The 241,430-nt window shown below is 36.1% G+C and overlaps 4 protein-coding genes across 4 annotated transcripts; 2 read left to right on the top strand and 2 right to left on the bottom strand.

Moving 5' to 3' along the window:
• Positions 1-30,385: 30,385 nt before the first annotated feature.
• On the top strand, positions 30,386-134,339 carry LOC149782907 (uncharacterized). Its single transcript, XM_089934464.1, has 14 exons — positions 30,386-30,624; positions 35,217-35,275; positions 39,220-39,279; positions 46,607-46,823; positions 51,928-52,097; positions 59,443-59,633; positions 65,394-65,559; positions 69,601-69,630; positions 71,753-71,908; positions 76,015-76,215; positions 81,570-81,689; positions 106,333-106,524; positions 114,915-115,000; positions 120,625-134,339. Exons 2-14 carry the CDS (start codon positions 35,257-35,259, stop codon positions 121,939-121,941), a joined length of 2,925 nt encoding a protein of 974 aa, XP_089790590.1. The 5' UTR covers positions 30,386-30,624; positions 35,217-35,256; the 3' UTR covers positions 121,942-134,339.
• Positions 134,340-135,410: 1,071 nt separating this feature from the next.
• On the bottom strand, positions 135,411-163,651 carry LOC149782908 (mitochondrial import inner membrane translocase subunit Tim21-like). The gene is made up of 6 exons (XM_089934465.1): positions 163,011-163,651; positions 160,260-160,322; positions 152,190-152,287; positions 145,980-146,053; positions 144,077-144,179; positions 135,411-135,912 (listed from the first exon to the last, which is right to left on the bottom strand). Exons 1-6 carry the CDS (start codon positions 163,297-163,299, stop codon positions 135,826-135,828), a joined length of 714 nt encoding a protein of 237 aa, XP_089790591.1. The 5' UTR covers positions 163,300-163,651; the 3' UTR covers positions 135,411-135,825.
• Positions 163,652-163,831: 180 nt separating this feature from the next.
• LOC149782909 (mediator of RNA polymerase II transcription subunit 10-like) lies at positions 163,832-187,653 on the top strand. The gene is made up of 4 exons (XM_089934467.1): positions 163,832-164,029; positions 174,601-174,684; positions 181,062-181,164; positions 184,853-187,653. The coding sequence occupies exons 1-4, from the start codon at positions 163,908-163,910 to the stop codon at positions 184,946-184,948; spliced, it is 405 nt and encodes a 134-aa protein (XP_089790593.1). The 5' UTR covers positions 163,832-163,907; the 3' UTR covers positions 184,949-187,653.
• A 1,686-nt stretch (positions 187,654-189,339) lies between these two features.
• LOC149782910 (putative aminopeptidase NPEPL1) lies at positions 189,340-240,066 on the bottom strand. The gene is made up of 13 exons (XM_089934466.1): positions 240,002-240,066; positions 236,858-237,031; positions 230,540-230,722; positions 229,081-229,338; positions 226,641-226,722; positions 223,817-223,959; positions 218,734-218,811; positions 214,047-214,147; positions 208,466-208,520; positions 208,258-208,339; positions 198,657-198,820; positions 194,831-194,941; positions 189,340-189,905 (listed from the first exon to the last, which is right to left on the bottom strand). Exons 2-13 carry the CDS (start codon positions 237,002-237,004, stop codon positions 189,735-189,737), a joined length of 1,575 nt encoding a protein of 524 aa, XP_089790592.1. The 5' UTR covers positions 237,005-237,031; positions 240,002-240,066; the 3' UTR covers positions 189,340-189,734.
• Between the last annotated feature and the right edge of the window lie 1,364 nt (positions 240,067-241,430).

Consider the following 241,430-nt stretch of genomic DNA (forward strand, 5'->3'; position numbering starts at 1 on the left):
AGAGATAAAATCTTAAGTGCAAGTGTTATCCAAACAGTTAGGAGTCCCTTGGATGACTTAAGCGTACAACGATGCCACTCAAACACCTCACGCCTATTTACTCGTCAATTAAAAACCTACCACATCCAAGTATTTTGAGATTTCAAAACCCATTTGTTTAACGACTGGTGCCAAGAAGTAGGGCCCGTCATTTACACATCCCGTCTGCGTGAAAGCAACTATAAAATCCTCAGACACGTATTTTTTGTTCCACAGTCATCGAAATGACTTCCTTTCAGTCTCATTTTCCAACCAACTTGATCCGCACTCTGTACGGCATCAGCGCTAAACAATTCCGCAAGTGTGTGCACGTGTTAGAAGCCAGTCTCAAAAAGTCTTACTATGTTTTACACTGACAGCACGCCATTTGCTTCAGGGCATCATTCACATCAAGCCAAACGCTTTTTTGACAAAGATTAAGTGGCCTTGTTACAACTAGCAGATCCGAGAATCGATACTCAAACAAAAAAACAAATAATTTTGAAACCTGGAGGCAGCGGCTGTCTAGGCGGTGTCATCATTCGTTCCATCTTAAAATGGGATCCTAATGTCGAAGCAGTCACCAAAAAAGGCCTCTCCCCCAAAACGCCCTAAGAAGAAGAACGGTGTCACGGAATTGTATGGATCCTTTTATTTATTAAATACATGTACTCGGGTTTCGTTTTTTTTTCTCTGTACAACGATACCCGAGGGTGATTTATGTATATTGTACAATATTTCGAAATAGTGAGTTCGGTTCATCATATGCCGCGCGCGAGAAGTGCTTTCAATGGGAAAAACCGAATGCTTCCAACGGACAGACAGTGTACGACGACTTCGTCTGTGTATAAATGCCTCACCGTAAGATTAAATCTTAACATTACAGAACGTCTTGTCAGTCAGCGGTCTACTTTAAGGACTTGTACATCATCAGCTGTAGAGGTATGTGAATTAATGTCTTGCGTATAAGTTATAACTATTGTACTACAACGTTTATTTTTATATGTTTGCTATGTAGCTTCGGTTTACGTAGTGTAATGCAAATATTTTCTAGTCTGGTTTGTGACTTAGCAAGGGATTTATATATGCAATATAAAGCTGCATGTTTAAGAAATGTTTAGTACGGTAGGAATCTTGTCGGGCACGGTTAGGTTTACTTCTGAACCTGTTGTTTTGTAATTGTGCTGATAATATAATCTGTATAACTTACCGTATGTAACGTCATTATGTTTTATCGTATATGCATGCATTGTACACGGTATTGGATGTATTTTCAGCTGACCCGAGTGATCACAGAACGACCAGAGTGATCGGAGTGGTCAGGCTGACCCGAGTGACCGGAGAGATCCGAGTTATCGGATTGATCGGGGTCGACGTGGTACCAGCTGCAGAGCTAACCACAGAAGTCGACCATAGCAGCTGTGAAGCTGAACCATAGCATCCGTAGAGCTGAATAAACAGTGTTGCTGGTCGAGTAGCAGGTGATCGGGCGTTGCTGACCGACATTGGTGGGAGCTGGCTTGATTGACCAACCTGGAATACTAACGGCTTGATTGGCCAGTGTGACTTGTTGCCAAGTGTGCTGGTGACGGAGTGTGTAACTCCATACAAGTAATCTTTTAGCCGTGGTCTAATATTTGGGGTTTGTAAAACCCAGTGTGTTTTGGGGACTGTAAAGATAATTTGTATATTTGTTCATTTTGTTTACATAATTTCACTATTTGAGTAAATACATTTTACTATATGAGTAAAATACTACATTTGTTTTACTATTTGAGTAAAACATATCAATCTTTTCGATGTGAAATCACTGTGAATCATTCACCCCTTGTCCTTGTACTGTGTAAGGTCATTTATTTGTATTTTAATTATTAAGTCCGTGCGTTTTATGTTAATTGATCCAATATTTGTATCATATACACGCACATATTAATCATAATTAATTGCTCATTCAAGTCGTTCGTTATTAAACATTGTATTTGTATCACCATCAAAAGTGTTCTGTTGTAAATCCGAAATCCCACCCGGTCATCTTGTTACAAACGATGCGACGACCAAGGCACACCCCAAGAAAAAGAAAAAACAAAGAACAAGAAAAGCCACAAGAAGGAGAAAACCTCTTCTACCAGAAAGAGAGGCAATGCTGATTGAACGCAACAGTACTCCCCCAAACCCCGCCACTCGGTGACCATGTCCTCTTCGACTTTGTAATTGCTCCTGATGCCAGCAAACCCAATTTAACATGCGTCTTTCCTAATTTGATGAAAGAATGTAAACCTGTTTCTAAAGGAGCTTATCCAATGGCAACGATCCTTCTTCAGCTCAGCGGCGGCCGCTAAAAAAGTGCCCTCCCCGAAGTCCAAAGTCCAAACGAGAATAGGGATATGACAACGTTGGATTTATCCGAAAAAGAACAGTCACGATTTAGTCCGTTACAAACACCTCAACGTCGAGAGATATCCATCATGAAGATGATACGACGTATCTACCATCGAAGGAGAATTCCAGTATAAAAACGATGTGTGACAGGCGATTCGTTCTTTGCTCTTGAAAGATAAAGATGGCACCCTCCAGAAATTAACACCACCACCCGCCTTCCATAAAAGAAATGGGATTGTCTTCTCGTTTGGTCAAACATTGGGACGCATTGTCGGTATGGACGAAATACAATCCAAGGTGTTGTTGGGAAACAATAGAACTCTCACCGGGTAGAGTTAAATGAAATTGATCATTCATAATTTATGGTTCTGTTTTCCGATGAGTCACCAGAGGTTCCAAATAAGAGCTATTGCTGTTTTGGGGGTGACTAGCATGGGTTGCAAGGGTCCCGTTGTTTCTTCAATATTTCATTGAAGGATTGGGTAGAAGGTTAGCGATGCAACTGCTGTGTAAAATGGTCCACAATTGGTCGTCTCCTTGTTACAAACTCAAATTGATAGAGTTTCCGATGACACAATGCACAACAAAGATTTGGCAAAAGAAGACGATGAATTGGTTTTGTAGATCTTGAAGAGAGAAACTTTGAGAAGAAGCGGTCGCTGCTGTGTTGAACGGCATCATTTTCACTTTTGATAGGTGATGACTTGCGAAGCGGCAATTCAAAAATCCAAACTGGGAGATATCCTTTCTAAACAACATTCACTTTTTCCACTCGACGTTTGCCAACTTCACGTATTCTTCGATCGAGAATGCTTTCGATGTCGTATACTTGTTGTTTTTTTGGTCACTCTTTGTAACTCGGGCAAGTAAAAAGTTCCTTCAACACTTCGCCGTTCATGTCTTATAATTTATTGACGCGAGGATAGCGGCCACGCACTCGTCCAATGACATGAAAAAAAGAACTCGCCGGTCCAGTAAGGTAAATAACTTTTGTCGAATGTGCGTTGGGCTTTCCGAATGCGTACCCAATATCTCGTCATTAACAGTCCACATTTTTGGGGGACGCCTACGGACGTTCCTAACAAGCGATCAAACACGATCACTTTGTTGTCGGTGTGACTTCTTCGGGGGCGCATCCGATGCTCGGATTCTAAGATTGTAAGTTTTGACCAGACGTGGTAAATCGATGTACTTGAGCGTGTGTTGATGTGTAAACTATTTCCACATGCGTTCTTTTAATGTGCATTGAAAATGTTCCACGACACTGGCTTTGGTTTCCGGATTCCCGATGGTGAAACAATTGGATGTTTCTCTTCTTCAATTATTTTTGGAAAGCTTTATTCAGAAACTCGTTGTCTTTGTTTACCATCGGAGAAGGTGACGCCCGCCTTGTTTCAACACCAGTTTTAACGCTTGCACTAACTCAGCTAGTTTTGGAAGTCAAATGTACCACCCAAGCGAATTTGGAAAAGACGTCGTTGACGCAAAAAAATATTTGTAACCACGATTGAACGTGGCTAAATGAGAAACATCGGCTAAATCTGCTTGCCATTGATGATCGATGCCTTCACTTTGGCTTGACTTCTGGAGAAATTTTGTCGAATGGATTTGCGTAACGTGTACGTCGCTTGTTTGTGTAACCATCGTCGCTCCTGGGATAAAAGTACACTTTTCAGTTCAGTTTCTGCTGAACGATACAAGTTTTGAACTGCTCTGTAACTCGCATAATGGGAAGGATTTTAGTAAATGTTAGCTAAAAGACTCCATCAGGGCTGTCTTCAGTAAGTCACCCAGTGTTCTCCGATGATACTCTTGGATTCGTGTGTTCTGGAAACTGCTTGATGTGCCCGACGCGCCGCAGGAGTCGAACCCGGTGGTGTTGGTTGTGGCAAAGAGTTCACTCTTTTCTTGCTTTGTTTTCTTACTTCTGTCTTCCCTTGTTCCGTTTTTGTTTCTTTTGCCGAAGGAGTTGACATTGTCTCTTTAACCGAAGCTTTTATTTTTCTCGGTGGGGAATATGGGGAAGAGGTTAACAAGGACGTGCAATCTTACTGAGTATGGGAGCAGACAGTTTTAAAGACCCTCATGCGTCTTCTTCTTCCTACATCCGTATAGTTGCGTCTGTCTTGGTCATTGGGAATGTTGATTGGCTTTCATCATCGCTTTTAAATCTTCTAGAATCGGTTTAGCTGTTTTTTGCTAAACACTTTTGGTGAAAGAGTTTAAGATGGTGCAAGACTTGGTATTACCGTTGCGATTTTTCCGTTTTGACAAATCAATGCGATCCATCAACATTTGGCGTGACGGGTCGTTATGCCGCCACTGTGGTAGGTGTGTTATGGTTGGGATGGAGTGCTCCCAATATTATATTTAAATTATTATAGAAGTCCCACCCAGACTCGATTTTGGTTGGAAGTTAAGTTAGTGAAAGATAGATGTAAATCTCCAAGCCCCCAGTCAGCAATGCTGACGGTTAAATGATTGAATATACAAAAAATAAAATTTAACGAATAACAATTCAATAGTCAAATGATTAAAATTTCCCAGTACTCTCCTTCCGCTCGATCCTGTGATAGCATATTGAATCATTTGATTAGTAATGTGAGATAGCTTTGCACCTATCCTTGTATTCTACTCATCTGTGTATTCTTCTGTCCTATTCCTCCAATTCCTTCCCCTCTTCCTCCCGAATTTCTCCAAATTCCTTCTCCTCGACTTCTCTATACTCCTCCTCCTTCTTCACTTTTTCCTCTTCGACTCCTTTTTCTCCTCCTCCTGGACTCTCTCCACCGACTAGACTTGTCGACTCCTTCTGCTCTGCAGTCTCACTTCCGTCTACCCTGTTAGAGACTCGGGACTCAACTGAACCTGAAGTTATGTCCTCCAAAAAGCTTCCTGCGAAAATACAAGGACGGTACAATATTTTCCTTAGCTCTCTCATTTCACACTACACCCAGCCTATCATCAGATAACGGCTATTAAATTTCTTCGGTCACGCATTCATTTACATTGAAATACTCATACGTTCTTGTATAATAAAAGAACGTCGTAATAAAAGCACGGTATCAATTACTTCTCGTACATACATCAAGAAATTTCATCACATCAGTACATATTCCTAATCTCATAATACTAAACAATATCACAACAATGAGACGCATTTCTTTACATTACACCTCATAGAAAGTACACAAATATTCGAATATCCATGCTTTGATATATCCGTACATCCATATTAACTAATCTTACACACTTAAGCCATTTCCCAAATTCACAATTCAGTCATGTGTAAATTCAAATATATCACATGAATAAATACACTAGTTTACTACGAAGTAACATATTAGCGGATTACAAAATTAATTCTGACACGAAGCTAACAATCTACTTAATTCACTACATATTACTCATTACTCAAGCTCATTTCTCAAATATACACGTAAATTAAACTCTACAAAGGTAATTCTACGTACTAAACGATCCTATTAATTAAGTAAGTATATATACTATACATAATTACAATTACAATGCCGTAATATTTTGTAAAAATCGAGCAAATAACTTACTGATGTTTACGAAGCTTTGTCTTTCCTTAGAATCTTCTTTCTAAGTTTTACCGCCAAATTACGAGTTGCTTCCTCGGAATAACGCTGTATTGCTCAGCAATCTTCCTAGGCGAGACTAAATTATCGCTTTCTAGTTAAAAGTTATTATTCGGATCGAACTTGTTATCACAATTCCAATTGGGTGTCGCTGACCCGATCCAATCGAACTTAACGGACAATGTGCTTCTCGCTGTTTGTCCACGTGGGGACGGATTTAGAACACGCCCCAATCCTCCTCGTGGGTTCCTCTGATCTTAGGACTAAGCTGTAACATAAGTGGGAAGTCGCGCAATCTAACGCCTGTGCCGATTCAAGATGTCTGGTCTTTTCTCTGGTCACGGTAACCTTGCTTAATAGATTAACTCTAGCCTGCGGAAATGTTAAGACATCAAAACCTGGCTTGTAATAATACCCTAGTTTATACACGACTTACGAACTGGGGCTGAGCAAATGTGACACATAATATTTCATGAAGTCTTTCCAGAAAAGAGATAATATTTTTATTCTCGTGATTCCTCCTAAAGGCGGTACCGTAATCGATCCTAACAAAGAAGCAACCACTTTCAGCAAGGTTCCTGTAAGCATAGGTAGAAATCCTTTGCATGCGAAAATAACTCATTCAAACGGCCCGTAAGATATCGTGTGTGAATGTTGTTTGAATGTCTTGAATTGAACAGTGCTTGACTCATTATTACCTGTGAAAACAAAAAGAAAAATGGATAGCTGGTAACTTCATTACCTTCTGACGCACAGTTCATACATGGCTTCTTGGAATTATGTGGTGTGTACTAAAGATCAATTTATCATCGAAAACCTAAGATAGCCAAGCCTAAATGTCACCAACACCGATGATAGTCGTCGAATAGAAACCAATAAGGGGTGACCGTCTAGTTTCCCAACGATCAGTGTGGACTATTTATAGTATTATGGATCGCCGCCTTTGGAAGACGACATCGTTGATTTTATGAGAGGAAATGCCGTATCGACTCGATTCAAAATAACAGATTCCATGATGTGATAACAATATTGTATTTTCTTCATCAACGCAACCTTGAGCATTTAGTGACTTGTTTTGATCTTGAACACTCTAGAAAAGATGATAAAGTATAAAGATAGTTTTGTGAACATTATGGTTATCTTTCGTCTTTAGCTAGGAAACGTTGTGTACGTGGATGGCAAAATGACCTAGATCATTGATAGTCGAGCTTGACTTCACAACGTTGTCAACCTTGTAAATATGTTCCTGCCTAAAATTGTTGACTTGTCGATTTGTATTTTTGTGTTTGAGAATCTTCTTCTTAATAACAATTTTTTTGTGTGAAAACAAATGCTGTCTGTTGTTTTTTATTGACACTGTATAAATATTCTCTTCCACCTCTCTCAATCGCGCTGGGTAATGTTTTCACTCAAATCGACATTGGAGGGATATTTTACGTAGGCAGGTAAAGGGTAAAATTTTAAGTCTGACCATCCGTGTTATACTTATAATTTTCTAAAGACGAAAGGTTTACAAGCAATATAATGCTACTTCACATGTGTCACGAGAAAAATATATATTAGATCTTTGCCATTTTCTAAAACACTCAACTTGCAACTTGCCAGGAATCTTCACTTCATTCAAATCCCCAAATTCATTAGTTTGAATAACTGCCACTAAATACTGTATCCCTTGTCTCTACCTATGTGAGTGTGTTTGTCAAAATGTCTACATGAGACAAATTTTGTCAGTTTCAAAACGAACCAATAAAGTGACAGTTTTTAGTGTGGCAAGAAAAAATACTACAGTACAAAAACAGGATTTCAAATTCAAACTCTAGTCTGTCTTACCTGCTTTAGAACAAAACAATGCTTCACTCAGTGTAAGTGATTTCTTTGGCTAACGATATTTTCTACCGCCTTAGCTTCGAATCAGGTTCATTGGCTATTTGCACAATGAAAAGATCAGTCGTGCTTTTCTTCGCCTAACCATTAGTCGCTTTACAAAAAGTAAAACTAACGCATTTATGACCAACGGAAACTGTGTCGGTTCTATAGGCATGCAAAGGTGAAAATTTGTCAGTCTGACCATCCATCGTTGCTGTGGCTGGATTTCTTATCCCCAAGTGTCCTTCCCACGGTAAATTTCCCTTGTCCCCAAGAGTCTCATCCATGTTAAATTACCCTTATCCCCCATGCGTCTCTCCCATGTTAAATATCCTTTGTCCCCGTACCGTCTCTGCCACGTTAAATTCCTGTTTACTCCCAAAGTGCCATTCACATGTTAAATTTTCATTGTCCCGCATGTGCTATTCACATGTTAAATTCCCACTGTCCCCCAAGTGTCATTCCCATATCAAATTCACATTGCCCCCGTAGTGTCCTTTCTGTCCCTATTTCGCCATATATTACTAATATCATGGCATTGAAATAGTATTGAGCTATTGCGTTGTAATTATCTTGTTTCATGATGACTAATCAACATGCAGCCTGCGTTACAAATTTTCATATATACTGGTACCTTGCACACAATGCACTTGACAAACTTCACGATGCCAGATAATAGGGACCTGTCATCTTGGTCTTCTTCCGTTCGGGTCTCTTGACTGACTTTCATCTCATCTTCCACCGGATGTACTTCTCTTTAGCATTAATCGGCCAAAGTTAATACCAGTCTTAAAATGATGAAAATTACTTGCGATTAGCTACTTGTCCTAAATAAACTTTATATGTATGCATCGATGGGGTGTATATTGAATTTGATTGCAAGATTATTTGTTTCCGCTAGTCTGTGAGACAAAGATGTAGTCCTGTTGTAACGACATTTCTTACTTTTTTGCGCTCGCAATTGTCCTCCCGCATCTGAGTGACATGCGTTTCCTCACTTCGTTATTCCGTACTCTCTCTTCTTTATTTAGCACTGCACCTCTCTGAGAAGGCACTTTAAGCAAAAGAAAAGGTCGAATCTAATTTTAAAAAAGAAACAAATTTTAACAAAATTACAAACTGATCAGGTTAAAATATATGAACAGTTGCTTCCATGGCGACATGGTATTTTATTCAGTTTTGGTGGCTGTCATGATTGATACTAATTGTGAATTCTAAACTAAGTATAACGTGACATGCTTAATGATGGTGAATATGACATATATATATATATATATATATATATATATATATATATATATATATATATATATATATATATATATATATATATATATATATATATCCATGCGCTTTTCTACACAGGTGTGTCGAATAGGCCACAAATAGGGAAGGAGTAGACACGTATTTGTAGACACGTATTTGTACAGCTAGCTTAATTGTCCGTCCTAAGACGAAAATTCATCCCCAAAAAGTATAAACAAATTTGAAAACACTGGGATGAGCGAGATTAAAAGAAGGTTTGACTATGAAAATATCACAAAAAATATTTTTTAAAAAAGAATTGGGATGCCGCCGCGAGTTTCGAACGTAAGACCTTTTGTTTGGCAGCCGAGACACACGGAAAGACAAATGTGAGTGTTTATATATAAGGTTTATTGCCTGTCCTAGAACGGGATAAAAAGTTAAAGAAAAAAAACAAAAGATTGGGATGAGCGGTATTTAAGAGAAAGTTTAAACATAAAGTATAAAAAAAGACATTTTTTGGATGCCGTCGCAAGTTTCGAACTCATGACCTCTTGTTTGGCAGCCAGGACACGCAGACTAATGAGTGTGTTTATATCGAAGGTTAAATATCTACGTATTAGTGGTGATATAGTGATATTTTTCTGTATATGTGATAACTAGTTGTTTATGTTGTTTTGTGTATGGCATTTGAACACTGACTGATAAATTAGTTTTTATCATTGTAGGGTGTAGTCTTATGCAAAGATAGGGTGCTTTATAAACCAGGATACAAGGCGACAGTTTAGTGGGGCCGGATATCAGTACCAAGAAAGTGGCTGAAGATTTAAACTCAAGATTCGTTGCTTTATATAATTTAGAAAATGAATTGTGGTATAATATATACTTCAGCATATACAGAAATACATTAGAGCAGAGAATATGAATATTAAAGACTCTTCATTTTGGGAAAACATCATAATGTTCGGGACTAAAATCATGTAATTATTATTATTTTCTAAAATGCATGGAGAATTGTGTTATTGTCTTCATCATAAAATACTGCTTATGGCCAATACATGCCTTCGTTCCTTTTTTAAAGGAACTACTGTCACTGTTGTTCAGGACTGACTAGAATCCATTTTTTTTTGCAAACATTATGTGTAGGAAAACAGCTCATGTTCAATTTCTCCAAGTTTTATACAAAATTCACCTCTCCTTGCCAATAACTGGATTGATCATATGTCAGTGGCATTTAATTTTCACTATATACACACTGCAACAAAGTATGTGGACAAAATGGTATGGACTTCTTTTTTATCATAAGTTATCCTTTCACATTCTCAATGTTAAATTATGCATGATACTTAACGGAAAATGGTAAATCATTATTGCCACAATGTTTAGTCATTTATTCGCAATCAGAGTACCATCCCCACCCACCCGTACTGAATTGTACATTTCCAGTAGCCCTTAACAACATAATTGTTCACACATATTAATCGTATTGTATGCAGTTTCCACAAAGTTGAATCCAGTTGATATCAGTCTTATTATTCAATCACAACTCTATTTACACTATCACTTGCTAATATGTTGATAATTGGGATATGGTTACAAGCTTTCACAGCTCTTCGAGGCTGTGTGACATATGGGGCATTTGATGTAAAGGTCAGTTTGGCATAGTTGATTTTCTAACCGATCTATTTATATATATGTTTTTTTAGGGGATTTGCTTAAGTTACACAATTCTATTTCTAGGATACGCTAAGTCATTGACAGCAAATGAGGTTATCTCAGATAACTTTTCTATGATTTTATTGAATAACCATCGTTAGTTTGAACTGAGAACGACCTATTGCTGTGAACTTTGATAATTTTAGCGAGTTTCCACTTTTTACCAAATTAAACTCTGACACTGTCCTTTATATGGTGGGGTTTCAGTATCAGAATAGTTTTCTGCATTGTGTGCATCTTTTAAACAATATGTTTCTACGAATTTTGATTTCGGCTGGGAGTAGCCACAATCAAGGGGATAATTCATATATTTAAAAATATCAAGGTGAAGGTTTTGCTTGTTGTCCTTTGCTTTTTTAAACAGTATTTTAATAATAGAAACTGCATTATCTGCTAATTCATTTGACGTAGCATGAATGATCTTGAAGTTGCGTGCGCGACACCCCATTCTTTCACCAAATTAACGAATCCTTGGCATGATTTATGTGATTCATTATCACGTACATAAACTGTACATATGCCATTACGAGAAGGTGCACTTTCAATTTTCGTATAACTGTCGAACTAAAAGTAGTCTGCAAAAAGTCAACTTCAGAGAAACGACTATATTAGCCATCAGTCAAAAAATAATACTTTTACCGTTAAAAGTGAAAATGTCAGTACCGACTTTCTGACATGGCCTTTTTGTAAATTCATGTGGGATTAAGATTCTTTCACGTTAGCGTCCAGTCAGTCAAACATACAGTGTAATAGGTTTCGTATAATTTCTTTAAACATTCCTGGCCAAAAGATATCTTTCTCACGCTCCAATGTCTTATTTACACCGAGGCGTCTTTGGTGAACTGTCCGTAACATTTTCTTACTGAGTCATCTCGGCACAATTAACGTTATAAAAAAAATGAAAATATGTGCAGAAGGTACATGTTTACAATTGATCATGCATCCACTCTATCCACCATATAACCACTGACCAGTCACATGTCAACAGTGATCGCTGATAAGACCTAATAAACAGTACAACATCGAACACCTGGCCGTGTTTTAGCTAAATGATACAGTAATTTTGAAAATCAATATTTACAAAGATTTTATGCCGATTTGTATGAAATTTATAGGTTAAACGCAGTGTCATCAGCACTGTCACATTTGAAAATATTAAAAAAATTCAGCAAATAAAAAACATGAATATGATAATGAAGTCGGAGACGAGTGTCTTCTACGGAAGGGCTTATTCCTATTCTGTGGTAAAGATTTCTGGATGCAAAAGCACGAACATTCTCAATCCAGCCCCAACTAGTTCAGTAGGCATGGCAGACACTTTCACCGTCGTCATCTAATGCTACAGGTTTACGCAAGCATTTTATTCATAGCCAGAATGACTCTTTCTGTTCGTCGACGTACCCAACGTATATTGTTCCATTGCTTCATGGAGAAGCATGTCAACAAGTTTGTTTGCAGCCAGCGATACCGCCATACCAATATCATAATCCATCCCACTGGAACCCCACCCCAACCAGGCTTCTTGTATTCTAATTTCGGACTAGTAATTATGATGGCAGGGGTATACAAAGACCTCACTTTCAAGAAAGTCCCGGATGTACGCCCTTGTTATACCTACCCTTCGTCATACATAGGGTAGCCAAACGTTGAATGATGAAACGTAATTTTCTGCTTTGAAGGGATGGGGATGGTTGAGCTCAAGTGACAGTATCGTTAACATTCTTACTAGGTTACAACGGTGATTCTTCTTCCCACTCCGGAGCAAATGTCTTACATAAAAGTCATGTGTATAATGGTTACCTGCTCTTCCCGGTCAACGGTTACGTGTTTCCTAATGCAAAAATGGTTTTACCCCTATTTAAGCGGTCACTGAGGTGTACCAACGCTGACCGGCATTTAAACTTTTTGTTTGATGAGGAATGCATTGTTTAAATAAAGGAACAGCACACGAATCCATGTGTAAACATTTCTTACCTCGCTTGTACTTACCGTATTCCAGACACACTGTCAATCAAACTCAAAGGTGTCAATAGGTCAAATTCTAAAGCGGGGCGGTTATCATAATTGGGGAGAGGGGGTTCAAGCAATTCGTTAGATGGATGGTGGAAAACGTTGTTATATTTTGTTTGAAACCTTAATTTTGTTATATCTGATGAAAAAGTTTATCTTTGAGGAGCGATACGAATTTACCCCATTTCATTAGGGGTATTCGGTATTTAAGGCAGGCTAAGAATCCACTCATGCGTTCGTAACAATTACCACATTAGGCATATTTTCAATCCTTTTTCGCCACAGACCTCCAACAATAGCCACTTCTTTTTTATTTTGGCGATCTGTGCAACTTAGTAACCAAGACAATGTTTTGTAGTGTGAACACCTTTTCCTAACCCCAAGTATACAAGTCATCTATTTCACAGTCATTTGAAGCTGTTAATTAGTAGCGATATTAGTGTTGTGCCATCATGACCGGATTAAAAGCGGAGCAAATGAAGTAGTTGCTCCAGCTCCTCCGCTTAGCGGATTCGCCGCAACGTAGAGAATTAGTATTTTTTAAGGGGGATGCAGTTTTTTAAATTGCTATAGAAATTCCTACTGCCTTAATCCATCCTTGTTTATTATGGTGCACAGTACAAAGATTAGTTATTTCTTCTTTCTTATTTGTAACCACTCCATAGTAGCTGAGCCCTCTGTCTGCCCTCATGGCTTCAACCTTCCATGACATCTGTGGACCACGCTGAACTGTTTCCGGACATGACAGGGGCGTTGTGCAGTCATCCTTGTTCGATGGGGCCAGGCCACTGACTCTTCGTGTAGCTGCGGTGCTCTAAAGACCTTGTCACACATTGTGAACAACTGTCCACTGACAAAGTTCCATGGTCGATTGAAGGCTCTGCTACTTGCTGATGATGACGCTGTTAAATGTCTGAGCATGCAATGTACATCATAAATAATAATAATTTGTAATTGTCAGCGATTATTTAACTCATAAGATGGATCAAAGTCAGCATGATACAGTAATCTTGTGTTGGACATAACCATGTTAGTCAACAGCATATGCGTCTATTTTATAATTTTGTTGAATAGTACTCGACAATAATAATAATAAGAAGAAGGATGCTGGTATTCGCACTGCAATTTGAAGTCACCTAGTGTACAAAGGCCAGGTTGATTATTTCCCATCAGTGGCTATTACTGACCGGTCTGATTGTATATCTTTTATAAATCTTGTGTAGGTTCAAGGAAAGTTTACATTGTATTTGTTTATGCAGATGTAGATTTTACTTCGTTCATTAAACGGCCGCCCTGAGTTTGCTTGATGAGCTTTAGATTGATTATTTGTGACAAACCAAAGTGTGTGCTTGTCTGAGTGTGAGAGAGACAGATAAACTGAGTAATAGCTGTAGACAAAAGAAGCATTCTTACGCAAAAAGAAAGCTGTCAACACAACCTATTTTAAATTAAAATTTCTAATGACTGTAATTTCGATATAAATATTGTACAGGGCCAAGGAAATTTTAGATTGCATTTGTGTATAAAGTGGTAGATTTTACGACTGTCCCATTACTTGCTTGATAAACATTGTCACCTGCTTCCTATCGTATTATTTACACTACTGAAGAAAGGTAGACAATTAAAATTTAAATAGCTCCGAGCCCCCAGTCAGCAATGCCGACTGTCTAGGTATACAAATATCTTAAGGTGCAAACTATAGGTGGCGCTCACCAGATAATATGTACTTTTGAGAGACTGACGTATGTAAGGTGAAGTAGTTCATTCTTTTTCTTTAAAATCCTAACCCTATGCAAAATGCGAAACTGTATAGCGCCACCATAACAATTTAATACAAAATAGCATATATATTCAATACTATCATCGACACATTCTCAATCGCAATTTCTTTCAAACAAATACAATCAATGACCTATTAACAGTTGCTAATTATTATTTCATCACATGATCTTAAAGATTTTAAGTAAGAGCGTTTCCTTTCAGTGTTGTCTCTGTTACACATCCGTCAATCACTGTCAGCCTCTTGTTTCTATATGGTACTTCGGTACCCTTCACAATGTGCTCTCCAGGACATTCCAGATCCATTCCTCCGACACCTCCGGTGCTTTCTATCACGTGCTCCTTCCGGCACTTCACCTACACACCTATTGCTGACGTCACTATAAATGTATACAACGTGCGCTTCGCATCTCTTTCCTCGTCTCCGATCCTTGGGTGTCGAACTTTAACACCCACCCGGAAAACGTCCTGTAGAATTGAAAGGTACGTATATTCTTGTCACCTTACTCTAATCTTACGAAAATTCTCCACGCTCTTATAGACCTTTCATCAGAATAATGGCGAATAAATTAACAGGCCAACTCACGCACTCACATAAAAATATTCCATACACGCTTTGATCTATAATAATTGTGCTATAATAATAATATTATTAACGGGTTCTAATACATGTATACACATCCCTAATTGTTAATCTCTCGATCTAGTAAACTATCATCATCAGTAGGAATTATATGCATTTTCTACCCTATGAATTATAAAGGATATACAAATACCTAATTATGTGTGCGAAAGTCAAACAATGACGAACTCTGCATAATTCACAATCTATATATATATATATATATATATATATATATATATATATATATATATATATATATATATATATATATATATATATATATTAATATACTGATAAAGTAAGTACAAATTCTAACACAATTCTGTAATAAATTCAGTTGTGCATTACGAAGCAACATAATAGTCAATTACACAATCCACTTCAAGTCCAATCCAACAATTTACTTTACGTTAATCGAGCATGGTAATAATTCGCTATACGATATGGTACGATATATTATTATTTCAGCCATTCGTATAAGATTCCATCTCTAATAAATTAACTGTACGTAATAATGTATCAATCTGAGAACACCTATTTATGAAAGTAATACAATATTCGAGCGAAGATATGTTACCTCATGAAGCATTTGTTCGCAAATCCAAATCTAGCAGTCCAGCTGGAATTCCTTCACACCTTTAACGAGTGTACAACTTATGCCACTCGGAGTACAGTCTAATCAGCTTCTCTACGATCCGCCCCTGGCGATGTCCAAACATGTACTAATTGAAAAATGGATTTAATTTGAACATAAGCGGTTGCTTGCTTAGATTCTGCCATTGATTTTAATATCTCAGTTTTGATTGGATACGGTCTGGTCAGTTTGAAAACTGCCTTGATTAATTTAACACTTATTTGTCACTCTCTGGTTCCCATTTTCCTAATGCCTGAAGTTGCTTTCAAGTCGGTCGTGACATCACTGACGGATTGCAAAACAAACATTGGAATCTCTGTTCCGTTCTCCTGGTTTTGAACATACCCCTGACGGGTCGTTGTGTAATGGTTAAACAACAGACAGGCAGTTTCTTGTGTCCATAATCGGGTTTATAGTCGTTATCTTACATCATACGTATTGACATCACCCAAGCCACGCGCAGATGTTCTTTACTACGAATTAACTATAAGAAGGTATGTATGCATGAGGCATCTGCAAATTTTCCCACAACATTCAAACATTTTGACAGAAAGTATTTTGCAGTGTTAATGCTTTTACGAGACAGATTTGGTTCTTAAGACAGTTTATAACTAATTAATTAGCAAAATTTTAGGATGTTAATGTAAGAAGGACTTCATGTGTTATGAACTGAATCTAAAATAATCCTAAAAGGTTATATTTGACTGCAAAAAAATCGAATGTTCCGAGTGAATTTCAGATCCTCGGATGTCCTGGTCTGCCAACAGTCCCGATGTATCAAATTTGCATCGTCCAGAGCTCTCTTGAATTATTGACAATAGTCCTAGAACAATATCCCACATTGTAGAAGAATCCACCTGACCCAACCTGTCCAATAGGAAATAACATAATTGTTCATAGAACTCACCTGACCCCACCAGCCGATGAGAAAGTACCCCTAAGTTGTCAACAGGTTTTATTATTAATATTATTATTATTAACTATCATCAACTCCTACGTCTACAACTATTTATAGATCCTATGCAATCTACACTCTTAGTATCTTAAAATAGAATTTTATACCCATGTACAAAAAAGGTATAAAATATCTTAATTATTGGTGATAATTACAATATACATCACGAACAAAAATTACGAATAATATAGACACAATAATGTTCTAAAAGTTACAAAAAGTATAGATATGCATTACAGTATTGTAGGCCGGCATGAGGCTTGACCTGCAACAATATAGAAACTTTGTCGAAAGCAAAAAGTTACAAATTTCGTTATAGAGAAAGTAAAAATTGCCTATTCGAGTTTGAGAAACTACGGTACATTAAGTTTCGCGTCTTACATGGAGCGTTTTGTTAAGATAGTAATATTTTCTTTTTGTCTGTAAAAATGAAGAATAACTCTAGTCATATGGAAGGAAATTATATGAAAGATTGTGTAAAGCAATATTATTTTTACACCTTTATCGTACAGATTAAAATTTAGATTGACTTTTGTGCTAAATCAGAGATGGGATGGGGGGTAGGGGTGTTAGAGAGATTAAAAATAGATAGTGGAAAGAATTATGCGTTTGCAATAAAAAACTTGAACGCCATTTATTATAAATCAGTATTTCTACAAAAACATACGATGTACAAAGTCAAACATTAACAAATAAATAATGAGAAAGAATTACCTACAAATCATCCTTTACTTTATAAAGAGTTTCATAACAGTTTCATCAATTACCTTCTATTCTTTTTTCTTCATACATTATATCCGTTATTACACTCTGCTCAGAAAAATTGATTGATTTATTATATCACCATCATTGTGCATCTTTCCACCTTTGTCAAGGTAATATATATATATATATATATATATATATATATATATATATATATATATATATATATATATATATATATATATTTCCATTTTCTATCATCAGGAACATTTCAAAGTCTCATCATGAGCTCTTCCTGGTACATCATAATAGTGATCAAAGTCTAGTTTGTAATTTTCGATAGATACATCATTTAATTGCTGATAAAAAAATTGTAACATGTTATCAGAGTGTCTTTATTCACATAATAAGCATGTACATCTCCAAGTGTGATCAGTTCACAATGAATCATACATAATGTATATCATCATTTGATCCGTTTGGGTGGTGTATCGATAAATGACTCTCCTCGAGTATTTGGATTTTGTGTCTCCAGAATGTTTAAATGTATTGTAAAATGTTCACAACTTAAATCTTAGCTTTTGTAATGATTTCCCCATGCATCTACTGCTATTTACGAATCTGTGTGTGTGTGTGTGTGTGTGTGTGTGTGTGTGATTTGGATTTTTAACGTAGCTTTCAAACAATTTCATCATGTCGCTACGATGTCTGCAGTTTGACAATTTATAGTGATATCTAGCACTGGGGCATCATGCCGAAGACATGTAGCTTGATGTCCCACCCAGTCACGTTATCCTGACACCAGGCAGACCAGTCCTAACACTAACCTCTTAATGCTGAACGCCAAGCGAGGCAGTTGTTAGTACCATTTTTGTAAGTCTTTGGTATGACTCGGCCGGAGATCGAACCCACAACCTCCCGCATCCGAGGCGGACGCTCTAACCACTAGGCCACCGGAGCGGTCTATTTAGGAATCTAACTGCCTATAAACTATTTCTGTTCCTTCCCTCTTGAACCTATAATTTCTGAAATCCTCGCTACTTGTGTATTTCTCGTCATTATTTGCTATGACTTTTTACCTCTTGTTATGTAAATTTAGTTTAATTGTTTGTCGGTTTAATTTTTTTTCATTACACGTTATTGTAACGTAACATTGTTTGCTGGACTTGACCTTTTACAAAATGTAGTTAATTTCTGCATGACCTGATTGACTATATTTTTTAAATTTCATTGATGTAAACAATTAATAATAACTTCATTAATCTCAATGTGTATGAGCTTATTATTAGGATTATTATTCAGGTAGACAAGAAGGCGTAAATATGTTGATCAGGTCAGGGTTTTGGAGTTTCCTAAGTGAATGTTTTAGGCTATTGTGTCGTAAATAAACAAGGCTCTTTAGGTCATTCTAGAAGGTTATTTTCCATTAGGTAATGGTTGTTTTTAGAAAATGCTAATTGTGAGATGAGGTGAAGCAGAGAACTATATTAACTTGTGACTGTGAGGATTTCACCAGTCGTGCTTTAACATATGTTACTTTAAGTTGTACTATGTTGTGACTAGTGTGGGCTGAATTTTCTTTTCTTCAAATCATTGAATTCAAGTGAATATTTTCTCTGGAAATGCAAAAGTGATCTGACAAATTTTTGGGATAAAGACATTTATTGGAATTTATACTGAATTCAAAAACCTGGGAATAAGATTTCTGTGATTCAGTATGATACTTTTGATACATCAGCACTTCGCAGGCCATAAAAGACAAGTCATCGCCTTCAATTTTTTGATCTCTACGGGACTTGAACTGAGTTTTGTTCAGGACTTTTTATTATCAGGACTTGAATCTTGAATTCTTGGATACTTTTTGGATTCAATTCGTAATACCGTAAGTTCTTTTTATTCATTTTTCACTTTGTATTCTAGGTAAATAAATTATTTGTTAAATTTTACAAAGCTTGTTGTCTTCACTCTTTTCTGTTACTTATTTTTAAGAGCACCGACTCGTAACACTCTTTATCTGAATCATAGTTTATACAAGCAGCTTGATGAATAAATGGGTACCATAGTGTTATATACTTTGAGTACTTAGCATTTAAATGACATTCGTTACGAACTGATCCTCCCTATTTCCTGGTTTTGTGGTCATGGTCGTAAACCTTGCCTGTCACAATTTCTTTTCCTAACAGATATTGCGTGTATTCCTAACAGATATTGCATATATTTGTTAACGTATTATGTCTTCCATCTATTCTGTGGATGCCATAGGTTTAAAATGTTGCAGTGTTACGTCTTCATATGCTAGTTTTGCAATGTTATCCAACATGTCTTAAAATACTTTACTAAAATATGTACCCCTATTAGAGGTTGTTTTATGTCTTTGTCGATCGAAATGAGGGTGATACAGACTCTTGATGGAATGTGTTTAAATTTTCCCATTCTCCATACCTTTTTGGATACAACTATTAGAAATCGATGTCTGTGGTGCGATGATATTCTCTATATTACAAGAAATAAGATATGGAATGTTTAAATGGTGTTGTGAAATGTTTAAATGGTGTTTATAGTTTTGGTATTATACAGCTAAACCTTCTTCATGTCTAGTAAACAAATAACTCTGTCCATCTCAACTACATGTTGATGATCCCTGTGTATTTTTGGCGGTGTGTATTTATAACTGATTTCGTTTCTTACGCGTATGCGAAGTTTATTATTTTTAACAAACTCAGTTAAATCTACATATGAGTGTTAACAACGGGGTGGCTCGAACTCTCGAACTTGTATTTAGAAGAACGATACAGCAGAACGGAAAGATTATGGAAAAAAACTTAAATAACTAAATAGTCAGGAGTATAAAATATTTCACAGCAGGATGGCATTTCCTAACAGATCGAGTGTGGCGATCCTAAATAAAGCAACTTCAAGACATGTTGGTACCTTGATATACTTTGATAGTGTACCATCAAGTTGTTTGTCGAGCTCTCCTGTTTTCAGGACCTTATTTTCCAGATGGTAAATACATTCATCATCAGGATCCCTTTGATGCCATTTCTATCATCACGTGTTTTATCGGTGGTAGTTACTATTGTGATAAATACGACCAAGCACTGAGTCTTTGGGAACATTGTAGAGAAAGTTGTTGTGCCTGTACAGTTCCAATACCTTGCATTCCTGAAGGGATGAAAAAAAGAAAAGAATTGGATATTCTATTTGCAAACCAGCATTCATCGTTTGAAAGTGTTAGAGGCTACTTAGCACGAAACAAGTTCAGCAAAATAATCATGTTTTCTGCTTGAAGTTAGCATGATTTTGCAAATAATGATTTTGCAAATAACTCAGAGTGTCGTGTTTGTGCGGGAAAGAAAAGATGTAGGTTTTCTTACCAAGTCGTTGTGATAGAGAATCAATGTTACATTCAAAAATATGACAGCGAACTCGAAGAAATATTAAATGACGACAATAGCAAGGAAAATATACAGATGTAACAAGATAACCGAGTGGGATTTCGCAACTACAACAGAACACTTTTGATGGTGATACAAATACAATGTGTACTGACGACTGACTTGAATGAGAAAAGAATTATGATTAATACGTGCGTATAATATCCAATGATTGGATCAGTTAACATAATCCGTGCGAACTAAATAGTGAAAATACAAATAGATGACCTTACACAGTACAAAGGCAAGGGGTGAATGATTCACAGTGATTTTTCAACGAAAGAATGATGTGTTTTACTCAAATAGTAAAACTGTGGTATTTTACTCATATAGTAAAAATGTAGTCACTCAAATAGCGAAAATGATGAAAACAAAGGGACAGACGTAGAAAATATATTTACAGCCCCAAAAACACACTGGGTATTACAAACTCCAAAGATTAGCCCACGGCTAAAAGATTACGTGTATGGAGTTACACACTCCGTAACCAGCACACTTGACTACCAGTCACACGGGTCAATCAAGCCGTCAGTATTCCAGGTTGGTCAATCAAGCAATCAGCGCCCACCAGTCTCGATCAGCAACGCCCGATCACCTATGGTTAGCTCTGCAGCTGGTACCACGTCGACTCCGATCACTCCGATAACTCTGATCACTCCAATCAGCTATACAACTGCGACTCCGATCACTCTGGTAACTTCGATCACTCTGTTCAGATGAAAATACATCTAACACCGTGTACTATGCATAACACGGGCATATACGATTAAACGTAATGACGTTATATACGGTAAGCTACACAGATTACATTATCGGTACAATAATTACAAAACAATACACAAGTTCAGAAGTGAACCTAACCGTGCCCGACAAGGATCTTACGGTACTAAACGTTTCTTAAAAATGCAGCGTTTTATATTGTTAATGTAAATCTCTTGCTAAGTCACAAACAAGAATACAAAATATTTGCATGATACTAGTAAGCCAAAGCTGCATAGAAAATATGCAAACATAAACGTGGTAGTTCAATAGTTATAACTTATACACAAGAAATTAATAAGTCATGTACCTCTACAACTGAAAGATGTGCAAGACCTTAAAGTATCTGTTGACACCTCTTAGCCCCATCCCAGCATACATAGCTGGTTGGGACTTAAAAGTTACACCTGGTTTTCCAAAAATGTGATGTGATGCGGTGTTTCTCTGGCCTCCCATTTGCTGTTAGTTGTATTGTTGTTAAACAGGAATAAATATGATTTTATAATATAAATGTAATTTCGTCAGGGTTAGTCTTTGTTTTGTTCCCCAAATTATAGAGTTTTTAGTAATCCCAGTAAAAGCTTGGGTGATTATACTCTCATCCCATTGATTGGGCTAGCAGTGGGCCTGGTTTCAAACCTCACTTGCTTCGAACTTAGCATAGTACTACCCTCCATTAGGACTATTAAGTCCCAGGGTGGGGATTCTCTCCCTTGATCCACGTTGTTTGTTACATTTGAGTGACTCTGTCAAAGTCAGTTTTGTCCTTGTGTTGTGCGATAGCGAGTGCTTGTTGTAGTGGTTACCCTTTTGTTGTTAAGACGGCTCTATCTAGATAAAATTTTCTATGGTTGTTTTCCTTATCGATACCTATTTGTGTAAAAAGAAAATTTTGAATGAATATTTGAAGCCGAATGAAAATATATAATATTTAAAATAATAAGTTGTCTATGTGCATGTAATTTGATTTGTGAGTGCATGTTTTGCGTTTTGTTATTTAAGTTGAACTATATGCCTTAGCATACTGTTGTCAAATTACTTTGTGTTTGAGTAGTGCACCAAAAGATAAATGTGTATAATTAAACTTGCCAGGAACAGAGTTCCCTTTGGTAGTTTCTCCTTAGAGTGCATATTCTTAGATGGCTTAACTACCCAAAGAACCTTGTCCCTGTATCTTCAAAGTTAAGAGAATTACTGCTGTAGTTTTATAATTCCATTCGGGATGATGGTGACCAGGATGAATATGCATTATGAAATAGTTTCCATCACATGAAGTTTCCACCTCATGAATTCTATGAGGTAGCTCACCTTGTGGCCTTTCCATGAGGGGATTGAAATTAAAGGTAAACATGGTTTCATTCTGCAATGGTTTTCGTTTTTTGGATTTGTACTATTGAAAGTAGAGTTTATTGTTCAAATGTTTATTTCGATTTCTTCTTCTTTTTCACAGTTGTCTGTGTTCCATTTAGTTGAGTGTTATTTTTCTTTCGGTTCTGTGTTTCCATTTGATGAGTTTGCTTTTCACTTGGGCCAGGTAGTGGAGTCTGAAATTTATCTTCGCTCCTTGTTGTGTAGGTATGATCCGTGGCATTAAGTTCTAGTACTGTTTTTGTTATTGCCTTTTTTGTTTTGGTTCTGTCATCATTTATTGGGAGTAGAAAAGATGGTTGTTGTTTCATTTCTTTCAAAAGTCTTTTGATTTCAATTGTGTTCAGTGTGTCTACTTCTGGGGCTCTCTCTTCTAGAGCTTTCCTTTTAATTGTCTTGTCCTCTTTTGGTGAGTTGGCTTTTCTTTTGATTTACCTTTTTTTCTTCTTTTGTTTCTTGGATTTTGTTTGAGATGCTATATCAGTTATCGGTGTTTTAGTCGTTTCTGTTTCCACCTCACTTGTAGGTGTTGCTTGCTCTAGTGATGGCGTGATTTGTGTTGGTGCTTTATTAGTAAGTGTTGGTGATGGTGAAGGTGTTGTATGTATTGTTTTCTCTGCTGGTTGTGATTATTGTGAAGGTGAAGATTCATCCATTGACATAATTTCCATGTCTTGTATTACTGCTTGTTCATGTGTTATAGTTGGTTGTGTGTTTGCATCTGCTTCCAGATTGTTTTGTTGTTGTTGTTGTTGTTTGTTGTTTTTGCAGTACCATTTCCTGTGACCAATGATTCCACAAACGTCACACACCCTTGTCATGTGACAGTTGTACAACCAGGTATGCACCGGTATACCATAGATTTTGAAGTGTTCAGATATTTTCGGCGCATCCACTGTAGCTATGATTTTACCATTATGAAGGCCCGGAATGGTCTTGAAGGTATCCTTCCGGACTTTTGTAATCTTTACACCAGTTCTCACGTGGAAGCCCTCCTGGAAAACATCCATAGGGGATCTTCCTCGGGAACTTTGAAACGTAAATTTCAAACTATTTTCTCTCTATTAATCTAGTCATGGGGTGGGGGTGGCTGTCACCCTTGCTACCTTGTCTCCCAGAACAATGTTGCTATTAGGCAGCAGAAATTCTTTTTTCTTGTGGTACAGAAGGATAAAACCCCTCCCGAAGTTGTAGTAGGTATCTAAGTTTATTGAGTTTATCTCTCTATCCGCCAATGTAGCCGAAATTGTGATATCGTTGGGCCTCTCTTGGGCCGGGATGTCAAAGAGATCCAAGGCTTGTGTCCACGGGTCTCTGTATGCCTTAAAAAATCCTGCCTTGTTCTATTTCTTCCTCCTCAGTTCTGAAGTATTGTTTGAGGAAGTGTTCCCCATTAACGTGTGGTGGTTGAAGTGTTGTTGTCATTGATGAATTTGGAACGAAAAGGTGCGGTAGTTCTAAAAAGAACTGTTTTTGCAATGAAATTATTTAAACTACAGCAGTTTAGCGAATTAGTGATTTAATATTATTTCGTGATTTTAAGTTAATTGTAAAATTTTGCTTTGTTTGTAAAAGCGGATAGAAAAGAAGTTACCTTCCTTTTATAGACCGCTCACTGTCAAGACGTTGCCTAATGTAAATATTTAGTCTTACGGCGAGGCATTTATACACAGTCGATGCCGCAATACATTGTATGTGCGCTGGAAGTATTCGGTTCTTCCCATCGAAAGCACATTCGCACGTGCGGCATAGGATGAATCGAACTCTTTGAACAATAAACATAAATTACCTTCGGGTATCGTTGAACACCAAAACACGAAACCCGAGGACATGTATTTAATAAAAAAAAGGATTTATACAATTCCGTGACAACAAAATTATCTCTTTGGACGTTGAATGTTCACAAGACACCTGAATTCACAATCAGAATATTTGTGTGGCTCATCGAGCTTGGGACAAATGTATTTGGGAACGTGATGAACAAATGGTAAAGCTTTGGAATAATTAAAACTTTGAGAACTGTTATTTTGCCAATTGGTGTTGAGGAAAGCTTTTCCCAATGTTTTAAACAATTTTTAATAATTTATATGTTATTTTCTTAATTCATTTTATCATTTGATCAAAGTCCACCAGAAACATATGTCCATTGATGTGTTGGTGTTGGTGTTGATTTTGCGTGGTTTAACGCCATTTTTCAGCACACGATAGGCTATTCATGGCGGTCAGTATTAATGGTGGAGGAAGAACCCAGGAAAACCCCGGAAAGAACCACCGACCCAAGAGAAGCTACTGGCAAACTTTCTCACATACCCACATTGGCCGAATCCGAGACTCGAACCCACGCAGACATAGGTGAGATGGCAATGATCCGTAACGGAGAGCACTTTAGACCACTCGGCCACTCGGGGTCCCATCAATTGATGTAAATTCAATCACCCGCTGTAATTTTAACTCATGATGAAATGTTTCTGCACTGTACTTTTTGATTTCTATCCATACCACTCTTGTTTTGGCAATGTTGAGTTTGTTATGTCCCATGGAACCATTCTCTCAGGACAGTATCTGTTGTACAAGTTTTCCTGTTTTAATTTGCACCTTTTTTAACATGAAGCATACGAAATTTTTTTCCCCCACGAATTTCCTAAAAAAATGAATTTGATATAGTAAATCTTATATCTGAATTCGATGTATTGGCAATATTTCCCCCATAATCAGCTGAAGCGTATTGTAAGTTTGTTCTTTTCATGAAATGCTTGATTTCATCAATATATTTTTTTTTATCAAAGAGTAAACTGTTATTAAACTTATACGAACCTATATCTCTTATGAAAGTATTTAAATTTAATTCCAATATTATGATGGATTGGTCAGACCAATAATTTGGTTCAGTTGACACTTTTCCTAAGTTTGGAATAAGAGATTCAGACACAAAGAAATCCTATTCAACTTGCTTTAGAGAGGCTTTCCTTCTCCATGTATATCTCTTTAATCCTGCATTTAATGTATTTTGGACCACGTTAACGTCACCGCATATAATAAATGAACTCATTTTCGTTTTCATATATTTTATTTTTGTGTCAAATTCTGGACAATTTTTATTTGGCCCATATACGTTAATTTCTTTCCTGTCACCAATTTCAATATCGAATCCATCAGATTATCATCATGATCCTTTATTCATTCTCATTGTAACGTCGCCCTCTTAGTAAGAGGGGTGGTTAATTGGGTTTGGCTGGCGTTATCCAGAGGATGACCTCCCTCGATATTATAGCCCGGCGGAAGTGAAAGAAGAATGGAATTTCAGAAGAGAACTGAGCGAGAATACTGGGAAGAAATAAAACAATACGAGCCACCTTTGACAAGAAAATAACAAATTTAATCAGAACAAATTGATACCGGCAATTCAAATTCAAGTTAGATTACATAAGTAGAATTTAACAGGTGTTTAATTTGGATTTATTACATCATCATAACGAGAGGTGAAAAGAGCGCAATGTCCACGATTGATTGCATCACCTTCATTCACTTTGACCGTATATCAACGTCTTATATAGTTCATCCTTCCTAAACTCTAGGTTCTGCCCCTTCATGGACTCCCTGGTCCTTTATTCTGACCTCGTCCTTCTTTCTCTCTTTTCCCGTACTCCTGTCTTCGGACTGTCTCGTCTTCCTCTCCGAAGCTGTTCCTTGTCGCTGTGTTTTTTTCCCCTTCCTTCAGGACTTGTGCATCCTAGCACTAAACATACCTTTCTTTTCACACGACGGCGAACTGGTCCCTTTTCTTGTTTCACGAGGAAAGCACGAATCTGTAGGCTTCCACGGAGCTGACTAAGTTTCCTCTTCTAGGAAATTTTCAGACTAAAGAATTTCGTCTAGGGTGTCACTTCAAAGTCAGATTGCTCGAAAGTGTACGCCCTGAGTTATTCTAACCAACCGTAGGCAGTGGTCCCTAATCTTTCCCAAAGAAATAATTTCTTTCATCATATTTAGACAGTTCAGAATCTGTGTACGACAGTGCGTGCCAATTTTCCTTTGAAAATATGATAAGTTGACACAAGTTCCTACCAAGCGGTTAGGGTTGGTAGCTCAGATGTTTACTATCTAAGGACCGTGTTAAGCTACCCCGGTCAATTTCACAGGATCGGAATGCTATTCTTTTGAAGGTTCACTGACGTGGGAGTGGGTGTGGGGACGAAGAAAGTTCGAAGTGACCTTTCACAAAGACTTTTCTGGCTTAACTGCGATAAGACTTTAATTGCTAAATGCATTCAACTTTAAAATTTTGTGTAATTAAAAATTCGACACTTCACACTCATATATCATACTCAAAGTTCTTGTTGAATGACATTCAAACTCCTCGAGAGTTTGACTTGTAACAATTTTAAATACATTCATAACGTTATTGTGCCCTAATATATGTAGTTTTATTCTCTGTAAATTGTGTATCTTGCAAGCCATATATATATATATATATATATATATATATATATATATATATATATATATATATATATATATATATATATATATATTTTTTTTTTTTTCTTCTAAGAGGATAAAAAAAATCCTTACATTTTTCAAGATCTCCAAGTCTCCAACAGTTAGCCAATAGTATTTGTGTGTTTGTGCTATCCAGTTTCAGTGCAAAAATATAATTTCTTCACATACGAAATGAACCGGCTTTAGAGAAAGTGGTAATAATTACCGTATATCGATTAAGAAAAAAACATATAGCGACTAAGAAAAGCTCGGTGATTTGATATATGTAATGGAAATGTCCTGAACTCTCCACAATATAACAGATCAGTATTCAAACATAAAGAGATCTGTATGTAACACATTTTGCAAATTTACCATTCATCTGATACTATCATAGTGACGAAAACAAAAATTAAAGAACCAAGAAACAAACAACAGAAACAGACGTCAATAAAATAGAAACGTATTAATTCAGATTTTCTCATATTTGTTGGTTTCATCCCCAAATGCTATTTTAATTTTTATAAAGTCATTCTGATATATTCTAATAACCCAATATCATAATATCCAGTGTTATAGTCGTGTAGGGTGTCCTATTTATCACTTTCCAGAGTCTACAGCATCAATACCAATACCACTTTCTTGAAAGGAGAAATAATATTTTGATATAGTATTTGGTGGAAAACAAGTTTTGATACGAGTGCTTTGGTTTTGATTAGTACATTTCTATTGGGTTCTGAAATGAAATTAAAATAATTGCAGTTAATAAATCAGATGGAAATAGAGTCTAGAAAACTTCAGTTTCAGAAAGAAATTGTGGAAATCCAAAATCAGACAGGAAAGTGAAATAGAAAAGAGAAATGCCAAGCAGCCCCCCCCCCATGTTTGATGCTACTAAAAATATTAGGTTATTACCTCCTTTTAAAGAAAAGAAAGTAAATCAGTAGTTTCCTCACTTTGAATAAATTGCTTAAAATTTGCAACGGCAAAGCGAGCATTGGACTTTTCTATTACAAAGTGTACTTTTTGAAGTCTGTACCTCACAGTCAGTAGAACAAAGTGCTGAATATGTTTTGATTAAGGGGCTCATCTTGAGGGGGTTATGAGTTGGTACCTGAAGCATATAGGCAAAAGTGTAAGAATGGTAGAAAAGGAACTGAATAAACACGTGTCAAATTGGCTTGGGAAAAAGACTAACTATTTGATAGGTGGTGCTCAGCCAAGACGGTTGATAGAGATTATGATAGCGTTAGACAACTTGTATTAGTAGAAGAATTTAAAAATTGTGCCCACAATGAAGTTAAGACCTATCTTGACGAGTAAAAGGTAGAAACTTTGGAAGATGCTTCTCGTACAGCTGAGGTTATTCCTTGCCTCACAAAATTTAGTTTGTAAATAAGTTTTCCTCTCAGCAGAGTTTTGGTTAAAAAAAACAAACAGAAAAAAAACACACTTTCAGTCTTATACAAATACTTCCAAATCACGGTCATGCACAACTTACAGGAATTCAAGCTTTTGATGGGACTGAACAGAAATATTTTCTCTTCCTACGCGCACATATTGCAAGAAAACAAGGCATGTTATTTCGGATTGTTGTAACGTTTAATCAAGCAACATAATAACGACAGAGCTGTTCAAAATGCTTTTATTTCTAAGAGGTAATTGTCACGGTCATGTATTTGACAGGGTCCAGTTAACGAAACTATCCACTGCCACCATAAGAGTGAATAGTGGTTAGTGTAAAATGCGGAATGGAGTTTCTTTTTAACGAAATAGAGCAAAACGGAACAGTTTTATGCAGAATGGAGTTATACTATTTCTCTGTTATAACATATTGAAATTACCATTTTAATTCAAAAGGATATGATAGAGCATAATTTGTTGGAATAATATATTATGTTGAAAAGAAATATTTAAGTTATTGTCACCTTTCATCACATTATAAATAGATTTTAAAGCCTTTTTGTGTAAAATGTAAATCAGACTCATTCTTGAATAGATATCATAATTCCTCGCTTCGTTACATTCTAGAAAAGAAAAAGTTTTAAATATAAGGATGTATTACCTAACTAATTTAAAATAAAATGATATTATATATTATTTTAAAGTATGGAAATTTTGTTTGCAAAATTGGAAATCGTCAAAAGAAATGGAATCTCAAAATATACATTAAAAATGTATTCCTACTATTTACTACTATCTGATTGCAAATAATGTTTCGTTAATTGTTAAATATACATATCCTTTTAAAAACTAGTTTGTGTAGTAAACTGGAAAATTGGGATGAAAGAGGAATCATTGATAATTCATTAGTATACAATTTTTTTTCTTCAAAGTTAGTCAATCAGTAAAATCGTGAACTTTTGCCAAAATTTCGTTATTTACCTTTGAATTATATTTTTTTCAAAATGTTCTTAATTGTTAAAAATGTAAACTCATAATGAGAAACGGAATCATGGCTGTGAAAGTGAATATCAAAACGTGTAAATTATTACAACATCTCAAGTATAATCAATAAGAATATTTGTATGATTCCATTCGCTTGCCGATTTTCCATTGCGCTCCATTTGGTAAAATAACTCTTTTGCGCATTTAAGACCTTCTGGGATCCAGTTTCAGTGCAAATCATAGACATGATGTAAGAAACAATGTCACTTATTTTTTTAATCAGGCTTTTGCTTTCGGCACATGTGTTGCTTCAATGTGTGTCACTGTGATGCAACAAGTGATCCTAGATGTAATTCGTTTGGACTAAATTTACCTTGACATGGCCAAAGCAAACAAACAAAAATACTTTACGCATGCGTAAGCCTACTAGTCACATAGCACCTGTTATGCTTTTAGGTTGTCTCGAGTGAAAACGTAAGATTATTGTTTATATTAATGAAATATATTTCGTTTTTCCTAAGGAATACTTTCAGGTTTACTGAAATAGCTCAGATTATGTAATGTCACTCCAACTGCAAAACCACTGCAAATGATCGAGTGGGTGGGTGTAAGTTGTTGAGGGACAGTCAACTTCACCTTAATTTCGACGATATTTACAGGTAAGAATAAAAGATACCGCCAGAGTATGTAGAATTGTATATATAATTTGGTTTGTACCATATTATTGGTTATATCCACTAATCCGCGTATACGGCGTCAGCAATACTGTGAACTTTGCACGTATCCTTGTTGCACCCATTTAATTTTCGCACCCTGTAAGTCATTACTCTCTTATTGTAATCAGTAGGGCAGTAAGCAGCTGGCTTGCCTCTTTGTAAGGGTCCATTTGAAGTTGTTTTCTCTGACTGATAATTGTTTCATTTTTTCATTACACGTTGGTTGGAATTTAGAGGGAAACCTATGTCATCATTTATATGACTGACTTCGAGATCATTTAAAATAAGTCATAAAGGTCATGTATGTGCATTTACTCATCTTAAATGAAAAATTATTGTTTTAAAATTTAATACAAAATTTGTTTAACCGAAGTCTATTCAATCCTGATTAGTGAATGTTCTGCACCGTAACTATCATCTAGAAACTTTCATATGAAAATTATCCATGGGCATCAATCACTGTGGACTTTTACAGTGGTGGCCAGGTACTAAACTGGGTTAAGAAAAGAGCATGTCAGTTCTAACTGTCACAATATAGGTAGTATGAATTTGTTTATCAACATACATAGCTTTCATTGTGACATGTCGGAACATGACAATCAATCCAGATTGTATTGGTGCATATGTGATTTGTATAATGTGACTGTAGCTAAATGTCAGCGGCATGATGCCCCAGTGCTAGACATCATTATAAACTGTCACACTGCAGACATCAAAGTGATATGACTGAAATTTTTTAAAAGCAACTTTAAAAATCAAAATCACACGCTCGGTCTTTGCATTTCCTTGTGCAGATGTATTCATTGGACTAATTATTTCAAGCAAGTTTTGACAAGTTGGGTATACATATTTATTTTTGAACTTCTTATGAGTTACAATTTAATATTAACAATTTGAACCGCTCCAGTGGCCTAGTGGTTAGAACATCCGCCTCGGATGCAGGAGTCGTGGGTTCGATCCCCGGCTGAGTCATACCAAAGACTTACAAAAATCTTACTAACAGCTGCCTTGCTTGGCGCTCAGCATTAAGAGGCTAGTGTTAGGACTGGTCGGACTGGTGTCAGGATAATGTGACTGGGTGGGACATCATGCTACATGTCTGTGGCATGATGCCCCAGTGCTAGACTTCACTATAACTGCCACACTGCAGACATCGTAGCGATATGACTGAAACATTGTTAAAGCTGCGTTAAAAATCCAAATCACACACACACTCACACATTAACATTTTGAAGTTTACAGAATTTGCTGTTGTTCAAGTCCGGACATGGTCACATGCAATTGGTGATTAGTGAGTGGGTTCCTTCGCAATCATTATACATTACTAGCTAATGTAACTGCCCAGCTGACTTTCTGGTCTTTACAAGCTTGCTGACCTTCAACAGTCTGTCTTGTCAGATATTGGTATAATGCATGTTACATTTTAAGGTGACTTGGTGATAATTCTTAATGACACAACTTGAAAGAAAGGCACTTCTCAATATTTATTAGAACAGTCAATTTTTGTCAAAAACACTTTTAATGTACCATAACATAACAAACCACAAGCTGTGTTTATCTACTTTCATTTTGATGTACATGGTTATTACAGCAGACAGATACATACTTGCTGTTGGTAAATAATAACATGGATAAAAACAAGTAGTCTTGAATCTTTCAAAATAAATAAATCATCACAAAACCATTCATTTTCAATACAAATTTTCATTGTTGTATTTCAAGATATGATTATTAAAATACCCATCTGTCTATCTCTTCCTTTTATTCTCTAGATATCAAATGAAATGCTTTCTATTTTCTCATTGATATAGCTATCTTCATGTACTATTAATTTAGTCATGAGTTTTTAATTTGCAGAAATAGACAAATAGAAGCACAAAAAAACTATAAGATAAATTAAACACAATTTCAAGAATAAATGACATTTTATTCGATCCTGTTTTTTAGTTGTGATGTTTTTCTGATATTTTTGGGCAAGCTCAGATCTCCAAAGGGTAGATTCAGTTTTCCAATCAGCTTGCCATGTGGCATTGAGTTTCACAGCAATATGTAGGGCATTGACTAGCAGAAGCAAATTGATTTGTCAATATGTGCATCTTAGGTGGTGACCATATTTACCACATTCATAGCAATCCATAAAAAAAATGGGCGAGGGAGGGAGATTTGTTGTGATCATAAGATTGTGTTATACACTGCTACAAGGCAAAAAGGCCCAAAACTCTATAAAAATTGCAAAAAGCAAAGTGAAGGCATGGGGAAACCATTCCCCAGAGCTCTGCCTTTTTTTGGTTTGGAATTTTCACAGGTGGTATCATTATTGACAAATCCACTCAGTCTGCTACATTCTAGGCAGATTTAATATCCTAGCATACTCTCTGTCCAGATGGAATCCAGAAATTCGCATCAGATGGTTCATTCATGCATTGGTTTTAAGTTTTGAATCTGTGTCCATAGGGGTTGTCCTCTTGTAGGTATTTGTGACAAGGTGGAAATTCAAGCTCCCATCCTGTGTCTCCCTGCTCTCAAATCCAAAAGTCATCTGGACAGTCAGCACTCTTTTACTGAAATTTAATGGTCTCGATCCATATGCATTTTCATTAATCCTTCAGATTTCCAATGTCTTGTAGAATTTGAGGGAATCTGAATGAAGACTAATCCTGATTTTCTTGAATCTAATGCCAAAGATTTCTTTGAAAATTCACCACCCTGGCACAAAAATACAGAAACCTGCGTACCAGGTTCATATAAAAAAAAAGCCTTGAGAAAGAATCATTTATGTGAACAAGTGGTAGTCAGAATTGCTCAGGCAAGAATGCTTACCACTTTCAAAGATTGAGGGGAAATGGAAAGTTGTCTCTCACTGATACAAACCCCTGCAGGTGGAGATATAACTTCTTTCTCCTGTTTCCTTCAGATGTTTTTCCCTTATAAGGGGTAATGGCTATAAAACTTGGATGTTTGCATTTCCTTGAAAAGTACTGGGAAGGGAAAAACGTATAAAAGAAATAAGGGAAAGATGTGTAACTATGACCTTACCATATATGGCTGGACTGTCTGAAAGAACACAAAAAATCTGCTGAAAACAGAGCTAACGTGATACAAGCCATATACTCTACTCAATAGTGGTACATCCCAAAGACCACACTAATGTGATCTACAAGCCATATACTATACTCAGTAGTGGTACATTCCAAAGACCACACTCCTTTGAGTAAGAAGTGCTCAATTATCTATAAGCTCCAGTGTGGTAAGTGTGGAAAAAACTACATTGGGGAGACCAATAGAAGCCTTGAAACAAGAGTCAAAGAACACTTGTACCTGAACAGAGAATCACCGATGGCAGTTAGTGAACATTGCAAAGAATCAGGCATACTTTTTCCTTGGATAACATCCGAGTACTTGGTAGAGAGAATAATACCATCAGGAGAAAGATAAGGGAGGTTATTGAAATCATGGAGCGGGAGCCAGTTTTGAATCATGATTCTGGATTGGAATGTCCATGTACAGGATTTAGTTGCATGATCAACATGTATATGATCATGTGACCAGTCCAAAAGTCATTCCTTTGATGAAGAGCTTGTGAAAAGGTTGAAAGTTCAGGAGTCAAAAACTTAATTTGCTACAGGAAGGTATTTGATTGGGTAATTGATTTGAAAAAGAAACAAATTGTTATAGTAAAATGTTTTTTGCATTAATACTTGCTTAGTCATAATATGGTTAAATTCTTTCAAGCCATCTACACAGTTTTCATTCTTAAGAGCATGCACTTCTGCTCCAGTAGTAACTGATTGATGGGATTTGGTGCCAATCCATTTAAGGGGAGATGAATCTTGTCTGACTTAATTTTGGCAAGCAGATGACTTTTTATCATTGGTAAAACAAGTACAAAAATTTGGTTAATGTCTCTTTTAGGTTGGGAAGCATTGGATGTTCTATCATTATAATCAATTACATATTATTGAAGAAACATATTTTACACAATACTTTGGTTCCTCCAAGTTGAGCAACTTCCTGAATTCCAGCCAAAGTTCATGAAAGAAATTGCGATTGAGAATGTGTCGATGATGTTCATGAATATGAGTGAGTGAATACAAATCAAGACAGGAATTTGCCTTTTGCCTAATGAAACTCTCCTTCATTCATTATAGTGATACTTGAAACACTTGATTGCTAGATGAAGCACCAAATAAATTACTTATGTAACAGACATTCTGTATTTGAATTAGGAGATGATTTCATTGATGATCGTAATGTAAAAAGCTGCAAACTGCAATGCAAATGCTAGTGTTTAATATTAAATACTTGGTCAGTTTTATGCAGTTTTGTGTCAGATTGCAATAATAATTTGTGCTGATAATGGGGATAACAGCTCCTAGTTTCAGCTTTCTTGATAGTTATTTACGTTATACATTAGTTTAAACAGCAATCTTTTAGTTTTCTGATTTGAAAATTGCTCCCCTCCACACTTTAGATATTTTCAATGGGAGGATTTTCCCTTTGTATAAAAGTACAGTGCTATCCATTTTCTTTTGCAGGTAACAAAGACATAATCTGGACAATACTGGAATAGAGTTCATGGAACTGATTAAGAAAGGTAAGAACGATGATTGAATTGCAACACTGCCAATTGTTACAACTGTAGTCTTAAACTAAGCAACAGAAAATAGTGTAAGCCAACAAATTTTGTAAAAATCAATAAATAATTTATTTCCCATGAACACAGAGTGAAAATTTAAAATGAATATTGTGAATTAAATCCCAGATAATCCTAAAAGTTCTATCACAAGTCCAAATGTATAAGGTTCCAATTGAATTTCATTGGTATTCCAAAAAAGTCACATTATTGAATGTGCTGTTGTGCCTGTAGGCTAAAATTTGCTTTTATTGCTAGTGGCTTGGAATGTGATGATGTACTAAGAGTCTTTTGATGCATCACAGTAATGTAATCCAAAGATGTTCATGTCTGAATTCACAATAATTCCAGAATTAATAATCCAGTCCAAGAATATTATGGATGAGCACTTTGTATTTCCAGTTAATAATAATTTGAATAAATAAATCCACCCAAATGAAAAACAGAACATAACAAAAAGGACTGATTCTGCTTCAAGATCATAAGGCAAGAATGAGTAATGTTTCGATATCATTATATACCCCTCTGCTTGACTTAGGTTGCAGTTACCATTTTCTGAAAATGCTCTGTCAGTAATTGGAAGCATTCATTCAAGAAAAATTCAAGGTCAGAATAAAGTCTGTGTCTTTTAACTCAAATTCAGGTAAACATGTTTACCTTATTGATCTGAATATATAATCCACAATCAGAGATATAATTGTAGTTATGTATTCTGTTGTTTACAAAATATATATATCCTGGGCTAGGTACATGGTGAACTTTTTGGACAAGGTCAGGTACAAAATACAAATGTTTACAACATATAATTATTAAGAAAAGCCATCAGATAATATAAATATACATAATACAAATATACACAATATAGAGGTACATAATATAAATACATTAAAACTTGTAAAGCATATGAAGTTTCACAACTCAAAGAGCATACAGCTTTGATTCATTGTGACAGGGAAGGGGTATGTGAGGATAAATGATTGGATTGAACCCGGAACCTCTTAAACCAAGGACAGGCACACATAATTGTAGACTGAAAAGCCTTTGTGGCCAGGTATGGCTGCCTTACTTTAGTCTTTGATCCCCTGTGACAGCTTTGCTTTCCCATTTTCTGTTACACTAGAGCCCAAAGGGGATCCCCTGTGACAGCTTTGCTTTCCCATTTTCTGTTACACTAGAGCCCAAAGGGGCACATTTAACCCTCAGGAGTTAACATTTTGTGGGAACACATAACAAATGCTCTTCTGGGTGAATATAGGTAAAAGTTATGGTTTAATCCAGCAGAATGGAAGGGTGTCTAACATAAAAAAAGTCAAAGTTGTGGACAGGATTGGAATTTTTCATGATATTGTTTTTGGGGTTTTTTTTCCAACTGCATGGGGAATATTTGGAACAAAGGCAACACTCTATATACTTACAGCCCAGGTAATTTAGTTGCCTTTAACATTAAGAGCAGTGGGAATTAATGGTGGAAAATAACAAAAAGTTTAAGTTTTTGTTAAAGCAAATTAAGGAATTGTTATTGAAAAGCATAATTTGATTTTCATTAGTATACTTAGATCTTTTGGACAGAAATGTTAACAGTCTCATCTCCTGCAACCATAGCCAGCCATTAAAATTCACTATTGGGAGTTCTGTAAACCAGCTCTCTGCTTAACTATATTTTGGTTTTAATTAAATTCAGTGATACATGTAATAGGTCTTAACTTTCACTTTCTTCAGTTGGTAGTTTATGCTAATAAATCCTTTGCCAGATATGTAATTTTATTGTCAACTAAATTTTCCATATGTTCTGCCTTGACTGCATTTGTCCATTTTTTCCAAGATGTTTTAATCCATACTATTAGCTGTGTTTGATTGTTTTGTATTAGACTGATTACTTAAGGACTGTAAGCCACACTAGTCGTGTTTGAAGATGAATACTTAATGTAGGAACTGGCCATCTTGCAGTTGAAAAGGGTTTATGCTTTGCATTAAATGGCATCTGCATATTTGGAATACACTTGCTACTGGAAAGTGTTGATGAAATTTATTAGTTGCTGCCATATAATTCTGAAGCTTGCCAGAGGGCATCACTAATTTTGGATCATCAAGTTGTGCTGAAATGAATACATGATTTTACTCTTTAAATGTCCTAAGCATGTATTTGATTTGGATTTGAATATTCACTGTGATTTCATCATGAAATATATACTGTTGTCATGACTGACTTTTGTTGAATAAGAAGCCACAAAGCCAGAATTTCAAACTAATTTGGTGAATAGTTGCAACTTACCTGACTTGTATACATGAACTTTTCTTGTCATCCAGGATGCTTAATTGCTAGCAGCATATTCATTTTATGAAAAAAACAGTTGAAGACAAATAAGAAAAAAAATAGTATTGAAAAATTTCTGTTGTTGACCTATTCTTCCTGTGGAAGCTGCCATTGTTATATATGCATAATTAGTAACATGCATTTACAGTGGAGAATGCAATTGAGAATTATATGAGATGTAATACTCTTTTTCTACATATATTGCTTGCTCTAAGACTGATCCTGCTTTTTCACAACATGTCTCAATTTGGGTATGTACTTGTCTCCTTGACATAAATTTTTATTTTGCCATGAAATTTTATGACCAAGAATTAAAATGGCCAGTAGTGTTGAAAACAAGTTACATGGGGTGGGGGATTTCAGAGTGAAAGCTGATAAAAAGAATATGTTCAAGTTATGTATATACATTACTCTCTGCTGACAAGTATTATGAAAGCTGGGCGTCATAGATAAGCTTTTATGAATCTGCACTGCTCTTTAAGTTTAAACTGCAGAAGGTGCATTTGACTGTTACAGTCTGGATTTGCTGGAACTAGTATTAATACTGTAGTAAATTAAAAATAGTCAATTATCTAAATACATTTTTTGAATTACTAGAAGCATCATAGTAATTTAAAAACAACCTATGATGAAGACTCACCCTGGATATTCAACAGTTCTTTATCAGAACAAATTTGTAAAAATTTGGAACTTTCACCTATTTTCATCATAGGTAATTGAGACAAGCTTAATGCTGACAGATAGCAATAGCCTGAAGAAAAAAATCATACAGCATGACAAAAGGTCCAAGTATCAGTGCTATGACCCACTTTGATACAGGCTCCTGCCTATTACAAGTACTAGTTGTCACTGTAGAAAGCTCATTGGCTCAAGAATCGTGGCCTAAAATAAAATTTATAGCAATAGATAATATTTTGATTTTAGAAAATAATGTAAACAATGAGCCTACTAAAAATAAAATTTGGGTGCAAAGTTCAGTTTTTTTTTTCCAGATATACCATCTATACTTATAAATCCAGTCCAGCTACAAACTGCATAGACCCAAATCTGCCATAGCATAATCTGCCGGCAGATCTGGGTCTGCGCAGTTTGTTAGTAGGAATTGGTAGAACAAATAAATAGACCCTAGTCTACAGGTGCCATATGCTGCAGCAGGTCTGGATCTTTGTTGTTTGCAGTTTGACTTGACTTATAATCAAATGTATATGGTACCCCAAAAATGCAGGAATGGAGAAATCACTTGTCCAGAACCAGTGACAAGTTACAAAAATTTTGTTGGAGAAGTCAAATTTTAGGTCATTTACAGAGATTTCTCTTTAAAATTTGAAGGAAAGATTTGAATTGATCTGCATGTTCATGAAAGTTTCTATTATAAACAAGTATAAGCTTTCTGATTTTTTCCAGACATGACGTGAGAATGAATTCAGTGTTTTTGTACATGATATTTCAGGACTAAGGATTACAAAAACCAAGAAAGGTTTTGGAGATAATTACTGAAACAAAGGCATGAATGTTTGAAATATTTAATTATGCTCACTTTTCTTGAATATCATTTGAAGAATCTTAATTTTTTTATTATTTTAAATTTCAGCATTTATTCTTGCCTGTATTGGACTGCATCACTTGTGTGCTGGGATTCAAAATGAGAAATGTAAGAATTCATATCATCAGTTATTTAAAAATAGCATAATGTCTGTTGTACAATTTTTTGTGGATTTTGTAGATTGTGAATTTAAAGACAACATAGCTCAAATTTAAACACTCACATACTGATTTTGAGTTTATTTGACAGGTTGAGATTTTTGGCACTTGCATCTTTAAAGCTTAATATTACTTTATTGATTTGGAAGATTGAGTAGTCCTGATGGAAGACTATGAGAGATTTGAAATATATGGATGATTAATATGGTCTTTTATGTTGACAATTTCATATAATACTACTATTGTACCAAGTCTGAAAAATTGAAGATGAACTTATTAGATTTTTCTCTCAATTTAAAAACAAATGCAAGTAGGCAAGCAAGTTAAATTCCAGCCCTGGGTAGATAAACCACGTTGTAAAGATGTAATTTTTCATGAAGCTATGAAAATGTATACACACAAAAATAAAAGAACACTATTATCACTATCAATTGTATCGTACTAATTTATTTTGGTCGTTACAAACCCAAAATTTGTAAATGCACTAAAAAAAATTTTAAAAATTGATGCATGAAGAAATGAATACTCGTCTTCCTTAGCATATCGTAGTAATTCATTTTAAAAAAAATCTTTTTTATATGTTAACACTTATGGAAGAAAAGGGGGGGGGTATTCTGTCCTGCATGTCTGGACTTGGATGTATGGATGCATGCTTGCGTTCTTTTGGAATTGGGATCCATCTCTAATTGCAGAGCTTTGTGGGGTGGCTGTAGAGATACTTTTATGTGTAAGGAACAGGTGGGTAGTGATAACTGAGAAAAGCATGGTGACACATTGATGTGTAAAGGATAGGTGGATAGTGATAACGGAGAAAAGTGTTTTGACACTTTCGTGTGTAAAAAGACAGGCGAATACCTTTAGTGATAACTGATAAAAGTGTGGAGATACTGAATGTCTGCTGTAGACTGGAAAGCTACACAAAAATGAAAACAAAATGCTTGTAATTGTGAAGAATACAGTAGTCCCCCTCTTATAAGGCCACCCCTAATGCAGCAGGGAAGTGGTCTTATAATGTGGGTGGCCTTTCTAGAGGGGGATGACAAATGTGAATAGTAAATACATATGAAGACAAGTACATTTAATTTTAAATATTTAATATTTTAATTAAAAATCACATGCATGATGTGAATTAAATGTAAAACAAACTGTGTCATCATTTAAAAAGAATGCTATGAATAACCATTGATATAGTGTTAAAACTGTCTTTATAATTATGTTACAGTTCACATCATCTGTCACTTTGTTGGTAACAGTCTAAAAAACAAACCAGTCTCGTCACTTAAAAATATCCTTGCTGTCATATCCCCTGCATATATCGTTTAGTCATTTGTTCCAATCTTCGACAACTTCATTATTAACATCAGCTGATTCTCCACTAAGGACAGAACACTTGATATTGTGTCGCACTTGAAATCAGTGCAACCATCCGTTACTTGCGGTAAAGTCGTCATATCCCAATTCAACTGACAAAATTGTTGCTTTTTCTTGTCATTCAAATCAGGATACAAACGTCTCCTGGCTCAAACAATCTTCCTTTCTCCGTCCATTTCACCTTCCCACTTCTGCAGAATTGTTTCATTATTTTTCTTGATATTGTTTATCTGAGTCTTCCTGACATTAGTTTTCTGCAAGGATCCTCGAGGCCCCCCCTCCCCGTCAGTTGATTTACTTTCACGTTCTCCTCTAAACTGAGAATTTTTATTTTCCTCGATGACATGTTGATCTTTTTGCAGGAAGTTATTCATGTTGCTAACTACACTACTGATGAAACACTTTTGTATGCATCTAAGGTGGCGCTATACAGTTTTGCATTTTCCATAGGGTTAGGATTTTAAAGAAAAAGATTTTCCCCGGATTTCCTCACTGGTTATACTGGCTATTTAAAAAAGACCTTGTATATCTTAGGTATAATGCAAAGAACCTTTAATTCCCTTTATTTTGGTGTATGATTGATGGGTGTACTATGGGTTATAGAGTATACAGCTTGGCCTTACTTCAGATGTGCACCTTTCAAAAAAGTGCTAGCTCTACTTGGTCATTTTCACTTCCTGAACTTCAGAGGTAAATTGTATAAAAAAAGAGCCGATAACTTTTTTTACATTTTGTATATTTGGTAATTCGTTCATTGCACTTTCAGAAGCTGGTATTGTCTAGTCTGGCAAAATTCATTTTCCCTATTTTAATAGCTGCTATGTATAGTGTACTTTAGACTAATTCAGGCTGATTTTTTAACACAAGGTTGCAGTCATTTTAGTTAGCAGTGTGCTTAAATCATGTAAAATTTCCAAAAGTACAGTATCCAAAAGAAATATCATCCACATTACATTAATGTAGCATAGAGGTATGCCAACATTCTCTGCATTGTGCATGTTTTAAATGCGAACTACTTCACCTTACATACGTCACTGTCTAAAAAGTACATATTATCTGGTGAGCGCCCCCTAAACAGATTGCCGTGTGTTTTTAAAGGAAGTGATCTTGTCACGTGATTCGTTAGTCGCAGTCTGGTATCCTATTGTGTTTATACATTTCTTTACACTAAGTGAGAGAAGCCAAAACGGCTTCGATATGTACCATTAACATCACGCAGATTTGACCTCGCGGCCGTTAGGGTTCGTAATTTTGACAATTATTGTCAGTAGTAATAGCCACTGATTATCAAAGTGAACAAGCTCAACATCTTACTAAGGGAAGCCATAAAGGCTACCAAGCCATTTTCCTTCTGACTTGGGTATTGTACATCGATACTGCCACTTCTCAGCTGTTACCCCTGTTCAATAATTGTAATTTTAACAATTATCAGTGACTAAACCGGACATCTTATGATAACACAGCAGTAAGGCTAATTGGATTACATGTACGTACCCTTTTGTATGGATTAAAAGTTTGAGTCTTTCTCGGTTTTTATGGAATAAATTTGGCTTCTCGTGAGGCGTAAATGGTATAATATTAACCTTAGTGGTAAATGTACTTTACTCAACACTTCTTTCAGTAACAAACACCTGACATCGGGGAAACAGAAATTGGATTACTTAACACACGTTATGAATAAAATACTGGTTCTGGATACATATTCAAATAAAATGCGGCCGCTTGTGAGGGGTAAATTTTATATTATTGCACTAATATGCTGGTTGCGTTAGCTGGGTGGCCTTCCACGAGGGGTACTTTTGAACACAAACTCGTCGGTGCCAACGGATTCTGGCCGTAAGGAGCGGGTGGCTGCTGGTCAGGGGGGACGTTCAAGAGGGGGACTACTGTAGTATGAATAAATCTATATTAAATAAATATTCAAGAAATACCATCATGATTTTGCTGTTTTAATAGTTATTATTTATATGGTAGAACACGAGGGATAATGTTGAAAATTTATCCATGTGTTCCGATAATAATATGCTGCCTTGTTTACTGTGCACATGATATGAGGACACCATGTTCATATTTTAGGAAGAATCTTTTTAACAGAAATGGGGATGCTGTTCTGCTTGATACCATCAGAGTACAAATTTATATTTCCACTTTTAATTTTCCTCCTTGGTACCCATGCTTTATTGTAAATGTTACCCAATAAACTGACCAGATAGGGAGTTAGTAAAGCTGAAATGAAGGAACCTTTAACCCCCATGGGTAGTTGGGGTTTTATTTGACCTATTGGGAGCATCCCTGGCTCTCAGAAATAGTGAAAATTAGGTTTAGTCCCCTTTTTCTAACATGTTGTATAGTGCATTAGGACAGGCATATGGAGAAGAATCCTGATAATAGACTTTGTCTTTGCCCTGCCCACATATCATGTATGCAGCCCATGGCTTTGTCTTTGCCCTGCCCACATATCATGTATGTACTCCATGCCTGATAATAGGCTTTGTCTTTGCCCTGCCCACATATCATGTATGGAGCCCATGGCTTTCTCTTTGCCCTGCTCACATATCATGTATGCACTCCGTGCCTGATAATAGACTTTGTCTTTGCCCTGCCCACATATCATTTATGCAGCCCATGGTTTTGTCTTTGTCCTGCCCACATATCATGTATGCACTCCATGCCTGATAATAGGCTTTGTCTTTGCCCTGTCCACATATCATGTATGCACTCCATGTCATATCAGTTCTTTTCATTAAGTTAGAGAGTCAGAAATAGGTTTAAAAATTACAGGAGAAAGACAGGGAGAGAAAAAAAAAGAGAGTCCCACATGACATCATGTTCAGTTGATTCAAAATAGTTGCCATATTTTGTCTCGCCTGTGAAATCAAGTACTTGATTATATGCAGGCTAGACATGGCACCATTGGCTAGATTCAGTTTTGTCTTGACATTTTAATGACATAGTCATAAAATCCAACCTACCCAAGGCAAAAGGGACATTAACCACATCTTTTGTCTTGTGTCAGCAATAAATGTACTAAAATAAAATGTTGGCAGTCAGAGATTGAGGTCAGATAATAGTGATCTCTTATTAGATGCAACTCAGTTCTTTCTGGTTCATCTCAATGTGGCGTTCTGTCGTATTGGGGTGGGGTTCTCCCAATATAATTTAATTAAATTAAATTGAAAGTTCCACCCTGGCTCGTTAGGTTAGAAAGTTAAATTAGGGATGATGTAGATTTACAGCTCTGAGCCCCCAGTCAGCAATGCCGACGGTTAAATTATAGAGAACACGAAGATGAAATTCAATCAATAACAATTTAATAAATGTGATAATTTAAAAACGATAACTTCCAATCACTCGTCTTTCCCTCGACCAAGTGACAGCCTAATTCATCCCGTGATTTACAGTGTGAGTTCGATTTTCCCCCTGTCCTTGCATCTACTCATCTATTTCTTCCCGCTGATTCCTTCCTTCTTTCCGTTCCTCTGACTCCTTCTTTGTCTCTGTTTCCTCTCTACTATCTCCTCTGGCTTCGCTCCAGACTTCAACTTCTCCTTTCCCTCTCTATTATCTCCTCCTCCAATTCCGCTCCCAGACTCCACCTTCTCCCTCTTCTTCCCTCCTTTCCTCCATCTCTCTATCCGAGACAACGGGACCAAACTTTAACTGGTCTGTCCCTCAAAGCTTCCTGTGAAAAACCACAAGGCGTTAACAAATGTTTTATCGAACCTCACCTCACACTATAATGACAATTAACCATCAGATAGCTGTCACTGTTTCGGCCACGCATGCATACACATTGAAATTCCCACACACTTCTTGCAGGGTAAACAATGGCGTAATAACACAGTATCGGCGAATTGTTATACAGACATCAATACATTGCGTCACGTCAGTATATACACATATATATTTAATCTCATCGTACTACAATCTGACAAAATCAGACGCATGTCTGTACATTACAAATATTCAACAATGGCAAAATCTATAATCATATGAACATATGTGTTAGTCTACTATAAAATACCCACATAGTAAATTACAATATTAACTCTTACGACGGCTGGCAAGCTATATAATTCTTTACAAATATCAACTCATTTCTTCAAAATATGCAAACATATTAACAAAACAAAGTAATTCTTCGTACTACGATTCTAGTAATAATAAAGTATACATACGACCTACAATTAAAATGCAGTCGCATTCCACAAAGACCGAACAAATATCTACTGACCTTTTGAAGCTTTCTGTACTTAGACCTTCCCGTTCTAAGATTTTCCCGCCAATAACGAATGGCTATTCGGAGTTACGCTAACCTCTTCTCTGGGTAATTTCTCTCAGCGAACTAAACTTTGCCGGAAAACGCAGGGATATCATTCTACCCAAATCAAGGTCTCCCCCCATCTCGATTCTGATTGGGTGGCGCTGTGCCCCTGTCCAGTCGTCTTAGCGGCCAGTTCAACCTGTCTGTCTGTTTGCAGGGGAAAGAAGTTAGGACACTCCCACTTCTTCAGGCAATTTCTTTTGATCTTGGAAACATTTCGACACCTAGGTGATAATTGGCTGTCTGTGACTTTGCAACTCCAATGTCCGGTCCTTCGATTCTAGCCACAACAATCTTACGTAACGGATTAGTGCTAGTCTTCGGCAATGTTCGACATCAAACAATGACCCGTCAGAATTGCCTTGATTATACATGTTTCAAACTGGGCTACTCTGGGTCGGGGTAAACATGACACTCAATATCTACTCCAGAAAGTTCAAAACACAGCTGCTCAGATCATACTTAGAGTACCATGATCAGAGCACACCTCCCCGCTGCTCTGTACCCTACACTGGCTATCCATTCGATCCAGAATCAAACACAAAATTTGTTCTCTGTGCTACGTTTCACTGACAAACTCTAGTCCAACATACCTATCCGACCTCAACCATTTGTACACACCAGCAAGACACTTACGCTTCTCTTCTGACAATCGTATACTCATTATTCCCACTATAAAAACAAAGTCATATGGACAGCGTTCTTTTGCATACCAGAGCCCAGCAACGTGGAATGAATTGCCCACTGAACTTAGACACAAAGACACAGTGATCACATTGAAGAGTGCTCTCAAAACTCACTTATTTCGACTGCAATAACAAACTTAAAGACCTAATAATGTTTCCTACCTAAATATTCTCAGCATGAATTTTCTATTTTTTTCTAATTTCATGGTGTTTGTGTTTGTAATCATATCATTATATGTTTTTTATGTTCTAGGTTTTGTCTAATGTTGTAAAGTGCTTAGAGCTTCTAAAGATTAGGTGCTATACAAAGTCCTCTTTATTATTATTATTATTATGTAGAAATTGGCACCGAAATCCCATCGTTTATAAGTTACTACTTTACTTTTGTATGGTCACCTCATTTTTACCAGTGGCTTTACAAACACCTTCAACTTGATGCCTTTTTTCATCAGAGTAATCCTTAGGATTGTAGTGAATTATAATACTTGTGTACTTTTTTGTACAATAAGCTAATTGGAATCATCTTAATTTTCTGCCAAATTGGTCAGCAGTATTTGCAATTCATTTCAGTACACTACCTTTTTGTAAGTTTTATCAAGTAAATCAGTTATTCCCAGAAACAAGATAATTTCAGTCATTTTCTTGGATATTTATCTACAATCATTACATCCGTTTTACTGTAAGGTTGAAGATTCTTGACTTATTTCACCTGTTTGCATTATTTTGCTAGGTTACAATGGGCATGATTAAATGAGGCATCAAGCTGATTTTGGATAATCTTCCCAACTGTATTAGCTACATTTTCTGGTTCTGATAGCCTTCAAGCATTGTGCGTTTGATCTGGCCAATCTTGGTTCCATTTTGTGATTCTAATCTTATGTTTGTTCAATTTTCAGCAATACAGCTCTGCGTGAGTCGGAATACATTTGTTCAAGAGATAGGAGATTCAGGCATCATCTGGTTTGATGAAGTAAAAATGGGTATTGAATACCCAAGTCCATGCATCCTCCAGATTGAATCCTGCAGCTACTGCAGACTGACGGTTTCCTTGATTGACTTTGACTCTTTGACTTGTTCATCGCAAGATTTTAGAGTTGATTCCTGTTCCTATCAGTAAGGATCAAATTGCCATGTTGTGACTACAATGTCTAGTTTGTGGACTCAAAAAAGAAATTTCAATCCCATACTTCAGTATTATGATTAACTGTACCCCATAAAAACAAAACTCAGTCAGAATTTGAAAACATTAGCTGCTACATTCTTGACACGCGTTGGAACAGTTTAATTATGGTTAACAAGTGCTGTAGTGTTCTGATCTGTGAAACAAGGACCGAGAAAATGTCCCAAGGGCATGCATAGTTAAAACAACACTTTTCACAGATTAGGGTTGGCAGTAGGCTAATTTGCAGTCTTTGTATCATACAAAGGAGTCAGCTTTTAAGGCTAATTATATGTATTAGTAACTAAATGCTTGTAAGTAAGCAATCTAAGAAAGACTATGTTTATCTGCTGATCATCTGATTGAAACTATAATGTAAACAAACAGATAAGTCAGCAGGAGGGACAACTCATCATGTTCTTGGTCAATGCTATATCACTCTGACATGGTGTACACCTGAGTCACATGATCTTAAACTTGTGTTGCGACTTCATGAAAGCAATCAGCCAGATGAAAGTGATGAATATGATGATGTGAATGTATGTTCTGAACTTCCCAGCAATGATGTGACATACTTGCTGAGCTCATAAAAGAGATTAAGAATCTTAGTGATTACTAATGATGATTGTTATTTGGCTGTGGCACAAGAAATTGAGTCATTACCACAAGCCACATTAGTTAAAAAATGTAAGAAACAATAGACAATGCTCCATGCCTTCTTCAGGGTAGGCTTTTGAACTGTGAACATTATGACTTGTACTGAGCATTTAAACATTGTGGATTATCATTCATAATTCCAGTGGACTTAAAGTGAAGTTATTAAAGTACGGTTTTTTATTCCTGACATGTTTCTTATGATGAGGACAATATTTTTATGTTGAGCAACTGTATTTGTTCATGTAACAGGATATGATTTTTGGTAGGAATGTATATTGTTCATTAATTCTTCATTAAATGCATGTCTTTAAAATAAAATCTAAAAAATAACAGCTTAATTTTGTACACCTTAACACGCACAGATACTGATGCTATCATAACTGCATTCTCTCTCCCTCTTGTCACATAAGTGCTCAGCAAAAATCTCGGCAAGCTGAAAACTTCTTCAGATCAAAAGAAATGTGGTCCAAAGGGTTTTCGGTTTTGAGGGGTTTCACTCTCTGTGTGCGTGTGTGTGTGTTCATCCATGGGTCAAAATTTTATTTTCAGCTTTTTGATGTTTTTGGTTTGCAGAGGATTTTGCAGATGTGAAAAAAATACATTTTTTTATGAGCACTTATGTGACTTGAAAGATAGGTAGAGAGAATGTATGTGTAAGAGTGCAAACAGTTAAGAAAGCTGATTCTTTTCTTAAGATTTTTTTGTGAAAAGTTAGCTGAAAGTCTCATCCAGTCTCATGAATAAATAAAGTTGTTCCACATATAACACATTCCTCATTTCATGAAACATATAAGGAACAAGATACTTTTTTAACTTTACTATAAGTAAAGTTCATTAGTTATAAATAATAATACCTAATGTTCATAATTCAGGAGCCTGTCTTGTTGAAGGTAATCATGATTGCCTGTACTCACATCTTTGTTTAACTACTGTGGCATGTGTTAATACCCCTACTTCTTGTGCAAAATGACTCAGCAGTCTCAAGGTTTTTTACTCTATTTTTTACTTAAGTCTTCAGGGGTTATCAGGTGGCACATAATATACCTTGTCATCATCATTGCTGTTCCTATGCACAGATTCACACTGTGATCAGCCTTACTTTATCCTGTGTCAGTAATTCAGTCCTTCAACACTTTGATCAGGGGTGCACAACATACAGCCCACCAACACATTTGGCCTATCTCCTTATTTTACACATCTCTATTTATGGTTTTATTATAGACACAAAACTTTCATAGCTTGGCCAGCTTAATTCCAATCAAGATCAGTCTTGGTTGATGTAAATGTTTATGTTGTGTACCACTAACTTAGATAGACATTCTAACATCTTGACATGCAACTGACCAAATGAAAGTCATGGCTATTTAATGTATGTTATTTTTATCCTTTGAAACTTTTTTGAGTGAATCTGACTTGTTGATGTCTGTTTTGTTGGTCTCTGTCAGTAAAGCATCAGGCATAAGCTACTTGCCTGGTTAATAAAGTATGCTTGGTTAATAAAGCCTTTATTAACCATGCATGGTTAATAAAGTATGCATGGTTAATAAAGCCTTTATTAACCATGTCTGGTTAATAAAGTATGCATGGTTAATAAAGCCTTTATTAACCATGCCTTTATTAAGCTTTTGAAAAAAGAAGGCAATTTTGATAATTTAAAAAATGAAAAGCATTCATTGATAGTTAGATTATTAGCAGATAAACATCATCTTTCTTACATGACATTTACTTAATAATAATTGACCACAAAAGCATGCTCTTTTATGGTGTGAAGGTTTTGTATTAGACTATTGTCTGCCTTAATCTGTGTTGTTGCATGTATCAGGTATTGTTTTAACCTATCATAATCTATGAGACAATTTCTCACCTGTGAGGCTATTTAAGTATTTGCTAGTTGTAAATATTAGTAATTAATCTGGCCCAATGTGTGTTAGGTATTTAGCAGCTAAAATTTAGGTGATGTGAAAATGGGCAGATAGACAGATCAAGGGTGTCACAATCTCATTCCTGAGGCTAAAATATGGGGACAATTATACACTTTTCTTAAGGTGAATATAACATTTTATGAATTTTAGTAGCTCTACAGGCCAGTGCAGAAAGGTCAGTAAAATAGGTTTTCTCATTATCCAACTTCGTCTTCAACAAAGTTTATAATTTTTTTTATTGTAAACTTAGTTAATGAAAGTTGCAATTAAACTTTTTGTATGAAAATGGAAATGCCATTTTAGGTGCATTAAATAATGAATATGACATTGTGACATTACATTTTAGTCAATTTTGTCACAAGTGTGTGATGTATAGTTCACTTCTAGTCAGTTCTTTGAATAAACACCTTGCACATGAATATTGTACAGAAAGATTATCTTTTCTAACCAACAGAATTTCCAGTCAACCTCACAAGAAAGGTAGAATTAAACCGTAATGTTTTATCACAGCTGTAACTAAAACAAGTCATTATAATGCTGTGTAAGAAAATGTATATAGTTTCAGATGTTTAGAAATTAGCAAAACTTGGTAACTATTAAGAAAGTAACCAGAGATCTCAGAAACGCTTAATTACGTGTATTTGGACGCTAATTTTTGATCTGGGACGCAGAAAATCACTGAGGCGGGAGTCCTCCGTATGCATGTAATAGGTGTGCGGCAAAATTCAAAGCTTGCCAGTCCTGCTTCAGCCACCTGCTTTGTGGGAAAATGTGTTGATCAGTTAGCTGTGCTGATATTTACAATGACAGAATTCAATGACTGAAAGACCCCTTGATGTACATACATGTTGCCATTATAAGAGTACATCAAAAAGAACATGATGCAATAGCTGGGCTGCCAGTTCAAAAGGCTTTGACTGGCGGGGGGAGGGGGGGAATGTACTGATATTTACAGTGATTGATTTCAGAGTCAGAGAGATCCAGAGATGTACATGTGGTCATCTATAAAAGTACGTCAAATAAACAACTTTAGCTTTCGTTATTGTGTTCATTTCCGAATATATCGGAATAAGTAGTGCACGAGAATCAAGTCATGTTGAGACTTAGACAAAATGCCATTTGTAAATTTGGAAAAGTATTTTGGGGTTAAACGGCAAACTTACGAAGATTGTAACGAGATTCAGAAGAGTGCTAAAGCTGCTAGAATTGATAGTTCGGATAGGACAGTGGCAAAGTGTAAGAAAGTGTGTGATACCTAGCTTAGTGTTTGGAATAAATCCTTACTTGGATTGACAGAATTCAGTATCACTCTGATGGACGAACAATAGCTATTTAAGAGGTACATTGACTGACCATACTTTTTTTTAAATGCCCCTTGCCTTAGCCCAGTTAGTTCTAGTGTTTGTAGCGAAATGTATTCATCAATAGGTCAGTAGCTAGGCCAAGTTTTGATATCAGTTATGTTGACAAACAAACTCCTGCCCATTCACAAGCAAATGTTTTGATAGCTGATTGACCATTAACCCTTTTTTGAGTAAGGTAGCAGCTATCAATTTCCTGCATGATATCCTTTGATGATAAAACATACAAACATGTTTTTGAAGATCAGAATCGGTGATCTGGATATATATTAACTGCCTCTTGTACACTATTTTGTCATAAAGTTAGTTTGAAACTGTAAGTGAACCAGTAGGCCTAACGGGAAATAATGGTGGACTTTGCTAAGTCTGGGATGTACCAGTTTATTAGATTGTCTGTTTTCGTTCATCATCGGGCAGATATTTTCAGAAAAATATACAGATCATTGAAAACAAAGCCAAGGTAATATTTTATTAAAGATTTAACTTTAAACTGCAAATTATGTAGGTCAGAAACATAGAGGGCAATGCTATGTTGTGGAATTCACGAGATGCGCTTTAAGGTCTATGCTGTTTTCTGACTTGACACGTATTTGCGAAAATACGGGGAAAAAACAGCAAATCAGATACTATTTAACCATTGCCTAAAATTACTACAAGGATGGAGACAAATAAATAAACCATAAATCTGCAATCCTGTCAATGGACTGTTGTAATGAAGCTATATTAAAGTGAGTGATTACATTATGGAAACCTCTCCATCTAAAAATAGATGCACTCACGTCTGTGTTGATTCTATAGGAAAGAAGGGACTGCAACTTTTGATGGTGGGACTCCTATTTTACCAAACTGGGAGTCATGTACTCCTTGTTTTAAAATCCTAGCGAGATCTCTGGTAACACACAATTCAGAATTGGTAAAATGTATAATTAAATTGAAATAATGAAGCAGTAGGAACTGGAAGTATTTCAGTTTTGAAATCAGATAATGTTTTGGAAGAACATGTCGGATTGTATGGTTTGTTAGCATTATTGTATTGTCATTGACCTTGCATTGTGCATTATGTTTTAATAAACTTGAATTTAAAAATGATTTTTAGAATCTTGTAATTTCTTTTTCAGATGTAACTACCTGTACATATTTGATACTCATTACAAGAACCAAACCATACAGTACTACTGGTCCAAGTCAGATTTTACAAGTCCTTTCATCTCAGAGTCAAGTGCTATATTTATTGGGTTGTGCCATAGTTCAGCTACTGTTAACGTGACCCTTAGATATGTGGCTACTAGTAAGTAATGACTATCAATATATACTAGCATTAAAAGATGACAGAAGTCCCATTTTCTCCATTGATGATGCCATTTGTCAGCAATGTTCAGATTTTGTTAAGGCTTTTATATGTAAGGTGGTGCATATTTTGTTATGTTGTCCCTCTGTTTGTGTTAGTCACCAGCTTTGTGTCTGCACAATATCTTGGGCTGTTTTCCATCAACAGTTACCAAACATTTTGGATGGCTTGTACCTGGGGTAAGGAAGGTTGGATGGCTAGTACATGTACCTGGGGTAAGGAATGTATCATTTTCAGGGTCCAGATGTCAAGGTTCTTGTACTGAATGAAGAAATGGTTTCAGTACAAGAATACAAGTTCTCCACCATATGCTGTTCCCAGTCGGGGTAAAGAACTGTCGTACTATAAAAAGTGTTTATATTTGTAACATGTTTGCAAATTCCGATAGTCCAGAAAAATTGTGATTTTGGTGTAATATCTTAAGGTTTATGAGTGGAAAAAGAAAACAAAAACATAAATATGTGATAATGAGGGTAAATCCTTAAAAATACATCATTCAAAATACCTTGAGCATAGCTACACATAGCATTATTAGGGTTCAGATTATTTAATAAATAATCTAAAAATAAAATTATGAAGTAAATGTATTTATTTAATCAAAATACTACTATCAGAACAAGTGATTTAAGAAAGTGAAACATAAGTGCTTATGTAAGTAAAAAATCTTATTTTGGGGCTAAAGTATCAAAAAGACATTACCCATGAGCAGTGAAAACATGTACATAATAAACATAAGGAACAGTTTCCAAACTTATTCCAGCTGGCTAAACTAGCTATGTATATGCTTCATCAGCAGAGGTGTCTCAGCATAGAACAATATTCATACACTAGTGAGGAACTGATTAAACTTAGAAAAATCAGCAGATTAATGCATATACAACTAGAAGTAACATCTTTTAAAGATTTTTATTTCATTAGGACTCTAACAGAGTGTAGCTGGAAGAAGGATGGATATTGTAGCGTTAGGTATATTGTGAACCATGGCCATTTCCTCCTCCTCCCTCCTTTTTGTTCTATTCCCCCCTCCTTTTTTTCATAACAAGTGGGTAAACCAACCCATCCCTATTAGATAAAATCCAGGCAGCATCTCTGAAGTGAAAGCACTGGAGTTGCAACTGGAGAAAAAAGTATAGAAGCTAAAGGGCAGTGGTTAACATCTGGGTTACAGTGACATTCTTTTTAAATATCATTTCCCTTTCATGTTACATGTATTTATTTCTGTATTGGTTTTGTATTTGTTTCTTGTATTTAAATTAGTAACTGAAGCAGAACATTTGATACCATGAGTAGTCGCTGAAAACTGGTCATTGAAAAGTCATTGAATTTCAGCTCTCCTGATTTGTATTAACCCAGTTTCATGGATTATTTAATTAATTAAGTTTTGTGTTGTGCTAGTGAGTATTCATTTTAATTTCATTAGACTTTATTTGATTTGACATTCTTGGACTGATCATTTTGTGTGCCTGTGTGGACCTGATATTTAAAGAATGCCTGGACATTATGTTTATAACCCTTGTGGGAAGAAGCTGATAACTTCAAAGACTGGATAGGGCATTCCAGACTTAAGACTAAAGCATCACATCGGCTATGCAGGTCAATAAACTTGCCACATTATTAGGTCTGGAAATATTAATTATTTTTTTTGGAAAAGGTCATAAATCTTTTTCTAAATTTGTGGCAGGAACCCTGTCCTGAATTTATGGTTGTATCAACATAAGGTTTTCACAAAAAGAGAAGAGTTTTGATATAATTTCTTAGATATGTGGTTGTTCCTTAAAGAAAATGGTGCTTGTTAGACATCTGATATGGTTACATGGTTATATGGACACTGGGAATTTTCACTACAGGACTTATAATTCTATAGCAAATTAATTTTGAATGAAAATGTTGCCCATGTTGTCATTATAGTAAAACCTATCTTAAGCGACCTCTGCTACGAGCAACCACCTGTCATTTATGACCACAATAGTAATGCATGGATCAGTTTTATTCTATAAACGCACTGTCATAATTGACCACCTGCTGTTTGCTACCAGTGACCAGGGTGTCTGAGTAAAATGTGCATTTTGACACTGCAGTGAATGACTACATTGCAAAAACACCACTGACCTTTATTTTCTCCTTTGTAACTATGACTGTTTAGGCTGTTCTTAAAAAAAAAGGGCTCGAGGTCATGCATATAACATCATAATTGTATATTGTAAACCAGACTGAAGTACATGCATATTGTTTCATGGCTATGTATTACAGTATCACAAGAACAGAGATGAACACCAGTAACTTTAATTTAACTGTTTGCAACCATGACTGTTGGAAGAAGTAAAGACTGTTACGATAAAAAAAATAAAAAAATGGTTGGCACTGGTTTTTTAATTTGGCGGGTCAGGTTTTTAGTGTCATTTTTGTTATAGACCAGGCTAAAGAAAATGTCACAGCTGCCATTGTTGTGTTGAAGACAAGGTAGTTGTTGCATGCATTGTTTGTTTTTGGAGTTTGCGTGGGAGTGAAAGAGGTCTTTGTCTATTCAACCAGCAGGTTTCTCAGATTCTATTGTTATTATTAATGGGTTGTGTTGTTTGTTGCTTTTTTCTTGATGTTACAGTGATTACATCCCACACACAAAGCCATTATATGTTCAAGTTGGTGCGACAGTTTGCACCCTTTGTTTATAAAGTTAATCCCTTTATGTTGTGCCATTGATTTTGTCTCTGAATGAATTTTTCTGTTTCTGGATGAGTTAATTATTTCTTTTTATTTCAGTCATTGGTACATGTACAAGGTACATGTATATACATTCCATTTTCCCCCAAAGCCTGGTCAGAACCATCATTACAGTCATTATTACAATTGAGCACTGATAGCAAGTTCTGACACTGTTGGAAAGAATTATTGTAATTGAAATATGTGAAACCACTCACAAAATAGCAGTTTGAATGTCAGTAAAACAAATTCAGGGTGATACAAAGGACAAGGCTGATTTCATATGCTAATACGTTTTATCTTTATTGCTATTCATTTTGTTTTCAGATGAATGCATGCAATATTTTAACAAGAATTATAAATAAAGAATAGAATATATGTACAGTGATCGTGGGTAGTTTTCATTCTTAAACAGTGCTGAAATTTGATAGTGGAAAATTATGTTTTTGTTTAAACCTGTTATGAGAGACCACCTGTTGTGAGAGATTGGTTTTATTAGCAGAAGGGTCAGTCTCTCAAGACAGGTTTTTCTACACTACTTTGCATGAATTATAGCACTGACATGGATTTTTCACTAAAGCACTTCTTACAGTATTTAAATGGTTTGGATAAAAATGTTGCCAATTAGAACATACAAGATATCCAGATTTTTCTGAAGGAGCTTATAGGGACCAGATCTAATTGACCTTAGGTCAAGCCAGCAGTTTTGTACTTAATCAAGCTTATCAACAATGTTAATTGTAAATACAAAAGTGCATTTTGACCAGATTTGTAATTAATTGCATTCCTATGAATAAGTTCATAGTCAGCACTCGGAAATTTTTTTAAAGGTCCAATATCTTGACGCAGGTTTTAGTTATGCTGGCTCTTGAGCATGAAATGATTTTGATCAAGCTCAGTTTATGGATATATCAGAACCATACCTTGAGTACCGCTCTGGTGGCCTAGTGGTTAGAGTGTCCGCCTCGGATGCAGGAGGTCGTGGGTTCGATCCCCGACCGAGTCCAACCAAAGACTTACAAAAATGGTACTAACAGCTGCCTCGCTTGGCGCTCAGCATCAAGAGGTTAGTGTTAGGACTGGTTGGCCTGGTGTCAGAATAATGTGACTGGGTGGGACATCATTCTACATGTCTGCGGCATGATGTCCCAGTGCTAGACATCACTATAAACTGCCACATTGCAGACATCGTAGCGATATGACTGAAAAATTGTTAAAGCTACGTTAAAAATCCAAATCACATCACATCACAACACAATACCTTGAATGATGCCACCTAAAAAAATTTACCCAAAAGTATAAATTATAGATTGTACCAAAGTTAGAAATTGGATATTTGTTCCAATAGTTTGAGACATGTTTGGACATTTTTTGTCAGTGCTATCAGGTTCAAGGTAAAAGGCCATGACCCCAAATTGTTGTTCCGTACTTAAAGCTGTCTTGTGAACATGTTGACTAAGATGTGTAAAAAAATAGTTTGTTGCCACATTTGGTGTGTTGGCATTTCTCAGGCATATATGGGGTGGTTCCAATACTTAGCAGTTAAAACGAATACATGGGCAGAAGAAATAACTCATGTTGGATTCCTAGAAATTCCTTTCAGCCAGTAGAACAATAGTTCCTTTGAGGGACTAATTCTTTATTTTTCCATTCTCTACACCCATACTCTCTTTCCTTGGTCCCATGTAACCGGGAAATATGGGGAAAAAGTTGGGAGAAATAATATGTTTATTCTCAGTGGCATAAAGATCTTGAATTTTGCAAAATGTGTTCAAAACCAGGAATTTTCATCCACTACTTGATGATCCAAATAATAAACAATTGAGTTGTAACTGAATAGATCAGGAGTGAGTTCTTATCAGAAATTTTGGAGGTTGCAGAACTCATCAGTTAGTTGAGATACAATTACTGTATTATTATTTAGGTGCTTCCCTTACACATGTTTGTATAGTCATTCCTAAACATGTTTGTATAGTCATTCCTAGTGTGCAGACAATTGGATTGGTCTAGTAGACTGGTTGTGTATTTGTCTGCACCATATTGATATAATGTTTTTTATGTAGACGTTTTGATGACCTGTTTGGCGTCACAATGTGTTAACACAGCTGTGATGTGTGTGATCATGTTTGTATAGTCATTCCTAAACATGTTTGTATAGTCATTCCTAGTGTGCATACAATTGGATTGGTCTAGTAGACTGGTTGTGTATTTGTCTGCACCATATTGATATAAATGCTATTTTATGTAGACGTTTTGATGACCTGTTTGGTGTCACAATGTGTTAACACAGCTGTGATGTGTGTGGTCAGGCATGAAAATCCATAACACTAGGTGTTAAATATTCCAAAAAATAATAGAAATGATGTTGCTTTGAAGTATTTACGCAGGATCCATAAAAAAACAAGTGAAAAATTATGTTTTTATAGCCCAGCCTGAAGTAAAGTTTGGTCTATTGGATGTATCCAGGTCCATTACTACTAAAAATATTCTATCCAATAGTTTATCGTATACAAGTTTTAAATGAGGCATTCTGGTATGGAAACAGTTGCAGGTTTTTTAATATACCCTATTTTCAAAGTTGTCATTTTATGTTGTACAACAACTGTAGTGAAGCAGTATAAGAAAAGTGTTACTATTTGTTTCTGTTTATCAGCATTTAATCATCTGATGTGGAACGATTCAAAAGTTTCAAGTGACTTATTGTGAACTTTGAATAATTGCTGCTCCCTGTTTTCACTAAATTAGTCCTTGTCTGGCTAGAGAGTGGTAAATTCTTCCAATTAATAGAGTCAAGCTTGGACATGTTATATAAGCAACACCAAGCAGATAGGAATGAGATAAATGTAATTAACACTTGATTGCAAAATTTAAAATTATAGGGTTGCCTTTGGGTGTCCTTGACAATAACTGCATTAAACCAGGGGCGGATTAAGGCTCATTGGTGCCCTAAGCACTGACAAATGTTGGTGCCCCCCTCCTTTCCACGCTGACCAACAGAGGTCAGAGTGCACTGTGCCAGCAGTGCTCCTTGTGGTACACCTGGGAAGATAACCCTAGGGTGCACCATGATCAAGAAACAGAACATTATGATCAATTTGCACTAGTTTTATCAATTTTTTTTACAAATCTTCATTCATTTTTTTTCTTTTCACCCTTTTCTCAACTTTGTGGTGCCCCCTTTGGCCCTGGTGCCCAAAGCACGTGCTTAGTCTGCTTAATGGTTAATACGCCCCTGCATTAAACATACAATCTGTGATCAGATTTGACTGAAAATAGATGTAAGGGTTTTAATGTATGTTTAATCATTCATTTTCATACAAAGGACAAGTTAAAGTCTACATGAACTTCTTGCTTAGTATATACTTACCTGATTACCTGGAGCCACAGTAACTCAGTTGGTAGAGCATTGGACCTGTAATCCAAGGGTCGCAAGTTCAATACATATGCAGGCCAGCACAGGTCAGTTGCCTCATTATTTCCATGGGAAAGGCACTCTCCTCTCATTTCTTCTGCATGATATAGTAAATAATGTGTTAAAAGCACTGTTAAAACCAATAAAAACTGAAACTAAAATTGTCTAATTACCTATTGCCAATAGGAAATTTATCATTTTAGGTCTGGTTGCAAGTAACTACATCATGTCAGCATTTATAAAATGCATGGACTAAAATGTAGGAAATATATGAAGTCAAAATATCCCAGAAAATACTGTTTTGAGTTTTGCACAAATTTGGACTTGTTCTTTTAGAGTAGGGGTGTCAAACATGCATGGCCTGACAAGCCGTATATTGTGGCCCGCAGAATGATTGGTGTCACAAGGTGTCATGAAAGATAACAAAGGTTGTTTGGCCATTGGACCATCAAAAATGCCCTCATGCAACCATCAGGGTGGTTTGAGTTGGAGAACCCTGTTTTAGAGTAGGCAATACATTCGTAAAATTGTATAGTTTTTGATTCATTAGAAAAGATTTTCATATAAAAGTAAATTTTGGAAAGTACCACCAGGCCTGTGATATAATTTCTTAGGGACTTGCATCAAGATGTGGAAGACCTTTATTAGTCCTCTTTTCCATTGGTCTGTCCATCCAGGCTTCTTGTAACCAATATATCTAGGCTATTCCTGGACATAATTCAGTCCCATATGACAGGTTTTCAACTCTATTGTGACATTTAAAGCCCCTTATCAGTCAGTATTGGATGTTTGCAATAGAAGTTTCTTGTAGCCAGTATGGCTTTAGAACCATTCATTATGTCACAATACAGATATCTCTCAGAGAGGATTCATCATTTCATCTGCTCCAGCTTGAACAGAGTAATGGGCTTTGTCATTTGAATGTAGATCATCACATGACACTTTGCCTGTTGGAATCCGATTATAGTTAGTGAATGCTTGAGTATAAGCTCATGGCATTTGGTTTGCTTATTTACACATGTACTTATTAAGGCTTTTCTAACTTTTTAAATCTTTTGCTTTACGGCATGGCCCATTGTAAATCTCTCTTGTTAGTTTAGTTTGTTATGCAAATGATACCATGAGAACAGTGTGCAAAGTTTTGGTATTGATAACATTACTTTCTTTTTCCAGAGAAAACAATAAAGATACAAAGCTCCTCTGTGAGTGAGAATAGCACTGGCTTCGTCATATCTCCTTCATTCCCAACTGGTTATGCTCAAAATTATGAAAACTATGAGTTTGTGTTCATCAGTGAAAACCAGAATGACTATATACAAGTGACATTTGATGACTGGGATTTGTCTCCAAAAACAGAATTAGCTGTGAGTGATGCAATTTTTTGTTAATGTTTCTTGTTACACATTTTTATATGCCCACATTATGATGTTGTTCATCCATCTGTTACTGTAACTCACATATCCATCATCTACATTTACCAAACTTTGGGAGTGTCTGGGACTTAGGTAAATGAAGAACCCCATTGATTTCACTTCAAACGGTCAAAGGTCTAGGTCAGTCACTGATAGAATAGAAATGGTTTGCTCACAGTGATGTAAGTTATCCACCAACTACAGTCAAACAAACTTTGTCAGTAGCTTGCTTGATAAGTAAGAAGCCTAATGATTTCAGGGTCAAAAGATCAAAAGTCGGGGTCACTATAACGAATGAGGAAAAATGGTTTCTGCACAATAACATTGGTTATATGTCACAGACTTAGACTTTGGAATGACTTGCACTTGGGAGAAGGAAGGAACCTATTGATCTTGAGGTCAGTATTTAAAAGTCACTATGATTGAAGGAAGAGAAGTGGTTTCTCCATAGAATTCAGTGGTCATTCCTGCACCTTCAGAATTTATAAATGACCTACAGGTGTGCATGAAGGAGACCCATTGATTTTGGGGTCAAAGGCCAAGGTGATTGAAAGAAGAAATATGTATGTTATATTACATTAGTTCTGACAGTTACCTTGACCAAATTTTGTGGAGACCTTGTACTTAAGGTTTAGATGTGACCCATCATTTTGGTTTCCAAGACTTAAAACTTAAAAGTGAATGTGTCTAAGAAAAGAATGTTTAATAGCAGCAATACATTATCCACCAATATTGCATAGCTGACCTTTAAGGGTGCTTGGCCTGACCTTTAAGGGTGCTTGGCCAGGCTACAGATTATATGTTTCCTTCCTCCTGTTAATAAGGAAGATTATACAACTAAGAACTAGTCTGAGTCTGATGCATGCATCACAACCCACATCCTTTTTACTTTCACTTTTATCTTGGATGCATGGCCAAGATCTGACATGTGATATTTCACACATCAAAATAGCAAATATTGCTGTTGATTTTCTCAAATGTATTTTTGTGAATCCACTTATATATTTTATTTGTTAGGGTGTTACTCCCCTTTGTCATTGCTACATTTGAGTGTTAAAAAGGTTTTTAAACATAGCATACATAGATAAAAGGCGACACCAATTTCACTATGTGTCTCTTCATAGTATCAGCACTGAGTAAGCAATTCCTTCTCACTTTTAATTCAGGATTTTGTTTCTTTAAATAATTTTTTTTTTCTTTGCATAATTCTCTAGCGATGACTCAAGACTAGTTCCATATGAATAATCAAACCAGACTTACCAGGCATGCTGTAATGACGCTTACATTACAGACTTACCAGGCATGCTGTAATGACGCTTACATTACAGACTTAAGGAATAATGGAAATATTTATTAAAATACAGTCATGGTGATCAAATCCAGGTACTGCCTTGTCTTTGTTTGATCTTGGATCAGGGTTTTATATTAGATTCAATGGAGTTCATCAAACTTTACAGGAATACCTTAAAGACTTTAAACTGCCTATATTTTGCATGAAAAATGGCTGCTTTATCAAGCTGTTGCTTATATAGTATTATGTAGAAGTTGTGTCCAGTGAATGAAAACATGCTGAAGATGAAAAAGACAGTATGCATCCTAAATAGTTTTTTCAGTCATCACATAAGTATAGAGAATATTCAGATTCTTGAGGGGAAAAAATGCTTGGAAGGCAACAAGTAAGTTTATTGGACTTCATGTGTTGATTTGAGATTGTCTTGTGGCAGAAGAAATGGTAGACATTGCCACATTCAAAATACAAACAAAGATTATTTCATGTTAGGAGAATAAGCAAGAAGACTTTGAACTCCATTGGGGTTGGAACTGTAGTTTCTGGGATTGTACTGAAGGAAATTAACCTCTAAGTGTACTTTATAAACATAAAGTTTGCCTGTGCTGCATCTGCCTTGGATCACACTTCAGTACTATTCAAATGCATGTTGTCAAAGTCAACAATGGCAGTACCTGGTATTGTGTTTTACCTTGCTGAAAATTTGTATAACTTACTGAGAAAGTCGTGTTAGGGTTGGCAGGACTGCACATATATCTTGCTTAGCTTGCACAGGTTGTATACTATTGACAGTTGTCTTTTGTTTTGTTTGTGGACTTAGATGAGATACTTTACTGCAGTAGTAATTATGATAATATAATATTATAATTGCTGCACAGTGCAAGTATTTGCTACCCTTTTGCTGCTCAGAAATTTGTTTCCATTTCTAATCCAGTTGGAACAAGATGACATTACTACAATTGTATAAATACTTTCTGGTATCTTTGTAGGACAGACATTACTACAATTGTATAAATACTTTCTGGTATCTTTGTAGGACAGACATTACTACAATTGTATAAATACTTTCTGGTATCTTTGTAGGACAGACATTACTACAATTGTATAAATACTTTCTGGTATCTTTGTAGGACAGACATTACTACAATTGTATAAATACTTTCTGGTATCATTGTAGGACAGATAAATAAAATACTTAATATGATAAATAACAAATATTACTACATTTATTGTAGTTCTACAATTTTATTTCTCTTTGTTCTTGGTTTAGCAGTGATCTCAGGAGGTTAACATGGAGTAGAGACCCCCTGTTGCAGCACATTGAGATCTCTGCTTCACAGCAGCCCACATTTTCTATACCTTCATGCTTAGCTCATTGCAGGTGAACCAAGCCAGTTGTAGAGCAAGGTTTTATTAAGTGAAAAGCCCTGGATAAGAAGCAGTTCACCCCTAGGATGCAAAGTGAAACATCTTCTTTGGGTAGTAAGAAATGCATTATCATACATAGGGTTAGGATGCAGAATGGAAAATCTTTGATTGGGTAGTAAGAAATGCATTATCATACATAGGGTTAGGAAGCAAAGTGGAAAATCTTTGATTGGGTAGTAAGAGATGCATTATCATACATAGGGTTAGGATGCAAAGTGGAACATCTTCTTTGATTGGGTAGTAAGAAATGCATTATCATACATAGGGTTAGGAAGCAAAGTGGAAAATCTTTGATTGGGTAGTAAGAGATGCATTATCATACATAGGGTTAGGATGCAGAGTGGAAAATCTTTGATTGGGTAGTAAGAAATGCATTATCATACATAGGGTTAGGAAGCAAAGTGGAAAATCTTTGATTGGGTAGTAAGAGATGCATTATCATACATAGGGTTAGGATGCAGAGTGGAAAATCTTTGATTGGGTAGTAAGAAATGCATTATCATACATAGGGTTAGGATGCAAAGTGGAAAATCTTCTTTGATTGGGTAGTAAGAAATGCATTATCATACATAGGGTTAGGATGCAAAGTGGAAAATCTTCTTTGATTGGGTAGTAAGAAATGCATTATCATACATAGGGTTAGGATGCAAAGTGGAAAATCTTCTTTGATTGGGTAGTAAGAAATGCATTATCATACATCATATATCTCTGAAGTGCAGTGGCAGACTTTCTTTTTCTTTTGAAGATATAGACTATTTGGTGACTGTTATTAGGGGTGTAGGTATCCCTTGTTCAACTCTTTCAAATTCTTTAGCAATCCCAACATTGACTGGGATTCTTGTCTGGATCTATCCTGGTATTTTGAGCTCCAGAGAGTTTGATATGGAGTAGAGACCTTGGGGGTGATCAGCCCTGGACATATTCATATGCTGTATCAAGCATCTGGTTTGTAATTGACTCTGGACATATCAAGCAAGCAAGTGGTTTTGCTTGACTCTGGACATATCATGCAATGAAGTGGTTTTGCTTGACTCTGGACATATCAAGCAAGCATGTGGTTTTGTATGACTCTGGACATATCAAGCAAGCAAGTGGTTTTGCTTGACTCTGGACATATCATGCAGTGAAGTGGTTTTGCTTGACTGCACATATCAAGCAAGGAAGTGGTTCGCTTGACTCTGGACATATCAAGCAAGCATGTGGTTTTGTATGACTCTGGACATATCAAGCAAGTGTGTGGTTTTGCTTGACTCTGGACATATCAAACAAGCATGTGGTTTTGTATGACTCTGGACATATCAAGCAAGTGTGTGGTTTTGCTTGACTCTGGACATATCAAGCAATCATGTTGGTTTTGCTCACCTCTGGACATATCAAGCAAGTGTGTAGTTTTGCTCGCCTCTGGACATATCAAGCAGGCAAGTTGTTTTGCAATTGACTCTGGACATACGAAGCGCAAGTGTGTGGTTTTGCTTGACTCTGGACATATCAAGCAAGCAAGTTGCTTTGTAATTGATTCTGGACATATAAAGTGCAAGCAAGTGGTTTTGCTTGACTCTGGACATATCAAGCAAGCAAGTTGTTTTTCTTGACTCTGGACATATGAAGCAAGCAAGTGGTTTTGCTTGATTCTGGGTATATCAAGCAAGCAAGTTGTTTTGTAATTGACTCTGGACATATAAAGCACAAGCAAGTGGTTTTGCTTGACTCTGGACATATCAAGCAAGCAAGTTGTTTTGCTTGACTCTGGACATATCAAGCAAGCAAGTTGTTTTGTTTGACTCTGGACATATCAAGCAAGCATGTTGTTTTGTAATTGACTCTGGACATATCAAGCGCAAGCAAGTGGTTTTGCTTGACTCTGGACATATAAAGCAAGCATGTGATTTTGCTCACCTCTGGACATATCAAGCAAGCAAGTGATTTTGCTCACCTCTGGACATATCAAGCAAGCAAGTTGGTTTGCTTGACTCAGGACATATCAAGCAAGCATGTGGTTTTGCTTGACTCTGGACATATCAGGCAAGCAAGTTTTTTTTATGACTGGACATATCAAGCAAGCATCTGGTTTGTAATTGACTCTGGACATCAAGCAAGCAAGTGGTTTTGCTTGATTCTGGACATATCAGGCAAGCATGTGGTTTTGCTTGACTCTGGACATATCAAGCAAGCATATGGTTTGTAAAGTTGTTTTGTAATTGACTCAGGACATATCAAGCAAGTTGTTTTCCTTGACTCTGGACATATCAAGCAAGCAGATTGTTTTGTAATTGACTCTTTGCATATCAAGCAAGCAAGCTGTTTTGTATGACTCTGGGCATATCAAACAAGCAAGTTGTTTTGTAATTGACTCTGGACATATCAATCAAGCTGATTGTTTTGTATGACTCTGGACATATCAAGCAAGCAAGTTGTTTTGTAATTGACTCAGGACATATCAATCAAGCTGATTGTTTTGTATGACTCTGGACATATCAAGCAAGCAAGTGGTTTTGTAATTGACTCTGGTCATATCAAGCAAGCAAGCTGTTTTGTATGACTCTGGGCATATCAAACAAGCAAGTTGTTTTGTAATTGACTCTGGACATATCAATCAAGCTGATTGTTTTGTAATTGACTCTGGACATATCAATCAAGCTGATTGTTTTGTAATTGACTCTGGACATATCAAGCAAGCAAGTGGTTTTGTAATTATTATTATATACCTCCACTTACATAGCTTTCTAGATGTTTTCATCTTCATTTTGAATGGAATTAAAAGCTGATGAAGATTTTAGACATAGTTTGGTATACATGGGAATATTGATCTACGGACATCAATTAAAACACTTAAATAGATTCAGTCTGGTTTTATGATATGGAATTATGGAGTGAACATTCACATTATATTGAACATAAGATTAAAAGTTTGAGATTAAATGAGTATGTAATAAATCATGATGTTGTCCATATTTTTCTGTATAATCTTTGACTTTTATTTTCTTTTCTTTTCTCAGTTTGATAACAGTAATATTGTGGGACCAGTGTATGGTGCTAATTACAGACCTGTAGTGGTGTCAAATACCTACCGGTTGACAATGTTCCTCAACACTGGGCCACCCACCAGCATTGGAAATGAGAAAAGCTTCATGGGCTTCAAAGCTACTTACAGATTTGTCAGCAGTAAGTAAACCCTCCCCCCACACAAACACTGATGTCTCATATGCTGAATGGAAATGCTTGAAAAAAAGTACACATTTTTTTCATAAACATAATCTAGTCACCTTTATGTGACATACGTGGTTAACAATACATTTGTTGGATAACAGTAAATGTTTGAGACAGGACATTAGCAGTTGCTTGTCTCTAGGGACATGTGTGTATTAGAGAAAGATGTAGGATGAAAATAAATTAGAAAGAAAAAATAACATCATTCTGTTTTCAAAGAAACATGTTAGAAGAGAGAAGAAGGGAAAAAATTACTATATGTGTAAACTCAGAGAACAAATATAGAAAAAGGCAAGACCTTTCAGGTGTTAACATTTGAACAAGTAGAGACATAAAAAGAAAGGGAAAGAAAAAGAATGTGGAGTGGATTTGGAATCATATATATCAGAAAAAAAATATTTCTGCAGAATGCAACTAAAAATTCAGATATGTATAACTTTTCTGATCGTATCACAAGTCAGTACTGTTATTTGCTCAGGTTTTAGTGCAGGCATGCTTTTTGATACCCTCACTGCTTGCAGTGTAGGCTACTTGATTAGGACCATTCTTTCTGTCCATCATGCCCCATGAAGCTTGTTAGAAACATAGGACCAGGCTCTTTGTCCATCATGCCCCATGCAGCTTGTTACAAATATTGTGCAGAAACCACTAGCATATTTGTCTGTAGGTTTAAATTTTCAAGCTATAAGAGCAATTTTTGTCAAATTTTTGTACACATTGTTAGCTCACTTTGCCATTAGGCTTAGTGTTTTATCAAACAAAATCAAGTTTTATTATGGAGTCTTTGAAATGGATAAGAATAGTAAAATTATCTTAATTGTTCCTGTTATACTAAAGAGGTTGTAGCCTGATTTTCTTGGTTAATCAATTGATTTTCAAGATATCACAAAATGTTTGGGTCGGTGGTTCTTTCCGGGGTTTTTCCGGTTCTTCCTCCACCATTAATACTGGCCGCCATGTATAGCCTATCTTGTTCTGAAAAATGGCATTAAACCCTACAACAACAACAACAACAAGAACAACAACAACAAATTTGGTAGAAAGCATTACATCATGAAGGTCTTTCAGGTTCATATGGATGATGCCCACCTGTCAACAGATGAGGGGGGCCCTGAGTGGCCGAGTGGTCTAAAGCGCTCTCCATTATGGATCATTGCCATCTCACCTCTGTCTGCGCGGGTTCGAGTCTTGGTTTCGGCCAATGTCGGTATGTGAGAAAGCTTGCCAGTAGCTTCTCGTGGGTCGGTGGTTCTTTCCAGGGTTTTCCTGGGTTCTTCCTCCACCATTAATACTGGCCGCTATGTCTAGCCTATCATGCACTAAAAAATGGCATTAAACCCCACAATAATAACAATAACAACAAATGAGGACCAGATCTGGCATTTTTCTTTGCTTGGTTTTATGTTTTTTTCACTGCTATTTTAGCACATGAAAGGCTATACATGGCAACCAGTCTATTTTGTGGAGGAAAAACCATAGGAAGCTACTGGCAAGTTTTCTCACATATTCATGTTGGCAGAGCAGAGTCCCGAACTTACGCAGACAGAGGTGAGATGTTAGTGAACAGGGGAAATGCTGCCAGGCAAAGTGGGCGACTTAGTCACCTAAAAATGTAAACTTTGCCTTCTTCTGTTGGGAAAGCGAAAATGACTTCGCCTTGTGATTTTTTTAGACATACATTAAATGATCATACTTTTTTAGATGCTCCCTCACCTTAGTTAGGTTCTAGTGTTGTAGCAAAATGTATTCATCAAGCCATCACTAGCTAGGCCTAGTTTTGATATCAATTATGCTAACAAACAAACCCTTGCATATTCACAGGCATGTGTTTTGATAGCTGATTGACCATTAACCATTTCTCGAGTAAGCTAGCAACTAACATGGCCAGATTTCTGCATGTTATCATTTGATGATAAAAATATACAAACTTGTGTTTCGAAACTTTAATAACAATATCTAAATAGCAATTTGTGTTTTAAGAACAGAATTAGATATTAATCAGTAATCTGGATACTTTAACTGCTTCTTGTACACTATTTCGTCATAAAACTAGTTTGTAACTGTAAGTGAACCAATAACAGGGAAATAATATAGTATTAATGTGGACATCGCTGTGTCTGAGAAGCACCAGTTTATTAGATTGTCTGTTTTCATAAATCACTTGGCAAATATATTCAGAAAAATATACAATTAATAGAAAGCAAAGCCTAGGTATTATGTTATTTAAGATTTAACTTTAAAATGCAATTTATGTAGGTCAGAACATATGGGCCAATGCTATGTTGTGAAATTCGCGAGAAGTGTTGTAAAGTCAAAGTTGTTTCTGACTTGTATTTGTGAAAATACAGAAGAAAGCAACAAAACAGATACTATTTAACCCAGTGCTGTCCAACCTTTTTGGCACCATGGGCCAATGAAAAATGTTTTTCTTGAAGCCAAGGGCTGCAGCAGAAAACTGAAAAGCAACGACTATATAGCCTGCTCGAGCTCTGGCGGGCCATTTAAAATCAGCCCGCAGGCCATATGTGGCCTGTGGGCTACGGGTTGGACAGCACTGATTTAACCAATGCCTAAAATTGTTACAAGTACATAGACAAATAAATAAACCATAAATTTCTAATCCTATCAATGGACTGTTGTAATGAAGCTATATAAAATTATTGGTTACATTACGAAATTACCTCCTTCTAAATATAGATGCACTGATGTCCGTGTTGATTCTGTCGGAAAGAAGATTTTAGTTCATATACTGATTATAAAGGAGCCATATCAGTAATTGTATGCATTCTAGTGTGTTATGTATGAATAGTTATGGTAATGTGTTAAGTATGAATAGTTATGGTAGTGTGTTATGTATGAATAGTTTATGGTTGTGTTTTATGTATGAATAGTTATGGTAATGTGTTATGTATGAATAGTTATGGTAGTGTGTTATGTATGAATAGTTATGGTAGTGTGTTATGTATGAATAGTTATGGTAATGTGTTATGTATGAATAGTTATGGTAGTGTGTTATGTATGAATAGTTATGGTTGTGTGTTATGTATGAATAGTTATGGTAATGTGTTATGTATGAATAGTTACGGTAATGTTTTATCTGCAACGAAGAAATGAGGATGAACAGTATGATCTGAAAACACATGCATTTGCCCTCATGTACATGGTACATGGATTGTTTCAAAGATGTTTAGAAATCTTTGAAAGTGCCATTCTTTTGAACTTTTAGACAGTATTTTTAAATTGATTGGTTTTGGGTAGTTGATGAACAATTTTACTAACTTGCAATTATAATAATGTAATCTGGTTACTCATTTAAAATTTGTTACAATGTAGTTTCTATTATCATATGGCCAAAATAACTCAGATATTTGTTTACTTGAAATTAAAGTATTGCTTAAATCCAGTGTTAAATGCTTATATGAATACTGGGAAATAGAGGCCATAATTCAAATAAGAGAACATGTATAAATTTTGGACCCCAATTATTGTGTTAATAGCGGGGTCGTGTTAATGCAGGGTTTTTACAGTATTTTCCTTTTTTTCAGAGAACAATTCATTGGCACATGTACATGCATTCATGTCTAATATATATCATGTATAGGGCATCAACACCATTTACTATCATGCCTTTGTTGCAATTAAAAAATTGTTATAAAAAAAGTGTGCATCCTATTTATTTATATAAAAGAGGGCATTTTAGATGTATCTGATTTCCATAATGTTACAATGAGAGATCATCAATTCAGTTTCACAGGATTTGAATACTAGGTTTGATTCAAAGGTTACCATACATATATTTTGGCATATATATTTGTGGATGGAGAGATGGCTAGATAGAAGTGTAATCTTGTACATGTTTATACGGATGGCTGGCTGGAATAAGGGAACATTGTTTGGATGTATGTGTTTATGACTGCATAATTATATACAACTTTGAAAATATACCTGAAGATTTTGTTATGATGTTGATCTAATTTTTTAATATTTCTTTTATAGATAGCAATCTAATCTCGAATCCAGACACAGGTAAGTTTCTCTTCATTTGTGTCTCAAAATTTCTAGTAATTTTCTGGAAACGAATGCATTAAAGCCATCTAAGTAGAGAAATTGCATTTAAATTTCCCTGACTGTTGGATTGGTATTAACACAGTCAAATGTAAATGTAAGGCTGGAACTTTTCCATCCATTAGCCTAAAACAAATTGAAGTTTTCTTGGCAGTACAGCAGCCCCACCTTATAAAATCCTTCTGTACCAAGATTCCTCTTGTATAACATTGTTACGGCATGGATTACCATTAAATTAAATCCATGTAGTTCTTAGATACCATATATATTCACTTATACATTGAGTTCAACTGCAAAATGTACAGACCCAGATCTGACAGCGCATTATTCACCGACATATCTGGGTCTGTGCAGTTTGTGTGGAGTAATCAGTAGAATAAATAACACAAACCCTGATCTGCAGACGCATTATGCTAGGACAAAACTATAATGCTACTTCTATAACTTTGGTATTTTGTTTACCCCACAAACGTGCACACACACACTCACATATACAATGGGGGCCCCGAGTGGCCGAGTGGTCTAAAGCGCTCTCTGTTACGGATCACTGCCATCTCACCTCTGTCTGCGTGGGTTCGAGTCTAGGATTCTGCCAATGTGGGTATGTGAGAAAGCTTGCCAGTAGCTTCTCGTGGGTTGGTGGTTCTTCCCGGGGTTTTCCCGGGTTCTTCCTCCACCATTAATACTGGCCGCCATGCATAGCCTATCGTGTGCTGAAAAATGGCGTTAAACCCCACAACAACAACAACAACACATATACAATGTATGCACAAAATTGTTTATCAATCTTGCTATACCATGGCTTGGTACATGATGCGATTAGTATTTATCGATCCCAGATACCTCTTAATAAGGAGGGAAAGATATATTAAAATACAAATACTGATTGCCATGTATTGTATTATTTAGAGAGAAAACATTTTCCTTCAATCCTTTTTGCATAAAGTTGTGACTTTTTCTCTTTTGTTATGTCTTTAAGTGGGCAAGATTAAATAAAATCATTTACAGTTAATAATATAATAATTGCATCATTGCTTTTCAGTCACTGTCTTTACTATGAATTGAGATCATGGTGAATGGTAAATTCATATAATGTCACTCTGAGATAATACTTTGTGCATCACATAACCATTACAAAGAGTACTGCAGAAGTTTTGCAGTGATACAATAAATAGAAACTGAATCTGATGTTTATTAGATGTAAAATACATACAACTACTGGGAAAATTGTAATTGCAATTATTTGCAAATCGCTTCTAGCATAAAATACAATTAAATACAATTTTCTTTTAAAGTACATAGAGCTCTCGCTCATTACAACTAGTTGGTTATGTATGGAACCATAGTATAGTCAGAACAGAATTTCGCTCTGAACATTGCTATGCTGTGAATCACATATGTATCAAACAAAAAAACGGAAATAAAGATATAATAAGTTTTATGTTGTTTTCTTTGAACCAGTCTTGTCATACCAATTCAATACAGTTCATATCTGGGCATAGAGTACTGCATTTATATCCAGAATTGCATTATAACATGGTGCATTATAACAAGGGAGAGCTGTATATAATTTACACTCATGTATAATTCTCTGTTTGCATAGAAGGAAGGAATTGGATACACCCTGATGCACCAACATATCTGACTTTACCTACTTAATGCCATGCATGCCTTATACACAAGTAAAAATAGTATTTATCCCCACTCTATAATGTGAAAAGCATTGAAGCAAACTTTTTTTGTCTGTTCCTAATGGAAGATTCCATATACAGACATAAAATGTCGTATTAATCAGCATATTCATAGTACATGTCAATATATGAGGAATGGAAAGTCATTCTCCTGTGCATATCTCCTGAAGAGTGAACTTGACCAGAGTGCATGCTATGTCAGGGTCCACTAACATTGGAACATATTCTTGTGAGGTATGTCAACTTTCTGTCTGTGAAACAAAAGTATTTTGATGTTGACTGAATCTGTATGATGGTGTACCACCCAATTTTTTTTGACTGTTTACATAACATATTTGTTCCATATCTTTGAAGTTACATAATAAAATTGTTTTCTTTAACCTCACTTTCAGCCTGTGGCCATTACACGCTCAGTACCCATGGAGGTGTTCTAGAGTTTAAACCAACAGGCCCCTATGACAAGTACTTTGACTGTGTGTGGGTGGTCAAGAAACAGCCAGGCTACGATGCAATTCACATGAAGCTAGTAGAGTTTTCCAGCAGACTAGGTATTTTCTAGTATAAATATGATTGGGACAGTTTGGGTGGTCAAGAAACGGCCAGGCTTTGAGGCAATTCACATGAAGCTAGTAGAATTGTCCAGCAGACTAGGTATTTTCTAGTGTAAGCATGATTGGGACAGTTTGGGTGGTCAAGAAACAGCCAGACTTTGAGGCAATTCACATGAAGCTAGTAGAATTTTCCAGCAGACTAGGTATTTTCTAGTATAAGCATGATTGGGACAGTTTGGGTGGTCAAGAAACAGCCAGGCTTTAAGGCAATACACATGAAACTAGTAGAATTTTCCAGCAGACTAGGTATTTACTAGTATAAGTATGATTGGGACAGTTTGGGTGATCAAGAAACAGCCAGGCTACAATGCAGTTCACATCAAACTAATAGAGGTTTCCAGTATACTAGGTGTTTTTTAATATAAGCATGATGGGGACATAGGTATTACTGTTAGAGTTGCAGGAGCAGTTCTAACAGCAATGGTTGCAGGGGCATCAATGTTGAAGTTTTGAGTTAAAGTTGCTACTAGTCGGATAGAATGGAGGTGGGAGGGATACATGAACACAGATGCAAGTGAGACATCAGATCATACTGAAGATTTGATGTTGAACATATTTTACAGAATCATTGATTCCAGAAATCATTTTTGGTGTTTTTGTCTCCCCTTTTTTTTGCAGATAATAGTGCAAGACAGCAATTATGAAGCCATCTGTTGTCTATGTCATTGTTGGTGTTGCCATCAATTCCCAAACTCTAAAAATAGAAATTTGATGAAACTTGCAACACGCAGTATTTAGGGCCTCAGATTGCTTATTTTTAAGTGAATCCTATCATACTGGTGAGAGGGCTGGTTGAGGTCAAAGGTCACTGCAGAATTTCTACATAATTTGATAGAATTCCGTACACAATTATCATCATGCAGATATCTTTTTGGACAATGAACATTCTTTTTAAACCAATGCTGTCCCTGGGTCATGCCCCATGTCTGTCCTTGTCCTTTGAGGCCTAGCTCCAGGGTCATTACTTGGAAACCCTTAAGATCACCATCCCATCACAATGTATTCCAGAGGTCTCAAACTCAATCTACCCCGAGGGCCACACGAGGGCATTTTCGATGGCCTAGGGGCCTCACCACCTTTGTTATCTCTCATGACACCTTGTGATGCCAATCATTTTGCAGGCCACAGGATACGGTTTGATGGACTGTATATTTGAGATCCCTGATGTATACCCTGCACTATCGCAGAATGAAAAGGCCAAGTCAGTTATAAAACTGGGATTGGCCACCATTCCCAGTGAAGGTCACTAGGATCTACTTTTTGGACTCCATTGATTATGTACACTTTTAATAGGGGCCCAGGGTGACCATGTGGTCTGAAGCAATCACCTTTACCAATCACTGCTATCTCACCTCTGTCCATGTGGGTTCAAATCTTGGGCTTGACCAATATCAGTATGTGAGAAAGTGTACCAGTAGCTTTGTGTGGATTTTCCAGGATTCTTCCACCACCAGTTATACTAGTTACCATGTATTGTCCATCATGCACTGAAAAAATGGCATGAAACCCCAAACAACAACAACAACACATTTTATGTTTGGGTCAGTTTCTTGGAAATAAAATATGTCTGAATGCATCCTGAGGAGGAATACAATACAGCTTATCACTCTGTCATACTTTTCTGGCTCCATTGATCATGTGCACTTTTTTGTCTGGCTGTTTTCTTAGAAATATCAGTTGCAATTCATTGGCTGTAGTGTCAATGCAGTGTTTAAGTTTTTATTCAAGGCCATTACTCTGAACCTAGAAATTTGATGGAACTTATCATTACACGTTTTATTTAGGGAGTGGGGATTGCATATTTTTAAAGGTCGACCCATAATTTCTGCAAAGTTGAATAGAATTTTGCTATGATGCTTGCATATTGTTTTGGATTTATACTTTATAATACTGCACAGTTAACTAACAATTTCAATACATTGCTATTGTGTCTGTCCTTACCCTTGAAAATGCCAAGTCGTAGATTATTTATGCAGCCATTGTTGGCCCATGGGTCTTTCCTATCCACCTTGGGACTTGCCCTAGGGTCAGCACTTAGTAACTGATTATGGTCCCACCATTAGGGTATATATACACGTACTTGGCATAACAAAGGTAATTCATTTATCCATTCAGCATAGATACCTGGGTTGCTTCTCTTGTAACCCTAGTTCATAACTTTGGGAACCTTTGAGATCTCCATCATATAACTATTTTGTGGCATGAGATGTTAAAGTTATATGTAACAAGCATTAGCGTCTTTGGTCTCAATGTGTGTGCCCACCCCACCCCCACCCACTTCTTAGAAACTCAATTTATACTGTAATGAAACTTGACTTTTACATGCATTCTGACAGTCAATATCAATTATAGGCATTCTTGGAAAATATGTCACTCCTACTCAGTATATGTGCCCACCTTGGAACCTCATTTTTTGGGGAATATTGATACCTGTAACCTGTCACATTGTTAACATAAGACATTGCAAAACCTGAAATAAACAAATTAAATCTAACCCCATCACATTGACTTTCGGACATTTACCATTTTTTTCCTGTATATCAGTAGTTACTATTTTTTCCATAATATGTTAATAGGTATGTGTGGTTTTCTGTAGCATGTTTTCAAAAGATTGATCGACTAATGTAACAACATCTTGTCCGCTGAAATTTATGACATGGAGCACCTTTTAAATAACTGTTGGTTAGCATGCTTTGATATGATAATTAGTTTTCTCACAAAGATCAAAGCAATGCGCTTGAAGAAGTTAATGACATTTGCAACATTTATGTAAACATTTCTCAGATACGTATACTTTTCCAGTTCACTTGTCGATAAGCACTAAGATTAAAGCTTTTTAAAGCATTGTACAACTTCTGAACAGATCAGAACAAGACTTAATGATAAAATCATACTCCTGCCTTACATACAAGGCATTTGAGTGATATACAGAGTTTTATTATATACAAAGCCATCATGGTGTAATGTAAACAAGTGGGGGAGAAAACTCTAGTTGACAACAATGAGAAAGAGAATGGATTATCTGTATATTACAAGTCAATTAAGACTCGAAGGAAAAGTGATCAGTGATTTAAATGAAAACATTTTTGATATGTTTTACTTAATAAGTGGTCGCAAACTGTTTGAATGTGAAATCAGCATGGTCAGCTGTTGGGTCCTCTATTCAGTTCCTAATCCTTCAAAATTTAGCAAACGATCATGCTTAAATTTATCACTAGTATTTGGCTCTTATTTTCATTAAATGTTGACATTTGAAAACATTCGGCCATATGTAATACTATTTCTTAATTAAATTCAGTTCAGCCTTCCAACATTATTTTAACATTTGATACATTTTCTTTCTGCATATGGAATTTGATTCTATTGACAAGTTTTTAACAGGAAATTTATGGTTAGACATCCTAACTTGCGATAAAGTTTACACTTTGCTAGGGAATTTTAAAAATATTAAAATATTCTTTCAGTTGAATACCCATTTGATAATTGTAAAACTTTCTCCTGTTGCTGGATTTTTCTACAATAGATAACCATTCTTGGTTGTGTTAATCTCACAGGACATTTAACCATACATTACATAATCCTACCTTTTGAAGAATTGTCTTTATATGTGTAATCAATTTCAAAGATTCCTTTATCAGTGAACACCATTGTTGATTGAATAGTCCATGGAAGTGGTTGTTGGTGCTGAAGAGCTTCCATCTCAAGCGAGATAAATCAATTTCCCAAAAGGCCAATAAGTAGCTGACCTTTTTCTAACTACATACATCATTGATGTTTTGATTCATTTTTCATATACTGTTGTTTTCACAATCAGGAGGATATATGCATGAATCATGGTAAGTATACTGTACCATCATACAAAAGCAGATCAATGGATTCCCTTCATCACCAATAAATATTGATCTTCATAAGCACTGGATAAAATCATTTCACTTACGTCTACATGAATATGTGTCAGCAAACTTTTCTGTTTTTTTTTAAAGATATATCTCCTGTTGATAAGAGCCCTTTTTGTAATTAATGAGTGGATTTTTACTTTGCAGTGAACGTTTCAGGCAAGAGGAACAAGGTAGAGATCTACAGGGGTTTGACATCTATGGGTGAAAAACTTGAAGAGATTATGTCGTCCAGCACTCCTTTTTTTGAATCAGATGACAATGGGTTCTATGTACGATTGACAGGCAGATATCAAGCACAAGACAAACTGGTTCTCACTTATGCTTCATTTATCAGGACCAGTTTAGGTATGCAACCTAATTTTTTAGTTTTTTTCTTTTTGTTACCTTTTTCTTCAAGGACATGTGTCAGGTTTGGTGGATCAGGAAGTTTCTTCACGTATGTTACCCAGTCATAGTAGCTTAGGAGTACAACTACTGCCTCACAAATCCAGCCCTCCCAAGTTAAACTTTAGCTACAAAAAAGTACAAAAGTTGTCTGCCTACATGGGTGGGCTGCAGACAAGACTGATTCCCCCTTGGATACAGGGATTGCACCAAATCCCATCCATAAAGTAGTTGTCACTTTCACTCTTGTTGAGACCCCTCAAAAATGATTTTAAAATGGTACCTTTTCAGACTGGGAATGAGTTTGGGGAAGTATACTCTGTATTTCTACCTATTTCTCATTCTTTCCTATCTGAAATAATGTTTTGTAACTTTTTTAGAACCTAACTTCATTGTGTGATATACGGTTATTGCCATTGTGGTTACCTGCCTTGATCATTAATACTTTAATTCATTAAATGTTATGAAAATCAAGATTTTTTTTATTTCACTATAATACAAAGTGAAAATTTCAAAAGAACTTTGTACTGTGAATTAAATCCAAGATAGTCCTAAACGTTTCACATGTCCAAAGCTGTAGAGTATTCCTAGTGAATTCCAGTGGTGTTCCAAATGAATTCCAGTACTGAATGTGATCATATACCAGTAGTCTTGAATATGCTAATGTGTCAGCAGTCTTGATGCCTCGCAACAATATAATCCAAAATGTCATTGAATGAATTCACAGTAATCCCAAAATAGGGATTTAGTCCAAATATATTGAGCACTTTGTAATGCCATTGAATAATTTAAACAAATCTTCTCAAATTAAAAAACAGAAAGTAGCAATAAAACTGTTTCCACATAGGATGTTAAGATAGGAATGAGTAATTTTGGAGTAATTAACATTTATATTAAAAGCTTAGACATAATAATAGAACCAAGATGAGGGTAATTTTCCCATCAAATTTGTAAACAACTTGCTTCCATGAAATTTTTAAAAACGACCTTGAACTCAACATCTGTAAACATGTTTACCTACAATTAATAATAATATTAATATATTATCTAAAATCTGAGACAGATATTGGCTATGTAATATGTTGATTACAAAATAATAAGACATTAGTCAGGTAGGCCCTATATGCAATTACTGATCAAGGTCAATCACACAACATAAGCATACATAATCATGGAGAAAAGCCAACACATAATACAGATTAAATGTACATAACTCATTACATTATGATTACTTTCTTTGCTACCTCGAAATCCAGCCCTCCCAGAAAGATGGAAAAATGTCTTTCTGTCTATATATTATATAACAAAGGAAAACAACACTTACAGGTCAACTGCTCTTTCTACCAGCTAGGAGGCTACCATTATATTTGGCTTCAGCCAGTTTTTTACTTTAGTGTCACCTGAAAGGTTGCTTGCATTGTGTGGAAGGATGTGCGGGATTCTTTATAATGTGATCAGGTAAGTATTTTTGGAGAAACAGTAATTCACTACAAGTTTGCTTTCTCTGTCAAATACATTACCTGATCATATTACATAGGAGAATAGGTAAGAGGAGGTGAGCATCCAACCATTATGTGTGTCACTCAGTAGGATCATCATTGCTTTAGTAAAAGCATGAACTTCTTAGTTTAGCACAACATGAGACAATTTGTTTATTCACATGCATTGGTCAAAGGTTGTGCTTTCATGAATGGGGAGTGGTCACTGTCTGTGAAGCTACCACTAACCCAACATGATTCAGTACTCTCCTTAGTAAGGCCATATCATGCAAATGGAAACTCGAGAAGGCAGCCATGAAATGCCAGTCAGCTGACTCCAGTATGTCCCAAATTCAGACATAACATTCAAGTTGCTCTCATTTCATGAGCTGAAATCTTCATTGTGTATCTGATCCTGTGAGAGTTCAGAGTACACTGAGTTAATGACTCCATTTAGTAAGGTGTCCAGTGCTTGTAGGGTTATGTCTTTCATTTCTGCTTTGATTTAATACCATGAGTATGCCTCCTTTCAGAGTCCTGGTTAAAGGAAGTCCATGTAATGAGAGACATTCCCTGCTGATCCAGAGATTGTGCACATTATTTTGGAAGTTCTTCAGACCACATTCTTTGCCCATAGGAAAAAGTTACCTATCATTACAGACATTTCAGAGACCCATACAGACCAGCCGATTTGTACTGGGATTTTACTCTGGGGTGTTGGGGGTGAGTTTGCTGCCAAAACCAAAGAGTAATCTTCGACAGGTTATAGGTCTAGCTCTCAACCTTGGTTCAGAACAGAAACACAGAGTCATGTTGCCAATGACAATCTTTTGGAGAGATTTCACATTCAGAGATATGTTATACTAATTCAGTACTCTCCCTTTGGGTCTGAATAACAGTCCCAGGGACTCCAGGAGCATTAACAATAGAGCCGCATCCTTCCGAGCAGCCTTCTTGTAAGTAACTACCTGGTCAGTGTTCTGAAAAAAGCACCATGTGCTTTATGTTCTAGATCAGGGAATGAAAACTCATCTTTGACTTCTGCACTGCCTTGGATACATTGTCAAGAGGAACAAATTTATTAGGGTATGGAGTTAAAAATTTATGTGAACAGGGTTTGTCTCCCTAAGGAATGTTCCATGAAAATCATCTCAATAGTATCTTCAGCCCTCTCAAAGAATGGCATATCAGCCTGAGAATTCCATGACCTGTTAAGATCTCATCAATGCAGTAATGGATCTCATCATACTTAACTGCATGTTCATGAGACCATTGGAATTTTTTAAAAATTATTTCTGTGGTTACTGAGCTTTGTCCACTCGAACAAACAATTCTGGTTTCTGCTTACATGAGATAACATCTTGATAAACATTAGAACCTCACATGGTGTACAGCAGGTATTCTGTTGTAGGTCCAACCTCCTGAAAAAATAATTGTTGTATAGATGCCATTGCAGCAGGTTGGGTTGGTCATTATCCTGTCATCATTATGGGAAGTTGTCAAATTTTGACCTCAGGACTGACTGTTGCACATCAGTCTTCTGTAACTTAAGGCCATAGTGAATGCACAGACACTGTATGGAAATGGCATAAACATTATAGTTGACAACTCCAAAGTGTTGAATCATCTCAGTAGGCCATATGAAGCTAGATCCCCAGATGTTTGGTCCCTGGTTTGGGATTGTGGTGACATAAATGATAAATCCACTTTTGAGTCCATCATATTCAGGATAGGCTTAATGTATTAGCAGACATGTACTGCTGGAATAAGCTAATCTAAACCAAATGGCTGATTCACCCCATGGTATTTAGTTGAATCTGAACCTGCTGGGGTTGACCACTCATGGATCTATTTGTGACAATTTGAAATGCAAAACTCCCAACCATTGTCTTTCTAGTTCCAGATCCAAAGGGGACAAAATTTCTCAAAACAGTGGTCTGCAGAATCATGTAAGCAAGAAGGCCCACCACTCTGAAAACATAAGAGAGGAAGTGCAGAGTTTTTTGTTTACATTGGTGCATGTTTTATCATCACATAAGGTAGGATATAGGACAAAACTCAGACTAACTACAGCAGGCAGACTCAGTGAGATTCAGGCTTTGTCAGCTGAGCAAAATTATCAACAGTTCTGAAATGATGGTTCATTGTCAATCCTGCTTTCATTGCAAAGAAGAGGCTCCTGCTCATATGCAATCAGTCCTTTTGTTATGAGACCTCTTTCCTCATTGGACCCTTTCACCTCATTGTAATCCTCAAGATCAAGTATGGGTTTGGAAGTGGTATCTAAAATGAACTGAATCTGTGTTGAGAGGGAGTTCACTTTTATTTATACCATTGAAAGAAGGAAAGGTTGATAATTCAGCACAGGTTCTGTCATCCTATATAAATTCTGTTATGTGCATTTTGGCTTTTGAAGGTGGGGCAGTCATCCTGAGCATATCATTTGAGTGCAACTGTTCTTTAATAGACATTATACTAGTCATGGCCTGGAGGACAGAGATGACTTTCTCGAGCATTTACTTCTGAAATGTTTAATATCAAGGGCTGATTTTGACTGGAATCTATCACAGCAGCACAAATGACTACATTCTCAACTTGTTTAGCAGTTTCTCAGTGATACAGCCTACCAACTTGTACTGGATTTTCACTCAAGACTTAAAGCTGCTTCACATACAGGAGGCCAGAAATGGAGCCTTCTCTAGAGGAATATGATGTAACTCCATCCACCTCTTAGCTATTGTCCTACAGTATTATGATAGGGTCATGTATTTGAAGAAGAAACATATTTGGGTGTAAAATATGTTTCATTGATAATATTTACCAAATCATAAGATAGACACACCCTCATAACCTCCCTGTAGTAACATCCTACTGACAGCTTGCATTTGGCTGCAGTAGCAATTGAAGTATGAATGGGATTTGGTGCCAATCCCACTATTCAAGGGGAAATCACTCTTGTCTTACTCCCACCTATGTGGGTAGACAACTTATAAAATTTTATATAGCTAAAATTTTACTTGAGAGCATTGGATTTGCAAGGTAGTGGTTGTTATCCAAGGTATTATGATCAGGTAACTATTTTTAATGAAATATCCTACTCCAAATGTTGGTTCATGGACTTGGTATGGAGTGCTATAATGGCAGTGTACAGACAGATTTCAGCCCTAAGAAAAACTTCAGATGACCTTTGTTTCATATTTTAGTAGCAGTTTAAGTACAAAATCTTGCTGTTGCTATTAGTCTTGTTAATGTTGTTCTTTGTATCCATCTTGTTTTTCTTCTTCAGTTCTTCTTTGCAGTATTTTAAAACATAGAATTTAAATTTTGAGTTGTGTAATGTCACACTTTTTAGCCAAGCATAAATTCATCCATATTTGAGCATTAGGAACAGTAGAGTCAAACAGGAACTCTCTGTTTTGTTGACCCCACCTAAGTTCAGATAAGAATCACTTTGGCATTTGTTTGCATGTCCATAAATCCATTAGTGCACATCCTAGATTAACCTCAGATTTAATTTTTTTTTTTTTTTACTGTGCTCATTATTGATTCTGAGTGGTAGGCTCAACATGTAAGCCAAGGCCTGCTTGCCTGAATATACTGTTTTGTCAGAACAACTCTAAGGCAACATTTAAAGAATATAAATATAATTTTTAGGAATATTTGGTAGCAAGTATTTTTATATGTTAGAATGTTGATGTGTAGAATTTTTTGGTGATTTTACCATCACAGATATCCATATTTCCAGGACAGTTTGAAATGTTGAACTGCTATTAATATCCATTTAAACCGGGCTATGTTCCCCTGATTTTATATGGTTGTTTTTTTTTCTTTCTTCAGTACAACAATGTACAGGACAGATGTATATGTGTAGTAACTACAGGTGTATTGATGCTGACCTTCATTGTGATGGGAATGATAATTGTGGGGACTTCTCAGATGAACTGGAAGATTGTAGCCGTAAGTATGCATTATTAAGTTGATTCTAATTCCACATTATCATTTGGCTTTCAACACATTGTCCTTTGTCTTTCAACATATGCTATTTGAAACTTCTCTGCAGAAATGTCAAGGCCAATTTCTGTAAAACATTGTAGAAATGTTCCTTATGACGTACTCTACTAAAGATTTGTTCACAATGAGCAGCAGGGGGGGCGAATCGGACATTTTGTCCAATCGTTATTTTGCTTAATTATTACTTTCTGCACTCAACGATCTAGTGTCGTCAGCGCCTGGTAAAAAAAAAACGACGTCGTCGTCGAGGGGATCGTCCGGACGTCATTTGGTTTAATTAATACCTTCTGCGCGCCGATCCCCAGCGTCGTCAGCGTCCGGTAAGCACAGCGACGACCGCGTCGATGTCATCGCCCCCCCTGCTGCTATGATCTTACAAACAGAGTGATCACTAACTCCTCCTCTTGTAGGTCAATTAGGTTATTTGACTGATCGGTAATTCTAAAATTAATTCTCGTTAAAAACCGATCATGGCATCGCATATAGACCGGATTAATCGGACTCTCAACGATTAAAAATCCCGGAGGGGCTGTTGGTGAAAACGAATAAAGGATATACCCCTGTTGAGCTTGATTTGATTGCTTGGTATCCACCTGGTAACTCCCTTCGATAACATCACACACCAGATTGATTGCTATCACCGATGCAATATTTACGTTGTATGGAGCAATATGCCTACCACCATCTCCGTTATCGTATCTGAGGATAGTTGATGGGGGGGCGTCCGCGGGTGGATTCTTAGGCCATCCTAGTATGGTTCTTATTGAACTGTTATAAATATCAACCATATACCCCGGTGTGCTTATTTCAATCGTCGACGATAACGTCGGTTCATGAACCGTAATAGCGATTTTTGATTCCTTTCCTGTGATCGATTTTATCCTGCGTTGAAATTCCTTATTGATTTGTTCTATTTGGTATGACCCAGTTGGTATTGTAACCTCATTCCAGTCTGGGGTCCCATCGGGCTTATTTGTCCATGCAAAAACCAGCGAGTTATTAGGTTGTTGTCCGTTAAATGCGTCCGCTCGGATATTAGGCCAACTGTGATATACTCGTAATTTTGCCAGCGCTATTTCCTTCACTGGAACCGGCGACGGGAAGTTCACATTGAATTCTGGCTTCGTTGACGTTATCGATATCATATTTGTTTGTACCGGAGTGGTATTCTCCGCGATCCGCTGAAGTAATTGAGACCCTTCGGGGTTCAGCGACATTATTATTATTCGTTGTTTTTAGTGTCTAATTTCAACAACCAGGTGGTTCCGGCTTCCAGTTGAAAATCCTCGATTTTTGACATCGCGGAGCTATACAACTGGACCATCGTGGAGAATTCAACATCGGATATGAACAAATTATCAATCGATAACGAGATCACCCCGGATAATTTCGAGTACGCGTCGGATACTATTTGATGTTTTACTGTATACTCGTCGAGTTTTTTCTGAAAACACGATGATATCTTTTTAGTGATTGCGTTGGCGACTCCAGCAATTGTTGTCATCGCGGAGATAGCGATTGGAACAGCGATCGGGGCTATCGTGGTCACCGTGGATAAAATAACACCGGTACCGGCTACTATACCCGACACCGAGTACACGACCGCGTCGATGGTGGTTATTTTTCTGCGGTATTTTTTTATTTTTGCGCGGTATTGTTCGGAAAGCGTTTTCAAATTCGCGGAGAATTCTTTTGCGGTATCGAATCGATATTGATGTGACGTCGGTGATACCTCTGATTCAATTACCCTGGTGGTCATTTTATTCTAAAAGAGCTAGTGTTTTTAATTACTTAGATTCGCTACAAATTCCACATACCATGTGATGTTTGCCCGGGCTAAATTTCCATCAACGGCATAAATTGTAAACAGTTCAGTTGCGTTCTTGTCTATAATTGTTGATATTGTATTGTTAAACCCGGATGAACTCGACGATAATATATTAAACTGCATCATTGAAACCAGTGTCAATCGATAAATGCCCTTAACAGTTGCGGTAGTATTTACTGTATTCTGTGTAGGAGTCCAATCGAATGATCCATGCCGAATTGTGTATACTGTGTTGATGATGTTTTCATGAGGGATTTTTATTTTTTCGAATTGCTCTGCTACTTTCGGTAGTCCGTCTTTAATCGCTTCAACATCAGTTCCGATTATTTCTATTCTCCGCAAATTCGCGTCTATATTATTCTTGTTCGCTGCAACCCTAGTAATGAGTATATCTATTTCCTGTATATGCGCGTCCACATTTTTTTTGTTCGCTGCAACCTTAGTAATGAGTGTATCTATTTCCCGTGTATGCGCGTCCACATCTTTTTTGTTCGCTGCAACCTTAGTAATGAGTGTATCTATTTCCCGTGTATGCGCGTCCACATCTTTTTTGTTCGCTGCAACCTTAGTAATGAGTGTATCTATTTCCCGTGTATGCGCGTCCACATCTTTTTTGTTCGCTGCAACATCAGTTTTGACTGTTTCTATTCTCCATTCATGCGCGTCTATATTATTCTTGTTCGCCACAATATCAGTTTTGATCGTTCCTATTCTCTGTTCATGCACGTCTATACCTTTTTTATTCGCTACAATATCAGTTTTGATCGTTTCTATTTCCCCTGTATGCGCGTCTATATTTCTTTTGTTCGCTGCAACATCAAGTTCGATTGTTTCTATTTCCCCTGTATGCGCGTCTATATTCCTTTTGTTCGCTGCAACATCAGTTTTGATTGTTTTTATTTCCTGTCCATACACGTCTATATTTCTTTTGCTCGTTGCAACATCAGTTTTGATCGTTCCTATTTCCCCTCTATACACGTCTACACCCTTTTTGTTCGCTTCAATATCGGCTCTGATTGTCATTATGTCCTGTGTATGCGCGTCTATATTCCTTTTGTTCGCTACAATATCAGTTTTGATCGTTCCTATTTCCCCTGTATGCGAGTCTACATTATTTATGATCGTTGCAACATTAGCGCCGATTATTTCTATTTCCCGTTCATGCACGTCTACACTCCCTTTGTTCGCTGCAACATCAGTTTTGATTGTTTTTATTTCCTGTCTATACGCAGTGATATCATTTATAGTTGTTGTGATTTCATCCAGCTTGGTATTTTTTTTACCAAAGAATTTATCAAAGTTGTCATCGATCCTGTTAACATTTTTTCGTAACGTGTAAAATTGGCCCGACAGCGTTGTAAACTCCGAAATAGTATTTTTTATTGTTGCAAGATTCGGTTCGGTTACCGTCGGGGTCCCGAAAAAACTAGCGGTAGTGAGTTGTATATCGGTGACAGATTTTTTCACCTGCGCGTCAAGTTCGGTCACCGATTTATCCAACCTTATAAAACCGTCTTTGACTAATGTTATCGTCGATATATGTTCACCCGGTTTGAGTCGTCCGTCGCCGGTATACAACGCGATAGCGTTCTCGGCGGCATCACGCTGTCGTATTAAAACGTCATCCAGCGACACATTACTGGATTTCAATTTACCCTGGCGGTCTTGAAATACAACTATTTCACCTGGGTCAACACTTGTTAAATTCAACGTATCAGCGATTTCATCCTCGATTAGTTTTTTTATGTCATCGGTGGCGGGCGTTTCCGTGGATCCTTTCAGCGCCGAAATAGGTCGTCCCCAAATATCAATCATCGTTATTGTAAAAAAAAACAGCGTTTCTAATTAACCCGCCGGGCCTCTACGACCCCACTAGTGTATTCGTTTACAACCACATGAGGTGGTTTTCGCGATGATGAAATCGCCGCGAGTACGTTCAATACTTCACGGCCGCATATCGGCGGGTCGCTTAACTGCTGTGTTGGCAGCGTGGAATAAAAAACCCGGGCTGAACACGCCCGGATATACCGCATAAACTCGTTCGGCGGGGCTAACCCGTATGAATCAAAATAGACGATCGCACGCGGATCAATCGCGTACGCAACCCAATGAGTTCCCGCTCCGGAGGACCCATCGAGGTTAATTATGCCGGTTTCAATATTCCTTGGTGCCGCCGGTAATTGATCCCTCATAAAAACACCTCTGAAGTTTTTTATCGCTAGCGCGTCTGCGGCGTCTATTAAATCAAAATTAGACATGGGAGTCATTGACTCCCGAGTTAATAAACGGTTCCCGGTAGTCTTAGACCCTTTCCCGAGTACCATGAATACGGGGTCCCCGGTAGTCTTAGACCCTTTCCGGCTACGGATCGTTTTTTTTTATAGCCTTTCCCGGTTGCCTTCTTCAATGCCATCCCCGCCGCGGTACCAACGGCCCCTAACGCAGCCGCCTTAGCCACTGCTGGGGCCGCCGCGGCAATCAATGCCGGAATCGCGGCTAACAACGGAAATATCCCACCGGTCTTTTCCATGTCTTTGATCGCTGCGGCCGAGAAATCTATTTGAACACCCTTTTTATTCTTCATCGCATTATTGAAATGTTTTATTTGACGCGCCGTCAACGATATCTTATGATTACCACCTGCCATCTGCGACGGCTTCAGCGTTATTGTGGTCCCGCATTGTTTAGCCGACTTTGATCGTAATTTCTTGACTTGACCATCAGTCAACTCTACACTGACGACATTATACGACATTTTATTGTAAACGCGTTTGTGCTTTCAATTACATGTTTTCCACTGGTGCATCAATGATTCTCATTCGTCCACCAACACCTTCCAACAGCATTGATTTATCGCTGAGAATGACAGCAACCGCTCTATATTCGGCAATACCACCAGGACGTTGCACACGAGCTCGGAAGTGTATATCAACGACGGATTGTCTCGTTAAATCAAGATGTTCCAACGAAAAATAATAAATCGGATACAGGTTTTTAAAATCAAGTTGTGATATTTGCAAACCAGTGTCGACGTTTTGATCACGACCCATATATGATAGCAATCGATGATACACACGTGCGATATGGTTGTCACCGTAATTGAGTTGTATATCCTCGGATGGTTCCTGCTGTCCGTTTATTCTCAACGAGACCTCATTGACACCGATTTGATCAAATATCATATGGCTGCGTTCTTGGGAGCCTAATCGCGCCTTATTCTGTAGCGCTACAAATATATGACGCGGGGCTGAAACACCCTGTTTGGATGCCAGGTGCCATGTAAATATACCATCCATATTATCCTCTTTAGCATCAGTGGTTACTGTGAGCCAACTCAACAGTGATTTACCACCTGTCTCCATGAATGAGAGTAATCGCTGTTCTGCGGTGATTGATGGGGTCATTACTGCCATCCACAATACTATATTCTTTATATTGACCTTACCGTCGGCAACACCAGCATCATGCCAGATTGCATCATTATCATTGCCCTTTCGCACGAGTACTACTGTATGCTTAGCCCCATAGATGACTTTTCTGACGTTTCTGCAGAATCCGAATATATGATGCAGTGGAATCGCGCATGAAAACTGTCGGCGTTGTCCTTGCAACATCCCTACTCGTGTTGCAAACCCTAGATTGTAATTAGTAATAACATTTATGACATCGAAGTTCCCAGCTGGTCTTACATACCCGGCCGGTGCTGGATCAACCGCGGTGACATGTGTTGCCTTTACCCTAGAAAACTGATTGTGTTCAGCGTTATTGGTAGTATCCTTCGCAAACATCATAGACGGACCAGCCGACCTTGTATAATCATCTGAGTATCTCGCTGGCCCGATTATCGTCGTTGCAACATCAACATCGCGTTCTATTGATTCAATTTCTCGCCCGTCAATGAGATATTTTGCGCTCTCAAATAACGCCATTACGCCGTTGTTGACAAAACCAACTCGGATAGTCGGGTTGTTGTCGTATGGTGCATTATCGGCAGCATTTGTCACGAGTTCCCCCTCAATTTCGATAAACGCTTCACATGGCAGAAAGTATCTACTGGTATCTTGGACTTGAAGTTCAATTCGCGATCGTAGATTCGGTTGCGTTGCATAATAAGAATAATATTGATAATCACGGACAGAATCATCCCTGCGCACTGGGGCATCCATATCAAACGCGGGATCAGCGGTTCGCGCAAACATTTCTATTATTTATCATGTTGATATTTTCAATTGCGATTTTTTCGTCGTAGACCACTTCCCGCTATCGCGTTCATGAGCGCGTTAGTGGATGACTCAGCCGCCAACGACTCTAGTTTTTCTTCCACGGCGTTATTTATTACTTTACTGACATTTGCAGGCATCACCGTCGTTGATGGCATCACCGGTGGTTTCTGTTTTTTTCTCCTCACCAACGACATTAGTTTGTCCTTTGCTGCAGAAAGCGCCTTTCCGGCAACGTCTCCAATAGCACTAATACCCTTATCACGAATAACATCAATAGCCTTCATTCCTAATTGTTTGGCTAACGGCGCTACTTTTGGAGCCATTCTTGTAAATAACCCCGCAATGGTGCTACCGAGACCATCTCCATAGTACGCGCGGTAAACAGGCAATCGCGAGTTTACCACGTAGACGAGTACTGGTTTATCGTGGTTGTAGTGTATGATCATCTTTATTATAAAAACACCGGTTTTTCAATTAGTGATTGTGATCACCACCCCCCCCCCCTTCCCACCGCCGTGTGGAAAACCGGAATAAATTTTATCAAAATTTCCTGGGGTTTTTGCCCTCGATAAAAATCCGGTTTTTTCTGGTTTTTTCTTGATTTTTAGTCATCTTTTGTTGCCTATAGTCGTTTTTTTTCGATTTTTCAGCAAAAACATCGATTTTCTCTAAATGATTTCCTGGGGTTTTTGCCCTCAAAAAATGGCCAAAAACGACCAAAAAACTGACAATTTTATAATTTTTTTAATCATCCACGAGTTCGTCTATGAGCGTTCGATATGCATTAATGTCCATGATACCGCCTGCAAATAACCGCTTGCAAATATCAGCGGCCTCATTGATTATTTCCGGAGAGTTATTTCCGGCTCGTTTTCCTCCGATTAGTACCTCTAGCCGTGATATATCACTGAGAACACTGTTAGGACAAGCGTTTTCAACTAGACCACTACCACTTGGATACCCCTCTCCGCTTGTTTTTTTAGAACCAGCTTTTTTTTGACGTTTTTCTTTTCGCTGTTCTTGTTGTTGTATATCATAATCATCAATTCCTTTTTTAAATTCTTTATATCCCAATTCTTTTGTATCCAAGCGATCAACCCCTTTATTCGTTTTATACAACCAATTAACCCAGTCATCTCGTTTTATATTACTGTTTTTATACTCGTCTTTTAAAAAGTCTTTTCTTGAATGATAGCTTTGAGCGGCAAAATTACCAAAAACCCTATAATTGTCGGATTTCAGTAATTGAGGTCGTTTTATTTCCTCTATAGCCCCTTCAGTGAGTTTATCCATAAAGGAAATCCCTCTTTGAGTGGAAATTTTTTGAAGTTCACCAACATCAATATCAGCTAATCGTTCATACTCTCGTTGGGTTTTTATATCACTGGAAAGTTGTTTTATCCGTTGCTGTGTTTGTTCTGTCTCTGCTGCTATCTTTTCAAGTACAGGAAGAAGAGGCGCCTCTTTCCGTTCGCCTTCCTTAGGAATATCTCCATATATTGCCCGTTCTGTTGCCGCTGTAACATCCCTAGTCGCTTTAGTTACCGGGGCAAACAGTTGTTCGCTTCCAACAGTAAAATCGGTTTGTAGTTGTTGCCGCGTTTGAAGTTGCTCTCGGACCCTGTCTCGTAACGGTATGAACTTTTTAAGCGCCGCTAGCCGCTCTCTGGCTAGCCGAGTAGTAAGTGATTCGCCTACCATTATTGCAATTGCGAAGCAATTTCTAATTTCCCGCCGAGTGTACCATCGGGGGCTCCACGGAGTTTTCGTCTATAATCCTTCTAATGTTTTTGATCTTGCTAGAAATCTCCCGGCGTCGTTCATAAACACGTCCGAGTTTTTTTCGTATTATTTCAACGGCAGTAAATAGTCCAATGAATGCATTTGCGTCATTGTGGTACAAGTTTTCATTGATCGTATGTTGTAATCGTTTTATAAAAAAATACTCGCGGGCCAGGGTAAAACGCCCCCGTTTCGATTGTTCGTTAATAATTTCATAATCGGATAATATTTTTTCACTGTCGAGACCATCAGATAATTCAATTCCTTGATTTTTTAATTTTGAAATCTCGGCTAATATATTATTGATGTCTTCGATATTCATTATTCTTATAAAACATCTTGTTTTTAAATAAAAAAAAAAAATGAAACCCCCGTGTATCAATTCCGAAGGTGTTTAATAATTCGTTAGACGTGACCTTGTCAGCGCCATAGGCGCCGGTGACCTTGTCACTCGCTGATTTCTGTTATATATGAAAATCGAATTCTATGCCCGGTCTTTTTTGAGATCGCTGAATTCTGTATTCCTTCTACAACAAATCGTATCGAGGCTCCACAAATGTCAAAATATTTTCCTGCCTCATTCATCGACTGAAATATTTTTTCCTCGTGAGTTGTTGTATCAAATGACTTTACGGGTTTTGCTTTCTTTGAGTATTTACCAGTTTCGCCTTTTTTGGTATTCTGACTTTGCGAGATAGCTTGCAAGTTTGTAAGAGAATTATCAGTCTTATTATTATTAATATGATCAATCACAAGCCCATTTTCGATTAATCCGTTGAATGCTTCAAATACAATCCTGTGAACATAATAGTTTTTTCCTCCTGCAGTAAATTGCAAGTATCCCTGATTACTTACGGTGCCAACTGGTTTCTTCAGTTTGCGGTTTCTAACAACGCCGTCGCAAGATGCCTCGTAATTAACGAGCACAGGATGCGGCTGAAATTCTTGGTTCATTTGTATAATAATACTACTTGTCTAATTTATTATTTGGTTTAATTATAAATCTTTCAACGTAGTCCTGGGGGGTTTTGATGACGAAGTCTGCGGTGGGGTCAATGACGGCGTTTTTAATTCGCTTCTCATAATAGCGTTTTAGTTCCCTGTATCGCTTTCCGCCACAATTGATACACAACTGCGATTTTCCTCTTACACCGACGTGACAAACCAAGCACGGGAGGGGGCCAAGAGAACCATTACGAACGCTTTGTAAATGATACCCGCAGAATTCACCTCTACATGATTTATTGCACGGGGTTGTCGACCCAATCATCAACCATTTGCAGTGATTCATTATACTATATTCTTTCATTTAAATACTTGTTTTAATTATATGGATGAGTTCGAGAGATTAGCAGCAATTAAGCCCCGGAAAAATATTAAGTTCAATCTCGATAGAGTCCTCAAGGACACACCAAAAGCGTTAATAAACGATAGAACCCTGTTGAATAAAATACGCGATTGTATCAATGAATTCAAGCGTGATGGTGCATCTCATAGTTGGTCAACATTTCGAATTGATGGTGTTGTTGATGCTACCATGAACGACAACCGCGCAGCAATGATAATATCACAACTTGACGGTAAAAGGTATTTCTTCAGAGTAAAATTCATTGTCCGGGTGGAATCAGGCGATTGGATCATACGTGATAAATTTGAACCAGTTTTCAGCGACAAGAAAACAGTCACTGTCAGCCGCGACTCCAAGCCGGGTTTGTTAACCGGAGTTGACAGACCATACTATGAACGAGCGTATCCTGAAACAGCAGTTGTTTATGGAATATACCCGTTAAATAAGAAACCTGATATCGGAAAACTGAAACCGATGAAACAGTCAACGGGGATAAATTGTGTAGCAGAACGAATAATAGAGCATTTTACAAATGCATGTCGAGGAAACAAATTGACTGATTTACGACGTAGCAAAATCAACCAGTGGGAACTAACCGTAAAAGAGCGTGGAGCGACCATCAGCGACATAGCGAGATTAGAAACGTCGTTGAGATTTCCAATAACCGTTACAACGATAACCGGTGAAGTATTATACGAATCGAAGTATAAATCGAAGGGAGCCCCAATCAAAATTATTGATCATAACGAACACGCATGGACGCCCGCGATCACAATATTTCCACGAGATAGAACAGTAAAGTATATACCCGAAGAATTCCTGGAAGAGAACGGTTTTCTCGCGGAGAGGAAACTATTTGATGCTATCGCTTATTTGTGTAAAAACGACCCTGTATCAGTGTGGTTACTTCGCAGCGCTGATACCTTTGATCAGTTTGTAAGACCAAACGGCGAATTATATCGCACTGAAGCATTTCACAACAGGATGAAAAAAACCGCCATAGAATTTGAGGAGCATGATGAACAACTGCTAACAAATTGTTTTACGATTCCATCGGTTGCGGCTCATGTTGCAGCGAGGAAAAATGCGTGGAGCCCAACGCGCAAGGAATTTCTACCGGATGTACAATCCAGTTGTTTGGAGTATTATCACGGTGGACTATGGAACACTGAATACAACCGCGACGCTATGATTTCCGTTGATATGGTTGCCTGTTATCCAGCGAGTTTTCTCGGGTATGGATCCGCCGCTGAGTACTTTAGACGATTTGGACACCCCAGACATGAAATGACTCGTGTTGCTATTAATGGACCACTGCCTGATTTTGATTTAACCGGATTCGCTCGCATAGTATCATTTGAGTTCGCGGCAGGACTTCATCGCTGTTGCTATATTTGGATCGGTAGACACATGGCTGAAAAGAAGTGGCTGCCAATAGCGCTGCTACGGTATATGATTGATTGTAGCATGCTAGTTTCGTTGATTGTCAGTGACGCGATTATATCATACCGGGCACAGACTGAAGTCTGGTTACCAGAACCGGAGCGTCTAGATAGCATAATTGACGAGTCCAGAAAACACATCGATGCCGACGAGGAATATATCGTCGAATGGTCCAGGAGGATATTTAACCAACGAAACCACGAGACAAAAGATCTCGGTAGAAGAATAATCGGTAAGTTCACACAAGGTGGAAAAAACTGCGATTACAAACGATATTGCTCACGGCTGATTATAGATGACGCAGAATATGATTTCGTAATCAAGGACGCAGTGGCAAAAAATAGATACGTGAACTGCGAAACAGCTTTCTTGTCCAATGGAACAAAGTTGGGTACAGTTGTTACCTACAGCGATGGAGACAGCCCGGCATACCCGCATTTGAGGGCGTCTATGCTGGGTTACGCCGCTATCAATTTATTCTCGATGATAAATAGATTTCCCAACACCGCGGTTAGAGTAGCCGTTGATTCATTTTATATAGACGTAGCGTACAAGGAAAACGTAGCCGGGTTTACTAGTCCGGACGAGAGTTGGGGTACATGGAGAATTAAAAATGAAATACGACGCGATTATTCCCCGTCAGCAGATGTCACCGTTGAAAACAATTACCTACGCGGTGATAAATTGTCAGAATGGTCTAATGCACCATCGTGTTCTGATCCAATTTGTAGACACAAGACGGTTTATTTAAGCGGCTGTGGCGGGTCAGGAAAGACGACTCGGGCAATTGAATTATTTCGAACGCGGGCAAGTATAATCGTGCTTACACCGACCCATAGACTAGCGCGAGAGATAAAACAACGAAATGTTGACGCCGTTACTTATCACAGCTTTTTTCGATACAGCGGCGGCGAGTGGACTCCTGATCGAATGGGTGAAAAATTTATTCCCGACATTATCATCTGGGATGAGATATGTACTGTTTCGTTAGATACTTTACGAATGTTTCTTGAGTGGTTGCTGCGCGCGAATACAGCGGTGATCATGTGTGGCGACCATGGTCAACCACCACCATTTGTCGGCGAGGGTCCACATGATTGGTTAAAGGGTTTTGTGGACTATTATGAAGAAACCGATACTGATTACCGGGCACTTGATGAACAACTGCGCGGGGTTAAAAAATTAATCAGATTACAGCCGGATAGAATTCAATGTGAAATAATCCGCGAGGTGATTCCGGAAACGCCGTTAAATGAATTCTGGGAAACATGGAGACCAAACGATTTGATTGTAGCGAGCAGAAAGATAGTCAGAGACACACTTCAGCGGAAGTTGTTTACGTTGCATAAGGAAAAGTTTCCAACGCGTCCAGTGCCGTTATGTTATAGACCCGCGGATACACGGCGGCAGAACATTGAAGTTGAAATTCCAGCCCCGACAGCGTCGGGGACAAAAAAACAAATTCTCGTGCTGAATGATATCGTGCTCGTTGATATCAGCGTCGTTGAGGACGCGCTACATGCTGATAAATCCCCGTGGACGCTAGGATACGCAACAACAATACATTCCTCGCAGGGACTAACCATCACGGACACAATTGTTTGGATGGTTGATAATCGCATCGAATGGTCGAATCTAGTCTATCTTGCAGTGTCCCGAGTACGGAGGATAAATCAGCTTCGAAGAATTGTTATTGACGGAGTCAGTGACGGAGTCACCAACGACAACGACATCATCGATACAAGCGTCATTGATAGAAAACTCTCGGGTTACCGCCAACAGGATAAAAAAAAACAGCGGCGTTTTGATATTGATGCCGAATTAATAATTGCGTTACGACAACAACAGAATAATCACTGCGCGAGTTGTAATTGTGTAATGCGCTGGCGTTATTCGGATAAAGACGCTCGCCAATTTACCGTGGACAGAATCGATAACAGTCTCGGTCATGTTAAAAACAATGTGAGGTTGACCTGTCTTGAGTGCAATAGACGCAACGGCGCTAGTTAAGACCACGCGGGGGTAATTGAGTATCGTCAGGTATCACTTGTAGTTGCTCGCGTGCAAATCCGCGCTGAGGAGCAGTTGAATCCAGTCTGTAGATCGGTGGTCTACCAGTTGATCGTGTTATCGTTGATATGTTATGTGTGGTAACACTCCAAATAGGATCAGTAGCTCTTTTTTTACCGCCTTCAAGCTCTCCTGGTTCATATAGATATCTAACAGTGACATCGCCAAGAATCGGCTTGGAAACGCTATTTATTTTTGATTTTCCGGGTATATACTCGTATTTAATCGCGTCGCTGGGCTTCATGTTGATTGCTCGGGTAATCTCGTTATTTAACGCTGCAATTACGCCTGGCAACCTTTTGACCCATTCACGAGATCGTTTTTCTTGGATGAATTCCTTCGCGTATTGATACCCAAATAACCGTTCAGCAAGAGTCCGATTGAATCGTTCAACAATTGCCTGATCACGATGTAGCGCAGTATGACCTCGTCGTATCGCGACGCTATGATGTTTCAGCGTTGATAGAACAGCGCCGCGAAATTCACTACCAGGATCAACTTGTAATAGATTTGGCCAGCGCAGAGGGCCTCTTCGATAAATTCTTTCAAACGCAGCGGCTACTTCAGTTGCTGACTTTGTTTTTAACGGTTCCGCTTGTTTATATCGACTCGCAACATCAACTACGGTTAGCGCGTATTTGTAACCGTTGTCATGCGGCAGAAATAGTATATCAGCCTGATGAACTTCATTAGGTACGCTGACATCAAAGCGCGAGAAGTTGATTTGTTTAGGCGGTGGTAGATAGATTTGCCATATAGCCTGTTTGGATAACCAATTAGCCGCAGTGGCCTTTGTTACCTTTGCAGCGCTTGCGAGTTTACCAATTGCGGCCTTCCCCTTCCAGTATCCTCTCGGAGAATAATAGATGGATTCCATATTGTTATTAATTACCAGCACCCACCATTAATTTACCTTTCATAGCCGTTTTTACCAACCATGAGGCCAATTTTTCTTTGACGGATTTATCAGGAATAGCATTTAGCGCGTGAATTAATTTTACGTCCGCGATATGACGCTGTTGCAGATCGCTACTTTTGTAAGCAACATCATGAGCATGACACGCCTTATCGATAGCGTTTATTGGATACTCACCGGGTTTGGGCTGATTTTGATCATCGAGTCTGATATCTAATCGCGTTCCGGGGCCACAGTAGCTATATCCTGGGAGGTGTTTTTCTCCTGGATACTTTGCCCACGGGGCTCCGGGGAGTTTTGATAACTTGGCTGCAATATCACCTCCTCGCTTTTTTTTAAAACATCTCCGGGTCTAATAGAAATAAATCTAAATTTCTTTGTACCGCATTGTACACACTTACCAGTAAGCGCCGATCTGTTATTTTTTGTTGTAGCGGTTGTCATATCATTTGTGCCAGTACGTACTCTACACTTTACACAATATAGATCCATAATTTATGTATAGAGACATGAATATAATTGATTTTTCGGCGACTAAAACAAGAGAACCAGTTAAGCATGTTACAGCGTTACCAAACTCGATCCGGATGATTATCATCGGACCATCTGGATCCGGCAAGACGCAATTACTACTTAATTTAATAATGAGATGGATGAAGTGGGATAAGTTGTATTTGGTTGCTCCTAGCGTAGATGATCAACGATGCTACGAGGTGTTGAAAGATTTCAACGAGAATGCATCAGCGATCGCTAAAAAAAATGTCATTGAGTTTATTACGGATATCAATGATGCGCCAGGTATCGATGATATTGATGGCGACGTTAACAATCTAGTCGTGTACGATGATGTTATGTTAGACAATCAAAAAAACCCAGCTAGGATATTTTCCAGAGGCAGGCATAAAAACACTGACGTGATATATGTCACTCAACGATACACTCAGATTCCAAAAGTAATCAGAGACAACTGTAATATTCTTGCTGTATTCAACGGCGTTGATACACACACGCTACGAAATATTTGGCAGACATGGTGCGGCGGTGACATGGACTTTAATGTTTTTCGAAACTTTTTTAGTCATGCTCAGTCGACCCCACATGGATTTGTAACGATAAATTTACATGATCCTCGGACACGATATCGTATCGGACTTGACCAAATATTCGGTTAAATTGCAAGTAGCCACTTAGCAGCAGGGGGGGGCGATGACATCGACGCGGTCGTCGCTGTGCTTACCGGACGCTGACGACGCTGGGGATCGGCGCGCAGAAGGTATTAATTAAACCAAATGACGTCCGGACGATCCCCTCGACGACGACGTCGTTTTTTTTTTACCAGGCGCTGACGACACTAGATCGTTGAGTGCAGAAAGTAATAATTAAGCAAAATAACGATTGGACAAAATGTCCGATTCGCCCCCCCTGCTGCTCAATGGCCCCTGTCACAAAGATAGAAAGCCATTTTTCAACTTCTTCTGAAAGGCTGTGTCAGTTTTGATCAAACTTGGTGGTAAAAATGTGGCTGCTAAAATACATGCTTATGATTAAATGAAAAAAAACTAGTATGAAATATACTTATATATTGACATCTTACATTTGTTTAGTATAGTCCATAATGCGTTAAGCACCATACATGTATGTGAAAAATTAATGAATTCGAGTATAGATCACATGTTATAAAGTTCTTATATTGGTCACATCTTTTTTAGAAAACACAAATAAGATGTATATAAAGAATGGTAGTCCTTATTTGATCTATATCCCATTCTCAACAAATATGTGTCACTAGACAATTCACTACAATAGTGTCCTAGCTATAGTTGTTTATATATTTCATGTACAAGTATTTAAATTGGCCTAGATTTTGGTCAGCTGGAGACATCTGTCTTCATGCTGAGGCTACCAAGAGGATGAGGCTATTCATAGGGAAATGAGAATATGTGTATAAATTAAAAAATAACTTGATGGCCAGATATTTATAGCTTCAGAAAATTGGCAATTTAATTTGCATTTTATGCCACTGTTTGTAGCCATCATAAGCATAAACTTTTTTCCTGCAAAAAGAAAACTTTCTTGGCACAATAAACGTCTTCCTGTCACTTTGAAAAATGCAAAAATCCATCAGATTCGGTTGTATTTATTTAAGTTAGGCACTGACTTCCCTTGAAGAAATGTGCTTTGTTTTTATTGAAGATTGTAGCCAGCTTGCTTTGATGAAGGGTACATGTGTTATTGAAGTCAACGCTAAAGAACAAATTTGGAGGACCAAACAGATGCCTGTTTGTTATTTTGGCAGCAACATCAAATAATTGTAGAACATTGATTGGGACTTCTTTTTTTTCATTTGCTTAGTGTTGTGTATATTTGATTTAATTTTTTATATTTGATTTAATTTAGTTGTCTGTTTGTAAGTTTAATTTTTTTTATTATTTTTAATTTCATTACATATCAATGTAATGTAATTTTGTTTACTCGGAATTTGATATTTTCCAGAAAAATTCAGTTTGACCCGAATCCTTTCATAAATACCTAATAATAGAAACCTTGATTCAGAAATCACTGAGACAAGTAAACAACTTTATATTTTTATTTTATTCTTGGAGTAAAATGATTGTTTCTTATGAAGGTCATACTAGGAGTACATGGTTTTTTATATGTAAACAGCATCTATTTCACAATTCTGGGTTTTCTGAAATTATGCACTAGTCAGGTTTTATACCAATGTCTATAGAGATATTTCTCAGTTGGGCTCTATTCTTTACACTGGAATATTTCTCTTGTGGCAGTTTGGAGTTATATGTTAATTTTTATTCACATTACACCTCTCCCTTGATAACTCGCACACAACGGGGTCCACAAACAGACCGCACTATAAGTGAGGCACGAGTTACCAGGTGACATCCTAAGATTGAAAAAAATTGCTTTGACATATAGAGAACCATGGGGGAGAGTGGCATTAGGGAACTGGGCTATTTATTGACTGAATCCTCATTTTACGATCACGTCAATAATAATTTTTAATAACGTGCTTTTTCTAATGAAATTGTTCATTATTCTGTTTAAATAACATTTATTTTCAAAATGTCCAACATATGAAGGATCGTTCCAAGTGGTTTCAACAACCATCAAGTGTATGCGTAAAAAATCTGTGTATTACATCACTGCTTTTTGTTTTCTTGACGAGCCTGGTTCCTGGAGTGGTGTTTAATATTATCCTGCCAGATCGAGAGTCCACAGAGCAGGGAACTAGACTAACTGTTGATGCACCACCAAACAAGATTCTTTTCTTTGAAAAACATGCAACATTTAATTTGTGAGACAATCGTCTACGTTGAAACTCACATATTGTATTGCACAGTTAGTACAATACTGTTGTCATGAATTAATTAATTGGAATTAATAATGAAACTTCTTGTCGTCCTTGAGGATATCTCTAAGCGCAAGTTCAAGAATTCTCTGAAACTTGCTTGCCCACAATGGTCCGTATCTGAAATCAAACACTTTATTTTAAGAAGTATTCGTTTCGCTTGGCTGCCATGTTATCTTTGATAAGAGCTATGAAAGAGTCTGTTAATTTAAGGTAGTTTATGTTACATACACAATAACATAAGTGTACAATTGATCAAATTAAGTGAGTTCACCCGACATATGACCAGGGCCGCTAGATTTTAAGTTTGTAGGGTTTTCTTTTATCCCACCTCCTTTATTTGATTCAAAAGACATAATTAACATGATAATACAAAGGAGGCCAGCTTTTAGTTCAGTGCAACAATACAACAAATACTTCCGGAAGTCAGTTATCAAAACACGGCCGGCACTTAATTAGGTTCTCAGAGAAACGCACACTGACATAGCTGTTACAGTAGATTGATGCATTTTACCTTTAATTACAAGATAGAACTAAAACACAAATTTCAATTGATAATTTTTTTAATTTAATATGTATTTATTTATTAAAGTACTGCCTCCACACGGCGTGAGTGACATTTTGAATTCATGGATAGAAATTTCCTTACATATCGTTAATTGCGGTGTACTAGGAATTTTGTTTGGAAAGAAAATGTAAAAAAAATGTATGACCTATTTTTAAATTTGATATTTCATAGTGTTAATTAAAATTTCCAGGTCCTATCTACCATTTTCGACAAAAAATCGAGCGATACATCAAAGTTTCTGTCACCAATTTTGATTGCGATTTTCTTCAAGTTCAACAAATAGGGATTAATTTTTGGGGTATTTTCTGGTTACAAAAATGGGGATCCATGCCTGACCCTGTGTTATAAGCGGGTTCGTGAGTTATCAGGGCACAAGTTATCAAGGTAGTGGTTTATTTGGATTCTAAAAGATTAATTCTTTTTTCTGGAAATATTTGAATGCTCATACAGAATTCTTGGGCAAAGACATTTCTGTAAATTTTATTTGGAAATTCAAACACCAGAATATTATAGACTGTGGAATAAAAAAAAGAACTGTAGATGATACAGCACAATAAAGGCTACAATATATGTCATCACCTTCCATCTTGGATTTTTCATTGGGACTCAAACTTGAATTCATTTGAACATTTCATTACTAGGACTTCTAAAATTTAATTTGTGGATTATTCTTGGATTATTTTTGGATTTGACTCTTAAAACCGTAAGTCCTTATTTTTCCATTTGTTATAGTGTTTTTTCAGGGAAAAAAATTATTTGTTAAATTTTTCAAAGCTTGTTGTTTTTACTCTTTCTTTTGTTACTGTTTATTCAAGCCTAAACACATAAGATTAGTATTTATACAGAATGACCATTGCTTCAAAGGTAATCAGTTTTTTTGAAGTTTCAGACAAAAATTGTTTCTGGGTACTGTAAAAAAATATTAGCCATTGTTTGGTTAATTGTAGTTGTTCCTGTTCCTGCCTGCAAAGGTTGATAGATTGTAGTAGTCCAGTATCATGACTGTTTGAGTGGATCAACAACATACATTACTCAGGCCAGATGTCATCATAAAATGTTAAGATGGTTTGTCAAAATTAACAAAGGATTCATTATGTAACAATAGATGTTTTCCAGTGCATTTTATATCCAAGTTTGTGGCTTCTTTTAATGGTGAATTTGAATTTCTCCACTCTAAACCCAAGATTGTATGGACAAGTTTAAACCTTTAACAGTGTTGTTGCAATGAAATTGCAGATGGTATATTTAGTCACCAATAAGAAAAAAAATTGCAATTTACAACATAGAAGCCCAGTGCAATTCCTGAATAAACTTTTTTACATGTCATTTTTCATACTTTTTTGAAGAAAAATATATTTTTTTTAATGTACAAATAAAATACATGCATTCATAATTTCAGTAGCCATGACACGATCATTTTATATTAGAATTCTTATACAGTCTCTTCCTTAAATTGATAGTAAACATTTTACACATTATTTTTCATACTTTTAAGATATTTTTTTTCACATATGAGAAAAATACATTCATATGAAATTTCAGGATCTACACTATGAACGTGTTATATCCAAAATTGTGTTATAATGGAGCATGCTTTAGCAGGATCACACTTTATGATTAGACATCATATAAGAGTTTTGAGGAATTTTTGTACCTTTTTTTCATTAGTGCCCTTTCATATTACCCTTCCCCTTTGATGATAGGGCTGGTCATAACTGTTCCAGTTTGTATCATTAATTCAGTTTTGTTTTTTTTAACGTTTCTGGACTTCTGGGGTAGGTATCATCTTACCTTTCATATCCAGAATTTTTGCGACCTCTGTGTTTCATCTTTATATATTTTCAGTGTATCTGGTTTGATGGTACATTGACTGATATTACATGTTGAATCTTACACTTTTTTAGGGATCTCACACCACCATTATGGTCGCGCTAATCATCATCATCAAGAGTGAGTTTCTGTGGTCTCACACCACTCTTTATTATCTGTTATTATAAATAAATAGTCCAAAGTGAATAAATTGATTCAAGCGAGGAGAAACCATTGACAATTTTGACATCTTTTGAAATGGGAAATGCATTAATCTCAACATGAAGTGGAACGTATCTTCTAGCAAAATTGGTATGAACACTTTACATATTTATTGAAGAAGCCCATGACCAAGTTAGATGACTCTGACAATATTGTTAGTGAAGAACTACCTCACTTACAGAATGATGTCTCCAATTACAAATGATGACATAATGAGAAGTTGGCTAAAACATCAAAGAGACCGCTCTGGTGGCTTAAGTGGTTAGAGTTCCTGCCTCAGATGTAGGAGGTAGTGGGTTTGAACCCAGGCAGAGTCATACCAAAGACATAAACATGGTACTAGCAGATGCCTCGTTTGATGCTCAGCATTAAGAGGTTAGTGTTAGGACTGGTCGGCCTTGTGTCAGGATAATGTGCTTGGGTGGGACATGATACCACATTTCTGCAGCATGTTGTCCCAGTGCAAGACATCACTATAAACTGCCACACTGCAGACATCATAGTGATTTGACTCACATTGTTAAAGCTATGTTAAAAATCCAAAACATGCTCAAAATCAAAAACAAAACCCATGGACCTGATATGATACCTACTTGATTTTATCAGTGCACAAATGAAATGATCTTAGGGTCAATAATGCTCTTTTTAATATAATCTTTGAATCTGGCTATCTTCCTAAACATTGAGAGAAGAGCATTATCAGTCCTATATATAATTATGGTAACAGTAGCGGTCCCAACAGCTAGAGGTATCTCCCTTATTGAGACGATGTGAAGTCTTTACTGATATATTGAATACTTGTATATACATGTGGGCTGAATACAGTGGTCTAATAGGTGAAGCACAGGAAGGGTTTAGCAAATAATAATTCGATAATATATTTATTATTAAGGCTTGAGCTCAAAAATATATCTCTAAAAGAAAAGGTAGATTTTATTGCTTTTTTGTTGACTTTTAAAACTTGATAAAGTACAGCATGACAAATTATGGTTGTCATTAATACATAAGGGTATAAACAATAAAACAGTAAACATTTTAATAGATATGTATAGAAATTTGAAAAACTGTGTCCGGACACCTAAACACACTTCCCAGACTGGCCCCTTGAGTCTCCCTCTGACTGCATCACGGGTAGAAATTTTGACAGGGTCCTTGTTTCACCTTCCAATTAAGATGCTGGAGGTGCTGGAGCTTTGGGCTGGGTTGTTTGTCACCAAAGCCATGCTATGAGAAATCTCCAGTTGCATTACAGCTGTTGCTGGAGGAAGTTGCCAGTACGTTAAGGCATTGATGTCCATGGCGCTATCTTCTGAACGCCTCCACCTCTACTGGGATGTTGCCCTGGACACTTTCATTTAATGATCTTCCTGGATCACATTAAGAATCTTCTAAGTACACCTCTCCCTCGATAACTCGTGCACATCGGGATCCAAAAACATAGACTGCACTATAAGTGAGGGTGTGAGTTACTGAGGGACCTCCAAAAATCCACTAGACATCCAGAGAACCACAGGCTTGTATGGGGACTGGGCTGTTTAATGACTGAATCCTCATGTTACAAATGCATCGAGAATAATTGTTAAAAAAAACTTTTTCCAAGGAAGTTGTCTGTTATTCTGTATAAATTACATTTATTTTTAAAATGTCCAACATCTGAAAGATTGATAACATGATTCCCACTTGTTTCAACAACCAACATGGTGCGCAAGAATATTCGTGTATTACGTTACTTATTTTTGTTTTGTTGATTAGTCTGGTTCCTGGATTGTTTACTGCATTCAGTGGCCGATACCGTCTCCAGGTGTGATGAATGTGTGTTAGATACAACATCTCTGATTGGTTACAAATGGTTCTTTTTCCAAGAACTAAACAACTATTAAACCAATCAGAAATGATTTTACTTTCATTTGTGGAAATTTGAATTGTTTAGATGCCAAGGGTTACTGTTTTTGAGCAGTTTCACTACACATGTTCTGTTCATGAAAAATCGTAAATGATGGTGGACGTAAGAGTGATTTTTTATGAGAGCAAAAATGAGGAGTTTCTTGGGTTTGATCTCGAAAATAGTGAGCAAGCTGAGAAAAGATATGTTCGGCAGTTGGATATTTTGCGAGATTTAGATTCGGACATAGAAGTTTCTGAGACTGAATCGTCAGAAGATGAGGATTCTGACAGCGATGATGATAACAGTTCTTGCGGATAAATGTTGCAGAAGCGGGAGGTCGTGGGTTCGATCACTGGCCAAGTCATACCAAAGACTTACAAAAATGGTACTAACAGCTGCCTCGCTTGGTGCTCAGCATTATGTCTACTTGGTCCTAAATGAAAATGGTGCCTGAAGTCTAGAATGGCTGCTATGAAAGCATCTTGAAAGTCTTGTTATCACTAGTGCTCCTGAATGGATGGTCATGTTAAGATTGGGTTTTCACTAAAAGACATCTTATGATGACTAGTTGGTTCTAAATGAAAATAGGGCCAGTTTTTTGTCTGATATGGCTGCCACAGTGGCCATTATGAAAATCTTGTTGCTGCTACTCCAGATACACGTACATGTCTGGTCATATCAACATGGGATTTTCATTAAAAGACTTCCAATGATGTCTAGCTGGTCCAAAATGAAAATAGGGCCAACCTGATGTCCAGTATGGCTGCCACATCAGCATACTTGAAACTCTTGTTGTCACTACTGCTCCTGAACGGATAGGAATATCAACATAGAGTTTTCACTGAAAGACTTTGTATGATGTCTACTTAGTCCTACGTGAAATAGGTGCTGATCTGGGCTTAAGTATGGCCACCTATGTGGTCATCTTGAAACTTTTCTTATAGCTACTCCTCTTTTATGGATGGTCATATCAACATGGGGTTTTCACCAAAAGACTTTTTTATGATGTCTATTACAGACACCTTTAAAGTCTTTTTATTGAGCAGAAAGTTAGGTTGACATGAGATTTCACCAAAAGACTTTTTTATGATGTCTATTACAGACACCTTTAAAGTCTTTTTATTGAGCAGAAAGTTAGGTTGACATGAGATTTCACCAAAAGACATTTTTATGATGTCTATTACAGACACCTTTAAAGTCTTTTTATTGAGCAGAAAGTTAGGTTGACATGAGATTTCACCAAAAGACTTTTTTATGATGTCTATTACAGACACCTTTAAAGTCTTTTTATTGAGCAGAAAGTTAGGTTGACATGAGATTTCACCAAAAGGCTTTTTTATGATGTCTATTACAGACATCTTGAAAGTCTTCTTATTGAACAGAAAGTTAGGTTGACATGAGATTTCACCAAAAGACTTGTGATTTCCAGTTGGTCTTAAATGAGCATAGTGCAAATCTGACACCAATATGGCTGCCAAACAGTGGTAGTCTTGAAAATTGTATTGCTGCTCTTCCTGAATGGATGGTTGTATCAGCATGAAGTTTTCAATAAAAGACTTCTTATGATGTCTACTTGGTCGTACATGAAAATGGTGCTGATCTGACATCCATTATGGCCACTATATCCTCTATCTTGAAAATATTGTTATCTCTACTTTCAAATGGATGGCTATATCAACATGGGGTTTTCACCAATAGATTCTTATGATACATTGTTGGTCCTGAATGAAAAGTGTGCCAGTCTTACATCCAGTATGGCTGCCATGATGGCTGTTGTGAAAATCTTGTTGTCACTACTCCGTCTGAATTAATGATCATTGACACTGAATGAAAATGGTGCCAGTCTGACATCCAGTATGTTCACTACATCAGCTAATTTCACGTTATCACTAAAGAATATCAGAGATGGTTTCAGCTTTCATCATTTAAAAGTAAGAAATGGTCTTATCTTAAATTCCTGTTTATTCTTTTTGGCCAGTAGTGTTTGGCTCTTCTTGGGATTCTGTTACTGTTTCCCAGAACGAGTTTCATATATTGTGATAAGCTAGAAACAGCAAATCTGGTAATTAGCTTGTCATTATATGAAAGGACCATTATGTCCTCAACAATTGTCAGAATGCAAGCTTAATTACAGAGAAAGTATTTAAGTTTCATAAAAAAATAGGATTATCCTATACCTGGATGTTACTGTGATGTTGGCACCTTTCATATATTGTTATTTGCTGGAGACAATTGATCTTGTAAAAAGTTTGTTTCATCATTTGCAAGAACAATTCAGGCCTTAACAGCTATTAAAATACCATCTTAGCTGCAAAATAGTTATTTACAGTTATTTAATCCTTTTTGATTTCTCCGCTTTCTCAATGCCCTAATTATTGGATGTGAGACTTTGCAGTCTTGTGTCAATGCATAAATGTTTTTATGCGGGTATGTTCATGTGTTTCTCTTTTAGTGAGCATTAATATCATAAAATAATCAGATATTCTAAACTTTAAAATAAGTAAATATTGGATGATCTGCATGATTGGCTTGCTGCACAAGTCATTACTTTGTCATTGTGTTTTTCTTTATTTTTTCTAAAGTACTTAAAAAGAAATCAGATCCATAGATCTTATGTTGTAATTGGGTTCACAATTTATCAAGGTATTGATTTACAGAGTGGTGTATATGTAAATAATCTGATGTTACTTTGTTTTGCTGCAAGTGCAAGTGTTAAATTTCTTTATAAGTTTGTAATCTTTTTGGCTTGTGACAAAATCACTTGTCATAGGGGAATAAAATCTGAGCAGCATGTTTGTATGCGTAAAATATATAGAAGACCTGGTTATATTTGTATCACAGTATAGCCATTTTTTATTTTCAGAGAAAAAGTGAACTTTTTGGCTTATATTTTTTTTGCGGCAAGCCTTGTTAGCATGAAAGTGCAAACAACTGCATTTCATAGGGCAATGCAAATTGGTAGGCATGTTTGTATACATATGTAGATGACCTGAATAAAGTTTCAAAAAATGTTGAAAAATTTAGCTTTGTCATAACCTTATGTCTGTAACACAGTTTAGATTTTAAAAAATTGTGTCTCATAGTAAGATAAGTCTATAATTTCAGTCACATATGATCTTTGGTTTCAGCTGGTGGGACAAAGAGCTATCAGTATACAGTCACGATAGGAGTAATCATCCCAGTGGTGATTTCAGCGTTTTTGATTGTCGTCATCTGTTTGCTGATCATCATGATCCGCAAATGCCGGCAGAGTAATTCTGCCAGACGGAACCAGAATACCATTCCTACTGTCAGTGGCAATGTCACACGGAGACGCAGAGGTAACATAGTTCTTGACATATGGCTATATACTGAGTTTGAGGCATATCTCAATAATGCTATAAAACAGGTATACATTTTTGTACGTTAAAGTAGTTATTCTAATTTACATGCTCTTCCTTTGAACTTTTTTAAACGTTGTTACAAGCATTCCCAAATTTGAAAAAATGAGCCAAATCAAAACAAAAAATTATAGTGTTAACAAATTTATCAAAAGGTATATTTCCCCTTATTTTTCTTAGAGAATTTTTGAGCGATTTCTGTCCCCACTGCTAGACACCAATCTGTCTGGATTCTAAACACTGTAAGAATCACATTTGTTTGGTGAGTAGATTTTTACAGTTTCCTATTTTTTATTAGCTCTACAGGTCATAGACCGGAAGAGCTTATGGATGGTTTTTCTTTCATTGTCTGTCCATTAGTACAAGTTTTTTTTATTGGTACTTGTCCTAAACTACTTGGAGGAATGCCATGAAACTTTAAGTACAAGTTTGTTATTGGTACTTCTTTTAAACTACATGGAGGATTGCCATGAAACTTTACACTCACATTCATGCCTTGGTCTCGTTGATCCTAAATGAAAATCATGCCATTTGGACATCTTGTATTGCTGTCATAACCAGACCTACCAACCCTTACGATTTTACTGTAAGACTTACAGAAATAACCCATCAAATATGGACTTACAGAATAAAAGCACAAAATAAGAAATATCTGGTTTCATCAATGTGATAAGTTAGGCACCAATTTTAAGTAGTCAGACAGGGGTAAAGTTTCCTCTGAACCTGATGATATGCCTATAATCTTGACATGACTTCTTAAGTCTTTTTTTATTTTGTCTGGATTCTAAACTTTCAGTACAAGATTTCAGTAGCAAAGTAGCTGGTTTCCCTCTTTATCATGTTTTGTTTTCAACTGGAAACACCAGCCTTATATGAGACCTCATTGTGAAACATAGTGTCCAAAATATTGTCAGCCTCATCTAATTCTAATTCCTCAGCTTGATACCGTGGCATGCTCATAAACTCCTTATCACTACTTATGGTACTCCTCCATTATCCCTAACAGCAGAAAGTGCCATTTTCAACCAGTATTAAAATTACAAGCGTGTGTTGTCATTTTTAATAATTTAAAATGTGAAGCAATAAATCTTTCTAGATATTTTATAAGATTACTAATATTTAATATTTCAAGTTGTAAAAGTAGTTCCAGACTCTGTGCAATATGGAAACTTTAGGTGTACACCACATCAGTAATGTAATATTAAATGAGTATGTAATAAAATTATATTTGTCATATTCACCATTACTTTGTGACAGATGTTTATTTAGTGAACTATTTTGTCATGAATAATGAAAACATGATGTTAATATCTTTAAGAAGTTACGAGATTCCTTGGGATTTCCATATATTCCTAACTGACAGAAACTATACCTGTCCAACGTATTGGTTCAGTGAAAAAGTAGTGGTACATACCACTGGGGAAAAAAATACCATGGGATATGGGTAATACTGTGTACCTCTAGTAAAGATGGTCAAAATCTAGCGATCGTTAAATTTATCAGAGACCCATGGGAGAAGCTTCATGGCAAACTAAGATGGAACCAGAGACCCTCAAAGAGACTGACACTATACTGGGCAAAAATAATTTCCAGGAATTCAAGATAAGACTATTTCTTCCTTGTAGCTGCTGATTGTTGAAACAATCTTTGATATTTATTCAGCAATAATGACTTTGAATGTCAGGTAGAGTTATTTAGCAGTGTCCCTCATGTGATGTCATGAATCACTAAGCTTTAGAGTTTCAAAACTTTTTCTGCAAAATATGTTTTTTTATTTTTATTTTTTTAAGTAGCAAGTTTAAGTGGAGGAACTTTCTTTTAATATTACTGAGGAATCAAATTTGTTTATTGAATCTGAAGACAAACATTTGCATCATAAAGGTAGACCTATCACAAAGAGCAGCATATGTTTTGTATACAATGTGAGGATAGAAGAACTATATTTTTGTTGAGGCTGTTTCATCACTGGGAATATCATGTTTGTTTACTTTTTAAATTCTTGCAACTGTTCAGATAGAAAATTAAGAGAAGAAAAAGAACAATATTATTTAGGCTTGTCAAAAAAATATCCAAATAATTCTTAAAAATCTAGTCTGCATCTTAGCAAGAGACTGAATCCTTATTGTAGTTAAAATATATGCTTAAAAGATCCCCATTAAGTTCAGTGTGACAACAATATCTTGTAATGTAAACACAAACAAAGAGTTTGAAGGTACGGTAAAATAATGAGCTTTCCATATGAATTGAACGTTATTAAGTACTGTTATTATGTGAAATTTGCTCAGAGTTTTGCATGAAAGTCGAGTGTGTGTATCCAGTAAGTACATGATATGGTGTTGGAAGAAAGGTCACTTACTGGTCCAAAACCTATGTTCCATCAGAGGAGTAAAGAAAATATCCATATGCATTTGACTTCAGTTTAAATCAGTTCATATATCCCATACAACATTTTTGAAACATTTAAAGCTAAAGAGTAAATCTCCATCACTGCAAGGCAGACGGACTGGTGACACAACTGCACAGTATATATCTAGGCCTAGCCCTGGTTACATAATGTCACATGGTGATTTTGCAGAGGTTGTACATTAGTTTTCATAAAATGCCAAATGCCTAATTCATATTTTTAAAAGTTTGCATTAACAATTGAAAAAATGTGTGACTAAAATGGGGATTTGCAATAAATACAAATCTACATATATTTTTCTGAGCAAGGGAAATAATGTGTTTGATACGGTGTAGAAACATTCATCTCAACCTGATGATCTCGATATATTCATCAAGAAAATGTATATTTTTTTCCCAAATAATGTGGACAGAGTATGTGATTATTTTGCTATCAATTCGAGCAAAATAGTTTTCTAACTGTTGACAGAAATTAAACAAAAAAGTGTCAGGCCCCTGCCCCAGAACATTGTCTCTAATATAATTACAGTATACCATGGTACATATTGTGGTACATTCAGAAATACTGCAGTACAAAATTTTTTACTCTACCCAGCTCAGATATTCACAGTTTATGGCGTTTCATTCACATCCCAGTAACTTGTAAACACAGCATCAACCAGACTTGTAACCCATTTGGTCACAGACCAGTAACTTGTAAACACAGCATCAACCAGACTTGTATCCCATTTGGTCACACACCAGTAACTCGTAAGCACAGCATCAACCAGACTTGTATCCCATTTGGTCACAGACCAGTAACTTGTAAACACGGCATCAACCAGATTTGTATCCTGTTTGGTCACAGACCAGTAACTTGTAAACACAGCATCAACCAGACTTGTATCCCATTTGGTCACAGACCAGATGAGCTTATGCATTGGCCTTTATCTGCTGTACATCCATCTGCCTGATGTCTGCCATGAGTTGGCACAAGTTTTTTTTATCTGCTCTACATTCATCTGTCTAATGTCTGCCATGAGTCAGCACATGTTTGTTATCTGTTCTGCATCCATCTGCCTGATGTCTGTAATGCATTGGCACAAGTTTTTTTTTATCTGCTGTACATCCATTGGTCTGATGTCTGCCATGAGTTGGCAGAAGTTTGTTATTTGCTCTACATCCATCCGTCTGATGTCTGCCATGAGTCAGCACATGTTTGTTATCTGCTCTGCATCCATCTGCCTGATGTCTGTCATAAGTTGGCACAAGTTTTTTATATCTGCTCTGCATCCATCTGCGGGGCCCCAAGTGGTCAATTAGTCTTAAGCGCTCTCCGTTACAGATCACTGCCATCTCACCTCTGTCTGTGTGGGTTTGATTCTCGGATTTGGCCAGTGTGGGTATGTGAGAAAGCTTGCCAGTAGCTTCTCATGGGTTGGTGGTTCTTTCCAGAGTTTTCCCTGTTTCTTCCTCCACCATTAATACTGGCTGCCATGTGTGGCCTATTGTGTGCTGAAAAATGGTGTTAAACCCCTACAACAACAACAATATCCATCTGCATTACATCTGTCATGAGTTGGCACAAGTTTTTTAAATCTGCTTTACATCCATCTGTCAGATGTCTGCCATGAGTTGGCACAAGTTTTTTATCTGCTCTGCATCCACCTGCCTGAGGTCTGTCATGATTTGGTACAAGTTTTTTTTATCTGCTCTGCATCAGTCTGTCTGATGTCTGCCATGAGTTGGCATGAGTGTTTTTTATCTGCTCTGTATCCATCTGCGTAGCCCCGAGTTGCCTAGTGGTCTTAAGCACCATCCGTTACGGATCACTGCCATCTAACCTGTGTCTGAGTGGGTTTGAGTCTCGGATTCGGCCAATGTGGGTATGTGAGAAAGCTTGCCAGTAGCTTCTCGTGGGTTGGTGGTTCTTTCCAGGGTTTTCCTGGTTTCTTCCTCCACCATTATTACTGGCCACCATGTGTGGCCTGTGGTGTGCTGAAAAATGGTGTTAAACCCCAACAACAACAACAACATCCATCTGCCTTATGTCTGTCATGAGCTGGCACAAGTTTGTTATCTGCTCTACATCCATCTGTCTGATGTCTGTCATAAGTTGGCACAAGTTCTTTTTATCTGTTCTACATCCATCTGTCTGATGTCTGCCAGAGTCGACACATTTGTTATATGCTGTACATCCATCTGCTTGATGTCTGCTGTGAGTTGGCACAAGTTTGTTATATGCTGTACAACCATGAGCCTGATGTCTGCCAAGAGCTGGCATAATTTTGTTGTTGCTACTAATCCTGAACTACTGAGATGATTGCCATTGAAACTTTACACACATTTATCACAATGTCTAGTTTTTCCTAAATGAAAATAGTGCCCCTTGGACATGCAGTATGGACACCATTGTGACTATCCTGAAAATAAATCTTGTTGTTGCTGCTCCTTCTGAATAGATTGTCATGTTGACATTGTATTTTCAGTAAAAGACTATGCTGTATAGTTGTTCCTGAATGAAAATGGTATCAGACTGACTTTAAGTATGGTCACCATGGTGACCATCATCAAAATCTTGTTATTCCTACTCCATCTTAATGTATGTTCATATCAACATGAGCTTTTCCCTAAAGATTACTGAAGATATATATATATCAAGCTGGTCCTGAATGAAAATGATGCTGATGTAATTTCTGTCTTGTTATCACCACTCCTTCTGAATGGATGGTAATATCAACATGTTGGGGGCCCCGAGTGGCTGAGTGATCTAAAGCACTCTCCATTACGGATCACTGCCATCTCACCTCTGTCTGCGTGGGTTCAAGTCTCGGATTCGGCTAATGTGGGTATGTGAGAGAGCTTGCCAGTAGCTTCTCGTGGGTCAGTGGTTCTTTCCGGGGTTTTCCCGGGTTCTTCCTCCACCAATAATACTGTACGCCATGTATAGCCTATCGTGTGCTGAAAAATGGGGTTAAACCCTACATCAGCAACAACAACAACAACAACATCAACATGTGGTTTTTACTTTAAGACTTCTTATGTTGTCTGGTTTGTCCTAAGGAAAATAGTGCTGATCTGATCTCCATCATAGTGTCCAAATTTTGTTAACAGTACTCCTAAATATATTGCCATAGCATCATGAGGTATGCTACTTCTAAATGAGTAAATGACATATTAAGATATCAGGTTGGTCATAAATAAAAATGGTGCTGGTCAAACCTCCCGTCTTCTTGACCATGGTAGGCAACTTGGAAATCTTAATACAGCATCTTATCCAGAATGGTTAATAGTCATAGCAACACTATGAGACTTCAGTTAATTTGTAAGTGATCTTAAATGAAAAGGATGCCATCGTAACCTCCCAAAATTTAAAAAATTTCTTAACCTTTCCTGATAGGATGGTCATTCCAACATTATAAAAAAAACACTTCTTTCTTGCAGTATATAGTTGTTCCTTTATTAAAATGATGCTGATCCAGCCTCCAAAATGTCTGCTTGATGCCCATCCATAAAATTTTTATATAGCTATTTCTTCTGAATATGTGGGCACATTGTCATGGAGTGTTCTCTGAAACTCTTCAGCAACATGAAGTTGGTTCTGACTGAAAATGGAGATTGTCTGTGTCTGATCCTTAACATTCCACCATTATGGCTCTTTTGAAATCTTGTTATTGCTATTTCCCCTGCATAAATGGTGGCTCCGACATGGGTTTTCACTAAATGCCTCTTGCACTGTTTAATTGGTTCTGAGTGAAAATGGTGTAGATCTGACCATGAACATATCTGCACTTTTTTAAAGGACATTTGAAAACCAGAATTATTGACCTTGGGGTTAGGTCAGAGGTCATTCCTTGTATTTTTGAACTTCATTGAACTTATGAGCACAGTGACTTGAACGTATACTAGTGAATTTTGACCAAACTTTGCATTTAGTTGCATTCCAGTGTACAAGTTGGTCATTAGCTTTGACATCAATTTCAAGGTCAAAGGTCTCGACTCTGGTTGTTCATGATATCACAAACAGTTATGAATAGATATTTATCAAACCCTTTTGTTTGGTGGATTTATCGGAAACAAAATACTTTGTATATACCATTTATTATTTTCCCCAAAAATATTAACTAAGGACTTGACATTGTTAGTGACAGGTTCAATCATTTGGCATTGATGGTATGAGATTCAGGGTAAAAAGGTCATGGCAAAGAATTGTGTACTGCACTTAAAGCTATACTTAGGAACAAATCTGATAACTTGATGTTTCGCAGGAATATCAGAGATGATTTTAATACACAGCAGTCAAAAGGAATAGAACCAAAGAAGTGGGATTATCTTTGATTCCTGGAAATTAGTTTTGGCCAGTAGAGAAACAGTCCCTTCAATGGTCTCTTGTTTAATAAAATTATCTGAACACGATCTTTGATTAGTTCTGTTATGACCATCATAGTTAAGTCCCATGATCAACTTAAAATAGGCATGACAGTATCTTAGGAAAACTCTAACATAAGGATCTGATCTCAGCCATAGATTATGAAAATCTTTATGTCAAAGATGAGTTTGATTGAAAGCAGATTTTTGTAATTTTGGCTCTTGATAGACCTAGAATATCCAAATGAAAATTAGTCCAGCCTTTACCTATTATTATTTCAGTCAGCTGTAAAATAATTAGCGAGATATAATGCTTAGTTTTAATCATTTATAGTTGTTTACCAGTGTTGGAAGAGTCTTTATGCTCAGTGATTAAACTTTGTTATTGATAGACAGTCTTTCTTGTACATACCAATGAAATAAATGTAAACTTTTTTCATCCAGATTTCAGCATTTTATATTTTGTATCAACAAAGTAACCTTCTGTTCAACTCTGATGTAAAATAAAACGCTGAATATATGCATCTTTCAAATGACTAACTTAGTCTTGTAGAAAGATTTTTCATGCCTGCTGTCTTAAAATACTTGAAACAAAGCTGAAAACATTTTCAGTGTCGACATTTTTGCTGTATTTTTTGATCATTCATGAATATTTTTTTAATCTCATTGAAATGCAAAGCATTATTGTAAGCATTCATGGATGATTTACAATGTTTGGTTAACACAAATTTGTAAAATTCAGTGGATTTTTGGGGGAGTTGAAGCTTTATTTTCTTTCCCATTTATATGGAATACAGTGATCTCCCCAGGTGAAGTTGTTTCTTCTTGTAGGCTTGTGAATGTAGAATAGGCCAGTCTTCTGCATATTTTAAAAGCAACTAAAAAAGCCAGGAGGCATGATGGTGCAGTGGTTAGCATGCAGGACATGTGACTGAAAGGGTGCAGGTTCAAATCCTACCATCAGATCAGTCTAGGTCAATTCTTGGGGTGTTTCCTTTGACATATGTGAGTCAATTCACTCCTTTGACTTATGTGAGCCAATTCACTCCTTTGGCTTATGTGAGCCAATTCACTCCAGTAATAAGGGATATTTAAAAATTGTCTAAACAAACAAGAGGTTTGTGAGGCACTTGTTTTGATTCAGTATGTATGTGTTTAAAGTTGACAATAAAATTAAATTTACCCTCTCTCCCCCAGCCCAGCCCAATCATTATGTCATACATGATATTAATTCACAGGACAGCCTCAGAAGCATTGTTTCATCTGTAATTGGCTACAGTTCCACACACACTATTTTAAAAGTTCTTGGGAAGATCAGTCTGTATATTTTGATTATAACAAGAATGTATGAGAACGATTTTAAGGTGTGACTTCATCTTGTATGTGTCATGTTGTTAATATCATTGAATTGAATTCAGTTTGAATTTAGTCTGAAGAGGCAATAAAGAAAAACTGGTCACACATTTTATGTGTTGGTGTTATTTACTTTGTAATATCTATATATTTTGGGGGTTTATCTCATGTTACAAGAGGGTGCTTTATTTTAATATTAAAAGTTCGTTGTCTTTCAATTTTTGTAGGGCGAAGACAAAGAGCTCGAGAAAGAGATTCACCACCAACCTACGATGAGGCAATTCAGTCACCTCCCTCCTGGTACTGTAATCTGGTAAGCAGGAGTTGGTTGAATTTTTTGAATACTTGTCAACAGATATATATTAATTTGCAATGGACTTGCTGACTATGCCTTATCTGCATGTATGCATGTTGAATTCTTCAAAATATTTTCTTATGAAAAATTGGGTGCATACTTTAACAGCACTGCTGGGACACAAGTAAAAAATTTTAAAATTTGGGCAAGAGATAGAAAGTAAAAGCAAGATAAATTTGTGCATTTTATGGTGAAAGTAATTTCCAGGTTTCAGGGTTCAGTCAGAGAGGACAAACAAGCAATAAAGAGATGATTATGTTTAAATGATCAGTCATCCACTGAGATCACCATTGTTGATTGATAGTTGTTGATAGATCATTTTTCATCTTACCAGCATTGTCAGTTGGTTGTTGCTGTTTAAATGGTCAGTATTCCAACAGGATCACCCAAAGACTGTTTGATTGACAGTTATGTAATGTTATTTGTTTTTGAAGAATAACTGCAGAATGTGTTCTATACTATTTATTAAATACAAGACATCAATACAGCTAGGAAGGGGAGTAAAGACTGCCCTGAGAGTATGTTTGCCATGGAACATAAACCCTAGTGAATGTATAACATAAACCAGCTGTTGGTGTGTATCAGTTCTAATCCAGTGTGGAATATCTGATAACTTTTACTGTCAAGTGATATTACAAAGCTAATTAGATTTAGGCTTACACTACAGTTGATAGATCAGTTTTCATCATGCCAGCATTTGAATGGATTATTGAATTTGTACCGAAAAGTATTTGTGTAGATACACTGTTGTGGCATTGGCTGGATTGGTGCACCAAAATTGGGAGTTCACTATTTTTAAGTACAAATTCGGCAACTTTTTTATACTTTGAACCAATAAAAAGACTGAAACAACATTGTACATTTCATTTAAATAAGAACCAAAAACACAATGTTATAACTTAAAAAGTAAAGGTATTCTTTTCACATGAACGATTTTAAAAATCATCATCCATTTTAAATTTTAAATGAATGAATCTCATTCATACTTAACATCTTTTTATGTCATGTCAAATAATACCAACATCGATCTTAATAAATTCACACCGCATGTTCCTCAATCCAGCTTGTCTCCAAGGAAAGTAACTGCTAAAATAGAATCTTATCATTTTCTTGGAACTCACCAAGATATACTTTGCTGGTTAAATTAGTCTTAAAAATGGAACTTGTGCTGCATTCAGCATGATCATATTTGGGGAGAGAATGAACCTCCATTGTAGAGAGCTCCCAACACACATAAATTGAGCCACTACTTTAGCATGTATATACACAAGATAGGGACATTGTTTTTGACATCATCATTGTTTATCTTGTATGATGAGCTCTTAATCTCATGGAATTTACTCCAATGTTTGGTTTTAAAAGTAATCTGTGCAGGTATTATGCCAGATATGATAGGCATTACTTACTGCCAACAATGGTGGCAGCATCATCCTTATTTGGCCAAGTGTTCAGTTGAATTCATGTATCTTTCTTTGTCATTACCTGCAGTAAAACAGGTCTGTATGAATACAGGTATTTTGTTGTTCTTGCTGTTGCTGTGGATCTTGGAGCACGGTTTTTAGGTATCACTTCACTAATTGAGCCATTTAGGTGTTATTGTATCTGTATTCCCTAAGATAGTCATTATTTTCTCATAGATTTTTTCCTGGAGATTTGTTGAGCAGTGTAGAATGTTACTTGGCATTATTAAAACCAAAACAGAAATAAATTTTGTTTAGCCTCAGGGTTTTATGTCACTTGCATGAAAATTCCACTTCATTAAAATGCAAATGCCTCCTGAAATTCTGATTTTAAACACTTTTCGTAAGGAGGAGTGCATTATGTTTTGATGTTCTTCATCCATGCATTACAAAGTTAGTTTTTTGACAATAACTAGAAATCTCCACCAGCTACAGTTACCAAACTTGGTGCATAGCTTGAACTTGGAGTAAGGAGGAAGCCTATCGATTTTGAGGTCAAAGGGGCAAGGTCACTGTGATTGAAAGAAAAAAAATGGTATCTACCCAATCATTTTGATGGATGACTTGCATTTGGGTTAACAGAAGCCTGTTGATTTTGGGTCAAAGGGCAAGGTCACTGTGACTGTTAGAATAAAATTGTTTGTGCACAATAATGATTTCTGCACAGTAACATTAGTTCTACATCACTTACTTGGACCAGTTTGTTTGATTAGCTTGCACTTGGGGTCACAAAGAAGTTTTTTGATTTTTGGGGTCCAACAATTAAACATCAAGGTCAAGGTCACTGAATGAAAGAAGACATAGTTTTTGCACATTAACATTAGTTTTTCATTACAGACCTGGATCAAACTTTATGGATGATTTGCACTAGGAGTAGAGAAAATGTCTATTGATTTGAGATTTAAAGGTAGAGGTTAATAAAACTAAAAGAAACCAATAGATTTTGGGATCAAGTGGTCAGCAGTGGCTGTCTTAGCAAATTTGACAATAAAATAATGGTTTGTGTACAGTATCTTTAGTACAACACCACATACCTTTGACCAATGGTCAAGGTCATTGTGATCCATTAATAATCTCCAGATCCTACCATGCCCAAATAGTCCCCACATTGAGGACTTTTCATCATGGGTTGGAGATACTATGATGCATTCATGGTACTCTTGTTTGATTTTCAATGTAATTATTGTAAATGTGATGTCCACTTGTATTCATGTATGAACAAAATTAACTGACTGTCACAGCAATGCCTGCAAGCACTTTTATGAAAGTGTCAGTAGGTGTTTATTCAGTGGCTCAGCTGTATTCATTTTGATATCCATTGAAAACTTAATAGTCCTTTAATGATGACATTGTTAATTAACATATTGTCTCAGTCTACTATGAGACATGAAATGTGCCAACTTGATAGTAACAACTTTGTGCAGGGTCAGCCTTATTTCAATTTAAAATCATCATACACCATTGGATCATTCTTCAAAATTTACAGTAATACATTTGAAAATATCTTCAAAGTTTTAATAGAACACATATTTTTGCCTTTTCTCATTCTTAATAGTTTATATTTTTTTAAATCAATCCAGATAGTGGTTTGAGACATTGCAACTGCCATATGCCGACTTTTTTATTAGTATAAAATGAGATAGGGTTATACTCAGTCATTGGCATGTGCTATTGATGAGGAAGTGTATGGTGACATTTAAAATTGCTGTCTTGAGGAAATAAGCAGTCCAAGCATGTTGATAGGTTTGGTTTTTATTAGTATAAAATGAGATAGGGTTATACACAGTCATTGGCATGTGCTATCGATGAGGAAGTGTATGGTGACATTTAAAATTGCTGTCTTGATGAAAATTAAGCAGTACAAGCATATTGATAGGTTTGGTTTTTATTAGTACAAATGAGATAGGGTTATACACAGTCATTGGCATGTGCTGTTGATGAGGAAGTGTATGGTGACATTTAAAATTGCTGTCTTGAGGAATTAAGCAGTGCAAGCATATTGACAGGTTTGGTTTTTATTAGTACAAATGAGATAGGGTTATACACAGTCATTGGCATGTGCTATTGATGAGGAAGTGTATGGTGACATTTAAAATTGCTGTCTTGAGGAATTATGCATTGCAAGTATATTGATAGGTTTGGTTTTTATTAGTACAAACGAGATAGGTTATACTCAGTCATAACCTTTTTGGGGGGTTTTAACAGTTTTTGAATTTAAATCTAGCTATGAAGCTGCTTACGATAAAGTATCAAGCATAAAAGGGAAGCAACTCCAACTTTATTGATAAACAAATTTTTAGTGCAGCATATCAGTTTCATCTCCATTAAAAGCATGTCAGTGTATTGACTTGAATTGATTTATTTAGATCTAATATCCATAAAATATTAAAATCCATTGGATGAATATTTGTTTAGGAAAAGAGAAGGTTACTAGTTTCACACCTACACCCATCTTCCAACTGTCAACCAAACATTCAGTCTCCCTCACTACCTCGTGCCCTTGCATTGCTTACAAGTTATTGAGGGAGATGTGTACGAGAAAGCTTTGGTCTGTTTTCTGATGAAATTTCAAATTAATAGTAATATGATATGCCAGAATGTATACATCTTAATTTGATCATGAATTTGTTTCTTAATCCTGCATAGTTCTGTAATCTGTAATGCCACTAAACAAGGTTATTTCTGTAGAATATAACATGTTTGTTATAATAATATTATCTGTTCTGTTTTAAAATTATTACTTTGATAAAAATTGTTTTGAATTCTGATTGAACAGGTCATGCTTGCTCAACGGTAATCTGGTGTGCTGGACTCTATACAGAGATCTCATTTCAAAGAAAATAACATACAGGTCTTCCTCATTATAGCACCTTTCATTGTCAGGCAATTACAGATATAATGCATTGAGTGAATTCACTGAAGTAATCGATGCATTGATTATTTTGCTATTTTGATGCACAACATTTATAATAAAAGTGGAAAATTGGTTCAAAATGCTATTTACATTATAAAAGCTACTTTTGCTCTTCGGCAGGTATGAATAATCATTATTCATTTGCCGCTTTATTCTTTACTTGCATTGATCTGTATCATATGATTGGTTGGGTATCATAATATGTATTAACACATGGCATAGGTGTATTGCTTTAGCCCTAATAATGGTGTACCACTGTGGATTTACTTACTTATTTGGTCTATCAAATGTTTGACAGTTTGGATTGAAATGTAAAGCTAAGTATTATACCTTTATTTTGTTTTTTTTAAAACATTATGATCCAACAGAATTAAATGCAGGTTCAAGTACTGTGAAGTGAAGGAGCCCCAGGTGGCTTAGTGGTCTAAAGCACTTGCCTTTACCAATCACTCCCACCTCAACTCTGTCACTTTGGATTTGAATCTCCGGCTTTGCCAATGTGGGTATGTGAGAAAGCTTGTCAGTAGCTTCCTCGGGGTTGGTGGTTCTTTACTGGGGTTTTCCCAGATTCTTCCTTCGCCAGTTATTTTGGCTACTACGTATAGTCTATCTTGCACCAAGAATTGGCATTAAACCCAGAACAACAACAATAACCATGAAACGAAAAAATATTTTAAATTTACGTAGACTAAAATTATTGCTATCCATTTGACTGATGTTTTATATTCTGTGTATTTCTCTCCCTTTCTTTCTAAACACATACATGCATTCATAATTTATTTATTTGTTCTCAAATACATTATAATGAGCTATATTTTGCTGGTTTGGTACATAACATGGTCAACAATTATTAATGCAAGCACTATAACAAATGAGAACTTTATTTTTGCTAGTTGTTTTTGGTTTTGTCTGTTGGACAGCGTTGTTGGTGTTGCTTGCATTAATGTAAAGTAAGGTATGAAACTCAGTTTCTCTTATCATTTCTTTAATGTATTTAAACTCTCTTCACTTAGTTATCTTCCAGTGTATTTAAACTCCCATCACCTAGTTATCATCCAATGTATTTAAATTCCCTTTCACCTAGTTATCCTCCATATTCAACACACAATCTAATATTCCATGGCTAGCTTGTTTAGAGAGGTTGTACTGTAGTTGGTATCAGGTATAAATTTTATGATGTTTACAATTTGAGCTAATTTATCTTGCAGACCTTTAATATCTCCGCTTCTGACGCAGCCTTGCCTTCTCCACCATCATATTCAGAAGCAATTGGTGAAATTGTTCGTCCAGTCAACACTCCAGTCACCCCTGGGAGCCCAAACTCAACAGACAGCAGCCAATCAGAACACTGCCATCGTCCAGCTTATGACACATCTAGCTCCTCATCCAATTCAGGAGTTGTAGATTCTTACAGACCTGTCTCCTGTAGACGAAACTTTTCCTATAGTTCTCTTGACTCAGAATTTGACACAGTACCATACTCTGCTAACTTGGAAGATAATCCAACAATTATTAATGAGCGCTCTTCAGCTGTATCCAGAAGACCAGTCTCCACTCCCAGGTATGCTGGTCAAAGGTCAGAAAGTCAGCAGAAAAATAGAGTTGATGATTGGAAAGGAGCAGAGGTCATTGATGAAAATCTCTGTGCTAAAGATAGAGCACAGAAGGTCAAAAGGAAGAAAAAGAAGAGAGGACAGCAAAGATTGAAATCACAGGGACGGAGGGATTTAAACGAAAGTACTACTCCAGAGCAAAGAGACAGTGGGCTTCTGATGCAGCAGGAAAATATAAATGCACAACATGCTCGCAGACCCCAATCTTCATCAAGAATAGAAAATCAGATTATCAGTAGTGTCATGCCTAATCAAAGTAGCACTTCTATTCAAAGACAAAAGTTTGATGTAACTAGACCTGTGGAGTCATCCTCTCGTTCAAGGTCAAGATCAAGGTCACCACTTCAGGAGAAATCCCCAGGTACCATGCCATCTCCATCACACAAGAGATCCAGAAATAACTCCAAACCTTGTAATCAAGAAAATAAAATGAATACCATGGGCAGATCTCCTGGACAGGATTTCACCATGGAGGATAATTTAGCTGACCGGAACAGTTGTTCTGGGAGCAGGGACACATTGATACCATGTAGAAATTATGGAAATCAAGGAAACCAGTCAGCCACCTCCATTAGATCTGCAGATACACCTTTTAGTTTAAGAAATCAGAGCAGATCAAGCTCAGATTCATGTTCACCACCAGCAAATCAAAGAAAGAAAATCAGGAAGAAGAGAAGACAAGGACCAGTCAGTTCAAGTGCACAGCAAACTCCTTCCTCCTCTGCCGCCACAGAGGTAGTAATGCAGAGGTCAGCTGACAATACACAGGTTATGATGGGTTCTGAAAGGGAAGAGCTTGGTGAGGTACACAACAGGTCTGGATCTCCCACTGCAAGTCCACCAACTAGTCCTGCATTATATTTCATGACACTATACAGAGAGGGTGGGGAGGATGAAGATGTTTTTGTGTGAGAAATATAGAGACTCATTAGACACAGTTTTCCCAAGGTCTATAATATTTTCTTGCCCCAGGGGTATATTAATCTTTCTTGCCTCAGGGGTATATTCAAAGTTCTTGTCTCAGGGGTATATTAATCTTTCTTGCCCCAGAAGTATATTAATCTTCTTGCCCCCAGGGGTATATTTAGCTTTCTTGCCCCAGGAGTATATTAATCTTTCTTTCCCCAGGGGTATATTTAGCTTTCTTGCCCCCAGGGGTATATTAAACTTTTTTGATCTAGGGATAAATTAGTTGGTCTGTGTGATGTCATTCACTTAATGGCATAAGTGCACATATTGTAACCCAAAGATTGTACAAAATAATGTCATATTCTTCAGTATTTCAACAAAAATTATTGAATGCAGTAGATACGAAAGTTGTCTTCCCCATGATAGGAAAATGTAACAATCATAGAAAAATATTTGTACAGGAATTCAGCAAGCCTCATCCATGGCACAGACATTACCCTTCATATTATCTATACCTAGCCTGCTTACTCACATAAGAAAAATATTGTTAATCTGGTTGATCTGATCTCCATTTCTTCAGCTAAGGAAACTAGTAAAGAATAATTTAATAAAGGTCAAGAAAGAAAAATAAACAACTGTACAGTGGTCAATGTTATACTTCTACATGTCTTAATAAGTGCAAATGCAGGTCTTTTCTCAAAACTGTAAGAAAAATACCCATTTATGAGTGCATGTATATCAATCCCACCATGCCATGTGAAGGGAAAAGGATGCTGAAACTTGCCTTTAACACACTGTCATGCATGCCTGGCAGCTTCTTAACCTTGAACATCATGTGTTAAATCTGTCTGAGAAATGGATTGAACATGTTGGGAATAAGGCAGCAACATTTACACATGATCAGTTTAGTATTGCTTGCTGCCTGTAAGTGCTTACAAAACTGGTAACAGTATAATGAACATGGCTGTCAGCTATGAAGGAACTACCATTCTAATAAAATTATATATTTCCAGATCTATGCCAAAGGTTATTGTTTATTAAGATATTCCTGTTAAATATTCTGAATGTATGGATGATTTCCCTATCAAATATGGCATTGGGCAGAAAAAGTCTAAGTTGATGAAAATTGTACCACAAATAACACATTTCACAGATTGATTTAGTGATCATGCTTACAAATATTATTTAAACTATTTACGTTGAAAAAATACACTCGTTGATGAGTAGCATTGTTTTTTATTAAATTCTAAATACTGTTTCAGCTTTTTAAGACATTGCAGTTTTCTTATAGTATCGGTTGATTGTACAAAAAGCTTCCTATGTACATGCAGTTTCATTATTGTTTAATGAGCTTTAACCTTATGAAAATTAATTAATGTTTTGGGTTTTGTTTTAGGTGTGTAAAATACCTTTTGTGGAAAATATAATTTCTTTAAAATGTTGCAGAAAAATCACTTAAAGGGTATGAAATTCTGTAACTCAACATCTTGATGTAATATCAAATATAGTGTATTGGAAAAAATAGTTTTTTTTCAGCTTTCATCAATTAAAAACATGTATGCACCTGTTATCTGTATTTTACAAAATAACAGAAGGGTCTGAGGAAATCACTCAATTGAGTATTGTTGTGAGGGGACCGATTTTTGTTGAGCCCACATCATGATAGTCTCTTTTCATCTGGTGGCATCAACATTTACATGTAGAGTTTGCTTAGTGTTTTTAATGCAAGTGGGAGTTTGCCATTAAGGCCCTGGTCTTATTCCAGAAAAATCAACTAAAAATGTATGATGAAGTTTGTTGATGCATTTAAATTGCACAAAACAATTGAATTTTAAGCATTTAGTTTAAAGTTGTCCACATATTATGCCTGCCGTAAGCACAGTCCATGTTACATCATAGTGTTTTCAGTCAATATAAACTATGCTGTGTTTAAAGTCAGATGTTCCATGCCTGCCATACGCACAGTCCATATTACATCATGGTGTTTTCAATCAATATAAACTATGCTGTGTTTAAAGTCAGATGTTCCATGCCTGCCATACACACAGTCCATGTTAAATCATGTTAGTGTTTTCAGTCAATATAAACTATGCTATCTGTTTTCAGTCAGATGTTCCATGCCGGTTTGAGATAATAGTACTTGATCCTTATGAAGGCACTTATAATCAGATGGACCCAGTCTTGATCACTAAGACATATGTATCATTCAAAATAGCGTAATTAACATCTTGATGATCAAGGCTTAATGTGGTTGCAAAACGTTTTGTTGTTGCAGGTTTCACAAAATGCAATTATTTCCTAACCAGTGAGTAAAATACCCATTTTGTTAAATTCTTGATTTCTGCTCGTTATGAATAACTTACATGTACAGATAGATTTTATGTTGATAAAATTTGTTTTGTCTCTTGATTTGCTGTCATTAAGACATTGAATCATGCCAATCATTGATTAATGAAAAATGTACCATATGAGGCAGATCCAGCTGCAAACTGCATAAACCAAAATCTCCTGTAGCATAGTGTACCAGCAGATCTGATTCTATACAGTTTATTATTATTAATTTAGTAGAAATAGCAGTATAGACCCTGATCTACCAACACATTATGGCAGATTAGGGTCTCTGTTGCTTGCAGCTGAAGCCAACTTGTTCATGAGTGTATGTTAGTCTTTTCTTCCTTCATTGTTACTGTATGGACATAGTTAATGTCTAATTTTATGTTCATTTTGAGATGATATATTGAATCATCTTTCATCTACTGTATATTGTTATGCAGTCACGCCAGTTATGGCTGGTTGGATACATGCAATTTTGTGCCACTTCTATAGAGAAAGTTGCCTTAGTGGACACCCATATAAACCACACCTCTTTATTTGATGCAAGATTTTTGGGTTCTGCTTGTAATCATTTTTGTCTCGCTGTTTATAAGCATGGTGAGATATAGTAATCACATTTTTAGTGATGGTGTTAATAATGTCCTCATTAGTATTAAAATGTAATATTACACTTTCTGAAAATGATGAACAATGATTATATTTTTATGTATACATGTGCAGGTGAAACACCAGGTTCCACAGAACTTGTTAATCTCCCTATAATAAAGGATACATTTTTGTGGTATACATGTCCGTTATAAACCGGTTGTTCTGTCATTTTACTGTATGTGTCATTTTTAAACAGGTTCACTGTCTTGGAATTGCGAGTATTTTATTTGAGAATAGCTTTGTTTCTGTGTTTATAAATTGTATAAGAATAGTACGGATTACACAACAAAACTACTACCATATATACTTACTTACAAGTCTAGTCAAACTGAAAAAGACAAAGATCCTGATCTGCCATATCATCCACAGATCATGGTATATGTTGTTTGTTCTTCTGATTACTCCCAACAAACCACACAGACCCAGATCTGCCAGCGCAGTATGTGATAGCAGATCTGGGTCTGTGCAGTTTGCACTTGGACTCATCTTTTAAGCGAGTATTTATGGTAACAAAGACATTGTAGAATATATTTTATTATGGCTTATATTCCTGAATGTAAATTTTTTTATCTTTTTTAAAATATGAATTGTTGATTCTGTAAATTTACACTTTTAATTGGATCATTCGGGTCAGTTATATCAGATTATATGAAGATTTAAGTTTTGATGTCTCGTATCCATTCATTTTTTAAATGTGTATTATGTATTTTTATTTTTGATGTTTTCCTTTGAACTTTGATCCATCAATTAACCAATGCGGATGTTTAATCTTTGTTGTGATATCTTTGTAAAAAAATTTTTTTGTATATAATGTGATTGCTGATCATATTCACATTGAACATAAATATTTTTGCTTAGACTTGACTGCTTATGTAAGCTTGTAGAGACTTGAATAATTTAAAAGTTATTACAAATTTAATGTTTTGATACTTTTATTAGATATAAGACAGATATTTAGATAATTTTAGCAGCATTTTATAAACAAAATCCATTTTAATTGAAGCATACAATCCCTAAGCAGCATTTAATTATTTTGAATTTTTAAAGGACTAAAATATTGTTGAGAAAAACTGCAGCCAGGTGCATTATTTTTACCAATTAGAAACTCCTTACTTGTTGCTGTCATTTACTGCAAGTAATTATGTATATGACCAGTAGCTTGTTCTAGTTCTAATAGTTGGTTTAAAAGATAGAATTATTAATTTTTATTCATTTTCCATTTGATGCAGGCTGCCAATTTTCCTTATCTGGGTTATGTACAGCACATACCTGCCAACTTTTGTTGAGGACTAGCAGTTGGTGTAAAATTTAAAGATAAATGTCATTGTAACTTAAAGAAGAAAAATGGTTTCTGCATAGTAAAAGTTTTACAGCACAGACCTGGACAAAATCTTGTAGATACCTTGCACTTGGAGCAAGTAAGAAACCTATAAATAGTGGGGTCAAAAAGTCAAGGTCATTGACTGAAAAAAGAACTATGGTTTCCACACATTAACATTAGTTCTGCATTACAGACCTGAACCAGACTTTGAACAAAGTTTGTGGAGGACTTGCACTTAAGGTATAAAATAGTCTGTTGATTTTGGGGGTCAGAGGTCTGGATTATTATTGCTGAAGGAATAATGGGTTTTGCAGAATAACTGTTTTCTATAGCCAGTTCTGTGATCAAGCTTTGTGGATGGTTTGCACTTTGGGTAATAAAAAAACCCTGTCTAATTATGGGGTCTAGAGGTCAGTGGCATGGCAAATCTAATGAGAACAAAATTGTTTCTGCACAATAGCATTAACCCAAGACCACATACCCTGACCAAAGGTCCAGAACCAATGACTCCCATTGGTCAGTAATCTGCAGTCAATTTTACTCTTCTGCTTTCTGCATACAGGACTATTATACATGGGATGAGTGTATAATGTGCCATTCTAGTTTAAACCAGGATACCGGTCATCCCCCATCTCCAGTGTCACACAGTAAAATGTATCCATTGGGAAGTCATATCCATATTGTGCTGTTCAATACTATACATTTTCTAAACAAGATTGAAATTCAGTTGAATGCTGCAGCCATTAAAGTGGGTAATTTTATTTTAATTTTTATGATATACAACATTTTCCAGGTAATCTGTTTTATATACTTTAAGTGGATCTGTCATAGCAAATTCAGTCTACACCTCTTCCTCGATACCTCGTGCACAAATGGGTTCACAAACATAGACCGCAGTATAAATGAGGGCGCGAGTTACAGAGGGACCTCACAAAATTGAAAAATCCTCTTAGCTGAACTTTGAGAAAACGTTTTTTTTTTTTTTATAGGAAACTGGGCTCTTTAATGACTGAATCCTTGTTTTACAATTATGTCGATAATAATTGTTAATAATGCACTTTTTCTGATGAAGTTGTTCGCTATTATGAATAAATACATTTATTTTCAAAATGTCAAACGTGAAAGATTGTTCCAACTGGTTTCAACAATTATCATGTGTACGCGAAAACATCTGAATATTATGTCACTCCTTTTTGTTTTGTTGATTAGTCTGGTTCCCAGAGTGGTATATAATAGTACACTGCCAAGTCAGGAATCAGAGTAGCAGGGAACTAGACAGCTACCACCAAACAAGATTCCTTTTTTTAAAAACTAGCTACATATATTTCGTGAGACAATCATCTACATTGAAACTCAAATTTTGTATTATTCAGTTAGTACAGTATTGATGTCGTGATTTCATTGGAAGTGATAGTAAAACTTATTATCATCCTTGATGGTATCTCTAAGTGCCAGTTCAGGAATTCTCTGAAACTCGCTTGCCCACAGTGGTCCGTATATGTGAAACCAAGCTCTTTATTTTGCGAAATATTCGTTTTGCTTGGTTTCCTTGCTTTCTTTGATCACAATTTTGAATGAGTTGGTTAAATTAAGGTAGATAATGTTACATACACAATAACATTTATAACAGTGTTTAATTGATTTACTGAAGTGAGTTCACCCAACATACAACCAGGGCTGCTAGATTTTAAGTAAGAATTGTGTGCCTTTTAACTTTTCATTTATTCCACCTCCTTTGTTTGATTCAAAAGACATAATTGATGTGATAATACAAAGGAGTCCAGCTTTTTATTCAGTGCAACAATACAAACAATACTTCCACAAGATAGTTATTAAAACATGGTCAGGACTTAATTGGATTCTCAGAGAAATGCCTGCAGACATAGCTGACACATTTTACGTTTAAATACACATTGCATTTATGATGATTACACTTAAGAGGAACTAAAAGATAGAACTAAAACACAAATTGCACTTAATAAAAATTATTTAATTGGCATTTAAATATTAATTTTACTGCCTACACTAGCCAACAGTGACATTTTATTGATAGAAATTTCCTTGAATATTTTTAATTATGTTATACTAAAAATATAGTTTGGAAAGAAAATGTAACCAATTATATGACCCCTTATGAAAAGCTGATAATTTCAAAATGTTGATTGAAATTTCCAGGTCCTCTCTACAGTTTTCGACCATAAATGAGCGATGTATCAAGGTTTCAGTTAGCTATTTCGATTGAGATTTTCTTCAAGTTCAATAAATAGGAATCAGTTTTGGGGAGGTATTTTCTGGTTTTAAAAAAGTGGGATTCACGCCTGACCCCGCATTACAAGCGGGTTCACCACTTATCAGGGCACGAGTTATCGTGGGAGTGGTGTATATTTTAACTCTGTTTTCATTGTACCTGTGCAAAGTAAGATGTTATGAGTGTTCAATATTAGCTGTTTTCTTTCATTAGACCAATATTTGAGGATTACATTGATTATATCTCATTTAATCTGTTGCAGTAGAAATTGTGTTCCATTTTATACTTCTTTGCATTATAAATAATCATTTTTATGTTTTGATACGTGTAGCCATGTATTGTATTGCTATATTTAAAACAATTTGCTTTTGTACATGCCATAAGGCACAGCATACTGTCATGTCTGTCTCTCTGTACCCTCTTTTCACTCAGTAAATAAAGTTCTCCACTATCTACCATTACCAGACCTTCTAAATGGAATTGGTCTAGCAGTTTTGAGGTCAAAAGATAAATGGTCAAGGTCACTAACCTGAAGAAAAATGGTTTCCATGAAATAACATTAGCTCTACATCACAGACCTAGATCAAGCATTATGGATGGCTTGTACTTGAGATAAGCATTTTGATTTAAATGGCTAATGCCCAAAAGCTTTGGTACTACATCCAAAGACCTAAACCAAGCCAGGTGGAGGACTTTTTCACTTTGGATAAGAAAGAAGGCTGTCAAAATAAAAATGGCTTATGCACAAAAGTGTTATTACTTCATCACAGATCTGGACTAAACTTTGTTGTTGACATGTACCCCTGCCCTTTAAGGTCAGTGGTTAAAATCACTGGTTGTACCAAACCCTGTTGAAGGCTAACACTTTGGATAAGTAAAGTCTATTGATTTTAGTGTCAAAAAGTCGAGGTCTGAGACTAAAAGAAGTAAAATATTTTTTCATACCTTTAGTTTCTATGTCACATACCTTGACCAGAGTTTGAGGGCTTGCGTTTAAGATAAGGTAAGAGACCAGTTGATTTTGTGGTTAAAAGTAAACAGTCATTATAATTCAAAGAAAAATGGATTGTGCACAATAAGTTTTGTCATAGTTCAGGTCCATGACCAAATTTTGTTGGATGGTTAGTACTTAGCTTAATAAAGAAATCAATAGATATTTTACATCAAAAGGTCAGAAGGTCCATGGTCACAGTCACACTAAGTCTAATAAGAAAGAAGAAGTATCTGAACAGAAAGTTGAGTTCAAGACTGCAATGCACACTTTAACGGTCAACATCATTAAGACTGCCCTTGTGTTTACATAGAGGACTATTATACATGGGATGGGTCATGTATAATTAGCCATCCATGGTAATTTTGTTAAGAAGTTATGTAGTTATTCAGTGCTTTATTAGAGACATTTAGTGTTTGTCGCTTGAATTTAATGACAAAAGATACATCATTTGATCTTGACAATCATTGTGTTGCGGACAACCGCTCTGGTGGCCTAGTGGTTAGAGCGTTCACCTCAGATGCGGGTTCAATTCCTGGCTAAGTCATACCAAAGACTTACAAAAATGGTACTAACAACAGTCTCGCTTGGTGCTCAGCATTAAGAGGTTAGTGTTAGGACTGGTCGGCCTGGTGTCAGGATAATGCGACTGGGTGGGACATCATGCTACATGTCTGTGGCATGATGCCCCAGTGCTAGACATCACTGTAAACTGCCACACTGCAGACATCATAGCAATATGACTGAAATTTTTTTAAAGCTACATTAAAAATCCAAGTCATACACATACAGTGTTGCAGTCACCTACAGTTTTTCAAAACTTTTAATTTTCCTCACTTTGGTTAGATGCCAAAAAAACTTATATACCTGCAGTTTCTTTTTTGATGATCTTTTTACTTTTGTACACCGATCTATGTTACCTTTGTGCAAATAATTGTAGAATATTGACTCTGTAGGAGTTTGGGGAATATACAAAAATCTTAAGTTATAGCAAAGAGTAACTCGTCTAAACAACAAAGTTCATTCAGAAGACTGCAAAAGGATCAACAAAATGATTTGCAATAACTTAATTTTGCATGAAATGATCTTAAAGTCACATTTTTCCACTAAAATTGTAATAATTTTCTATTTGATACAGTTCTAGTGAATCCGATTCAAAGATTTATTGATTTGTTTACTTGAATGCAAGTATTTATTAATATCATACATATCTAAATGTACAGGTAAAACTATAATCAGTTAAAATGTAGATACTGCATTATTTTACCTAACTCTCATTTATTTCCATCACATTGTCATAACTATAATGTCTCATAACACCTTTACATTTCACAAAGAGTACTGGCTGATGAAAAGATATGTGATAGAATCTCTGTTTATTCAACATTTCATTATACAATATGCCACTTGCTGGTGGCTAATGATATTATCCAACTCATGTCATAAAATACATTATCTCATGACCATGAAGAATAAGCAGGAGACTTTTTTTTAACACATTAGCAGATGTGTCATGCAGAGGAATGAAAGCCAAGTGCCTTTCCATAGGGCAAACAGAGGCACTGATCCTAAGACCTTACCAGGCAGGTATCAAACCTGCAATCCATTGACTATGAGTTTGATGCTCTACCAGATGAGCTACACCAGGTCCCACTGTGAAGTTTGGATTTTTGCATAAAAATTGATGGAATAGTTCCTTCACTGATTATTTCAAAGAAAACACGAACTTTAAGAGTGGATTTTAATAGCTGAAAGAGAACAGTACTTTTGTTTATAGTATATCTTGTATCTACAAAGTTTCATCAAGGTAAATATTAATCAGAATTCTGTTCTCTGTGGCAATGATTGCAGGGAACTTAATGTCACAGAAAGAAATATGGGTGTTATCTTCCACAAGCATTTTAACCGTATAAACTTACATATTTCTAGCATGATTTGTTATACTTGGTACATGTTAGATTTTCTGTGAGAAGTTCAGAATCAAGTATATATTATATATCCCTGATGCTCATTGGTCAGACAAAAGTGAAAATCATAGAATAATATTATACTATTTAAAAATGTATACAAGTATTGTAAATTATTTACTAGTTTAAAAAGTCCTCTAATCTAAACATTTATAGCCAGGAATCACTTAATCGCATAACAGAAGGATACAAAATAATGTTTTTTTTTATCAATTCCAGTTGAGTTGGCAGTCTTTTGGTTGAATTTTTTTAATCAGATATCCTAATTAACCAGGTGCTACATATTGTTAATTGTTAAAGTATATAAACTAATTGGAGATACAGATATGCAAGACTATTTTACTAAAGAAAGTTTTTTGTTGTTGTTTATGTTCTGTCATCTGCTAGTAAAAACCACTATATGACTCAAACCTAGGTCACATAACTATAGAAAGGATAATAGCTAGTGAGCTTTTTTAATATTGCTGGTTGTGGCCATTTTTTTATTATATGAGAATACTGTACGCTAATTGCCATTCACAAATTTTCAAAATGTTAAGATGTGGAGTTTGTTAAAATTATATTTTTAGCCGGTTATATCATGATTAAAGATCACAAATGGAAAAAAATGTTTGGGCTGGAGTAAAAAGTAACTACTACTGCATAATGAATTCTGGGAACTTGGACTCGGGAGAGAAAGAAAAAAATAATAAAAGGTGTTTTCTAACATTAGAGTATATTGATCTCTTTACTTTTTACTTGTATATCTGGTATAATCACTTATTAGCTCACCCGCATTTATGGCAAAGTCTGTGTATGGTATGGCCCTGCGTGTCTTGTATCCATCAACAGTTGTTAGCACTCAAGTCCATATTAATGATCCAGTTTCAATTAAACTTGGAATATGGGGTTATGTCATCAGTCTCAGATCAGTTCATTAATGAACAATATCCATACATATTAAGTGTGATAATCTTGTTTCTGATCCGTCAAGCCTGTTACCATCCTGGAAGCTTATTTTTGATCTGATATTGATCAGACTTGAAATATGAACTTGTATCATCAAAATCTTGGTTTTGAAAATGAGCATGATCAGCGTAAATTACAGGTAATCTTGCATCACGTTGGCTGACCATGTTACAACTTTGGTTGATGAATTTGGATTAGATGCTTATATTAGCAACATCTGTGACAAGTTCTGTAAAAAAATTGGTGAGATGTACATTTACAAATGAATTGACCTGTTTTTAATTAACTTTGAAATATGGGTTTATATCATTAAAATCTTGGATGTTTTCAGTAATTAGCAAGAGTCATGAGGTAATTGGGCATCTATCAGTTGAGCTTGTTACCACACACAAAGCCATATTTCTGATCTGAATTTGATCAAACACAGAATATATACTCTTGGATGAGTTGTGTAAAGTGCAAGATCCACACATACTAACAAAGTAATCCTACATCTGATTGGCTAAACTTGTTAACGCTGGAAGTCATAATAATGATCTGGTAATGATTAGACTTGTAACATATGCTTTTATCTTTATGATGAGTTCAATAATGAACAAGCATCTGGGCACATTAATTATGCCTATCTTTAAAAGAATTTTAATCAGAATATAGTAAAATATTTAAATCAATATGATGTAAACGTTGGGAGACAATTTGTGTTCTTACAGTGCTATACAAGCCTACTTAATTAAAAGGTCAGCTGTTAAGTTATAAAAGTCAGGTGAGTGATATTAGGCCCATCTAGGTCTCTTTTGCTAATATATTGTTTTCATCAGCAGTTTTGTAACCTTTTTTTTTAATTGTTGAGAAGTACAGATCTCTTGCTATATATTTTGATGTACATCTTTGAATGTTTTAATTCCATAGGTTGTGTTTCTTGATTTTGAAAACTAAAACTCACTTGCTAGCAATGTGATGGAAATTATTTTTTTTATGATACTTTATATTCTTAGAGTTGGACTTCCTTTTGTTGTATTTATTATCCCTGAGAATAATTAGACCTCCTTTTGTTATAATTAGTATCCCTGAGAAATAAAATTAATTTTGTTATTCCAGTTAAAACTCCCATTTACAAAATTGTACATTTTTGTGGTTTGTACAACTGTGAAATATCCTTGAATGGTGGGAGTGGCAGAGGTTCCTTGAACATTCCTAGACTTTAGAAAAAAGTTTGTTTTATCTTTAAATGTTATGAAAAAACAATGTTCCCCCCTTCTATCGTTTTGAATTTATCTATGGATATACAAAACATTAAAAGTGAATTAAAGACATCACTTTTCAAATTCAACATTTTTGCTGTTTACATTTTAAAAAATTTAAAGAAAAAAAAAAAAACAATGATAAGAAAATATGTGATCAAATGACATATGACTTAGTTACCAAGTGGAGCAGCATCCCATTGCTGTAGTGGTGTGCTATTCAATTATGGTTTGTCTTCTTCTTTTGTAATGATTTATATAGTGATAACATATTGACAAGACCATACTCCTTCAAAACCTTCCCAAGTTCTCAAAAATCAACACTCTAGGGCCGTTCGAACCATGATTTTTCTCCTAAATATATCTATCATTGATATTGTGTCCCTGTTTTCTGATAAATGTATCATAATTCACAGAAAAAAATCCACTTTTGCTTATACTCAGTAATGACAATATTGTATGAAACCTTAGAACATTCATTTCTTTCACTCTACAGTCGTTCAGGATGGTCATCAATCAAAATAAAACTTTGGGACCCCATAGATTGGATGTTTGTTAACATTATTTTTAAAATTGTTATCTGTTTACATCAAAGTGTGAAACTTCTTGAACACTTTCAGAAATCATTTTTCATTTGTTCACTATCATTTGTCAAAATATTTATTCAAGTATCATGACTAAAAATAAAACAAATTTGTAACAATTGCGCTTTTCTCTTATTTTCTTTTACCACCAAACATGACATCAGTCAAAACTGTATAATCATACTTTTTACATAGTTGCCTTAAAGGAAGATTTTCAAATTAAATACTTTTGAAACAGGTGTATTCTTTAAGTACTGATACAAATAGTCATCTTTTGGGTTTATGTATACTCCTTGGGGACAGCGTGGGTACTTAAAACCTAGACTTTGTGATTAGTTCACTTTTCTTAAAGGTACTCAAAAACAATGTAAAACAATGACAGTGTTCCAGTAAAATGTGATATTTTAATTGATTGCAATAACCTGCACTGCACTGTCCCACCTAAAAACATAGTGGCTTGTACATCATGTCCCATACTGTCTCCAGACATCAATACAGAAAATTAAATTTATAACTACCTCAGGGAACCTTCCCAATTGACACTGTTTTATCCCTTTTTTATTATTTTCATCCAAATTATTCTGACATCTGATTGCTGAAAGGGTCACATGTTCAATACAATGTATTGCTTTTCTCATGGATTTCAGCTTTGCAAAAAAATGTATTCTGCTTGCATGGGGAGATTTCTAAAACATGGTATGAAAATAATTAGATGCTTTTTTGGCTCCATTGTATAAAAGTGTGGGGGTTTTCCAGGTTGAATGAATAGTTTTTTGAGCTGAGGAAAATACTGGCTGACACTTAAACATTTACAATTCACAGCTCAGTGAAACACTGCATTGACTGAAACAAGCCTGTAATTGATTTATTCCTTTCATAGCAGGGGCCCCGAGTGGCTGAGTGGTCTAAAGTGCTCATTATTATGGATTATTGCCATCTCACCTCTGATTGTGTGGGTTCGAGTCTCAGGTTCGCCCCATGTGGGTATGTGCGAAAGCTTGCCAGTAGCTTTTTGTGGATCAGTGGTTCTTTCCGGGGTTTCCCCTGGTTCTTCCTCCACCATTTATACTGGCTGCCATGTATAGCCTATCTTGTGCTGAAAAATGTCATTAAATCCTACAACAACTTTCATAGTATGATCTAAAAATCCATATGCCATTTAAAAATTAAGTATGAAGCAAAAAAAAAGATATACTTGTTTTTTTAATTTCAGTGATTGTGACTAAATACACAAACATCAAATACACTGCATTTGTTATAGCTCAAACATTCAACAAGCAAGTACTGTCAGTTCATTTTCATCGGTATCCAATTTAGTGGTTGCGAAAAATGACATTTTTGTGGGTACCTGGGCTAGGGAAGAGGTTCCTGTTTCCCACACAAAAAGCATTGTTCATTGGGTCATTACATTTATGGTTTGAGGTTACCATTAAAATTGGTACCACCCCAAAAATGTGAATTGATAGTATGTGCTGCACTTTAAGGACTTACTCTGTAGTAACAAACAACCATAATTTGCCTGCAACTTTGAAAATGTTAACAAAAGAAAAACCTGAACTACAATTTTTTGCATGCTGCACTTGCAGTTTTCATAAAAATTCTAAATTATCTTTTGTCCATGATGACAATTGTTTCATGTGTTGCATCCAGGTCAACGAACAGAAAACGGTAGTCATATTTTCCATGGTCATTCTGAAACAGAAAGAAAGAATAATATTTCTCAAGGTACATTTTGCATGAGACTATACTGTAAAGTCACAACATTATATACCAATTACTCAACAATTCTGTAGAATCTGTATAAATAAACATATTCACATTTCATAGGTGAGGGTCTTAGGATCATATATTTCATCTGTGCTTACTGACAGCAAAATGTGTTAGATATCAAGCTTATTAACAGTTTTGCAGTAAATAAAATGAATGATATCAGGAGATTTTTTTTGTCTAAGTGCAACTGGACAATTAAATGTACTTCTTAAGTTCACATGAATCTAATGTTTGCAATATATAATATTCATTACACAATTGTTGGGAGGTAGGGTGAACCAGAAGAATCCAGAACACTGGATCACCCTGTAGAAGATTCCAGAGCACTGGATCACCCTGTAGAAGATTCCAGAGCACTGGATCACCCTGTAGAAGATTCCAGAGCACTGGATCACCCTGCAGAAGAATCCAGAGCAATGGATCACCCTGTAGAAGATTTCAGAGCATTGGATCACTCTGTAGAAGATTCCAGAACACAGGATCACCCTGTAGAAGAATCCAGAGCACTGGATCACCATGTAGAAGATTCCAGAGCCCTGGATCACCTTGTAGAAGATTCCAGAGCACTGGATCACCCTGTAGATACCCCATAAATAACGGTTCATGTGTAATGCCCATTTATTAGTGTCTAAGGGAGTAGCCTAACTTCGTGGTACATCAGTGTCTTAGTGGGACATCAGTGTGAAGTGGGATTCTGGAAATAGCAATAGGCAAGTGTTATGAATTAGTTTTATCCCCTCCAAAAACAAAATTGTATTATCTGTAACACGATACCTCTAGCTACTGCATACCTGAAATTGTTGGTTTGATAGGAAGCTGCTGAATAAAAATAAATGGTGAATAAAAACAAACACAAGGAATATTCACCCTCCGTGAAGAGCACGAGATTACTACAGGATGTAATCTGCATGTGCCACTTTGAGAGTGATGACTGGCTCCAGTGAGAAAATGCCTTTACTTGGATGGGCTAATGAGCAATGGTAAAAGAAGACTACTACAGGATGGAATCTGCATGTGCCACGTTGAGAGTGATGATTGGATCCAGGTGAAAATGTCTTTACTTGGATGGGCTAATGAGCAATGGTAAAAGGAGTAAAAAGGAGTATGAGAACACCAAAATGCAGTTTTCATCACAATAATGACTGAGTAAGATTACACATACGAGGCAGCAATGGCACAAACCTCATAGGCTTTAATTTTTAATGAAAGACAGGTACCTATTGATAAGTGACCAGTAAGTTCTCTACATAGTTGTTACAATAATTTAGGAATGGTGGAGGCTAATATATTAATTAAACCTCTAATGGGGAAGAAAAGATGCTTCCTTCTCTGTTTAGAGGCCACCAAATAGAAACATAAAGCCCATACTGGACATAAAAGTCTAGGCTGATCATCCGCAGCACAGAAACAGCTGAGACTGGAGATCTTAACTGGAAGAGGAGCAACTGATGGAAGCTGGTTTTTGCAACAAAATAAACCTGGCTGGCAAAGGAGAGAAACTGACTCATAATTCCCACTGAACCTGATGACAGTTCTGCTTTATGGAAAGGGCATAAACCTTGCTCCTTCATCTCAAAGACCCTGTGGTAGGAAAGGAAACTGTGTTGGAGTAAAGTTCACGAAGAAGCTGGGTGGCTTTAGTAAGAGCCCACAAGAAACAAGAAAGATTCCATTTAGGCATTAGATAGTAATACACTGATCTTTGCAACTTGAAATACATGATCCGACCTGCTGAAATATTTTTTCCTCGATGTTTCTCTTTGGAAAGGAAGATACGTAAATCAGTCACTGCACTCATAAAGGGAGAGCTAGGATTGTCACTTTTCTACTACAACTATCACAAAAGATTTTCAATCGGTATCATACACCTTAGATGTCAATCATCTCCTAGACTGAATGATGCACTTGGCATCTTTGATCAAAAACTTTTTTCTTTACGAAGAGATCATTGCAGTCAAGCGTGAAGGTGGAGAATCTATTTGCTGTTTATAGGATAGAGCCCCTGTGCTACGATAGGAGGTCCCTCCTGTGCTGTAAGGCCCTGGGCTGGTTCAGCATTAGATTTTTGAAAATAACTGAACCACAATTACTATGGGCACTGGGGTGATCAAAATGAGTTGTGTAGTGGAGTTCCTGACTTTGTGTACAACCTGTGGAATCGTCCTGAAAGGTGGGAAGGTGTCGCAAACAGATGATCCCACTTCAGGCTGAAAGCATTACTGCTCAGGCCCACTAGTCAGGGAATGGGAAACAAAAATGCTCCCACCTGACTAGTGGGCCTAAGCAGAAGATGCTTTCAGCCTGAAGTGGGATCATCTGTTTGCTACACCTTCCCACCTTGTTGTTTAACTTGGTTGCAAATAAGTCTACCAAAAGAGTCCCTCAAAGTTGGAACCGGGAGTCTGTTATGGATGGGTGTAATGATGATTAGAATGGATCCTAAGGGCAATCAGGATGGTTTCACTTCTTGGTTATTTCTGAGAGCCAGGAGCAGATGCAAGTGACCACTATTGGTGGTCTCTCAAATCCTTAGTAGCCACAGATGGGATGAGACTTCTGAAGAGAGTTTATGCCTCCAGGGGGCAGCCCTCAGAAGGTTCTTACTGTGCTTAGTAAGACCTTGGATGACCACAGCAACATCTCTGCAGTAATGGAGAAGTTCTGATGACAAAGCCAGGGATAAAGACAATGCATGCTTGGAAGTTTTGCCACTGCTTCCAACAAACGATGAAGAGCCTTTGGTAATGGAGATCCCTCTTTCAGCTGACTGAACAAAGCTGCTGAAAAGAATTTGGCATGTGAGGCAATAGTAACTTGTGACCTAGCCTTCTGTTCTAAAGATTCCAGAGTTTTTACTGGCAATTAAGCGCAGATCCCTGTAAATAAAATACTCACTTGAGCCACTCTATCATCCAGGATTAGGGGTTTAATGGGCCAAGAAGGGGTATGGACTTGATAGCTAGAAGCAGCTACCAAAGGGAGATGGACCACAACCTACATTGTCTAGCAAAGTTTTGGCCCTTGCTAAATTTTGGAGAAAGCTCCTTAATCAAAACAGAGTGAGGACGGAACATAAGATCTAGTCGATAATTAACCCCAGAATGTTTTTCCAAACTGATAAGAATTTTTGAGTCTGACTCATCAAAACCAAAAGGTTTGTGACCCAGGTCACTGGCTCTCATTTACTGCTTTATCAAAAGACCAGCTTTCTTCCTTCCATGTTAAACGATGAGTAAGAGTGGGTAGGGGACCTAAAGTGAGGGGTAACACACTGGCCTTTTCTGTATCAAACTTGTGCATATCTGTGAGGACAGAAAGGATGTCTTCATCCCACTCTCTCTCCTGGAAGGCAGGACTATATGATCCAATGTCCCTTTGTTGTGGGGGAGACTTGAGGGAAAGAGTAACTCTGAACCAGTAACTCCTTTTGTGGAGTTAACAATCCATCCTTAGCATTGGACTCTGCAGGTGGGTAAGGTGATTCTCTACCCAGCTAGAGCATTTGAGTTCCATCCCTCTCTCTCTTTTATGACTCAGCTTTGTCAGCCAATGTTGGTCCACTGCTGAAAGTAAAGACTTCACTACCATGCAACTAAGGACCAAAAGACCATGACTGCATATAGGGAAAGGGCAATCACTTCACTGCAGTGGAAGGCCCCACATCTTGTAGGGAGTTGGAAGCTTAATAGGGATGGTGTGATGCCAATTTGATTCCCTTCCCTAATCTGCTATCTGTAAACTGATTCCCAATCCCCCACAGATTGAAACTGTGTTCTGTAGAGATGGGGTATTCAGCCCTATCGTTCAACCACTGGGGCTCCAATGACCTCTGACCAGTGACCAAACAAAGAACTGTCAGAAGGAAAGAAGGTGCTGTTCCTCCTGGAGAAGTCTGCAACTGGCTTCTGTCCCAGTGAAAATGAAAGTGTGCTGCTCCTCCCTTTCAGGTGGGTGTGCCTTGCTCTGCCCTCTTAAATCTGCTGACAGACGAGACAAAAGTACATTGTTGCTGAAATTTGACCTGGATCTGGCCATTTGTATCCCTAGTCACACGACTATACAAATCTCACGACCAACATGTCAATGACATCAGAGGTCATATAGTCACGTGATATCGACAATAAATTTCCATAGCTGTTGTACATAGAATTTGGATATATTATATAGAAGTCACTTAATGTTTGTAAATAAATATAATGTCACTTAACAATGACCAGAAACTTGTCGGTATCGCAGTAGGGTGGAGATAACCATTTTTAAGAAGTACTGAGCATGTGTCAGCCATGTTTTTGTTGGTGTCATGTGACTACCACATTGACATGTGCTCTCTGCATAGTGAAGCTGGTTTTCTTCAAATTGCAATATTTACAGATTTCTGGTTGTTGTTTTCACAATAAATATTTTGAGAAGTTTATGTTTTTTTGTTTTTCTATAAAAATTATGTGACTTTCATTTATATGTTCGATTTGTTTTCCTACAGCAACACTAGAAATTGTTTATTATTGATATAATTTGGCTCTATGACATCTGATCTCATTGACATGTAGGTTGCAAGAGTTGTGTTGTCATGTGACTAAGAGTGCAAATGGCCAGATCCAGGTCAAATTTCAGCAACGATGTACTTTTGTCTCGTCTGTCAGCGGATTAATGGTAGGTGTTTTGTCTAATTTTCCCTATCCTTACATAAATTGTGGTAAACAATCAAAGACAATTTGATAAAATGTTATTCGGAATATCCCATGATCGATATCTGGTTGCTCAGGGCATCTGCCAGTCAAAACCTTTTAACTGCTGGATATGTCTAGCAAATAAAAGGACTTAAGGAAGCCTGGTTTGTATATATCGGGAATACTCAGCATTGGTCTCTATGTACCTGGTTGTTTAGAACATGTGGGGGTCAAAACCTTTAAGCTGCCAGATATGTCAAGCAAATATAATTATGTCACTTTGCCTGATATATTCCCCTACCCATGTAATGGAAATATATTCATATCTTTGTTTCTCAAATTCAATCCTGTATACATAGCTAAAAGAAAGAAGTAATGTACTAATACATATGGCATACTATGAAACACAAATTCATTCCCTTTTCACTGATATTAGATCACTTTCAAGACATGTAGTTGTTTCTTGTTATTTTGTTCTTTTTCTTTAGATCAACTTCTTCACTATTTTGGATATCTGTCTTCTCTGTGCCAGAATGTAAATATCTATTGCTCTATGTATGTTTCTTTTTATGAGTATGCACATCTCTTTTTATAATCTTTATTGTCTCCTCATGAAAATCCTGCTTTGGGATGAAAAACTGAGCAATTTGGTTATTTTTACTTCATGATTGTCCAACCTCTGTGTGTGTGTGTGTGTGTATATATATATATATATTGGACAGTTGCTAACTGAGCATATTGGACGTTTGTGGTAGGGTGCCTATAATTATGGAAATACAAATATTCTGCAATTATCTGATAATTATGTTGAACAATTATATTTTGTGATTGTTTAACAATTAATCTAAACTAGGGAATTACTTACTTATAAATGCATCCATGATAATGTCTATTACCTTATGGAAATGGAGATAATTACACTGTATTTCATACCATTTTTTCACAGCTGGTAGCCACTGACTCTATTGATACATGGAGTGGGAATTGTCTGTAACTGCTTTGCATCCACTGAACTATTACATGACAGTAATGATTATTTTCACTGATTGAAATAAAGAAAACAACATGGTTCTCCAACTTCATTTCTGTTTTCAACTAGAAATTTTTGGAATGTTCAGAAAATGAAACTAATCCAAGTCTCCTGAATAATCTTTACAAATCATGACAAAACAAACAGTACATAGGCCTGAAGACAATGCTAAATACACACAAACAGTACTTTGGCCTGAAGGCAAAGCTAAAGACACACAAACAGTACATAAGCCTGAAGGCAAACCTAAAGACAGACAAACAGTACACAGGCCTGAAGACAATGCTAAATACACACAAACAGTACTTTGGCCTGAAGGCAAAGCTAAAGACACACAAACAGTACATAGGCCTGAAGACAATGCTAAATACACACAAACAGTACATAGGCCTGAAGGCAAAGCTAAACACACATGAACAGTACATAGGCCTGAAGGCAAAGCTAAAGACAGACAAACAGTACACAGGCCTGAATGCAAAGCTAAAGACACACAAACTGTACATAGGCCTGAAGGCAAAGCTAAAGACACACAAACAGTCCATAGGCCTGAAGGCAAAGCTAAAGACACAAACAGTCCATAGGCCTGAAGGCAAAGCTAAAGACACACAAACAGTACTTTGGCCTGAAGGCAAAGCTAAACACACACGAACAGTACATAGGCCTGAAGGCAAAGCTAAAGACACACAAACAGTACATAAGCCTGAAGGCAAACCTAAAGACACACAAACAGTACATAGGCCTGAAGGCAAAGCTAAACACACACAAACAGTCCATAGGCCTGAAGGCAAAGCTAATCACACACAAACAGTACATAGGCCTGAAGGCAAAGCTAAAGACACACAAACAGTACACAGGCCTGAAGGCAAAGCTAAAGACACACAAACAGTACATAAGCCTGAAGGCAAACCTAAAGACACACAAACAGTACATAGGCCTGAAGGCAAAGCTAAACACGCATAAAAAGTACACTGGCCTCAAGGCAAAGCTAAACACACATGAACAGTACATAGGCCTGAAGGCAAAGCTAAAGACACACAAACAGTACATAAGCCTAAAGGCAAAGCTAAAGACAGACAAACAGTACACAGGCCTGAATGCAAAGCTAAAGACAGACAAACAGTACATAGGCCTGAATGCAAAGCTAAAGACACACAAACAGTCCATAGGCCTGAAGGCAAAGCTAAAGACACACAAACAGTATATAGGCCTGAAGGCAAAGCTAAACACACACAAACAGTCCATAGTCCTAAAGGCAAAGCTAAAGACACACAAACAGTACTTTGGCCTGAAGGCAAAGCTAAACACACACGAACAGTACATAGGCCTGAAGGCAAAGCTAAAGACACACAAACAGTACATAAGCCTGAAGGCAAAGCTAAACACACACAAACAGTACATAGGCCTGAAGGCAAAGCTAAAGACATACAAACAGTACATAAGTCTGAAGGCAAAGCTAAAGACACACAAACAGTACATAGGCCTGAAGGCAAAGCTAAAGACACACAAACAGTACATAAGCCTGAAGGCAAACCTAAAGACACACAAACAGTACATAAGCCTGAAGGTAAACCTAAAGACACAAACATTACATAGGCCTGAAGGCAAAGCTAAACACGCACAAAAAGTACACTGGCCTCAAGGCTAAGCTAAATACACACAAATGGTACATTGCCCTGAAGGCAAAACTAAACACACACAAACAGTACACTGGCCTGAAGGCAAAGCTAAACACACACAAACAGTCCATTGGCCTGAAGGCAAAGCTAAACACACAAACAGTACATTGGCCTGAAGGCAAAGCTAAACACACAAACAGTACATAGGCCTGAAGGCAAAGCTAAACACACATAAACAATACATTGGCCTGAAGGCAAAGCTAAACACACACAAACTGAGACCCTAAGAGCAGATAAGTGTGCTAGAATTATTAGGAATTCATTCCAAACAAAAAATTGTGAATTCATGTTAGTTATGGGCCCCTCTACAGCAGAATGCATATGAGGGTGTTTAGTCTCATAAACAATAAAAAAAGTTGGAAGAAACACACTTTAAATATGAACTCTGCTGATCCAGTCAGTAAGGTGAATAGTAATAGGAAAACTTTGGACCTTTAGGGCAAGTAAAATTTGAGTCACAGCAAGTTATTGTTTTGAAATGCACTTGCCTGGGCCCCTATCTGAACAAAATTGTCTTTAGGTACACTAATGACTTACAAAATGTTCAAAGAGATTATTAAAGCAATGATAAATATCTTGCTAATAATTCTGCAATCAATACAAATCTGCATCACTGAATTTTCCAATAGGAACTGGAAGCTTAAAGCATAATTTACATTATTACAGCAATTAATCTAGTTTATCATCAAGCACTGGATAAACAGTCTATTTACCTTGTACACATCCAAGTGTGCTGTGCCTTTTCTCTTTGGTCCTTCGACATAGAACTGCATCATCATATGTCTGATACCATCAGGTGTTGTGTACTCTGTATGGCTGAAAAGATGGATAAACATGGTTGATTTTGCAGTTGCTTAATCTTTTTAGCTCTACTGGTCTAAGGCCAGAAAAAGCTTATGGAATGGTTTTTGTCTATCACCTGTCCATCTGTTTGCACAATATTGTTGTCGCAACTTCTCCTAAACTAATTTAAAGATTGCCATGAAACTGCGCCCACTCATTCATCCCATGGACTTCTTGGTCTGAAATAAAAATGGTGCCACTCTAACATCCAATATGGCTGTCACAGTGGCTTTCTTAAAAATATTGTCACTACTCCTCCATAATGGAAAACTATAATGACATGGTGTCTTCACTGCAAGACTTCTCATGATGTCCAGTTGGTCAAGAAATAGAAATGCCACCCAGACATTCAAAATGGTCACCATCATGGCCATCATGAAACTCTTGCTATTACTACTCTTTCTGGATGGAAAATCATAATGACATAGGGTTTTGACCACAAGACTTCTTATAATTTCAAGATGAAATGAAAATGGTGTCATTCAGACATGCATGGTAGCCAACATCACAATGTTGTTATCATTATTCCTCCAGAATAAAGTCATATCAGTATAAGGTCTTCACTAAAAGAGTTAAGATATGCCAACTAAACACCCAATGTGCCCCATTTGAAAATGTTCTTATCAGTACTACTCATAAATGCAAAGTTATATCAACATGGGGTTTTCACTGGAAGACTTATCATGTTGTATAATCAGTGAAACTGGCGCTAATGTTAACACCAATATGGTCACCATGGCAACCATCTTGAAAATTTTGCCATCAGTACTCCTCATATAAGGAGAATCATACAGACATTTGGTTTTTACCAGAAGGCACAGCTTCTTATGATATCTAGCTGGTCCTAAAATAAAATGTTGCCAATCTGACCACCATTTTAAGATTTTTTTATTATTACTACTCTTCTAGATTGCTGGCCATATCAACATTGGGTTTTCACCAAAAGACTTCTTATGCTGTCTAGTTACTCTTAAGTAAATACAGTTCTGATCTGACATCCAATATGGCCAGCATAGCAGCCATCTTGAAAATCTTGTCACTACTCCTTAACAGAAAGATAGATGAACACTGGCTTTTCACCAGAAAAATTCTTGTGATATCTAGTTAATCCTAAATGAAAATGCCAATCTGACCACATATATATCTTGTAATCTTTAAATGATATCTTGCTTTTAAATTGTATGTAAGACGTCTTATGATGTAAAAAAGATTGAACTTATAAAGAATGTCAGCTTTTATTTTCAGCCAGGAAAGGGACTCTTGGTTTGTAATAATTCTTTGTTCTTTTTTTACCTCAGTGAAATCAGCTGTACTGTCTTACTGTTATATCATAAAAGATGTTTAATTTTTGCAAAGAAAAAATTAATTTGCACTAAATGCAAGCATTATGTAGTAAATTTAAATCTTTATACATTTGTAAAACAAAATGAAATAGAATTTAATTGGCAGATTCAAACTGAAAAAGGTACACAATCCTAAATGAAGATATTTAAAAGGAAGACTATGTTTCAAAACATTTAGTTGATAAATGGTTTAATCTGAACTAATTTTGAATAGCTACAGCATAATGTCCTCTTGCAGTTTGTGAAAAAGCACTCACTACATATATGACAACCAAAACATACTGTAAAGTATTTGTGTTTTGCTTTATCACAAAAGATAAATGAGAGAAAGACAATTTAAAGATGGCAGAAGGAATTACTTTTAGCAAATTTTACATCACAAATCTTCAGTTTTTAAAGACAAGGTTTAAATCATGGAAAAGTTTATTACCTGACATAACGACGACGTCCTCTACTTGTTGTTTCCCCGTATCCTTTAATTGGTTCTCCAAGTTTGAACTTAAGCTGTTGTGAAGAATAAAAAAGACACAAAGCTTAAGAAATAACTTGTATCAATACAGACAAAACAACATTACTGGGATAATGATTTACAGAAAGTAAATATTATTCACAATCTCCACAAGAAATTAAGTAAATTTAAATGCACTGTTTGCGATGCAAAGTAGCTGCAAATATTATTTGAAAGTAAATATCATTCAAGATCTCATTTATGATCTCATAATATAATTCATGTCAGTAGCTTCACATGGGATAATGGTTATTACCGATGTTTTGATGGGTTCTTCCTCCACCAGTTATACTGGCCACCATGTATAGCCTATCATTCACTGAAAAATGACACTGAACCAAACACAACAACAACAAACATAATATAATTCATAATTTCTACTAAAAAATTTGAGGAGAAATTGCAATATATTAACTAAAAGTAAATGTCATTCGTGATCATATTATTTGCAATATCCAATGATTTATGATCTCATAACATGGTTTATAATTTTATTCTTGATCTCTTGATCTTGAGAAGAAATTTAAAGAGTAATTGCAATCAATTATTTTAAAGTAATAACTACCATTATTGACCTAATTAATTATGATCTCATAATATGATTTATGAGCAACAGAATCTGAGGTGTAATTGCATTAAGTTGATAAGTAAATATAACGTTCTTATGATCTCTTAATATGATTCATGATCTCGACACAAAAGCTGGACTAATTTCTAAACATTAATTGAAAGTAAATATTATTTGATCCTCAATAATATAATTCATGACCTATACAAGAAAATTTGTTGTCATTTTATATGCATTGCCTGCCTTTATGTGTAACTGCTATAAACAAACTGAATGAGATTGAATAACAAACTTTAACTCTGCAGAATGAAAAATACAATTAACTACTTCATCACGGTTTCAACAAGAAATGATTTCTTTGCAATGAATGCAAACCAAATATCAATTTAATTCACAGGTAATAAGAGGTTTAGTTAAATTAAAACTAATATATATATATATATATATATATATATATATATATATATATATATATATATATGTTTGCCTCACACTGTTTAGCTAAACAGCTTAGCATTTAGATAGTCACACATTCAGCTCTTAATCTGATACTTTGACCAGTGGGGTGGGTGGCGGAGTGGAAATGGAAGTGAATATCCCTCATGTTGTTAAGGCTCATCAAGAATCTATTTGATGGAATATAAAAATTGACAGTTTGCTAAATAAGGAAATATCTGGTGATGTTACATTTACCAAATTACTCTACATATACGCTGCTCACTTACAATCATTAAGAATGAACTTGTCATCCATAGTTTACCCTTACTAAATGGAAATTTTTCAAATACTGGATAAGAAAAACTGAACTTTAAATGTACTGGTTAATTTTATTTTGATTTGAATCAAAGGCTATTCTTATTCTTTATTCTTCATGAGAAAAATGTCCATGTCCATATAAGAATCACCATAATTTTTCCAAAATTTCAAATAGTTTCTTCTAAAAATGTGATACCAAGTATTTATTTGGTTAGATCACACGGTGACAGTTAAATATTTGAAACCTTTTGAAGATGGTTTTATCACTAAACAATCTACAGTAAGTATCGGTATAATTAACAAGTGCTCATAGTGGACTGAAATTCCTCTCATGCTTTCAACAGGCAAATATGCAAATATACTCTACCTACTTGCTTGTTGTATCCATTGGTCAAAACTGGTACAGTAGTTTTTTAAAAGTAATGTTAAGTACTTTTTGTAAAAATTTGCCATCAATCATGCAAATTGTAATTATTTGTGCAAATATCCTGGTTCAGATTTGGTCTTTAAAAAGAATTTGTTGTCTATATTATTTCTATTCTCTGTTTGCTCTATCACCATGGTAAGTCATCATCTTTTGTACCAGTTTTAATATCATGATGATGTCAGATTTGGTTCAAAACTAGTAGAGGGGGGTTATAAGAACTAATTCATGCATTCTGAATTATTATTCCACAGCCATATTGGATGGAACACTTACATGATCTGAATGAAGGCTCTGATATGACAATAATTTCTGCAAATTTTAGCAAAATGGGTTTGGTATTTAAGAATAAAATATATTTTGTAGGAATAGGATAGTGCTGTACTTAACATGGGGTAGCCATAATAAGTTTATGAAATTTAAACACTTATTGGGGGCCCCGAGTGGTCGAGTGGTCTAAAGCGCTCGCCGTTCCGGATCACTGCCATCTCACCTCTGTCTGCGTGGGTTCGAGTCCAAGGCTCGGCTAGCGTGGGTACGTGGGAAAGCCTGCCAGTAGCTTCTCGTGGGTCGGTGGTTCTTCCCTGGGTTTTCCAGGGTTCTTCCTCCACCAATTATACTGGCCGCCATGTATAGCCTATCTTGTGCTGAAAAATGGCGTTAAACCCTAGAACAACAACAACAACAACTAGAAACACTTATTCCAGGTTCCATTTACATCAAAAATTTTCAAAACTGGTTCTAGTTTTCAAAGAAAATGCAAACAAATATTGATGAATGGATATTAATTTTTCCTAGTAAAATATGTTTCTTTGAAAATATGTTACCCAATCATAATACCTTAGGAGAACTACTACTACCTTGAAAATCCAGCCCTACCAGATACTACTTTTAGTTAAAAGGAGTTAAGAGTCATCTGCTGACCTAAGTGCGTAAAAGTTCATGGAGCTGGGATTATTTCCCTATATGCTGAGCAAATAACCCCCTTACTCCAGGACGTGATATTCTGTACTGATTGATACTACTATCCTTTTATGAGAAGTAGAAAGAGGCATGATCTCCCTTGATGCAATGGCACTGTTCATACTAATGAAAAACCTGAAAGCCCAGACTTGGTCTTGTAGGTGGCCTTTATCTTATGTGTCCAGATGATACAGAGGGTTTGTGACAAAAGCTTAGCTACCCATGGAACAGAGACGGTTCTTGGCGATGAAAGAAAATTCTGTCATGAATAAGAATGATCTGTCTTGTCAGAACTTGCATGTAAATCAGGTCTGCTGAGAAGGCATGTATTTTGAGAATTCTGCCTGCAGTTGCTAATGCCATGCAGAAGCAGATCTTGAATGAAAAGGAGTGGCAGAGATGCCACTGAAAATGGTTCAAAAGGTGTCTTATCCAGCAAATACCCAAGATAGGTTCCGCTTTGGGAATAGGGTTAACATTTCTGGCTGTGTATATACAAAGTTGGTGAGAAGATTGGATAAGTTCTGGGTTTGTCCAATATCCTCTCTCCAATGATGACAAAAGGTGTCGGTGATTGTGGAGCTTTAACCTTAGATTGTACTCAGCGCTAACTTGCTCTCTTCAATAAGCCAGAGGAGGAAGTTAGCTATTTAAAGTATCGATGCCTGGAGAGGTAAGATATGTTTGTTTGCGCACCACTGGGTGAAACTGTGCCACTGACTTCATACACTTTCGGAGTGGAGGGCTGTCACACCTGAGCAATTCTCTCCATGACTGGTTGCAAAAATGCTTAATTCTGAGGGCCTGTTTGAGATGATCCAGACATGTGGGTTTGAGGTTCAAGACAAGGATGAAACAACTGCCGTCATAGTTACATGAGTAGCTGAAGGAAAACCTGAATTTCGCAGGGTTTCCAGTGCAAGATTGATGAGGTAATTAATCCACAAATCCTCCTGACAGAGTGGTGTGATGAGGCTGATTCCCTTACTTTCTGTATCAATTTGGAATCAGAGGTGTTGGGGGGTTGGTGTATGAGCTGAGGTTGGTCCAATCCAACAATAGGGTGTCCACTGCCCAAGCTGTTTGGTCCAGGACAGGAGAGATGAAGGATGGAGTTTTGGCATTCCCAATTATCACAAACAGGCCCACCAACAGTTAGTCCCATCGGACACGGGTCTGAGTGAGAACCACTGGATGGAGAGAGCATTCCTTCTGTGCTAGTTAATTGTTCTGTGACAAAGGGTCGGTCAGTGTGTTGAGGCATCCTGGGATATGGTGAACCTGTATGGATTGTTGATGACAATACCACTTCAAAAAGTCCCACACAATGATGCAAAGGTCTGGGGACTGGGGTCCTTCTTGTTGTTGAAGATAATTCACCATTGCAGGATTGAGTTCCTCCATGTTGTTTTAGATAAGTCCCACACCATGATGCAAAGGTCTTGGGACTGAGGTCCTCCTTCCTGAAGATAAATCACCATTGTAGGATTGAGTTCTTCCATGTTGTTTGAGATAAGTCCCACGCCATGACACAAAGGTCTGGGGACTGAGGTCCTCCTTGTTGTTGAAGATAAATCACCATTGTAGGATTGAGTTCCTTCTTATTGTTTGAGATAAGTCCCACACCACAGTGCAAAGGTCTGGGGACTGGTGTCCTCCTTGTTGCTGGAGATAAATCGCCATTGAAAATTGAGATAAACCTTGTTGTTGAGACAAGTTACTGCTGTAGTAGAGTTGTCAGACAGAATGAGAACTCCCTTACCATCTAAATAGTCTTGCCCCCCCCCCCCAATGAAAGGCTCTCACAATGGCTGTTCTCTCCAGAGTTAATGATATGAAGATGTTGCTCCTGAGGAGAGCATGCACAGTTGGCATCCAGAAATGATGGCAGTGGGCAGGCTCCCCAGCCTTTCATACTTGCATAGGTACAGACTGTAATCTCGAGCAATGGACGCACAGATGCATACCCACTGTGAGCCAAGTTAGGTTGCTCCCAATTCCACCAATGGTGGCTCAGTTGGGTGCAGATTTTGAGAGGATGGTCCAGTCGACAGACATGAGGACTCCATTTGTGCAGAAAAAGCAGTACCAATGCAGTAGAAGGCAACCTAGGACCATGATGTCCGCTGCCACGTGGAGCAATCCTATGCAGATAGAATTCCTCAAAAGTAAGGTGCTACAATGGGTCGTTTCAATGCCCAATCCTGAGGGAGACAAAATATGGTGGATGTGTACTGAAGTCCATACACAGCTGAACGAATTGTTGAGATGCTACTAGGTCGGATTTTTCCTTGTTGATGAGACATCTATATTGGTAACAAGGGCTACCATGACTGGTTAAAGCTAACTATCTGATGTAACTGCAGGATGCTGTCCAGGTAACTTGATGTTGCCACCATAAAAATGGTCCAGACATGCACCATTACTCAATTTGTGCAGGATGAAAAGACCTGGTGCCAACGTTCAGCCTCAATTGGGTGTGCCATGAATTGATATACAATGCTGTAGGCGAATTGCAGGAACGTCCTTGGAACCTTATGAATACAGACACAAAGGTATACGCTGTCTAAACCCACAGTGATGGCAAAGTCTCCCTCATGGATATCATTCAAAATGCGCTTTATTTCCAGTGGGAACCAAGGGACATGAATAAATGGATTGAGGGTACTTAGACTGATGACCAGACATAGATAGAACGTTTGCTGTTGGGACCAAGAAAAAGGTGTGGAATCAATAATAGAACCCTCTCGGTGCTATATCCACATGGGATGCAATTGTTGGAGCTTCGATAGGATGGCTTTCCGAGGTTTGAGTCCTATCAGTGGTCCTTGGGTCCTTTTGTTGATTCCCTGTACAATCCCTGTATTGATGCTGTGGTTGTGGAAGGGAGATAAATGTGTCTCCTTGATGGCTCGTTAGTGTACTTCATCCATTGGGACATTAAACAGAAGGTAGAGGATAAAAGCCATGCTCTTAGCTTGAGACTGACTCACATGCATGCCCTGAGGTGCTCTGAGTGGTAGAAGAAAAGCTATGTTCCCTCAGTTGGAAGATAGCCAGAGAGAAAAACGTCCAACAATAAAGTAACAGTAATAATATTTCTTACTAACTGCAGTGCAGTGTAAACAAAGGCCTTCCAATCCATATGTATGGAGTGTGGCTATGTCATCCACAACACGGCGAGATCATGGTATGCATCTGCGCATCCACCGCTCGAGATTACAGCATTGACAGTGATCTCGCCATGTTGGGGATGACATAGCCACACTCCATACATATGGATTGGATGGCCTTTGTTGACATTGCACTACACAGTTAGTAAGAAATATCATTACTGTGATTCCCATGTATGAAAATAAGTGATGATTTAACAAAAGTGGACTTCCTTAAAACTGAAATATGTGAATCACTAGATTCTTACTCTTTCATCTTGCTGGCATAGTTTCAAGGCATTTCCATACACACCACTAGGACTCTGGCTGGAAAACAGCTCCCAGAAGATGTAATACATCATCACACCTGAATTAAAATGGATTTTTTTGTGTATTATGCTGGAAAATGAGAAAGTCAGGGCTTATCAGTGGTCATTTTTAAATCTTAGTGAGACTAGACTGGATTCAAAAGACTGGAGGGTCTTTCTGTATTCATGAATTCAAGCAACCAAATGTACAACATTTAACATGAAGAAATGCCAGTCAATCACTGGTGTGATGATTTATACAGAATAATATTTAGTCAGAAAAGTCAACTGGCCAATTGCTTTATTATAATTTTTATATAATCAAACCGTGTTTCTCCTCAACCCCATAATAAGTGTCCCTGACTTTCAGAAATACACAAACATCTGGCTGGGGCTTTTCATAAAATCCCCAAAATAACTCTAGTCAAATATAAATGATTGTAGTTTTTTACTCTGTAAACTGTTATACCATTAATTTTATTCATATCCAGGAAAGGCAAACTACACCAATAAAAATTTCCAATTAAAATGGCTTTAAATTTCCATTATTTAGTGAAACCCAAGCACTTACAAGATGGCAGATATAAGAAAAGCTGAGTTTACTTTCTAGGACACAGGTATGTGAAACTGAAGCTGTCCTTAAAAAATACTGAAAACATCACCAAGTGATAATAACGTGGTTGCTCATTTCTGATGAACTAATTATCGACCTTTAAAATTCAAATATTACCTAAACACTTGTCAATTATATTACTGAACTACATGGGTCGACAAAGTAAAAGGTCTCATTAAATAAGTGTATTTGTAGCTTCGGTATCCCTATTTCTGAATAGGTTTCAGTAGTAGATTCGGTTTTGATTAGTTATTTGCATAATCAAGCACAAATAACATGAAATTATGAATACGCTGAGTAAAATATATTTATTAGCACTATTATTAGTATAACTATTAGTATTATTTTTATTGCAATTTATTGTGCATTTCATTGTCAACTAAAAAATAAACTATTTTCATTTTTACCAGAATGTACATGGCTGACTCATTCACATTCCATTCAATTCCAAGTTTGTTTGGGCTTTTTTTATGGTACCATCTCATGTATCTTTCATATTTCTTAATTTCAAAATATCGGCAAATTTTATCCATACTAATTGGTTTGAGTTTCTCAAGTTCACCTTCTCTATCCACAAAAATATTGGAATTTGACACAGAAAGATTTAACAATATGATAATTGGCCCAGATATGCCGAGTGCGTCTTGTCAGGAATGAATGGGGATTTGGGTACCATGTTTAGAATACAAATTAAATAGACAGGCCGAGTGTGTCTTGTCAGGAATGAATGGGGATTTGGGTACCATGTTTAGAATACAAATTAAATAGATAGGCCGAGTGTGTCTTGTCAGGAATGAATGGGGATTTGGGTACCATGTTTAGAATACAAATTAAATAGATAGGCCAAGTGTGTCTTGTCAGGAATGAATGGGGATTTGGGTACCATGTTTAGAATACAAATTAAATAGTTAAAGCAGATGTGAGGAATTTGCATGACTTGCTACCAACAAGAAACAAAAGGGTTTTTTCATTCATTCATTCATTGGCGACTCAGTCTCAAGAGACCATGCGAATAGCACCCTTGGGATGTTGTCTGTCTCTGGGGTGTTGGCATCGTCTGCTGTGGCTGTGCAGGCCTATACGTGAGTGACAGTCCCTATTGCAGTTGGTGCAGACATACTGGGAAGTCTGAGTTACTGTGGCTGCTGCCGCGTTCTTCTTTCTATCACGTTTCTCCACCGCCAACTGGCTTCTTTCCTCACATTAGCGACTGATATGCCCTTGTTTACCGTCAGTCTCCAGGTGCCTTGGTCCTCAGTCAGCACTTCCCAGCCGTTGGGTGAAATGTCGCATGCCTTCATGTCCCTCTTGCATAAATCCTTGAAATGGAGTGAGGGGCGGCCGACTCTTCTCATGCCAGTGGCTAGCTGTCCATATAGGATGTCCTTTGGCAGCCTTCCATCTTCCATGCGTCGGACGTGTCCCAGCCATTGAAGGCGGCATTTGCTCAGCAAGGAGTACATGCTGGGGGTACTTGCACGCTGCAGGATCTTGCTGTGTGGAACATGGTCTTGCCAGCTGATTTTCAGGATGCATTTTAGGCACCGTATTTGGAAGGAGCTGAGCCGGCGCTCTTGTAGGTACTCCAGGTCTCACTTCCATATAGAAGGGTGTTGAGAACACAGGCTTAGTAGACTTGGACCTTGGTGTGTTCTGTCAGTGCGTTGTTTTCCCACACCCTCCTCGTTAGTCATGCCATGATGGTGTTTGCCATTCCAAGCCTTCTGTCCAGCTCCATATCAAGCGAGAGAGTGTTGCTGATGGTTGACCCAGGTAGGTAAAGTTGTTGACTGCTTCCAGGGTGACACCGTTGATTTTGATGGAAGGGGTAATGGTGGTATCTTGCACGCTGACATTTGTTTTTTCCAAGCTGATGGTGAGATCAAACTGCATGCAGACGTCAGCAAAACGGTTTCCCAGTCTCTGGTGGGCTTCCTCAGTGTGGGTCACAAGAGCTGCATCATCTGCAAAAAAGCATCTCCCTGATGAGCACAGCTTTCACTCTGGCCTTTGAGCGCAGTCGTGCCAGGTTGAACAGCCTCCCGTCAGACCTGGTGTGTAAATATATGCCATCCGAAGACAAGTCGAAGGCATAGGACAGGAGCAGGGAGAAGAAGATCCCGAAAACGGTTGGTGCCAGCACGCAGCCCTGCTTCACACCACTGTTAATTGGGAAGGAGATTGAGGAGGATCCATCATACAGGACTGTTCCCTTCATATCTGCATGGAAAGAGATTATCATGCTGCAGAGTTTTGGGGGAAAACCGATCTTACTGAGAAGTTCAAAAAGGCCCTTCCTGCTGACCAAGTCAAAGGCCTTGGTGAGGTCGATGAACATCATGTAGAGTGGTTGACCTTGCTCTCTGCTCTTCTCTTGGAGCTGTCGTAGGCAGAAGATCATGTCTGTCGTCGACCTGCCTGCTCTGAAGCCGCACTGGGATTCCGGGTACACACGGTCTGCCAGCAACTGCAGCCTGTTGAGTATAATGTGGGCATACACTTTACCTACGATGCTCAGGAGCAAGATCCCTCTGTAATTATTACAGTTGCTGTGGTCGCCCTTGTTTTTGTAAAGGGTCACAATTGTGGCATCGCACATGTCTTGGGGGACTGCTCCTTCCTCCCAGCAGAGGCAAAATAGCTCATGCAGTGGTTTAAGCAATGTTGGTTTCCCACATTTGATAGCTTCAGGTGGGATGCTGTCACTACCTGGTGCTTTGTCGTTTGGGAGGGAGTTGATTGCTTTGCTGAGCTCCTCTAAGGTTGGCACTTTGTCGAGCTCCTCTATGGTGGGCAGATTCTTTATGCTGCTGAGGACTGCATCGGTGACTGACATTTCTCGGGAGTATAGCTCTGAGTAGTGCTCCACCCATGTGGCCATCTGTTGCCCACGGTCTGTGATCTTCTCTCTCCTCAGAGATTTCAGGGGAGCAACCCCTTTCACTGTAGGGCCTAGAGCCTTCTTGATGCAACTGTACATACCTTGGATGTTTCCGGACTCGGCACTGCACTGGATCCCTTCATATAATTGTTGCCAGTACTTGTTCGCACAGTCTAGCGATGCGTTGGGTGTTGCTTCGGGCACTTCTGAGATCAGCAAGCGTCTGTTCATTAGGGCATTTTTTGTAAGCTATGAAGGCTTTTCGTTTCTCCTCGATTTGTGGTTCCATCCTTGATAGGTGTGTGTTGAACCAGTCTTGGCTGGGTCATTCCTTCTTGCCAAACGTGGACATAGCTGTACTCTAGATGGCATTCCACTTGGCTGTAGCATCGTGCTCAGGCAGGTCCTGGAGAGCCTTGTCCAGGGCGGACACATACTCCTCCACCTTGGCGGGGACTGACATCTGCGCAGTGTTTATGCGAGGATGTCCTTTTGGTTTTGAGCGGTGTAGTGTGTGTGCCTGTAGTCATACTCTGCTGCTCACGAGAGCATGGTCGGAGTCACAGTCTGCACTGTGGTAGATTCTGGTGGAGAGGATGCTGTTAAGGGCAGAGCGCCTGGTGATGACCAAGTCGAGTTGGTGCCAGAGATGAGACCTGGGGTGTTTCCATGATACTTTGTGTTGTGGCTTACACTTGAAGAAGGTGTTTGTGACACACAGGCCACGGTAGGTGCATAGCTCCAGCAGTCTCTGACCGTTTTCCTTGGTCTTTCCAGTGCCATGATATCTGAGGCAGGTAGGCCATGACTCGTGGTCCACACCTACTCTGGCATTAAAATCGCTGAGAAGGAATAGTGGTTCGTGTTTGGGGCATCCTTTGATCTGTTCGTCCAGCTGCCCATAGAACTGATCCTTTGTGTCTTCTGACGACGTGAGGGTGGGGGCATAGACACTGATGATGTTGACAGGACCTGCAGCAGTGGTGATGCAGATGGACAAAAGATGCTCAGTGCCCCCTTTGGGAGGTTCAACCGAGGCTAAGAGATTGTTTTTGATGGCGAAGCCCACTCTGTGCTGGCGGGGCTCCTCAGGTTCTTGACCCTTCCATTCGAAGGTGTAGTTTTCCTCTCTAAGGGAGCCACTAGAGGCAAGCCTGGTTTCCTGGAGGGCAGCTATGCTGATATTTAGTCTGGTGAGTTCTCTATCGATGATGGCCATCTTTCTGGTGTCATCCACTTCTCTGAGGTCGTCAAAGATGCCTGTACACTTGGTGCACACATTCCAGCTTGCAAATAGGAAGAGCTGGAGTCTTCTTTATTGCTTTCTTGTTTCTTTTGTTTAGTGTGGAATTACTGTCTGCTTGTCATGCTGAGCGACACACTGAGCTCCAGACACCCACTGGAGCAGGTAGTCGATGGCATTTCAACACCTTATTGACCGGGGGCTGCCCAGCTTGAGGCGGGTGGTAGTCGGACAGTGGGACATGATGATCCCTCCCACTGTCAAAGCTGACCTGTGGCGCCCCTTCCCTATGCCAATCGGGTGGGACTTATAACCCGTAAACTGTCAGCTTCCCTTGTTGTTTCCTCACTCAGTAGCGTGACTGGAGTGTCTTCTCTGGATCCCCCTCTTGTCCTTGCTGGTGGGGTCCAAAGGAATGCTGAGCATGACATTTGGCACCAGTTTGGATGCAGAAGCTGCCGGAAGGAAGTTGTAGTTGACACCCAGCTGCCTTAGGGGCTCCACTCCAGATTTTCTGTCTGGGTTTACACCCGTAGCCTTTCATTCTCCCGAAGATATCCACAAGGCAGTGAAGCCATCATCCAATGGATGGGACTTGGTAGGTTCTGAATCAGAGTTTCCTTCTCCTAGACGAACTGCCTGACAAGGCTAACGAGCTTCATCTGCCCGGGTTTGGAGTCCGAGTTTCCCTTCTCTTAGACTGGTTGCATGCCAAGGCTAATGAGCCCATCTGCCCACCCAGTTATACCGCCGGGCACTCGGTCGCGCCACACAGCAGGCTCTGTGAAAACAGGGGGCCATGTGTGAAGGTGCTGCTGTGGACACAACAGTGTAGGAGAGGCCATATGCAAGTGACCTCCTGCCCAGCAGAGCGAGACAGTGGTCCTGCGGCGATCACTACACCTGGAAAGGACAGGCTATGAGAGATGCTTCACTTTCCTTTGGCAAGTGGGATGTCAGGCCCAAGTTTTTTTTTAAAGCTGACTTAACAAACTTTTATAAGCTTATAGCTTAAATCTAACAGCTGAATTTTATTATGCACAATAATCTGTTAAGAGCATAAGATGGCAACAGATCACTGTACATAGACGTTGATTAATCTGTTGGCACATTTTACAACTGCAGATCTGTGCACAATCAGGTGTGCACTATACATGTTGTGTATTCTATGCCAACAGATCCGTTATTTTTTTATTTTAGCCAAAAGTATACACACATTCTGATGTATATATATATTTAATATATATATTTATTTAATGCCTCAGGATTTCAGAACACTTGTCCAATTGTAGGAATATCCATCCATCTACAAATGTTTGTTAACAGATTGCACAAAATCTGCCCAGTGGAAAAATGAAATTTGGCATGCATAACACTGTGCATACATAGATGACAATGTAAGATTTTAGGTTATTACAGCCCTTTTTCTATTTTTCTGACATTTTTAAAACTTTATGGATTCAGATTTTTAAATGTTGTTAAGACATTTATTTTGAAACCATGTAAGGCAGACAAATGAAATAAAATATCTGTATTCATATGGAGATGACATGATTAGATTTCCCGCCTTTCTAGCATTTTTTCATATATGCATTAAAAAAATTAAACTTTTTGGACATAAACTTTTTTAATGAATTATGCATAGAGCATTCATGACACATTTAGTATACCTATCTGTATTGATAAAGCATTCATGACACATTTAATATGTTTAAATGTATTGATGAAAGCATTCACAACACATATGCTTATTTGTATTGATAAAAGCATTCACAACACATGCTTATTTGTATTGATAAAAGCATTCACAACACATATGCTTATTTGTATTGATAAAAGCATTCATGACACATTTAATATGCTTATTTGCATTTATAAAAGCATTAGTGACAGACATTTAGAATGCTTATTTGTATTTATATGAAGATGACCTTGTTGAACTTTCAGAACAATTCAAAAAAGATGTTCCATGCTGTACACATTTATGTAGCCATTTGGATTTGAACATGTTGTTAGCATCATTAACTGAAAACTATGGCAGGTAAACAAATGATATTTGCTATACATGTTTGTAAACATATGTAGTTGACCTGACAAAATTATTAATGCAATAATATCTCAGTTTTCCCCCAAGTTTTTAATATTTTGGACAAAGAAATTTCTTTATAAATACTTTTGAGGCAGACAAATAAAACCCAATATGCATATATGTATTCTTATGAAGATGTTCTAATTATATTGTTATGATTATATGGTCTTACACTCAGTAACAGAAAAGAGTGAACACCAAGAAGTTTGTAAAAATTCAACAAATAATTTATTTCCAAGGAATACAAGGTGAAAATTTAAAAAGAACTTACAGTATTGTGAATTAAATCCCAAATAGTCCCAAAAGTTGTATCACTAGTCCAAAGGTATAAAGTTCCAATTGAACTGAGATGGTTTTCCAAATAAATTCCAATAATGAATGTGTTGATATGCCTGTAGTCTTGAACATGCTAATATGCCAGTGACCTTGAGTGTGATGATGTGCTACCAGTCTTTTTGTGTATCACAATAATATAATCCAAAATGCCCCTATCTGAATTCACTATAATTCCAAATTAATTTTCCAGCCCAATTATATTGCTGAGCACTTTATAATTCCAGAGAATAATAATTTGAGTAAATTAATCCACCCAAATTAAAATCTGAACACAACAATATGAATGATTCTGCTTCAGATGCTAAGGCAAGTAATTCTAAGGTAAACAAGATTATATATCCCTCTACCTGACCTAGGTTGCAAATTGCCATTTTCTAGAAACACTCTCACTTAATAGAATTTTCCATTCTAGAAGACTCTAAGGTCAGAATCAAGACTGTATAATTTAACTCAAAATTCAGGTAAGCATGTTTACATTAATAATGATCTGAATATTTAATCCACACTCATAAAATAACTGTAGCAATGTACTTTGTTGTTTACAAAATAAATGTTACTGGTCAGGTACAACATGAACGTGATTTTTGACAAGGTCAAGAACAAACTACAGATATACATGACATAGAGTCATTAAGAAAAGCCAACAAACAATATAAATTAAATATATATAAAATTTTATATATATTTTTCATTTTTGGTTTTACATTTTTCATTTGTAGTGCATATCTGTTTTACAAATGCAAATTCAAATATCTATCCTTAAGTTGAAAGCTGAGTGTCACAATTTCACAAATGAGTTGTGAAATAACTAGTAACAACTTTTCTAAGATTCCAATATTATTATTATTATTATTATTATTATTATTTACCTAAGATTCCAATTCCCACAATTATCACAACAAGATAGGATGCATCTTTGGTTGCTTCTTTAACTGAAAAATATTTAAAAACTGGTTTGATGTGACCAAGAACAATTACATGAACATTCAGCATCTGAAAATAAAATCATGTGCTCAAACTTCCGACATATACTGAGTAACACAGGTCTGTATAGGTAGCAAGTCTGAACATCTCATTTTAACCAAGTTAAACAACATGTAATGTAAAATGACTAAAACTAAGATGAAAATACTATAGCTGAATCAATGTACTTGATATCTATAAGAATCCAATCATCTGACTGCCAACTGATATGAAAGTAGAATTCTCTGCTTACAAAAAAATGTATCCCACACATCTTAAGAACTGTCCCCAAGGACAAATGTCAGTTAGGTGCATGCATTTGTCTTTCATGGCCAACATATCTATGTACATGGTTATATAGCAGGATCTCAACAATCTCCAATTTCCAATTTATGGCCCATAAGGGTTAAGGATGGACCACGTAGAAATTTTTTAATTGTCATCATACAAATTTAATAAACCATTATAACAAAGAATATTTTCTCAGTAAGTAACAATATAAGAAATATTTATCAGTGAAAATTATATTAAATGCCTTCTGGTTGTGACATCTAAGAAATATATACAAAATCATCACATAAATGATCTTGACAGTTAAATAAATATCTATACAGGAGTGGACCAAACAGCGCTAACTGCTGTGGACTTTAATGTTCAATGTCTGGAGAGGGTTTGTTAAAGCAGTCTGTGATCTCCACATGAACTTGAATGACATCAGTAAACAGCATACATAATAAACAGTACTAGAGAGCATCATTACAAATTTGTTATTTTTAATGACACAAAATATTACACTGAGGGTGACACAACTCAAACTTTACTGATGCAGAAATCTGTTATTACTACACATCAACTTGATTATATTAAAAGCCTGTAATCATTTTATTTATTTTTAGTTATTTCTACATTTTAATAATCAAATCATTTATGTGAAGTTTTGTGCAGGACAAGAGATTATAATATTCTTCTATCAATGAAAGTGAATACCACTGCCCCCCCCCCCCCCCACTCTGTGTTAGGGAAATTTTAGTCTACCTTGCCATGTCCCAGCTTATGCCAATGGACTTCATTGCTCATTAATATTCAAGGTGTATATATCAATGAAAAGGTTGCTTCCTTTCACTGGATAAATCATGATTACCAAAAAAATTCCTTACTCAGAGCATAATACATGGATATTACAATATAATGTCATATTTCAATTGCCTCCTTCACCTTCTTGTTTCCAGGTGTTGTCCTCAGATATGATGAACAACTATGATAGAGAAGGCCAACAGTGAATGGGATGAGGGGCTTCAATTACCACCTATCTATACCAGTCTCCTCATATCATGTGAACATTATTAAGTCACGTGATCAATAGTAGTCACTGATGATGGCAGTGTGATATTACCGAAAGTTTTCCAAACTCTGAAATATCTAAGATATTTATGCTCCAAGTATGGGAAAATTCTAATAATCAAGGTGTATATGTCACTGGGTAGGGATCTCAATGGTTGCAATGTTCTGACCCAGAGCCAAAGTTCTTGGAGTAGAGATGATGCACCAAATGGTCAAAATCAATTACATATAACATATTCAGCTAATGTAAATATGGAAATCTCAATAGATTCTCTCTTATGATTTGTCTAAATCTTTGTTTTGGTTTACACAGCATATTTAACACAATTTTTAATATATTTTGCCAAAAGAAATGGAGTTAAGTGTCTTTGCTGAGGACTCAGCTAGCATGGGTACGTGGGAAAGCCAGCCAGTAGCTTCTCGTGGGTTGGTGGTTCTTCCTTGGGTTTTCCAGGGGTCTTCCTCCACCAGTTAAACTGGCCACCATGTATAGCCTATCTTGTGCTGAAAAATGGTGTTAAACCCTAGAACAACTTTCCTGAGGACACACTAAAGCATCCAACCTGGCCTGGCCCCTTGGATTACAAGTAAGATGTGCTATCAACTAAACTCCAATCTATGTTATGAAGCAAAGACCCCAACCCATAAATCCTAGCCTACCATGCACTGATGCTTGGGTCACTGATTGCAACAGCCAATTCTTATACATGTGAGGCCTACATTTTTGGCATAAATAATGTAAAATTTTTGCAAAATCACCCACCCACCCCTTCCCAGGGTAAAATAAAAAATCCAGAAGTGCTGACGCAGTCATATGAACATCACTGCTCTTATTTTCATGTGTCTAGCTTTAATGGGGCTTGTGGAGTACTGTAACATTATAATGGGGTAATAAAAATTAAATGATAAACCCAACATGGAATTAATATAATCAAATCAAATATAATGTATTACATAATTAAAACAGACTTTTCCTAAACCAACTGAAATTAAACTCTGGACAGTGGAAATAACCAGTTACAGGTGTTTCATGTAACAATGACCCATAGTTATAATCTGCTGTTACATAGTGTGTCATTACAAGCTGTTACTGGACATTTTGGCTGATACTGTTACTTTAATAAAAAACCCATAGTGTCAAATCTGATAATTGCACAATTGTCATTATTAATGATCTGACCTCTAAAATGCTTAATAAAGCCCCCCTCTGTTTCACTTCGTCAAATTTCCTTCTAACTAACAATGAAAACACCCACTGATTCAGAGATCATGTTCAATTTTATTTTAAATAAAATAAATAAAACATGTCCATTCACCCTTTTGAGCTGGGCTTAATCCTGCATAAGGACTTTCCCTGGCAATGTCAAGCTCTTTTCCTGTCTTATGTGTATTTTTCTCTTGTTTTCCTGTCTTTCCGCCGTTTTCCTCTTTCGGGTTTGTTGATATTTCTCTAACCTGCAGTTGAAATCCAGCCACCTGTTTGCACAGATCATTTATCGAAGGTAGTGTTGTTCCTAGCGGATAAAAGTGAATTACTTTCTTAACAAATATATTTCTCCCAGAAAAAGCGCCAATTCTGAGAAAGCTCTGCAATAAAACACTCATTTCCCTGTTAATATTCTATATAACAACTTTGTTTCTCCTTGAAAAAACCAAATCCGAACTATTCAAGTTATTTGTGACTGCATAAATAGAAACATATAACAAGAAACTGCGTCACATTTTTCCCAAATGCTAACAACATTCAGTTTTAATGTAACTGGAATAGTTGTGCAAACAAAACATGACAATCGTCAGAAACAACTTTTCTTGTGGTTTAGAACAAATATAACATAGGTACAAAACTGATGAGTTATTTCCCCTACGATAAAGGTAGTTATATTCCTTTTTAAAATAATAGAATACAGTTGTGTGGTGCAAAGAACACAGGCTACACAAGTCTATATATTTTAAATTATTACTTAACTTATTAAGTATAATTAAACGAAGAGTGTTTGACAATATATTTCATGGCTTTTGAAATGTAAATTGGAGAGATATCGAATACATGGCACAAACAGAAACTGACTATAACCAATGATTAAACTCGATACCCTAAACGCTCATGTAGAATACAGACAAATCTATCTTTCTTACGAAGCATCTCAATTGTTCGGAAAGCTTTTGTGCTCATCTAATGTATTGAAGTTGAGGGTGAGATTTTAGACCCAAAAATGACAGATAGATTCGAATCACTTGAGCAACAGCTGGAAATGTTTATAGAAAACACCCGCCAGCTTGGCATAACGGTCAGCGACTTCCAGCCGCAGGGACAACAGGCTTTGAATCAGAAATTGTATGCATTGGTTACCCATGTTCGATTATGGTTACCTGTTTTCGAATTACTGATTCTCTCTCTCTCTCTCTCTCTCTCTCTCTCTCTCTCTCTCTCTCTCTCTCAATATTACATAACCTGTGCTGTGTCTGGGGCTCTTTTAGATGCACGTCAAAAGCTCAGATAAGTAGGTCAAGACAAGGTTGCTTAAATGAAAGTAATTTGTATTGGGGGGAGTTAATATTATTTGGGACCGTTGGGATAGATTCAGTTGCAACTAAATATGTATAACTTTATCTATACTACTTAAGTCATTTCTTGTAGCTGCATATACAGACAGCTGTGTAAAAGGGGCATAAAAGGATCAGAAGGTGTGTGAAGAAGAGATTATTAATGAAATCAGTGTAATAATAGTTACTAGTGATATAGTTCTTGAATATGCAGCAAGAAAAATGTAAATGAATAAATAATATGGTATGAGTGGAATTATGGTTAGGTATAATGTGTGTGGTCAACTGTAAGGTAGAATTTAACTAAATCTGGCAAGTTAAATATGTCATTTAATAATTTCTGGTAGATGAAACTGTTAGTGAAGAATGGGTATTTATTGTAATCTGTATAAATCTGTATCAGTATATTGGCAGGATTATAATAATTTCAGGAATGCCCCTTTAATGGAGTTATATAGTTTTCTTTGATGATTTCGTAAACAATACTCATTCTGCTGTTGATTTTTCAGTCGATAAGTCTTAACTAATTTATTAATTGCAGCATATTTATAACACTGGATGTTTGACCATAGTGTTCTTTCACCCATCTGGCAACACATCTTTGGATGGATTCAAGATGATTAACAAGATTCTTTTTGTGAGGGAACCAGATTGTTTAGGCATATTTCAGTTGTGGGAATCACAAACCTTTGTATGCAGTAACATGTAGGTTTTCATGATTGATTTTTATGTTGTTTTTTTTGTTTTTTTATATGCATCCTTATGTTTGCTGTATCGATTTGGTTACATGTGATATGTGTATTCAAAACAAGGCTGTTTGAGATTTGGACACCAAGGTATTTGACAGATGTTGCAAAGCATTTCTAATTAAGGACCATGAAAGAAGTACTTTGCCAAGATAAGTTTTGTGCAATTTTTGTAAGATCTTACAATTCTTAAAACAGGATAATTGGAAGGATTTAATTTTTTAGCCAATATTTGCTTCCAGTTTCCAATTCTGCCAGGTCATTTTTGGGAATTTGTGCTTGATTTTCTTGAGTTATTGTGAAATATAGTAGTCTGGCCAGGGAAGTAAAGAGCTGTAGGATGGACTGTGCCTGGAACATCTCTAAATCTTACAAGTGTACATGGACACTGCAGAAAAAGGCATTCTGAGTGTTTTTCATGAAATAATAATAGTGCAGATTTTATTATTATTAATAGTAGTAGTAGAAGTAGTAGTGTGGCACTATACTGCTGCTGTTGTAAGAATATAATATAACAAGGCTTGACAATTCTACTCATCTGTTCATAGCTGAGGAAAGGCATTTCACTTTTTTAAGATGTTATGATTCAACGGGTAGCATTTCAAGCTGATTTCGTAACTGGCACTGCAGGAAAGTAGTAGTTTAAAATTTATTGAGCCCTGAATAGTTATAATTTTGTGTGCATCATAAATTTCAGATATGTATAACAAGAATATGTTTTATACAGAATCCGTAATTTAAATTTTGTTATATAAGATAAAAAGACATTGCAGTATAATTAGAATGAGAAGACAAAATGAAATGCACAACTGTTTTTGAGTGTTCAGATAATACAAATCTGGATCATCATGGCCATGCATTATTTTACATGGTGTGTGATGGATTGCAAGGTGCTTGTCCAAAAGATCAGCATAACTCTAAGAAGTTATGGAATAAAATCTTGACCATAATGCAACTGATGATATACAGGCAGTATATGTTTTTCTTATAGCTGTTACATTTTCTCACACAATTCTCATAAATTTTACTGATGAACAGCGTTTCCAGGATGTGTGCAATGGAATGGGCTTGAAATTATAATGCTGATAAATTAAAACTTCTTTTGAATGACGTTGAGAAAGATAGGTTCCACATTTTAATAACCATAAAAATTCATAGTTGGATGATATTATTGTTTATTTACAATGGTCAGAAGGTTTGCCTTTTAGCATCAGGTCAAATGGTTTTATGGTCAGCAAAGCATCAATGTCAGCAGACTGTTGCATATTTTAGTAAGACTAACTCATCCTCTTCAAGCTGTTTTGCAAGGGTGCCTGTTGATCCATAGCCACTTGCCTTAGGCATGTACAATGTACAAAATTATTCTGGAACACTGGTATGGACAACCAAGATATTGGCTTCATGGTGGTACAAGATTTTTAAGTGAGACCATGCAGAAGCTTTGTAAATATTGTACCATTTATTGACATTCAACAGTGTCTTTGAGAATTAAGCAAGAGATACATTTGTTTGGCACTAGACATTGCCTTTGAGAATTAAGCAGGACATATATAAAAATAACTGAGTTTCTGCGGTGATGTTTATTGGTCTGTTAGATGGTCATCAGAAGCAAACCTTAGGTATCAGGGAACATCAGACAGTTTATTATTATACAGGACTTACCAGTCCTGCTTCAGCCACCTGCTATGTGGGAAAATGTTTTGATCATTTAGCTGTGCTGATATTTACAATGACAGAATTCAGTGACTAAAAGACCCCTTGATGTACATACATGTTGCCATTATAAGAGTACATAAAAAAGAACATGATGCAATAGCTGGGCGGCAAGTTAAAAGACTTTGACTGGCGGCCGGGTGGGAAAATGTACTGATATTTACAGTGATTGAATTCAGAGTCAGAAAGACCCAGAGATGTACATGTGGTCATTTATAAAATTACATCAAATAAACAACTTTAGCTTTCATTATTGTGTTCATTTTTGAATGTATCGGAATAAGTAGTGCACCTGACCTCAGAATCAAGACATGTTGACACTTAGACAAAATGCCATTCGTAAATTTTGATAAGTATTTTGGGGTTAAACGGCAAACTTACAAAGATTGTAACGAGATTCAGAAGAATACTATAGCTGATTGAATTGATAGTTCAGATAGGACACTAGCTACATGTAAGAAAGTATGTGATGCCTAGCTTAGTGTTTGGAACAAGTCCTTACTTGGATTGACAAAATTCAGTCTCGCTCTGATGGACGAACAAGAGATATTTAAGAGGTACATTGACTGACCATACTCTTTTTAAAATGCCCCTCACCTTAGCCTGGTTAGTTCTAGTGTTGTAGTGAAATGTATTCATCAAGACATCAGTAGCTAGGCCTAGTTTTGATATCAGTTATGTTGACAAACAAACTCTTGCCCATTCACAAGCATGTTTTGATAGCTGATTGACCATTAACCCTTTTCCAAGTAAGGTAGCAACTATCAATTTCCTGCATGCTATCCTTTGAAGATAAAACATACAAACATGTGTTTTAACATCAGAATCGGTGATCTAGATATATATTAGCTGCCTCTTATACACTATTTCATCATAAAATTAGTTTGAAATTGTAAGTGAACCAGTAGGCCTAATGGGAAATGATGGCCGACTTCACTAAGTCAGGGATGTACCAGTTTATTAGATTGTCTATTTTTGTAAATCATCGGGCAAATATATTCACAAAAATATACAAATCATTGAAAGCAAAGCCATGGTATTATTTTATTAAAGATTGAACTTTAAAATGCAAATTATGTAGGTCAGAAACGTATGGGACAATGATATGTTGTGGAATTCGCGAGATGCTCTTTAAGGTCTATGCTGTTTTCTGACTTAACACGTATTTGTGAAAATACAGGGGAAAAAAGCAAATCAGATACTATTTAACCATTGCCTAAAATTACTACAAGGACGTAGACAAATAAATAAACCACAAATTTGCAATCCTGTCAATGGATTGTTGTAATGAAGCTAAATTAAAGTGAGTGATTACATTACGAAAACCTCTTCATCTAAAAATAGATGCACTCTTGTCTGTGTTGATTCTGTAGGAAAGAAGGGACTGCAACTTTTGATGGTGGGACTCCTGTTTTTACCAAAATGGGAGTCCTGGACTCCTAGTTTTAAAATCCTAGTGAGACATCTGAATAAAGAAGGATTAGTCAGTGAGAACAAATTTTCACATAGTATATTATTACACTAGACAAGAGATTTTCTGATTGTTTGATCTATGGTGATAAAGCGATTTTGTGTCTGAAATCTTCCATTGTTTCTGCATGCACAGTTTTTTCATCATGGCTGTTCCAATGTGTGGTGGTTCTTTAAAAAAGAAATTACACAAAAACTGATCAGTATTATATTGATCTGTGCAAAATGCTTGTAAAATCTCAATTCTATTGGCCAGATGATACAGTTTTGTTTTAAAGCTTCAAGAAAATCAAGGTATTTTAAAGCTAGTACCAATTTCCCAACCCAGAGGTCTTTCTAGGATTTGAAAACTAGGACTCCCATTTTGGTAAAAACAGGAGTACCACCATCAAAAGTTGCAGTCCCCTCCCAGAAAATGTGAACTTTGCTGATTAGAAGAACTATTGGTTGCCAGTGAGTTTCATTTCTGTATTCTTTATACTACTGACATGTAGCTCTTGTTTGCCCATCAGAATGTGACTAAATTTTGTCAGCCCAAGGAAAGGTCTTATTCCAAACATTAAGCCAGGCATCACACACTTCTTACACTTGATTACTGTCCCATCCAAATTATCAGTTCTAGTGCTGTCCTTAATCTCATTACAGTCTTCATCAGTTTGCCATTTAACCCCAAAATACTTATCCAGATTTGCAAATGGCATTTTGTCTAAGTCTCAACATGTCTTGATTCTGAGGTCAAATACACTACTTATTGAGCTACACTTGGGCATGAACACAATAATGAAAGCTAAAGCTGTTTGTTTGATGTACTCTTATAATTAACGACATGTACATCTCAGGGTCTTTCAGCCTCTAAATTCAATCATTGTCAATATCAGCACATTTTCCCACCCAGCAGCCAGTCAAAGTCTTTGAACTTGCCACCCAGCTATTGCATCATGTTTTTTTTAATGTACTCTTATAATGGCAATATTTACATCAAGTGGTCTTTCAGCCACTAAATTCAGTAGTTGTAAATATCAGCACACTAATTGATCAACACATTTTCCCACTCAGCAGCTGGCTCATACAGGACTGGCAAGTCTTTGAATTTTGCTGCTCACCTATTACATGCGTATGGAGGACTCCCGCCTAAGTGATTTTCTGCATCCCAGATAGAAACTTTTCATCCATATACGCGTGATTCAGCATTTCTGAGACCTCTGCAACCAATTTGTAGAAGCAGACTTGTCTGTTTTTATAGTATCTGCATGTACTTTTTAAGAAGGGCATGTTTATATTTTCAAACATTCCTGTTACACACATGCCACATATTTATGTTTATATTCACTGCTGACAAACTTCACCTGTTACCATAATAGTATTTTGATTTTTGGCACTACTCTGGCATCATCACTTTATTTTACAACCTTGTGTAATCAGATTTCCTCATTTACACTGACATGTTCAGTATAATTCAGCAGTTACACACTATTTCTCAATATTCCAAAAAAATATGATATTATTTCCCATGTATTCCTTTAACAATAACGATGCAGTGCCCATTTGTTGAAAACCAACTTTTTTGTATCTTGGAATATGAAAAAACAATGTCAGGGATGCATGTATCATGCAGTAAGGGATTCATTGATGACTTGTCAGTCACAGCAGATGCACATGTCTAGGTAAGATGGGTTTTGACAGCACTGGAGGAGACTATCATGGGCTTCATGAAGTTTAAGCCAAGGAAGCCTGGGAGATTGTTGATAAGAAATGGTTGGGTCACTTTTCAGTTTATGATGAAGATCCAAGATGAGGAGATCCCATCCATCCTGGATAATTCTGTCAAGTGCCTTGGCAAGTGGTTTGATGTGACACTGAAAGATACAAATGGCTAAAGAACAAGGTAGAAGAAAGGCTGTGGAAGATCAACAGAAATAGGACCTCTTAGGAAATTCAAGACATCGATGAAGTAGAATAGACTACTACCTTGACTGGTCTGGCAATTGATACTATACTGTGGAGAGTTTATGGAGAACAGTCTTCAAGTATCTGCATAGATGGCTTGGAGTCCCAGGAGTTTAACTCTACACCAGATCTGGAATGTCCCACCTACCATTGATATCAGCTGTGGAAGAGTTCAGGCTGGCCAGAGTAAGGGTACTTTTCATGCTGAAGCACTTGCAGGACAAGAAGACTGCATTAAAGTCAGAACAGGTTGAAAGTGCCCAGTTTCCAGTGCAGTTTAATCTAAAGAAGATAGGCTTCAGCACAAGGACTTAATGGGAATGACCTACTGTGGAAGACAAGGCTTTTTAGCAGGTCAGTCCCAGTGCTGGAAGGAAGATGATCCAGCTACAAGAATTTCATTGATGAAGGATGAGCTAAGGAAAGTGGAGAAAGAAAGCTAACAATCAGATATTGTCCAACAGTGAAACCAAGTGGCATTTACCAAATACTCCTTACTAGAGAGAAAGATAATGTGGTCTGATCTGGAATTATGAGCCCCTCTGGATTCAGTTTCTTCTTAGTTCAATGTATGACCGATTGCCATCTCCAACAAACTTATACAAATAGGGTCATATTGAAAATCCTGTTTGTCCACTCAGTGATGAGAGAGGTTGCCTTGCGCACATCCTGTCAGCATGCTAGACTGCACTAATACAGGGCCTTTTTAGATGGAGGTATAAGAGGGTCCTCTGAGAGCTAGCAGACACCTTGGAAAGAAGAAAAGACCAATACCAATCACCAAGATTTATCAACTTTGTCAAAGAGGGAGAGACCAGTCACACCTCAACACAGAGGAGGAGAATCATAAATGAATCAGAGTTGGGACATGTGTATGGATCATTGTAAGAAATTGGTTTTCACAGCAACTGTCCAAACATATTTATGTCCAGATGTAGTGAGTGTCAGTGTCAAGGAAGAAGCTGTTGGTCATTGAGTTGACTCTTAGGAAGAGAGATGTGATGAGACTCATGGAAGAAAGTTGACCAGAGGTGCAGAACTGATTCCTGCTCAATCAGTTTGGAAGATGCTCAGCACTGTAGGGATAACAAGGTAAGAACTGCAAAGTAACTGTTAAAGCTATGGATGAAGCACGCAAGGACAAGAGTTGGCTGCCCACCACCACATGTAGTGACTTGTTAACACTGCCACCCGACCATCAGAAGGTTGTTCTGGGATTAGGTGTGAAACACCCACTGGTAGATGGTCTTGGCTGATAATTGTGGTGCAGTAGTGGATGCACTGTATTGAAATGTACACTATGGAAGGGCTTGTTGCCTGACATCCAGTCCTTAGCAAATGGTTATAATTGCTACTGTTTCTAAACTGTTGGGAGGATTGCTATGAAACTTTACATACACAATAATCCCAAGGTCTGCTTGGTCCTAAATGAAAATGGGGGTGTTCAAACATCCAATATGGCCACCACATTAACTTTGTTCAAAATCTTGTTATTGCTGCTTCAGTGACCAAAGGGATTCGTAGTATGTATGACCAAAGGGATTTTAAGTGTGGGGGAAAAAGTAAAATATATAGCAGTACCAATATCAGGTTTCTAACTAGTAATATGTAGGGTGTGTGAGTAATGTTGATTTCAGAGATTGATGTGAAGGTAGTCCAAGTTTCCTCTGACCCTTGCCACCCCATTTTTGATATTTGGACATTTATGTTGGGGTGTAGGGTCAGAGTCCATTCCCTGTCGAAAAGTTGGAATTCGCAGACACCATTTGGTGTTAACTTGGGGTAGCCGCTTACTAGCCAGCCCAGCAAACTTGAACGACCTATCATTGAGATATGCCTGCATGAAATCGGTAGGAATATGGTTTATTTTCTCAAAAATCATGAGCATAACATTCATCATGTCTTTAATCTGCTGACAGATGAGACAAAAGTACATCATTGCTGAAATTTGACATGGCCTGGCCATTTGCATCCTGAGTCACATGACTATACAAATTTCGCAACCTACATGTCATTGACATCAGAGGTCATATAGTCATGTGATATGGACAATAAATAAATTTCCAAAGTTGTACATAGAATTTGGATATATTATTTAGAAGTCACCTAATGTTTGTAAATAAATATAATGCACACTTAATTCTCAACATGTTTATTCTGAGAACAATGTCCAGAAACCTGTCAGTATTGCAGCAGGGTGGAGAAAACCATTTTCAAGAAGTACCAAGCACGTGTCAGCAATGTTTTTGTTGGTGTCACGTGACTACCACATTGACATGTGCTCTCTGCATAGTGAATCTGGTTTTCTTCAAATTGCTGCAATAGTTACAGATTTTCTGTCGTTTTCACAATAAATAATTTGAGAAGTTTATGTTTTTCATTTTTCTATAAAAATTATGTGACTTTCATTGCTATGATCACAATTTCTGAGACAATAAATCATATTACTATCAATTTCATGCAGGTTTATTTTGATGAAAGGTCGTTCAAATTTGCTGGGCCAGCTGGTAAGCAGCTACCCCATGCTGACTCCAAATGGTCTGTGAATTCCAACTTTTCAATAGGGAATGGACTTTGACCCTAAACTCCAACATAAATGTCCAAGTGTCAAAAATGGGGTGACAAGGGTCAGAGGAAACTTGGACTAATATGAGGAAAGCAGTATGTTTGATTTGTTTTCCTACAGCAACACTAGAAACTGTTTATTGTTATCACGTGACAATGACCTCTGATGTCATTTACGTGATGTAGGATGTGAGAGTTGTGTAGTCACATGACCAGGAATGCCAATGGCCAGATCCAGGGCAAATTTCAGCAACAATGTACTTTTGTCTTGTCTGCCAGTGGATTAAAGATATAACGAATGCTATGATCACAATTTCTGAGACAATAAATCATATTACTGTCAATTTCATGCAGGTTTATTTTGATGAAAGGTCGTTCAAATTTGCTGGGCCAGCTGGTAAGCAGCTACCCCATGCTGACTCCAAATGGTCTGTGAATTCCAACTTTTAGATAGGGAATGGACTTTGACCCTAAACTCCAACATAAATGTCCAAGTGTCAAAAATGGGGTGACAAGGGTCAGAGGAAACTCAGACTAATGTGAGGAAAGCAATGATAAATCTGGGTAACTAGGTCAGCATCATAGAAACTAATGTAAGTTGGGTGTGAGAATATATAAATAGCAGTCAAGGTTTTGGGTTTCAGGAAGGCTTGAACAAATCTGGGTAAACAGGTCAGCATCATGACATATCTTTATAACTTGGTCATATTCCTGCTGTTTCAGCACCATTTAGTTATGGTATGATCAGGGGGAAGGGAGCTGTCATTCATCTAGTAATGGTTAGCCGATCATATTCTGTATGTGGGGAAAGGGTGTGTGATTACGATATTTGTATATAGATAGATACAAGATACAGTGTGGAGCAGTAAGAGGGCAGAGAAAGAAAAAGAGACAGCAGAGATAAGATGTAGTTGGAAATAAGAATCAGAGATATTCAAGATGGGGGGTTAAGAGAAAGGATAACTAATAGACATAATGGAGTGATAGATATTCTGAGTGGACAAATATAGTGAGAAACAATGCAGATAAACATTAGTGTAGAATTTGGAGAGGTAGACAGAACTTAATGTGTATATTGGATATAAACAGTAGATTACATTATGACTTAGTCTTTTAATTAGTATATCACTGGTCCCTGCCTCACCCCAAAGTCAACTGAAAGACCCAACAGGTCAGACAGACCAAACACACCTAACAGGTCAGACTTCTCCAGAACAGATGATCATATCAACATGGAGATTTCACTATTAGACTTATTGTGATGTCTGTCTGGTCCCAGATGAAAATGTGGCTGTTCTGATTTGATCAGTACTTTTCCTGAACAGAAAGTCATACTTGGGGTTTTAACCAGAAGATTTCTTATGATATCTAGTTGTTACTTAATGAACATAATGGCACTCAGATATACAATGTGGCCGTCAGAGCTTGAAAATCTTTTTATTGCAAGTCACCTTAAATGGATGGTCATATTGAAATTTATTTTATCAAAAGACTTTTAATGATAACTATTTCATCCTTAATGAAAACTGTGCTGATCTTAAATTTAATTTGACCACTACATCAGCAAGTTGGAAACATTTGGTTATCACTCAGGTACTGGTATATCATACCGTAGATGGTTTCAACAATCGGCTGTTAGAAAGAAGAAATGGTGTTATTTGGATTTCGAGAAATTTGTTTTATGACCAGCAGTGCATTAGTTCCTTCTAGGGACTCTTGTTACACTATATGGTACTGTATTTTCCCTGTTGTAATGACAGTTATATAGAGTGGTATGCAGAGTGTATATATTACTCGTACCTGTATGTAAATAACACCTGTCTAGTCTTTAAACACATATTAGCTATATCTTTGTACAATAGTCATTACATGTGCGTAATAATTAAGTAATTATTAATTATCTTTAAATTGCTTATTTCAGGCAAACCATGGTTTTGCAAATGCAAGAAATTGATAAGCTGAAGTCTCAGATGCATGATGTTCAAGTCCCACTGGAAGTGTTTGAGTAAGGATACATTTCTTTGATAAAGCAGCCTTAAAAAAATTCTTTGTTTGCTGTCCTATGACTGGCCCATTAAAATTACTTAGACATACTTTTTTGACAATTAAGGGGAACTTTATTGCATAATTTACAATTTTGAATTTGTTTGTATTTTTATTATCATTTAACAGGTTTTAAAAACAACATCAACCTACCTACCCATTACCAAACTCTCTGGGTCAGAGGGCAGCAAATTCAGATTTTTTTTTGGACAGCATATATGCATGTATGTTTAATCCCCATTAAAAAGTTGTCATGAATAAAGTGATAGATGTTCTGTTCCATAAGAAATGTTCATGTAAACTAGGGATATTATTATTTGATGGCATATCATCAGAGTTTTTCAGTTTTAACTTATCTTCATAAAACATCTAATCAAATATTTCTTTTGGAGGGAATTATCAACTGCATATTTTGAAATTCACAAAACTGAAAGATTTTTTTTTTGCATTTACATCTGTACTTCAGTTCAGAAAGAGGACACTGTGACAGCATATTTCATCAGAATGACCCATTTCACTTGACAGTTTACTGTTTAGCTCTTTATTTAAAAAAATCAGACATTCACAGTTTGATATTGACTTTATACTCAAGATTTTCTATCCCTTTTCCATAAGCCCTTTGTGCCATCCCTTTTCCATAAGCCCTTTGTGCCATCCCTTTTCCATAAACCCTTTGTGCCATCCCTTTTCCATAAGCCCTTTGTGCCATCCGTTTTCCATAAACCCTTTGTGCCATCCCTTTTCCATAATTGATTTGTGCATACAAAATAAGGGGCCCCGAGTGGTCTAAAGCGCTTCTCTGTTACGGATCATTGCCATCTCACCTCTGTCTGCGTGGGTTTGAGTCTCGGATTCAGCCAATGTGGGTATGTAAGAAAGCTTGCCAGTAGCTTCTCATGGGTCGGTGGTTCTTTCCGGGGGTTTCCCGGGTTCTTCCTCCACCATTAATACCGGCCGCCATGTATAGCCTATCGTGTGCTGAAAAATGGTGTTAAACCCTACAACAACAACAACAACAACAACAACATTCAAAATAATGTCTGAGAATATACTAATGTATCACAGACATTTGGTATGATCACAAATTTATGAATGTAGTTAGATTTGAATAATGTTTTTAAATGAGAAGCTTTAATATATTGATCTTTGAAAGTGCAAAAACATTGAAATTAATAGCATCAATATTTGCTGACCCAATTTTGCATAAGAAACCCTTCCTAATTTAACCAAACTTTTATAATTTATAAGGGTTATTGTGTAAAATAATAAGTTCAAAATATGAGCTGAATCCAGTGACTATTTGAGGTATTAAAGCTTAAAGTTACTATATATTCTCAGGATTTTAGCCTACTTTGTAGAACCTTGTAATCTATGTTCCCAAATGGTTATCTGTTTGTATAGGTTACTGCATTTGTATGGGAAAATATGAGCAAGTTTTTTCTGAGTAATACTGTGCAACCCTGGGAGTGTAATAATACTCCAAAAAAAATGAGTTCATATTTTACATACAAATACAGTAACCTTTTTATTCAATACTCATTTCCTTTTCCTACCTACGGCTTAATAATAAAGGAATACACTACCAGAAACAAAGTAATTGAATTTATGCTGTATTTCAAAATAAATACACAACCATAGAATCATCAATACACTGTAACAATATTAATATGCACATAGCACCACCCAGTGACCTTTGAACTTTGTCACATTCTCGAAATTAGTTTTAGCAAACATTTTTATTTTGGTCTCGGACTGCTCAGGTGACCTAGTGGTTAGAGCATCCGCCTCAGATGCATGAGGTCGCGGGTTCAAACCCCGGCCGAGTCATACCAAAGACTTTTTAAAAAATGATACTAACAGGTGCCTCGCTTGGCACTCAGCATTAAGAGGTTAGTGTTAGGTCTGGTCTGCCTGGTGTCAGGATAATGTGACTGGGTGGGACATCATGCTACATGTCTGCAGCATGATGCTCCAGTGCTAGGCATCACTATAAACTGTCACACTGCAGACATCATAGTGATGTGAATGAAAAATTGTTAAAAGCTACGTTAAAAATCTAAATCACATCACTCACATTTTGGTCTTCTTAAAATTGAAATTTGTGGTCATAGTTTGAATGAATGCACATCGAAAAAGCTTTTCCAGTTGTATTTCTGTTGATCCAACTCATTTCTGATTTTCTGATTATGATGGACTGGATTCATTGAGTAAGTTCTGTACAGTAAGGTGAATGTGATTTCATTTGGAAATGTCACAATTACAGTACCATTTCCATGTGTATCAGGTTTTCCATGACATGGGTCATGTTATTCAGATTTGCACTAAGAAAGTACATTTTGAGGAAATTTAACATGCATAAATGTACGTACACTGTATATTTATTACCATTCTTATTACCAGCTAAAGAAGACAGGTTTATGCCCTGTCACTTGTATGCTTGCTGTTAGAGGGACACCAGCTATGACCTCTATTATACAGTGTACATCTTCTATTGTTGGCATAACATTGTATTGAAATAGTTAAATGGGGAAGAATTGCAAAGCAGGTCTTGTGTGACAGTCCATTTAGCCAGTGGAAATAAAACTTTTTCATCATTTTGGCTTATTGGCTGTGATGCTCTTAATTTCCTTCAGTTTCATTATTTTGCTCAAATTTAGTCTTTTGACTGACTTGTAAAATGTACCTCTCTAATAGATTTGCAATAACCCTTGACCTCAGTATGCTTTTCGGTGCTATTTTAATAGACCTTAGAGAGTACTGGTTATAGTCTGAACCATTCAGTTTGTGAACATTATGAATATTTCTCCTAAATAACTGTTTAAATGATTAGAATGGTATTTTCAAACTGCGCCTCTCATGTTTCTTGTTGACATTGTGAATATCACGTTCATTCATTTGTTTATTTCAAAGTTTCATTTTCAACTCAGTGAACTCGTTTACATCGTTAACTTTATCATCTCTACTTTCATATGGATGAAAGGAGCTTGTTTTTTTAAGTCACAGACAAATCCAATCAACCAAAATCATCTAAGATATGAGTGTACATAGTTTGTTTACAGAGTAGTTCTAAATACATGATACTATTTTTAGACACACCTGTTGCGCAGTATGAAGCAATGTAGTATCGAAAAGTATTGCACGATTCTGGCAATGTAAAGTTAACGGAGAAAAAAATGAGCATATAACAATATGACATGCAGCATAGCCTACTTTGTAGAACCTTGTCAGTTTGTGTTCCCACATGGTTTTCTCTATTATGACATTATGTACTTCATTATATTATGGGTATAGTCATGGATTCCATTTATTTAGTCAGCAGCAGAATTACATGTATTAATAAATACTATTATGTACTTCACTGTAATGTGAGTATAGTCATGGATCCCATTTATTTAGTCAGTAGCAGAAGTACATGTATTAATAAATACTATTATGTACTTCACTGTAATGTGAGCATTGTCATGGATCCCATTTATTTAGTCAGTAGCACCCACATTACAATGAAGTACATAATACATATAATTCTACTGCTTTCTAAATAAATGGAATCCATGACAATACTTCATTGTAATATGGGTATAGTCATGGATTCCATTTATTTAGTCAGGAGTAGAATAATGTGTAATATGTACTTCATTGTAATATGGGTATAGTCATGGATTCCATTTATTTAGTCAGGAGTAGAATAATGTGTATTATGTACTTCATTATAATATGGGTATTATCATGGATCCCATTTATTTAGTCAGTAGTAGAATTATATGTACATTGTGACCCCACCATAACACGCCCCGCGTTAATGCGAATTGGGATATATTGCGGTCGTGGCATTACTCCCAAAACTTTGTATCTTCATTCACGAATGAAAAAAATATTTTTTTGTTCAAAGTACATGAAATAGTGTATTAAAAATTTATTATCATTTTGGGGAAGAGATCACGTATGAATTCGAATATAATATGATCGTGGCATAGTTCCTGAAATTTGAAATACATGTACTTGTATTTTTCTTGTACTGAGAAAAATTTTCTTTTTTTAAGTACAAGAAATAGTGTGTAAAATGTTTATTATCGTTTTGGGGAAGAATTCGCATATAAATTTTAATATAATACAATCGTGGCGTAGCTTCTGAAATTTAACAATTTTACCAGGTTCTTTAAGTGTTATGCCAAAATCAACATTATCGAAAATGTTACTTATTACTGATCCAAGAGTAAAGCTAGTAAGTCTTGTTTGTGATTGTCTTCAATTAATTCTGTATACAAACGTTGCTCAAACAATAGCCAGCATGTGTTTCTTCTTTAACTGCATACACAACCAAGCAGCAGACAATGAGGTAGTTGATAAAAGATTTTCAAAATTTAATCAACATCAAAAAACGAAAGCCGCCAACATGTTTGCTGGGCTTGGTGCTGTTATTAGACGCAGTCAGTTGACCAGTAAATGATATCTGCTTTATTAGCTGGAAATTGAAAGGGTATGAAATTGTACATGCGTTCACTTTAAAAAAAAATGTAATAGTGACTCATGACCATTGCAGGCCTACTGCACTTAGTTCTCCGGTTTTACTTGTGTATGGTGTTTGCTTATGAACTCGTTATTAATTTCCTATTTTTTATAAAAAATTATATTACTGTTATGGAAAAGCAAGTTCACAAACACAAGTCGTTCTCTGCACTTTGCGCAGTGATAAGTATAGTAGTTTTCACATGTTTCTTTTGATATTCACAAAATCTGATGTAAAAGTTATGTGCACGTTGGAAGCATGTGTTGATTGTTAAATATTCTTGCTGTAGTCGTTCAAACGTTCAGGTGTACAAGCGTTAATTATTGGAAATTTACAATGTATAAATGTACATGGAAACACATATGAGAAACTTTTAGCAGTATGAAATTTGTACAGACACTGTTTATAGACCCTGGAATGCAATGAACTGTACACGTGCTTCATCTTTCTTAACCTAATTTTGCTGTTAATTTTTCCCATGGAATTCAGACACATATGATCTGTGACAAAATTGTTGAATAGTTAAAATATGTATGCAGTTTTTGCAATGGAATTACATGTATTATGGATTAATTGCAAGCCTCGATGGTACGATATCAGACGGCAAGTAAACGGTGTTAATACTCTGTTCATGCTATATATTAGACGTTGAATTCAGACACAATGATCTGGGACAAAATTATTGAATATTGTCAATCTGAATGCAATTTTTCAATGGAATTACATGCATTATGGATGAACTGCATGCCACGACGACATGATAGTAAACGGTGTTGATACTCTATTCGTCATATACATTAGACATGAATACACATCTATGTGCCAATGAGTTGTTCTCTGAAAAAAGTAAAACACTGTAAAATCCTGCATTAATGTGACCCGCTATTAACACGATCCAGTTTTTTTTTACCCCAATCATCACGTTATAGTGGGGTTCCACTGCATTATGTAATTCATTATAATGTCATGGATCCCATTTATTTAGTTAGTCAGTAGTAGAATTATATGTATTATGTACTTCATTATAAAGTGGGTATTGTCTATGATCCCATTTATTTAGTCAGTAGTAGAATTATATATATTATGTACTTCATTATAAAGTGGGTATTGTCTAGGATCCCATTTATTTAGTCAGTAGTAGAATTATATATATTATGTACTTCATTATAATATGGGTATTGTCATGGATCCCATTTATTTAATCAGTAGCAGAATTATATGTATTAATAAGTAATATTATGTACTTCATTGTAATATGGATATTGTCATGGATACCATTTATTTAGTCAGTAGTACCCACATTACAATGAAGTACATAATACATATAATCCTACTGGTTTCTAAATAAATGGGATCCATGACAATACATGCAATATAACAGAAACCCAGTTATAACAAAGGGCCCTTTTGTGAAAGAATGCTGTAGTGTGCAGCAAGTCATACCAAGCAATAGTCAGTGACCTGGTATTGGTTAACAGTCAGTGGGTTAACAGTCAATGACCTGGCTATCAGTCAACAGTGACCTGGCTATTGGTCAACAGTCATTGACCTGGCTATTGGTCATAGGTGAAAGGAGAAGAAGGTGCAAAGTTAGATTGACATGGTGGAATTATTATTAGCCTAAAATAATTACATATATTTTACATAGGTCACATGTGAGATTTAATATGCATGACTAGTATTTATTTAAGTCTACTTTCTGAGTTTCATCTTTGCAAACCTTAGTCTTAGTTTTCATGGTCTTGGTATGAAATACTTTTAAATTTTGTTGATATCTCTATATTTAAGGAATTAATTTATCTGCTTGTTTATTTTAATTTTTAACCTGGCAGCTATATTGACCAAGGAAAGAATCCAAATCTGTACACCAAAGACTGTCTGGAGAAAGCTTTAGCCAAGAATGAACAAGTGAAAGGGAAGATTGACCAGTTTAAGGTACAGTATAATTAGAAGCTTAATTTTTATTTACACATAAATATAAACCATATGTATGTATATTATACAAAAAGTCATGTTTTCTTGATGGTTCAGATGGTTATGTAGGGGGATCTTGGGACTGGAGTTAGAGACAGGGTTATGTGGAAAAAAAACTGACTCAACTGCCATTTGTACTATGACAGTTTAATTATCTGCCAATGGTTCTATGACAGTGTCACTATCTGCCAGTGGCATTATGGCAGTGTCATTATCTGCCAGTAGTACTGTGACAGAATCACTGTCTGCCAAGGGTTTTGTGACAGTATCACTATCTGCCACTGGAGCTGTGACAGTGTCATTATCTGCCAGTGGTATTATGGCAGTGTCACTATCTGCCACTAGTGCTGTGACAGTATCACTATCTGCTAAGGGTTTTGTGACAGTGTCACTGTCTACCACAGTGGTACTGTTACATGTCTATGCTCTTAAAATAAGTAACAGTGAAGAGTGAAAGAGAACAAGCTTTTGTAAAATTTAACAAATAATTTATTTCCCTGGAATACAAAGTGAAAATGAGAAAAAAGAACTTACAGTACAGTATCACGAATTAAATCCCAAAATAATCCAAGAATTACAGACTCAAGTCCTGATAATATAAAGTCCTGAATAATTCTCAGTACAAGTCTCAGAGAGATCCAAAACTGAAGGTGATGACATGTCTGATATAGCTTATGGAGTGCTGATGTGTCAACATGCTTTTGTTGAATCACAGTAATATAATTCCAGGTTTGAATTCAGTATAAATTCCAGTGAATATCTTTATCCAAAAATTTTATTAGAGCACTTTTGTATTTCCAGAGAAAATAATCACCAGAATTCAATAATTTGAAGAAAATAAAATTCAGCCTAAACTGGTCATAACATAATACAGCTTGAAAGCGCAAGATGTTAAAGCACAAATGACCAAGTCCACATAATCACAAGACTATATAGTTCTTAACTTGACCTCAGGTCACAATTAGCATTTTCTAATAAAAACATAATGGAAAATAACCCTCTACAATGATCCTGATATTTACAAAATCAAAACTGTAACCTGTAAAACTAACTTTAGAAATTCCAAAACCCTGACCCAAATCAACATATTTACTTCTTCAGTTAATAAAGATCCTGATATTAAGCCCATAAACATAGAGAATAATTTAGCTATATATTAGCTGGTTGACATAAAATGAAATTAAAAAAATATAATAAGTCAATCAGGTCAAGTAGAAATGAACTCAATTTTGGACAAGGTTGAGTCCAGCATACAATGTTACATTACAATAGCATGTAATGAAATAAAAAAAATTACAACTAACAAACAAACAATTAATTTAAATATACATAACAGCACTATAACAATGTTACTATTTGCCACAGTGCTATGACAAGTGTTATTGTCTGCCAATGGTGCTATGACAGTGTCACCATCTGTCAATGGTGCTATGACAGTGTCTCTCTCTGTCAGCAGTGCCATGACACTGTCTGCCAATGGTGCTATGACAATGGCATCATCTGTCACTGGCACTATGACAACATCACTATTTGCTATTTTGCTAAGACAGGAACCCTAGCATGTTGGGGTACAGACGTTAGAAAGTTGATTAGTATAAGTACCAAAGCTGTTTGACTAGAGCAATTGGTGTGACTTTCAGGAACCTGAACAGAGAATCTAATGATTGTTGGTGCTAACAACACCATCACTGCTGCTAGAAGAAGGGATGGCACTGGGCTACTCCAATGATGCAAATTGTGATTAATTTTACTTATTTTTGACAAAATATACCATCTGGTGATTTTTTTGGCAACAACATTTTTGGGCTGTTTAAACTTGTATACACAAACTTGGGTTTGGGATGGAGAAAAGCAATTCAAAGGCACCATGAAAGGAAGCCACAAACTTGGACATAAAATGCACTGAAATCTGTCTGTTGTTACATGAACAAATCCTTTATTCATATTGACAAAAGCATCTTAACAGTGCATTTGTACATCATAATCCACTTATGCAGACACCTGGCCTGGGTACTGTATGCTGTGGTACACTGAGATAGTCCTGCTACTGAAGACATGAATGGTTACAATTGACCAAATGTTCAGGTTTTTTCTGGGGTTTTTTTGTTGTTTTTTACTTAGCAGGAAAAATGTGTATGCTTAAAATCACTACCAAAGGCAGCATAAAATGCAAATTAAATTTCAAATCTTTTGAAACCATTGATATTTGGTTGCAAAGATGTTTTTTAATTTTTTAATGTGTTTTCATTTCCCTATTAACAGCCTCATCCTCCTGGTAGCCTCAGCAAGATGAGAACTGTCTCCAGCTGACCAAAATCTAGGCCATGTGCTTGTAGCACGTAAACAACCTATAAAACCTCATGTTACTGGCAACAATGAATATCTCTGTGAATAGTTTAGTGACATAGATCAAACAAAGGACTAACTTTTTTTTACATACGAGTTTTATGTGTTTTCTAATGGATTGTGATATACATTTTCTAACATGTGATCCATACTCAAATTCTTGGATTTTTCTTATACATGTGCAGTACTTTATGCATTATGGATTCTTCTACACAACTAAGTTGTCAATACACACGTATATTTCAGACTAGTTTTGTCTTCAATTAATCAAAATTTCCATTGTTTTTTTCCTCTCAGTGTAAATCCTACTTAATCACTGATGACAGGTCACCTCTTATAAGTTCAACTGTATACCAAAAATTTTTTTTATCCTTCCCCAACACTCAACATCTGCTTAAATTGTCAATATTACCTTATTACAGAGATAAATGGGTAGTACTGCATTATGAAAATGGCCAAAAAAAAAATTGAAAATATTGAAGTTGGTGATTTTTTTTTTGGTGACAACTTTATTAATGCCTGTACCATCCCTGTAGAAGGTGACATCTATGTTTTGTCAAATGCTGAATTCCAGAGGGACATACACTATGAACATTGGTCATCAACCTATCCTAGAATGTGTTGAAACTTGATTGCAGCAGACTATGACTGCATTCAACAAGAAAAATGTAAGGTGACATTTTCATAGCATTTGGTTATCATCTCTACAGGACATCATTATGGTTTTTATAGTAGTTAAAGGATAAAATACCAATGACTAAGTTAGTTGGCTCACTGCAAGTGAATTATGAAAAAGGTTTATTTCTCTTGCAGAAGCGTTTACAGGGGTTTATGGGCCCTAGAGTACTGCCACAATTTATTTACCTACATTCTCATCTGTTTTGAATTTCCTGATATTCATGGAAAACAGTTTTCATGAAGATATTGACCAAATTACCATTTTCTCCAGGTAGGTAGTGCTAATTGGTCAGTGAAGAAAGGCCAGAAATACAAAACTGCAATGTTCATTGTAATGTGGACATAATCCTTGTTTTTTCCATGCTGAAAATTCCTAAATATGCACAAAGATGTATGTTCCAAACAAGAATTAGCTAGTGGTGGAACAAAGATAGTGCTAACTTGTTCACCTTGAAACTTCAGTTCATATTATCATTGCTTTCTCTCATGAAAGGGTTTGATTTGGGAAGTAATGTGATATTTTGGAAATTATTTATGATAATTGAAAATGTTAGTATTGGAAAATATATCTACTCAACTCGAAACACTATTTCATTTACATGTACTACTTTCTTGATTATTGCAGAAGTTCAAGGCACTTCTTCTAGTAGAATTGAGTGAAGTTTTTCCCAAAGAAATGGCCAACTACAGAGCATTACGAGGTGATGAAAGAACAACTTGAAAGTTCTTGGTGGTTAAAAAAATAAAGTGCCAAATCCTCAAAGAATGGGATAGTTCTATAATTTGCCAATAGAACATTCATGCAAGGAAAACCGCATACATGTTTGCAGAAAAAGTAAATTCAAGTATGTGACAACAGAGAGTGTATATTCACAACTTAGTGAAATCTTCCTTCCTCTTTTGGCATAAAACTTTTATGTAACTTGAAGCCTAGAATTTTGTATGTAACTTAAAACCAACAATGTGTGACAATTTGTATGCAGCAAGAAGCCCTGGATCTGTGACAATTTGTATGTAACTAGAATATTTGTCTAGGATTTGTGACAGTTTTGAATTCTTGTGTAGTACTCTGTAATTGTAAAATATTTTATATCAGAATAATTGAGTAGAAGGACCTTACTTTGAAAGAAGGTTTAATGTATGTGTGTTAAGCAGTTAACCACCAACAGTTTTATGTCATTTCGGGCAAAATGTTACTGCATATATACAAATCAGAGACTAGAGTTCATTATAAAGTCTTAAATATTTGGCATGAGCGTTTAAACAGTATAAAATTCTTTATAATTATTTTAAGAAAATAAAGCACAGGTTAAAGCCAGTTTTTGTTACCAGATTACAGTAATGAAGTTGATTTATCAAATAGCTATGAAAATTCGCTAGGAATGAAAATATTAATGGGGCATGGACACTTATGTATTACATGATAATTTTTCATGGAGTCTTTAAATTTGTGGTTTGGTGCAAGAATGAAATCCATAAAAAAAACTGGTTCTCCATTTAAATTAGTTCAACCACAGTACATTTAATCTGTTCCAAAAAGAAGCTTAGTTTTGTAAAATTTACTTCACAGTTCAAGCTTTGGTAACCATTGCAGTCATACAACACATATTTACCAGTATCACTTGAAAATAATTATTTGTCTATTTGACTTTCATTAGAATAAATATTACAGCCTCATGCACTGGAGAACAAGGTGTAGTGGCATGCACAGAAGATAATTCCTCTATACCATCCATGCAAGCAAGATGCATGCACACAACACCTTTGTGAGTGATCTAGACTCTTGTGAAGCTTGTTTTTCATGCTATATGGCTTAAAGTTTTTTTGGTTACGCTTTGTGTTCAGAATTAAGTTCATGTTGGTAACTGATGTATTTCTGTTTACTGCATTTGTTAAACCACTGACATAAGATAGCAATATTCATGACCACACTAATGACTGGTCAGTTTCCGCCTTATCTATTGGTGCCAGAGCATCAAATTCACAGACTATCTGCAAACAGGAATATTGTTTTAATGTGATGGATATTATTTCCACCATCTTGTATACAAATCACATTATTTTAACATCATGAAGTTTTAACAGAGCTTCAGATCATGAATATTAGTGACATAAAATTTTAGCTAAATATCAAACAGAGAAAAAAAACAAGTATTTTTATGTAGCAATGATCCTAAAAAAAGGTGTGGACTAATAATGATCCTAAATAAAGGTGTGGAGTTCTAATGATCGCAAATAAAGGTGTGGACTTCTAATGATCCTAAATAAAGGCGTGGAGTTCTAATGATCCTAAATAAAGGTGTGGAGTTCAAATGATCCTAAATAAAGGTGTGCAGTTCTAATGATCCTAAATAAAGGTGTGGAGTTCTTGCATGTTATGTTGACTCATAGTTTAAATGCTTTTTTGAAACAAAAAGAGATTATCAAAAACTGTTTCCTTTATCTAGTAAGAAATGTCAAAATCAAATTCATCAGAAGAGACTGGACAGGTCCATCTCTCCAACTCATTAGTTGGATATCTATTTTATACTCTGGCAACATCCAGAACTGCGATTTTTCATCAGTGTTCATATATACACTATGATCTTTTAATCACATAATTTGAGTATGAATACAGTTTTGATGACTTAGTTTACTCGTTACATTTCCATAAAAATGTTACGCTTGCTACTATCTTGTTATTGACTATATTTCCATCATTGAAGTTGACGGGATTACAGTTAGAGGGCAAGTATTATTTGTCCTAAAAAAAATTCTTCATTTGAAACCTAGTAGATATTTATCCTCAGGTTGTAAATTTAAAATTGGCATCCATTGAAGTATTTTTCCCCATAGGATACTTGTAGATAAAAGAAGTTCTTGGTCAAATTATAGCTCAAAGATTTCAAGTAATGATTATTTATGCATAATTTTTTCAATGACTAGATAGGTGCATGAGCTGTGTGCAAGTCACACTACATGACGTTAGTGATGGCATAAAAATAAGCACGGAGGTGCACATTTGAATGTTATTTCTTCATTCTAAATGGCATTTAAATGAAAGTGTGTAAATCATCAAGTGAGCATCACCTGTACATCGACTCATACAAATCTGTTATATAAAAAAAAGGATTTCACAAGAAATAACAGGTATGATAACAGTTTTTTCATCTTATTTAATGAAGAATATGTGTATTTTGAATAAAGAATGTTTATTTTGAATGAAGACTGTGTAATTGGAACAAATGTGGATTTTGCACTGAGATTACATGTGTTTTCAATGAAGAATATGTGTATTTTGAATAAAAAATGTTTTTTCAATGAAGAATTTGTATTTTGATGAAAAGAATATGCATATTTTGAATGAAGAATGCCTATTTTGAATAAAGTATATATGTGCATTTGAATGAATATGTGTATTTTGAATAAACATATTTGAATAAAGAATGTGTATTTTCAACAAAAATATGTATATTTTAAAAAAAGAATATGCATATCATAGAAAAATAATAAGTGTATTTCTAGCAAAACGAGATGCAGAAATGGGCTATTTGTATTCATAGATAACAAGAAAATAAAAGACAGAGAAAGAACACAATATGGCCCAGATATATAGTGGTATTACATGTATGTTTGGCCTTACTGGTTGCTCAGAGAATCATATGGATATGCATCTTTGAGGTTATTTACAAAGTCTGTGATTTTGATGTGTGAATATGATTACAACCGAAAATTCTTTGAATAACTTGATATAGGGACTGAATGAAGATTCTGAAAAATCCATAGTTTTACTTGGTACACTAAATTCATATCAAGTTAACATAGGATTTGTAACATACAGTAGACTTGTTTATTTGAAATCCTATTATCTGAATATCAGATAATATCCCAATTATACACCCAGTCCTGGCTAAATGTGTTTTTTGTTTATTTCTTTTTTACATTATCCAAGCAGATTATTCAAGTTCACTCCCTTAATTGAAGCAATTTAGCAGTCTGAAATCCTCTAATCTTGTTGAAGTAGCGATGCATTTTCCAAAGTGTGAAAATCATCATGAGTGTCATGCTTGATTTCTTGAACAGTGACCCCTATCTGTCAAAAATGCAAGTATTGATTAATAAAAAAGTGGGTTATGTTTATTGTTTGTCGCAAATCCAATAATTGATTCGCCTTTTGATAACTCCATTATTAGTTACATTAATGGCTGTAATTTTATGTAAAGTATGCTTGATAAAAGAAAGATCATATAAACCTTGACTATTGGTATATTTTTCAAAAAATCTATTGGAAGTCACTTTGCTTATTACACTCGCCAAGTCATGAAACTACAAGAGATACAGTGCAGAAGAGTGAGCCAAACTGTAGAATGAGACAGCTAACTGCAGTATAATTTATTTGTCCACAGGCATAATTTCTCTGGTCAAATGGCAGATATATGTACAGCATGGCATTCATGAAAAAGAATGACACATAAGGTACATCTACCCTCTGCACATGACAGCAAAAAAGTGTGTGCAAAAGGTCTCGCCGACTTTTCTCCACTCTGTGGAAGGATGTGTTCACATCAAACAGACGGTGTATTTTTGGCATGAAAACAATTTAGCAATAGTGACAGGACAAGTAACTGCTGCTATTAAAATAAAATTATAAGGCTAGGTGCCTGGGTTTTTCACTGCTGATTATTCCAATTTCACATCTGTTCACATGATTTTACATAGTTTCATTACACTGGTCTTTAATTAAAATGAATACAAATCATCATTATTGGAACTATTCTAATATTAACAAAGATCCAGTCTGAAAAATACTAGAAGTGTAAATAATTAAATGAAATAATATATAGAATCATCCTAAATTATTTTCTACTAAATTTAGAGAATTGGCAATTTGCAAGTTTGTTCAGTAATTTGATTATACCAATGTGAGGCACAAAAGGTCAAGTCCAAAACTTTACATTATGTAGCTGTAAAACAATTTGTTTTCCATTACAAATGCATTTTACTACATGAATACTCGAGTCAAATTAATTTGGACATGTAAAATGTGTACTAACATGTTTCTTGAACTTTATATAAACTGGTACATACAAAAAATGTGTGCTTCTTTCATATTTATAAAAAATAAAACAAATATATTATTAACAACTATGTTTTATTCATAAAAATATTTTTTCATTAGATACATAGAGGAATAACACACATTAATAACTTAAATCACTGCTATTGCTGCAAAATTAATTTTCTATAAACAATTTTCAGTCATATGATTCATTTGAAAACACCAAATAAATTTTTACCTTAATAGTGGATTTAAGCCATCATTCCATATATGAATCTGTGTTGTTCTTTAATTTGGATACATTAATATCATAAATATTCACATCATTTTACACAAACTTTTTCTAAACTCTCTGTCGTGTCTCAGCCTGGTATACCAACAGTTGCTGGTATACATGGGTTGTAAGAATCGATGGCTAGACATCAATTGCAATATATTGGGACAGAAATTCAAAAATAATTGCTCAGTTTTACTCTATCTCATTATTAAGTTTCATTTTCTTGGCACCATCAGCTTTGGTTTCAGAACTGAAGGCCTCATAGTGTATGGTTGGGGCTACTGACTGTAGCAAAGGATTCAACGACCTCCCTCCAAACAGGGCATTTAACAATGCCACCCCATATCCTGTTGCCCTCTCACCCTGCAAAGAAATAATGCTCAACTTAATTATGAACATTTTAAGAAATTTTTTAAAAAATGACATCACTGCAACATTTTCAGAATTAGAAACAAGAAATTGTGACTTACTGATGCATAAGCTTCAAAAGCATGTGGTATGAAAATTACATAATGAGATGATAAGGAAATATGAATGTTCCTGCCTAACAGTTTACTAAATGAATGAGAAAATGGATGAATTGCGAGTCTGTATAACTTTGCCCGTTCATAAGGAAACAAAATTAACAAGAATGTGAACAAACATTATGTTTTCATAAAAAGTGATGAAAGATAGGAATATTCAACAATATGAATTTTGAAGCCTTGAGAGTACCTCTGTGCTAAACACTAACCATTTAATTTCTACTTTTGTATGCTTGATGTTAGCACTCAGTTTCATAATAGTACAAAACTTTTCAGATTGCAACCATTTCTTATTACATCTACAGTATGATAAGGCATTTGTGCAAAGTTTATTGCCCTTGTGAAAATGTTGGTTGGTTGTTTGTTGTAGGGTTTAACACCATTTGTCAGCACACAATAGACTATACATGGCGGCCAGTATTAATGGTGGAGGAAGAACCCGGAAAGAACCACTGACCCACGAGAAGCTACTGGTAGGCTTTCTCACATACCCACATTGGCCGAATCTGAGACTCGAACTCATGCAGACAGAGGTAAGATAGCAGTGATCCGTAACGCACTTTAGACCACTCAGCCACTCAGTGGCCCCTTGTGAAAATGTAAAAGCTTTGCTGAATATGCAAATCAAAGTTCAGCTTGCTTAATTACAAAGCTTGATTCACCAGTTTATTCAGCTCCTACAATGCATCTTAATACAAATCATAATGTTTTCATACCATGGAAAGCAAATTATTCTAGTAAATTGTGTTTCTCCAAGAATACTTACCAAAAAAAATTAACGTCAAGAACATAAGCCTGCTACCCCCCAAATCCAGACTACTAAAAGACAAAATTTAGTCTTCTCAGTGTATGTAATACAAAGGGCAAAACTCTAGCACCTTAACCTCTCTTGCTACCATTAGTTTTTACGGTGAGGGATCTACCAATGAGGATGCTCATATCGGGGTGGATGGGCGGGGATTTAAGTATGTTATTGGGTACATATATATTGGAGAAACAATTTACTAGAAAAACTTGCTTTCTCGGTTGAATATATTCCCCAATCACATTAACACTGGAAAAATAGTTAATAGGCAGAAGAAATTCTGAGAATCCTACCTATACCTTGGGTATCCTTCCAGAGAAGAAAGACTGAAATCCCTATATGAACAATAACTCTCTCTCCTACTTAAAGCACCACAGTCTGTGGTCTCAGATTCAGCTTTTAGTGTCTGAAAAGCTAACAACCAATAAAAATAAAAATAAAAACTTGAGAAGGTTGATTCTGCATATCAGCCAACAGTGTCTACTATGTATTGGATTAAATGCTGCATCTGAAAGCACGGCATACACAGACAGCTATAATTTCATGTCAGCTAAAATCCTTATGAGTCGACTGATCTTTTGAGATGTAAAAGCACATCGAATGTATAACCCACTTGGGCCACAAAGAGAGGGCTTTGGATGTGATATCTTGCTTTCCAACCCTCTGAGGAAAAAGAGTAATTTGTGGTTGCCATGACTTGTCTCTGTGCACTTCAAGCAGACAGGATCTTGCATGACTGTTGCTCTCTGCTTATCTATAGATGAGAGGGAGTGACTACACATGGATGGTAACTGCTTCAAAGCCTGGTTGTGTCATGAGGATCATTGAAACATCCAATCTGAACTTGAGATCAGATGGTTTTTTCAAATCAAAATTGTCTATTAGGTCTGATAGATCTTTACTATGACATATCTCTTCTGCCATGGTGCCTTATTCTATTGGATATCATAGAGTGGTAGCTTTTGATAGTAATTGGTGCAAACATTTTCTTCTTGTAGAGCTAGAAAAAAAAGTCTGCCAGTTGAGGGATAGAGGTACTTAAAGGGACATTGTTATTGCCGTGACACCACTCCACTTTCCTTCATATACCTTCAGAGTGGAGGGCATTCTTGCTCTCAAAAGTCTCCAAGGTTGAAATTCTTTCTCTCACAAGGCTGTAATGACACTTACCACGTATGAAGGGAAAGATGGTCTGGGCAGAGGGGGAACCTGCAAACGAGATTTGGTTTGGCCATAATCTTCCTGGGTGATTCTATCATTAGATTGAGTAGATCACTGACCCAGGGCTTGTCCCATCATAGAGAGGCTATCACAATCGTCTTGCAATTCTGACACCTCTTTTCTGTATTATTTTAGGAATAAGACTGGTGGTGGGATAGGCAAAGACTCAAAACCCATCCAAACTTATTAACAATGCATCCACATCCCCGACTTCTGGGTCCAGAACTGATGAGACAATGGATGAAGGGACCATTCAACATGGATAGCCTGACCCTTGCTGAGAAAATCCGAACAATCTGCTACGAATGTGTCTGATTTGTACACTGATCTGAAACTTTGTCATTGTATGCAAACCAAAAAAACTTTCACAATGCCTGGTGAACAGAGACATAAAAGTAGCCATCTGTAGGCTCGAATTGGATGGCATACTTGTCCCTTCATATGGAGAGAGTTGTATAGATCTTGCCATCTCTATCAGGAACCTCAGAGGAAGAATGAATTTGTTGAGGTGACTCAAGTCTATGATCAGCATCAATGTGCCTCTGGCCTTTGATAAGAAACAGCTATGAATAGAACCCTGGATATTTTGGTTTTCATACTACACTACCCACTTCTCCTGATCTTGTAGCACATCTATTAGAAATAAAGAGATAGAAAGAAGAGATGGCTTATTAAACAATGTTTGAAGCCCCTCTGAAACAACTTGGATCACCCATACATTTGTCATAAATGGGTTGATCCAATTTGATTGGAATCTGGAGTACACCAGCAAACTGTCTATGGGCGGTGGCGGTGTCAAGTCAGCTGTGGGAGACAGAAGGCATGGGGGTGGCAAAACTTGGTTTCTTACCTACCCTGTAAGGGTGTCTCCAAGACTGGTTCAGCAGTTGTCTGCTTACATAATTACATAATGTTGAGATCTGAATGACACTGGGGATGTAAAAGATCCCTTTTGGTTGGCTTGCCTATTGTCCCTCCATTGTGGCAGGGATAGATGGTTTATAAACTAGGATATAGATGGAGTGCAAGTTAAAGTGGTATTTCTTAAGCTGCCTGCCTCAGAACATCATCAATATTTTCCCAAAAACAGAAATGGCAAGCCAAATGGAGTCGTCATTAAAGCCAGAGCATGTTTTAGCAGCATAGTGCACAAATGTGTCATGGTGTATCAAATCAAGATTGGCCTCAGTCATCACATTAGGCACTGAATGGTGAGCTACTGATAATAACCCAAGAAACTCTGTCAGTTGACCCCCAGATGTGTTGGTTAGCCTACTTTTCCACTATTTACAAAATCACCAAGGAAGCTAAACCCAACATCAAAGAATGGCGGCATCATTTTCAACCCCACTTCAATAAAGTGAGAAAGACATTTTTACCATGGGCCATGGGCAAGACTGGACAAATGGATCTGTTACTAAAATCCTCATCATAATGTTTGTGTAGTCATATACCTGGTGAGATGGATGGAACTCTCAATAAGATCCCTCCATAACTGCAGAGAGATGATGCCATAGGCCTGCAAAATGGAATGATCTATCACTAATTAACCATAATTGTAATTATATCTTGCTGTAGCAAGGTACATTGGATCTATCATTAAGATCTCCATAATTGTTGAAAGATTAAGCTGTGGGCCTGCCAAGAAGAACAGATCTTTCAGTAAGTGCCCCAGATTGAGACAGCTAGAATGTCTGGATGTCTGGCTCAGCTGGTTGGATGACTGGACAGTGATATCACGGTAGTATATCAGATTTCTTGAATCCACTGAAAAGCCTATGCACCCTGACTTACACATCTGATGGCCATTCTTGGACATACAGGAGGACATATGCCACATGGGTTGCCTAAAAATGGGGGTATACTCCCTCACTGTATCATACTTACCCGTAGCTATTTAAAATTTCGCATCATTGTCTTTTGCAAAACCATAGTCCATACACTCTTGGACCAGATGATGTACACACTGCATAGTACTGACAAAGTGTATTTTGTATCAGCAAGGCATGATTCATGTGTCTTCCTTACTTTCAACTTGTTGCATTTATTATACTTTGTCAAAGGTTTCACTTAATAAAACAAAACACAACAAGACAATATAAATTAATGATGACTGTTAATAAGTCACTAAAACAACAACTGTTACTTAAGCAATAGGCAGTGTGTGTGAAAAACATGCATCAATGATGTCATGTACAATGCTAAGTCCAAGGAAGTGAAAAATTCCAGAAAAGCATTTGCAAAATTAGATATTAAATAATATCTAACACCTATTTAGGAATGAATATTAATACAATTAAATCCAAAATCCTGTATTGATGGTTCAAATTTAACACAAATTCAGTTGAATTAACAGGAGGTGTCTTGTACAAAACAAAAACTGGCAACATCTAGCTGTAGCAAGGGGAGGTAATGAGAAATAGTTATTGCCCTTTGTCTATCTGATAAAGGCAGAAAAGACCATTTTTCTTCTTTTAGTATAGCTGATTTCAACAGGTAGCAGGTTTATATCCCTAATGTTAATGTGATTGGGGAATGTATTCAAAGGAGAAATGATGAATTATGCTTAAAGTACTTAGATTATAGTTTTTCATAAAACTTCAGGTACCCATTAAAAGTCATCTTTAGAGACATAATTCTGCAATAAATTTAAAAAAAAAACTATGTTATTTAACAGTATGTAACTTTATTAAGTACTACACTGTGTCTACACACATTAATTTGTAGCAAAAACTTACATTATGTACTGGAGATGCCATGTCGATGTGCAGCCACACCCCAGGAAATTCAAAACCCAGATGAGAAGCAATAAACAACCCTGCACAGGACACTTGGCAGTTGCTTCGATCCTGTAATATGCAATGATTAAAACTGAAAGGAACAGAATTTTGTAAATTTTACAGGAATTCTTTAATGCTGTGCCTTGGATTTAGCCCCATATTTCCCTAGAGGAAACACTGGAAGACAAAATATTTTCTTCCATTCTACATACAAATTTTGTTAGTGTTTTATGTTTCTTACTTCTGCCTATACAGGGGTCATAGACTTTTTGCTATGTGCAAATGTTTGCTGAAATGCAAGAAAAGTGTTTGAACCTGAGTACAAGCCTGAGGGTTAAAAGATTTTCATCCAGAAAAACATTGGCACACAGAAAATGTTTTCTGGATGTAAAGGAAGCCTTTGAACCCAAGGGTTGAAAGACTTTCTTGAGTCCTCTGGTAAAACACCTGCACACATGGAAATGTTTGCCATAATATAAGGGAAGTGCTTGAGCCTGAGTACAAAGCCCAAGGGTTCAAAACCCCTACACATACAAGGGTTCAATGTTTTTCTTGAGTGCTATGAAAATAATCTGCATACAGAAACAAATGCTTGCTGTAATGCAAGGGAAGTGTTAGAGCCTGGTGCATACCTGCAAATTCAAAGTCTTGAGTGCATAGGAAAACATCTGAACACAGAAAACTAATGTCTGCCAGAATGCAACGGAACCCTCTGAATGTGAGTGCAAGTCCATGAGTTCAAGTCTTTTCTTGAATGCTCAGGTAAACATCAGCACACAAAGAACTGTGTATGGCTATTATTCCTACATGATCAATCACTGAAAACAATAATTATATATCAAATGGGAGTACAAATAACAGATGAAAAATCAATCTGACTGTGTACAAATAGTAGATGAAATGCTGTGATCCTGAATTTTGGAATCAATCTAATTGTGTATGAATAATAGATGAAACATTTACTGGGTGTCAATCCAGCAGGAACAATTCCGATTATGTCAGAATAACATAGAAAAAACTGTGATCTTGAAATATGAAATCAGTTGGATTGTAGAAGAATAACTGACAAAACACTGTGTGCCAAACTAGCACGAATCAGTCTGATTTATAACATCTAATGAGACACTTATTGTCATCCTGAAAAATGCCACAGATATACTGATTTGTTAATTTGGTGGCTTACAGCACATCAACACAAGAAGGCTATTTATTGCCCAGACAAATGGAGTAAAGTGCCTTGCCCAAGGACACACCACAGTAACCACCAGGGCTAATCTGAAGGTAGGATTCAATCCCAAACTTTTCTGATCGCAAGTCCAGCACACTTACCACTGAGCTACCCTGCTGCTGCCCACAGATACACTGAATGAAAAGAGAGTTCAGTGTCTTCTTAAAAAATTATATAATTCAGTCTTTAGGATCTTTCAAACCTGTCAACTCAAATAAGACCTTCTCAGTAAGGTAGGCGATTTCTTCCTATAAGCTGGATAAGTTTTCAGTAATGTGTAATAAAATATCATACTGCTATTGTCAAGCTGGAAAACATGCATTTAAAAATTAAGAAGTGTGATTTAAGACTGATACTGTGACAGTAAACATTGCATTCAACTCAAACATTTGTAAACTTCACTTGAACCTTAATTACCTCCACTATAATTTCACAAACTGCAGTTCCAAACCCTATGGAGCTCAAAAGCTTTTTTACATCTCTCAACTTGATGTAATCCTTTAAAAAATTACATTTCACGTGGAGGCAATGGCAACCATCTTTCCACGTGACATGCTCAAATCATCAAATGATGTCCACTAAACATACCTGTTGCCCTTCCTGTCATTTTCCACAGGAATCTGAATATTACCTTTTATTCATCTGTACTATTAAAACTTTTTAAGAGATTTATTGTCCCTTTCATCCTGACCTGTCGCGTGTTGGACACCATTTGTAAAAAACTATAAGCAAAAACATGATTATGCACACATTTAACATTACAAAATATGTGCAGTTTAAAGCATCTGAGATACTCCTATAAAGTTAATCTGGTTCCCTGACTAATTCCACTGTATCTAATATGAAACCTGGATCCGAATCAAACATGGACAAGCCAGTACCTGGATTTTATCATAATCAATCGTATTTCCATAATATGTGCTTTTATTCCGTAGTTCTGAATTTTAACCATCATTTCTGTAAGATGTAAGACTAAATCGTAAGGGTTGGTGGGTCTGTCTTTTTACCACTTCAGGCCACATCGATTTTTGGGATACTCCAATCACACATGGGCTAGTCTTGTTAATTAACTCATGTCTGTCCAATTTTTTATTTGATATGATGCAGTCAATCCATCAGAAAAATGAAGAATGCTCTTCCTATTCATATATATTTATTAAAATGTGTTTTTCATTTTGAACAAATCCCAGTGACTGAACTAATACTCATAAGTAGAGTGTGAAACTTTTATTAAACTGGATGAAAAATATTGAAGTTATAAAAATCGAAATATGTGTATAATGTAAATTTGTTCTACCTGCCTTACCTCATTGGGCAAGTACCTGTCCAGTCACCTGATTGTGTAACAATTAAAACCTAAATGGTGATCAAACTGGTTTGTAATCTATTTGAATTTCTGTCACATGATAGTTAACTGACAAATGCCACCATTAGCTAAGTGGTCAATTACTGGCAGGATCAAATATTGGTTTTTGCTTTTTTCACTGAAAAGGAAAAGTGAAATTCAAGGAGTTTTTTGGCTAGGTCCTGGAAGGTAATGAAGTTAAAACAAACGCTAAATTTATTAAAGGTCAAAGTTCTCCTCCATATTTTTCCCAGCTGATTGAAAGAAAAGAGTCAATTCAAATGTAATGCACCATCAAACTGGCTGAATATTGACATTTGACACAGTTTAAAAGTCCAAAACAGGAATTAGATTCCAATGTGATATCATAAACGTTTTCTTTTGTAGAGCCACAATGTGTTTACCTTTGACAATTAATTCCAATATTTATGAATGGACTGTGTTTTGCCTGTCATGTGATTGACTTTAAATGAGTATGTGATACTGATCTGGAATTATTTACACATTCATAAAATTTGAAGACTATTTTCAATAAGGAGACTAATAACAGAAAACTGACTGTTTAAAATCACATTTTTTGGACAGAATAAACTGATTTGATGACATAGCGGAAGAAAATTAGAATTATAGGTTTTAAATTATTATGGCTGGATATTTATCAAAGTGTAGATTTGACCCAATCACACACAAAGATACACAGAATCCTTCAAATTCCCAATCACACAAAAAGGTACACAGAAACCTTCAAATTCCCAATCACACACAAAGGAACACAGAAACCTTCAAATTCCCAATCACACACAAAGGTATACAGAAACCTTCAAATTCCCAATCACACACAAAGTTACACAGAATCCTTCAAATTCCCAATCACACACAAAGGTACACAGAAACCTTCAAATTCCCAATCACACACAAAGGTACACAGAAACCTTCAAATTCCCAATCACACACAAAGGTACACAAAATCCTTTACACTTAAAAATTTACACTTGAATGAATAGCCAACCATGATTAATTAATCTAATAATATTCATTTACCAGATATGCTGGTACGTCACAAGTAAAATTTATTTAGTAACAGTATGAACATTCTGAAATCATCAAAGAAAAGATCATTATGCGTACATGAATGAAGGTGAATGTTCTGTGAGCTTGATCATGACCTTGAATAATATGATGTTGGATCAATCACTGTAATAAAAACTTACAGCTACGGAGTTTTTCATGTCAGCAAGTGTGCTTGAAAATTCACAGTAGTGAAGTTCAGGACTGTAAGGCATCGGGTGAACTAGGTCTCCAGAGGTCTTTCCAGCATGTACACAGGCAATTTCCCAGTCCTCATTATTGGTCACTATGGAGGCATGGTACTTCCCTGTAATGAGGTTGTTTTGTGTATTTTATTAGTATAGCCTTAAGAATATAGTATTTCAAAGCAGCCTTGATAAACAAACATATAACTAGGATACAAAGGCTACAAAAATCCCTTGTCCAGCAGCTTGGGACGAGTATAACATCTGCATGGGAAAGTAACAATTTTATATTTCTTCCCCAGGATTTATCTAAACAAAAAGGAAAAATTTATTTCAATTTTTTTGAAAATCTTGAATTTAGATATGCCACAAAGTATTGCATTTTTCCAGCCCTGGTGTAATGGTCATCATGCACATTAGGAGTGTAGCATCTACATTTAACTGGTGTGGCATTTGTGATACCATATGATGTGCATGAAGGGTGACCTGGCATACATCTGGGTATTGTCAATATTTTGATTCATATTTTGAGATGTTGCATTTAGACTTGATGGAAATAAATACCTAAAGGGTTTAAAACGAACTTGGGCTGTAAATAAAACTCTGTACACTCAGTGGTAAATAAAAAAATTATTTTAAAAATCACACAAACTATTTTGAGTTAGCATATAGCAAGAAATATTGTCTTCCTTAAACAAAATATATGACACTAAACAGCTAAACAAATTCTAAGAATAGACTGAAGTATGAGAATTATGTCAGACCTTTTTTCTTTGAAATTTTTTTATTTAGCAAATGATATTTCTTCAAAATGACACCTTATATCATTGACATTACCATTAGGAAATTATTCTCTGCTACCTCCCAATCCAGTACTTCTGAAGTGATGAATAAACATTTTTCCTTCTATATACATCTCTCCCTCTATAACTCTGCACAATGGTTTCAAAAACACAGACCATGGCATAAGCAGGGGCACGAGTTACTGAGGGACTTATGAAAAATTTAAGAAAAGGATGGACATTGACAGTGAGAAGCTGGGGGTAGGGGGTAGGCAGATTAAGTGGTTAAATCCTCATTTAATAATCATTTTAGGAATAATATATTTGTAAGATCATTTAAAACTTTATTCTAAGTGGTTTCAACACACATCACATATTGTACCAGTGAAAAACTGTGTGTCACCATTTTTTGGCATGTAAATATAGATACATTCTAGTGTCACTGTTGATTGAGAATAAAACAATATTCAATATTTCATAAAAGAATGACATTTATTTAGAGAAAGAACATTATCAAAACTGTTTTTTAAAAATAAAAATATTATAATTATGATGCAATTTCAGCACATCTTTCAGCAAAACTCTGAACGCTAATTCAGGAATTTTAAGTTCACAATACACTTTGAAACTTGCTTCTATATATGAACCCATGAAACTAAACTTTTCATGCTCTTTTTACACCTTTTGCATGTTTCTTTTGCTGTCACTGATCCCATTTATGAATGAGTTATGAAAAACCACTGATTAATGTTAGATAATTTAATTATTTTACATGTACTTACAGTGTTCTCAGTGTTCAATTAGTCAACTAAAATAAGGTGACTTAACACACTACCATAACCACTTCCTCTTATGAGGTAGGATTTGCATGCCACCTTTGACATTTTAATTCTGCCCCACTTTACTTCATTTGATACAAAGACTAAACACGATAATACAATTCAGGTAAACTTTTAATTGACCCTAACAATTCAAACATCACTTTCACAAATCGAAGATCAAAAAACAGTCAGTACTTAATTAGGTTCCAACAGAAACTTTTGTGGGCATAACTCTGACAGCTGACTGACTCTTTTCATGTTTGAATACAAGAGGGCATGTTTCATTTATGATGATTATGCTGAAACCAGATTAAAACATAAAACTGAAACATGAACTTAACATGAAAAGACTTATTTAACTGGTATTTATTTTTTAAAGTACTGCCACCAGTAGGCATTATTGACATATGTAATCAATATTTTATCACATATTGTTATTTACAGTGTAATGAGAATTGTTTTCTTAAAAACAAAATTTTATCAAAAAATATAAATTTTATTAGAAGTTACAAATTTCATACTTTTGAATTAAATTCTTGTCAATAACTGTTATTTTCAACGATAAAATGAGCAATATATCAAGGTTTCATTTATGTTACATCTAGGGGCTTATACTATGTAACAAGACAAGATAAAACCCATCAAGCTTTCAATTTTTTAAAATATAAATTTATTTCCCTAAATAATAAATTAAAGTGAAAGAATTAAAAATAACTTACAGTGTATGAATTCCTAGAATGTTGTCTTAAAATTGTAATATCAATTTCACATCAATCCAGAAACTATCCAAAGATATTCCAAATCAAGGTTCTAATGTGTTTATGTGCTAACGTCTAACATGACTGAAGAATTTAAGTTCAAAAGTTTTTACTTCAAGGTAATCCTGTTAAAGTAGAATATCATTAAAGTCCTTGAAAGTGTCATGTAATCATGATGAATTATTTCAATGTCAAAGTCCTTGAAAGTGTCATGTAATCATAATGAATTATTTAAATGTTCAAGTCCTTGAAAGTGTCATGTAATCATAATGAATTATTTCAATGTCAAAGTCCTTGAAACTGTCATGTAATCATGATGAATTATTTCAATGTCAAAGTCCTTGAAAGTGTCATGTAATCATGATGAATTATTTCAATGTCAAAGTCCTTGAAAGTGTCATGTAATCATGATGAATTATTTCAATGTCAAAGTCCTTGAAAGTGTCTAGTAATCATGATGAATTATTTCAATGTCAAAGTCCTTGAAAGTGTCATGTAATCAAGATGAATTATTTCAATGTCAAAGTCCTTGAAAGTGTCATGTAATCATGATGAATTATTTCAATGTCAAAGTCCTTGAAAGTGTCATGTAATCATAATGAATTATTTAAATGTTCAAGTCCTTGAAAGTGTCATGTAATCATAATGAATTATTTCAATGTCAAAGTCCTTGAAAGTGTCATGTAATCATGATGAATTATTTAAATGTTCAAGTCCTTGAAAGTGTCATGTAATCATAATGACTTATTTAAATGTTCAAGTCCTTGAAAGCATCATGTAATCATAATGAATTATTTAAATGTCAAAGTCCTTGAAAGCGTCATGTAATCATGATGAATTATTTCAATGTCAAAGTCCTTGAAAGTGTCTAGTAATCATAATGAATTATTTCAATGTCAAAGTCCTTGAAAGTGTCTAGTAATCATGATGAATTATTTCAATGTCAAAGTCCTTGAAAGTTTCATGTAATCATGATGAATTATTTCAATGTCAAAGTCCTTGAAAGTGTCATGTAATCATGATGAATTATTTCAATGTCAAAGTCCTTGAAAGTGTCATGTAATCATAATGAATTATTTAAATGTTCAAGTCCTTGAAAGTGTCATGTAATCATAATGAATTATTTCAATGTCAAAGTCCTTGAAAGTGTCATGTAATCATGATGAATTATTTAAATGTTCAAGTCCTTGAAAGTGTCATGTAATCATAATGACTTATTTAAATGTTCAAGTCCTTGAAAGCATCATGTAATCATAATGAATTATTTAAATGTCAAAGTCCTTGAAAGCGTCATGTAATCATAATGAATTATTTAAATGTTCAAGTCCTTGAAAGTGTCATATAATCATAATGAATTATTTAAATGTTCAAGACCTAGAAAGTGTCATACAATCATAATGAATTATTTAAATGTCAAAGTCCTTGAAAGCATCATGTAATCATAATGACTTATTTAAATGTTCAAGTCCTTGAAAGTGTCATGTAATCATGATGAATTATTTAAATGTTCAAGTCCTTGAAAGTGTCATATAATCATAATGAATTATTTAAATGTCAAAGTCCTTGAAAGTGTCATATAATCATAATGACTTATTTAAATGTTCAAGTCCTTGAAAGCATCATGTAATCATAATGAATTATTTAAATGTTCAAGTCCTTGAAAGCATCATGTAATCATAATGAATTATTTAAATGTCAAAGTCCTTGAAAGCATCATGTAATCATAATGACTTATTTAAATGTTCAAGTCCTTGAAAGTGTCATGTAATCATGATGAATTATTTAAATGTTCAAGTCCTTGAAAGTGTCATATAATCATAATGAATTATTTAAATGTCAAAGTCCTTGAAAGTGTCATGTAATCATAATGACTTATTTAAATGTTCAAGTCCTTGAAAGCATCATATAATCATAATGAATTATTTAAATGTCAACGTCCTTGAAAGCATCATGTAATCATAATGAATTATTTAAATGTTCAAGTCCTTGAAAGTGTCATGTAATCATAATGAATTATTTAAATGTTCAAGTCCTTGAAAGCATCATGTAATCATAATGAATTATTTAAATGTCAAAGTCCTTGAAAGCATCATGTAATCATAATGAATTATTTAAATGTTCAAGTCCTTGAAAGTGTCATATAACATAATGAATTATTTAAATGTCAAAGTCCTTGAAAGTGTCATATAATCATAATGAATTATTTAAATGTTCAAGTCCTTGAAAGCATCATGTAATCATAATGAATTATTTAAATGTCAAAGTCCTTGAAAGCATCATGTAATCATGATGAATTATTTAAATGTTCAAGTCCTTGAAAGTGTCATATAACATAATGAATTATTTAAATGTCAAAGTCCTTGAAAGTGTCATATAATCATAATGAATTATTTAAATGTTCAAGTCCTTGAAAGCATCATGGAATCATAATGACTTATTTAAATGTTCAAGTCCTTGAAAGTGTCATATAATCATAATGAATTATTTAAATGTTCAAGACCTAGAAAGTGTCATGTAATCATAATGACTTATTTAAATGTTCAAGTCCTTGAAAGTGTCATATAATCATAATGAATTATTTAAATGTTCAAGACCTAGAAAGTGTCATACAATCATAATGAATTATTTAAATGTTCAAGTCCTTGAAAGCATCATGTAATCATAATGAATTATTTAAATGTTCAAGTCCTTGAAAGCATCATGTAATCATAATGACTTATTTAAATGTTCAAGTCCTTGAAAGTGTCATGTAATCATGATGAATTATTTAAATGTTCAAGTCCTTGAAAGTGTCATATAATCATAATGAATTATTTAAATGTCAAAGTCCTTGAAAGTGTCATGTAATCATAATGACTTATTTAAATGTTCAAGTCCTTGAAAGCATCATGTAATCATAATGAATTATTTAAATGTTCAAGTCCTTGAAAGCATCATGTAATCATAATGAATTATTTAAATGTCAAAGTCCTTGAAAGCATCATGTAATCATAATGAATTATTTAAATGTTCAAGTCCTTGAAAGTGTCATATAATCATAATGAATTATTTAAATGTCAAAGTCCTTGAAAGTGTCATGTAATCATAATGACTTATTTAAATGTTCAAGTCCTTGAAAGCATCATGTAATCATAATGAATTATTTAAATGTTAAAGTCCTTGAAAGCATCATGTAATCATAATGAATTATTTAAATGTCAAAGTCCTTGAAAGCATCATGTAATCATAATGAATTATTTAAATGTTCAAGTCCTAGAAAGTGTCATATAACATAATGAATTATTTAAATGTCAAAGTCCTTGAAAGTGTCATATAATCATAATGAATTATTTCAATGTTCGAGTCCTTGAATAATTTCACATAATCGTCAAAGTACTGTCTGCTTTGAATAAAGGTTTTTCACTCTCCTAGTCCAGTGAACATAAAATAAATAAATCACAATTTCCTCTCATGATTCTTAAAAAACTGCCATATGAACAGAAGAATCCTAATATGGTACTTTAATTCTCTTATATAGTCTCTATGTGTGCACCAATCAACCAAATCTGAATCACTAAAAAGATTTCAAACTGTTATGTATATTTAATTTAATTGTCTGTTATTGTAATGTAACATTGTTTACTGGATTTGACCTTGTCCAAAATTGAGTTCAGTTCTGTTGGACCTGATTGACTTTTTTTTAATTTTGTTTTTATTTCATTGAAGTAAGCAACTAATAATAGCTTCATTATTATCTGTGGGTATGAGCTCTTTGACCAAATTATTCTTCAGGTAAACATGTTGATTTGGGTCAGGGTTTTGGAGATTCCAAAGTGAATTTTATAGGGTATTATGTTTAGATAAACAAGGCTCATTAAATCATGCTAGAAAGTTATTTTCCATTAGGTAATGGTTGTTTTTAGAAAATGCTAATTTGTGACCTGAGGTCAAACAGAGAACTATATTATCTTCTGCCTGTGAAGATTTTACCAGTTGTTCATTAACATCTGGCACTTTAAGTTCTATTATGCTGTGTCCAGTTTGGGCTGAATTTTATTTTCTTCAAATTACTGAATTCAAGTTATCATTTTCTCTGGAAATACAAAAGTGCTCTGATAAATTTCTTGGATAAAAACATTCATTGGAATTTATACTGTATTCAAGCCATGAATAATATTTCTGTCATTAACAAGAGACTGTTGACACATTAGTACTTCGTAGACCACAACAGACACATCATTGCCTTCAATTTTGGATCTCATCGAGACTTGAACTCAATTTCATTCTGGACTTTTAATTACTAAGACTTGTGTTTTTAATTCTTGGATTACCAGTTGGATTTAATTCGCAATATCTTGCATTGTACAAGTACTTTTACTCAAACATAAGCCAGTCACTGAATTAAAATATTAAATATAAATGTCATAAATGACTTAAATAAAACTACATCATAAATTAATATATAACACAGATATCCATAACATTTACCACCAGATTGTGCTTTGCTTTTGTTCTTGTTAAATAGGGGCCATATTATTTGGTATTTTCTAGGTAAAAAAGGGATCCACACCAGGCTCCACATTATATTTTGGTTCACGAGTTATCCCAGTCCAAGTTATTGAATGGGGAGGTGTATCATATTGACAAAGTAACACTCTTACAGATTTATTCCCCTTGTTCCTGCTAGATGGCCACCAGTATCCCACATTTGTCAGTTTAAATTTGAGTAAAAGCTGTAACAGGATGCTTGCATTTGTGAGGAAGGATTGTATGGATTGATGGTGATGTGATCAGGTAAGTATTTTTTGAGAAACATAATCTACTAAACCAGATTCCTTTCTGCATTAAATACATTACTTAATCATATTAACATTAGGAGAAATGCTCAAGTAACTATCCTCTACCCACATCACCCTGAAAGAACACAATCATGATTGCTCTAATAAAAAGGATGAACTTCTCCTAAGATGATGATAGCACAACCAAAGATTATTTGCTTGAACATGTGTGACAGCAATCCCTGTTGGATCATGCACCTGGCAACTGCCTTATAGTCAAAAGCTTCCAGAGTGAATCCAGCAAGTTTCCAGGGTGAATTCAGCAAGGTCCTACCCTGGGCTGGGCTGAGGTTGTGCTATAGTGAATGGGGTGTGGTCACTGTCTGGGCAGCTACCAGCAGCCTGACAGGATTCAGTTATCTGCTTTGTAAGGTCACGTAATGCAAATTAAAGCTGAAAAAAAAACAATAAACCATGTCTCAAATTGAGACATTATGTTAAAGGCCAGGCTTGTGGAAATCACTTGTATTTCAAGACCCAAAATCTTAACCATTCAAACCTGACCATATGAAAGATAGGAGTACACTGACCTAACAACCCCTTCATCCAAGCAGCCAGAATCTGTGGGGTTGTCTTGCTTTCCAGCCTTAATTGGAAGGAAGAGCCTTTAGAGGTTGTCACAAACATTCTCTAAGTGCCTCAGATAGCATAAGTGGGTGTGTATCAAGTCTTGCAGCTTCATCTCTTTCAATGGATCAATCAAGACTGGATATTTACAGTAATGTGATTTTAGAAATGAAACCAGGTTGCATAATTAATACAACTTAGCTATCAGAATGGAACTCCAGATCCATTGACATTGTATGCAGTTCCCTCACACTGCAAACTGAAGCCAGTGCTATCAGGAAGTAAATCTTGTAGGATAACTGCTTCAGAAAGGTGGAAGGCAGGTACCTGAACTTAGACAAGCTATGTCAAGAGCCAGAAGAGGTTCCATTTTAGGAACAAGGTGAGTAAGCATGGCCTGGATATTGCCAGGATATGTCAAAACTGGATAACACGTCAGAATGGTTGGCCAATATCATCTCTTTCATGATTTCGGAATGTGTCTGAATCATGGAACACTATCCCTTGGTTTTGATGGGGGCTAGCTTTTTGTCTTCAAACAAGAAAATAAAGAAAATGGCCAGTGTGGGGAATGAGGGCTAAGACTGGTGTGACATTAATGTCACACCATTCATTAAAGACACTAGTGACACTCATATGCCTTTAAAGTGGAGCGCCATCTAGTTGTAGCATTCTTCCTCACAATCAAAGCACTAAACAACTTTTCATGCAGTCCATCTCTGACAAGAGCCTGGCATGAAAGTAGAGTTTCTTCAGGCATGGATGGAATTCTGGTGACCTTGGCTGCTTCAGTCACATGGGCATTGCTACTATCTTCATGGGTTGGTCCATCACCAAACTCAGCAGACTGTCAATCCAGGATCTGTTCCAATCTGAGGGTAGAATCAGAACTAGCTATGCCACTAATTTTCTGGATCAGAACCACTGGAGGGAAAGCATATGCCCATATTCCCTCCAAGCTGATTAATGATTTTCAGTATATTGTCCAGATACACCATCATTGCTGTGGATATCCTGAAAAGAGATATGGCACAGTCCAACATTCTGTTGAAGAGCCAAGGGCTCAGAATGAGGTCGAATTGAATGGTGTGGAACAGATGAAGCAATGGTATTTGCACGATACAGTGTGAATAGGCAGATGGAAATTCATGTCAGATAGGTCAAAACTGATCATAATTTCATCACATTGCATACACAAACATGGATTTTGCTGTTTCCATCCTGAACTTCCAGACAGTAAAAAACTGACAGGACTACATTAGATCTCAATTTCCGCTGGTTTTCATAACCAAAATAAGTCAGGAACAGAAACTCTGGGACTCTAGTTTTTTTACTATTCCCACCACCTGCTTTACAAGCAAAAGCTTTATTTCCTTCTGTAAGACTTCTGCCTTTGTGGGATTAGATATGATCTCCATCATGAAAAGGGACAACAAAAGTGGAAGGGGCTGGATGAACACGATCTGAAGCTCCTCAAAAACATCTTGGATTACTCACAGCAATAAGGCATGGCTGTCCTGTACTGGTCAAAAGCATCCTACCACCCTTGAGAGGATGCTGCCCATCCCTGCCATCAATAGCACTTTACCACCCTTGAGAGGTTGTTGCTCATTCCTGTTGGTAAGGCACAACTAACTCTCTGATACAGGCAGTTTACCTCCCTTGTCAATGTACATCGATTCTTGTTTCATTAGCTGATAACATAAAAATGATGCATTTTAATGATTTATTTAATAAAATCCAAACTTACCTGTTTAAAAAGATGAAACAAGGAATGAAAAGTTTGAAATGCTGCAAAAAAGAGAGTCTGTTACCTGTGGCTATCCCTTGGGCTCCTGTCAGTGTTGCCATATCAACCACTATGTCTGCCTTCAGGTCCTTATTGGCATATGCAACCTGTCGGAAAAGAAAGCATATTGTGTAAAATATTTAGTTACATGTGCCTGTGCTTTACATTACAAAAAAGATGTTTCACTGCTTTATGTATAGCATGCAGAATGAAAATTTAATTGCATCACTTACCCCATCTCCTAGGACAAGTCTTCCTTCAGCATCAGTGTTATTGATTTCCACAGTTCTATAACAAAGAAAGATGAGACAAAAATAAGATGGTTAAATTAATGTGTATTTGTATAACTTAGATAAAGTTAATTAATATGTGTACATGTATAACTTAAAAGTTAATTAATATGTGTACATGTATAACTTAGATAAAGTTTAGAAATATGTGTACATGTATAACTCAAAGTTTAGAAAAATGTGTACCTGTGTAACTTAGATAAAGTTAATTAATATATGCACATGGATAACTTAGAAGATAAAGTTCAAAAATATGTGTACATGTGTGACTTAGATAAAGTTTAGAAATATGTGTACATGTATGACTTAGATAAAGTTTAGAAATATGTGTACATGTATGACTTAGATAAAGTTTAGAAATATGTGTACCTGTGTAACTTAGATAAAGTTAATTAATATGTGCACATGTATAACTTAGATAAAGTTTAGAAATATGTGTACATGGATAAGTTAAAAAATATGTGAGCATGTAAAATGTAAAGTTCAGAAACATGTATACATATATAATTTTATAAAGTTTAGAAATATGAGTACATATGGAACTTAAAAGTTTAGATATACTTTTGCATGCAAATCTTTTTAATCTTCTTATGAAAATATGTGAGCAGTAATTTAAAGTCACAAACAATAAAATTTACAAAGTACAACTGGAAATTGTTCTCTATGTGAATTTGACCATGTCTGTGACAATGATGTGTTTAAAATCACAAGCCCATGGATTCATAGTGGTGCTATTGTGATCTTAAACCATAAATATACTGATACCATTAATGATATAACTGATGATGCTTTTGATACCATTAATGATATAATCGATGAAGCTTTTGATACCATTAATGATATAATCAATGAAGTTTTTGATACCATTAATGATATAATCGATGAAGTTTTTGATACCATTAATGATATAATCGATGAAGCTTTTGATACCATTAATGATATAATCGATGAAGCTTTTGATACCATTAATGATATAATCGATGAAGCTTTTGATACCATTAATGATATAATCGATGAAGCTTTTGATACCATTAATGATACAATCAATGAGGCTTTTGATACCATTAATGATATAATCGATGAAGCTTTTGATACCATTAATGATATAATCGATGAAGCTTTTGATACCATTAATGATATAATCGATGAAGCTTTTGATACCATTAATGATATAATCGATGAAGCTTTTGATACCATTAATGATATAATCGATGAAGCTTTTGATACCATTAATGATATAATCGATGAAGCTTTTGATACCATTAATGATACAATCAATGAGGCTTTTGATACCATTAATGATATAATCGATGAAGCTTTTGATACCATTAATGATATAATCGATGAGGCTTTTGATACCATTAATGATATAATCAATGAAGTTTTTGATACCATTAATGATACAATCAATGAGGCTTTTGATACCATTAATGATATAATCGATGAAGCTTTTGATACCATTAATGATATAATCGATGAGGCTTTTGATACCATTAATTATATAATAGATGAATGAAGCTTGTGATGCCATTAATTAATATAATCGATGAGGCTTTTGATACCATTAATGATATAATTTATGACGCTTGTGATGCCATTAATGATATAATCGATAAAGCTTTTGCAAGGATTCTTAAGACATTGAAAAAATTCACTAATGCAGGCTCGGGATGGACTGTAGATATATGCATGGAAGTTTTTGTTAAATCCTTTCCACAGGTCAAGTTACATTCCAACACCAGAATGTATTCTGCAGTGAGCAGTTATGACATGAAAAATGATGAAAATTGATATTCTGAATGGGGACTTTTGTGTACATTGCATCTAGCAACTGATAATCAAAACCATCTTAGAAAATAATGACAATACCTGGGTGAAATAGAATTTCCTGTAAAAGTTACTGACATTAGTAAGTATGAGTGACTTAATCCTGACATTGCCATAAATGTATTTATTTGGAATAAGGCCTGCAAGCTGTTTAATATTAATTTGTTGCTGTTGCACAGTTTAGTCACGGTACCATTATATGTGGATAAATCAATTCCCACAAATTGTCTACCAACATAGAAAGTACATCACAAGGATACAAAATCTGCATGCAGATGTTGCATGGATGTATGTAGTATCCAACAACAACTAGATGAGCATAACTTTACAGTAGTGGAATCAGCAAAAAGCCGCAGTGTACGATTATGCCAGAACCTGGCAAAAACATTCTTTATTTTACAGCAGTGCAACAAAAACTGAAGTCAACATTTATCAAATATGCAGACTTTGAATGTCTTAACATTCTGTGGATGCTCCTAGGGTTTAAACCAATATGATGCAAGCTGCTAAACAAGTCCCATGTGGGTTTTGTTACACTGTAATCAGATGTGACAAGCACACTGAGCCACCAATGTTATATGGCACCCAGGGCACTAGCACCCCAGACATGGTATATTAACATGACCAACATGAAACTGCGCCATATGTTTTGTTAACAGTGCATCAATACCTCAGAGAAATTCTTTCCCCAGATGCACTTGTGTGTGTAAATATGTTTAAGCACATTTGACACTTGCTGAATTTTTAGACATTGACAGCTCTGCTGTTTGTATCTAATGGTAGCATAGTTATAATGCATACTTGTTTGTGTGCCCACGTACTCAATCATGTGAGAAAAACAAAAGATAAGCCTGATGAACTTTGTTGGGGGTCCTCACATCAAACCATCCATAGGAAATCTTTCTTTGTACACGTACACCAACCCACACTCAGCTCTGCAATCTTGGTCAAAACTCCAGTGTACGAGGCTGATATTCCACTGTTGTTGCTGAGAAGATATTGTTGAGATTCCTGCATATCAATAAATTTTGAGTGCAGGACCTGATGGTACCAGTAACAATTTTGTACCAGACATTATCCGGTACAACACCATGACTCAGGTTAATCTGACCTGTGGCACCATTGGTGGTGGTTATGAAGTTTTAACCTTGACAACACAAGCTTTGCAGGTTTATATATTATTTGGATTTGCCCGTCTGAGACACCCATTAATATTACATCAGTTACTCCCGCAGCACTAGTGTATCGTCCATGTCACAATGGCTAGTTGGAACATATCTATTTTAACCTTTTGGACTAGGATGGGAATATGTTGGACCTGTGCGAGGAGACCTTGATAATGCAAATGTACATAAAAGATCAACCTGATATTTAAATAAAATGACAGTTTTATGTGGATGTGTAATACTAGTACATGTTGTTAACTTGAGAAAACCCATTAAAGGACATATTACGGAAATTGGCTTGATTATGTTTTTCAGGGATTGTTTACAGTTACAACAAATATTCTCACAGCTTTATCTTCACTGCACCGATCAGTAAATAAGTTGCAATGTGAGCTGTTGATAGCATTAAAAGAATTACAGTTTATTGGCTGAAAAATCTTTGAGTGCAGACAGTCAAATGAATTCAAGATCTATGACAATTAGTGACTTGAGCACCACCAAAGGCAGCTGCACTTACATCGACAGCATAAATTCCAGCTCATGTTTGTGAAAACATCAATTAAGCTGCTCAACAATGTATATTGGATTTAGTGATTACCAAATTGGCACTGGAAAAAAATTATGGTTGTCTCATAAAAGGTATTAGATGAAATAATGTGTAAATAAAATTAGCAAAGACTAAGATACACTTGATCCTGCATGGGCCATGGGTGCATTTGTCAGGGTAGATCACACCACCAAAGATTCTGAGTAATACTTGTACCAAGCTAGGTACTTCAGGCCAATAAAAATAGAATTACAAGTGCAGAACAAGTCTTGTTATTTTCTTCATGGTGAGGCCTTCTTGAAAACTAGGAACAACTGATACAGACCAACAATACCCCTTATCCTGCTGATGCTGGATCTGTTTACAATGACATCACTGGCATTGTTCAACAGTAGCACATTCTTCCATTAATGGAAAGGAAATCCAAGCAATTCTTGACAATGTTGACATTGCCACAACTATTAATAGACTCACCAGATGGAAGCCAGCAATGCCAAAATTGGATTTAAGTTGGAGGATGTTTCTCTAATGAAATGGATAGAAAACATACTAAAATTGAATAAAGTGTTTAGCCAGCTGCATTTCATTCAAGATACTTGTTATCCTAAAAACCAGTTCTGCATTCCAGGCTTCCATCACATTCCAACCGACTGAATTGTAGGTCAATGGAATTTTAAAAAATGGTTTATTGCTTCTGTCAGAATTTTAATTTATTATAAAAAACCAACAGAGTAGATAAAGTCTGACTAAAGGAATATGACTTTAGTTTGTAGAAAAGCAAAGAGGTGGGCTACCAAGTTTGTTAGATATTCCTGAAAATCTGACGTCTCATTCCAATACTGGTCAAGTTGTATCTACAACATTAACACTGTGGATACCGAAGCTAATCCTTCATTGACCATAGAACACCATTTGTTGCTGTTTATGTAGTCTGGAACAATGTCAGTGCTGTTGTTTCTTGTGCTTATCTCAGACTATAAGTCACTCAGGGGCAGATTACATGGCTAACAAGTATCCAACAAGACATCAATGCACCAAACACATGTTTGTGGCTTTTCAAGATTCAACTTGGGGTAACAATCAAGCCCACATGTAATGAAATTTGATCAGCTAGGAGTGCCTGAAATTTCTCTGCTGATAAATAGCCATCTGGAACTCACAAATTCTGCTTAGCTTCACAAATAATCAAGTTGCACATGTATATCAATAGATAAGGTTGTACATACACTGGCATCAAAACAATGACACAGGTCTGCAAATTTACCAGCACAACTTGTGTACATTGTACTCAATATATTACTCAATATATTACTCAATATATTACTTTTCATTTGAAAACCTGGCCCTGTTTAGGTCAGTCTGAGGTCAGTATGTACTTTCATGCATGTGTTACTAATCTGAATAACTCCACTATTCCCAATTACAGATGCATCGCTCTGATCCTTGCTGATAAGTTCTGTTTGGAGGGTACACATGGCCGAATGATGCCAGTAGACAAGATGTGAAGCAGCAGAAAAACTTCACATAATGTGGTTATTAAATGATCAGTAAAGTACTTAAATTATACACAGGGAACAAGTCTGGAATTTCTTCTTTATTCTGGTATATGTAATAGGTGGCTGAGTATGATGACAGCATAAAATAATCAGCATGGAACTGGCAGGGTTGCCACCTTGCATCTGTTTATTTGTAAATGATGAGAAAGTGTTGTAAATAGTTGTCACTTTTTTTAATGCCAGAAATGAGTTCCTGCTATGGCTGTTACAAATGAATTCTCAATTTAAAAAATGAAAAGGCAAACAATAATTATTCACAACTGCTGAAGATTAAAGGAAGTTGTATAGGGTAAGTATTATTTGTCTTAATTCTTCACCTCTTATATCGGTATGGATATTGATATGGAAAAAGTATCAATAGATTAATATATCGTTTCACCACTAATAAGAAGATTGGCACAGACAAAAACTTCTGCTAAGTAACTTACTTTCCTGAGTAGAGAGTGATGATGTCATCTGGCCTCAAAGCACTGGGACCAACCGCATTTTCAGCAAGACAAAACACAGCATGTAAATTGTCCTGAAAACCCTACAATATGCAAAAACAGTCAAGTGAATAGTCAGTCACTGAACATTGTAACCTCATTTTATACTGCTGACTTCTTTCAAAACAATGAAACTGTCTTTTAACCAGAACTATTTTGCCCATTTTTATGCAAATAGGAAAAGAACAGAAAATCAAGGGTGGCACAAAATCAAAGCTCACTTAAAACTTTTACAATCGTGTGCTGTATAGGTATATCACAATAACACCATACATGTTTGTATAATCTTTCTTTGATTTTTTTATATTCTAGAATTTAAAGTATTGAAGCATGAATATACATAATTAAAAACTAAATAAGCTATGGTTTAAAACAAATAGGTCTTAAATGTGTAACTATAACAAATCATTTAGACACATATAGTCTTCTACAATTTGTATGGAACAAGACAATATAAAAACCCTGTCTTTCTATATTACTTTCCTACAAAATATGTTCATTTATTGCCTAACTTGCAACATTGTTGTTGTGGCCTTAGTTACACCCTAACAACCTCTCGACCTTGACCACTGACCTTTCAACCAACCCAATACCAACTGTTAAATATGTTCCATATCCTTTTTTCATTTGATGTGCAAAATCTTTTTTATGGAAACAGAAGAAAAGACCACTTCATAAATCTCTCAAAAACCTAAACAATAATTAACCTTATGACCCTGACATTTCACTCTTAGATCTGTCATCCTAAGGATGCTCCAGTGCACACTAACAGTCATTCTTATTCAATGCAAGGTCATACAAAACGTGTTCAGTTTAAAAAACCAATTCATTCAGATTTTTTTTTACACTGTCTTAACAATGTTGCACATTGAGCATGGGCTCACGGGTTTCTGGCAATTTTTGGGACCCCTCAAATCTAGACAATGTGCAGCAACACTTTTTCATTTGGGAATAAAAATCGAAAACACATCCTAAACTTTTCATTAGTGGATGTCCACCCTTGCCTCTGTTGGCACTAGCAATGGCCAAAGTCACAAAAGGTGAAAAAAACTGTAAGGTGGCACTGAATATCTATTTTAAAAGAATGTACCTGGCAATAAAAACATTCAAGGTTTCTAGTAATTGGCCGAGTTGCAAATGTAAAGTGTTTGATGGCCATTAGTTTACCATATTTTTTATGTTAAAGTCACCCTTACCACAAGAAAGGCTTAATTTATCTTGAGGCTGAAATAATGACAAATGAAATTAAATTGATAACGATTCATTAGTAATTCAGACAACGTATGTACTTATTATTATAAATGTTGGTAAATAATGAGTATACACTTAAGTCTAATGAGAGTAATATCCAGAATGGAAAAATTTCACAGTGTAGCTCATTTCAGGTTCACCAGATATTTAAAAATGTTAATGTTTTCTTGAGTTACTTGAGCGCGTAATAAACTTTTATTGCAAAAATCAAGTTTCCAAAGAAAATATGATAGCACAGTGCAGGCCACAAAATTAAGGTAGTGAAACTGTTAAATAAATCAAGATTATCTCATTTTTATAGCACCATTAGTGCATTATGTATAATTATTTTCATTTGTCCCTCTAAAATGTTGTGTTCCTAAAATTTGGAGGGTGGGGGATGCAGTGTTCCATGCTCTTTTGATCCTATATGCAACATTGTCTTAGTATAAAGACAACATGAATCTTTTAATTATTTGGCTGATACTTATTTCAGTACCCAATCATCAAAATTGGGATCAGTTATTTAGTTCAGCAATTTTAAGGATGACTAGACATGTGCTTGCTGTCAAAGCACATTGCTGTAAAGAAGTAAAACAGTAAAGCAAACACCTTTCAGCAATGCCAAATGTCTACATAAATCAATGAATGAAGAAAGAGAAGATTAATCTGAATGACCATTCAATTAATGCCAAGATGATACTTGTGTTTTTATATGGTAAATGAAAATAAGTATCCTCATAAATATGTATACAAACTTGTTCCCATGCCTTGTTTTATTTTAGGAACACTAACAAAGTTGCAAAATGATGGCTGTATTAATGTCTGTATGAATGTACAGAGTTTAATGACACATTTAATGACACATCAGCACAATCCATGCTATACAATGCTAAATAAGTTTTATATATCCCCATAAAGGTAGGCAAGACAAAGTCAAAAAGGTATAAAATAGTTAAAATACAAAGTCTTTACTTGTCCAATGGACATGTCTTGTCCAATGGACATGTGGAAAAAAGTGAAATTTGTGTAGTCCTAAAGACTAATGCCTATCCATGGACACATGAGAGAAAATTGTGGTAGATGTATTGTTATGTGAGAAAATCTCCCTGATCTATTAGCACTATTATATTTTGTTGATGAAGCACTGATACAGTGATAACACTGCAACAACAGATACAAGTAACAGAATACTTTTGTAATGCTACTGGAATGGTGGTTAACTTGGATAAAACAAAATAATGGTCTTTTGCAACGGAAAACCTTTAAGAAATTATGAAAAATAATATTGATCAGGGCACTAACTGAAAAATAATATTGATCAGGGCACTAATTGCAAGTATATAAATCTTGTGTTTACATTGAATTATCTTTGATGGAGACTAAAGAGACATTAGCAGAGTACTAAATATGTCGCGTCTTTCTTGCATTATTCATGGAAATTTAAGTACTTTAGTTATGAAGACTGCTTAAGGTATAACATACTATAGTAAAACCTATATTATGTGCTGATTCTATTGAGGTATGTATGCATGCAGAACGTACTAAAAATATTCAAAGTCATTCCTGTAAACAATATATATGTGTCTCATGTAATATGAATAATTATGTTGCCCTTGAAGAATGTGACAAACTAACATGGTGTGTTACATATTTTTATATAGACTGATAGACAATGGTATTACTGCTTCATATCATTGGTGTTATTTTTGTTATCACAATAATCTATTATTTGTAGAAGATGAGTATCATGCATTTTTTGTTGTTAAGATTAACAATAGCATAGAGAAAAATATTTAGACAAACCTTGTAAAGTATCTGAGGTGCTCTGGTAAAATTAGTCTGGTTCCATGACCAATTTCACTGAAGCTAATATGAAACCCTGGTCCAAATCAAAGACACAAGCCAGTATCCAGATTTTACTGTGAACAATTGTATTTCCATAATTTGTGCTTTTATTCTGTCATGTCTGTATTTTAAGGGTCAATTACATAAGACTTAAGTAAAATTGTAAGGGTTGGCAAATCATATCAATCTGCCAAGTAATACCATACAACTGGGGGGGGGGGGAGTAGGTCCTGTTGGGGCCTACAATTTTCATTATACATGCAACAATTTGTCCTTTTTATTGGAAGGGGACCCCAGGATCAGAGTGTGCAAGGGGGGAGGGAGATAGAATTTCCTGCTACTCTAATGCATTATGTCTATACATATATGTGTATTTTGGTTGATAGACTTGTTCTTTGTTTATATCACTATATTACAGGCTGGTAGCCAGGATTATAAATCGTAAATCTAATAAAAGTTCTTTTTTCTTTGACAAAAAGCAAAGATGAATTGATTTTTATTTAAATTAATGTTATATTCCATGTCAAACATCTTGTTATGTAAGATGGTAATCTATAATAGAGTTACTGCCAGATCCAAAATCTGTCATCAATGACAACCCATCTAAAGTTTAAACAACCCCACCTAACCCCTCCACATATGGGGCAGTCTGATGGAAATCCACCAAATTCAACAGGATAATTTCAACAAAAGTTACAGCCAGATGGGCATGCTTCTAAAATGTGTATGTTTGCATCAATTAATTTCCAACCAAGCAGTACAGTCAGTTGACCAAAGTATATGATGTATGCTAATGTATGATGTATGCTAATTGAACATATCCACTAATAAGTGTATAAAGGTCACATCATTGGGACTTGCCAAGTTAGCCTTAAGTCTCCAGGTAGATAATGGAGGTAATATATAACTATGCCTAAAACCACATATAACATGGGTTATGCCTTGTGAATGGCAAATGGCGTAGGTGACATAGAACAGGCATTACAGAGCAAACAATTGGTACAATTTTGTTTGGTTTTGGCTGTTTTGTGGCACAGCAACACATTAAGGTTATGTTATACTCAGGCATGCAGAGTAAAGTGCCTAGCACAAGGACACAGCTGATCCAATGGCAGAAATCAAATCCCCATACTTCTGTTCAAAAGGCCAACATTCTAACTAAGGAGTCAACACAACCCAACAAATGGGTTGGAAGGCTTCACTGACAGAAAGCACAAAATCAAATGGGTAATAAAGGTAAAAAGCACTGAATATTGTATGTTATACTTGTCATGATCTTATCTATCATAGTTATGTCTGTCTGTCTGTATCCATCCATCTATATATCACCTCTTCCTTTATTGATATAATGAATATTCCATATCACAAGCATTGATACCTTTTCAGTAGAGACCCCTGAAAATTTAGGTTTAATTGAAAGGTGTCTCTCAAAAAGCCTTAATACTGCAACATTGTAAATTCTTTTCATAAGTAACAATGAAAGCCACTTTGGCACAGGCATATCTTAACAAAAGTAAGAAAGCAGCAAATCTGGGCTACAATCAGTACTTACCGATTTCACAGCTAGGTAGAAGGCACCTAAAATTGCTGCAGCACCTCCACAATCCCTTTTCATGCCACACATCCCAGCCTGAACAAACAAGAAATTTTTAAGCTTAAATTTTTTGTTGCATACTTGATCTTCCACATTTAGAATTTAATTCATAAAACATTTTATAGCTCAGTAGCAATCTTGGAGTTTATTCAATACAATATTAATTTATAAATGAAGCAAAAGCAAAATAAACAAACAGATTCAGTGAATCTTTGTCCCCAGTTACCATGTTGAGGTAAAACACCTTGACAATAAAATCAATGACCTTTAAGATAGAGCTGTGAAGTTACTGGGCAGAACTTCAAAAAAAAACAACAAGTGGCACTGCCCTATCTCTAAAGGCAGAAAAAGAAAAGTGCAGAAAAGGGAAGAAGAAAAAAAAATTCATTTGTGACCTTGACCATGAAGATAAAATATCTTGAATGTGATACATGAGATGCTATCAAACTTAGAAGCACATTGTACCATTATTTATTCCTGTGTTTCAACAGCTTTTATAATAGAAAGCAAATACAAAAGAAACCTTAAAATATTTAGCTATGACCTTGACCTAAAGGATAATATTTGTGGCATTTTATGAAATTTTCTGCACATGATAGGTTATAGAAGGTGGCCAGTATATCATGCACAGGAAGAAGCCAGGAAAACCCAGGATAGATCATCAAAGATAGGAAACTACTGGCAAGCTTTTATATGTACCTACTTTGGCTGTGATGAGACTCAAAACCATGTGGATAGAGGTGAGATATGAATGATCTGTAGTGACCTTTTAATGGGTATGGTAAAATATCATCTAGTTCAATGATTTAAGCATGCCAAATTTAACTAGATATTTAAGCATTATAAATGTGTCATGGTGACCTACTTTTGTGATACAGGTGTAGTACACACCAAGATGATTCACCTCACCAAGCTTAATGATTCGATGTATAACAGGATGCTAATAATTATCAAGAGCTAAGTATGAAAACTTAAAAATGTAAAATGTTAAATATAGGTCACACTGACCTTTTGTTTATAGGGTGTGATACTAATAGATATACATATACTCATTTAGTTTGATCATTCCAGCATGATCAAAGCTTGAGAATTAAACCAGAAATGCAAAGTAAATGAAGGAATAAATGACATGTGATGAGGGTGCAGCACTTGCCAAGATGCATCTAATCACAAGTTACATGATTTCAGTTATAAACATTGGCATAACAGGTGCAAAAAACCTTACTAAACACAAAAACTTAACCAAGAATGTACAACTTGAACACAAAGTTAGCACCTTCTCAGGTAGCTGCTAGTACACCAAATACAGACATTGTGGGTAGTATAATAAATAGCTCCCTTTACTTTTCATTTTTCACATTTAGTCTGTTAGGGTATGTCAGTTTTGAAGAGAAAGTCATATTTTTTTATATCTGTATGTTTTCCACCTGGTTGCTATGAATGCCACACCATTAGTTTGGAAGTTGCAACAAAAATAATTTTGACAAAGCATATCATAAGGAACATTCTACCAAGTTTGAACAAAATGGACTTGACAAAACAGTAGATAGCTGGCTAGAAAAGAAGTTACAAACAGGTGCACCTGATTTTTATGAATACTAGTCCCAAGAAACCAGCTCAAACAAAATTCTACTAGACTGTATCCCATTAAACTTTCCTACTAACTGTCACACTGATGTTCCAGAGAAGATAGTGAAAATTGGCTTTCCATGCAGTTGCTGTGTAAGCCACACAGCTACTATGTAAATCACTCTGAACACAACTCAGGTAAAGTATGTCTTTAAAATCATTGCTACCAAGGAGAGCCAATCTGGTCACAATTCTGACTGAGTATGTCCAAAACAACATTCATACCAAGTGTTCCATTTGGTTTCTATGAAGGCCACACCACTGTTAGCAGAGCTGCCCAAAAATTCTGATAACACGCATGACCTAACAAACATTCCTGTCATATTAAACCATTACAGAAGTCAAAAACTGGATTTTACACCCAAAAGCAAATGTTGTAGTAAATTATGTTTCTCCAAGAATACTCACTCAATAACATAAACATCAGGGCCATAAGCCTGTACCACAAGAATCCAGCCCTACTAAAAGATGAAAATTCGTCTTTTGTGCCAATATTATACATAGGGCACTAACTCTTGCCTATTACCTCCCCTAACCCCTGCTAGGGGTTACCAGTGAACCACCAACAAGACTGCTCTCATAGCAGGGTGGTTGGAAGGGTCTTCAAGTAATGTGATCAGTTTAGCATTCATATAAAACTTGCTTTCTTCTTTGAATACACCCCCCAATCACATTAACATTAGAAGAGTAGGTGGAGGGAATACAGAGCTTCCTTGGGCATCCTTTTAGGGAAAGATTGGATTCCCCATGTGAAGGATAATCCATTCTCCTGCCTAAAGCAACACAACCTATCATGCAAAGAAGATGATTACAGAAATCTTCTCATTGTCAAAATTTACTGGTGATGCTGTACTGATTTAATTAGCTCTGGTGATCATCTGGACCCACCAGATTCAGGTACTGTCTCTGCAAAACTAAATCACCAAGATAGAAGCTCAAGAAGGTTGACTCTGCATTTCAGCAAACAACTTCTATGATGTCTCTGATTGAAACATTGGTTTCAAATATGAGGCTCTCAGAAATTACTCTAATTTCAGGAGCTGAAATCTTCATGAGGCAACTTTGATCTCTGAGACGTCAGAGTATTCCAAGCATGTAACCCACTTAAGGCACAAGAAAGAGTTGTTTGCAGTTGCCACAACTTATGTGTGCTTCAAGTGGTGCCTGAGTGTGTGAACAGGATCTTACACAGCTGTTACTCTCAGCTTATCTGTAGACCAGAGGGAGTATATGGTGATTGGTTGCCCACTGAAGGTAACTGGTTCCTCGCCATGAAGCCTGGTTATGTCATGAGGATCATCAAACCAACCATCTGATCAGAACTGAAGAAGATAGTCAGGTGAATTGAAAGGTCATGTAACTCACTCACCCTGCAAGCTAAATGTCCACTAAGTTAAAAAAGAAATAATGTATACTAACCATTTATAAATGAATCTTAATCCAAATACATTCAAATTTTTTAATGGATGGATAGCATTTCAAACACTATGACTGGGATTAAACAGAAGGCTTATTCCGTACTGTGTTCTATATGGAAGCAAAGTTTAAAAATGGACGACACCTAGCGATGGTAAGGGGAGGTAATAAGCTAGATTTAATTCCCTTTGTCTATATGGTATCTACAGAAGGCAAATATTTGTCTTTAGGGCTGGATTTGGGACATATCAGGTTTTTATTAAAAGGAGAAACCACACCACTGTTTGGATACACAACAAACAAAATTTTAATAAATTTGCCACACCAAGCACAATTTTAATAAAGTTCCCATTCCTACCAAGTTTGATCCAAACTAGTTCAGCTGTTCTGGAGAGGCTGAAAATGGGTTTACCACTTTGATTGTTATGAAAGCTACAACACTTCTAGGAAAGCCACCCAGAATGCAATTCTGATCAACCACATCCTGAGAAATATTCATATGAAGTTTGGCCCAAAATGGTTTGGCATTTTTTGTGGAAATGAAAATATCTAATACCGATGGACAATGCATGACACCAGATGATGTAAGATCATATTAAAAGCTCACTGTAAAAAATCTAAGTATACAGAGGTATTTTTCTTTTCCTACATTAACACCAGATATATTTCATCATATAGTACCAAAAACATATTTTAACGTGTGCCAAAGAAAAGAAACATTTCTTCTTGTTATATATCAAACTTCCTCCAGAATCAAAGTTGTGTCTGTGTGTGTGATTTGGATTTGTGTGTGTGTGTGTGATTTGGATTTTTAACGTAGCTTTTTACAAAAATTCAGTCATATGGCTATGATGTCTGCAGTGTGACAGTTTAAAGTGATGTCTAGCACTGGGGCATCATGCCGCAGACATGTAGCATGATGTCCAACCCAGTCACATTATCCTGACACCAGGCCAACACTAACCTCTTGATGCTGAGCACCAAGCGAGGTAGCTGCTAGTACCATTTTTATAAGTCTTTAGTACAACTTGGCCAGGTTTCAAACCTGCGACCTCCCACATCCAAGTCAGATGCTCTAACCACTTGGCCACCAGAGCAGTGTGAATCAAAATTTAGAAGAATAAGCTCACTCTTTGACACAACATGCTCACTTAATCCCCTTTTTGTAAATTCACCTCACTTTCATAGGCTGATTATATAAATATATGTAACTTAAGAAAGCAGTAGGATTTATTTGAATTAATCTGTAAATTACATTTTCGTCATTTTGTAAACAATTTAACCCTATCTGAAAAAAAGCAAGTTTGACTCAGCAATATGTCAGAGTGGGTTATTTGTTGTTGTCGAGGAAGTAAGGGGAAATAACTTAAAAGAGACATCTGGTCAAATTACTTTATCAAAGATTACTTTCCATGTCTGAAATGTAAAGCAGTTTCTATTTATTTGTTCTAGATCACAAAATACTCATTTTTTGTTGCAGGCACAACTTTTGCAGGCACATAAAATCAAGCATTGCACAGCATGATGGGAAATGTTTTCACATGTGAAACAATAAGGATATATTTTTCACATGTGATAATATAAGGATTTATTTTTCACATATGTGTTGTGTTTCTGGATTTTTAATGTAGATTTAACAATCTGAGTCATGTTGCAACAATATCTGCAGGGTGGCAGTTTATAGTGATGTCTAGCACTCAGGTATCATGCCAAAGACATGTAGCATCATTATGTCCCATCCAGTCACATTATCCTGATAAAAGGCCAACCAGTCCTAACACCAAACTCTTAATGCTGAGCACCAAGCAATGAAGCTGTTAGTACCATTTTTATAAGTGTTCATTATGACTCAACTGGAGTTCGAAAATTATTTTGTCAGTAAGTCTCTATATTTCACATTTAAGTATATTAAGTATATAAATTTTTTATGTTTAGGGTTTTTAGTCCAAATTCTTTTGGTTCAAACAGTTTCATGACTAATAAGCCTGGTATTTACCTTTGCTTTAATACAGAGGCCACCAGTATCAAAGACAATGCCCTTCCCAACCCAAGCTATGGTTCGTTTGGCACCCTCTGGTTTATGGCTGAGTACTGCAAGAGCTGGGGCATTGACTGCTGCCTTCCCAACATTGTAGATACCTGAAAATAGGAAATGTTAACAACTGCAATTGCCAAATTTGTATGCTAAATATATTGGGAATACTGAGTCACATCCTATAAATTGAGTACCATCAAGGTGGCTATGACTTGCTTTTTATGTGTGTGGTTTGGATTTTAAACATAGCTTTAAAACTTTTCCAGTCATATCGCTATGATGTCTGCCATGTGGCAGATTTTATAGTGATGTGTAGCACTGGAGCATCATGCCACAGACATGTAGCATCATTTCAACCCAGTCACATTATCCTGACACCAGGCCAACCAGTCCTAACACCATCCTCTTAATGCTGAACACCAAGCAAGCTAGCTGCTAGTACCATTTTTTTTTTTTGTCTTTTGTATGACCTGGCTGTATAAATATTCCCTTCAAAGGGAACAGTGGAGAGTTAGAAAAATATGTTTCATGTTATGCAATTAATTCTAGTGCTAATTTAAATACCATAAATACCTGAAACTACACTGCTATCAAGTGATTTCCAACTGAAAATTCACACATGATCCTTGAAAACACAAGTGAAAAAAAAGAGTATGCCACCCAATTGGAGTAAATATGACTCAGTTGATGCATCCAGTGCCATCATTTAATCCAATAAGTATATGAAAACTTTTACAATGGAAACTGGTGCCAATATATGACTATGACCTCTTTCAAGGTTGCTGTAGCTATGTTATACAAAGTAAAATAAGACAAGCTTTAATATTTTTATAAAGTTTCAATAGTATTTTCAGTGTTTTATTCATCTGACATGAAAATATGCAAAAACAAAAGATTAAAGTGACAACATAAAAAACTGAACTTTTTACATTTTTTTCAACTTCAATCTATTCCGGCTGTGGAGAGAAGTCATTTCACCCAAATAATAGAGTCCAGCACGGCCCTGAATGCCAAAGTGATCACTATTTCTGGCTTGCAGCAAGGCAGGCTTGACAATAAATCAAAATGGATGATCACCTTCATATTGGACAAATTCAAGTTGCATTACTTCCTCATTATGAAACTGAATGGGTAACATCAACTAGTGAAAGATAACACATAATGATAACAAAATAAAGCATCATTATATTTGGGATAAACAAATAAAAAGAAATTACTGAAGGCATTAACATAAAAGAATAGACATAAAAGCATTTAGATATTATGACAAAGATTAAATTTTACTTTTAGTGAGCCATTGTTTGTTATTGTTGTTATTGCTGCTTTGCATTTAACGCCATTTCTCAGCACAAGATAGACTATACATGGTGACCAGTGTAACTGGTACAGGAAGAACATGAGGTACAGGACAAGCTTGAGAGAAACCCCAGTAAGAACCATTGACCCATGGAAAGATACTGGCAGCTTTCTCATATACCCACAATAGCTGAGCCTGAGATTCAACCAAACGTGGACTGAGGTGAGATGGCTGTGATCAGTAAAGGGAAGAGCTTTAAACCACTTGGCCACCCAGGTTCACAGGAGCCATGGTAGCTCAGCATATAAAGTTTCTCTCTAATAATCATCTAAGGGACTCGACTTCAATATACATAGAGGCCTGCCTAGGTGAGCTACCCCAATGTGTCCTTGGGAAAGGTACTTTGCTCCCATTAGCTTGGGATGACAAATCCAATGTATTAAATGTGCTATTTAATGCCAAGCAACCAATCAACCTGACTTCTAAGGAATCTGTACAGTATGAAATGATATGCTGAAACAACATTATAAGGTTTTGATTTCAAGAGACTGACACTGAATGCAGCTTTTAATGACCTGAACAAAAAGAGTATCATGGGAGGTACATAAATAACTGACATTTTTGTGTAGAAACCATTTTCTTTTTTCAGTCACAATGACCTTGACCCATGCCCTTTTGACCACAAAAATTGAGAGGCCCCTTCTTACAAGTGTAATCCATCCATGACATTTGGTCCAGCTCTAGAACTAATGTTATTATGCCGATTCCATTTTGTCATGGTGGCCTTAATCGTTGACCTTTTGGCCCCTTACATCAATATGTATCTTCCTTATCACAAAGTTTGGTCTTGGTATGTGATACAGAACTAATGTTAATGTGCAGAAACCATTTTTACCCGCAGATGATGGACAACTCAATTTATTCTGTGGAAACCATTTTTCTTCTTTTTTACTCACAGTAACAATGATCCTTGAGTCTTGGACAGGCTTGCTCCTCACTCTATGTACAAGACATCTATGAAGTACTTTAACATGGTGGACAACTTGAGTTGATGTTAAAAAACAACTTTTCTTCTTTAAGTAATATTGTGCAGAAATGAAATTGGTGACAGACAGATTGAGAGACAGACATACATCATCATTCACTAAACTTTATGATGGGTGTATAAAAAGGTAATTATGTTACATGTAATTTCAACTAAACCATGATCTGAAAACACATCATACAACAACAAACTAGATTTAAAATTATTTCTTACCTAAAACAACAGATAATCAAGCTGATAACACGACATTTTCTTTACAAACAGCAAGCAATCACCTAATTTATGACAAATCCAAGCATACAGGATCAAATTATAAAAGAAATCAAAATATTGCTTTTGTTGTTACATTAACATACTGGTAGTAGTAAAATGTTTTTAACAAAATTGTCAGTTTTATCAAAAAGGCACAACAAAATTCTGCTAGAACCATGGATTTTTCTTACCACCAAAACCTTTTTCTCTCAATTCTTCCCCCTGGATGATCATTGGTGTTATGTCCAATTCCTCCCCAACTTTTCTAATCTCCTGTTTTTGAAAATATATGATAAGCAATGTGTGAATGTTGTAATAAATCAACAAAAATCAATAATGACATACGAATCATTAAGATAGGCCTAGAAATAAAAGGTTTTAATAATTTTGTTTTAAATTTGTAGAACACCTGATTAATTTAAACTACCATCTTCTAAATAAATTACAATCTAAATTTTCTACTATACATGGAGAAAACAAAATCTTGTTAAAACACTACAAGTCTGTCTACTCAATCTGTCCAATGAACAACTATTTAGTACAGATATGTGGGAATTCATATATAGCCTCAAAGTCTTAGAAATGTGTAAAAAGTAATTTAAGGTTATCATTTTTGTAACTTAAGTCGGATCCCAAAATATATAACCTTACAAAAGTCTTTCATTAAAAATGTTTGTAAAACAGTATTGCATGTGATTATGTTAAAGTAAGGAATATTTTGAAAAACAATATCATTAGGAACACTACACAAGACATTAAGAATACAACACCTGACATTAGGACCAATACAAACGACATTAAGAACACAACACCTGACAGGAATACAACTTCATGACATTAAGAATACAACACCTGACACTAGGAACATTACACATGACATTTAGTATACAACACCTGACATTAAGAACACTACACACGACATTAAGAATACAACACCTGATATCAGGAACACAATACATGACATTAAGAATACAACACCTGACATTAGAAACACTACAAACGACATTAAGAATACAACACCTAACACACCTAACATTAGGAACACTATACATAACATTAAGAATACAACACCTAATATTAGGAACACTACACATGACATTAAGAATACAACACCTCACAATAGGAACATTACACATGACATTAATATAACACCTCACATTAGGAACATTACACGTGACATTAAGAATACAACACCTGACATTAGGAACACTACATATGACATTAAGAATACAACACCTGACATTAGGAACACTACACATAACATTAAGAATACAACACCTAACATTATGACACTACACGTAACATTAAAAATACAACACCTGACATTAGAAACACTACAAACGACATTAAGAATACAAAACCTAACATTAGGAACACTACACATAACATTAAGAATACAACACCTAATGTTAGGAACACTACACATGACATTAAGAATACAACACCTCACAATAGGAACATTACACATGACATTAAGAATACAACACCTCACATTAGGAACATTACACATGACATTAAGAATACAACACCTGACATTAGGAACACTACACACGACATTAAGAATACAACACCTAACATTAGTTACACTACACATGACATTATGAATAAAAACCTAACATTAGGAACACTACACATGACATTAAGAATACAACACCTCACATTAGGAACACTACACATGACATTAAGAATACAACACCTCACACTAAAAATACAACATATGACATTAAGAATACAAACCTAACACATGGAATAATGTTAAGAATGCAACACTTAACATTAGGAACACAACACAACATTAACACCTAACATTAAGACAATAATCTTATAAAAAAGCAATGTCACTAGGACCATAGCAGTGCAGTTGATAGGGTACTGTACTGGGTCAGCTATTGTGGTATGTTTTTGGGAAAGGCACTTAAGTCACATTTCCTTGGCAAGATATGGCCAATGTGTTTAAAACTTCCATTAAAACAGACAAAACAAAAAAATGAACTTAACTGGTCTTTCAGTAGGTTTGCAATAACCCTGGGAAAAAAGTCCTTTGATGGCACTGATGCAAAATAGCAGAAAATAATTTCCAGGAATCCTAGGTATGTTTTTTTCTTCTTCTGACCTTTTATTGTTTTTAACAGCTGAGTACCAAAACCACTTCTGATATTCTTGTGACACTCCAATCTGTTAATGTCAAGGCAGAGCCAACATGAGATATCAGCAAATCAATGACATACAATTACAATAACCTTGGTCAGTATGAAGTGCTCTGGAGGAAAGGTTTGACTATATTATATAACACAAGTACATATTAACATTACCACAAGTGGGCCAGGATTGAACAGGTGTGGTTGGTACATTAGGGCACAGTTACACAAGTTAGCTAGTGCCTAGGTAAATGGAGTAAAGTACCATGCCCGTGTACACACCAAAGTAACTGACTCAGGTTAATCTTGACAGTAGGATTCAAACGAGCATTATTACAGTCATGAGCCTGGCACACTAACTACTGAGCCACTGCAGCTACTGGCCTGGACTGGACAAAATTATGCCTTATGCAAGGTTATGTGAGAAGCAAACATTACATCATCAAGCCTTTCTGAGCATGTGAGCATTAGTTAGTAGTCAGGAGAATCTTACGTCTAAAAATATATCGGTATGCATGTCTGCACATGGAGCATCCACAATTTTTGCAGACAGACGGACTGAAAATGCCAATGAATGGAGACAATTAACATCACTGTCCAAAAGAGTTCTGTCTTTCTCTGGGCCGACAAGCAGGAATTCCACCATCACTTTACGACCTGTGGAAGACTGACTGGATTTGGCTGAGAAGAGAGGCAAAACTCGTGCAACTGCTGCTGCTGAGGCAACCACATCTTTTTTCTCACAAACAACCTGTAAAGACCAGGTAACTATTTTATCCTTTGCATCTGCAGTATAATCATAATGAAAATATGTACATCGACCTCCAAATAAAAGACTGCTTGTTAACAAACTGGTGAAATGCATGCCACTACTGTATACATATAAATTCGTAACATGAGGATGGTCAATCTTTAAAATGATTTTAACTCCAATATCCATTAATTTAGATTCTGGTTAAAAATGAATGCAGTTTTAAATTGTAGAAAAATAATTCTTGTCTTACTTCTATTAAAAAGAAGACATTTTTTTCTGTATCATTAAAAGAAACAAGTCAAGTGTTACCTAATAATATTATTTGATGACTATATAAACAACAATATCAGCAACAAAAACAACAGAGGTCCCTTACTATAAAATCACCCAGTATGCCATTGCCCTTTTACCAATATGGGTATGGCCATAAATTCAAATTTAATATCAAGATACCCAGCATGCCATTGCCTTTTTAACAATGCAAGTATGGCTATAAATTCAATTAAATGTCAAGTCACCCAGCATGCCATTTCCCTTTTAACAGTTCAAGTATGGCTATAAATTCAACTGAATGTCAAGTCACACAATATGCTAAAGTCCTTTTAACAATGCATACCCATAAATTCAGTTAAATGTCAAGTCACCCAATATGCTATTGCCCTTTTAACAATGCAAGTATGGCTATAAATTCAATTAAATGTCAAGTCACCAAGTATGTCATTGCCTTTTTAACAATGAAAGCCCATAAATTCAATTAAATGTCAAGTCACTCAATATGCCATTGCCCTTTTAACAATGCAAGTATGGCTATAAATTCAATTAAATGTCAAGTCACCAAGTATGTCATTGCCTTTTTAACAATGAAAGCCCATAAATTCAGTTAAATGTCAAGTCACCCAATATGCTATTGCCCTTTTAACAATGCAAGTATGGCTATAAATTCAATTAAATGTCAAGTCACCAAGTATGTCATTGCTTTTTTAACAACAAAAGCCCATAAATTCAATTAAATGTCAAGTCACTCAATATGCCATTGCCCTTTTAACAATGCAAGTATGGCCATAAAATCAATTAAATCTAAAATTTTGTTCCAAGTTTTGACATAATCATGTTACTCTCTTTAGAAAACAACACATGCTAATTTTCCAAAACAATAATAATAAAAATACATGCAATGACAACAATGATATGGCCTTACCACTACATATTCATCTCCTCCAACTAGACAACTCTTTACTATTTTAGAAAGCGAGTGAGCACTGGATGGTGTATTGTGGCGGCTACACTTGATTGGTAAAGCTGCAACAGTAGCATTGTTCAGCCAGAGAGGAGTGGAGTCCGTAGGTGATGGATGAAGTGCATTTACTGCAGCCTGGTAGGTCTGAAATTAATCGGATTATGATCAAGTATGGTCATTTTTCCTAATATGTTGAATCATCCAACTATCAATACACAAGAGATACCTGAATCTAGTACAAGATTATTTTGTACACGTTTCATACAAAATACTAAGTGTTTAGCAACCAGTCTGAAAAATATGCCATAGGATAATCTGTGTATTGCAAATGAATACCTAAACAAAATTGAATAAATGAATTTATTTTGTTTATCTACAGCTGGCTTTCAAAGTCATGAGTATTATTCATGGCCATTTAATATTTACAGAGGAAATATACTAAGTAAGTCAATCTATGGAGAGTGGAATACACATTTTGGGTATACTTGAGGTTATGATAAAGAGTTAAATAGAGAACTAACTACTTGCAAGCCATTCTATGTAAATCTGCATTTGATCTAATTAAGTTCACGAATTCATGGAAAGAGCATGGAGAGGTTGAAGGGAAGAACCGTCATCTTGACACCTTTGCAAATTTCTGGAGCTTGTATGCATGAATGTCTTGAATTACCCAAAACCCCAAGTATATGCATGGGACCATGATGCCAAGTCAAGGTGGAGAGGGCATGATCAACTGTTGCAAATCAATATGCATGTTGTAAAGGTGGACATATATTGCAAAATAAATGTCAAGTATTATCAGTTCTTTTCCAGTCACTGGCAATTTATAACCTATTGTCATTCTGCTTCACACATAACCAACAATTTCTCAATAAAATGTTTTTCTAATTGTGCAACCTCAAACAGTGATTTTTATCATATGAAAGTTCAGAACTTTAACCACAATTCTTGAAATGTGTTATGTTTCTAGAAGCATAGCAAAACTCAAGCACACTAGTCATAAGGAAACCTCAATGCACAATGACTCCTTTCTGACCCCTTGATAATAGGGGTGGGTATTGAATTAAAAACCATATTGCGATATATTGCAATATTAAATGAAATATTGCAATATTATTGCAATATATTCATTTAAAAAAGAATTGCAGATTACTGTTAATTTATTGAAACTAAATGAATGCAAACTGCAATAAATTATTTAAAATTATTTAATTACATAATTAAAATACAATAGAGAAAATGAATAAAATGCAGTACAGTAGTTGCAGTCTAGCACAGAAATAAAGAGTTACAATTTAAGTCTTTTGTCTGAACAGTTCACAGTTTGCAGTTTACTTTTTGATAAACATAAAATGCATGAAACTGCAGACTGGTCTCTTCGTTTTCGCTTTACCCCATGTAGTTCAAACTGAACTGCCTTGAAGATCACATGATGGAACTTGCTTTATATTCTTTTTAAGAACATAACAGCATCAACATTATTTAGTTTTGGTTGTGCATTTACTATATCTCCAGCAGCGGAGAACACCCTCTCAGAAGGGACACTTGTTCCTGGGATGCACAATAAGAATTTAGCAAGCTTAGCTAATCTTGGAAATCTCTGCTTGTGATTTTTCCACAACTGAAGAGGATTTGAATCCAAGAGAATTGACGGAAACCATATCTAGTTCTTAAGCTCTTCTTCTAGTTCTTCCATTTATGTTTTTGAAGTCTCAACACCAGTTATGTAGACATCACTAAGAAGTTCTTGCATGCCAGAACAACAGGTACCTTTATCTATCATATCACTCTGACCAATATCTGACTTGAGCTTCTTGCAAACTGGTTGAGCATCCTTAGCAGCAGAATTGGCAGACACACATAACTTTTCGGTTAGCTGTGGTAACAGTGGCAGCTCTGACTGCCCACTATTACCCACAGGTGAGTGATCAGTGTCATGTTCAGCCTTAACTCTAACAATGATTTCTGATGCATTCTGCAATTTTGTTAAAGATATCATTCCTTTGTGCATCACTGTGGAAAGATAAGGCTTTAAAACATGGATCCCAGGCAGCAGCAATGGTGAGAATTTCTTCTTGATGAGTGTACCTATCCTGAAGAACATCAACCATGTCCCTTTTTATCTGAGCTGTTACTAGAGAGCCATCATCACTATGTTGGAAAATGCTGTCAATAAGTTTGCGATGAAGATGCATGATAACAGAAATGGTTGGAACTGACTCAGCACAAAGAGTGGTTGTCACCACTTTAAGATGATTTAGACAAACCATTACCTCATCTGCCAGGCAAATGTCATCATCTGAGAATGTGTTCAAATCTTTCTCTTTTATTTTAGCAAGATCTTTGGATCTCAAAACAGCAGTTACCGCACATTGCAAGAAACCTTAAACTCATGTCATAAGTACTGTTCAAACTAGTGGGCACATCAGCTATAAGCTTATAATCCGGTAGACCCAGCAATTAGGCCTGACTTCTTGACGAATCTTGCTGAGGAGAATTTCAATGCATCTAATGTTGAGACATTTTTGTGCAGCTAAATTAATTGTATGTGCATAACACTTGATGTGAAATTTACATCCTAAATGAGTCCCTTCCTTGTCCATGTTAGATGCATTATCTGATACAATAGGTGGTATGGGGATAGACTGTATTTCCCATTCTTTGAGAGACCCATGAATCACAGCAGCTATATTCTCACCTGTGTGCCCTCATACATGGACCGAGTCTGAAGAACATAGTTTATCAGCTTCCAATTTTTATCAGTGTGAGTTGATGTGACTGACAGATATGATTCATTTGACCCTGACATCCAACTATCTGTTGTCAATGCAACCTTCTCAGCATTACGTGGGTCTTCTGTTACCAGTGCCTTAACTTGAGCATATTTTTGAGGAATGATCACCTCTGCCAACTTCTTTCTACCTGGAACATTATATTGGCGGGTCAAGTGTATGTAAAACGCCACTAAACTTTGGCAAATCCACTATTCGGTATGGACGCATGTCCTTTATTATAAATCTGCACACCTTGTCAGTTATATGTAAAGCATGAGAAGAATGCAAGGAGCATTTCGCATTAATGAGCCCTGGTAAGGTTCTCTGGATTGGCTGCAACGTTTCAGCTTTAGAAAGATCGGAAGTATCTTCACATGATGAACTCGCGTTAGCAGGGATCGATCATCTATTGTCTGTCATCTTGTAATTGCCACATTTCCTGGGATGGTGCTTGTTCATGTGGTATGCTAGATTAGTGGTTCCGACACAAAACTTAACATGAGCGTCACGTAGTCGGCACACAGCAATTGCCTCATCAATTTTTCCATCCCTTTTACTCTTTCTTAATGCAAAATAAGTCCATATGGCAGATAATGCTTTTGAAATACTTGTATCTCAAGGTCAATGTCAGTTAGTCATCACTGTCAGCAAGGTGCTTATTTGTTGAAAGCGAAGTTTAAGCTTTAAAAGGATGAAGATTCACAGACATGTAACTTCCAATTACCCATGCTACAACTGCTCAGGAAATGAAACAGAAATGTTACTGAAGCTAATTACCAGAGGTAAAGGTATGGAATCAATAGGTCACTGTCAATCAGAAACTATTATAAGTAGTGAAATATGGCTAATATTAATTTATAATAATAACAGAATTCATTTGCTACTTGTTATCAAAATTTACTTCAATATCACACTGTGTCGATATAAGTTATATCGTGATTATTGTATTGTCGGTTTAATACCACAATATACTGGTATTCAATATTATCACACACCCCTACTTGATAATAAATGTATCAACTGCATACCAAAGAGGTGAGCAAAACATTCTCTGCTGGACATTGAGTTACAGTGAAAAGTAAATGTTCATTATTAATTAACCATCACTGAAAAAAAAATTAACATTAAACAATGAGCATATGCAAAAAGATGTGACCAATATCCAAAGACTGTAGATCTGGAGCTAAAAACTCTATGTGCACACTGTCTCAACAGTACAAAGTACATTATTATGAACTAGCAATTTCATTATCAGATCAAAGAACAATACAATATACCAAGTCATCAAATTCCTGAGAGAGAGAGAGAGAGCAGCATAGTACTCATTCTTGCTGAAGACATGTATATCTTAATTTATATTTCCATCACACATATATATTTTTTGCAGTTTATTTTGGTGTCTTATGGCACAGCAACCCATGACTTCAAGGCTATTAATGGATAAGAAATTGGAGATGGTTTGCATATGTCCACTACCATGATGTGTACCTGGCCAAGGAACACTGCATATTTATTTGCATACAAGACACAAACAGATTAAAGGTTTCATGTTGACAATGATCCACAAGTCTGATGTTGACAGTGATCCACAAGCTTGATGCTGACAATAATGCATAAGTTTGATGTTGACAGTGATCCACAATTTTGATGGTGACAATGGTCCACAAATTTATTTCATGATAACAGTGATCCACAAGTATCATGCTGATGGTGATCCACAAGTTTCATGTTGACAGTGATCATGTTTCATGCTGACAATGATCCACAACAGCTTAGATAACTATACATATTTTCTAAAGACACATAAACAAAATAGGGGCCCCAGGTAGCAAAGTGGTCAAAGGCAATTGCCTTTACAGATCAATGACATCTCAACTCTGTCCATGTAGGTTCAAGTCTCAGGCTCAACCATCCTGGATACGTAAAAACGACTGCCAGTAGCTTCCAGTGGGTTGATGATTCTTTGCTGGTGTTTTCTGGATCCTTTCTCCACCAGATATACTATCATGGTGTTAATCCAACAACAAGAACATAAACAAAATAAACCAGATACTGACGTAACACTAAAAAAAGAGATTTTGGATATATTGGATTGATGTCTATTGTGTAATCCCAAATATCATATAATTTTAGACAAAAACACATAGTGCAAGCATGTGAACTATGATTGTATAAAATGTTTCTCCTACTTCTTCATCAAAAATGTCCCCAAAATCTTGTATCTGAGATTACAACATTACCATCAGAGAGAGAGAGAGATTCGTCTTCAAATCATGACAATTCCCCCACTTTATTACTGATTTCTGCAATAAATTTAAGTAAGTTTCATTACTGACAGTTACCAATCTTCTGCTGTTAATCACCTCAATTATTAGGTCTGTTCCTTGTCAGATAGCTACAGCTATGATTAGGGCTGTTTCATGTCAATTAGGGCTGTTCTAGGATGCCCCAAGAATGGATACCCAAGGTAACCCTCAGATGGACCAACAATATCAGACAGCTACAGTTCTGATTAAGACTACATGTAATATAGGTAAATTTTTTTCTCAAGCTTAGCTTTGATGCTATTTCTTGTCATTATTTTATAACAGTGTTGACAATGGATTCCTAAGCCTTGATTTATATATAGCATCCAGTGAAGTCGTGCCCATGTTACAGTGCACAGACAGTAGGCACTATTGTGTTAATACTTAAGGACTAAGCAGGTGGTTTGAATTCAAGTGTGAATTCTGTTTTCTATTCCTTTCTTTATTTTAAAAAAACAGTGGCTGTCATTTGGAACTGAACTGTGCACATCTTATCAGATTACTTTTCCTTTGTAACAATGGGATAAATTTATGCCACTTTTCCTGTGTAACAATGGGATAAATTTATGCCCAATTTTCCTGTGCAAAAATGGGTTAGATTTATCCTACTCATAGAGAAGTCAATACTGTGTCTCTGATCAAGTCAGTGCACAAGCTACTTCAGATTTCTTTACAAAAAAATGCAAGAAAATCAATGATATTTACTTTCCACTAATCATGATGAAAAATCAGCAAGAAAATATGTGATTTTCTGTATAACTATTTCATGTAATATAAAACAGTATCACTCTATCTTGTCTTTGTATTTGTATCTTTTACTACAAATATTTTGATCATCTTAGTGAGGGGGGAGTCTCAATTTACAATCAAATATACAATCAACATAAAGACACGCCTTCATCTCGCACCTGATTCAGAATGATTTTCAGTCTTTCCATGGACAGTCTTCATGCGGTGGTTTTTGAAATGTCAATTAATATCTCTCAACCCCTCCATAATGGATGTGCACATCACATCCCCATGGAGTCATGAAACAGTCTTGAATTGCAAGGTACTTATCTTTCCACTATGACACTTCAATGCTGAACAAGCTATGAGGGGATGAACTGCCCACCAACCCCACACCCCCGATGTTTGCAAAGATTAAAAATATATGAGCTGTCTTTTGCTTATATTTATCTGATGCTGACCAGACCTACCTCAGCACTAACTCTTGGCTCAAGTTTTATCTTGACTGTCTCAAATGTAATTTGTGACAGGTTTTTGGGCTGTCCTACAATAAGGACAGGATTATCTTGTGGATCTGATTTAGTCAAAGACCCAGAAAAAGTCAAGGTCACAGCCATGGTAATAACTCCAGTTCCTTAGTCCAACTGAAATGTGAAGGAAAAAGAAATAATTGATCAACAAGGATTCCTCATAAGCCGACTGGAAATTAAACTTAACCTTCCCTCAAAATATGACAACGTAATATCAACGCTAATGACAAAGCATTAGGTACAACAAAATGTTTTAAGGAAATCACATTTATATTTTAAAAATAAAGGACCAATTCAAACTATATGCCAATAAATAAAGTGATCAAAATCATATTTTGTAAACAGTCAGAGGTCTCACTAGGATTTTAAAACTAGGAGTCCAGACTCCCATTCTGGTAAAAATTGGAGTCCCACCATCAAAAGTGGTAGTCTCTTTTTCCTACAGAATCAACACAAACATGAGTGCATCTATTTTAAGCTGGAGAGGTTTTTGTAATGTAATCACTCACTATAATATAGCTTCATTACAACAGTCTATTGACAGGATTGCAAATTTATGGTTTATTTATTTGTATACGTACTTGTAGTAATTTTAGGCAAATAAATAGTATCTGATTTGTTGTTTTATTCCGAATTTTCGCAAATAACTGTCAAGTTAAAAAAACAGCTTAGACCTTAAAGCGCATCTCACGAATTCCACAACATAGCATTGTCACGAACGTTTCTGACCTACATAATTTGCAATTTAAAGTTAAATCTTTAATAAAATAATACCTAAGCTTTGGTTTCAATGATTTGTATATTTTTTCTGAATATATTTGCCCGATGATTTAAGAAAACAGACAATCTAATAAACTGGTACATCCCAGACTTAGCGAAGTCCGCCATTATTTCCCTGTGAGGCCTACTGGTTCACTTACAGTTTCAAACTAATTTTATGAAGAAATAGTGTATAAGAGGCAGTTAATATATATCCAGATCACCGATTCTGATCTTAAAACACAAGTTTGTTTGTTTTATCATCAAAGGATAGTATGCAGGAAATTGATAGTTGCTACCTTACTTGGAAAAGGGTTAATGGTCAGTCAGCTATCAAAACATAATGCTTGTGAATGGGCAAAGAGTTTATTTGTCAATGTAACTGATATAAAAACTAGGCCTAGCTACTGATGCCTTGATGAACACATTTTGCTACAACACAAGAACTAACCGGGCTAAGGCGAAGGGCATTTAAAAAAAATATGATATGGTCAGTCAATGTACCCCTTAAATAATCACAGGACGAAGTAATTTTCGCTTTCCTAACAGAAGAAGGCAAAGTTTACATTTTAGGTGACTTGTCACCCACTTATGAACAGCATTTTGTCTAAGTCTGAACATGTCTTGATTCTGAGGTCATGTGCACTGCTTATTCCACTACATTCGAAAATGAACACAATAATGAAAGCTAAAGTTGTTTATTTGATGTACTTTTATAAATGACCACATGTACATCTCTGGGTCTTTCTGCCTCTGAACTCAATCTTTGAATTCAATATTAGTACATTTTTCTACCTGGCCACCAGTCAAAGCATTTGAACTTGCTGCCAAACTATTGCATCATGTTCTTTTTTATGTACTCTTATAAAATGGCAACACGTATGTACATCAAGGCGTCTTTCAGTCACTGAATTCTGTCATTGTAAATATCAGCACAGCTAACTTATCAACACATTTTCCATCAAATCAGGTGGCTGAAGCAGGACTGGCAAGTCTTTGAATTTTGCGGCACACCTATTACATGCATACGGAGGACTCCCGTCTCAGTGATTTTCTGCACCTCAGATCAAAATTTGGCATCCAAATATGCGTAATTAAGTGTTTCCAAGATCTCTGATAGTGCATGTAGACATATATGCAGATGAAATGTAACGGAATGGTTTGAACTAATATACTGACATATATATTGATAGGTCAATACATGATTACAATTTTGAAAATAGCTATAGATGGTTAGGTTAGAAAAACCACAAACTGAAAAATTAATCTTTTTTCTATGACACAAGTTCATTAGGCAAAGAAAACAGAAACATTATAACATGATAGTAATAGTCATAAGACCAAAACAAAAGTATGAATTTTCGGTCAGCAGACTGGCCCTATTTTTTTAGCCAACCCTAGCACTATTTTCCCTTCAAGTGGTAAAAACAAAAACTCAAAACAAAACAATCTCAAAATTGATGTATGCATCTAACTGAGCTGGTTAAGTCCCATGCTTGAAATGCTAAGTTCATTATATATGCTAATCATTACAATATATATGTTTTAAAAAAAATTCAAATTAAAAAATTATATTACATATATAGTAATTATTAATATATAATGTTGATAAATATTAGTGTAGAATTTGGAGAGGTGGACAGAACTAGTGTGCATATTGGATCATATATATATATATATATATATATATATATATATATATATATATATATATATATTAGATTACAAAAAATATATATATTCTGAGTGGACAAACATAATGAGAAAAAATGTAGATAAATATTAGTGTAAAATTTGGAGAGGTGGACAGAAATAGTATATATCTTGGATATAAACAGTAGATTACAATATGGCTTAGTGTCAACAGAAAGACTGTTGAAAGCAATAAATGTATGAAGAGACTACCTAAATAAGCCCTGGATGCTATGTTGGAGATGTGATACTGATTGGTTCTGGAGCACAGGCACTTGATTTCGGGGTAAACTAATTAGTAGCATTAGTTTACCCCGGAATCAAGTGTCTGTGTTCTAGAGCCCTATCTATAATGCCATTATGCCAACAAGTTGTTCCCCGTCATTTTTTATTAGTTCTAACGTAAAATTTAAAAAGGCGGAGAACAACTTGTTCTATGCTGCCAATAAAATCATGTTCAAACAACCGGATATGGATACGGTTGTCTGTTAATTTTTTCCCTTTTGGTCAAAATGACGACTGATCAATCATATATAATCCGTAAATCTTCTCCAAATGATTATGAACTACATTATATCACAAACGACATTGGAAAAACAAAAATAAACAACTGTAAAAGCAACAGTAGTTTACCTGTTGTCGCACTTACTCTGTGGAATTCACCGGTGTGACAGATAACAATACCAATAGGCGCTCTTGTATATTAGATTCATGTTCAAGCACCTACAAAACTTAAATCGTATATGTAAGAGCGAACATCCAATACCGACCATACTCGGCCTTTTCCGTCAAATCGAAAAGAAACCCCCAGCTCTTGGCCACTGTCTCTGTGTGTGTGTGTGTGTGTGTAATTTGGATTTTTAACGTAGCTTTTTAAAAAAAATCAGTCATATCGCTACGATGTCTGCAGTGTGGCAGTTTATACTGATGTCTAGCACTGGGGCATGTAGCATGATGTCTCACCCAGTCACATTATCCTGACACCAGGCCGACCAGACCTAACACTAACCTCTTAATCCTGAGGGCTAAACGAGGCAGCTGGACCACTGAAATTTGATCCAGAACGGTTATTGGTACAATATAATGTTTGCGGATAGGTCATTTCTTTTTGTTGTATATCAAAATTGTATCTATAATTTGTTCCATTTTTTTTTTTTTTAAATTTCAAGAATGGGATAGACAGTGATCGAAAATAGATTTCTTTATGTTTTCAAAGATAATTGTGTCATTATTTCTGAAAGCATGCCCTAAAGTGGCCGATATTAACATAAGGTCAATTAGCCGAAAGTGACAGATTTGAGACAAGCCAGAGAAAAGATTTTGAGAAATCTTGGGACATTTGACACAGTGTCATAAAATAATATTTTTTAGAATAGTTATTATTAAAGGCGATCTAGAGATAATTATTCTGACTTCGATGGGAGTGTTAAATATTTTTGTCGGTTAGAGAAAGTTAATCCTAACTGGCTAAGCTAAACGAGTGGGTTAGTGTTCCCAGACGAAAGCCAAGGTTTTCAAATAATCTCCCTCGCGAAATTAGTCAATATACGTTCTGATGAAAGTCAGAATTTAGGTCCGAGGAAAATTAATGAGTAATTTCTCTTGTTAAATAAATCGTTAAAGGGACAGTGGGTCTGGATATTTGAGAAACGCGGAGCCAGAGAAAAGATAGATTGAATTATCTGATGATAAGCGAGCGAGGGCTTGGGAAGACATAAAGATACCGTCTCAATCACATAAAACATGCATTGATAAAGTTTATACTTATTTGTTAAATTCATTAGTTTTCAATTCATACTTCGATTTTCCTTGAGTTCAGAAAATAATAGTACATTCATCTGTTGGATGTAATAGAAATTGTGTATCCTAAAGATTTCATGCATTTCTTCTGATACTTATTGTGCCAAATAAATTACCCGTCTTAATTGATGTGTATTATGAATGCTGAGAATTGATTTTTCAATGTCTGGAAAATGTATATCAATTAATCACTAATTAGCAAAGGAGTGTAGTTAGAACAAGGAGTGAATTCCATTAATTCTTTTATATGCAAAGGGTCTCT

This window comes from Sinohyriopsis cumingii, chromosome 15 (assembly GCF_028554795.1).
Source record: "Sinohyriopsis cumingii isolate HCF-2022 chromosome 15, ASM2855479v2, whole genome shotgun sequence".
Taxonomy (NCBI): Eukaryota; Metazoa; Mollusca; class Bivalvia; order Unionida; family Unionidae; genus Sinohyriopsis; species Sinohyriopsis cumingii.

Excerpts from the sequence above, each read along its gene's own strand:
- LOC149782907 (XM_089934464.1), top strand. Across the intron at positions 52,098-59,442 it reads CCTTAGATATGTGGCTACTA|AGAAAACAATAAAGATACAA; the intron begins GTAAGTAATGAC and ends TTCTTTTTCCAG. Across the intron at positions 59,634-65,393 it reads CTCCAAAAACAGAATTAGCT|TTTGATAACAGTAATATTGT; the intron begins GTGAGTGATGCA and ends TTCTTTTCTCAG.
- LOC149782908 (XM_089934465.1), bottom strand. The coding sequence starts at position 163,299 with ATGAGTGTTTTATTGCAGAGCTTTCTCAGAATTGGCGCTTTTTCTGGG. Across the intron at positions 160,323-163,010 it reads ATTAAGCCCAGCTCAAAAGG|TTAAAGAAGCAACCAAAGAT; the intron begins GTGAATGGACAT and ends AATATTTTTCAG. Across the intron at positions 135,913-144,076 it reads CACACTTGGATGTGTACAAG|AATGACCATGGAAAATATGA; the intron begins GTAAATAGACTG and ends TTTCTGTTTCAG.
- LOC149782910 (XM_089934466.1), bottom strand. The coding sequence starts at position 237,004 with ATGGCTGTGACCTTGACTTTTTCTGGGTCTTTGACTAAATCAGATCCA. Across the intron at positions 226,723-229,080 it reads ATACCGATATATTTTTAGAC|GAGATTAGAAAAGTTGGGGA; the intron begins GTAAGATTCTCC and ends TTTCAAAAACAG. Across the intron at positions 198,821-208,257 it reads AGCCCAAGGGATAGCCACAG|GGAAGTACCATGCCTCCATA; the intron begins GTAACAGACTCT and ends ACCTCATTACAG.
- LOC149782909 (XM_089934467.1), top strand. The coding sequence starts at position 163,908 with ATGACAGATAGATTCGAATCACTTGAGCAACAGCTGGAAATGTTTATA. Across the intron at positions 164,030-174,600 it reads CAGGCTTTGAATCAGAAATT|GCAAACCATGGTTTTGCAAA; the intron begins GTATGCATTGGT and ends TGCTTATTTCAG. Across the intron at positions 181,165-184,852 it reads GGAAGATTGACCAGTTTAAG|AAGTTCAAGGCACTTCTTCT; the intron begins GTACAGTATAAT and ends TGATTATTGCAG.